The sequence below is a fragment of the Podarcis raffonei genome, chromosome 17 (assembly GCF_027172205.1).
Source record: "Podarcis raffonei isolate rPodRaf1 chromosome 17, rPodRaf1.pri, whole genome shotgun sequence".
Taxonomy (NCBI): Eukaryota; Metazoa; Chordata; class Lepidosauria; order Squamata; family Lacertidae; genus Podarcis; species Podarcis raffonei.
In genome coordinates this window covers 2,186,405-2,474,762 of record NC_070618.1, presented here as the reverse complement: position 1 = coordinate 2,474,762, position 288,358 = coordinate 2,186,405, and the positions used below count along the sequence as shown (strand labels likewise).

Below are 288,358 nucleotides of genomic sequence, written 5' to 3'. Positions count from 1 at the left end.
CTTGCTGTGCCAATGACTTTTCTGGCTTTTTCTAAGTCCATATCCTGCAAACATTTATTCTACATTGTATGAACAACCCTGATCTCCACAGCGCATGCTACTAAAATGAGGTCCTTTACTGCCTCACTGTCCTTTTCTTCTATAATGTCTCACACCCCTCTATCTCTTGAACTACTTCCCTGGAAACGCTTTGCTGGTGTGCGTAGAAGAAGCACCATCCAAAAGCTGAGAGGGTGCAGGAGGCAATGAACCAATGGGAGAACCCACCGCCTTTCACCTGGGAAAAACCAACAGGAGGGGAGCAGGGGTGTCTTAACAACTCTCAGCACCCTTAACAAATCACATCTCCCATAAATCTGTGTGCTACCCTTCTCCTTCTCAGTTCAATGGTGCTTGTACAGGAAGACTTCATGGTCCATGTTTGCCTAAGGCTTACAGCATTACCAACTCTCTAGAAGGTGGGAGGGCAAGTCAAACACTTTAGAGACGCTTAGGTGAACAGATTTGCAGCATGATAGTGTGCAGAAATGAAGATGAGTGTGATGGCTCTCTGAAGCACACTGAAATTCAGCTGTCTTTGCACCACTTCAGTTAAGATGCAGCCTGCCATCGTGTCAAGTATAGAGAGCATCAATGAAGTAACTTGACAGGCAACAGGTGTGGGGCGATAGCTTTAGCCTCTCTCCAAATACTCCCGGCAAAGACATTATTTTTTTGCTTTGCAGGGGAGGCTCACAGGCATGCTCAGATGCATAATTTCTTGATACCAACAAGGAATTTGCTGTTTGCTCTGGGTCCCCCTCTTAACAAAGTTAGGCTTGCATGTTCTCTTCCACCTGAGTTTTGTCAGAATTCTTCTAGTACTTGCAAAATCCCATGAGATTTTTTTTTTTAAAGGATTTGCAAAGAATGCTTGAGAAACCCAGATAATTTTTATTTATTTTTTGGAATATGTTTCCACTGTTGTTGGTTTTTTTGTCAGTTTGCTGCCCTGGGAAGAAGGGCAGGATATTATTATAATTATTCCTATTTAAACACTTCAAGGCCCTCTTAATATTCCTACTGCCTGAGTTAATGCGTGCTTGCTCGGAAGTGTGTTCATCTGAGCTGAAGAGAGCTTACTCTCAATTGAGGAATGAGACAGAAGCTTCCACTGTTGCCTTGCCTTTGTTTCTATATTCAGTGACCATAGAATCTACTTCGGCAAGATCAAGGAACTCTCATTCACAGATAGTATATAGCTCAAGTTCCGCACCTGGGACCTTAGCATACAACGTTTAGATGGTTTGAGTTTTAAACTATATCGCTGCACCCAGCTGAAAACATTTAGGGAATCTAAGTGCTCTTGGGAAGGCCTCCTTAAGAACAATCACATCATCCTGATAACTGAACATGTGGCGCACAGCAAATCTGCCAAAATGGAGTCCATTAACCTTTGAAAAGTACTAAGGGAATATAAAAAAGCTAAAAGCTTCATGCTGGATCTAAAATACCTTTTTCTTAAAATGAGGAAGTCAGTGTCCATTGGCTCAATCTCCTTTCCGCAGTAGCTATATGGAAAACTTAAGGCCAACCTAATGTCTCAAGTTTGGCTTTATTGTGAAATAAAATTAGGTATGTTTCTGTACTTCAGGCATAGAGATTTGGTTTCTTCTCACCTGACCTCACACATTTTTATTCAAAAGTAAGTACGTCTGCATGGGATGCAGGTGGCGCTGTGGGTTAAACCACAGAGCCTAGGACTTGCTGATCAGAAGGTCGGTGGTTCAAATCCCCGCGACAGGGTGAGCTCCCATTGCTCGGTCCCTGCTCCTGCCAACCTAGCAGTTCGAAATCACGTCAAACTGCTAGTAGATAAATAGGTACCGCTCCAGCAGGAAGGTAAACAGCGTTTCCGTGTGCTGCTCTGGTTCGCCAGAAGTGGCTTAGTCATGCTGGCCACATGACCCGGGAGCAGTACGCCGGCTCCCTCGGCCAATAAAGCGAGATGAGCGCCACAACCCCAGAGTCAGTCACGACTGGACCTAATGGTCAGGGGTCCCTTTACCTTTACCTTTACCTTTAAGTACGTCTGCACAACTCCCGTTGAAAACAGGGTCATCTTCACATCTCTAGCCTATGCTAGCGATCAATTTACCAACTGATTGTTTCCATACTAAGTTCCAGCTTGCTGTTCTTCTATGCAGCCCTCTGATCAGCCTTCCTTGTTGGGCGAGGCAACTACATTTCTAGACAGGGTTTTTTAGAGTGGTGCATAGCACTAGACAATCCCTCTGCACTCGTGGAGAGGATGTGAGGGCCAGGCCACTTTTCCTCCATGCAGAGAGCCTCTTAACATACATATTGGCCAAGCAAAGGTCAAGTTAACAACAGCAAAAAATAGTATGAACACTAGAAATTAAAACATATTTTTTAATCTTGTATCAGTGTTTCTGTTCCTCTAGGGCTATTTTCGTTCTTTGCCATCAAGCACTCAAGAAAAAGAAGGGGAAATAGCCTATGGTTGTGAGTGTAGTGAATGCTTTAAAAGAATAAAGAGAAATTTAGGATAGATTTTTTAAAGATCACTTTAAGTTATCTTTTTATTTCACCCTTTAGCAATAAGCTTCCAATGATGTCCTACTTAGCACAATATCTCCAGAATAAACAAACTCTTCCCACTACAGGCAAACAAGCAAACTTTTCCATCAGGTCCAGCAATTTTTGTTGGACTCCAACTCCCATCAGCCCCAGCAAGCATGACCAATGATGAGAAATGGTGGAAGCTGTAGTCCAGTAACATCTGTTGTGGCATAGGCTGCCCACTCCGCTTTTACGTAACCTTGATTTTCACTCTTTCACAATGGGCAATAAGACGTTTGTGAATTGTTAGCATCAAATGCACGAATGTTTGCTAAGAACAGTCTACCAGCTCCACCTGGTATGCAGGCTAAGACCCTACCTGCCTGCGGACTGTCTCGCCAGAGTGGTGCATGCTCTGGTTATCTCACGCTTGGACTACTGTAACGCGCTCTACGTGGGGCTACCTTTGAAGGTGACCCGGAAACTGCAATTAATCCAGAATGCGGCAGCTAGACTGGTGACTGGGAGTGGCCACCGGGACCACATAACACCGGTTCTGAGAGATCTGCATTGGCTCCCAGTACGTTTCCGAGCACGATTCAAAGTGTTGGTGCTGACCTTTAAAGCCCTAAACGGCCTCGGTCCTGTATACCTGAAGGAGCGTCTCCACCCCCATCGTTCAGCCCGGACACTGAGATCCAGCGCCGAGGGCCTTCTGGCGGTTCCCTCATTGCGAGAAGTGAGGCTACAGGGAACCAGACAGAGGGCCTTCTCGGTAGTGGCGCCCGCCCTGTGGAACGCCCTCCCATCAGATGTCAAAGAGATAAATAATTACCTGTCATTCAGAAGACATCTTCAGGGAAGTTTTTAATATGTAACGCTGTACTGTTTTTAACACTGATTGGGAGCCGCCCAGAGTGGCTGGGGAAACTCAGCCAGATGGGCGGGGTATAAATAATAAATTATTATTATTATTATTATAACAGCTATTTCAAATTTCAGAAGCTTGTGCTTATTTACAATAGAAAATAAGGAAAACAATATGTTTTTAGTACACCTGTGGAGTTAGTCCTCACAAATAAGCCAGGGAGATAATCATTCAAGGCTTTGTTGGCTCAATGACAAATAAAATAGATATAAAAAGAGAATTCATGGAGGCAAAGATCCAAGCTTGCAGCAAGTATTATTTGGTGAGAGATCACCAGGAGAGATTTAAAATCACAAAATATGCAGCAAAGTAAAGCATAGAAATATAGACTGTAATATCTTTAAAATATGCCTTTGTGAGTTCCAAAACTTCCCTCTTCTGCCAGCATAGAAAAAGGCCACATGTTAGGTAAGTTAAAATTGGTTTACTTACAAACTCATCAAAGGTCAGGCTCATGTGCTTCAGAACACAGACAGTAAAACTTGGCTTAGTTATTGCAGTGGTGAAAGTTTATACACTATTGGTATAGGATCTCAAGTGTGGCTTGTAAGAACCATGCAGTCTGAGCTTCAGACCACGACACACATTGAGCTTCTTAGGTAGACTGGAAGTGGAACAAACGTTTGATTACCCAGTTCCTCCCAAGGTGAGCTAAGCCTGGCAGAACAGCTTACTTTATGGTCTTAACCTTTTCATGCATTAATTAAATCTAATGACTTAAGTATGTTGGATAAATGAGACTGGCTATCCCACAAGCTGATCCTTTAATCAAATAAAAAAGGTGGTTTTTTTAAAAAAAGATAATGAACTTGCAGCTCTTTACCTGTACACCTGCACTTTTAGGATTGGATTCCAGGATGTTATTCAAAAGAACACTTTTTACATCCATGTTTATTCTGCAGATGCAAGAATGAAAAACTACGAGGCATTATGGTCAACCCGAATCTACAATCAGAATACAGGCTCATTCCCCCTGTTGACTAGCCAATCCATAATACCTACTGCGATTTCAAGAAAGTAATATAGTAACCTGTATCATTCCGGGGGAAAGGCGACCCTGCTGCCTCCTTTTATATTCTCTTGAATTATAACATTTTCTTCTTTTTTCATCTGGCTTTTCATCAGGAGACTTAAGTGTTTTTCTTTCTGTGCACACAACTGTACAGGTTTTTCATTCATTATCTACATTAGGCCCAGCAAACAGAGAGCCCATCTGCGATCCTTCCTTTCACCTCCCCTAGGAACCTCTTAGGAGAAGATTTTTCTAATTTGGAACAGATTCTCCTTCAAACGGACTCTCCTTCAATTGCTCTTACCAGCATCTTGCAACATGCTGGAACAGATGTCATCGTATACATATGCCATTTGAGAAACAAATGAGGAACCGAGCAAATACTAGCAGCACCCAAGGGTGCAACCACTAAAATTAAATGGCAGTGTGGCAGGCAGGTTGAATGATATTTTAATCAAAGGGGAAAGGAAGACATTTCCACCATGTTGTCTTGCTTTTGCCTTCTCCCCTAAATGCCTTGCCTTCCTTTTCCATTTTGTTTCTGTGGTGTATTGCTCAGTTCATTGGTAAACCTGGTACAGAATTATCCACCCCCCTCAAGCCAACCGAAGGCAGCCCCATATAAAGAAGTTTTTAAATGTTTAATGTTTTATTATGTTTTTATATATGTTGGAAGCCGCCCAGAGTGGGTGGGGTATAAATAATGAAATTATTATTATGGAATAGGAAGTTCCTATTTTCATTGGATAAATGTTGGAGGGCTCACAAAGAACATTATTCTTTACAAAATGTTCCTTGAACATAGAAAACTGGTGTGTCAGGGAGAAGAGTCATAATAGACTAAACGACTAAACAACAACAACAACAAGTAAGGTACAAAATTGTCACAGAGTAAAAGCCACTGTAAATCAAGATCAAAGACACTCAAATTCTAAACACCATTGTGTATCATATATTGCACGTCAAAAAATACTTTAACAGAATCACCTGCAGCTTTAAAACACTGTCAGTATCACCTATTAAAATAAATTGCCTTGTTGTTGTTGAGTCATTTAGTCGTGTCCGCCTCTTTGTGACCCCCTGGACCAGAGCACGCCAGGCACTCCTTCTTCCACTGCCTCCCACAGTTTGGTCAAACTCATGTTCATAGCTTCGAGAGCACTGTCCAACCATCTCATCCTCTGTCATCCCCTTCTCCTTGTTCCCTCCATCTTTCCCAGCATCAGGGTCTTTTCCAGGGAGTCTTCTCTTCTCATGAGGTGGCCAAAGTCTTGGAGCCTCAGCTTCAGGATCTGTCCTTCCAGTGAGCACTCAGGGCTGATTTCCTTCCGAATGGAGAGGTTTGATCTTCTTGCAGTCCATGGGACTCTCAAGAGTCTCCTCCAGCACCATAATTCAAAAAAAATTGCCTTATGTTGTCCATTACAGGAATCAAGTATCCAGATAGTGGTCAGCAAACATTTGATAAAAATTTGTAGAGGATAATTTTGGAGACCAGATTTATTTCAGCTCTTGGTTATCTGCAGGCCAGGATCTAATTCAAAATCTTTTTTTTCCCCTTTCCCCCTTTTTTTGGTGCAGAGGTCATTTAAATGGCAAGCGCTCTGGTGCTTTCGCCTCATTCCAAACAACGCACAACTTTCTCTTCTTTTCTAGGCAGCAATACAGTTAGGGAATTTGAAACTTAATGATCCCTACCACAGCCCCTCTCTCCTTAGAGGGGAATGTATGCTACTTGACTTGCTTCAAGATGTAGCAAGCCAGCCGTGCTGCTTTGGGGAGTCCTCCTGCTCCTTCTGCTTCCTGGGCCTATCAACATTTATCCCAAAAGTCCTGCCCTGATGCTATTTAACTGTGCTGCCCACAACAACTATGCTACATATGCCAGTGTGTGAAATCTTGGTGCACCACATCATCATCATCATCATCATCATCAAACCTTTATTGCATTAGCATACAGCCATAGCAGGATAAGACAAAAATGCTAGAGAGAAGCAACCTGACAAAACAAAATTCAAACGATATTACTGGCCTTGTGACATTTAAATTACCCTAAAACAATAATGTAAAAATTTAGTTGCCAGCGCCGGGAATCTAAAATGCAGATGTATATAAAACATATAATGGCCCCAAAATAGGCTCGGCACATTAGGTTAAAAAGGTAATACAACGAATTAAAACAGGTCCAGGTCTGGGACACACTACCCAGTCAGTGTAGCCCTAAATTTCAAAGCCTGCACTATAAAGATTGCCACCCCACGTGAAATTTGGGGATTTGCGTCCACAAGAAGGAATTTCAAACAGTCTTCCTTAGATGTGATGGTGGGCGGGATCAAGAGGAGGAGCTTAGTTCTTATTAGCTCATAAATAGGGCAGTAGAAAAAGAAGTGTATGAAGTCCTCTACTTCATTCATTGTGCATGGACATAGACGCTGAGTAATGGGGGTCTTAAAGTAAATCCCCTGCAAGAAGGCCGTGGGTATAGAATGGAAACGGGCACATAAAGGAATGAAACAGTCTCAGATTGAAACAGTAGCTTTCTGATTTAGAGGCTGTGCTGACCCCTTTGTCAGCCTCCCCTATAAAGCTATCTGAGGCCTGCTGCCGTCACCACAACTGTGGCAATGAATTCAGTAAGTTGGTTATGCATTGTATCAATAATGACTTGTCCTCCATCTGTCCTGAATGTAAAGCATCAGTTTCATTTGGTAAGTCCACATTCCAGTGCTCAGAGAGAACAAGAAAATACTTCTTTCTATCCCATGTCCAAATTAAAAATTTCTGCACTGACCCCTTCAGACTCATCAAGGCAATCCATGTTTTCCATATTGCTAAAGACACAACCCTCAGACCTGTAGGTGATTTTCTTTGTATATTTTCCCAGTGTTATTGTCTCTGCGGCTATCACAGTCTTTTATACTCTATTTAAAATGGTTCCACTAATCTTTCCTCTGCTGCATTACCTACAAGCCATAACTCAGCCAGTGATTTCCAGCTGTCCATTCACATCAGACGTGTTTTGTGCATGGCACACATCTGGAACAGGGCGTCCATGTTTTTCTTTTTAAAGAAATAATGGAGCCATGTGTTCAGCAACAAAGTTCTCCAGCATTAGATTAATGGGGATCTCTAATTAGGGTTGAATCAACTAAGTCCCTAAATTAGAAAGAAATGCTTTTGGAAAGACAGAGTCATAACCTGCAGCATTCCTCCAGAGAACTACATCTCCCATAGGCCTCTGGGCTTTTGCATCCCAGCATGCTGCTATCTGGTGTGCCAGGGTGATGTGTCCCTACATGCAACCACTGTTGTTACATCCCTACTTGAAAGGTAAATAAACAGAAAGAGGAGAGGTGTTTTGGGGTTTGATGCAAGAAGGAAGCTATTTTGCGGGACCGCAAGGGCTGGTAGGGATGGGGTGGGGTTCAAGCTTTTTGCCTGGCTCACAAATATAATATGAGATTTCCCTGATTTGTCAGGGGATCTAGGATTATCTTCAAGTGCATATGAGTTAAGTTTGAGGGAGCTCAACCATCTCTAGTCATTGGTAAACAAGGTACTAGCAGCTACATTCTTTTATATTTGATACTTCCAAATTAATAATGGGCATTCAATAGTACCCTAGACCTAGAGTGAACATGCTGGTATTACATTGTTTGCATTGATCTTCTAGACATGAATGTTCCCCATGTTCAAGCCAGCAGCAGTTTAGTTTTACTTGCTGGCAAGGAAGGCTCCCCTCAAAGAGTTGAAAAGACTTAAAGGGGGAATGTACCTATGTGGCTGCGAGCATCACTTGTGAATAATGGTCCCAGTACCACTTAATTTTGATGTTCCCTTCATTCTTTACCCTGATCCTGGATTTTCTTTAAGGAGCCTGCTGGATTTTATGTAAGGATTTTAGGGGTGATTTCAGAATCCTGCTTAGATCCATCTGTAGCAGGTACTCCTAAGGTCAAGCAACACATGTTACAGCACCATGGAAAGCTCCAAGTGAGAATCTTGCACCAACAAAGCTTGCACATGAACTGTGGCTTTTTGAGTCCCTCCATTTATCCCTCCCAAAGTCTATCTGTGCGTATGAAGAGTGTTAACCCCTGAAGTGACAACCCTCTCCACACCCACCGGCTTCACTACCTGGGAAAAAGAGGCATGGTTTTTTCATCTTTTTAAAATTTTGATTGCTTCACAGTTTTCACTAGCTTTTAATGTCTTTCTTTCTTTCTTTCTTTCTTTCTTTCCTTCCTTTCGTCCTCCCTCCCTCCCTCCTTATTTCCTTCCTTCCTTCCTTCCACTCCCCCCTTTGTGATCTGCCTTAATGACATGCAGGTCCCAGTGTATTCCTACTTCTTGAGGCTTATTCCTACATAAGCACATGTAGGATTGTAACTTCAGAATGGAAAATCAGAATATAAATATTTGGAACGAATGAATATGTCATTGAGAGGTTAATCTTCCACTTCACCTTCCCTTGTTTTGCTCTCATGACTTCACCTGCTTGGAAGTGGGACCAGTAGCCATGTAATGATCTGGTTTGTACATTCCACCATCTCATAATACGGAGAAATTCCCAGCATAATACAGAGAAATTCCCAGCATATACAAACTCCATGGACAATGTCTCATCTCTCTCGTATCCAGCTACCTATCACTGCTGGTTCTCCAGAAGATGGTCATCAGCTGTGTACATCACCAAACAGCAGGTAAGGGTTTTCTACCTAATAAACCTAGCACTTGCATAGGTCTCCCCAGTGGAAGCTAACAACGCATATCTGGCATGCAAATGGTCCCAGGTGGAAGTGAGTAATAGAGGTTATGGTGAAACTGTTGGGATACTGCCAGGGAGACAAAGGCCATCATGGCCCCACGCCGTCTCCGTTGCGATCCATCGACCTCTGGTAGCAATGCAGTATCAGTCAATTAGCAACACAAGCCTCAGAAATAGCTTGCCACATTCCAAGGCTGGTGCACGCTCTTTCAGCAGAGTTCGCACAGCGAAAGATGCACTCAGGAGAGCATTATTTACAACTTTATTCAGCGTTGGTCAGAACAAAGAGGAAACATGACTGCCTGCTTTGATGTCTCAGGCACAGACAGAAGAAACAAAAGTTATATACAAAACATAAACTTCCTGTGAACAGGAAATACGCAGGCTGTGACACAACAACCTGCTCCCTTCTTAAGGTGGAACGGAAATATCCTAACAGAAACCACTGCCTTAGACCTTTGAAACTCACCATCACCAGTGTGGGCAATGCTAGACTAGGTGGAACAACATTCTGAATCAGTTTCAAGGCAGTTTCATATGTTTGGGGGAAGTCTCCAAGATAGAGGAGGCCTTATAACCTAGTCACACACACACACACACCCCACCACAACATAGAAAAACAGTGCAGAAACTGAAGCAGGCTAAATATCTTAAACTTGTGATGGGGATGTTATGTTCAGCCAGGTTCACAATGCAGACAGGTTGTTTTACAAGCGAGCTCTCAGAGGCAAGTAGCCAGACTGAGCCACCAAGATAGCTTCCTTCATATATCTGGATACTTTTTTAAAAAAATATTTATTGAAAGACAAAAACTTGATGGTGTGTGTATTTTTGATCTTGCAATAAAGAATATTTTAAAAATAAATAAATACCCAGATGTATGAAGGAAGCTAGAAAGAGAGAGAGAGCACAGAGGGTAAAAAAAGACCTAAAGGGGGGGGAGAGATAATAATAATAATAATAATAATAATAATAATAATAATAATAATAATAATAATTTATTATTTATACCCGGCCCATCTGGTTGGGTTTCCCCAGCCACTCTGGGCGGCTTCCAACAAAACACTAAAATACAATAACCCATTAAACATTAAAAGCTTCCCTAAACAGGTCTGCCTTCAGATGTCTTCTAAAAGTTTGGTAGTTATTTTTCTCCTTGACATCTGGTGGAAGGGCGTTCCACAGGGCGGATGCCACTACCAAGAAGGCCCTCTGCCTGGTTCCCTGTAACTTGGCTTCTTGCAGCGAGGGAACCGCCAGAAGGCCCTCGGTGCTGGACCTCAGAAAATAAATAAATAACACCCATATTCAATACAAAACAAAAACCAGCTTATAAACATTAAAGGATTGTTATTGTAGTTAAGCTACCTTTAACCTGATACAATGTTTATAAAAATGAATTCCAAATATCGTTAAGTTTATCTCAGTACTTTAGCACTACTCAAACTGATTACAAGACAATACTCATTGCAAACCCTGATGTTACTAAAGGCACTCTCTGTATGTACCAAGGTGCCTCTCATCTTACTGACTGTGCTCTGCTGTCCCTTCATCTTTTGGGGAGGGGAGGCGGAAGTCGCCCAAGTCACTCCTACAATATGAGAAATTGAGGTTAAAATATTGGACAAGCTTAAAATCAGGCTGAATGGAGAGCCATGTGTGAAAGTAATATCTGAAGTCCCTTCGCACAAAATGGAGGTAGTAACCAAAAGGGAAGCGCAATGGGATTCAAAACACTCCCTGGCTAAATAGCTTTCATCAGATAATTATGAAAAACAAGCGTGGCACATGTGTGAATAGTTTTGAGGCTACCAAAAGGAAAGAGAGTGATTCCAGAAGTTATAGAATCAGCAAAAAACACACACACACACCATAGTTTAATGATGCTAAATTATGTTTTCCATGTCGTTATTGCAACTGATTGCACAATTCCTATTCCGAAAGCCTATTTACAGGGGATGAGAGCATGACCTTGACCAAAGAGAGGCGTCTCGGTGGGGTAGTTGTGGGAAGAGCAGAAAAACTCGGTTGCAGTAAATCACTGGGACCAGGTGGAAGCGCAGAAGAATCAAAGCACCCCGGGTGAGAAGGGGCGGGAGGCAAGGAGCAGAGACCTTGATCCAGCCACACTTTTTGCTGAAGAAATGATTGATTCTGATTCTGGGTGAAAGCTCAAGAATTCTTATTTGGAAATTAATTCTGCTGAAGACAGTGTGACTTGCTTTCAAAGCGTCTTACAACTTACTCCCCAACTGTTCTGTAGGGTTTTAAAGAAAGCAGAAGTCGTATCCTTCATCTGATACCTGCATACAGCAGCTGCTTACAACATTCTTATTTTGCAAAGGCAGATGTGGAACATCCTAAAGAAAAGTTCATCTTTTGCAAGTACTGCTTCTTAAAGTTGTTACGTTTGACACTTGTATTTGCTAAGACATACGTGGAACGCAAAAGGCTTTTATTTGGACATTACGTTTAAAAAAACTGATTCATTTGTACACACGTGGAATACAAAAGCTTCTATTTGGATGTAAATTGTAGCAATAAATACTTAAAATCTCTGCCTACAGACTTACATTTTGATCTGGTTTAAACAACACAGAAAACAAATACCAATTGAAAATTGCTGTAAAATGCTGAACACTCAAAAATCTTTTAAAATCATTTTTCAAAATCTCAAACCAAAACATTTATAGGGCATTACAGACGAACAATTCTTTGCTAAAGTGAAAGAAACATAGACTTCAGGTAGGGGTTGGCAGCAGGGGGGGGGGGGCAAATTATCACGGAATGGGGGGCAGGAAAGAAAGGATGATTTGGTGTTGTAATTGTTGTTCCTTTGAATTTCCCCCCATCTTTTCATCTCTGTGTGGAGGGAGTGCCACAACCTCTGCTTGGCCATTCTGCGTTGCCAACCCTTGCTGATTTCAACAGAAAAAAGAGCTGCTCTTCTCAACTGCCTCTTTGGATGTCATCTGATGTCATCTCATCCCGGTGTTCCTTGTGTTCCAGATGCAGTTCTTGAGCACTGCGATTTGATCTCGCGAGGACAGGGCTTAGGGCATAAGGCAGCCCCTTGTTCCAGGTGTGTTTTAGGGGGCGCATGAACCTGGGCGCAATTTTAAACTTTTGGAGCATGGAGGAAGGATATAGAAAAAGGTTTATGTTTGGAATAAACCAATTTACAGCAGATAATAAAAAAGAGCAGAAAACTTCTCTGCCTATTAACCCCAGGAAGCAAACATTTTATTAAACAGAATGAAACAACATAGTTGTTTGGATACAAGCAGCCTTCATCATGGGGGGCAGGAAAGAAAGGATGTATCCAGCGTAGTGGGAGGAGGGAAGGGGTTCAATGGTGGTGAGTTCTTGGTTGGTCTTCGTGGCGTTTGCCCGTTCATTTAGAAAATGTTTGAACAGGGGGGAGAGATATGGATAAAAATATAGACCAATAGGAAAGCCGGAGGCGGAGCCTACCTGTGTATAAATGGGCTTAGCCCAAGGTTTGAGTTAGTTGTTGTTGAGAGTTGTTGGTTGGTTTTAGTGGGTTGGCTGGTTGGGAAAGGCAGTTGGAGAAGCAGTTGGTAGGCAGTTGGTAATAGAGAGACAGTTAGGGCACGTGGTAGCAGGAGGGAAGGGGTTCAATGGTGGTGAGTTCTTGGTTGGTCTTCTTCTTTACTGTAGTATTTTTACTCTTTCTTCCTTGGGGAGAAATCTCTTCTTGGGTTGTGAGAGTCTTTCCCAAAATGAGGGCTCCGCTTTGCTTTTTGTCTTCTTCTCTGGCAGAGGGGCTGGTGCTTCTTTCAGAAGCTTTTCTCTTCTCTCCTTTTTCATTTCCATTTTGGCCATTTCAAAGAGGATGTCAATTCCCCCCCCCCTTCTACCTCCAATATTTGCTCCGATGTCACAATCGGCACATAGGCCCTTCTGGGTATTCTTTGTGGTCTTTGCGGTGCTTGGTCTGCCGGTGGATTTGAAGGAGGGTTGGGTTTTTCTAGATCCGCCTTGCTCCCGATTCTGCTGCCCATGACGTAAATGTTCGGCAGGTGGGGGAACCTTGTAGGAGAGATTTGGTGTTGTAATTGTTGTTCCTTTGAATTTCCCCCATGTCTTTTCATCTCTGTGGAGTGCCACAACCTCTGCTTGGCCATTCTGTGTTCAGAGCATCTTAGCTATCTTTGCTCTTTGTGTAAATATTCCACATGCATGGGAATGTGCACCCCAAATATCACACCCTTCAAGTGTCCCCATTATCCAGGGACATTCCCCGAATTGCAGAAGTCATCCCAACTTCTGTTTGATCCTGGAACGTCCCATTTACCCCCCCTCCAGCGCCATTGCCGCTGAGTTTGGGGAGGAGGATAAACTGGCGTTTGTAGCTGGTGCTGATTCTTGCAATTGTGCCATGCTATTGTGTGAGTCAGCTGACTCCCGCAAGAGTGTGGCCCTAAAACACATGTGTCCCAATTTTCATCAGGGGAATGTTGGAAGATATGCAATATGGGTGCAGTCTAGCTTATTCATCAAGTACACACTTAAATATGCCTGTTGTCTTTGTCCATGGAGTTTTCTTGGCAGGGATACTGGAGCGGCTTGCCGGTTTCTGCTCCAGGTGGATCACATTTGGTCAACTCTCCACTATGACCTGTCCATCTTGGGTGGCCCTGCACGGCATAGCTCATAGCTTCTCTGAGTTATTCAAGCCCCTTCGCCACGGCAAGGCAGTGATCCATGAAGGGCACCATAATAGCTGGACCACAAAGAAGGCTGATTGCCGAAGAATTGGTGCTTTTGAATTATGGTGCTGGAGGAGACTCTTGAGAGTCCCATGGACTGCAAGAAGATCAAACCTCTCCATTCTGAAGGAAATCAGCCCTGAGTGCTCACTGGATGGACAGATCCTGAAGCTGAGGCTCCAAGACTTTGGCTACCTCATGAGAAGAGAAGACTCCCTGGAAAAGACCCTGATGTTGGGAAAGATGGAGGGCACAAGGAGAAGGGGACGACAGAGGACGAGATGGTTGGATAGTGTTCTCGAAGCGACCAGCATGAGTTTGACCAAACTGCGGGAGGCAGTGGAAGACAGGAGTGCCTGGCGTGCTCTGGTCCATGGGGTCACGAAGAGGCGGACACGACTAAACGACTAAACAACAACACCACCACCACACAGTTAAAGGTCATGTTCCTTAACACACACACACCCATTGACTCATGCAAGATTTTCTACATGCAATCAATAGGGCCCCTACCCACCAATGGAAAGTAAATCAGGCGGCGTGTGATATAAGGAAGGTTTGGGATACTTACCGTAGGACCTGTATATCTAATGGATTTCATCTACTGCCTGGCAACAAAGATCTCTTTGGATCTCATCATGGCCTACTTGGGATTTTCCATCCAGAATAAACCAATGTCATCTTCGAATTCATGGTTTTTAAATTATATTGCAGCTATTCCGCAGCCATTTGTCTCTAACCATTGTAATCAGCAGAGCTATCCTTCATTCAATGTTTGCAGGAAAAATGATCCAGAAAATTGACATTCCTCCAGACTTCTTTGCAACTTAATAGGACTCTGATCACCCATGAAAAATAAGTCATGTTTTATTGCACTTTTCCCTAGCCTTGACCTTTACTCCTCAAGTGTATCACATGGAAAGTGAGGTGGAAGCAAATTTCAAGGACAAAAGGCAGGTAATAATATTAAATGGCCACAATGGGACCAGCCCAATGGATTAAGCAGACTGCAATTGCCCAGTGCACCTGAATGCTCATTTAGCTGTCACCTTCTCACAGACTGTGTTCTTGGTCCCTCCGCACTATATTTCATGGTCAAATTCGGGTGCTGACATGGACAATTTAGTGTCTGAGTTCTTTTTAACACAGGACATGGTGTTGTAATTACATGCTCCAGCGCAGGGTCTACATTCCAAGATAACAAACACTGTAAAAAAGGAAACTTTAATAGAGTCTAGTGCCTTTTTCCCTGGGCTTAGGAAAGTTGTAAAGGAAACTATATGTACTCTTCAGTTGTCAGGGAGGACCAATTGGAAGCATCCATCATAACCTTTTTAGATACCCTGTTCTGCTGGGGCCTGCAAGGGAAGTAGAAGTAGACTTAGGTAAGGTTATGTCAGGAAATGTCTCAGTAAGCAGGGTCACGTCAGGTAAATTCAGATTCAGGAGAGTGTAGGACGAGCCCAGCTGGTCCAACGCCCATCTAGTATGGCAGCATTTTGTAGCCATGGTGGAAACACACAAAAACCCAGAAAACATCCAAAGGGAAAAATGTTTCTCAGAGATGCTGGAAAGAATGGCAGTTTGTTACATTGCCCCAATGCATTTCAACTGAAAAGAGCCCTTTCAGGGACTTATCTCACCTGTTTATTTTCCGGCTGCTCAAAATCCATCCATTTTAAAGACTGACCAGGCTTTGCCCTTCCCCCCTCCCTCCGTGGCTAACCAGATGCCTTTTTTATTTTTTATTTCATAGATATACAAGTCATCTTGCAAAAAAACCACACACACACACACAAAAAACCCCACCGAAACACTATAGTTTTCCCAAGGTGATATCCAAAAAGTGATAATAAAAATGAATGAAAGCCCTAATCAACAAAATGAAAAACAGATAACAAGAACAAGAAGCAAAAGCAGTAAAAGGGCATTGCATTTATCCAGCAACTCAGCATAAAATTTAAACTGAGCCACAAGAGCAAGATAATAATGAGCTCTTATCCCACTTAATTAAAAGGAGTCTGAAGAAAGGCCTAGTTGAAATAGAGGATGGAGGGGGCCAAACATATATCCTGAGAGACCTAACCTTGGGACCACCACTGAAAATGTTCACTCTCTCGTGCCCACCAACCAAGCAACCACATTTCCTGGAGGGCAGTCCTGCAGACCTTGCAGAGCTGACCTTAAGTCAGTTGGGTGTAGTGGTGCCTCTTTAAGTAAGTTGGGAAATATTTTGAATTGGGACCAGAAGCAAATGAGCACACAGTGTTCCCTTTTTGCAGAATTGCAATCATGAAGTCCAAACATATGGTACCCACCAGTACAGTCGTACCTTGGTTCTCAAACGGTATCCGTTCTGGAAGCCCCTTCGACTTCCGAAAACGTTCGAAAACCAAGGCGCAGCTTCCAATTGGCTGCAGGAGCTTCCCACAGTCAATTGGAAGCCGCAGAACCTGTGTCGGACATTAGGCTTCCAAAAAACGTTTGCAAACTGGAATACTCACTTCTGGGTTTGTGGTGTTCGGGAGCCAAAACGAACGAGTACCAAGGCGTTTGACAACCAAGATACGACTATTTCTAGGTTGCTGTGTTCTGCATCAACTGAAGCTTCCAAGCCACGTTCTAAAGGTAGCCCCATGTAGAGTGCATTTCAGTAGCCCAGGCTGTATTTAATCAGGGCATGACTAATTAACGCAAGGACCTTAGTCACAACTATCATATCTTATATCACCCCAAAGGAACCAGGAGGATCCCAAACATTCAAATTTGGTATTTCAGTAGGAGTGTAATCCCATCCAGAACTGATGGAATACCTTTGACCAGAACAACTGACTTCCTCACCCACAGTACAGTGGTACCTCGCAAGACAAAATTAATTCGTTCTGCGAGTTTTTTCGTCTTGCGAATTTTTCGTCTTGCGAAGCACGGATTCCCATGGGTATTAATGGTTTTAAGAAAAAGGAAACAAACTCGCAAGACGTTTTCGTCTTGCGAAGCAAGCCCATAGGGAAATTCGTCTTGCAAAGCAACTCAAAAAATGAAAAACTCTTTCGTCTTGCGAGTTTTTCGTCTTACGAGGCATTCGTCTTGCGAGGTACCACTGTACCTCTTCTTGTCTGAATTAAATGACAGCTTGTTCATCCTCAACCACCTGCAAGTGTCTAATGGGGGGATATTTAAAAATCTGGTTTGTAAATAGTATCGGTGTGGTACTATTTTCATAATTTGTAGATATTTTAAGTGTATATTACAAAAACAGACAAAATATTCAGTAGCAGGAAGCATGGTGCGGGTGGTGGCGGTTCCCACTTGACCCCTTGACCGCTGAGTCACTACTACTTACCAGGAAGGAGAAGATGAGGCAGCAGAGAGACTGGTGTGCTGCAAATGCATTGGTGGAGCCAATCCATCTCTCCTCCCAGTACACAGCAGTGTGACTCAGCTGTTTGGAGGTGAGCAGTGTTGCCCAGTGGCGTAGCGGCAGTTGCCGGTGCCCAAGAATGAGTTTCAAAGTTTCACGGCGGAACAGTCTTAAAACTAATTACATATAACAAAACACGATGCAATACATTGCACTCAAGTCTCAGGTAACGCAGTTCATTCCTTTAAGTCCTTTAATACAGTGATCCGAGAGAGAGAGAGAGAGAGAGAGAGAGAGAGAGAGAGAGAGAATTATGCTGTAAGCTCCTTCTCCCAACACACTGAGCTGGCAATCTCTCTGCTGGCTTCCCACAACACAGAGATATTGAGCTTCTCAAGTATCTGCCCGGACGCTGAGGTCCAGCTCCGAGGGCCTTCTGGTGGTTCCTTCATTGCAAGAAGCAAAGCTACAGGGAACCAGGCAGAGGGCCGTCTCAGTAGCGGTGCCCGCCCTGTGGAACGCCCTTCCAGCAGATGTCAAAGCGATAAACAACTACCTAACATTTAGAAGACATCTGAAGGCAGCCCTGTTCAGGGAAGTTTTTAATGTGTGACATTTTAATGTATTTTTAATCTTTGTTGGAAGCTGCCCAGAGTGGCTGGGGAAACCCAGCCAGATGGGTAGGGTACAAATAATAAATTATTATTATTATTATTATTATTATTATTATTATTATTATTATCATCAACTTCCTGCTGGCAAAGGACCTGCTCATGTTTCCAGAGATGTGTCATCAGGTAGCCTTAAATGGAAAAACACCAGCCTTCTGCTTTCACCTAGAGTGGAACCTCTCACTTAATGCAAATTTCTCTACTTTGCAGATGCAAACCTTTATATAAGTTTTAACTGCAAAGTATGAAACATTACATGTTATGCACAGTAAACTTTTAACTTTAACATTCCATCCCTTCCCATCCCTGGCCTAGACTGTTATATCATTCCTCTTCTTCTATTGCAATTAACCTTCTTCTCATGGGACTGTCCATTTGCTGTCTTGTGACACACTGGACAGGCCCACAGCCCATAATAATAATAATAATAATAATAATAAAAAAATTTTATTTATACCCCGCCCTCCCCAGCCAAGACCGGGCTGAGGGCGGCTTTATTCCTTACATACCCGACAGTTTCTTCCACATTTAAGAATGGGAATTAGCATGAAGTTAGGCATGGAACTCAAGTAGGATGCTCAAAGTGTGATTACAGAAGAACCCAGATCAAAACAAAGCCACAATAATTTTTTTTAAGAATAATAATAATGTAACTTACATCACCCCAGCTCCAAACTAGGCATTGCATCTGCTGGTTTTTCCTAGCAGGATGTAGTGCGTTAATTATTGTTTATAGGCCTGCTGTAAAAATTAGTTGCCCTTGTATAACAAAAGCCCACAGCCAATATTTTATGGACAAAACCCACAAAAAAGGAGTTTGAACTGATGGCTCACAGGGCAGGAAATAACAATTAACTGGCTTCTCAAGTAAGGCTGTTTGGTTTTACACCATTGTGTGTTTTTCTAGTTCATCATGAATTGACTCATTGAGATATATTTTGTGAAAATGGCCTGAAGAACCGGGAGACGGGTCTTTAAAAAACATTGTCAGATATATCATCTCATAGGAAAGCCTCTGCAATTTATGTCACAAAACATAAAACCTGCCTCCAAGGGTTGCATTTATTATTTGTACCTCTCTCACACAGAGAGAGCGAGCCTAAGAGCACCAATCTACAGCTTTCACAGCTTGGAAAGAAAAAATATACACACCCTTGTCAGAAGACTATCTGGATAAATTAAAATTGGCACAATGCAGGGAAGTCTGGGCCAAGTACATGTTGAACAATCCAGTCTGTCCTTCCGATTATCATTGTTTGAGAGTGTTTCATTTATGTGCCTACTGTAAAGACACTAAGAGTCTGTAATTCTGGTGTTTCTTACAATTTTGTGGGTCATAAGCAAAGATGTTTAAAGTTTTCTGCATGAAAATCTGGTTTGGCTTGATTTGGTACAGCCAATTTTCGACCGACGCAGAGAATTGTTGGTTGAGACCTAGTAACAGGACAGCTGCTTCTGTCCATGCGTCCAACTGCTTCCTCCAAGAACACATAAAAGCCTCTGGACTGGCTTGTTAAGTGGATTACAGGTAGCCTGGCCTCGCTGACACTTCCAACTTGGATTACTACAAACCATTTAGGAGCAATGAAGCAAAAGACTGTTAAATTATTATTGCTAATAATTTCTGCAAGGTTTGTTTTGGTTTTTTTTTATTTTAAAAAAGTGTTATAAGAAAAAAACTGCTCCTTTTCCCTTATGGGGTATCCAAGAGCCCGTAAAGAGTCCTTAAGTGGGTTCCTACCTATCGGTAGGAGAAAATAACAGAGGCCAACCAGAGAATATTGAGAAGCAAAGCAGCTAGTAAGCCTGATCTTTATTAAACTGTTGCAACAGGGTCCTCACTCACCACACGCAGGGAGGGAGGAGAACCCAGAACAGTGGTGCATAAGCCCTTATATAGACTTTTGAAATTGCCCATCCTGTAGCTCAAGACCACCCCCCAAAACATCATACATACATCACAGAAGGAGGCGGTCTACAGCAGAAATCCTGTTTGCCAGGATACCTGATAATGGTCACTGATCGCATTACCTGGGCAGTCCGGCCATTCCTTTGTGATGGTTAATACTTTAGTTCCTGAATCCAGGTCACAGGCTCACCCTATTCATATACAAATACTCCCTTAAAACAGGATTTGCAAGCAAAAGGACAATGGGAAGGTGTCAGGGAACTGCCATCGGAACGAGAGGAGGAGGAGAGGCTCCACGACGATGCTGGAGAGGGGCCAAGTAGGGAGAGAGGCAGGTCTCCTGTTGGGGAAGAAATTCAGCGCGACACCAGGGATGGAGGGGGGCCAATGGGGGAAGCGGAGAGCAGGCTCCGAGACTCTTCACTGGACACCAGCGGAGAGAGCACAGGTCCTCCGCTACCCACGCCCACCCTGCGCAGAAGGCTTCCGCGCAGGGAGGCTAGGAGGAGACTGGGCGTCAAACAGCTTTTATGTTGGAAAAGGTTGAAGAAACGCCCACTGTCGGATTCTGCCAGCGACTGAGCAGCCACGAAGTGAGGGGCTGTCCAGCAAGGAAAGGTTTAACCAGGCCACCTAGCCAGGAGTGGCGGCAACTTACGCACGAGCAACCCCCATAACCATTACAGAAGGCTTTCCCCATTTGCCTCCCTTCCTGCAGAGGAATATTTGAGGTCACTGGGAGACTAAAAATGGCTCCAGGATTGCTCTCCTGTACTATTTCAGACATGTAGTTTATATACTTATGTATGTGTTTGCCTTGTAAATTTATGAACATTTATTTTATATTTGTGACCTTAGAATTCTTATAACAAAAGTTTGGAGTGCTTCATCATACTTATCTTATTTTCTTGTACAGTAACCTGTAAGACCAGTTTCTGATATGGAGAAACTGAGACTGAGAGATAATTATTTTACCCTAGGCCACCGACTGTGTGTGTGGCTGAGATGGGGAGATTTCAACCTGAGTTTTCCCTGGCATCCATCTATCATCTATCTATCTATCTATCCATCCCGTGGGGCCACCAGGTTCTAGTGTTTTAAATTATGTACTTATTCCTATAAAGAAGAATAAAAAACACGATAATAAATTCATAGCATCATTAATAATGTAAAAAATGACAATATGGCTGCAACTTTTTTTTTTGCAGAAGATTGGCCCTGCAGCTTTTAGGACTGCCATCCCAACACAGCAGAAAGGATTTCAAGGTGTTTTGTACCCCCATACAGTTCCCTTAACACACAGTTGTGCCCAGACTACGGGCAACATGCAGCTGTGTCAGTTGTCTACTTTGTGTGCAGCTGTATATGTGTACAACTGTGTACATTGTCATAAAGTGTGTGTTAAACCAATGGTGATCTTGCAGATGCAATCCCAAGCAAGATTTAACGCTCTAGTGGCTAAACACCTGTACATAGCTGTCAACTGTCCCTTATTTGGTGGGAAAGTCCCTTATCTCAGCACTGTGTCCCGCCGCTGTCCCTTATTGATGATTTCCCTTAAATTTCCCGGGTTTCAAAGGAAGCAGCTCCTCTCCCTCCCTCCCTGCCGGCCAGGGAGGAAGGAGGCTCCAACTGTGTTGCTTGGCTGCATTGCTCACCCAATAAGGAGTCTAAGAAGTACTGGGGGGTGGAGCTTGCATGCCTTGTGCCGATCAAATCAGCCACGTTGCCTGGGGACTCGCCTTTGCTCAGCACTTCCCAGCGGAGAGGTGACGGTGGTTTCCCTTGCTGCATCCCCTTTGCCGGGTTGCTGCGCTGTGGGAACCACTGCTTGAGGCTTCGTTTGGCTGCTGGCTGGGCTTTCTGCCTTTGACTCGGAGAGGCTCAGAAGTCAAACATACCTGTACTCGGAAAATCCCTTATTTTGGCTGCTGATCCCTTATTTTCGAGGCTGTTGGTCCCTTATTTTCAAATCTGTAAGTTGACAGCTATGCACCTGTATAAGGAAGAAAATAGATACAGGAGAACTGAGTTCAAGTTGGTGTCAGTCCAGATCTGTTTGGAAAGCTGTGCATTGAGCCCGCTTTGAGCTATGATCCATTTCTCATTTATACACCAGCATCTCTTGCATCCAGTTCTTTCCTTCCTCTGGCTCAGGGGCTCTCAAAGTGGGTGGGACACCACACTAGTGTGCCAAGAGAGGGTGGCAAGTGTTGCAGGAAGATACAAGGACAATCAAAGAAACAATTAAACATTTCAGCATAGCATAGCATAGCATAGCATAATATTATTTTTTTTACTTGCAGAATTACTGTATATATCTGAAAGAGCGTCTCCACCCCCATCGTTCTACCCGGACACTGAGGTCCAGCTCTGATGGCCTTCTGGCGGTTCCCTCATTGCGAGAAGTGAGGTTGCAGGGAACCAGGCAGAGGGCCTTCTCAGCGGTGGCACCCTCCCACCAGATGTCAAGGCAATAAAGAACTACACAACTTTTAGAAGACATCTGAAGGCAGCCCTGTATTGGGAAGTTTTTAATGTCTGGTGTTTTATTATGTTTTTATATGCATTGGAAGCTGTTCAGAGTGGCTGGGGCAACCCAGTCAGATGGGCAGGGTATAAATAATAAAAGTAGTAGTAGTAGTAGTAGTAGTAGTATTTGGATAGATATCTTTTCAAAATGAGAGAAAGAACATCAAGTGATAGGACAATCCTAGTTGCTGTATATAATTATATTTTTTGAATAATTTATTTATAATTCCATTGTTTTATTGTTTCTGGATGTCCCATTATCCTATTATAAAGTAGTTGTGTTCTATGTTATAAATTAAGCACTACTGGGAGCTGTTTCTTTTTGTTTTCCAATGTATTCCTTAGCAGTTGAAAAATTTGGTGTGGTGCCAGCAAATTTTTATTCTGACAGCGTGTCCCAGCAAACAATATTTGGGAACCGCTACTCCAGTTGATGATACTCATTTTACCTCTCTGTAAAGTGGGCACAAGGCATATCCAGTACCATACTGCCACCTGGTGGGTCATGCATAGGTTGAGAAGGATGACGTAGATAGAAAATACGGTCTGAAGGGAGAGGATTAAGCTTCGCCTCTCCCTCTGGAGCTTTTTCATTCAATTTTTCAGCCTCGTGACAGGTATTTTATTTTTAAGAATTGGGAGGTGGAGGATAAATTCAGTTTGTTTACATTTTAATGAAAAACTACCTATTTTGTCCTTTCCAAAACAGCATGTGAACCAAAACACATCTATCCTTTGAAATTGACACTTTCCTGAATTATGCAATGTAGTTTTCCACTGAAACAATATATTGGGGGGGGGATCATATTTTAAGGGGAAATGTGCAGAGAAAGCATATATTAGTGAAAATGACATGTAAAATTCTTCTAGGTGTACTCTCATTTTCCTACTCGTATTGAAATACTGCCCCTCAATGAGGCAAAACTTAGATTCACAAAATGTTTAGGGGTATGCGTATCCCTGCGTACCCCCAGAAAAAAAGCACTGCATATTTCTATCACATTTTGATCGTTCAGGCTGCACTCTTAGCTTGAGGCCTATTGCATCTCCTCTTGATTTAGAGACTGCATGGGAAGTATAAATTTTCCCTGCCCTCCAGTTTGGGGTTTGGCCCTCTTGGTGGGTGAGTTTTGCGTGACTTTTGCACCCTCTCTCTGGATTGCCTAACGCCACCTGTTTGAATTATGAACATATAGCTCTTTCTTTGTGGTTCTGACACACTTGGAGTCTGGATTGTGTTAGGTCGATCTGTGTGGGCCTGATAAAATGTTTATATACGTAACCTGATGACAGGAGACTTGTAAACATATGCAGAAGCTTGGGTCAATTATTTATTCTGAGCCCTGCCCTGTTGCTGATATGTTATATGGAATAATTTATGATTAAATGGTGCAACTTCTGTTCAGGGACAGAGCAAAATCATGATAGCTCCTGGGATACTGGGCTGTAGTGGGGGGCCTTTTCTTACCCCCCACTCTGAATACACTCTCCTGAAGAGCAAGAGAGTGTGTCAAAGAAACTAATGTGATGAAACTTGCCCTCCAGTTTATCAAAAGTTTTCATTCCTCACGAAAGAGGCTTCTGTTTTTCCGCCTCCTCCTCAAGGCAGCTTAGAATTCCTTTATATTTTTGCTGGATGCAATATTCAGCTTACCTTATTGCTGGGAGGTAACAGAGGGTGAGGGACGTGGGTGGCGCTGTGGGTTAAACCACAGAGCCTAGGACTTGCTGACCAGAAGGCTGGCAGTTCGAATCCCTGCAAGAGGGTGAGCTCCCGTTGCTCAGTCCCTGCACCTGCCAACCTAGCAGTTCGAAAGCACGTCAAAGTGCAAGTAGATAAATAGGTACCACTCCGGCAGGAAGGTAAATGGCGTTTCCGTACACTGGTTTGCCAGAAGCGGCCTAGTCATGCTGGCCACATGACCCAGAAGCTGTACGCCGGCTCCCTCAGCCAATAAAGCGAGATGAGCGCTGCAACCCCAGAGTCAGCCACGACTGGACCTAATGGTCAGCGGTCCCTTTACCTTTTAACAGAGGGTGATGTGTGCACTTTTATTTTTGATATTCATCTATCCACTATTCTGCAGTTCCCTGGCAACCTGTGTTTCCTGATCTGGAAAAGTCCCATGAGGTCTTCCACTGGTTTTTAATTAGCTGGGTTTCCCAAACTTGGGTCCTTAGCTGTATTTGGACTACGATTCCTATGATCCCTGCTAGCTATGGATGATGGGAGTTGTAGTCCAAAAACAGCTGGAGACCCAAGTTTGAAAAACACCAAATGAAAGCATGGGAAGCCAGGGAGACTACTAAGCACTTGAACTAGGTGTGCATCCTGATTTTGTTTTCAAGAGAACTTCTTCCTCTGCCTTAATCTTAAAACAAATCATTCCACAATCCAATGGACACTTCAGAAAGTGTCCATTCAGAAAGTTGCAGAGTGCAGACCACTTGAGAGGTGTCTTGTAGGATGAAATAAAGAACACTCAGGAAAACCCCTTCAAATAGAGGAGAGCCTGTGCAAAACAGGACATGTGGCCAACCCAATGTGGTGTAGTGGTTAAGAGCGGTAGTCTCGTAATCTGGGGAACCGGGTTCGCTTCCCCGCTCCTCCACCTGCGGCTGCTGGCTGACCTTGGGCTAGTCACACTTCTCTGAAGTCTCTCAGCCTCACTCACCTCACAGAGTGTTTGTTGTGGGGGAGGAAGGGAAAGGAGAATGTTAGCTGCTTTGAGACTCCTTCGGGTAGTGATAAAGCGGGATATCAAATCCAAACTCTTCTTCTTCTTCTTCTTCTTCTTCTTCTTCTTCTACTCCATTTCCAGCAACTGACCCTAGGGACCCTTGCTTAGAAAGAACACACCCTCCCAGTCTGGATTCAGATCTAGGTGTCCATAACCCTGGCCTGGTGGTGACTAGAATAAAGCATTTTGCACATGCAAGGCTTGACTTGTAGCTGGTCGTAATAAAAGTATGGTGATGTTGCTGCCGTCTGGGATTTCTCTAACAGGCCAGCACAGCTGCTTGTCTGCATCCCTCCCTCCCCAATAATGTTCCTAACTCCTGTCCCTGTGTTGTTACAGTGGTTTATAGCGTGGTTGGTGAATTATGCTCCGCAATGCAGACTGCAGAAGATCAAGCTAAATCCATGCTGGCAAACATTAAATCCCAGTTCTCTCACATCCATTCCCCACCCTCGTTTCAACACAGCAAAGCAATATTTGAGACAAGTTCAGATCCTCGCTCGGGTGAAATAGCAATTTTGAGGAAATTGAAACCATTTCAGATGAGCCAGGGGCATCCTTTGAGAACGAGGAAATGTTTTCAGCTGAGATAGCCCTTCCATCTCTCAGGACTCCCGAGTGGCAAGATCATCTCTGAATACAGTGGAACCTCGGGTTGCGAACGGGATCCATGCGGGAGGCACGTTCGCAACCGCAGTGCTGCGCCTGCACACACGCGTGATGCGATTCAGCGCTTCCTAGCATGTGCAAAGCACAATTTAGTGCTTCTGCACATGCGCAAGTGCCGAAACCCAGAAGTAACCCGTTCCAGTACATCCGAGTTCAGCGCATCCGTAACCCAAAAACGAGCAACCCGCAGCGTTCGCAACCCGAGGTATGACTGTATGTGTGAAGGGGCTGAGAGTAAATGGAAGGATAATAGCCAAAGAGGATAAAAACACTTCTTTTGTTCAGTCGAAAGGATATCTAGGCAGTGAGCTCCTGGCTCTGCCTCTCCCAGTTCTGTGCCCTCCCCAACCCCACCATGATGTTCCTTTTCTTGACGGACGCGTTTGCCGAAGGAATCCCCTCCTCTGCAACCCTCAAAAACATGCACTTCATTGTACTCCAGCTCTGTAACAGCGCCAAGTTGATTTATGAGGGGTGCATTTCTTCCAGTGATCCCTGCTGGTACCGGACTCGCTGCTTCCTTTTATGTGTCTGTGTCAGAGGGCAACTGGCAGCCAACTGTTTGGAACGGGTTTTTCAAAACACTGTTCTGAATTATTGCTGCTTTTATGGCGGCGCTCGGCTTTCCTAAAGCTGTGAAGCCCTAAGCTGTGCTTACACGGATGTAAGCTCCACTGAAAGCAAGAAGACTTATCTCCAAGTAACGCTTAAGAATTTAATTTCCCACTCAGCTACATGTGTCTGTGGAAGCCCACAAATGTCAGTGGGCTCAAGGTTCAGGAACTGACCACAGGGCCTACTTGGATGTTAAATTTTGCCTCCAGAAGGCGGTTTCCTAGGGACGCCGACCCATAAAAATGTAAAGAGGGGGATGTTTCATTTATACAATTTGTTCAAAGATTATCAATTCAGCTGGGTCTAACAAGATTCCAGGATCCACCTCGTGGGGTTGGCTTTGAACAAGTTCAAAGTGAGTGTTTCCAGCTGTTCTGCCCCACCCCCGCCTTTGGAAGACTCTGGAAGAAGTTGCAGCCTGAACTGGAGCTGCGCTGAACCATTTTGACAATTCAGGGTGGGGCGCAAAGAGATAAATTTCTTAGAAATTTCCTACAGTGGGTGGATATAGGATTGGCTTATCTTAGCCAAGACTCAGTAAGGTGATTGAAGGTTCCCTCCTTCCTTCCCTCCTTCTCCTTTTTCTTTTTTAAAAATAAAGGCCCATCAAATCCTCTTCACTCATAATACAGTGGTACCTCGGGTTACATACGCCTCAGGTTACATACGTTTCAGGTTACAGACTCCGATAAGCCAGAAATAGTACCCCGGGTTAAGAACTTTGCTTCAGGATGAGAACAGAAATTGTGCTCTGGCGGCACGGCAGCAGTGGGAGGCTCCATTAGCTAAAGTGGTGCTTCAAGTTAAGAACAGTTTCAGGTTAAGAACAGACCTCTGGAACAAATTAAGTACTTAACCTGAGGTACCACTGTACAGTCAAACCTCATTTTGTGGATGGGATCCGTTCTGGAGTGCTGCGTCTGCGCACACACACGGCGCGATTTAGCACTTCTGCACATGCGCGAGTGGTGAACCCGGAAGTAACCTATTTCAGTACTTCTGGGTTTGCCATGGACGTTTGCCGAAGCGGATGCAAGCAGAGGTGGACGCAGAACGAGGTTTTACTGTATATCCTCCAACATTTCTCCAATGAAAATACAGTCAAACCTCAGTTGTTGAACGTATTCCATTCTGGAAAACCATTCGGCTTCTGAAACGTTCGACAACCGAGACGTGGCTTCTGATTGGTTGCAAGAGATTCTTGCACTCAAGAGGAAGCCGCGTACGACATTCGGGTTCTGAAAAACGTTCGAAAACTGAAACATTTGCTGCCAGGTTTTCAGCGTTCGGTACCCGAAAAAGTTCAAAAACGGAGCCATTTGAGAACTGAGGTTTGACAGTAGAGACATTCCCTCCAACATTTCTCCAATGGAAATAGGGACATCCTATTCCATACCCTCCAACATTTCTCTGATAAAAATAGGGATGTCCTAAGGAAAAGCAGAACATTCCAGGATCAAATCAGAAACTGGAGTGGCTTCTGTAAATCCGGGACTGTCCCTGGAAAATAGGGACAATTGGAGGGAAACAACATGGGTTTCCATGCAGGTTGACATCCTTTGTTTCCCAGGGGCCAGGATGGAAGAATATAGGGCACAGGCTTTGGGGAGAGCACAGGCATATCTTAAGGGAGGGAAAGCAACATGGAGCAAACTGGGATTTTAAGTCAGTTTTTGTTTTTAGAGTTACAGAAAGGTAGCCGTGTTGGTCTGCCATAGTCAAAACAAAAAATTTTTTTTCCTTCCAGTAGCACCTTAAAGACCAACTAAGTTAGTTCTTGGTATGAGCTTTCGTGTGCATGCACACTTCTTCAGAAGGAAAAAAAATTTTTTGTTTTGTTTTTAGAGTCCAGCCTGCATTAAAGCGGAGTTGGGGTGTCTAAAGGGAGTTGTGAGGTGCCTCCACAGATGTAGTGATGAGCAAAGGGTATTATAGCAGTGAGGGGGAAGTACTTGAGTTTTGGGGAAGGCAATTCCATCCTCTATCCTGGTCACTCTGTCCACCTTTCTGTCATCCCCCCAAATCCCAAGGTGTTGCTGATAAATCCAAGTCATCCAGGAGGAAAGGGTGTGTATAATCTGGTCCAGGAAGGGAAAGCTGACCTGATGTGTGTAACAGAGATCTAGTTAGATTAAAGGGGAGGTTTTAAAAACCCAACATTTGCTTGAAGTGGTACAGGACTCTTTGTACACAGATTTCAAGCTTGGAAACACTTCAGAGAGCCAGTGTGGTGTAGTGGTTAAGAGCGGTGGACTCGTAATCTGGTGGACTGGGTTCGCTTCCCCGCTCCTCCACATGCAGCTGCTGGGTGACCTTGGGCCAGTCACACTTCTTTGAAGTCTCTCAGCCCCACTCACCCCACAGAGTGTTTGTTGTGGGGGAGGAAGAGCCGCTTTGAGACTCCTTAAAGGGAGTGAAAGGCGGGATATCAAATCCAAACTCTTCTTCTTCTTCTTCTTCATTGAATGGTCATGCGATGTCTGGTGGTCACACAATTATTCAAGGACTTGCTGGTGGACCTGGAACCTTTGCACAAAGGGCTGTGCCGAATTGACAGGGATCATTTCTCAGCTGTTCCACCCACTTCAGCATTAACCATTTTATTTCAGCTTTGTTTCAGTGACGAGGTGATTTATTAATTTTTTGATCCAAGGAAGAGAATGAACTGGACGCAATTCTGTTTTCCCCCAAGACGTCCTGTTGGGAAGTCCTTTCTGAAATTTGGGAAATTCAAAATGGTTGCTGTTATGTACGCAGGCATTGTAGGCCAATGCCAGGCTGTATGCATGCAATGGAGCTCAGGAGCTTGATCTGCATTAAAAAAAACAACGGAGAAGATTCTAAAACCCTCCAATGACATTGTTAGTAGCTGACAGGCAGCCAATCCCTGCTGAGATAGGGCCAGTGTTGTGATTCGCTAATTGCAGCATTAAGGCGACCTATCACAGGGCCGGCTTAAGGTATATATACTGACCCCTGTTTGTCATTCTTGTTCTTGATGTTCCAATAAACCCTTTTTGAGCTGAATTTCAGTCTTGGGCCATGCCTGAACCCACCTACACTTCAGGTGCCACCACTGAAAACAGCTGCCTTTTGGCCTGTCACTAGGGGCCACCATTATAATGGACAGTAGAGCAGTTGGACGTAAACAGAAAATACCACACACTTTCACAGAGCTGGTAGATCATTCCTCTGGGCACTCATTTTATTTGAGAGGTACAGTATTAAATACTCCTTCAAACATTGTAGGGGTCTTGTTAAAAATATAAAATCACAGTGTGCCATTCTCAGCAACCCTATAAACTGGAAATACAAGGGAAAACTTTTTCCACATTTTGGTTTTCTTTCTTTAGAAAAAACACACATAAAAGAGACTGGCAAGAGCCCAAGGATGCTTTATCTGAAAGCAGATGCAAAGGTTTTAAAAGCATATTCTGCTGTCTTTTTGGGGGGGATGGAGGGGAAAACCAGACGTGAACAGTGCAGTCCTGTATTTGTCTATTAAGAAGCCATCACCATTGAGTTCTTACTCTCAAGTAAACATGCTGATACCTGTAAATCAGTGAAATGCTTTGTTGAAAGTTGCGGGGAACAATTTCACAAAACTATTTCTCCTTCAAATTACTATGTCAAATCCATGGTTTTATGGTTGAAACAGTTTCTCTAACGCCCTAATAAACTGCTACATGACAGCTTTCAGGTATTTGTAGGCCCCAATCCTGCCTTCTCTTAATATTCTCTTTTCCTGGTTAACCCAACTAAGAACCTTCAACTGTTCCTCATAGGACTTGGTTTTCCTACTGCTCTCCACCATGGTTGCCCTCAGCTGAACATGGTCTTCTTAAAATGTGGCAGCCATAACTGGACATAGTGGTTTGCATTATGCCTAGGACACATTGGATCAAAACGACGGTTTTAACAGACTATTCTTGCAATCTAGCTGGTCATTTTCCTGCACAGGGCCCATGGAAATGAATGGGAACAAGAATATCATTGTTTTTCTCACCTCCAGTTTATTTCCACGGACCTTTCACAGGAAGAGCTGTGCGCTGAGTCTCCATGCCTTCCCGATTCATTTCAGCTTGGTCAATTCTTCATTGGCAAGAGAATGCCCATACAGACAAGACTTCTCTATATGTAGAAGGAACCCCTGTTGGGAATCAACTTGCCTACAACTGTAACAAAGTTAAAATAGCAAACTAAAACCTTCAGTCAGTCAGGTAGTGATTCAAGATGGTGGCATGAACGGTAGCTTTTCACATTGGCTCTGCGGTTTGTTTTTGTTTTAATTTCGTTTTAAGTTTACATTTAATTTTTTTTAATGGTTTTCCCTTCATAACTTATCTTTTGCTGACCTCAAACAGAACAAGCTACGCCTGCTGGCTCTCTGCCTTTCCTTTTGTGATTTAAAGCACTCCAAAGTCTATTTACTTAAATGGCTCTCAGCTGTGTGGGAGACCTTGCTGAAGCTATGGGCCTTTGCTGTTTGGGGTACACGGTGAATACTTCTGTTGAGTTATTCACATGCGCAAATTGTTGACCTTAGCGAGCTGTTCTCCTCGTTGCATTTTGTTGATCCTCACCGAGATTTACCAACAGAGGTTTACTAATTGAGAAAGAAGGAAAAGCCCCTCAATAATAATAATAATAAGTCAATGAGGATGATGGAGTTTATGGAGCTGGCTGATCTCACCAGGAGAACCCGCGACCAGAAAGTAGAGGAACGTCAAGAAGACTGGAAGAAATGTAAAGACTATTTCAATAAATATTGTAATATTAAAGATATGTAACCACTTGAAAGAAACAACTAGGCCTAGGATTAAACTGGAATTAAATTTATTAATAAGAAAATGTACGATAAGGAAAGTTATGTAATATGATTAGGACTGTGATATGGTCTTTTGAAACACTGATATTGGAAACTGCTACATATAATTACTAAGAAATTTGGATGGGAGAGATTCGAGGAAGTCAAATGCTATGTTTATGAAGATGGATGGTACTTAATTTTAATTAATTAAGTGATAATATGTTGTATGTATCTTTTTTCTTTTTTCTCTTTTTCTTTTATTCTTTCTTTGTTTTTATTATTGTTAATCTTTCTCTTTTTTTACTATGTTTATCTACTGAAAATAATAAATATTATTTGAAAATAATAATAATAATAATAATAATAATAATAATAAGAAGAAGAAGAAGAAGAAGAAGAAGAAGAAGAAGAAGAAGAAGAAGAAGTCATCATAAAAAAGAGACCACTGAGAATGGATGAGGTTTTGGGGTGATGAGTGATTTGAGTGAACTAATGGAAGGTTACGGACCTACCTGACCTATTACAGAGCTAACTGAAACAAAAGGACTTTGCTACTAAGGTGGAGGAGGTAGTGGAGGTAACGCTGAGTCACACATGAGTAGGCAAACTAAGGCCCGGGGGCCGGATCTGGCCCAATCGCCTTCTCAATCTGGCCCGCAGACAGTCCGGGAATCAGCATGTTTTTACATGAGCAGAATGTGTCCTTTTATTTAAAATGCATCTCTGGGTTCTTTGTGGGGCCTGCCTGGTGTTTTCACATGAGTTGAATGTAAAAACACCTCCTGCCTAGAGGAGGAAGGGGGCTGGGCTGGGCTGGCTGAGCGCCATTTTAAGCAGCCCCTCTCTGGAGCCAGCCCTTTCGTGCCTCTCATCTTCCTGCCCCCGCCACTGCCCTGGTGCTCCTGTGAGCCAGAGAGTGGAGCAGACAAGCTTCCTCTGCCTACCCACGAGAAGCAGCGGCGGCGGCGGCGGCGGTGGCAGTAGCCCCTGGGAAGGTAAGCTCAGTGGCTGGGGCTGGGCTGGGGCTGGGGCTAGGGGGTGGAGAGGAGGACTACTTCCCCCCCTCACCTCTTCTTCCAACTCCCCCCCTGTTATGTACTGAGTTGAATAGGATCCAAACTGCAGCAGTCTGATTGGTCCTAGAACAATAGGATCCAAAAGGCAGCAGTCTGATTGGTCCTAGAACAATAGGATTCAGAATGCAGCAGTCTGATTGGTCCTAGAACAATGCAGCAGTATGATTGGTTGGCAGGAACTACCCAATCATGCTCCAGATAGAAGTGAATCCACAACCTGATTGGCTTACAGTAGAATTCCGGAATTAGCCAATCATGTGCAGCCCATTGTGTAAATAATGTATATAAAGCAGATGCTTTGAGGGGACATTCATTCATTCCTCCTCACCACTATGAGCTGAATAAAGAGCATGAAATCACTTTGCGACTCTGAGTATATTTCACCCCCAATGCCCCTTCTCCAGCCCGCCACAAGGTCTGAGGGACAGTGGACCTGCCCGCGGCTAAAAAAATTTGCTGACCCCTGATCTAGATGTAACTGCAGTGCAGAGAAGATGCTTTTCCCATGTCCCAATCAACACACAATTCAAATGTTGCAGGGACACAGAAGGCAGCCTCTGTAGATGATCTTAACTAGAAACCAAGTTCTACATTCAAACAGAAAATCTGAGAGGACTTCTCATGGTTCTTCTTGTTCAGCTGGAGAGACATCTAAGGATGTACCTTCACTATTCCCTCTGGAAGCATTTTAGCATGGGGGTTAACAGCTTTCCCATGAATGGAAGACAGCTTTTGCACCTGGGAGGACATCTTTGGATCCAACCCAAAGGTTCTGGTGTAGTGGAAGACTTTGAAGTCCAGGAGGCCATGGCCACATCCCCAAAGAGAGTCAAGAATGCTGGCAGCTGTGCTGATACACACCCACCACGTAGCAGCAGTACACAGCATAACACAAAATTAATTAGAATCAGCTGGCAGTCATATAACAGTGAGCTGGCAACGGGTGGAGTAGTGGTTATTAGCATGTTGGAATTTAGCTGGGGGGAAATTCACGGCAATGATCAGCCATGCTGCACGGCTGCAATTCAATGCACAGTTACCCGAATGCCATTAAACCAAGCGCTGCCTATTTCTCACTGCGCAGGTTAAAGTTGAAAAACAAGACATTGAGCTTTAACAACATATGTGAAATGCAGACCATCTTGCAAATATGTGTTACTATTATAACTGCCAGCATGAAGTGGAAACCCCATCAAAGGAAAGAATTGAACAGTCTCTCACTACCCTATTCTCTGACTTCCTCTAAGGTAATCTGCCGCTAACTAAGGACTCTTGAAAGCCTCATTATCACCTCATGCACTTGCAGAATCCATCTATGCTCCAGCAGGCAGGGTGTGCCCGTATTTTTAGCTCTATAAGACTCACCTTTTCCCTCCTAAAAAGTAAGGGGAAATGTGTGTGCGTCTTATTGGGCGAATGCAGGCTGCGCAGCTATCCCAGAAGCCAGAACAGCAAGAGGGATTGCTGCTTTCACTGCGCAGCGATCCCTCTTGCTGTTCTGGCTTCTGAGATTCAGAATATTTTTTTATTGTTTTCCTCCTCCAAAAACTAGGTGCGTCTTGTGGTCCGGTGCGTCTTATAGAGCGAAAAATACGATATATAAAAAAACAAGTCCTGGAGTTGTCTCCTGCACCACTCTTTTGGTGGTACCTTAGGGCTGAACTGGCTTTTTGCGGTGTGAGCTTTCCTTGCAGAAATCCCCGCAACCCCATCCTGCCATTAACCTCTTAGAGGAAGCAGAGAGTGCAAGTTCCAGATCTGGTTTCCTCAAAATATCCTCAAGCAATTTTGTCCCCCACCCCATGTTTCGGTGACCCGGGCACGCAAAGGAGTCTTTCTCTTGGCCGTCATTCTTCCGCCAAGCTCTTCCCCTTCCAGCCGAACCTCCTGCCGTCTCTGCTCATTTCAAGTGACAGCCCAGCCCAGGAAAGTATTTACTCTGCGCCCTTGGTCCGCTTTGTTTCCTACCTCCTAAGTAAACCCACCAGTATTTATAGCCCTGCCTCCACACTTGTAGTATATATTAGCTTTTTATGCCTTCCCTGTCACCTGTTGAAATGAGAACTCGAAGCCTCGGCGGCCCTTCCCTTACATTGACTTAAATCACACCAGATGTGGGCCCTTACTGCAAGAGGAAGACTAATTGATTTCGCCAGCCACAGTACACCTATTGTTTTTTGACACAAATAAACACTGTGGTGTGTGGGGTTCATATACTCCCGCCCCCTTTCTTGCCACAAAAGCCAAAGGTTATTCAATTAAAGGAGTCCAGAAAGTGTGACTAATAGTCCATGGGCAGAGTGTATTTCTACTGTAAAGGAAGGGGGTGGGGTGGAAATCTCCCTACTAGAACAGTGGCCTTGGCGGGCCGCGCCATCGGTGATGGATGGCTGGTGTGTGCAAGACATTATTATTTGTTATGTGTGTGGGGGTAGATGGCAGGCGCATTGGGCAGTACACCTGCTGAGCCCCAAGAACCAAGAACAGCTGTGTGCATTGATTTAGAAGCTTGCTACTTGGGGCTGCAGGAACGAATCAAGCAACAGCTCATAAAAAAGAGGGTTTTATGATTCCCCGCCTTCTTTCTACAAACAAACGGCCACATCATATGTTTTTCTAATGCTGCCATAAGTCAAAATTAAATCCCAGCCCAAGGTGTCAGCTTGGTACCATGTCAGAATTGTAACGGCTTATTTTAAAGGTCATTATGTGTGTGCCGGTGAGAAACACTGGAGGTTGGGATGACCGGGGGTGGGGGGGCAGGTTTCGACACAAGGGTGCCATTTCATTTCACTTCAACTCAACCCGGGCACTTAGGAGCAATTAGCTTTGCTGTTTAAAAAAAATGAAATGAAATGAGAGTGTTTTAACTGGTGATTTTATGCTAATAACAACCACTAATTCAAACGGTCAAAAGAGAAAGTTGAAGCTGCAAAAGCACTGTGCGCCGTGCGCTCTGGGGCCTCCTCGTACCCCAAGGGTGCCTCATGTCAAACGCGCCACGGTGCGGTGTGCACTGTGTCATGCAACAAGTGAGGACCGAGCGTGATAAAAAGAGAACATGCGTTTCAGCTTTCACGATTGTGGTCGAGAGAGCTACCATCTCCCTTTCCTCTCCATTTATGCAGGCAAAAGCAATGCATAACCATAGCGATGGGTATCTGCCAGCGCAAAACTTGTCACTTGATTCCATTACTTAGCCTATTTGACTAGGCCTCCCGGTCAGATATCTCCTCTACCTCAGAACTGAATGCCCAGTAAAAAGAAATAGAGGATGCCCAAAGGTTCAAAGCTTTGGATATTGTTTGCCAATATCCAAAGCTGGAGGCTAATGTAGATCTTCACTCACCCTTTCTTCCCTGGTGCAGGGTGGCGCCATTTTGTGGTATGCCTCAGGTGCCAAATGTATTGGGCTGTGTGTGTGTGTGTGGAATCAGCTGGCTGGCTGGCGAAGAAGAGGGCATGGCCCTAGCAGCCCAGGAGACTCCACAATGCCCATAAGCAGTGCTTTTTCTGGGGGTGCTCAAGGAGTACCGGCACCTTTCCTCCCCCCAAAATGTTTAAAGTATGGTACTTAGTGTAGCAGGGATGCGGGTGGCGCTGTGGGTTAAACCACAGAACCTAGGACTTGCCGATCAGAAGGTCAGCGGTTCGAATCCCCGCGACGGGGTGAGCTCCCGTTGCTCGGTCCCTGCTCCTGCCAACCTAGCAGTTCAAAAGAACCTCAAAGTGCAAGATAAATAGGTACCACTCCGGTGGGAAGGTAAATGCCATTTCCATGCGCTGCTCTGGTTCGCCAGAAGCGGCTTAGTCATGCTGGCCACATGACCCGGAAGCTGTATGCCGGCTCCCTCGGCCAATAAAGCGAGATGAGCGCCACAACCCCAGAGTCGGCCACGACTGGACCTAATGGTCAGAGGTCCCTTACTTAGTGTAACAACTTCCTGGTGAGTACCTGCACATTTTTTCCTATATAAAAAAGCACTGTTCCTAACTGGCTGACAAGTGTGCAGGAGAGGCTAGCTGTAGGAGAAGATCAGGAAGAGAGAGGAAAGTGGGTAGTTCTATTGATGTGTCTCACATACTTAGGGTAAGATTGCCATACATCTGGAAGTTCCCAGACATAGGTGGTATTTGGTCCTTTTTAGCAGCGTCTGGGCGGAAATCGCTGAAATGTCCAGGAAATGTCCTGGAAAATCTAGATGTATGGCAGCCCATGTCGGAAGTGTAGATTTTGGTGAATTTTATTAAAAATAGATAGTGCTTAAAAAAGCAACAACTTTTGTGTCCGGATTCTCATTTTTTGAAATCCTCTGTTTGCTCCATTGATCTTCTTCTCTTTCTTTTGGCCCCCTCCAAAAGAAATGAACAAAAGCGTATTGGAGAACACGCACACAGACAGTCATGAGAACCATTGAGTTGTCTGGACATGTCATTTCCTGGCTCACCCTGAAAAGTGGCGTATGACCGTCCTGTAGTGTAGTTCACACTGCATACTGCTGTTTTGGCTCATTATGCTCTCTTTCATGGAGACAGACGAACAGACAGGGCTGCTGACTGCTTTTTGCCCAGAAGTGCTCTTATATTTGCTGTAGGGGAATGGCAGTAATAATATTATAAGTTTATCATTTACCGTATTTTTTGCTCTATAAGACTCACTGTTTCCCTCCTAAAAAGTAAGGGGAAATGTGTGTGCGTCTTATGGAGCAAATGCAGGCTGCGCAGCTATCCCAGAAGCCAGAACAGCAAGAGGGATTGCTGCTTTCACTGCACAGCGATCCCTCTTGCTGTTCTGGCTTCTGAGATTCAGAATATTTTTTTTCTTGTTTTCCTCCTCCAAAAACTAGGTGCGTCTTGTGGTCTGGTGCGTCTTATAGAGCGAAAAATACAGTATATGCTGCCCATCTGACATTGGGTGCTTTGGGTGGCTCCCAACAAAATACAAGGTGTGACCGGAAAGTTTGGTGAACATATAACGAACTTAAAAAAAAATTTAAATACACTTTTCCCAAAAAGCCTGAAGCTTTTCTGCTAGGAATGACGGGTAAAGAAATTAAAAAAGAAGACAAGACATTATTCCTATATGCCACAACAGCCGCAAGAATCATGTTAGCACAAAATTGGAAAACGGAGGTTATACCCAATATAAGTGATTGGCAGGTTAAAGTGATAAATTATGCCGAGCTCGCTAGAATAACAGGAAGAATAAGGGATCAAGACGAACAGAAATTTCATGATAATTGGAATAAATATTTGATGTATATTGGAATTAAATTTCAGACGACACTGGCGGGGTTGAAATAACTCTAACAGTAAGGGATTACTATGTAAAAGAGATAAAATACGTGACCATAAAATTTATCTGATACTTACCAAAGGAGTGGAGGAAAGTCCAAGGCTCGGCAGAGCCTAAGACAACAGTATATTATGATTTGTGGAGTGGATATAATATGTGCAAGTGATGTAATGGATTTTGTATATGTCTATATGTATATATGTGCAATAGTAATAAAAATTTATCGCATAAAAAAAAAAAAGTTTGGTGAACGGTCACAGAAATCGGACAGCAAAAAATATTCGAACATACAATCCGCATCGGAAACCCATGAAATGCTCACAATTGTGTACTGAGATGAAGCTGTAACTCAAAAGACAGCGTATGAGTGGTTTAGATGTTCCCGTGAAGGGCGGCAAACCATCGAAGATGACCCTCCGTCTGAAGAGCAGAACGGCGGCAAATGTCAACAGAGTTCAGGAGTTATTGATGCAGGATCGGCATTTCTCTGTCCGAATGATGGCAGAAGAATTGCAGGTTCGCATTATATCGTTACTGAGCTTACTGAGTTGTCCCACCCTCCATATTCTCCCGATCCGGCCCCACCGGATTTCTTTATTTTTCCAAAACTGAAATCTGCACTGAAAGGGCACAGATTTTCCAAGATCCCATACGTCCAAGCTGCTATGATGAGGGAACTGAAAACAGTACGAAAAGAGGACTTCTCCAGAAGTTTCCCACAGTTCTATGAACGTTGTCAATGGTGCATTTTATCAAAAGGTGCCTACTTTGAAGGCCTGTAATACAGGGGTCGGCAACCTGCGGCCTATGGGCCACAAGCGCCCCATGGGGGTCGTTTAAACGGCCCACAAGCCGCCCCCAAACTGAGCCACCCGCTTGGCGAGTCCCCACGTGCTGTGCTAAACCGGTGCAGCGCGGAGCGGGGACTCGCATCCGCAGCGCCAGAAATCGCATCTGCGCAGGTGCCGGAAATCACATCTGCGCAGACGTGATCCAGCCCTCGGAACGATCTCCATGGGAGTGAACTGGCCCAGGTGAGGTAAACCTTGCTGACCCCTGCCGTAAGGTATGTACAGTGGTACCTCGGGTTAAGTACTTAATTCGTTCCGGAGGTCCGTTTTTAACCTGAAACTGTTCTTAACCTGAAGCACCACTTTAGCTAATAGGGCCTCTTGCTGCCGCCACGCCGCCAGGGCACGATTTCTGTTCCCATCCTGAAGCAAAGTTCTTAAGCTGAAGCACTATTTCTGGGTTAGCGGAGTGTGTAACCTGAAGTGTATGTAACCTGAAGCATATGTAACCAGAGGTACCACTGTATGTTTGAATATTTCTCGCTGCCCAATTTCTGTGACCATTCAGCAAACTTTCCGGTCACACCTTGTATTAAAAACACAATAAAACATCAGCCATTAAAAACGTCCCCGAACAGAATTGCCTTCAGATGTATTCTAAAAGCTATTGATCTGTTTGACAGCTGATGGGAGGGCATTTCACAGAATGGGCACCATTACCTGTAGAGAGAGAGAGAGAACCCTTCAGGGGCAGAGTACAAAGCTTTTAAAAACACAAAGTATTTTCCCTATTTGCCCACCCCCCCAAAACTAGCCTTCCTGCTTTTTGCTACCCCCATAATTCCCTCTTCTACAAAACTGTTAAAGGTACAAGATGCCCGCTCTCCCTTTCCTCTCGGAAGTCAGGGGACAGTGGGAAATAGACATGAATAGTTAAAAACTTAAAAGGGGGGCCCAGCTTGCTGTTAAAATTATGCTAAGTGTTTGAGATGTTGAAAAACCACTGTCCGTTTGTGTGCTTCTGTAGACCTGCTCAGAAAGGAGCTAAGCTGCTTCCTTAAAAATGCTCGCTTTTGGAGAAGCTTACATGCCTGCAAATAAAAATCAGACCTGTAACCAGAAATTTTATGGTGAAGGAGCCTAAGGATACACTGGGGGGCCATTGTAAGTCAATATGAAACAGCAAAAACCTAAATATACATCTGATATGTTTAAATTCACTTTTTATTACTTTAAATTGAATTACGTTTTAAGTGCCAGGTGCCCAAGGAATCCATCTAAGCCCTAAATTCTTGAATGACCACAAAATGGTTCCATGCAAACGAGGGAGGATGCCTCAGTCCACCGATGCCCTATCTGACCAAGCTGTTTTTGCACTTTGCAAACATAAAGGGACAGCGCTAACATTCAATCCAGCTATACGCAGAAGCAGAAATATATCATTTCAGATTCCTTTTCAGCATTTGCATATGAAAAGAGCTGGGGCTTTCAGCTGAAGGAGAGCAAACACGAAGGATAACAGGGTCGGGCATGAACTTGGAACTAGAGCATATCATCCAGCTATGGCTTTTATTCAGTTGTAAAGTGCCTAAAGCTTTCTTTGGTGCCTGGGTTTGCAAGAGGCTAGCCTATGCAGTTAAAGCTATGGTTTTCCCAGTAGTGATGTATGGAAGTGAGAGCTGGACCATAAAAAAGGCTGATCGCCAAAGAGCTGATGCTTTTGAATTATGGTGCTGGAGGAGACTCTTGAGAGTCCCATGGACTGCAAGAAGATCAAACCTCTCCATTCTGAAGGAAATCAGCCCTGAGTGCTCACTGGAACAACAGATTCTAAAGCTGAGGCTCCAAGACTTTGGCCACCTCAGGAGAAGAGAAGACTCCCTGGAAAAGACCTTGATGTTGGGAAAGATGGAGGGCACAAGGAGAAGGGGACAACAGAGGACGAGATGGTTGGACAGTGTTCTCAAAGCTACCAGCATGTGGGAGGCAGTGGAAGACAGGAGTGCCTGGCGTGCTCTGATCCAGGGGGGGTCACGAAGAGTCGGACACGACTAAACGACTAAACAACAACAACAGCCTGTGGAGTTCTATGAAACCCCAAAAGAGCACAAAGGCAAGATTTGGTTCAGATCTTGATTCCGTGTTTCAGAAAGGGGGTCTTAGGTCCAAATCTGATGCATGCTTTGGAAACCAGAGGCTTCACATGTCTCCCCTCTGACTAGCATGAAGAAATGGACTTTAACTTTTTAACTTTTGCATGGAATTCACAGGCTTAGTAGCTCCTTGTAAGCCTACCAAATATCACACAAATATGCACAGAAGTTTCTGTACTGTAGGAGTGGGGATCTTACAGCCCTCCAGCTTTTTATTGGAATACAACCCCCATCATTTCTGACCATTGGATATCCTGGCTGAGGCTGATAATTTCTAAAGGGTCATGGGTCCTGACCCCTGCTTTACAGCTTCAGTGTTGGGGGATTCATTTTTTAAAGCACATACACAGGCAGATGCCTACATACAATGCTTTCTTTCTTTAAAAAAATGTTTAGGGGTACTCTCATTTTGACTCAAGAAAATCACCATTTTTAATTCAGATTGTGAAAAATAAATACAGTAAATGGACAAAAGTACAAAGATTCACAAAATGTTTAGGAGTATGTGTCCCTTCGCAGAATTGAATGAAATTTGCAGGTGTGGTTGCTCTTTTTTCATAATGATAAGTGTTGTGGGGTGTTATGCAAGGGGAGTCTTGTGTGAAAGTTTCATCCAATTTTTTAGGGCAAATGTTGTGGAGGTGCCCCTGTGTAAGCAACCTGCAAAATTTCATATGAGGGATTAGGAAACTATAATGGATGAAAAACTGAGTATTTTGTTTTGTACTCAATTAAACACCAACTATCTTCATCCTTCTGAAAATCTGTGTGATTTGGAAGTATAAAAAAGGACCCCTGTAAAAAGCTAGAGCTGTTAGTTACAAAACGACAATCCTAATAATAATAATAATAATAATAATAATAATAATAATAATAATAATAATATTTATACCCCGCCTATCTGGCTGGGTTTCCCCAGCCACTCTGGGTGGCTCCCATCATCATCATCATCATCATCATCATCATCATCATCAAATATCAAACATTAAAAATTTCCCTAAACAGGGCTGCCTTCAGATGTCATCTAAAAGTCAGATAGTTGTTTCTTTCCTTGACATCTGATGGGAGGGCGTTCCTCAGGGCAGGCGCCACCACCGAGAAGGCCCTCTGCCTGGTTCCCTGTAACTTGGCTTCTTGCAGTGAGGGAACTGCCAGAAGGCCGTCAGTGCTGGACTTCAATGTCCAGGCTGAACAATGGAGGGTGGAGATGCTCCTTCAGGTCTACTGGGCCGAGGCTGTTTAGGGCTTTAAAGGTCAGCACCAACACTTTGAATTGTGCTCGGAATGTCCATACCTGACATTTTTCATTTATGGAGACCTTGGAGAGTAAACGTAGCCATTTTTGAAAAGCGGTCTGAGGCTGCCTGATTCTGTCTGCACCCACCAAATCTCCAAGACAGACCCGAGGCATCAAGAGCTTCTTTCTTGAAGTCTTGCTTCAGCTTAAACAAAGCCTGAATCACTCTAAGGCAGCCCTCCTTTTGGATTCAGGTTTTGTATGAAGTGGATGTACATCGTTAAAATATGAGGACTGGTCTCCTTTCATTTAATCCCAGGGGCTTTGCTCAATTTCGGCAGGGTGCGTGTCAAAAGTTTCCCAACGAAACAAAAAGGTGCAGAAGTGCCAAAACAATTTTGGAAAAGGGGGGGTGTCTTTATTTTTATTTTTATTTGTTTAAAACTTTTAAAATATGTTTTAAAGCTGGCAGCATGACTGATGACTTTTGTTGGTGTTTCAGCAGCAGAGGGCTCCTAATGCACTGGTTCCACTTTGGAAGCAAAATAAAGTAAACATCTCTATTCTTGATAGAATGGTAGAAGCCTCCCACTATACACTTCAAGCATTGGCATAGTTAATCATTTGGAAAACACCTCGTAAACGGAACAGACATTCAGATCAAACAGGCATATGAAGAAGAAGAAGAAAAACCCTTGGTTGCTTTTGCTATACTGAGCCACTGCTATCAGTCAGTCACAACTTTTGAACTTTGCTTACACTCCCCCCCATCGTCTAGGCTCCTTCTTTGGCCACCACCTGGACCCCCAGATGCTTATATTTCTACCCAGGTGGCCCTGAGTAACATTTGCAATGGAATTTGCTTCATTTAGCAGCGTGGGGGCATTGGGTGGTTTTGTGATGCTGTGAACAGGACACCTCTAGCAATAGACAAATCTGCCAACCATGTCAATTCCTTATTGAATCCATTCCACGAAGCACATTAATTGAGGACGACAAGATAGATTCAGGTTCCTGGTTACAGAGCTGCTGCACCCAGAGGCACTGAACACCACCCACCCAAGATGTTCTGGCAGCGCTAGGTGCACAGATTATCACCATCCTGAAGAGTCATTTCAGAATACAAATCCCTTAACGGCCCCAATCGGCAAGATGCTTTTGCAGCTTAGCGTGGTTACAGAGCACAACTTTCTTTCTTCCTTTTTATTGCTCTTAGATGTAGAAGAGGGAAAAGCCATTACTCACTCTGCAGGATACAGCACTTAAATGCCTGGAGTTGTTGAAGGGGTCTGGTCAGCATCAGCCGATTTTTCATTTCCTTTCAATGGGGACAGTGTGGTGCTCTGGAATCCCCAGAGCCGGGCAGCATGAATGCAGGTATTGAATTTTCTGGGAAGAGACAATTAGCCCCAAACATGTGACAGAGACATGTTCTTGTTAAACTCCCATTCATTTGAAAAGGGCTTAAACAGAAGTTCATTATCTCTGCTACTTGTCCCTAGCCTTCTAGACCGGCGTAGTTGTCGGGCATAGGAAGTGCGAATGTCAAATCTTTGTCTTAGAATTGTTTGGTTATTTGCTTTCCCCTGAGATTTGTCAGTGCTCGGTGTCTGCAAACATCATTAAGCGTTCAGGTTGTCAGTTCATGCAAACTTCACCGTGTAACACAGAGAAACGCTGGCTAAGGCAGGGGTGGGGAACTTCTGGCCCACAGGTCTAATTACACCCAGCAAGAGTTCTAATTTGCCCCACGAGTCTGCTTTCCTGAAGCCATGATCACCTATCCCACCCCTGACATAATCTGTCTCTAAGCACCCAGCAGGTGACGGAGTGATCCAGTTGTGGCGATCACACAGGGTCCCCAGACGCCTGGCGGTCTATTGATCCCTGTGCCACCACTATGATCACTTCCCTGCTGCCACCAATCCGTTTCTCTCGGGTACACACGGAGTCCAGACAGTTGCTAACATTAACAAACAACCAAGTTTATTTTTATAAGCATGAAAAAGTTTAAGGTTTCAGTTAATTTTTCTTGCCAATTTCTTAATCTTAGTTTCTATACTGACCTATATGTTCCTAACAACTTCTAACTGATTATCCCAACTATCTGACTCCACCTAACAGTTCCTCTCACTCTCTCACCACACAACTTGTCCAACCCACAGACTAATCCTCCCTCTTCCTTCTCTAACTCCCAACTCTCAACTGGCTTCCAAACAACACCAACTCTAACTCTAACTCCTCCCCTTGGGTTCCCACTGGCCAATCATCTTCCCACACATTTAACCCTTTCCTTATGACCCACCTAGGAGGGCAAACGCCACACCAGTCAATGTCTGTTTCCATCTCATCATTCCATAGTGCAACTGGGGACTCAAGCAAAGTGCCCGCCATGACAGCCAAAGAATTCTCTAGAGCAGGGATGTCAAACAGGTCGATCGGGATCGACTGGTCAATCCCTGGGAGCAGGGCCAGATTTAGATGAAGAGAGATCCTTGGCTCCTCCACTTGTGAGGCCTCTCCCCATCCCCCACCCTCACAACTAGAAGGAAATGGAAGAGTGTTATGAACAAAATTGAGTGAAGCCAGGGATGATGACGGGTATTTAAAATTCTACAATTCACAATTTCTCCTCTAAAGGACATAAGATAATATTGTTAAATACCATGGTGATTTTTAAAAATGCATAAAACGAACACTGAAAAACTTTTGCAATAACTGAACTTGGTAAAGTTACAGATAGGTAGCCGTGTTGGTCTGCCATAGTCAAAACAAAAAATTTTTTCCTTCCAGTAGCACCTTAAAGACCAACTAAGTTAGTTCTTGGTATGAGCTTTCGTGTGCATGCACACTTCTTCAGATACACTGAAACAGAAGTTGCCAGATCCTTCTATATAGTGAGAAGGTGGGGAGGGGTATTACTCAGAAGGGTGGTGGGAATGGGTGATTGGCAGATAGCTGTGATGAGCCTGTTGACGACTCTTAACGACTGCAATAGGTCTTACAGGAAAAAGCAAGGGGTGAGAAGGTGAAAAATGGCTTTGTCATGTATAATGAGATAAGAATCCAATGTCTTTGTTCAGACCAGGTCTCTCCATGGTTTTAAGTTTGGTAATGAGTTGCAATTCAGCAGCTTCTCTTTCCAGTCTATTTCTGAAATATTTCTGAACTTGGTAAAGCTTTTGTGGCCTGCGCAGGCCTGGAACTAGTTCCCATGCCTTGTTCCTCTCTAAAGAATCAAGTTCAGCCTTCATGGCATTTAACCATGGCTCAGCATCCTCTGCGGTTAAACTTTGGACCCCTTCGAAGCTTGAAGGTTCCCAAACCTTCTGTGAGTTACAACAGCTGTATCTGCTTTGACTGTTTTAGCAAACTCTTTGGGTGGATTACCCTTTGTGGCTCTTTCAGATCTGCGTACTATACGCATGTCTTCCATGCTGGGCAGGCCGGGTCGTCCGCTTATATACCTGCTGGGATTGACAAGGCATCTGACCCTCACCTGAATCTCATAACTCTCCTGTAGCTGCCTCTGATTAGTTATCATTTAACTCTTGGGGGAAATAATGAGCATCACACATCATGTGTATGGAAGTTGCAGAACCAATTAACCAACTAGAAGGATTACTGTTAATAGCACCAGTTTTCCTATAACTTGATATTGCTGGATAGTTTTGATGAACTGCAAAAGCATTTTTAGTTTGCTTTCTATTGCCACCCTGGAACTTTTCTTTATTAGTGCCACTTTGTTTTGTACAATTCCTTGCAAATGAAGGAAAACAACTTTTCTGCTTGTATATGTTGATAATATAATTTTGGTTACTGAGGACAAACAAGATTGTACAAAAACAATATTAGGTGCAGGCCTGGCCAGGACATAGGCATCCTGACTGTGAAAAAGGTGACCTGTGTGCTTGCTTGATTAACAGCTGTTGGGAACTTCAAGGTCCCTGCTCTCCCTTCTTACGGTCTTTGTACTGGACCTGGAGACTCCAATAGAGAGCATTCCATGTCAAGAAGGAGGGCAAGTGGGCACTCTATCAAATGATAGGGCAGGAGTTACACAGAGCAGGGTCTTTTCACTGGTGGTGCCCATTGTATGCCTTTCTCTTCCCAGACCTGCTCTCTTTTGGCCTGTATTTTGGAGCTTTATAATTTAGGAAGACTTTGGAAGAACTGGTTGACAATTCTTATCAGTTGCTGATGTATGAGCGGATTTTATTTGCTGCTATTCTGTGCTTCTGGTGCACCAGGGTTTACACCAGCATAACAGAGTTGGCCAGGATGCCAGAAGGGATACAATTTACGAGCTTTCTCCATTATCTGCACAGTAGCGGGTGTTCAGTCAACAGTGCAAAGGCTGAGCTGAAGCGTTCCCTGCTGGTTACTTGCTTTCAGCAATAGGGGTCGCTGTTTGGTAGTACCCAATTGGTTAGCCGTCAGTTCTAAAGCTCCCAATTGGTGGCTCTTAGGTAATTCACAAAATACAGAGTCCATTCGTAAAACACAGTGTTCATTCATAAAGCAGTAACATAAATCTCCATTGCTACATATTGGGTGTATATTTCAGCAATTGAATGTACAAGTTTATGGCCATGCTGTAGTGTAGTGCTTATGCGACTGTGAATAAAAGGTGGCTGGGCTCATTGTCTCGGTTTTGTGGGGGGGGGGGAGAGGTGACAAAACTGATTTCCAATAAGTGGCCCCCTTTATTTCCATAACAAGTCTTTGAGTCTGTACTCTGAATGGTGACACCAGGGACCTCGCCCCCTCTCCCCGCCCTCCATTTCTGCATGATCGCTGGAATGTAAGACAGAGTTTTTGCTGTGAGGTAGATTGTTTCCATAGTGATATTTTGGTGAGCAACTAATCCTCTTCCCCATTTACTGTAGTGTGACAACTTTGACCTGAACCCCCCCAAAAAGGGGTAGAACACTGCCAGTCCCCCCCCCATGAGTAGATCACAGTCTCTTGGGAGTTGGACGTCCCTGCTCTAGAGCATTCAGGAACCCCTCCAGCTCCAAAAGTTTCTGGATGCAGACCATCCTAATAGGTCACCTACCCCTGAAGGAGCGAAGAACTGCCACCGCCAATCTAAACCTCACCAGGAACTGATCTATCAATGACAACTGGGTTATTTGAGCATCACTACCACTAATACAGGGACGCGGGTGGCGCTCTAGGTAAAACCTCAGTGCCTAGGGCTTGCCCATGGCATGGTCGGCGGTTCGAATCCCCGCGGCGGCATGAGCTCCCATTGTTCGGTCCCAGCTCCTGCCCACCTAGCAGTTCGAAAGCACAATTAAGTGCAAGTAGATAAATAGGTACCACTCCGGTGGGAAGGTAAACGGCGTTTCCGTGTGCTGCTCTGGTGCCGGTTCGCTGGAGCAGCTTCGTCACGCTGGCCACGAGACCCAGGAAGTGTCTGCGGACAGCGCTGGCTCCCGGCCTCTAGAGTGAGATGAGCGCACAACCCTAGAGTCGGACACGACTGGCCCGTACGGGCAGGGGTACCTTTACCTTTACCTTACCACTAATACTGGGGCACTTTCCCTAGAGGCCAGATCCAACTTACTGAGGATACTAGACATGAAATACCAAAGAAAGCCTCAATGGTATTTACTGTATTTTTTGCTCTATAAGGCTCACTTTTTCCCTCCTAAAAAGTAAGGGGAAATGTGTGTGCGTCTTATGGAGCGAATGCAGGCTGCGCAGCTATCCCAGAAGCCAGAACAGCAAGAGGGATTGCTGCTTTCACTGCGCAGCGATCCCTCTTGCTGTTCTGGCTTCTGAGATTCAGAATTATTTTTTTCCCTTGTTTTCCTCCTCCAAAAACTAGGTGCGTCTTATGGTCTGGTGCGTCTTATAGAGCGAAAAATATGGTATGTATGTGACTGCAGCAGCAAGGATTCTCTATACACAGAAATGGAAAAAGGAGAGAACACCCTCAAAGCAATAACAATTGATGAAAATCTTGGAACAGAGATGGCAAAACTGGCGGCACTGATAAGAGACACAAATTTAGAATCCTTTAAAGAAGACTGGAAACCCTTCCTAGTCTATTTTAAAAGTTATTTCCCATATGTGAAGACCACGGTGGCGTTTGAAGTGTAAGAAAATAGCAGAATATATTAAGAAACATTTTAAAGAGGATGAAATTAGATAAAACAGAACCTTAAAATGCACTTGTATGTAATTTGGGTTATAAACATCAGTGTTGGGTGAGTGGGAAGTCACCAGTTTTGTTGAATTGGAATATAACAAATGTAACAAATGTAACTTTCAATATGGAAAAAATAATAAAATATTATAATATATATAAGAATGAACAAATTAAAGGAAATCTGTTGTGATGAAATATCATGTGGAGTTTGGCCGAATTTTTTGAGAAACATGGACACTTGTATCTGTCCAAAGTGCAGGAGATGCAGAAATTTGTGTGGAGGGAAATAAGGATGTCAGCTGTGCATTTGCGTCCATGTCCAAGGGTTATTAAACCACAAAGTGCCCTGCTGGCTCTTTATGATCTACTGGAAGGGACCAATTGCATCTGGGACTTCCTAAGTGCAAAATATGACCATGTACCATCATCTCGTGCACAAACACACTGCTGTGGTGTCACATTGAGAAAGCATTATCTTTTCTATGATGGGGCACCCTATTTTCAGGCACAGAACTTAGCAGTGAAATCCAGACCATGGACAGCTCCCAGTGGGCCCTGCTGACTGGAGATCTCCTTCCTGTTACAGCTCTACAGGAGTGTTATCTCAGCAGAGAGCTGAAGTCACCTGAAGGCTGGCTTTATGTAGGCTGACAAGGAACCTCATCTGATTTTGTATCTGCTAGATTCTCAGAGGTTGAGGAGGTAAAAGTGGTGTTTGAGATACATCTTCTGAGTCTGAGGATGATGGTAAAACCTTCAGGAGAAGGCACTGAACGTTCTTCCTGAGTGTACCTCATTCTCCTTGGGTCAGGGACCATAGCAACAAAGCCTTCTGGAGGCATGCCAACTTTGGAAGGGCCATTTCATGTTTACTTGGGTATGAAATTTGCTAAGAAGTCAGGGATATAAGCATGGACATTTTTGGCTTGTTTCCTTGAATATTCTGTCCTCTTCTGTAGGACTTGACGCTTGCAAGGGAAGTGGGCATGGTCAAGTCAGGTCTCTTTTGGGCCAGCTGAGTCAGGTCACATCTCCTTAAGCAGAAGCCAGAATTATGAATTATGGATAGCTCCCAATGGGCTCAGCTGGCTGCAGCTCTCCCCTACTGCAGCTACACAGAGGGAAGTTGTCTCAGCAGAGGGCTGAAAGCCATCAAAAGTCTTATGGAGACTTATAAGGCTTCCCCTGAAGTAAAAATTAAAAAGAAAGACGGACGTTCTCTCAAAGGAGAGATGTGGAATCCCCCAAGGGTTGGTATCAGGACCTGTGCTTTTTAACTTGTTCATAAATTATCTAGATGTTATGAATGAGACAGCTCCCAGTGAAGGTTTACAGCCAACTGGAGAAAGCAGCCAGAAACAGAGAGAGTTAACTGTCATGCAGGATGAATATTGGCTAGTGCCAACTCCCCTGCCCCTTGGAATGCCAGCTGATAAGGGAATGACTGAGAGCGGGCGGGAACCCAGCCAAGCTCTCGGGAAGTTCCAACAGGCGCAAACAGAGAAGGAAGTAGTCTGTCAGAACAGGAAGAGACTGGAGCTGATCCAAAGAGTCGGCTAAGGGGAGGGCTGTTAGACAGGAAGCAAAACAAGAGGCGTTAGTTATGCAAGTTCAATACCTTCTGCAAAACCTGGAAGGGGTCTTCAGGAGGGTCATGTGAGGCTGGAGGCTGTGTTAGAGCCGTCTGGAGCTATTTGTTTTGACAATAAACCATCCTTTTTAATTAACTACGCTTACTGTGTGATCAAGCCGGGGACTGGACTCCTGACACTAGAGTTAGAGGTGAGCCAACAGACTGTGAAGAGTTTGGAACTCTCCAAACTGAGTAAATGTGCTATAAAATAGGAAATGCAGTTCAGTGTAAACAAGTGTAAAGTGATGCACATCAGGACAAAAATAATAATATTAATTTCACATATACGCTCATGGAGTCTGAACTGACAGTGATCTTGGGGTCAATGAAGGTTCAAATTCCACGCTAGGAATAATCAGGAATGGAAAATAAAATGGCTGATATCATAACGCCATTATGCAAATCTATGGTGCAACCACATTCAGAATACTAACTCATCACAGACCTATTTCCATACCTAGAAATTAATCAATCTTACACTGTGAATTGCAACCACAACTGTGATGCTTTTCTGGTCTGGAAGAAGGAGGTCAAGAATTAACATGGTGACCAGCAACCAGCACTTCACTGCCTACTCAGTTGTTGCCAAATTTCTACACATTCCCAGTACTTGGTGGGCATTTATGTTTTTATTATTACATTTCCATCCCTCCATCTTTCCTCCAAGCAGTTCAAAGTGGTGTACATTTTCTCCTACTCAATTTTATCCTCTCAACAACCCTGGCCCCAAGTCACCCAGTGAACGTCACAGCCAAGTAGGGATTTGAACCCTGTTCTCCCAGGTCCAAGTCCATAAACCACTATGCCACTCAAAACCCTATGCCACTCTTGCCTTTAAAGCTCATTGACTTGACTGACATATCATGAGATAAGCTACTGAGCCTCCTGTGTCCTTTGGACTTAAAACATTCCCCCTCTTCATGTGATTCAGTGGCTACCCAGAGAACAAAGGGTAAAGCCTGCACTGAATTGCTTGTTGTTGTTGCTGTTTAGTCATTTAGTCGTGTCCGACTCTTCGTGACCCCCTGGACCAGAGCACGCCAGGCACTCCTCTCTTCCACTGCCTCCCGCAGTTTGGTCAAACTCATGCTGGTAGCTTCAAGAACACTGTCCAGCCATCTCGTCCTCTGTCGTCCCCTTCTCCTTGTGCCCTCCATCTTTCCCAACATCAGGGTCTTTTCCAGGGAGTCTTCTCTTCTCATGAGGTGGCCAAAGTATTGGAGCCTCAGCTTCACAATCTGTCCTTCCAGTGAGCACTCAGGGCTAATTTCCTTCAGATTGGAGAGGTTTGATCTTCTTGCAGTCCATGGGACTCTCAAGAGTCTCCTCCAGCACCATAATTCAAAAGCATCAATTCTTCAGCGATCAGCCTTCTTTATGGTCCAGCTCTCACTTCCATACATCACTACTTGGAAAACCATGGCTTTAACTATACGGACCTTTGTTGGCAAGGTGATGTCTCTGTTTTTTAAGATGTTGTCTAGGTTTGTCATTGCTTTTCTCCCAAGAAGCAGGCGTCTTTTAATTTCCCGACTGCTGTCACCGTCTGCAATGATCATAGAGCCCAAGAAAGTAAAATCTCTCCCTGCCTCCATTTCTTCCCCTTCTATTTGCCAGGAGGTGATGGGCCCAGTGGCCATGATCTTCATTTTTTTGATGTTGAGCTTCAAACCATATTTTGCGCTCTCCTCTTTCACCCTCAATAAAAGGTTCTTTAATTCCTCCTCACTTTCTGCCATCAAAGTTGTGTCATCTGCATATCTGAGGTTGTTGATATTTCTTCTGGCAATCTTAATTCCAGATATCTGAATTGCTACACCCCGGCAATGGTTAATCTGTATTACCCACAACAATTTGGTCAGGGTGAATGAAATGCACCTCGAGAAACTTCCATCTGCAAAGCTGTATACAAGAGGCACGATCGCAAGAGGGTGGCCATGTCATCTAATGGGTCCCACCTGTCCTTCAGTCAGCACAAACGTTAATGACTTTTCATATTCTTTTGCTAATATCATTCACACCTCTGCACCTAATGCCAGGGCTTCTGTCACCAATTAGCTGAGATTAGGCAGGGGGAATAGCCTTGCACATACTGTACATGACAGGAGTCTATTCCTAGAGCTGTAGATCCCGTCTAAATAGAGCAATGCTGAACTCAGGATGGAAACAAAAAGCAGTTCGTGAGAGCTGGCTCCAGCATGCTCAGTAGGGGGGTAGGAATTATCTCTCTGAGGCTAAGGATATGCCGTTGTGCTGATAGTTCTAAAGAGCATGCTGACAACAGGAGACTTTCAAACCCACCCAAGCCATTTCTGCACCACGGTCCCTGCAGGCGAGCACTTCTTGTCTGTTAGTTTTTCAGTTAGATTCCTTGTCTGTGGCGTGAGCAACAATGGGAACCATATGAGAAAGAACAAGGCCCATTTGAGCAAATCACAGTCACCTGATGAGATTGGAAGGACAGTCCTTAACTCCAGCCGTGATCCCACCGGGAGGAGACTTGGCAAGAAGGAAGTGGCTGGATGGCCGGTTGCCTGTTTAGACAAGGCAAATACAAGCTAAAGCAATAGCAGTTCCAGCAGGTCAGGTGGTGTTGGGTTGGTTCCTGGTTGGCCAAGATACTACCCAGACTAAGCTGCTGATAGCAGGAGGGAAGGACTCGGGGGGGCTCCATTGCTAAGGGAATCAGGAGGTGGTCTGCAGGAAGAAAAGTGGCTGGAGGGAGGGTGGACAGCAGATATGGCTGGCTCAGAAGACAAGGAAAGGGAGACTCCCCAGATGGAGATGGTGTCTCTAACCAGCAAGTCCCATGCGTGCTAATGTGGGGAATGGGGGGAAAACAGCAGAAGGAGAAACTACTTTTATATCTCGATTGCCCAGGACTGGTTGGCTTCTCATGCCTGTATCCTTTATTACACTTACAGTGGTACCTCGGGTTAAGAACTTAATTCGTTCTGGAGATCTGTTCTTAACCTGAAACTGTTCTTAACCTGAAGCACCACTTTAGCTAATGGGGCCTCCTGCTGCCGCTGAGCCGCCACTGCACGATTTCTGTTCTTATCCTGAAGCAAAGTTCTTAACCCGAGGTAATATTTCTGGGTTAGCGGAGTTTGTAACCTAAAGCGTATGTAACCTGAGGTACCACTGTATTTATATATGCATGTGTGTATAGTGTTAGAATTCCTGCTCCATGATTGCAGTCATGGGATTGTTTTCTTTCACAAGACGATATATGTTTTGACTCCACAGAGTGGGAAGTGACGGAGACAAGATGTTTGTGTTACTGTGTTCCGTGAAGTGGGACTTTGTTCTTTCTCTTTGCTGTCTGATGCTAGAGAGAGAGGGAGCCATGTTGGAGTGCTCCATGTGTGTTTATATGTAAATAAAGTAGATTAGCCAAAATGCTGAGTTGCTGAGGTCTGTCACACAAGTTGCGCAAACTCTGCGGATCCCTAAGTGTGCCGATGTCGGTTTGGGCTGTGATGTTCGGGCTGAAGAAAGCTTATGAAGCTCCCGAACGATCGACCAGGAGGGAGAGAACATGCCAGTTGTGCTTGTGTCTCTGCCAGAGTCCTACTCGAGTGTAGGCCGAACTCCTGACATATAGATATGGCTATTTTACGCACAGTCAATACACTCTTGCCGCAGAAAACAGCTAGCACAACTATGTAGATGAATAAATGAATACCCCCCCCGAAGTTTGATTTTTAAAAAAATCCTAGCTAAAATTGCTGCAAAAAGGATCTTTTCAATCCTGGTGAAACCTTTTGGAAAACAGGTCTTCTGTATTTCAGCTCCAAATCAGTTGCCACATACTGAGCAAATCTACAGATGTATGCGTAACCTAAAGTAGGGGTGTGTGAGCTTCCCAACCCGAGCTCCTGAACAAATTAGAAATAAACTAATCTACACCAAGGACGCGGGTGGCGCTGTGGGTTAAACCGCAGAGCCTAGGGCTTGATGATCAGAAGGTCGGCGGTTTGAATCCCTGTGATGGGGTGAGCTCCTGTTGCTTGGTGCCTGCTCCTGCCAACCTAGCAGTTCGAAAGCACGTCAAAGTGCAAGTAGATAAATAGGTACCACTCCAGCGGGAAGGTAAACGGCGTTTCCATGCGCTGCTCTGGTTCGCCAGAAGCGGCTTCGTCATGCTGGCCACACGACCCAGAAGCTGTACGCCGGCTCCCTTGGCCAGTAAAGCAAGATGAGCATCACAACCCCAGAGTCGCCCACGACTGGACCTAATGGTCAGTGGTCCCTTTACCTTTTTAAGCTACACCAGGGTGTGGGGGGGGGACCTGGGGAAACGTGTCAAAGGCTCATAATGTTGTTTGGGTTAATCCAACTCCAAATCAACCTTGCCGCCCGTTTGCACATACCCATTTTCATGATGTCAGGCTCAGAGGATGAGGGTCAGGGTGAGGATGAGCTGGCTATTGAACCACCGCTGGGTTTGATACCAGGGTTGAGATGCTGTACCAGAGCTCTTAAGAGGCCAAATGATGCTACCTGACTCTCCTGCAGTTCTGGATAGAGCCTAGGGTGGCCACCTGGGTTGCTGGCAAATCTCTTGGCAAAACCACTGCCTGGATTTTAAAGTGCAAAGGGGAAAATGCATTTTAAATCTAGCTGTGCTGCTGCAAGCCAAGGGTTTTACGGATGCCTCCGCAGCAGCAGTTAGCCCAGGTTGGCTGGCTGCCATTTATGAAGGGGAAATGGAACTATGCCGCACAATTATGTTCCTTTCCCAGTTCCCCGGTTCCACTTTCAAATTAGCAACGGGCCTGGCCAGCGATCCTAGCCCAGAGGAGAGTGTGGTCATTCACCAGGGGGGAGCAAGGGTTGGTGGGGGGAGTGGTCAGGGCAGCAAAGAGACTCTCTTACCCAGGGTCCTCTCAAACCTGGCAGTGCTTGTGGCAGGGGAAAAAATTACATATACTCAAAGCCATTTAGTCTGCCAGGCTCTGTTCATGTCCCTTCATCAGCACAGCCTTGTCACCTGCATCATCTGGACTGTGGAACTCACTGCTCCATGAGACCCATCTGATTACTTATTGATATACTTCAGGCATCAACTTAAAGATGACGCCTGATGCATATTTGATAAAAATGCCTTCTGAAGTTGAATTATCTGTGGTTTAAGCTTTCGCTGATGGTTATCTGCTTTTGTTTTAATTGTTTACCTGAGTTGATGTCAGAACTGGTCTCAGAATTGGTGCTGATGGCCCCCAAGCCAGGGCTTTTGAGGAAACCTTTGCTTGCCTTGTCTGGCTTGGCTTAGGGTTTCGTGGCCACCATGACAACGATGGTGCTGTCTCAAAAATAGACTGGTTCCACTTGTGGCAGGCCACAGCTATGGTATTATGTTTTCACTGGGCAGGTAACAGGCTGTTATTAAGATTGAGGTTATGTGCACATTCTCTGTGAGGCCTGGTAGATGTGCACCATGGTTGGTTTTTATGCACATTAACCATTCAAATTATGTTATTCCTAATACAGTGGTACCTCAGGTTTCACACGCTTCAGGTTACACACTCCACTAACCCAGAAATAGTGCTTCAGGTTAAGAACTTTGCTTCAGGATGAGAACAGAAATCGTGCTCTGGTGGCGCGGCGGCAGCAGGAGGCCCCATTAGCTAAAGTGGTGCTTCAGGTTAAGAACAGTTTCAGGTTAAGAATGGACCTCTGGAATGAATTAAGTACTTAACCCGAGGTACCACTGTATACAGACCATCATTGAAGATCACTAAGGACTCAGCTATATAGCTGCAAATAAAACGTTTTAGGCACGGGTGTCAAACACAAGGCCCGCGGGCCGAATCCGGCCCGCCAGACCTCGTCATGTGGCCCATGTAGCCGCCAGCGGCCGCCAGCCTTCACCTTTTATTCTCACTTTTTTTTTTTTGACACAAGAAAGCCGCCTCTTCAGCGCATTCACGGCAGCCTACAAGCCAGAGAACGTCTGCCCTCTAGCGGCGCCGGCCATTCTACACAGGAAACCTCCACTTTACATGCATTCAGGAAACCTCCACTTGTTTTTATATTGAGCGCATGCCGTCCTGTGATGTAACAGATCCAATGGCTGCCTGAACCCTTCTCTCCTGTACTGTAAGTCCTACAGATACAACCGGCCCTTTGAGGGTGAACAAACTGCTGATGCGGCCCCCAATGAATTTGAGTTAGACACCCCTGGTTTTAGGTATGTTTTAAGTGCAATGTATGTGACACTAGATGGCGACAGTGAGCCTTATGGAAAATTCAATGTATTTTTTAAAAACGCTTTAAAAAACCCAGTTTCAGAACGGTTTTTATATGTGTGTAGATTCCACCTAGTGCTCATGTGGAAACCAACTTCCTTGCATAACAAGCTAACAAGCAAGCTGCTGCAAAGCTTGGGACCAAGTTTCATTATTGCAAAGTTCTCCAGCATTCCTAGTCAAGAGCATAAATTTGTCCTCCCAGGCTACCTGAGTTCTGCATCTTAGCCCATTTTTAACTGCTTCTTTGTGGCTCATTTTATTACGATGGACTTGTTTTGCTGTGCTACACTCATTTTTATTACATGGATTTAATTGTCCGTATTTTACTGTGAACTGCCCTGGGAGTCATTTGGCTGAAAGGCAGTATGCAAACAAACATGTAAGGTAAATATTATTGTTCTTTCTTTAACTGTTATTATTTTATTCACTTGTTTTAAAAACTTGTGATTCATCCTTTGTCCTCAAGACTCCAAGGTGGATTACAACATAGCAAACATAGAAAACAATCAACGTTGTTGTTGTTTTTTAATGTAAAATACCAGCTATACAATGAAAATGTAAGCAAGATGCCCGTTTCCTGAGACCTTGGCATCCCTCTGTATTAAAGAGACAAGCTGTCCAGAAGGTCCTGTGTGTAAACGAAAAGGTGCAGGATATAAATTGTAGTGTATAGGAGCCTAGCTACACTTTGCGCCCATCACATAAAAGGAAGCCGTATATAAAGCTGGGCTCTGCTGTTGAGAATTTTTGAAAGCTGCCCCAGAGACAGGCAGAGAAAGCTGGGAGGGATCTTGAGGACGAGAGGAGGGTGTTGCTTGTAATTACTGCCAGATCCTCTTCAATAGACCATATACAAGGTCTGCTATCTTTACACTAGGCACTACCTCTTATATTTTTGGACTGGTGTGTGTGTGTGTGTGTGTGTGTGTGATGCAGAGATCATTATTTCAGCTGGAAGTTTTTTCACCTCATTGCAGCATTACCCTTGGAACAATAATCGCCCCTGCCAATCTGACCCAGCTCCGTATATAACCGGTAACAGAATATTTGTGTGTGTGTGTGCTGTCAGCTGGTAATATTTTGCTTCTCAGTGAAGCAGGCACTGGATACCTCTCTGCGATCCAACTTGCACTTTCCCATTAAAGCCAAATTTGCCTCCATGGCAACATCTGTGTTATGCTGAGTCTAGTATCTCTCTGTGTTTTCAGAGCTAGACTCATCTATCATCGAAGACAGAAGGTTGGAACACGGTCGCTGCTGCTGTTGCTTTGGGTCCCAGCTTAAAGGGGAGGGGGGCGTTCGAAACTTGACTGAGGTCCAAAAACATCCATGAGATGTGGTTACCTTGCCCAGATGTAGCCGTTCTGCTCCTTGAACTCTGTGATTCTTGTCAGGTGGCAAGTCTCCCTGAAAGATGCCTGGAATAAATGACACCCTATAATTCCACTTCCAGCCACTGAGTGAATGGTGGATTTACCCATAATCAGGGCCAATTCAGACGTAACATTTTACTCCATGGGAGAACTTTTAAAAAATTATTCCTCTGGACGAATATAAATAGAAAACATGAGCAGGAGCCAGCAGGAATCTAATATCCTGCTCACAAATCCTTCCTGGAAAATCAATGTGGATTTTCAGTTCTGATGTAATGTTTACCCAATGCAGAACTCTAAAGGAATATTTCCAAAATCACTTCTCCTTAGGAGAAGAAAACCTGACATGAGAATCGGTTCGATCCTGTGTATTTTCTTTCAGAGGTAACATGCAATTCAGTTCAAAGGGCCTTGCAAGCATCTATATGTGCACCGCTATCTCAGCGTAGGAGTCATTCGGCTACCTGGCTTCTTCCATACCCACTCAGGGTGCAAAAGCATTTCTGTCATAACTTGAAAACGAAAATAGCCACTAGTGTAATAGAACCTGCATGCTGTTGTCAAAAACAAGCACTCGTATTGTAGCTAATGTTTGGCAGCCGGCCTCAGAGTCAAAGGCCACAAGGGGCCTCCTGCGGGGAATTCCGGGATTTGCTCTCCGAGTACATACACCATGCTGTACACAGGCTTACGATATATCATGTGTACAACCAGTCACACGCCAGGAATAACACTCTAAGCTGGACCTATGCATCAATCAACGCAGCGCACACAATAAGCACACATATATTTCCATTCTGGGACAGGGAGTGAGTGCGCTGGTGTGAATTAATAGATGAAATAAACAAACAGGTTTTTCCTCCCCTGGGAGTGCGGAATGTGAAGACCCCGAGAAACAAAGCAAAAAAACGAACAACAATGTTCATAAGTGTTCCAAGTACATGGTACATTAAAAAAATATAAAACAATGTGTTACATAAAACAAAAGGACAAAAAACCCCAACAACAACAGATAAATGTGAGGCCAGGGTGCTTTAAAAAGTCCATACTACAATAATAATAGTAACAGTAATAGTAATATGACGATGGTGATGATGTTACAATTAAATCCATAAAAAAGCTTATGCAATTACCCTTATTCTGGGGGAATACACCAAAATGGAGAAACTGTATCCATATTGTCGATTTATGATGGATAATAAGAGGCAATGTCTTCCATATGCTCTGGAACTGTAAAAAGAATGCTAAAAATCCCTGTTACTAAAAATAGTTGGCACTCATTCCTTCTTCAACATCTACATGTGATCGTTGAGATGAGGTCGTCTGGGGATTTGGAATAAGGTGCCATAAATATGCTGGTGACTCCCAGCTCCATTTCTCCATTTCATCAGTTTCAGTTGGTGCTGAACTGCACTCCTTCCTCACACCGAACTTAGTTGGGGAAGGGGGGGAGTTTTTGTGTCTGATCTGTGGGTGCCGGGTGTAGACCCCCATGCAGTGGGTGGGGTGTGGCCTGGGGAGATGACTATGATAAGCCAGACTCTGCCTCTCTTCAGTTCAGCTACTGTTATGTACTGAGAACAATAGGATCCAAAATGCAGCAGTCTGATTGGTCCTAGAACAATGCAGCAGTCTGATTGGTCCACAGCAGCCACCTAATCCAGCTCCAGGTGGAAGTGAATCCACAACCTGATTGGCCTACAGGAGAATCCCGGAATTAGCCAATCACGTGCAGCCCATTGTGTAAATAATGTATATAAAGCAGATATTGTGGGGGAACTTCCATTCCTCCTCACCGCTATGAGCTGAATAAAGAGCATGAAATCCACTCTCAACTCCGAGTATATTTCAGCTACAAAGCATTGCAGCATTTGTAAACGACCTTAATCTTTTTTGAAACCAAAAAGTGGTCTAAAAATGGTTTTAATAAATAAGCAAAATGGATTAATATAGTGTAGGCACATCCCAGCTAAAGTTAAACATTTTAAAGTTGTATTGATTTCAATGGGATGAAATTGGGCACTTCCTTTCATTGGTAAGGGAAGTTCTTCATTTTATCTTTCGTGAGGTGTGGGGAAACTTGGTTGGTCTCTAAGGTGCTACTGGACAATTTTTTATTTTAATTATAATTACTACAGCAAGCATGGGGAACGCTTGGCCCTTCAGACTCTAACTTCCAGCCAGCCACCATGGCCAATAGTCCAGGATTATGGGGACCGCAGTCCACCAACATCTAGAGGGCCACATGTCCCCCCCCCCATCCTTACCCTACAGTGAGAGAAAGAAAGACAAAATAATCTTTTTCAGATTCACTTGCCACACACCCCTTGTCACTTCAAGTTGATGAAGAACCATCGATTAGGACTTCAGTACTGGTTTCCCTCTTTTTTGTGTGTGACCCGCTCCAAATCAGCAAAATGTCACTCCAACTTTTGCATCGCATGGAAATGGTGTTAACGTTTAAGGGAGGCATTTCTACACGGTCTTTGTTGGCAAAAAAGGGAAACAGTCTTAGAGAAGTAAAGCAGAATGTGAAAAGTTAGACAGAGTGGCTAAGTTTATAGCTGAGTGCATTACAAAAATTAACCAACAAGAAGAATGGGAGAAGGAAGGAAAGCAACATACCTCCCTGAAGCTGCTAATGTTTTTTCAGTTCTAAACAGCAGCAGAAATACAAGTAAATCCGCTCAACTATAAACCAATGCAACCTCCTTGGTGTACAATTATTCTGCACATAATGGGACCGAGAGCCTTGTCCACTGCAGTTTATTTACTGCCTCCTGAACATGGGTCAGTAACAGAGCACTTTTAACATGCACCAGGCAGTCTTCCAGAATAGTGGGTTGATGAATACTCCAAACAGAACCGAGCAACACTCGGAGTCTGTACGATAATTATTATGCGGGACATCTGGAACTTGTTTAGCAGCAGAATGAGCTGATACAAAATCATGTTATGAATATTTACATACGCATAGAGGTGTTAAAATTCAGAAATGCCATATATGTGTTTAAATTTCACTTGTTGAGAACACTGCCTATAAGCTTTAGGTAAACTGTAGCTATTACTTATTGCTCTACTTACGACTATTATTATAAAATGTATACTATTTCTCAATCAGCACCTAACAATTTGCACTTCAGGAGACGTATATAATCGTAATACTATAGTGTATCGATTAAACTTAATATGCCATAATATACATTTCAGCATGATTTGGGCTGGAAAACTCAAAGAGCAATATAAGTAAACAATGAATTGCCATAGTTGACAAAACCCATCAGGTCCTACCTCCCTCATATGGGAGAAATGGTAGCTGGAACAAGGAAGTCAGTTATCAAGCACCTGCACAGATTAGCCAGCTAGGGGCTGACACCAAAGCTATGGCCATTTTTTCAGTCCTTGAGGCCTTTTGCTAAGGCTCAGATGAGCTTCCCACACAGACGCTGAGCTACACTCACAGTTGACTCTTATTGGCATTTGGCCTGCACAATTCAGTCATTATTGTTGTTGTTGTTGAGTCGTGTCCGACTCTTCGTGACCCCCTGGACCAGAGCATGCCAGGCCCTCCCGTCTTCCACTGCCTCCCGCAGTTGGGTCAAACTCATGCTGGTAGCTTCGAGAACACTGTCCAACCATCTCGTCCTCTGCCGTCCCCTTCTCCTTGTGCCCTCCATCTTTCCCAACATCAGGGTCTTTTCCAGGGAGTCTTCTCTTCTCACGAGGTGGCCAAAGTCTTGGAGCCTCAGCTTCAGGATCTGTCCTTCCAGTGAGCACTCAGGGCTGATTTCCTTAAGAATGGATTGGTTTGATCTTCTTGCAGTCCATGGGACTCTCAAGAGTCTCCTCCAGCACCATAATACAAATGCATCAATTCTTCAGCGATCAGCCTTCTTGATGGTCCAGCTCTCACATTTTACTCAAGGGCTGGGAGAACCTGTGGCCCTCAAAATCCTGTTGGACTCCAGGCCCCTGTCAGTAGAGCCAATGGCCAGGAATGGCAGGAGCTGTAGTTCAGTGGTGAATTTTTTCGTAGGGGAACAGTTAGGGCCATCACACCTCCCTAAGTCGGGCAGAAGCTTCCCAGGCTTTGGAAAGGAGGTGCCAGGGAACATTTGGGGACTAGCCTAGTCCCCCTAGGCCAGGCATAGGCAAACTCGGCCCTCCAGATGTTTTGGGACTACAATTCCCATCATCCCTGACCACTGGTCCTGTTAGCTAGGGATCATGGGAGTTGTAGTCCCAGAACATCTGGAGGGCCGAGTTTGCCTATGCCTGCCCTAGCCCACAAATGGCACACCACTGGAAGGTCCCAGGTTCTCCACACTTGTTTTATTCTCTGTCTGAGGAGACATTTAACATCAGATGGATGGGCCCTGCTAAAACCTTCCGTTGTGAAAAATATTTGTATTTCAAAGTTAATATTTTAGCCTTAGGAATGCTTGCAGGACACCCCTTATTACAATTCTCTAAGCCATAGTTCCCATGTTTCCACTCTATATACATGCTTTTCCCTCACAGAATTCTGTTCTCCAGAGGTTCGTTGGTTTCTTAAAGGAAAGTGTGCAACGAAGTCTTTACAATAACAAGTTGGTCTGCAGAGAGGAAGAAGTGAGCACGAGCAAATTATTTAAAAAAAACCCCTCCCATGTAAAGCAGAAAGTAGATATTTTGCTTCTCCCCAAACCCTGGTCCTGAGAAGGAGGCTGAAACCCTGAAACTGCAGGTCAAAACCAGATACTTTGAGAATAGAATTACTATAAATATGCTGAAAGGGTGCCTTTTTTTTAACCACTTCAACCATCTTATTTCACTGCAGGTTTTTAATGCGCTCTTTAAGTGAAATAAAAATAACTTTTCCTCAGTAAACGGTTTTATATCTCAAAGTCACCAAGGGTCCATCTCCCATGTCTCGAAGGGAGGGCAGACTGCACTCCGCCGACTTCTGAGAAAGCTTCCTCTCTTTCCCCCTCCAGTGCCCACAAATCAATCACAAACAAGAGCGGCAGTATTTCTGCAATTAAAAATACACTGGACTACACAGTCAACTTTATGAAAGGAAAGGGCAGCGTTTCTTTCTGGCACAGGGAAGGAAAGAGGAGATACGCTTGCGAAAAACACACACACACGCCTTTCCTTTTTGTTGTTGTTGAGGATCCAGAAAATGCTGGACTTTGGGCAAGCGAGAAAAACACGAGTCTCCCCACCTAGCCAGAAAATGCCCTAGCGTTAAACACCTTGTTAATTTTTTTAGCAATTAACAGCCATTTAGCACATGGAGGTGCAGTGAGTGTATTGCAGATGAAAAATAAAGAACAGCCCGGCGTTTGTTCCAACATAAAAATTCAAAGCTGTCCATTTTATTGGAAAGGCATCTGCAAAGCAGTAGAGAGGAAATTGGTATCTCATTAAAAATGGGGGAAATAGAGTGGAGAGGGGGAGCAAGAGGCAGAGAGAGGAAACTAAAAGCTCATTAAAACAACTAGGAGGCTGTCAGAATTATACCTTCCCATTAGCTGAAAACTAATGAGCTCAAGACATTTTTTCCTCCATCGAAAGCAGAGTGAAGGCAAAGCACAAGTGATGTTGTTCCCACACCAACCAGCCCCACTGAGACACTATGGGGCACCTCGTTCCCCACCCTCCAGACCTCACATCTCAATACGTAATTGGGAACACAAGGAGCAGAGAGGCTGCGGAAGAAGCCTAGTGAATAGCTCCATATCCATGGTTGTTAAGAGGTGCTGCTGCAGGCCTCCTCCCTTGGGCAGCTCCTAGCGGCTGCTGGAGAGCAAGTGAGGATGAGGAGAGGCTGCCACCACCAAGGCCCTGCTCTGCGTGATGCACCGACTCTGAGGGGCAGGCTGAGGACAGGGCTGCCTGAGCAGGAAGAAAGGGGGAGTGGAGCAGAGCGCAAGGAGTCTTGATTTTTCTTTTTAAAACAAAAACAAAAAAACTCCATGCTTTGTGCACCTGCGTTGAATATTGCCCCTTTCTTAAAAAATGTTTATTGGTATAGGGAGCCAGCGTTTGTCCACAGACAGCTTTCCGGATAATGTGGCCAGCATGACTAAGCTGCTTCTGGCGCAATGGAACACTGTGACGGAAACCAGAGCACACAGAAATGCCGTTTACCTTCCCGCCGGAGCGGTACCTATTTATCTACTTGCACTGGTGTGCTTTTGAGCTGCTAGGTTGGCAGGAGCTGGGACAGAGCAATGGGAACCCACCCCGTTGTGGGGATTCAAACCGCCGACCTTCTGATCGGCAAGTCCTAGGCTCTGTGGTTTAACCCACAACGCCACCCACATCCCATAGTGTTGCATTGTCCTGGTTACATGTTGCTAATGAGATGGTAACAGATCAAGGAATCAAGGAATAAAAAATCAAGGAATGCCTTTCCTCCCTACCAACTAGCTCCGAATTTTAGTCCCTTTATGTGTGTCTATATTTATTTATGTCTATATTGAAGTCTCCAGCGAGGCCTCAGTATCCTTCTGAAAAACTCAACATAATTGGGAATTCTTTGTCCAAGAGAGAGAGAAAAGAGGCCTCCTGGGTATTTGGGGCATACAGTGAACCTAATGTAATGCTTCTTTCCTGTATTTACCTTTTAGGAAGTGCCCCATGGAGTCCATTTTCCTCTTCTCCAGAATAAACAGAATATAGTTTGCTAGAAGGATGGCTGTGCTGTGACTCTGCTAAGTGCCTGGAGAGCCAAATTGCTGTGTGTGCTTGGCTGTCTGCAAGACCTTGTCCCAATAGGATTTTACTGTATTTCCTGTAAAAAGAAAACATCTTTTTTTAGAGACTGCCCTGTCATCTTCGTGTTATTCGGAGTATGTTCATTAAGTGACCCACTAACTATTGGTAAGAATATGCTCCTTGAACAGGGGCAGGGAGATTTCCAGTTTGCTCCATGTTTTGAAACCAAGCTACCCATTTCGCCTTCTTCAGACTCATGTGCCGATAGGAATGTAGACCTGTGGATCAAGCTTCATAACTGGCAAACCTGTCTGCGCCTGGGTTGCCTTCTTTAACCTTTTACAGCTTCATAGAGCAGCTAATAGCTCCTCCATGGCCGTATGGTAAAAACAACAACAAAAAAAACTGTTTTAAAAAGCTTCCAGGAGGATTATTGTTCCCATGTACCTATAGGAGCAGCAATTTGTTTTTCCATATAACATCCTTGTAAGGCTACCGAGCACATTGCGCAGAAGAGAAAGATGGCTGTCCCCATAAAGGTAAAGGTAAAGGGACCGCTGACCATTAGGTCCAGTCATGGCCGACTCTGGGGTTGCGGCGCTCATCTCGCTTTATTGGCCAAGGGAGCCAGCGTACAGCTTCCGGGTCCTGTGGCCAGTATGACTAAGCCGCTTCTGGCGAACCAGAGCAGCACACGGAAACGCCGTTTATCTTCCCGCTGGAGCGGTACCTATTTATCTACTTGCACTTTGATATGCTTTCAAACTGCTAGGTTGGCAGGAGCAGGGACTGAGCAATGGGATCTCACCCCGTCGCGGGGGTTCAAACCACCGACCTTCTGATCGGCAAGCCCTAGGCTCTGTGGTTTAACCCACAGTGCCACCCATGTCCCTGGCTGTCCCCATAGGGTTTCCCAAAAGATCTGCCCAGAAATGGGACGTTGCAGAACTGGTTGCAGAACACACAAAACCAACACGGGATGGGGCTAGGTTCATGCATCTATCCCTACTCTTGTGTGCTTTTGAATCTTCAGAATAAGAATGTGGATCCAGGCTATGCATAGTAGATGTACAGATTTATTTTAGAGCATGGGTAGGCAAACTAAGGCCCAGGGCCTGGATCCGGCCCAATTGCCTTCTAAATCTGGCCGCGGACGGTCCAGGAATCAGCGTGTTTTTACATGAGTAGAATGTGTGCTTTTATTTAAAATGAGTCTCTGGGTTATTTGTGGGGCATAGGAATTCATTCATTTCCCCCCAAAATATAGTCCGGCCCCCCACATCCATTAATGATGACAGACACAGGGTTTGCTGACCCCTGGTTTAGAGTCCCTTCCTTGCCTACATGCAGATAAGGGTTACTCATAAAATGTAGGAATTTTAGTTTGCCATACCCCTCATTGTCATCTCCACAGGCAGGCCAGTTCAGGAAAAGCAGTATAGGCTTTCAAATGCAAAGTGATATTTGTGGGCTTTTATTATAATGCATGAATATAGGGCATATAAAGCAAAAAAATACATAATCATAAAATGCATTTCATGTAAATACATAAAAAACAGAACAATTTTTCAACATCCCCCCCCCCGAAGTTGTTCCAATTTTAGTCTTGAGGGCTACTATATCCACAGTTTACGAGGGTAATCAAGAATAGAAGGTGGTCCAGGATACTGCCCACTTTGCAGCAATGTAAACTCTGGCCACGATTTATAAAATGGTTTCCTTAAAAGAAACACTACTTTCCGCATCATAGTTTGCAGAGTAATGTTTCTCTGAGGAGATGTAGAGTGATAATAAGGAAAAACTGGCGTGCTAAAAGGCTGGGTGTTACTATATGGGAGAAAAGACCAAAAAGAGAAAAGAAAAACCAACCACTGGGAAACTTGAAATGGGGAAATGGGGAAACCCAGACAGTATACACAGGTTGGGGGTGTTGGCAGGAATATGGACCATGCTGATACTACACTAGGAGATGAAAAGGACACCATCAGGCTGCAGAGCAGAGGCATGGCCATCCCATCTGCTTGGCTGAGATACCGGTAACTGCTCATTTTGACTCCAGAGAAAGGAATCAGGGCCACTTCATCAACTCTGATGAGAGACCAGCAGCAGTTGGTTACTCCTTTTCCAGCAGTTTCTATTTCAGCTGGTTATTATAGGAACAGTAATGCTAAGAAGCAAGACCTGAATATGTCCCCCCCCCCGTTTTTTTGAAAGCCTGAAGGCAAGGAGTATCTCGTTTTTCTTGATCTGCAAGTTGCTCTGGGAGTCTTTGGGGCTGAAAAGTGGGGGTAAACATGCTTTGTGTACAGCAAGTAATTGCGCTTTTCACACAAAGAAGGAAGTCCTTTGTGATACAGTGGTACCTCGGGTTACAGGCTCCGCAAACCTGGAAGTAGTACCTCAGGTTAAGAACTTTACTTCAGGATGAGAACAGAAATCTCACGGCGGCAGCGGGAGGCCCCATTAGCTAAAGTGGTACCTCAGGTTAAGAACAGTTTCAGGTTAAGAATGGACCTGCGGAACGAATTAAGTTCTTAACCAGAGGTACCACTGTACTTAAAAAGAGGGGAATGGAATAATGTCAATCATACATATGATTGCCTGCAAAATGAATCAATCCATTCATCTATCCTATCCTTCAAGTGCATTGTCTGGGTGGCTCACAATAAATATTATAAAACATCTGGAAATAATGACTGCTTTGACTGTATATGGTAGCGTTCAGGGAACAATTCCCAAGAAAGATAGATAGTTTGGCAGATTATTATTTTTATTTATTTTTTTAAAGAATTGAATGGAACAGAATCCTGGCCAAAGAAATGGAAAAATAAAATGGATCAAAGGCAGGTAGATTCATCTACCCATAGCCAGAATTTCAATAATCTAAAACCAATCAACATGAAGGGGAATGGTTGCTTGTAATAGGGTTCCCCCTTCTAATAACAAGATCTCTGAGCGTGACATTTGTGGAGGGCTTTATCTGATCCCAATATGCAATCCTATGGTTGTCTTCCTGCTTTAGAATTTCCCTGCTCCATACACCATACATGTCATCAGTCTGTTGACGTTCAAAAGTGTCCTATCGCGGCATTAGGTGTCTTCCGTCTGAGACTGGGAGGCGGTGCCACCCTGTGGCCTCTTTCCATTGCTGCAGGTGTTGCATTCAGGGTCAAGAAATTTATTTTCCTCAGCCAGGAATACAGGAAATCGATCAACAATCCGCATGTCTATTCAGAAGTCAATTTCCTTGAGTTGCACTTACTCCCCAATGGGAATCAGCACATATAGGATATCAATATATTTAACTCTTCCGCTTTTGCACTAAATCCATAAAAGTTCATCACCCCTGCATTGGTGGTTCTCCAAATTGTGCACCTGATCTTGTAGTTCCTTTTCTACCTGCATAATTTCCTGAATTTTACTGTCCCATTTCAAAGTCCCTATCTGTCCTCAGTTCAATCAACCTAGGTAACTTCATCTTTCAAGTCCATCAATGCAACCACACTGAGACAATCTTCTTTTAAATCACATCAATCCTCGCATTTCTCTCTCCTTTTGGTTTCCTCCGTTTGCCCTATGTCTTGTTGTCTGTTTGGGAGGTAGAAAGAGAAGCCTTAGAAGGCATGAATGAATCCTTTCGGTAATTTCTGGGCAAAGGATGACACGTTAAACAGCTCTGCTAGCAAAAATGTTTACTAAATCAAGGTATGCTGAAATGAGGGGGAAGATACCTATTGTCTATTTAGCAGATAGCCTCACATTACCAATGTTCAAGAATGCAACCAGTGTGCAATGCCTGGATATCCGCAATTATGACTTGTTGTTGTTGTTTAGTCATTTAGTCGTGTCCGACTCTTCATGACCCCCTGGACCAGAGCACGCCAGGCACTCCTGTCTTCCACTGCCTCCCGCAGTTGGGTCAAACTCATGCTGGTAGCTTTGAGAACACTGTCCAACCATCTCATCCTCTGTCGTCCCCTTCTCCTTGTGCCCTCCATCTTTCCCAACATCAGGGTCTTTTCCAGGGAGTCTTCTCTTCTCATGAGGTGGCCAAAGTATTGGAGCCTCAGCTCCATGATCTGTCCTTCCAGTGAGCACTCAGGGCTAATTTCCTTCAGAATGGAGAGGTTTGATCTTCTTGCAGTCCATGGGACTCTCAAGAGTCTCCTCTTATGACTTAGTAATTATGACTTAGTAAGCCACTTGTCCAACAGACCCCAAGGACTCAGCTACATTAGTCAAAAACGTTTTGAATGTGTTACAAACATGCAACACCAAATGGTGTTGGAGAGCAAAACAAATTTCCATGTGATTTTCCATAGTGTTCCCCCCCTTGTTATAATTATTAAATTTCTGACTTATTTATAGTGGGTTTTTCCTGTGAGAAGATCCACCCCAAGTAGGACAAGGATCCTACAGCTTAAACAGTTGTGCAGAAGAGAGGATTTTGGCAGAGGCAGCTTTTCTCACCCCATTGTGCTCTAGGGGGGTGCCCCCAGGGACTGGGGGCTCCTCCCAAGGAGGTAAAAGCCTTTTACCAAAACACTTACCCATGTGGGCAGGTATCAAGGTGCAGCATAGTCAACAAGTGAAGGTCAAGCACAGATCCATCAGTCTAAATCCAAAACAGAATTCAGAAATGAAGTCAGGTAAGAATTGATGCTTTTGAATTCTGGTGCTGGAGGAGACTCTTGAGAGTCCCATGGACTGCAAGAAGATCAAACCAATCCATTCTTAAGGAAATCAGCCCTGAGTGCTCACTGGAAAGACAGATCATGGAGCTGAGGCTCCAGTCCTTTGGCCACCTCATGAGAAGAGAAGACTCCCTGGAAAAGACCCTGATGTTGGAAAAGATGGAGGGCACAAGGAGAAGGGGATGACAGAGGACAAAATGGCTGGATAGTGTTCTCAAAGCTACCAGCATGAGTTTGACCAAACTGCGGGAGGCAGTGGAAGACAGGAGTGCCTGGCGTGCTCTGGTCCAGGGGGTCACGAAGAGTCGGACACGACTAACGACTAAACAACAACAACAGTCGAAGGCCATTGTCACAAGGGGATGGGGTAGACTCAAGAGCAAGGAACCAAACTCCAGAGAACAAGGAGCCAGAGACCTCTCTTGTTTCCAGCAACTGGAAAGCTCAAAGGGGAAACTTATGGCCTCCTAGACCAAATGCTAATCACAGCTGCTGGTAGTGAAGGGGTTCCAAGGATTGCTTATGCACAAGCAGACCCCTTACTCATTGAGCTGTGCAACAACAGGCACATGTTTTGTCTGAGGCTTTTGGTACTGGTAATTTTGAGGACTAAGGGCATGGCTTCACCTCCTCCTCTGACCGCTCCACCAGAGGGCCCCTCCAGGAGATGCTTCCAGGAGAACCTGATTGCTCCTCAGGGTTCTTGACCTGTGAACTGTCTGGTTCATTCTCCAAGGACTCTGTGTTTGGCAGTAGGGTAGCACTAAGCGGTGACAACCCTTGGAAGAAATGTCTTTCCATCCATTTCAATACATATGGTCACCTGTTGGCCTCTGTTTTCAGATGCTACCTTTTCCTTTCCAGTTGTACAAATTAGCTCCCATTTATCTCCTGTGAAAGTTTGACATACCCTCCTGCCCCCCACCCTTTCCCAGCCGCTCAGATACACTCAGTTGTATTTTTCTCTTTCCCTGACAGTAACTAGGGACAGCAGCTCAGTAATTAGGACGTGGGAACTGAGAAAACAGACTATCCCGAAAGCGTGGGGTTTGGACCCAAAAAGACCACCTCATATGAAAGTGAGTACCTGGTACATTAAACCGTGAATTACCGTATTTTTTGCACCATAACACTCACTTTTTTCCTCCTGGAAAGTAAGGGGAAATGTCTGTGCGTGTTATGGAGGGAATGCCTACGGGTGGCATGCCTACGGATTTTCCTCCTCTAAAAACTATGTGCGTGTTATGGTCGGGTGCGTGTTATAGAGCAAAAAATACGGTAGTTTCATCCACTCGAGTCAGCTAGATTCAAGACAGCTGTCTTACTCCCTCAAGTATTCCAAGGCTGGGCGGACAATTATTTTTGCAAGAGCTGAAAATGGCAAGAAGGGGAAATTATTCGGAGGCAATGCACATATTTATTTTATCCTACTATTGATCAAGGAGGTTTTACTGGGTTTGGGAATCACAAAAGTGTCCACCATAGGCAACGATGTCTCTAGCCATCATCATAGCTGTCAACGTTTCCCTTTTTTTAAGGGAAATTCCCTTATTCCGAATAGGATTCCTCGCAAGAAAAGGGAAAAGTTGACAGCTATGGCCACCATACCAATTTTAACTCAGGAGGAGAAGAGGCTCTGTTTAAAGCCAAGTCTTAATCAAAAGTAACTATATGGTTCAGGGATAACTTTGGTTCCAGTAGGGAAGGAGCCCAAGTCCATTTTTCATGCCTTTTCTGCGCGCTCATCACAGCCTTTGGTTCAGCATGATCAGGATAAGTGGACAGAAATGTAGCCAAAAAGGCAACTGGGAATGCAAAACTTCACAGAACTCCTTCAGCAGGAAATTCCAAGCTCGTATCTCATTTAAGATCATTATTACTCATTTTCATTTCTCACTGTTTTGAAAGGTGGTTCTTTTCCCTGATAATCCAGCGTGCCGGTATTACCAGCAATTCACAAGTGTGTCTAAAACCTTGACGACAGTAATTAATGTATTCTATCAGCAGTTGGGTCTCGTAGCCAGCTGTTTGTTGCAAAATCTTCCGAGCCTTACCATTGGAAAACTACTTTTACTTGTCACCCTCCCCTTTGCGCACACAAACCACTGAGCAATGCCTAGTATAACTTTCACTTAACGATTAGTGGCTTTATTCAATCCATCAACATGAGGCAGAGGTTACTTTGGTCTCTTGGGGCATCCAGCAAAATCTGATCTGATAAGACTAGCCTCTTCTGGCAGGCTGTTTGCTATCAGAAGAGAGTGACTGCAGGTGGAGAAACGAGAGGGGCAAATTAGAGGTTTTAAGGGAGGGAGGGGAAGTATTCAGCTATCCTGGATTGCAGCAAGAATGATGGTTCTGTGGCAGGCAACTGTTGTGGACGTTCCTGCAGGAACCTTTTTGTATTTCATTACAGAGCCCTAACCGTACAATTGAATAGGCATACACAAGAGCCAGCAGGTCTCAAAGAGCGTGGAGGAACTGTGAGAGAGCAATGAAAAGGACACAAATTAAATAGCACCATTCTCCAGTGAGCCTCAAGTACCCATCCTAGGAGGTCTACCTGCCTCCTTGCCTAATACAGCAGAATTTCCCATTCTAGAAGGAGGCTGCCCATTGAATTACATGCATTTTTTAAATTAGAAAATAATCTTATAAACTGCGTGTCCTTGTTTCTCAATTCGATCCTTTCACAAGGTTTTATGGCATTTTATGCACTGTGACTTGCCGTTATTTTTATTGATGATAGTTCAGTAATTCTTTATTGTAACTATTAAATGTAAACTGTTTAATGATTACTTGCTGATATTTATTTTTACTGTTTACTGTTACATTCTAATGGATTGTTGAATATGGCTTTATTTGCTATAAGTTGCTTATTTTAAAGTTATCCATTTATTGTGACTTTTTTGTATTAGATCAGATTGTTAGGTGTGTGATCTTTGCTGTCTATTTTGTTGTTTCTTCAGCTTGTAAACTGCCTTGTGCATAGTAATATAGAAAGCATACAAATTAAGCATACAAAGGTAGCATACAAATTAAACGTGAAATGAAATGAAAATGAAAGGATATTTTGGCTGATATCGATTTTTGTTTTTAACTATCTTGTATCTTCTTTCTGATATGAGCCACTCCATGAGCAGAAGAACAGGAGGAGGAGCACAACAACATCAATTATTTTGCATTAATTACTATTTTTACAAACCTGTCTCTCCCTTATCGGTCTCTACAGCCACAGCAGGCGCTGTAACTCTCCAACGGTTTGACATACTTCCATGGTCTTCTGAGACAGACAAGTACCAACATTATTTCTCAACAGAATCAACGTGGATGGTAAAAGCAGGCCCCAAAAGTAATTTTCTAGTAAGAACATGCTGTCATCAACCAACCACTAAGGTTGAGAAACCTTGAGAAACCTGGGAGGAAGCCAGAGAAGTAAAGCATATTTCTGGAAGTAAAAAAATGATGGCTGCGACCTCTGAACAGGGTGGCAAATTGAGAGAAGACCTTTCTATATATTCCTATGTCTTGAAATATTGTACCCTGGAAACATGGAGCTGACTGTGGTACAGGAGGTGACCCTGAGTAATGTCAAACATAGGATCTATCGGTACTTACCTTTTAATGTGGTGTGGTTGCTGTTTGGGGAGATTTATATATATATATATATATTGTAAGCATGCTTCTATCTACATCTAAATGCGGAAAGTCCCATATTGCAAACACACAGCATTATTGGCCTCAGCATATACATGGGCGAATTGCCAAGAAGGTCCAACACATAGACATTTGATATCAAAAGAGGAAATTTCGGGGTGGAGGGGGGAATTAACTGGATTAGTTAAAAGGAAGTTGAAGGAGGGGAGTCAAGAAACTTTGAGGTAGGTTTGAAATGACTAAAAACCACAATAATAGAAGCTGAGCAAGAATGCCTACTGCAGATTAGGAAAGGTATCAACCAGAGGCGATGAAGAAGTATTTATTTATTTGTTTATCTGCGGTTCTATACCCCGCTTTTCACTATATGTCTCCAAATGGCTTACCTTACATAAAAAAAGTACAATCAGGGCTGGATTTAGGTTTGATGAGGTCCTAAACTACTGAAGGTAATGGGGCCCTTTGTATGTCCAGCTGTCCTTTGTCAACAACAAATTGTCGCTGTTTTTTTGTGTTGAATATATGCTATATGGTAATTTATGGACCTAATAGGTATCTAAAGCCATTTGCACATAACAAATAGGAGCCTACACAACTCAAAACACTGTTGCTGTATGTAGGTTTTATTTTATTTGTTTTTTTATCTTATATTTTGGAAATGTACATCCAGTTGTTGTTTTCCTTTAACTTTTTTGGGGGCCCCCAAGAGAGCGGGGCCCTAAGCTGTAGCTTGTTTAGCTTATACGTAAATCCGGCACTGTGTACAATGTACAACATAAAAATTCCTTGGAAAATAGAAACACTGTAATACAGTACAATGGCTTCTTGAAATAAAACTATTGAAATTTAACAGGGACCTTGAATCATTGGAGAATAGAGTGGAGCCTGCTGCTAATTGGTTTGTATTTCTGAAAGAAGAGACCCCAAGTTTCTCTTTCTATCTCCACTGCAAATCTTTTGATGTTTTACCCAGGTGTTTTCAAAATGCCTTTGATATGATTACTCAGAGAGAGGGGCAGGGAGAGGGAGACTGGAAGAACAGGGGGCAATGTAAAAAAAATAAATGGTGGGCAGAGGCTGGGAATTCTTCTGGCCTTTTATTCTGGCTCCTCTTCCTGATATTTTATTTTTCCGGAATGGCCGAAATGATGAACTATTGAATAAAACCCTGCAACTTGCCCGGGTTACGGTGAATACGCATTCAAATATTTCAACCTACATGTTCCAGCAACTTCAAATTCTGTCAGACCCTGACCTGTTATCTGTCTACACAACTATATTGCAACTTCCAAATGAATGCTCTTTTGGCAAGAACAAGATTTTAGGTGTGGGTGAATAACTGCTTGTTTGTAGATGTGCTCATTTTGCAGAAGAGGATAATTCTAAAGGAGAAATCAAAAGTGCAAGACAGGCATTTGTGTATAAATGGAGGTAAAGGTTGGTGTAAGAAGAGTATAGAGTTTATAAATAAGACTTGTTGCAAACTGCCATTTGAAGTTGCAGCGGAGGTGAATAATATAAGCTGTCCATTGTGTTGTGTGGGACTGTGACATTTTGGAAGAACAAACCACTGATTAACATTTGACAGCATGGCCACAGATTTAATTCTAGAGAAACAGCTGCAAAGGAAATAACCCTCCTGATTTTAAACCTCTCTCTGCTGTTTCTCCATTTCTGTTTCTGATACTGGTATTATTGAAGGCTGAAAATACCCACACTGCATTCAGTTTGCAAACATCGCAAGGAAATTAGACGGCTTCGGAATGATCCGAAACCCCCAGCATTAGGAAGACAAGTACTGGCCACCTGATTTATCACTCCCTTCAGATGTCTCTTGCCTGCACAACTTAAGCATGTATGGAGTGGCACTTGGGGAAGGAGAAGAAACTGATACCTCGCGGAGGCCTGTGTGCGCTCACTGAGAGAATCCTCAGATGCTTCGCTAATTAATTCATTTCGCCCTCAATTAAGTTGCTGCGTGTCCCTGCTTTCGGTTGGCCTGTAATTAGATCTCCACGATGCACCTCAGAAGTGTGAGGGACATGTCAAAGCAAGAGCAGATGATCCTCACTCAGAGCTAAACTTGTCACCCTCTGCTAGGTGGTGGCCTGAATGCTGGAGAGCGTTTACCACAGTTAAGCTGTCATGACCTGTGCCGCTCTATATTGGGCGCTGGGCAGGGTAATAAATCAAATGACACGGCTATTTGGAACAGAAAAGCTATTTCCAGATGGCATTGGTGGTTTAAAAGTAGCCTCCTTCTTCAGATATCCAAACTGGTAAAATGATGCCTCAAGTAAACTGAGGTGGAGACAGTTTTAGTAAGACTTACAGCACCAGGCAGATTTTCTGTTCATAGTGAGAATAGCAGAAGAATCACAGAGCTGGAGGTGGAAAACACACACAGGAGATGGATACTGAAGACCCTAAGACGGTCACTAGTGAAATTCAACTGTGAGTTTACAGTAGGGTGATTTTAGCAAAAGGCCAGCAATTATGCTGTGTTGCTCCAGTTTGCAGAGGTTTAGGCACACAAACTCATAAGCTGTCTTTTTCTGGAGCTACGTGAAATATTTTCCACTTTTGATTATTGCATAGTAATTTTAAGTTTTCATGGAGTAACTCCCCCCTCCCCCGAAGAACACTTTTAATTGTATGAATAAAAATTTGTTTTGATCCGGGTTGGCATCATTGCTTTCCCAGACTTGGGCAGCTTCTCTTCCCTGACTACTGCTTTTCCTTCCTTCCCGAATTAGTCGCATGGGATCATGCACACAGCGGCCAGGGATGAGGCAGAGAACTTGATGACAACATAGCACGATGTAGCCATTCAGATTTGCAATGTGATGAAGTCACTGAGGGGGAATAAGAGCAAACAGAATGCCCTTCACCCACAATGCCCCAAGCAGAAGAGGATTTGTGTGACATTGTGGAAAACATTGATTGAAAGCTGCTCAAAGGTAAAGGGACCCCTGACCATTAGGTCTAGTTGCAGACGACTCTGGGGTTGCGGCGCTCATCTCGCTTTTTTGGCCAAGGGAGCCGGCGTACAGCTTCCGGGTCATGTGGCCAGCATGACTAAGCCGCTTCTGGCGAACCAGAGCAGCGCACGGAAACACCGTTTACCTTCCAGCTGGAGCGGTACCTATTGATCTGCTTGCACTTTGATGTGCTTCGAACTGCTAGGTTGGCAGGAGCTGGGACCAAGTAACAGGAGCTCACCCCGTCGCGGGGATTCGAACTGCTGACCTTCTGATTGGCAAGCCCAAGAGGCTCAGTGGTTTAGACCACAGCGCCACCCGCGTCCCTAAGGCCACACAAGGTTTCCTGAAAAAGAGGGTCCCTGTTTCAGCTCATCCTAAAATATTCTGTTTGACCAATGGTTTGACTTCACCCCCAAAGTTACATTTCTCCATTGTCTCCCAAGACAGACCCCAACAAAACAGCTGTCAGCTTCTGGTGAATTATGCAGCGATGACTACAATTTTTGCAAGAGAGAGGAATGAAGAGGTAGTGTCGCCAGTCAGAGTCACGGTTTCTGTGTTGGAGTCTCATTGTACTGATAATGGCTAAAACGGGATGTGTGATCACTCAAGCAAGCTTCCATCCATACCATGCAAATACAATCATATTTATGGCTAAGCATCAGGTAACATCCCACCATAAAGCAAAATATAAAATGTGATCAGTTATTACGGCATCAATATCCAGACCAAAGGTGGAAAGAACACTGCTATTAAACCATCCCATTCGAACAGGAGAAATATTTGCTGAGCATCACCGCTGAAGGCTGCTGCACCACTCAGCTTCAGCCTCAGTCTAGGAAATAGCAAAAAAGGTAAAGGACCCCTGACAGTTAAGTCCAGTCGCAGACGACTCTGGCGTTGTGGCGGTCAACTTGCTTTACAAGCCGAGGGAGCCGGCGTCTGTCCACAGACAGTTTTTCCAGGTCATGTGGCCAGGATGACTAAGCCGCTTCTGGCGCAACGGAGCACCAAAACCAGAGCAGCGCACGTGAATGCCGTTTACCTTCCCGCCAGAGTGGTACCTATTTATCTACTTGCACTTTTGGTGTGCTTTTGAACTGCTAGGTTGGCAGGAGCAGGGACTGAGAAACGGGAGCTCACCCCGTCGCAGGGATTCAAACCGCCAACCTTCTGATCGGCAAGCCCAAGAGGCTCAGTGGTTTAGACCACAGCGCCACCCACAGAGTACCTTTATTTAAAAAGCACAGGCCCTGTATTTGACAGCTTTTAAATCAGTTTAATAGAACTGCTGCGCTAGGCAAGATATTGTGGCACTGGAAGGGAACGTCTGATGCCAAATGTTGAGTGAGGTAAGGTATGTGAGACCAGAGTGAGACGCAGTTTACTTGCTCACAACCTTTTATAGCCATCTGAAGCTCATATGACATCCTGAGGTGATAATCAAGGCTCAGTTTCATTGGAAAGCAGAAGTGGAAAGGCCAGGATAGAAGCAGGATTTCAGGCTGACACCATAAAGGTGATTCTTGTGAATATCTTGGGTGAATCTGTGTTTCTCGTAGGCAGTTTCAAACTACCTGGTACTTAACCATAAATGCATCCATGCTAGACATGTAGAATAGCCCCAGAATATCATTTCAGAAAAGAACTGTACTTATGGATTTAATGCAATGCAACAAACACATAACTTGGATAAATATAATTTAAAATTTGTGTACTTGCTTTGTCTCCACAATTAATTAGAATGCCATGCTTTGGAAATTTAATTATGGTTAATTAATCAAATTATTGTGGGGGGATTTGAATGGGTAGGACAAATTTTAATTGGTAGGGCTCAGAGTTAGGGGGATGCTAGCCTACTTTTTGAGACTATTTTGGTTCTATCAGGGAAGGAAAAAATAAAATATTATTCTTTTCTGTTTATCTCAATGTGGCATCTATACTGAGATAGTAGTAGGCAAATATATTTAACTTTATTTAGTGAATTGTTTAATGGTTAAAGGGCAGATAATATATTAACAAAAATTGTTTGGTGATTATGATACATCCCTACATTCTCTTGTAGTTGAATAGCGTCCCCTAGAGCACTGGAGACTTCTCACCCTTGCAGTGAGTCCTGAATAGTAAATCTGAACAGAATCCTGAATAGCGAATTCTGAAGCAGTGATTTTTTTCTGTATACCCCCAGTTAATCCTTTTTTAATATTTACACAGCCTAACTGGTGAAAACTGGTGAGCTTTGTTGTAATACAAGTTGAGAGTCATTAGATGGTGGTTGAGCTAACCAATTTTCTCACTGGCCACAGAGACCACAAACCTATCAGAATTGGAGCAGATTTCATAACTGGGTCAAGACAACAATCCATCTCCAATAAAAGGACAGCTTTAAGAAAGGTTTCACTCTCATTCCTGGTCTCCTTGGAAACCTCTATATCAAGGGCCCAAATATCCTCTCCTCAAAACCTATTTTCTGCAAGGAACTCTGTGCATATTCTGAAACCCAAACTTTTTCTCCAGCAGGTAATGTGTAAATAGCTAAGTTAGACTGATCTTTTGAATTAAAATAAATCTGTGTGATTGTTACCTTCTCTTTTTTTCTTCCATTACCCCATCTAGAATGCTGTGAGCAGGGCATGCATTTTAAAATACAGTAAAAACACAAAATTATGTTATACATCAGACAACTTGATAAAATAATTATTATTATTTATGTAAATATCTAATTAGGGACGCAGGTGGCGCTGTGGGTTAAACCACAAAGCCTATGACTTGCTGATCAGAAGGTCGGCGGTTCGAATCCCCATGACGGGGTGAGCTCTCATTGCTCGGTCCCTGCTCCTGCCAACCTAGCTGTTCAAAAGCACGTCAAAAGTGCAAGTAGATAAATAGGTACCACTCTGGCGGGAAGGTAAACGGCGTTTCCGTGCACTGCTCTTGTTTGCAAGAAGCGGCTTAGTCATGCTGGCCACATGACCCGGAAGCTGTACGCCGGCTCCCTCGGCCAATACCAGGTGACCAGGTGGATCTGGAGCCTTGAAAATTGACACTACCGTGAATTTGTTAATCTTTAAGGTGCTGCAAAATGTGTTGTTGTTTCTCTGATGCATGTGGAGAACAGTAGGTGAGTAATGTCTAGCTCAAGTTAACTTCAATAACTGTATAATCAGCCATCGTAGGGCTAAACCTTCAGGGGGCATCATCGTAAGGTGCCTCACATTCCAGTTAAACAGAAAGAAGACATGGGATCTGGTGTTGCTCGTTTTCTCAAGAAGCACTCAACTGATCAGTCAATGCTTTCATTTGGGTTTCTTAGACGTTCAGAACAGAATTTCATATTTCCCGCTAGTTGGAGGGCTTGTCCCATCCTGAAGCTAGTGCGGTGGTTTTCAACCAGTGTGCTGTGGCACCCTGGAGTGCCTTGAATGATGCCCAGGGGTGCCGTGGGCAACACTGGCCTCTGTCCCGCTTTCCTTCCCTCCCTCCTCTGATGTTCTCTCACGTCTCTGCCTCCCGAAGGCTTGCACAGCTGTTTGTTGCAGCAACCCTGCCTTCAAGCTCCGCAAGCGAATGGGACCTCTGGGGCTGGTCAGGGGGTGCTGGATTGCCAGGAGCTGAGGTAGCCTTGGAGTAAGCAAGCAAGCGGGCGAGGGAGCCCCAGCCAGCCAGTCCGCCAGCCCTTGCTGTTGGGAACAGACAGACAAGTCCCAGGCCCTGTGGGGCAGTGTGAGGAGGCACCTCTCTTTGGGGCAGAGGGGGCAGCTCACAGACCAGGGACGGCAGCAGTAGCTGCCCAGAGGACTCCCAAGGAGAGGGGAGAGGAGGCTGAGGGAACACCTGTTTGAAAAAGGGTGAGAGGCTGCCAGCTCTGCAGGCAAGGCGTGACATAACTGGGCGCCTGAGCCCCACAGGGGTGCCACAGAAAGAATGTAGTTGGCCAAGGGAACCATGGACTCAAAAAGGCTGAAAAGCTCTGAGCTAGTGGATTGCCATCAGAGTTTTATATCCCTCCAGTAGGCATTGCATTGTTTCTCTGTAGCCCTTAAGCTGCTTCTTGCCACGGCAGCCACTTCTCTGCTGGATCTTTAAGGTCCCTTAGTAAGTGTTTCAGCTCTTGCAACACATTCATGCAGGGGAAAGGCTTCTGCTGCTGCTCTCCGCTTTGAGTTGTGCATATGCGCACCCCAATTATAGCCTCTGAAGCTGGCTAAGTATAGCACTGCCCCTCTCACTGTTAATGTAAGTAATGGCAGAGCTAGCAGGAAATTCTCTTTTGGAAAAATGAGATAGAAGTAGTACACATTTTTATAGCTAAAGAAAGTCTGACATTTAGGAGCTTATCTCATTTGGACTTTCTGAAACAATATACTAACTGAAACTTAACTTAACTTTGAAACTTACACTTATCCGAATTTTGTGATGCAGTTATTCAGTCAAACAATATATGCAAAAATGCATGTACTAGGATAAGGTGTGTGTATAAATGCATATATTAGCAAAAATAACTTTTAAAAATGCATTATATTAGGGGGAATTAGTCTGGGAAAATGTGTATATTAAGGAAATTTGCATATAAAAATATGCATAGTGATGTGGAAATGTAGAGAACCAAACTTAAGATTGGACCAATGGGAAACTTAGAGAAACAAAAATTGACATATTCACTCATTCCTACTGGCATATCAGTATTGGGCTTTGGAACGGGGTTGACAACTTTTCTTTAAAGGAGAAGTTCTCCATCTCCTGGGGGTGGAGGCAAATCAGAAGTGTAGGGGGAAAGGAATATCTCTTAAACTGGAGGTTACATTGCCTGAGAATCAGAAGGATATGGGGTGTTATTTAAAGAATTATATTTTTAAAAATTGCATGGACAGAAGGAACAAATCTGTAGAGTAGAAACTATGTGGAGAAAAGAATGTGAATATTAACGATCTATGCATCTCTTTATTTGATACATGATAAGTCACTCTGGAGGTATCTGCTATTTTGCAAACTGAAAAGGCCATCATCTGCTTCATGGACAAATAAAACATTTGGCAATGTAATCAGCTAGCTAAAGAAGAGTTAACTCCCAGCCTAGTCCCACATAGCTTGCTGTACAGCTGGTGAAACAGATCTGTCAACACAACTATTACTGCCAGCCCAAGATCAGTGCAATGCCCTTGACCCTGAAGGTCAATTGGGAGACATTGGCTGTTCCATCCTGTCAACTTGTTTTGCAAGGGAGGAAAGAAAATGCACAAAATTAGAGCTTAGATTATCTGATAAGGGAAAACCAACCAGAGAGCTCTAGAAATCCGGCAGCGGAAAGGGTAGAGTGGGAATGCACAGGTGCAGCAGCACAGAGCAGGTAGTGAATAAAGACGTGCCTATATTTCATAACAATGCAAGCTTCATTTTGGCATTCTCTGTACGTTTGATTGTTTTTAAATGGGAAAGGCCGCAAAAGATCTTAGGACAGTAAAGATGGCCAGGGGTTGTTCAATTTGATGTACATTTTGATGTTTTACTTATTTTTTATCTTAAAAAAGCAGAGACATCACCTTGCGAAAAAAGGTCCATATAGTTCAAGCTATGGTTTTCCCAGTAGTGATGTATGGAAGTGAGAGCTGGACCATAAAGAAGGCTGATCGCCAAAGAATTGATGCTTTAGAATTCTGGTGCTGGAGGAGACTCTTGAGAGTCCCATGGACCGCAAGAAGATCAAACCTCTCCATTCTTAAGGGAACCAGCCCTGAGTGCTCACTGAAAGGACAGATCCTGAAGCTGAGGCTCCAAGACTTTGGCCACCTCATGAGAAGAGAAGACTCCCTGGAAAAGACCCTGATGTTGGGAAAGATGGAGGGCACAAGGAGAAGGGGACGACAGAGGACGAGATGGTTGGACAGTGTTCTCAAAGCTACCAGCATGAGGGAGGAAGTGGAAGACAGGAGGGCCTGGCGTGCTCTGGTCCATGGAGTCACGAAGAGTCGGACACAACTAAACGACTAAACAACAAGAAGCTCCATATCGCCTTCTTGGCTAAGCAACAACTTATTTTTTATGAGTATCTTTGTTACGTTTGTAATTATGTGATTTTTTTAAAAAAATACTAATTTCAACCTATTTGCTAATATATTTACAAAAAGTTTATAATCATTGTTCAACAAGGATATAGGTTGATAATTTTTAAGCTGCTCAGGGTATATAATCAAAGTTATATAAGCATTCTTCCAAGAGTCTGGCAGCTCACCTGTATTTAAAGTCATATTCATAATGTCCTTCAATGGTTGTATTAGGTAATCTTGCAACTTCTTGTAATATATTGCTGAAAGTCCATCAGGTCTGGGTGCTTTCAAAAGTTTTACTTGTGAGATTGCTTGCTGTAATTCCATCACTGTCACTGGTGCGTTCAAAATGGCCATTTTATCTTTTGGCATTTTAGATATTCCACTATTCTCTAGATATTTTTTCCTTTCATCTAAATTGCCCTGTTTAGCGCGATATAATTCTGTGATTTTTTAAAAAATATGCCATATGCCACGCGTGGCTTTACCTCTGAAAAGGTGACATAAAAGTAAAATGATTGATTATAATAATAATAATAATACCCTAATAATAATAATAATAACCCTTCCAACAAAGATGAAAAATACACTAAAATGTCACATATTAAAAACTTCCCTGAACAGGGCTGCCTTCAGATGTCTTCTGAATGTCAGGTAGATGTTTATCGCTTTGACATCTGATGGGAGGGCGTTCCACAGGGCGGGCGCCACTACCGAAAAGGCCCTCTGCCTGGTTCCCTGTAACTTGGCCTCTCACAGTGAGGGAACCGCCAGAAGGCCCTCGGCACTGGACCTCGGTGTCCGGGCAGAACGATGGGGGAGGAGACGCTCCTTCAGATATATTGGACCGAGGCCGTTTAGGGCTTTAAAGGTCAGCACTAACACTTTGAATTGTGCTCGGAAACGTACTGGGAGCCAATGTAGGTCTTTCAAGACCAGTGTTATATGGTCTCGGCGGCCGCCCCCAGTCACCAGTCTAGCTGCCGCGTTCTAGATTAGTTGTAGTTTCCAGGTTACCTTCAAAGGTAGCCCCACGTAGAGTGCATTGCAGTAGTCCAAGTGGGAGATAACCAGAGCATGCACCACTCTGGCGAGACAGTCCGCAGGCAGATAGGGTCTCAGCCTACGTACCAGATGGAGCTGGTAAACAGTTGCCCTGGACACAGATTTGACCTGTGCCTCCATGGACAGCTGTGAGTCCAAAATGACTCCCAGGCTGCGCACCTGGTCCTTCAGGGGCACAGTTACCCCATTCAGGACCAGGGAATCCTCCACACCTGCCCGCCTCCTGTCCCCCCAGAACAGTACTTCTGTCTTGTCAGGATTCAACCTCAATCTGTTAGCCGCCATCCATCCTCCAACCGCCTCCAGACACTCACACAGGACCTTCACCGCCTTCACTGGTTCTGATTTAAAAAAATCAGAAGATTGATTGAAGAAACAATGACCAAGACCTTCCATAAAGCTTTGTGCTGTGCTCCTCTGCCTTTTGATTTATTTTATTACATTTCTATCCTACCTTATTCCAAGAAGCTCAAGGCAGACTACGTAGCACTTCCCCAACCCTACTTTCCTCACCACAGTGCCTGGTGTGGTGGCTTGTGGCCTCACCTGTTCCGCAGGTTGCTCACCTAAGTTGTAGATACACAACGCTGAAAACAACGACCACGAATGCTTAAGATTCCCCATGATGGAAAAACAGATTTCTGCCTTTGAATTGAACAACTTTATTGGTTTAGAATGCCATAACTCATGTAACGTAACCACCCTGGTCTGCAAAAAGCTTTTTCCCTGTTCAGGTGTTCACACACAATTAGAATAGCATGAATGGGAGAGTGAAGGCAAACTCATGGACTCTTCTGTTGTGTTCCCACTGCTTGTTCCATTTTGGAGGGATAAATCGTGCAGCAGGGAGCCTTCTCTACTCATGTGAGTTTCTGGTGCAATTTGGAACACTGATCTCTGATATCAACCTCTGATATGGACAACCTCTCTCCTAATTCTGTCCCGAATTTAGAGCTAGCGTTACTTATGACAGATTGCTGAAATTCATGCAGATGTGAATTGGAGGAGGCAACTGAACCAACTCACTTTAGAAACATTTATAAGGAAACCCTCAGTCAATGCAGAGAGTTATAATGAACCTCTGTCTGCAGTGACTCTTTGATCTGCTCCTTGTGCCCCAGCTGTGATCTTGCGAGGCAAAAGTGTTTGGCCTGCGGTAAGGCTCCAGCTGGGGACAGATGATAGTTTTTAAGAGAGCTGAAGGGCAAGTGATAAAAATTTGAATTTCCAATTGTTCCATAGGCATTCCCTCTGTCCCACTATAATCTCTGACCAAGCAGGTTTCTGAAACTTTACAAATCTTCTGATTTTCCCAATGCTCATGTCATTCCTATCTACCAGTACCATGCTGTTGTTGTTGTTGTTGTTGTTTAGTCGTTTAGTCGTGTCTGCCTCTTCGTGACCCCCTGGACCAGAGCACGCCAGGCCCTCCTGTCTTCCACTGCCTCCCGCAGTTTGGTCAAACTCATGCTGGTCCCTTCCAGAACACTGTCCAACCATCTCCTCCTCTGTCGTCCCCTTCTCCTTGCGCCCTCCATCTTTCCCAGCATCAGGGTCTTTTCCAGGGAGTCTTCTCTTCTCATGAGGTGGCCAAAGTCTTGGAGCCTCAGCTTCAGGATCTGTCCTTCCAGTGAGCACTCAGGACTGATTTCCTTAAGAATGGATACGTTAGATCGTCTTGCAGTCCATGGGACTCTCAAGAGTCTCCTCCAGCACCAAAATTCAAAAGCATCAATTCTTCGGTGATCAGCCTTCTTTATGGTCCAGCTCTCACTTCCGTACATCACGACGGGGAAAACCAGAGCTTTAACTATACAGACCTTTGTTGGCAAGGTGATGTCTCTACTTTTTAAGATCACATGTACCATGTGATACCATGCTACTGAAATCTTATTGTTTCCCAGGACCTTTGCTGAGTCAATGGTCTGGCAAACGGCTATTTTTCTAGAATAAAAAGGTGCCGGAGCTCACCGTGAACTTGTTCTCTTAGAATGGCAATGGCGCCCGCCTGAGAGGTGCCAGAACTGAGCTCCAGCTGAAAAAAAATCCCGTATACAACCTGCACCTAGATGGAGGGATTGCAGAGTAGTTCCATCCTACGAGGGACTGGTTTCCCCCTTAAGGGCAGCAGAAACCCAACTTCTGTGTCTCTTAGTTCCAGCCTGTCACCCCCAGCTCACATGGAGGTCTGCCCCTCCTTCTGCTTCTTGCTCCTAACTGACTCCTAGACCTCCCCACAGCCTGTGTCGGCCTTTGTCTCTGCCCACTGCCACCCAGCAAAGAAAGGGCCCCATGCGCCTCTGATGGTTTCCTTGCTGGGCAATTACTGGCCTTTGTCCCCACTAATGGCCTATCAAGTTAGCTCTGCCGAGCTAGTGTGGTTCATTAGTATAACTATTGTGCTGGTCTGTGGGCTAACCGAGAAGCGAGGTCCGAGTCCAGTCCAAGGTCGAAGGTGCAGTATGGAGGCAGACCGTAAAAGTTGAAGCAGGGTCCAAGGCAGGGAGTGGGGTGAGGTCAGGAACTCTGGAAGAAGAGCAGGACAGGGTACAGGCAGGAACAGGCTACTAACAACGTTGCTCCCGCAACCTGGGACTGGGGCTGGCCGGCTTTTATCTGCCCCGAGGCATAGGGCGGCCCCGATCCTCAGGTGACTCGCTTCTCCTGGCCTGGAGGCGAGCACTCCTCCTGCAGGAACTTAGTTCCCTCCGCCTCTCTGCCCTGAGCCTCTGCAGCTCAGGAGAGGCTGGAGGGTTACTGGACCCAGAGGCAACCTTCCCATCCCCTGACAGGGCTGGGAGAGGAGCACCTGCAGGCAATGGGTCCTCCATCACCTCAGGAGCCAGAGCAGACTCAGCTGATGCCTGCACCTGAGGATCCAGCACAGGTGAGGACCCTTCAGGCTCATGCCCCAGCCCCGGCTCAGCTGGTTCTGGAGGCGGGGACTCCTGTGCAGGCTGGGATTCCTCAGGCCATCACAACTATGTACAGTCTTTTAATTTCGTGGCTGCTGTCCCAAAACAGCTGGAGGGCCGAGTTTGGGGGTGCCTGTTTTAGAGAGAGAGATAGCCAGGAGAGCTACATTATTGTTATGTACTGAGTTGAAAAGGATCCAAAAGGCAGCAGTCTGATTGGTCCTAGAACAATAGGATTCAGAATAAAGCAGTCTGATTGGTCCTGGAACAATAGGATCCAAAATGCAGCAGTCTGATTGGTCCTGGAACAATAGGATCCAAAAGGCAGCAGTCTGATTGGTCCTAGAACAATAGGATCCAAAATGCAGCAGTCTGATTGGTCCTAGAACAATAGGATTCAGAATACAGCAGTCTGATTGGTCCCAGAACAATGCAGCAGTATGATTGGTCCGCAGGAGCCACCCAATCCAGCTCCAGGTGGAAGTGAATCCGCAACCTGATCGGCCCACGGGAGAATCCCGGAATTAGCCAATCACGTGCTGCCCATTGTGTAAATAATGTACGGTATAGAAAGCAGATATTTGGGGGGAACTTTCATTCCTCACTACTATGAGCTGAATAAAGGGCATGAAATCCACTCTCGACTCCGAGTATATTTCAATCATCTTGTGAAGAACAATGGAGCCTGAGAACCAGTGTTGCTGAAAGGCTCCCTTGAACAATCACAGCCACACAGCAGGCAGGCAGGAAGTGGCAGCCTCTTGACTTTCCAATGAAAGAGCAGCTAGCTTAGCACTCGCAGCAGCTGGCAAGCTTCAAGGCAATCCTGAACACCCCCCATCTTCAGATTTCCATGCATAATCCACAAGGTTCACCAGCTTTGCTTCCCATTCCCTGTTTTCATGCTGAAAACTCTAACCTTGCACCGTGACCTACTTTTCACTCCCTCTCTCTGTCTTCCGCACGCACACACATGCACCTCTCCCCCCTATCAGGTTCCATTTTAGGAATTCGGGACATGCGAACTTCATAGTGCAAATGGGCAAGTCGCTCTCTGTCTCGGGAAATCCCGCACCAGAGCAGGGATGATATTTTTGAATTGTGTTTATTTGTTGGCACCCTGGTGTGAAAGTGCTTCCCATCAACTGCATATTAATCTTGTCAGTCGTTTGTGGATGTTTCCCTCTCTCTCTTCCCTGGTTAATTTATGGCTTTTGTTTCTTTTCACTTTCATCCGTTGCGATCTCCCTTTGTGATTGGAGGGAGGGAAGGCGGGAGGCCAGGAAAATAAAACCTTCTGCTGTCTTAAAAAGATTGCTTGGAAATGTGAATACAAAACCTGTACTGTCCAGGTCCTTCGGAAACAAGGTAAATAAATAAATAATAATAATAATAATAATAATAATAATAATAATAATAATAATAATAATAATTATTTATACCCAGCCCATCTGGCTGGGCTTCCCCAGCCACTCTGGGCGGCTTCCAACAAAATATTAAAATACTGTAATACATCAAACATTAAAAGCTTCCCTAAACAGGGCTGCCTTCAGATCTTCTAAAAGTCTGGTAGTTGTTGTTCTCTTTGACATCTGGTGAGAGGGCGTTCCACAGGGAGGGCGCCACTACCAAAAAGACCCTCTGCCTGGTTCCCTGTAACTTGGCTTCTCGCAGTGAGGGACCCACCAGAAGGCCCTCAGCGCTGGACCTCAGTGTCCAGGTAGAACGATGGGGGTGGAGACGCTCCTTCAGATATACTGGACTGAGGCCATTTAGGGCTTTAAAGGTCAGCACCAAGACTTTGAATTGTGCTCGGAAACGTACTGGGAGCCAATGCAGATCTCTCAGAACCAGCGTTATGTGGTCCTAGCGGCCGCTATCAGTCACCAGTCTGGCTGCCGCATTCTGGATTAGTTGTAGTTTCCAGATGACCTTCATATGGTGTAGTTGTGCAAAGGTCCCCAGCCTATTTGTGGACAGAGAAATTGGGGGGTCCCTTCACCAAACACCTCCAAGAGGAGAAGAAATTATGCATTCAATTATTGGGGGTGTTTCAACACAATGCCTGCATCTCTGCCTGGTTCCCTGTAACCTCACTTCTCGTAGTAAGGGAACTGCCAGAAGGCCCTTGGAGCTGGACCTCAGTGTCCGGGCAGAACGATGGAGGTGGAGACGCTCCTTCAGGTATACAGGACCGAGGCCATTTAGGGCTTTAAAGGTCAGCACCAACACTTTGAATTATGCTTGGAAATGTACTGGAAGCCAATGTAGATCTTTCAGGACTGGTGTTATAAGCTCTCGGCGGCCACTCCCAGTCACCAGTCTAGCACATCACTTGACATCCCTGCTCACTAAATATGAAAAGCATCATGTTCACCATTTTCTCATGAATAAACTTCATCCAAGGAAGAGTTCTGCATAGCTGCCTATTCATATAGCTTCTGAAGGACTACATTTATTTTATTTCATAAAATTCATACAACATTGGGTTGTATTTTTTAAAAACCCTCAAAGTTTTCAAGAGAATAAAACAATGAAATATCAGCAGAAACAACTCTTTAACCTTCAAAAGCAAAAAATCAGCAACAAACGAAAAACCGATTAAAGCATACTTCAACATTCCACATGCAAGCAATGAAAGGAAGCCTGGTTGTGGTTCATCTATGTATAAAATGAATGAAATGCAAGCATTTAAAGAAATGTGCCGAGTGTTTTATATCAAGGTAGTCATTTTGATACAGTGCATGTGGGAGCCATTTGGTTGAAAGGTAGCTGTGAGCATCTAATTATGTTCAGTACAGTAACATAATGCTAATTTTTCCTTATTTCTAAATTACGAGCCACTTAAATTATCTCTTTCTGCATTAATTGGGTTTCTGGCCAACCATCATTCTATTGACAAAAAGATATCCATTTCCTACCCCATTCAGCTCATAAATTATCATTGTGCAATTTACAAGCAATGTGTCTCCGTCAGAGATTTGCCTGGGATGTGGCTTCACACATTGCCTTATATGCCTATTAATCAATTATCTCCAATTCTAGTTTTCTTTCAAGAGGACCCGAAAGTGTAAAATCAGGGAGATAATTATGGTCAAGTCTGTAGGGAATATTGCAAGGGGAACGAGGCTATTATCAACAAATCAGGTTTTAAGTACAGAGCTGTTGAACGAGGAGTGTTTTCAATTAATTTCTAATTAAATAAGGGAAGTAATTTAGCAAACCTTGAGAGATCTTCCCACACAACGTTTATCTCATCAGTCTCAGACAGGCATTCCTCCAGAGCACGATCATTGTTTAGATCTTAGGCATGTTATGTGATCTGAAATAGAGGAGTAATTTAATAAAACATCAATATTTTCCTTTTATTAGCCCATAGTGTCACAGTGAACGAAGAAAACTCTCTCGCTTCCCATAGGAGTTAGTCGGCTCCTATTCCTCTGCCTCATTGTCAAGACCAGGGAAAATGTCTGTGCCAAACAGCCTGGGGCTTCTTAGACAGAGTGGGGGAAATGGCCTATACAGTGATACCTCGGGTTAAGAACTTAATTTGTTCTGGAAGTCTGTTCTTAACCTGAAACTGTTCTTAACCTGAAGCACCACTTTAGCTAATGGGGCCTCCCACTGCTGCTGCTGCTGTGCCGCCACCACACGATTTCTGTTCTCATCCTGAAGCAAAGTTCTTAACCCGAGGTACTATTTCTGGGTTAGTGGAGTCTGTAACCTGAAGCATCTGTAACCTGAAGCATCTGTAACCCGAGTTACACTGTATATATTTAAAAGCACTACTGACTGTCAAAAATGCACACTTGAAGATGGACAGGAAAGACTGTGAGCTATGAACGTATATCTACACTGTGTAGATATGTGTGTGTATCCAGCCTAATTAAAGCGGGTTACATACGCTTCAGGTTACAGACTCCGCTAACCCAGAAATAGTGCTTCAGGTTAAGAGCTTATTTCAGGATAAGAACAGAAATCGTGCTCCGGTGGTGCGGCAGCAGCAGGAGGCCCCATTAGCTAAAGTGGTGCTTCAGGTTAAGAACAATTTCGGGTTAAAAACAGACCTCCAGAACGAATTAAGTGCTTAACCCGAGGTACCACTGTACTTGGGTGAGGGTGCTGCCTTCCAGAGATTCATAGCTGTCAACGTTTCCCTTTTATTAAGGGAAATTCCCTTATACCGAATAGGATTCCTCGCAAGAAAAGGGAAAAGTTGACAGCTATGCAGAGATTGGATTGCCAGATCTTGATTTGACCTGAACTTCCTTCTCAGTGTCTTCAGTGGAAAGAGTGAAATCTCAAGGTGAGAGGCCAGAAACCAGAGGACAAGGTCTTCTTCACAGGGCCCACCCCATTTTCTATTTCTTTCTGAAGTTTAAACCCTTCCCATTTGTGGAGGAGAGTCTCTGCTTAAGTTGGGTTCTGTAGGCCTAGCAATAACTCAGCTTTGTTGGTTGATGGCACAGGTAGTTTCACCCTGGCAAATGGTCCCCAGTAGAAGTGCAGCCAGTTGAGGAGCCGCCCCTGTGGCTCTGACACAATAGCCATGCGGTGATGCCTCCTTTGCTCCTGAATCCACCTACTTCCAACAGCTAAATAAAAATGTCTGAAAGCGATAGTGTATTGATGTCTCTTATTTTAATCATTTTATTGATTTTCCAATAAAAACAGCCAATCAACATGTCCACATCCTAATCCACTTAAAAACAAAAAACTAAAATAAAAAAAGACCAAATTGTAATTATTATTTTTTCCAGGCTCCCCATAGTCTGGACCTCTGAAGCATATCTCCAAATCTTCAGTCCTGCCTCCTCTCATTGTTTTCATATTTTCCACATCCCGATCTTAATGCTTTAAAGTTCTCCGTCCGTGGCTCTGCGATTCTCAGTCATGTCAAAAATCATATATCTTTTCATCCGTTGAATACAGCTTTATTTGTGTGTGTGTGTGTGTGTGTGTGTGTATTCAACTGATACTTTTGAATTCTGGTGCTGGAGGAGACTCTTGAGAGTCCCATGGACTGCAAGAAGATCAAACCTATCCATTCTTAAGGAAATCAGCCCTGAGTGCTCACTGGAAGGACAGGTCCTGATGCTGAGGCTCCAATACTTTGGCCACCTCGTGAGAAGAGAAGACTCCCTGGAAAAGACCCTGATGTTGGGAAAGATGGAGGGCACAAGGAGAAGGGGACGACAGAGGACGAGATGGTGGGACAGTGTTCTTGAAGCTACTAGCATGAGTTTTACCAAACTGTGGGAGGCAGTGGAAGACAGGAGTGCCTGGCGTGCTCTGGTCCAGGGGGTCCTGAAGAGTCAGACATGACTAAATGACTAAACAACATATTTTCAACTGCCTATTTGCCAGTGCAGCCTTCCCTGACTCCACTCCAATCCAGGCTGTTGTCCAAGTCTCGATAGTGTATTGATGTCTTAATGTGATTGTTTAGAAAACTGGAATCTTGAAGTGAGTGATAAGGGTTAAAGATTTGGAGTACAATAGTACCTCAGGTTAAGTACTTAATTCGTTCCGGAGGTCCTTTCTTAACCTGAAACTGTTCTTAACCTGAAGCACCGCTTTAGCTAATGGGGCCTACTGCTGCCGCCGCACCGCTGGAACCCGATTTCTGTTCTTATCCTGAAGCAAGGTTCTTAACCTGAAGCACTATTTCTGGGTTAGCGGAGTGTGTAACCTGAAGCATATGTAACCTGAAGCGTATGTAACCCGAGGTACCACTGTAGCTTAAAACTGGACAGGTGACAGGAACTGGACTACCTGGTTGTCAGCCTTTATATTTACCTTTAAGTCATCCTATAAGTCTGCCCTGGGTTTGGGGGTCGCCACCCTTGTTAAATTCTTAAGTATCACCCATATATCTTTTGTGGGTTTTGCAGGATCAGAGTGGCTCTGCTACACTCATGGAATCATAGAGTTGGAAGGGATCCTGAGGATCATTTAATCCAATCGATTGCAGTGCAGGACTATTCAGCTGTCCCTAACAGGGATCGAACCTGCAACCTTGGCATTATCAGCATCATGGTGCAGCCAACTGAGCTATCAGACATTTCATATCCAGGTTGCAATTGGTGATTCCCTGTGCTGGAGTATGGGAGCATTGGGGGCTCTGGCTACAGCGCATGATAAAAGAGCAGAAGGTGCCTGTCATCTTGACTTCAGTTCAGTTCATAGAAGGTTAAGGAGATGTTGAGGAGCACAGAAACTGCAAAGAAGTCAATGCAACATAAGGGTTAACAACAAGAGAGTAAAATAGTGACTTTAAGCTATTTAAAATTTTCTTTTCAGAAAGGCAGCTGAATTAAGTTTAGGGTATATGTGGTGGAACAGCTCATCAAAAAATCTGGGGTGGTTTGTCCAAATATGAATGTCCTAAAGCAACAGATGGGAATTGAGTGTCTGTTTATGCAACGAGGAGTTTCCTAAGATTTTTTTGTTATAATTACTGATAATGCCAATGAAGGCAGCTTTATAACCAGGGGCCCAGAAATGTGAAACTTGATCATCAGAGATTTGCAGCAAAAATGGAAGATTGATAGGTGACATCAAACAGCTGACAAGGAACCAAGGGCAGCCAGATGGACAACAGCTGCTCAGAGCTTCAGAGCTTCAGAGAGAGAGAGAGAGAGAGAGAGAGAGAGAGAGAGAGAGAGAGGCAACTGTCTGCAAGAGAAATTGCGGGAGGAGTAACATAGAAGAGATGCAGCCATTTTAACAGTTTTGTTTTCCTCTCTTCCTCCAGAAGATATTGCATATAGGAATGTTCCTTGTTATTTGCAGCGAGAAATTTGATTCTGTTTCCATTAAGACATAACCTCCCTAATTTGCCTTTCCCCAAACAATACAAGAACTGAAACACAGCCATCCTTCAAAAATTCACAATTTCCCAGCCAATGAATGTGTACAAACATGAGTATGCTATGGTAAAGTGTGCATGAAAATGAATATCCTAGTGAATAATGTGTGTATTAGGCAAAACTGCTTTGCAAAAATGTGTAAGTTGGACACAATTGCATTCAAGTGTGTATATTAGCAGAAATTCTATTTAAACGCTGATTAATTTTCACGAGGACTTTTTATAATTAAAATTTTTTTCACACTAGTGTGGAAATATGGAGAACTGAATTTAAGATTTGGGGGGAAAGATAACTTGAGGGAAACTGAAATTGACAGATTCTTCCATCCCTATTCAGGATTTGTGACTGCATTTACTAGCAGTTTGCAGGTAAACCACTGGTGTCAACTATCGTCGGGTTCAAACTGGAGGGATTGTCAACAAGGTGAATAATGTATGTCTGCTCTACAAATGTGTTTTGTACAAATGGATCTTGACATAGCTGTCAACTTACAGATTTGAAAATAAGGGACCAGCAGCCTCAAAAATAAGGGATCAGCAGCCAAAATAAGGGATCAACAATTACTTTGATAAAATACATATTTTGTTGCATGCAAATGGCTTTAGATACCTATTAGGTCCATAAATTACCATATAGCATATATTCAAAACAAAAAAACAGCAACAATTTGTTGTTGACAAAGGAGAGCTGGACATAGAAAGGGCCCCATTACCTTTAGTAGCTTATTTAAGGGTCATCATCAATAAGGGACAGCAGCGGGACATGGCGCTGGGATAAGGGACAGTCCTGCCAAACAAGGGACGCTTGACAGCTATGGATCTTGACAAGGAGAAGCAAGAAATACCAAAGTGGTCGCCCACAAATGTGTGACAGTTCTCTTCTTACTTCAGTCTTCATCAAGCACATCCAACCCCAAGCCTTAGGGGTGAGGGAAGAATTCAGTGGGCTCAGCTTCTGAAGTGAACTCATCTGATCTTCAACAACCAGAACAATATGTGGATCAGAATCTGCAGACCTGCTAGATTCCATGCTGAGATGGTCTGAGGTTGCTTCTCTTTTCTCTTCACAGATAGTGCCAGCTGTCTGGAATAGCTATCCCCCCTCCCACCACGATGTCCCTTTACTCCTGGGCTGGAGTGGGGAGAACTGTGGCTGCGACTACGGGCAAAAGAGTCTCCAGGTGGCTGATATCTGGGATGCTATTCCCCCAGGTGCCTTTAGGTACCAGGCAAAAACGTTTCTCTTCAACCAGGCCTTCGGCTGATTATCATCCTATATAACCTTTTAAATGTGTTTGTGAGAGGAGGTTTATTGATTTGTGATCTGTTTTGTTGTTGTTTTTATTATGTATTTTGTGTTTTTATCTTGTATTTTTATGTTGTGACCAGCCCTGAGATCTGTGGATGATGGGCAATATGCTAAATGAATGAATAAATGAATGAATCCAGTTTTATTATAATACTACTAGAAAATCAAAACAACATACTAATTTAGAGTGTTTTTAAAATAAATAAATAAATAAATAAATAAATAAATAAATAAATAAATAAGGATCTTCAGCTTTTTATGTGTTCGTTTCAACTGTATTACCCAACAGCTCAGCTTAGCTGAAAACATGTTGTGGTGTGATCATTAATAGCCCTTCCACTTTCATCACGCTGTTTATCCTTCTCCTCCACCACTGAGCTTTTGGCACCGCAGACTAAGTCCTCCTTCTCAAATGACAATTAGAAACACTAGCAATGCCAGGCCATCTGCCTTGTCCCCTTCTTTCTGATTCATAGTCATAAACAATTCACAGGCAGGTGTTCTTCCTGTATCAGCTCCCCACTATGTGAGGAATTCCTGCTCTAACTGGGTTGCCTAGTTATGGAAACAGCTCTCAGATGGGGTCCATGCTAGCAAGCTAAGAAAATATAACAGGTTTTGGGCATCTGAAGGAACTATAAAAAATAGTTCTCAGGAAATGTAGGGCTTTTATTGTTGAAATCTGGAATTTGATAGTTCAACCTCCCACCATCTCCTTAAGCAATCATGTGCCACCTTCTCCAATGCACAGAAGTTCAAGAGTGCTGCCAGGAACCCCGGGACAGCTGCAGCACTTCACATTTAAATGTTTTTAGCATGCTTGAATGTGGCCCGAGTAAGGATAGAGGTGGAGCACAATGGCAAATCTCTATTCTGTCTGCTCAAGATAGCCAGCTGTTATTGCGTGTCCTCATCCAAATGTGTCAATTATTACACGTGTGCAGGGGGAAACTACATTTGAAGTTTTGGCTGAGAGTCGCAGTGTGCCACTGCTCAGATTATACATACAAGGAAATCCATACCCTCCAACATTTCTCTGATGAAAATAGGGATGTCTCCTTCCTTAATAATAATTTTATTATTTATACCCTGCCCATCTGACTGGGTTGCCCCAGCCATGCTGTGTGGCTTCCAGCATATATAAAAACATAATAAAATATTTTAAAACTTCCCTATACAGGATTGCATTCAGATATTTTCTAAAGATTGCAGTTACTTATCTCCTTGACATCTAAATGTTTGCAGTTTTAGTTTTGGCCAAACAAGCACAAGCCTAGACACACTTTGAAGTAAGCCCCACTGAGCTCACTTACTTATGAGTAGACAGGCACAGCCGTGTTCTCCAAGAGTCATCAAAGTTTAGAATTTAATAGCATGTATTTTCATAGACCCCTTCATGGATCACTGCCTTGCCGTGGCGAAGGGGCTTGAATAACTCAGAGAAGCTATGAACTATGCTGTATAGTTAAAGCTATGGTTTTCCCAGTAGTGATGTATGGAAGTGAGAGCTGGACCATAAAGAAGGCTGATCGCCGAAGAATTGATGCTTTTGAATTCTGGTGCTGGAGGAGACTCTTGAGAGTCCCATGGACTGCAAGAAGATCAAACCTCTCCATTCTGAAGGAAATCAGCCCTGAATACTCACTGGAAGGACAGATCCTGAAGCTGAGGCTCCAAGACTTTGGCCTCCTCATGAGAAGAGAAGACTCCCTGGAAAAGACCCTGATGTTGGGAAAGATGGAGGGCACAAGGAGAAGGGGACGACGGAGGACGAGATGGTTGGATAGTGTTCTCGAAGCTACCAGCATGAGTTTGACCAAACTGCGGGAGGCAGGGGAAGACAGGAGGGCCTGGGGTGCTCTGGTCCAGGGGGTCACGAAGAGGCGGACACGACTAAACGACTAAACAACAAACACATTTTCATAGACTCATAGAATTGTAGAGACTCATAGAGTTGGGAGGGGCCTTGAGGGTCCAATCCCCTGCAACACAGAAATATGCAGCTGTCCCATACAGGAATCAAACCTCTAACCTCAGCAGTTATCAGCACCACACTCTAACCAACTGAGCTCCCCATAGCACTGACCCAAAGGGCTCAGGCATGCTAAAGTCTTCCCAAGGACTGGGATGTAACCTTTAAATCAAACAGAAAAACATAACCAGTTCACAGACAATAGATACAGTATTACGTTAAACTTAAAGCTAGCAAGCTTTTCCCGCCATTATAAAAAACTTGGGATTATGTATTTATTTTAACAAAACTAACAGGATAGAAAAAAGGCTTTCCTGGGGCTCCAGAATCACGTGCATGAAAGCAACTCCCAAGCAGAGGCTTGCAGCACACTCTTCTGGTGCGTCATCTCTAGCATCACTGCCTAGCTTTTAAGTAAAAGGAAATAAGCCTTGCTGCTGCTGAAATTGCCATCTTAACATGAAACAAATCCGGTTAACGTGGGGAAAGCTGCTTACAAAGAACAGGGTTCAAATGGAGGTCTGCATCAGCTATGGGATTTAGAAAACGCCGAAATTCCACAAGTTATCAAAATGCAATTTCCAAATGTAGCTTGCTCAGTTTTAGCCTGCTTTTAAAGCAGAGGTTTGCTTGGCTGAAAGGAAGACTGGTTCAAAAGCTGATATTTGTTTACTGAGTGCTGCTATTGCATGGCAGCTGCCAGAAACTTGCTGACTGTTCTCACATGTCAGCTATCAAATATTGCCAATTGCTACTACACATCATCTGTCAAAAGCAGTCAAATGCAGATTGCTCCTGGGTGTCGTATGGCAAACACTGTCAAATAACAACTGTCAATTAATGTCAAATCAAATATTCTTAGTTGTGCCTTGACATTAAATTTCATAGAGAGTGTAAACCTCTTTTGAGTAATATGCATACATACATAAAATATGCAGCTCAAATATAATTCCCTGGCAGCTATTGATAACACTTATTAAATAGACACTGAATCATAATATATACTGATAAGAAGGAATGGGGGTGTTCAGTGTCTTGGGACATCAGTGTAGACACTAAATCTGTAAGCCTATTTCAAAAAGTTAAAAATGACATGCGCAATCCTATGTTCCAGAGATGCTGGCTGAGTAGACTTAAGATTGGATAGAATCCCAGTACACTGATGTATTTCAGGATATACCTTCACTCAAAGTCCGTTGATTTCAGTGGCTGGCTCTACTCTGAATATGCCTTAATTGGATATCACCAATTATCAATAAAATGTAATTTTGAACATCTACTTCACAAAAACCAGCATACAAATAAAAAATAGCCTAGCATATGTTACATACAAAAACCAGGCCACACAACATCATTTCTGTAGCTCAGTTTACGGTTAGCCACTAGAGACCATGACATGAAAGTTTATATTCAAGGCCTGTATAAATGTACTGAGGGAGGGGCCTTCCTGATCTCATGTAAGATTGAATTCCATAACTGTGGGGCCACTGACAAGAAGGCCCTGCTCTACGTGCCAGCCAACCTAACTGTTGCTGTAAAGCCTTCAGAGCAGATCTTAAGGTACAGGCCAGTTGATACAGGTGCAGGCAGCTCTTTAGGTAGTCTGGTGCCAACCTGCTCAAGACTTTAAAGGACATCACCTGGGGCCTGGGGATAGCAATTATATTGCTAGAGCAATATAGGTGCTATATGCGTCAGTTGCCCAAATCCAACCAGTAGCCAAGTGGCTGTATTTCGTAGCAATTGAAATTTCCCAACCATCTTTTAAGTCTACTACCTTTTCTGGTCAAATTTTGTGCTGCTTTTTGTGCTGCAAATCCTGCTTTTTTAAAGGACTGGTTCATCCAACTATTTAGGTGACCTTCCCTTCTTCCTTTCCCTTCTTCCTTTCTTTTTGTCTTTCTTTTTGCACACAATTTATCTCTCCTCCCCATTTGTACTAGACTAAAAGCGTTTGGTTGCTACTAGCTCAGGCACTTGAATGAACAGGGAAGGGCAGTATCCTCCCAGCCGAAATTTTGGACTGAATCAATAATTCAGCAAAGAGCAACATTTCAAGGCTTGCTTGAAATTTAAATAAAGATTCCTGGCTCTGAGCAGCCAGATGGGTATAATAGAGTTAGGGGTAGAGGTGGGGAAAGCATGTGTTTTGGGATATTTTCACAGAATGTTAAATCACACAAAATATTTCACTTGTCTCCAGTGTAAGATCACAACATGACTCCCCTGTAATGAATTCTTTATCTTGGCAGCTCTCCTGCTCTCTCCCAAGCAGCAATCCTCTCTCTTCTTTCTTCTCCGTGTGGGAACATATGGTAATATTTGGAATGTGATTTCGGCCAGAGAGTGAGCCTAGCTTGCCCACACCTGTGCAGACCTCCAAGTCACTGCACAGTATGCGTCCAGGCTGAGGTCATGCTCCAACACTATTGTGCGAGTTCAGTTTGCTCACTCTTCTTCCAAGATATGCCAAGAGCCCCAGAATACTGGTTTCACATAAATCCCATTTGGATTTGTAATTTGTTAGATACATTATAAGGCAAATCCTCCCAGCAGCCTTCTGTGTAAAACTGCAGCTTTCAAATTCAGACCTAACCAACCCGCTATTGATTTTGGACTAGTGTCTTGGAGAAACACTTCAAGCATAACCCCCAAAAAAGAAAGGAAAAACCAACGATGGTAGACTTTGGTCCATAATATAGAAGGAAAGCTTTCTATTTCTTTCTACTTCCTTTTATTTCTGGTCTGTTAATGAAAGTACTACGCTGAGGTCAAGCTAAAGTTCCCTGTACGTTGAACTAGTGCGAAGTATATAGGCTGAACTTGATGGAGTGGTGACAGTCACATCTATTTAATCAAGTTTCTGCTCTGTTCATGTATAAAAGGGATTGGGGTGTGTGTGTAACATATTCACCTTTGCTCTCCATGGCTAGCCAGCATTTTTTCCCCAGCCTGTGTCCAATACAAACCAGGCTGGGCAGGTGTGTGTATGTCTAAGTGATTGACTATGGGGTAAAACAAGGTGGAAGAGTTCAGCTCCTTCACCCAAGTGTCCCTTCTTGATATAAAAAACAACCACCCCCACCACATTCTACACGAATGGGGCAGACAGATAATTTAACATTGCAGTGTCTAAACCTGCAGATAAAAAGGTAAAGGTACCCCTGCCCGTACGGGCCAGTCTTGACAGACTCTGGGGTTGTGCGCCCATCTCACTCAAGAGGCCCGGGGCCAGCGCTGTCCGGAGACACTTCCGGGTCACGTGGCCAGCGTGACATCGCTGCTCTGGCGAGCCAGAGCCGCACACGGAAACGCCGTTTACCTTCCCTATTTATCTACTTGCACCCGGGGGTGCTTTCGAACTGCTAGGTTGGTGGACGTGGGTGGCGCTGTGGGTAAAAGCCTCAGCGCCTAGGGCTTGCCGATCGAAAGGTCGGCGGTTCGAATCCCCGCGGCGGGGTGCGCTCCCGTCGTTCGGTCCCAGCGCCTGCCAAACCTGCAGATAGCATATAATTATAATGATGATTAAGAACAACATTAAATACCTGGGTTGTGCAAGGAGTCACATACGTCTCCAGAGCCTAATCTGTAAAATACTGAAGAAGCTATGAAACTTTGCTCTCCACAGGCTATGGAAAATTGATATAAATTTTACAGCTTGCTATCTGATAAAAGAAAATTTAATGAAGATGTTGTACCATTGGTATCTTACCCCAGTAAAATTAGCAAAGATTTATAAAAAATACTCAAATCTCTGTTGGAAATGTTAATCAGAGGTAGGAAGGATGTATCATACGTGGTGGGGGTGCAAGGTGGTTAAGCAGTTTTGGATAGTGGTACATGAAGAGCTTAAAAATATATTTAAGAGTTCAATCTCCAAAAAGCCGGAAGCATATTTGCTGGGCTTAATATCCAGTCACATCCATAAGGACAAAAGAAATGTATTCCTATATGCAACGGCAGCGGCCAGATTACTAGTGGCAAAAAATTGGAAAACAGAAAAAATACCAGAACTATCAGAATGGAGAGCTAAATTTTGTGAATTTGCTGAGATGGCAAAATTAACGGCAACAATTAGAGGCTGTTCTAATCAAAAAATTTACCAAGAGTGGGAGTGTGTAAAGGAGTATATGGAAAGAACTGGGATTGGAGCTCAAATTTAATATGCAATAGCTAAAGTGCGCAAGAATACAAGATGATATCATAGTATATACGAAACAATAAATACAACTTTAATTAACACAACAAGAAACAATATTATGTAGAGAAGATCGCATGTGGGTGAAGGGAAGCAATGGGTCGGGGGGAGGGAGGCATAGGGCAATACTTGGAAAATTGTTAAGGATACATAGGTGATTTAAGAGGCTAAGAATAAGGAGTTAAAAGAAGAAGACTAAGATTAAAGAATAGAAAAACAAGGGAATTTGGGAAGAATTTGGTACAAATGAAAATATATGAGTCATGTTTTTGCTTGTATTCTGGTTTATTTTGGATGTCAAGTCTTCTGTTGAAAGGACTGTACATACATAAATAAAATAAAATAAAATACCCTAAAGAAACTTTGCTCTACACTGGTGGGAAAGGTGAGAGGACCCTTGAAATGCTGGGCGTCTAGTGAGAAGCCTCTGATCTTGCACTTATTAGCCTGCAGACTGTAGAGATTGCACCTTTGGTACAAACTACAGATGAAGAACCTTTTAATGAGGGTGAAAGAGGAGAGCGCAAAATATGGTTTGAAGCTCAACATCAAAAAAACGAAGATCATGGCCACTGGGCCCATCACCTCCTGGCAAATAGAAGGGGGAGAAATGGAGGGAGTGAGAGATTTTACTTTCTTGGGCTCCATGATCACTGCAGATGGTGACAGCAGTCACAAGACGCCTGCTTCCTGGGAGAAAAGCAGTGACAAACCTAGACAGCATCTTAAAAAGCAGAGACATCACCTTCCAACAAAGGTCCGTATAGTTAAAGCTATGGTTTTCCCAGTAGTGATGTATGGAAGTGAGAGCTGGACCATCAAGAAGGCTGATCGCCGAAGAATGGATGCTTTTGAATTCTGGTGCTGGAGGAGACTCTTGAGAGTCCCATGGACTGCAAGAAGATCAAACCTCTCCATTCTGAAGGAAATCAGCCCTGAGTGCTCACTGGAAGGACAGATCCTGAAGCTGAGGCTCCAAGACTTTGGCCACCTCATGAGAAGAGAAGACTCCCTGGAGAAGACCCTGATGTTGGGAAAGATGGAGGGCGCAAGGAGAAGGGGACAACAGAGGATGAGATGGGTGGACAGTGTTCTTGAAGCTACAAACATGAGTCTGACCAAACTGGGAGAGGCAGTGGAAGACAGGAGGGCCTGGCATGCTCTGATCCAGGGGGTCACGAAGAGTCGGACACGACTAAACGACTAAACAACAACAACAACAACAGGTGAAGGACAAAGACCAAGTACATCTTTGCCATTCTCCTCAGAGTTGGACACGGAGTGGATGTGCTATGCTTTCAAATAATATTACATATTGTAATGTCAGATTATGTGATTTATATACATTTCCCCTTTTGAGGCTGCCTTTAATATGCCTGCCAAACCTTCGAAGTGCCTTATGATACACTTTCCCCCTCTATATTTTTTCAATATCATCTCTTGAGTTGTCTCAGTGTAATAGGATCATGTGTTAAGCTTAGTGGTACATTTTAAGTGCAGGAGTTCAATGTGACAGCCCCAAAGCCATGTCCCTAAGGGGAGTCCATAGCCATGCCCAAGAAGAGCACAAAAATGCAGGCAGAGAAAAATAACTACCAAACTTTTAGAAGACATCTAAAGGCAGCCCTATTTAAGCCCTATTTGTTTTAATGTTTAATAGGTTATTGTATTTTAGTGTTTTGTTGGAAGGTGCCCAGAGTTGCTGGGGAAACCCAGCCAGATGGGCAGGGTATAAATAAATTTATTATTATTATTATTATTATTATTATTATTATTATTATTATTATTATTATATTATTATTATTATTATTATTATTATTATTATTATTATTATTATTATTACACAGAGAGAGTTGCAATACATAGTGTAATACAAATTTTTGAAGAATCAGCATGATTGCAGTCCTAGGCACTGTTAACACTGTGAAGACACACACAAACACTGAAGTGCAACATGTTGGCAGGTATTTTTTTTTTTTATTTAGTAAAAGCGCACGCCGCCCTTGAGACCACAGCACGAAAGCACAAGGTGCGTTTTTTTCCAAGGCAGGTTTCCCAATATCCAAATGTGAGCAAAAGGTTATGCCCATTTCAAAGAAAAACTGCGAGCGCGGGAGAGGTAGGAAAAAGGATGCTGAGAAACACGGATTTTCGTGCTGAACAGCCAGTGGCGCCAAATAAATACGTGGATAAATAAAAACAGGGGCCGTAAATTAACGCCTATTGGATTAATAATTATGTTTTGGAGCTTTTTTTGCCACCCACCCTCGTAACTCCCACCCACCCCGAAGGGCGGGCCTCGCCCGCAGGCCAGGCGGCGCTGGGGTTGCCCTGGCGACGGCGGCGGCTCTTTGGGCGCATGCGCGAAGGGCCGGCCCTGTTCTGGTTGCCAAGGCGACCGCTCGGACTCTTCCTCGCGTCCCTGCGGGGAAACTGGCCATGGCGCCCAAGCGGCCCAAGAGCGGCAGCGCGGCCTCGGCGCCAACCGGGACCGGCTCCAAGAACTGGGAGGCTGGGCTGGTGTCTGCCCGGTTAGAGGAGGTGCGTTGGGGGGTGGGGTGGGGGCGGGGAGACACACGTGTACACGCACACACACATTCATGTGTACACGCATATATGTAAACACAAACGTATATACACACGTGTACACACACATATATGCACATACACACAAAGGTACACACGGGTACACAGATGAGGTGCGTTGGTTGGGGTGTGGCGGGGCGGGGAGACACACGTGTTCACACACATATATATGTGCACACACACATGTATACATAAACATATATACACACATATACGTGTACACACACATATATGCACACATACACAAACGTACACACAGATACACACACATATGTACACAAACACAAACATATACACACATATGTGTACACACACATACACATATTTGCACACACATATAGTGCTTTTTTTCTTTAAAAATTGTTTAGGAGTACTCTCATTTTGACTCAAGAAAACCACCGTTTTATAGTTCAAATTGGGGAAAATAAATAACATTAAATGGACAAAAGTACAAAGATTCACAAAATGCTTAGGGGTAGGCGTACCCCTGCGTCCCCCCCAGAAAAAAGCATTGCATATATACACATACACACACCTGTACACACATAGACATATATGTGCACACACACACACACACACATACACACACAAAAAACATATATGCACACATATATACACAGATACACACACATGTACACAAATATATATGTACACACATACACACACATGCACAAGCTTCACTTGAGCTCACCTGTGCTAGAGATCCTAGTTTTGCTTCAGAGTCTCCCTCTTTGTTTAGTGCGTTTTACACTGAAGGAAGGGCATATGATGTGTTGTAGCCCAGGTGAGCCCTACGCTTATCCTTGGTGGAATTCAGAGTGGAATTTAGCACATTTAGATCCCTCATTTTCTCCAAGGAGCTCAAGGTGGTGTACAAAGAAAGGATCGTTTCATTTATGTTATTATTTGCATTTATATTTTGCCTTCCCTCCTCCCCCAGGTGGCCTACATGGTTCTCTTGCTTCCTAATTCCACCTGCACAGCAACCCTGTGAGGTGTAGGTTAGTCTGAGAGGCCTTGACTGACCCCAAGGTTGCCCAGCTTCATGGCCAAGTGGAGATTCAAATCTGGGTCTCCCAGGTCCCAGTCCAACACACGAACCACTATACCACACTGGCTGCTTAGCCCTTGAAGTTTCTTTGATCCTTGGACAGGTGTCAATACTCAGCCTTGAGCAAGGAGCTAATGCATCATTTTGGTCTGAGACTAACAAGAGCACACCAAACATTTAAAGCACATCACTTCACCCAAATAACCCTGGGAATTGTATTTTCCCTTACAGAGCTACAATTCTCAGCACCCTTAGCAAACTATAGTTCCCTGGATTCTTCATTTGGCGGGGGTGGGTTCATGTATTTTAAATACACTGCATAAAAAAATGAGCCGTGAGATCCTCAGATCAGATTTTGTTTCAGCCACAAATTCATGAGCAGCCTGGTCCTTTGTGGCAATAGGCATTTCTAAGCCCAGCTGCAAACAGTAGACTTTTGTTGTTGTTTAGTTGTGTCCGCCTCTTCGTGACCCCCTGGACCAGAGCACGCCAGGCACTCCTGTCTTCCACTGCCTCCCCCAGTTTGGTCAAGTTAGTAGCTTTGAGAACACTGTCCAACCATCTCGTCCTCTGTTGTCCCCTTCTCCTTGGGCCCTCCATCTTTCCCAACATCAGGGTCTTTTCCAGGGAGTCTTCTCTTCTCATGAGGTGGCCAAAGTCTTGGAGCCTCAGCTTCAGGATCTGTCCTTCCAGTGAGCACTCAGGGCTGATTTCCTTCAGAATGGATAGGTTTGATCTTCTTGCAGTCCATGGGACTCTCCAGAGTCTCCTCTAGCACCATAATTCAAAAGCATCAATTCTTCGGCGATCAGCCTTCTTTATGGTCCAGCTCCCACTTCCATATATCACTACTGGGAAAACCAGAGCTTAGATGAGCCTAATGCTTTAAAGTGACTAGTCAGCATAGTTAAGCAAGTCACTAGTTTCACAGCTTTACTGCCCTTCTTAGGGTTATCTACAGTGCCTGATAGTTTCACATCCAACGAAAATTAATGGGACATAATTCAGTTGCATTGATATTGCATTGATTTCTGCTGAATTGCTTTATTGTGCTTTTATTTTTTATATCATATATATATATAAATGAAAAATCCTAAATAAAATAAATGCCACGTTCTGCTCTTCCCTCAAGCCCCTGTAAATCCAGATGACACCTGTGCAGCTAATTTGAAGGAGATGCTGACAGAGGCTGATGTAGTGATACAGTATCAGCCATTGCTCAGTCAATTTCTTATTAAAAGGATCATTAGTATCTTAGCCCTGAAGACAGTTCAGTAATTTGTGTGGGGTGTGGCAGAGTTGCTGAAGGTCACATTTGGAGCCCCAAATGCTGCTGGACTTTATTATTGACAACTGTGAAATGTACGATGGCTTGATACATTATTGATACATTATTATTAAGGTCATGGTCCATTAATTTCATAATGGTGCTGCCAACCTTTCAAGCAGCCCTTTAATAAGCAAGACTAATAAAGTGTATTTATTGGTTAACACTGGAGATGTGTATTAATTGAAAGAAAGGCCATTTACAGATAGCAACACAAGGGCAGTCCTGATTACTTTCCACACTGTCAAGCGTTTGTCTTATATCACTGAAGCCCTCTTTTTGATTCGGAAATCTAGCCTAATAGCTTTAGATTTGAATTTTACTGTGGCTGGTTTCAGTATTTTGGGTGGACCTCAAAAATAGGAGTTAAAGAATTAGGTGTATTTGAAGTGCAGACAAAGGATAGTAAGAATTGGCAAATGTGACAGCTCTCTTTGGAAACCATTAGCATTTAACAGCTTGCCATATATATCCTGATGGAAAATACAAGGTCATATTTGAGCAATCATTTTAAAAGCGTAGTTTGTCATTGCCTTTGTAGATATTAATATAAAATTCCATTTGTTCTGAAGTGTGTTTTGATCTGCCATACATTTCTAAGTGTGTAAGACATTATTAATTTGAAACTTTGCTTCATATTATTTTCACAACCAATGCAAGTATGTATGTCTAAATCATACAGATAATGGTCACTGAATTTTGCTAGCGTCAAATACATTGAGAAAATTATTCTGCAGTATAATATTGCCATCTGGTGGTAAGAGAGTAGTTGTCTATACTTCTTGAATGTAAAAATGGTTTGTTTGTTTGGGATAGGAAAATTGGATTCCCAGTATCGCAATGGTTGTTGGGGAACAAACCGAGGATGAACTTCACACGAAGGCCCTGTCTCTTGCTGTGCAGGTGCCAATGCGGAGGCTCTTTAGCATGGTGACTTGGGAAGGAACATTAGCACAGGTATTTGGTATTTATAATGGTGAGAGGTGGGGTGTGGATGCTGGGGTTAAAACTGAAACGAGAATGCATCTCTACCTATGACCAATAGTGATGTAAAATAATGCTCACCCCATTGCCATGGGATGGAAATGTGCTTCCTGGTCTCCTGGGATATGATTCTCAGAATAAGCTGGAGGAGAAGGACGTGGGCATTGACAGGGAGGCAGAATGTAAAGACTAGATGTAGCTGGATTGAGAGGAATCACCCTGGGGCTCATTTGCATCCCTTGAAACTGGATTGGAGGAAGGAAATTGAAAGCTGTTTTACCCCCTTTGCTTTGTCAGATATCTGAGTGGGGATCTTGGAGCAAGAAACCTGTACTCTCTGTTGAGTCTTGACACTATACCTTACAAGAGCTTTATTAGCAGTAGTTTAAGACTTTGGTCAGGATAGTTTTAAATGTCTAACATGCAGCATGTTTATAAGCCATGTAGAGTTCAATATACTTACTTTCCTTAGAGTTCACTACATGTACTCTCCTTAGAAGATTAGGCTAGGGATATAAGGAGTAGCAAAACCAGTTCTGTTTGCACAAAGGATCATTGGGCATGCACATGATGAGCCATTTTTGAGTTTCAAAATCAGGTGATATGGCATAGGAGCTTGCTAGTCAGAATAAAAAAAAGGTAAATTTTATCTTTCCCCAAGTCTTCAGACTCAGCTAAAGCAGTCTACATTAAGCAACACATCTTACTCTGAGGATGTCTGAGTATTATAAACCTAAACCTAAAGGTAAAGGACCCCTGACAGTTAAGTCCAGTCGTGAACGACTCTGGGGTTGCGGCGTTCATCTTGCTTTACTGGCCGAGGGAGCTGATGTTTGTCCGCAGACAGTTTTTCCAGGTCATGTAGCCAGCATGACTAAGCCGCTTCTGGAGAAACCAGAGCAGCGCACAGAAATGCCGTTTACCTTCCCACCGGAGAGGTACCTATTTATCTTCTTGCACTTTGATGTGCTTTTGAACTGCTAGGTTGGCAGGAGCTGGGACCGAGCAACGGGAGCTCACCCCGTCGCAGGGATTTGAATTGCCGACCTTCCGATCGGCAAACCCAGAGGCTCAGTGGTTTAGACCACAGCGCCACCCGTGTCCCTATTACATACCTAGGGGAGCATAAAATAAATTCAGAAAATTAATTCTCTTGTCTTTGTTCATTACATTATATATGTTTTACAGATCATGGGAAGTGGAGAAGTAAGCAAACCAAAGGGAAAAGAAAAAGAAAAGGAAAAGGAAAAGGAAAAAGAAAAAGAACCGCCTCTGTATACTGAGGTGAGTGAAAGCATTTTTAATTACCATTGCTTGGATTACTTTTCTAGCTCTTGACTCTTTGGAAGAGAGTGCTTTCATGGCTGGGGCTGTTTGCTTTGCAGCTGGTACTGAAGAAAACCTTGAAAAAAAATTTTTATGAGACGCTAGATGTAGAATAGTGTACACTATAGCATTTCTAGTCAGCATACTAAGGGCAAGCAATGATGTGTCAGGATGTTATATGGTGAGCAGCTAAGTGCTACTTCGTAGGTCATTTCACACGTCTGCACTTATTTTGGAGTCCAAAACAAGACAGACAGCTTCAAGGCACACAACGCACAACTGGACTTGTATAGGTTTGGACAAGTCATCATACCAAACCATGGTTTGCAAGATTTGAGCTTCCAGGGCATAAACAAATAATTGTTTAGAATTTGTGGAACATTTTTTTCTTTCTGTTTGTTTGGAACTCCTCTAGGTGCTGTAGACTGTAGAAGGCCACCAGGTCTCAGTCACATGAGCAAGGTTGGCATGCTTTTCCTGGATCCCATTAACCAACTTGGTGTTCCTTCAAAGCATCTTCAGGTTTAAGACTACAGACAAGCCACTAGTATTATTAAGACCTGGTGCTCCTTCCCTACACTGCTATAGCATTCCCTGCCCGTGGTGGTATCTGCATCTCCTTCCTGCATCATTGGCCCTCTGGTCCTAGTGCAGGCTAATCCAGCATTGTCCTAAGAATAATAAACAGTGTTAAGGTAAAGGTAAAGGTACCCCTGCCCGTACGGGCCAGTCTTGACAGACTCTGGGGTTGTGTGCCCATCTCACTCAAGAGGCCGAGGGCCAGCGCTGTCCGGAGACACTTCCGGGTCACGTGGCCAGCATGACAAAGCTGCATCTGGTGAGCCAGCACCAGCGCAGCACACGGAAACGCCGTTTACCTTCCCGCCAGTAAGCGGTCCCTATTTATCTACTTGCACCTGGGGGTGCTTTCGAACTGCTAGGGACGCGGGTGGCGCTGTGGGTAAAAGCCTCAGCGCCTAGGGCTTGCCGATCGAAAGGTCGGCGGTTCGAATCCCCGCTGCGGGGTGCGCTCCCGTTGCTCGGTCCCAGCGCCTGCCAACCTAGCAGTTCGAAAGCACCCCCAGGTGCAAGTAGATAAATAAACAGTGTTACTTTTTAATAATAAAAATAAATGTAGTTAACGGGAACCACACTCGCACCCAGCCCTCCAGAAGTCAATTAGAGTGGATATAAATATGTTAGCAGTTGTGCTCATGTTTCAGTTAACCATGGAAAGATCCACCTGTAATTATCACTTTAATTACACTCTCCATGCTCAGGAGAGTGAGACTTGGCTCTTTCCCCTTGCTTTCTTACACTCAAAGTAATGCCCACCAAAGGGATGATGCCCTTTGGTGAAAACTTGCTGCATTTAGGATATCATTTAGAAGGTTTCCAACTTTGCTGACTTGTTTAAGTCCTCTGAAACTATTAATCCTTTACACAGTTCCAGTGCAGCCTGCAATTGATGGTACAAAGCTAAAGTGACTCTCCCTCATTCACCATATGAACCCTAGCAGCTGTAGGCTAGGAACTACATAGCATCTTTCTCTGCCCTTGCATTTGTCGAGAGTGAAGCCCTTTGACTGCACTCTCAACATGAAGCCTGCCAGCTTCAGACAACATATCGACATGCAGCAAGAACAGTCGTCCATATCTGTGAAAGCAAAATCGACACCATATGCAGTTGAGTGCAATTTCTCCGGAGGTGTGAGGGTATGAGAGGATGTCAGAACTGTGGAGTAACACCTCGTTCATTCAAAAGCTATAAATAGATCCAGTATGCTTAAAAAGAAAATTAGAGAAATGTTTTATATAAAGTCTTCCTTAGAAACACTTTCAACCTTGGAAGAACGTTTTAAGAGTCACTATCATGCAACACCTCTCTCTTCTAAAAACTATTGATGCATCTTTGTGTCATGTTGTTGTTTTTAAGTGGATATGTGAATGTAAGGAAAAGATCCCAGATGTTAGTAAGTTATATGAAATTTGGTGGAAACAAGCTGTAAAAAACATAGTCATAAAACAGCTTGTCAATGCCACACATCTGGACAACGTAGCCGTATGTTCTTACTGCTGTCATCACCCAAAGAAAATTCAATAACCTTATTCCACCCCAATTAGGCTACACACCAGCAGAATCAGTATGAACAAGAAAGGGGGAAATTGTACCCGGGTGGAAACTCTAGTACCCAAAAGTATTTCTGAAACTGCCATTGGTTAGTTTCCATTTGTGTTTGCAGGTACAAATAATAGCAAGGTTCCCATTGTTGGTTTACTGTCTGAACAAATTGTACTTAAAAACAGCTATGTGATAGCAGTGCCATATCATACCTGAAATCTGAACCTGAAGGTATGGTGGAATCTATGAACACCGCTTGAATGCCAAACCAATAGTGCTTGTTCTACTGGAATGGGACTGCATCATGGGCATATTGTTGTCCCATGTCCTAAGCATCTGTGTTTCCATGACACCCACATCCATGGTGTAATTTCGCACCAGGTCAAATATGGCAGGCTCACACTTCTGTTTGCTACACTCACCAAAATTTGCCAACACAGAATCATGTCCTATTTTGCCCAGGTTGCTATTGGTGAATTACAGCCTTTCCAGAGGGGTTGGAACAGGCTCTATAGCTGATTTTCCTTACCTTTTAAGACAGGCCAGACTTGCAAACCAGACTGGTACATCCCTATTCCTTATTCCCTATCTTCAACCAGTATGCTTATGTCTCCTGTTGCAGGACACCACATATATTGAATTTAATACTGAAGCAGTAATCATTCGTTTTCTCTTTGCAGGTGTTAGAGGTGGCAAAAATCATTCTCAATAATGGAGAAGCACTTCCCGTAACTCTGATTGGAAAGTTAATTAAATATCAGATGCTCTGCATTAAACAGAAGGACCTGCAGAGAAGGGCTGCTGAAAAGAAGGTATTTTAGGATCACCTGGGAGTAAGTCCTATTGAATTGAATGGACTTCGTAGCTGAAACATAACAAATTGTACTTTTAGTCAAATGTGAAACAAAATACCACTTGAATCATAAACTAGTTGTTGAAATAGTAATCTGTATTATTTTTTGTTGCATTCAGAGATGGGTTATATTTTTCTAACTTTGCTTATCTGTGGTATTCGTTAGTTGTTGTTGTTGTTTAGTCGTTTAGTTGTGTCCGCCTCTTCGTGACCCCCTGGACCAGAGCACGCCAGGCACCTCTGTCCTCCACTACCTCCCGCAGTTTGGTCAGACTCATGCTGGTAACCTCATGCTGTTATGGGATTAAAATTGGCCACAAATTTATTAAAGATTCAGATGTAGGGAGGCCTTGGCTTAGGCCATGGGTAGGCAAACTAAGGCCCGGGGGCCAGATCCAGCCCAATCACCTTCTCAATCCGGCCCGCAGACAGTCTGGGAATCAGCGTGTTTTTACATGAGTAGAATGTGTTCTTTTATTTAAAATGCATCTTTGGGTTATTTGTGGGGCCTGCCTGGTGTTTTCACATGAGTTGAATGTGTGCTTTTATTTAAAATTCATCTCTGGGTTATTTGTGGGGCATTAGAATTCGTTCTTTCCCCCCAAAAAAATATAGACTGGCCCCCCACAAGGTCTCAGGGACAGTGGACTGGCCCCCTGCTGAAAAAGTTTGCTGACCCCTGGCTTAAGCATTGGGCATTTATCTCTTCCAGTCCCCAGCCAGGGATCTGGGGAACAACCCCTTTAACAGGGAAATCTGGGATCGCCGCTGCGGGGGGGGGATGGGTTACCGCTTCATGCCCCCCCCCCAATTTAGGGAAGATAGAATAAAGGATTCCACCCAAGGCCTGAAACCACCAAGGACTCCCAGGTAAGTTCTACCCTCTATTGTGGGCAGGTCGGTCCGACCCTACCTGGCCAACTTTCCTGGCAACTCCCCCCCCCCCCGCCAGGATTGGTTAACTGCCTGAGGTTAGGCTGGAACCTCCAGGTATCCAGCGTGGGAGGGCGCAAAGCCAGGTTGTATTTTAGGGAGCTGCGTAGGATCAGGGGGAGGGCTGCACAATACCATGCAAAAAATGCCCCCCATTTGATGTGGGGAGCTGAGTGCTCTTGAGTGTTTTAAAGGCTAAAACAAGGGGCAAATATCAGCAAAGCTCAGCGTTTCAGGAGGAGCCATAGTTCAGGGGTAGAACAGATGCTTTTATACCCTGGGTTCAGCCCCCAACTTTTCTGGTTGTAGAGTTTAGAAAGATCTTTGAGAATGGAAGAGCAGCTTCCAGCCTGGGTTGGCAGTTGTGGGCTGGATGGACCGATGGGCTGATTTGAGCAATGTAATAACATTGTTATCTTATAACTATTTGCCTCTTCCAGTGCCAGAGTGCCTGCCTTCCCTGATTAGATATAAGCCATAAAATGGAAGCAGAGATACTTCCCTTGAGGAAGGGCAGAATAAAAATGTAACCACTCTGACTAGTAGCAAACTTGAGTGGTTGGGTGACTATTCGTTTGGAAGCATGCAGAAATTGTTGGTTAAAATGGGGGGAGGGGAGGGTATTTTAAATCATCTGAGAAGAATCTGAGTTGTCAGGGTGTGTGGAATGTCAAAGTATTCGTTGAGGGGTGAGAAGGAAACTAAAATGTGCATAGGGGAAAGAAGGAAGTTGCCTGCTTGGGCTCCAGCAGGTTATAGCGAGTATCCTGGAGGACATTAGGGTTGAGGGAGAAGTGTGTTGTGCAGTAAACAAACTCTCCTCCCTGCACCATGCAGGAATGCTTCAGCAGGAAGGAGCAATGGGGTGGAAAGGGACTCATTTTTCCTTTTCAGAACACATACTAGATTTGGTGCCAGCTGCCTCAGACAGGAGTACAAATGATTGTATTATGCCAACGTAATATTCCCCCCTGTTGTTTTTCATAAGATGTGCATGTAGTTTATCTAATTTGGTAGACAACCGAGGACAAGGACAAGGAGAAAGACGAAAAGGGGAAAGGGAAAGGGAAAGGCGGCAAAAAGGAGAAACCTCCCAGTGCCAAAGGGAAAGGGAAGAAAAAGGGACCTGAGTCACCGAGTGCGTCAGCAGCTACCATTAAGAAAGACACCAAACTTAAACGGCGTGGAGAAGAAGATGATCTTGACAAATACATTGGTGTGTAAAATACAAATATGCTTCATGTCAAAGGAACTATAGATTCAGGACACTAAGAGGAAGCTGTGGCTAATCCTGGCATTCTGAGGAGCTCAAGCATACGAGACATGGTATTAGAATGTAATAAATTAAATTACAGGAAGATAGTAAACATAGAATATATGAAGACAGTAAATGACGATTAAGCAAATCCTTTTGATCTTTGCTTTTAGATTTCACATATTTTTAGAAATATGTCCTGCTAGTTTCAAGAGGAACTTAGCATTCAGCAAAGCATGTTTAGGCTCATAGGTTGCAAAATTTGCCTGTAAATACTAGAGAAGGTCTTTCATGTCTCTTTGTGACTGCCTTGTGCACACAGGCAAAGGGGAGAGCCTTCTATCCAGAAGCATTTCAGGTGCTGAATAAACAGGCATAGGGAAGAACAGGGTTTTCCTTGGATAATTGGTTTTTTTAAAAAAAATATTTATTACTTTTAAAGATTACAGAAAAGGAAAAGAAAAGAAAAAAAGACAAGAGAGAAAAAACAAAAAAAGAAAAGAAACAATACAATACAATATATAAACAATACAAAACACAACCTAAACACATTAAACTAATCACATTAAACTAAACTAAACTAAACCCTAACCCACCCTAACCCTAAACAAAACAAAAACCATTTAAAAACATGCATCACACCTTTTCCATACTCTATCTTTCATTCCCTTGTTTCCTTGACTTCCTCTCGCCTCCCTTTTTGTATTCCACTTCTATTAATTGTTTCAGCAAATCCTTTCCATCTTTCTCTATTTTCTATCATATTATAAATATCTTAACATATTTTTTAACCTTATTTTTCATTAAAACTAAAATACTTATATATGCTTAACTCCTTATAACATTTCTGCTAAGACCATAAAATTTATTTCCACCATTTTTCTATCACTCATTAATTTTACAGTATTTCTATATATAAACTTTAAATTCTCCAATCTTCTTCCACCATCTCCTCTCCCTGGTTTCGGATTCTGCCAGTCCTTTCCGTCAATTCCATATAGTCCATCAACCTGGAGATCTTATGTCCGAGGCTCTTAACTCTTTTCCAGGTCCCTTCTGCAGGTCTTCTTCATATTCTTTAATGCCAAAGAGCAGATCTCAGGAAGACTCCAACCTAACAATGCTTTTCTTCCTTCTGGACAGGTCAGCCAAATTTCCATATTTGAAGCTAAGGTCTATAAGGTGTTTCACGACATGTTTCAAAATTCCTCCAAATCCAAAGGCCCCCAGAACTCCAATCTCCTCCAGACCCAAGTCCATGTCCCAAAAATCAGTTAATCCCTGCACAGAGGGATCTTTCCAACTTTCCTTCTTCCGTCCAAGCCGGGATCCAATCCTCAAAATCTGGCTTTTTCTAGATTCAATCATAGAAGGCCTCAATTTGTAATCCTCAATTTGCTTCTGTAAGACTGAGGATCCCGCTTGTATTACTTTAGGCTCAACAACCACAGCTTTCTCTTTCTCCTCCACAATTTGTCCTGCCAAAGTAGATTCTTGTACCAAGTCCTGAATTATTTCTGTATTGGTGCTCACTTTTTGTCTCCAATTAGTCACTTTTTGTTCCAAGTTGTCAATTTTAAAAGACATGTCATCCGTCTTCTTATGAAGCTGTTCCAGCAAATAACTTATCTTACATAATACCATCACAATGGCTTCTCTTGTCAACATTTTAAATGGTCCAAGGTCAATCTCTGGTTCTCACAATTTCTTATCTTACAGCAGGCGATTCCCCAGTTACACTCCTGTAACAGTTTCAACGGCTCCCTCTAGAGGGAAACAGTCTCCACTTGTATCAATCCTTTCAAACACAACTCAAGCCATAAATTTTCAGTTACTTTTCCTCCTTTTTAAACGCAGAAGAGGACAATGCAAACAGTATCTTTCTCTTATTTAACTAGCTGTCAAAAATGTTCTGTTCGCAGTCAATGAACTCTCCCAAAACTTCACTCTTTCTGGCAGCCCTTTTCCAGGTTCAGAGCAGTGGTAATTTGATTTTTCACTTTCTCCTGCAGGCTCGCTAAGTCCAAAATTTTCCCCCTCTTCTCCTGCTTCCAAGGGGTTTTTTGTAGTTTTAACCGATGGAAATTTAATCCTTTGCCAAAAGCTTTCAAAGACTTTAGCTTATAACGTCTTTGCTTCAATCTATTTACAAAGGAGGAAGGCGGACTTCCTGTTTAAGACCTTCCCCGTTTCGGTGCCAAATTAAGGTATTTAGAGATCCAATTTTCCGTTCTACTCACGGGTAGTTGTTTAAAATCCAATTGTCCACAGGAAAAAGTCAGCACTCTCCGGCAACAGCAATGCGGCTTCACTCCGTGAAAGAAGCAGTCAATTCGAAGCACCGCACCACTCACCCCACATCGCTCTGGATCCCCAAAACAGGGTTTCCCCGCGAGTAGGGGAGGCGCAGAAGGTGCCAGCCAAATCCCAAGTTCACAAGCTTCTCCCGCTTGTGATTTCAGAGGGTCTCCGCCTTCGCCGTGGCGGTCAGACCCTGCTTTCCACGGAGCAAGTTTCTCCCGATCGGAGGAGCTCCGCCATTGCCGGAGGCGCCAACCCGGAAGTCCCCTTTCCTTGGATAATTGTTCCCATTTCCTGCTCCCATGAAAGGAGATGGGATGCTCCCCCACCCCCATGTTGCCTTCCATTGCTTGCTCAGTGAATCTCAATATGGTATAACCCTTTTAATGTCACCTGTCAGTTATAGCTTTGGCAATGCTTGCTGGGGAACACCTCAGAAATAAAAGAAGGGATGCCTATACTGCCTCTTTCATCCATTCCATGGCAGCACAGTCCAGCATTGGCAGGAAAAAAATTCCTTGGAAATGCCTTTCTGAAGACAACATAGGGAATGATACTACTTGGGCAGGACATACATTTATCAACTCTCTCCAAACACTAAGTGTTAGTTAAATAAGGTAAAGGTAAAGGGACCCCTGACCATTAGGTCCAGTCGTGGGCGACTCTGGGGTTGCGGCGCTCATCTTGCTTTACTGGCCGAGGGAGCCGGTGTACAGCTTCCGGGTCATGTGGCCAGCATGACTAAGCCGCTTCTGGTGAACCAGAGCAGCGCATGGAAACGCCATTTACGTTCCCGCCGGAGCGGTACCAATTTATCTACTTGCACTTTGCCGTGCTTTTGAACTGCTAGGTTGGCAGGAGCTGGGACCGAGCAACCGGAGCTCACCCTGTCACGGGGATTTGAACCGCCAACCTTCTGATCGGCAAGTTCTAGGCTCTGTGGTTTAACCCACAGCGCCACCCGCGACCCTTGTTAGTTAAATAGTTGCACACTAATAACCCTTTTTTTCAAAAGGGTTTCTCCCTGCCTCCCTGCCCCCTCCTGAGTTACACCCATTCTCCTTATAAATTGCATATGCTACAATCCGAACTGTAAGTCTTCAAAGGCTACATGCATTTGAAAAGCAGGATTTGTAATAGATATATTTATGGAAAATAACTTGTATGCAAGCCATGTACCATATATATATAAACTGCCAATTTGGATGCTTTCTCAGTATTATGCTTTAATAAAACCAATGAGCTTTGTATGATGTTTTGAACAGATGATGAACCAGATGACGGTGCTCAGTATTATTTCATAATTAGTGGTTTTCCCTACCCTCAACTTCTGCCTGTGCTATCCGATCTTGGGATCAATGTTGCAAGCGTCATTAAGATTTCTTCTGACAATTATGAGCCACTTCAGACCCACCTGGAAGGAGTTGCTCTGCAGGAAGAACCATTTCTTGAAGCAGAAGGTGAGCAATTGTATGTTATATGAAACTGAAGATCCACCATTCTTATTCTTGTTTTAGATGGGCAATTTTGTTGTAGCATACTTTGAGCACTTTAATTAGCTGTTAGGAAAAAAACCCCAAAACCCAAGATATACTATTGATATTTCAATAGACTTTAAAATCTGTATCTTATTCCTCAGCTAAGTCCATTTCTGGAGAAATCAGAAGAGTAATAAGTAATGGTGATCATGGCACAGGGCACAGTCCTTGCAGAAAACACTAGGGAGTCAAATTGATCCTTCTTCCTCCCACCCCAAACTCACTTATAGTTAGCAAGTGCATACTAGCATAATAATAATAATAATAATAATAATAATAATAATAATAATAATAATAATTTTGTGTACCCTGCTCTTTCGGCTGGGTTGCCCCCGCCATTCTGAGAAGTTTCCAACAAATATACAAAGACACAATAGAACATCACACATTAAAAACTTTCTGATACAGGGCTGCCTTCAGATGTCCATGGAAGTTTGTGTAGTTATTTATCTCTTTGACATCTTATGGGAGGGTGTTCCACAGGGCTTGCGCCACTACCGAGAAGGCCCTCTGCCGGGTTTCCCGTAACCCTTTAGACCCTTGGAAGCCATCAGAGTCCCAAGCTAGTGCACCCCAGCCCAGCATTGAAGGGAGAGAGTGGGGGGAAGTAGACAACCAACTCATCCATGTGCCCCCTGATGAAATGAATTGCTTTTCCTCTTTGCCACTTAAATGCTTAAAAAGATCTTAATGGAAACATACAAACAGCCGCTCTTGTGCTTTATGTTAATTAAGGTTTATTTGTTGCATTGTTATAATGCAATAATTAAAAAACACTTTGTGCCAAGTCACTACCATACTGTGGGATCCCCTGGGCCACAGTAGTTGTTTTAACATCAGTAGTGATGGTTGAGTCTTCCTGCTTAATAGCTCCATGGAGCCAACAAAAAAGAGGCCTCTATTCTAGGCTGGTGCTTTGGGCCAGGGTCTCCTAAGGTGCAGCAAAAGCTGCAACTAGGTGAGAGACTGGTGGAAGGAAAGAAAGGCAATGGGAGTATTGTAAAGTCAAGCAGCAGGAAGTTGGATCCAAGGTTTGGCTTCTTGGATCATGGTCTCCATTTCCTTGAGGAAGGACTTATGGTAAGAGATGGCTTGCACCTCACAGCAGTTGGCAAGAGTATGTTTGCTAAGAGTCTTGTGAACCTGCCCAGGAAAGCTTTCAACTAAATCCTGTGCGGGAGGGAGACAATATTGCAGATGATAGGAATACCTAGTACTGGGAATAATAGCTTCATTTAAGGAAACAGCTGGAGGGAATGATTTGTGGTTTGAGTTTCTATACTAAAGCCCAGGGTATAGGAAACAAGCAAGATGAATTTGAGCTCTTAATATGAAACTCATGACAGGAATGTAGAAATTGAGGAGTATATCCTATTCAAAAGAATAGATTAAACAGGAAAGGAGGAAGAAGTACATTACATTAGGGAAAATTGCTTTACAAAACGTGTACATTAGTGTCACAGAACGAGCTGGCCATTTCCAACAGTTCCAAGTTGAAGTTAACTCCTTATTAGCAAAAACACGATCTTCACAGACCTGACTGGGTGTCAGGCCTAATGAGCACAGCAGCTTAATCCCTGTAAGTCTTACTCCATGAAATCAGTTGCCAAGACTAAAACTCCCTTCCTCCCCACAACTGTCTAGGTCTCCTCCTCTCCAGGGTTCCACCCCTCAGCAATCGGAGACTGTGCCTGTCTTTGCTTCTCCTGTTTCATGCCTCTTCTGTTTCTGGGAGTTGGGGAGAAGGGAGCTTGTCACAGCAGGAGGGGGAGAGACCCATGACACTTCACCAGCCTAATTCTTCTCTGCTTCTTTACCTCCTTCCTCCCACTTGCCTGTTTCAGCTTCTTCCTCTGCCTCTGGACTTGTCTTTGCCACAGACTCCCAGCTCACTAAGCCCTGTTACTTCTTCAGCTTTCAACACCTCCTCTTCCTCATCTCCCTCTGACCACTCATTGTTGTCCCACCACCGCTCCCTGGGCTCTGAGCCTTTCCCCCTTTGGGTTCCCCATCTGGTTCCTCCTGCCATTCCCCTGCTTCCAAGCAGTCCATCACAATTAGGAGAAATTCTCACTAAAATGCTGATCAGTTTACAAAAAAAGGTGTCATGGAAAGGTAGAGAACTGAACTTGGAAATATGACAAAACTGAAAGAAACCAAAGTTGACAGATTCATCCATTCCTGTGTATCATGTTATCTGACCAAAGCTTAGATTATTAAATAGGCTTTGCAAAAGAGTGAGCTGACCGTGGCTTAATCCGTTTTGCCCAAAGTATGTTTAAGATTTTCTATGGGCATACTTGCCTGCTAAAATAATTCCATGCTCATGCAACCCTAGTTGTCGAAGCTGAAAAGAAGAAGAAGCAGAAAGCTGCCAAGGACCTGAAAACCTTCTGGAAATATTTGGAACCAATTCTGAATAGTGGGAAACCAGGATCAAATCTTTTTCAGATAGCTCGACTCCATCACCTAGTCCATGAGTCTTCCTTTCCTGCTGACTGGAGTAACACTGAGATGCTGGTTAGTAGCAGTGCTATTTTTCTAGAAATATGGTACCAGAACTCGCCCTCATTTTCTTAGAATGGCAGTGGTGCCCACCTTAGAGGTGCCAGAACTGAGTTCCTATGAGTTTGCCCTGAACTAAAGGCCCTGGCTAGTCGTATTGGGTTATATTTGATGTAGCACTAAGGTTAACATTCCATTAGTGCATGGATTTCTCCTTGCACCATTGATCATTTCCCCGCTCTCCTTGCCCATGCACCCCCTAAATAGGATCTAGGGCCTTCCCCAACACTTTGGATCAGATTTGGGGGTGGTACGGGCCATATGGGAGGAATTCTCTTGTGACCGTTGTCTTTTACAAGAAGCATTTGTGTTGGGTAAGTGGGCAATAGTGCATGGTGTGACATTTGTTTCTCATTCTGGAGTGGGAATAGCTGTTAATCTGAGCCCTGAGGTTTAGCATAGTCCCTCACCAAGGTATTGTTATAGATCAATAGACCCTTAAGGTTCAGTTTGAGGCTTTCTAGAGCAGAGATGGGGAACCTCCAGCCCATGGCGAATCTTGGCCTTCGAGGGAGCCCATGAAGCCATTTTCCCCAAACTGTGCCCACCCACACACCCATCAACTGATATATCTGGTGCTGTCAGCTGATTGGCGGGAGGACAGGGTTTAATGCATCATTCATTGGTTCAAGCAGCCCAGCACTTGTGCTGGAGTCTCTGAAAAGCAAAGGTTCAATCAAGAGCTGTTTGAAAGGGAGAGTGTTCCTCTGTTTAAAATCTGAGCGGGTGGCAACGAGTAGAAAGACGTCCGCATTGTACAGATTCCTTTCGCTAATCCTTCAGCCCTGCTTCCTGCTCAGATGTTTAAAGGCTCCTGTCTCCTCCTACCCATCCTGAGCAGGCAGCAGAGGGTGGGGAAGAGGAGAAAGAAGCTCACTCATTCAGTTGCTTAAAGGGCTTTACAAGTCTTCCCACCCTCCACTTATAAGCCTCCAAGATGGAATGTTTAAAGAAGAAGAAGAAGAAGAAGAAGAAGAAGAAGAAGAAGAAGAAGAGTAGTAGTTTGGATTTGATACCCCGCCTTTCACTCCCCTTCAGGAGTCTCAAAGCGGCTCACATTCTCCTTTCCCTTCCTCCCCCACAACAAACACTCTGTGAGGGGAGTGAGGCTGAGAGACTTCAGAGAAGTGTGACTGGCCCAAGGTCACCCAGCAGCTGCATGTGGAGGAGCGGAGACGCGAACCCGGTTCACCAGATTACAAGACTACCGCTCTTAACCACTACACCACGCTGGCTCTCCGGGGAAGCATGGCGAGATTTTGCGAGATTTGCAAAACTATAACAAGGGATTTTGATAGATAGTTGGGACAACCTACCTGTCAGTTTGTATGGTGTCATCATGACAGGTGGGTGACTACATCCACTTGTCAAATTTGGCCCGTCTGTGGCACTTGACATCAAAATGGCTTCCCATACCTGTCCTAGGGACTAGTGTAGTAATCAAAATACAGTAGGAGGGGAGATAGAAATTTGGCTAAACTTTGTTTATTTGTGATGGTTTATATCCCCTTGGGTGATGCAGCATTGTAACTGGAGATGTGTCCAGTTAGGTGGCAGTTGGTTGACTAAGAGAAATAGTTTTTCTGAGCTCTGCTACTCCTGGCTTGCATTCCAATCTCCAATGTGCCTTGTCAACCGTCAGTGCAGTTAGGTATGCCATGTGGTTGGTTAATTCCAACATATTCCTTAGGGGTGTGAGATTGCATCACAGGGAAGTAACTGCCACATTGTTCATCTCTGATCATTGGGCATGGTTAAGGAGAAGCTTCATTTGCAAAACAATATGTCTTGTATACCAAATTCTCCTAAATGGATGATGGAAAGAAAAAGCATTTACGTGCTGGTGAGTGGAAGAACAAATAGGAACTCTCCCATAATGGAAATCTGGGCTTTTTTTGAGGCAGGATAATATTAATATTAAAATGCATTCAAACTGAATCATGCTTGTTGTGTTGTTCAATATCATGTATAATTCATTGCTTAGAAGTTGGCTGAGTTCCCATGTGTTCTGCATGTTATAAAGTCAGTCTTTATATTTCCTCCTTTTCTTTTGTGTAGCTTGAATTTGGAACGGAGCTCTTTGAAGTTGTGGCATGTTTGATGTATGACTGCCTGGACTGGAAAAGACAGCATCAGCACTACTTGAAATCCACCAAATTTATTAATGTCCCCGTAGTAGAAAAGAAGAGCAAGGCTGAGGTCAGAGACCACGTCCATGCTTGGTAGCAGATATATTTCCATGTAAAATTGTGCATAGGAGTACATTTCTGCATAAATATGCATCATCTAGTAGATAGTTCGGTGTCAGTAGTGTGGTCCAGAGCAAAAATGGTTGGGTGGAATAGTCTTGGGAAAGCCATTACTTCTCAGGTCACTGGGGAATTTTATGATCCTGCTGCTACTTTGGGGCACTTATATAATAATAATAATTTTTATAGTAATTTTTATTTATACCCCGCCCTCCCCAGCCAAGGCCAGGCTCAGGGCGGCTAACAAGCAATAAGAAAAACAAGTTGAAGGAATACAACTTAAAAACAAGATTAAAATACAACATTAAAATATTGAAACATTAAAATGCAGCCTCATCACAGGTGAAGAAAGGAAAAAGAAAGAGGGGGAGGGAATCAAATTGGCTCCAAGCCAAAGGCCAGGCAGAACAACTCTGTCTTACAGGCCCTGCGGAAAGAAATCAGATCCTGCAGGGCCCTGGATCTGATATCAGATCCAAGCACAAGTAAAGAAGAAGAAAACACCCCAAATGGCAAAGAAGGGAGGAGTACACAAAGTACATGAATACCAGTTGCTAGGAATCACAAGTGGGGAGAGTTGCATTCTGGTGCTGCTTTTGAGCTTTGCACAGGCATCTGGTTGGCCACTGTGAGAACAGGACGTTGGACAAGATGGGCCATTGGCCTCTTCTAGCAGGTTCTTACGTTCTTACTTCCAGCCACACAGCCAGGATCCATAGGAGCCCTGCCAGTTGTGGGGTGGCGTACCAAAATGTATCAGTGAAGACATTACAGAAGGAGCCCATTTGGTCTGAGCTAGGGGGAGATTCCCCTATAACAACTCTCAGCTCCACGTACAATCTAACCTCCTCCAAACACAATAATGCCACAGCAGCCTGCTGCATTTGCTACTGTAGGGCAAATCCTGCTCCACAGGGATATGAATCCCCATTTTTTACTCACCCACCCCATACCTGTACACGCAGACTCATGTATCTACTGTGCATGTAAGCACTTTTTGACTTCAAAACACAGAAGAAGTGAGAAGAGGCATGACACCCTCTCCCACCCAAGGACTCACTGGAACAAGGGTTCAAGACACATGGGTGAAAGGAGCCCTTTGTCGGGCATGGATAAGGAGGGACCGGAATAGACAATACAGGAAGCCATAGCCATTTGTCATAGGAGCAACCTACATTGATGACATTGCACAGGCTTAGGAAGCAGGAGGCTGCAGCCCAGCAATATTTCATTGCATTTCGACGTTGTGAACCTCCCAAAGATCGGGTGAGAAAGTGGACTTTTTTTGGGGGGGCGGGTATTTTATAGTAATGTATGACATAGTCTGAGGACGTAGAAAATAACCCTTCTTTTTACAGTTTAAATACCAAGTCTACTACAACAGGCTCTCCATAGGACGTTGACTACCCATAAAGTTTAGCCGGTTGAAAAAGCAAAAGCCAGACCAGAACTGGCTACCCGTCCCTTTCGCAAAAGCATAATTAAATATACTGGTTATGATCTACAAATCCCTATGTGACGGTGTTTTTCACCCATACAAATCTGCCTGGATTTTAAGATCTGTAGATGTCCATCTTTCTGTCTGAAAGTACATTTGGTGAGGACTCAAGAGAGGGCTTTCTTGGCTGCTGTCAGATGCTGGAATTCCTTGCCAAGGGCATGCCAGCTAGTCCCATTTCAGATGGCCTCATGTCGGCCGGCAAATACATTTTAATTTTGACAGGCCTTTTGGCCTATAGGTTGCCTTGTAAATGGTTAAACTGGTTGTGTGAATTGTATCAGAAAGGAGGGGGTTCATCTAAGTCATGGAAAGGACAGCCTAAATTCTATATTAATTCAGAAATTCCCCTCCAGGTGATCCCAAGATTCCTCCAGCACTCTATGTGACTCAAACCTGCAGTAGTTCTTGCATCACATTATTCACAAAGAGTGTCCAGCAGCAAAATTGACAGCCTGTTTAAGTACTTCATTCAAGTACTGCAATAAATTGGGTTGAAGATTTGAATATAAGACGGCTGCATTGTCATAAATGTTTTTGTTTCACAAGGTACCACCCGCTGCTCCACCTACACCTTCAAAGAGAAAGCAGGCAGCGGAAGAGCCTGCTGCACCAGTTTTAACAACAGGTATGTGTGAAGTGTCTTCAAGTTATTCCTAAACTTTGTCATTGAAAAGAGCAATTCCTTTTCAACATGCTGGAGAAATAGGGCAAAATATCTGTAAACCTTCTGCAGATAGCAGTGGGGTGATGAGTTTTGTGATGTGATGAGTTTTGATTCAAGCTGCCATCCAGAACCTGAAAATTCCAACTTCTGTGATGAGATGCCTTCTGAAGCAATTCCTAACCATTTTCACTGCATCAAGGCATACTGAATGTCAAAAACTTGCTGTTTATTTCAGGGTAGATTTTATATTCTCAAATATGGAGGATCAGCCATTGTTTATCCCTTCTTCCCATCAACTACAGGTCCATTTCTTATACCCATCTTGCACCTAACCTCCTGAATCTTCCTCCTCCCGTACATTGCAACTACCTTTTGCCTTCCCCATCAATTCTGAAGCTACCACTCCTTCCCTTTTTCGCAACTCCTCCTTGCACATAGACTCCCATTTAACTGGTTAGATCTCCCTATCCAATGCAATTACTAACCTCCCTTTTCACCTCCCCATTTCTAAAGCCACCACTATTTTCCAACCCCATTTGCACCTCCCCTTTTCGCCTTCACCCCCCTTTTTCAAACCACCTCCCTTCCAAGTTTCCCCATGCACATGGAACATCCACATGGTGATTTTCGTTGCCCCCTTCTCATCTCTGCTCTCCAACCCCAAGCAGTCTCCTCCTTCCTCACCCGCATATGTGCTGTTCCTGATGCCATAAGCAGTTATGCCAATCTCTGCAATAGCTTGGGGGGAAATTCTGAATTTTCCTCCTGCTGAAGCAATGGACTCTGGAGCTGCTAGCCTCCTCTGGGGACTTTTCCAGGCCACAGCCACCGTCAGGAAATGGTGAGGATGTGGCAGCAACTACTAGGGATGAAGCAACACTGTCACTGATGCTTCCTCCTTCCACAGCCCAGGAGGCCCATGCCCAAATACAAGAGTTTGAGGTGTTCTGGTAGGCTGAGAAAACCCAAGCCCAGCAGGTGTTGGGAAACTGTGTACGTGCAGCTACTCACACAGAGTCAGTTAAGGTTTGGCAGACAGCCAGAAGGCAATCTGAAGGAGTAAGTCTGCCTGGTGATAACAGAGACATGGAAACCGCTCCCTGATTGGTCAAGCTCTCTCAAGGGAATGATAATTAATGGCCCACTAACGGGAATGTGTTAGTTCAGTGTTCAGAGGTTCAGAGTTCTGTGTCAGTGTAGGAGTTGTCAGTCGTATCAGAGAGAGCTAGCTAAAGATCCGTGTTCTGTTCCTGTAAATAGTCCACTGTATATAATAAACACCTAACTACAAGTTCCTGGTTTCCTGCTTCGTCTATCCTGTCTGCAGCCAAGTTGCCAATTGCTTCTGTGGATTTTGCATTTACTCTGCTAGGTCTGGCTAAGATCCTGCAACTGAAACACCAGATAGGTTTTACCAATAGCAGGCCCATCTTTGAGCAGAGATGAGGAAGGAGGGTCATTGGGGTCAAACTAGGCCAGGGACTTGCCTGCATACTGCTCAGAGCTGGGTCTGCTGGTCTCAAGCTTCTTTGGTTCTCGGGAAAACCCCACACTAGATTGTCAATACACTGTAGTTCATATGACACTTTTCAATGCTAGCACCATCTCTTGGTGACCACACAAATTTCAGTGTGGTGACAGACCGGTACAAATATTATATACGAAGAAAGGACAACATTGTTTTTTGATTACAGATGTAGACATGAGGTATTATAATGACCTCCTGAACCCAGTCCCTGATGAGATTGTTTCTGTTGCCTTGATACTGGATTGCATGTTGCAACAGGTAAGCACAGTCTTCAGTATATTCAAGAATAGTTGTCATTTTTTAAAAAAGGTTTTGTGTGCAGCTAAAAGTCCTTCAAACAGTATCCATGGGAAAGTGACCTTATGGGGAGAGAACTACTTTACTAGTTAGCGGGACTGGATCTTTCTCAATTATAACCATCCCAGTTCTCAGTGAACAGTTTTCATAGTTGTTGAAGACTTATGAAGGCAGCCCTGTTTAGGGAAGCTTTTAATGTTTGAAGTTTTATTCTGTTTTTAATGTTCTGTTGAAAGCCACCCAGAGTGACTGAGGAAACCCAGCCAGATGGGTGGGGTAGAAATAATAAATTATTGTTATTGTTGTTATTATTATTATTTATAGTGACTCCATCCTAGGCTGGGTGGGTCCCAGTATTCCTTGTTCCTGATAATGGACAGATTTGGGATTCTGCTGGGATTCTGACTTTCCTGATGCTCATACTATCCATGACAGCCATGGAGTTATCCTATTTATGTTTTCTTTTGCTAGGTTGTTGCATCAGAACAGAATCTTACACCACCAAGCTTGGTGGTTCCAGCGCCTCGTGAAGATGGGCTGGATCATACCATTGCAAGTCACATGGTTTCGATCCTGCCTTCTCTTGCCCTTCCTGAGAGTGAGAAAAAGGTTTGTATTGCCAAGTATTACTATTTTGTTGTTTAAAAATATAGATATTTTAAATTTGTGTTTTTACTTTTATTAACAGAATCTTTACAACTCCTTTTATCCTGAAAATAAAGAAAAGACCACGGATCAGAAATGGCCTCTTATACTGAACTACCATGATACCCTGTCTCAGAGATTGTACTTCCTAAAGGTAGAATGTGGTGCAGTTTAGTCTTTCTTTTCTTCCCTTTCCTTTCCTTTCCTTTCCTTCCTTTCTTTCATCAGTAGCATTAAATGCGTAAATAATGACACTTTGAACAATGAGGGGGAAATAGCAAGTAGGAACATTTTCCTATAAATTTGCTAGGACCCAAAGGACTTCAGAGGCTGGAACTAACTTCACACTCATTGAATAATAATAATAATAATAATAATAACAATAATAAATCATTATTTTAGGTAAAAAAGGTAAAGGACCCCTGGACGGTTAAGTCCAGTCAAAGGCAACTATAGGGTTGCGGCATTCATCTCACTTCAGGGTGAGGGAGCTGACGTTTGTCCACAGACAGTTTTCCGGGCCATATGGCCAGCATGACTATACCGCTTCTGGCACAATGGAACACCGTGACAGAAACCAGAGCTCACGGAATGCCATTTACCTTCCCTGCACAGCAGTACCTATTTATCTGTTTGCACTGGCATGCTTTGGAACTGCTAGGTTGGCAGGAGCTGGGCCAGAGCAACAGGAGCTCATGTGCGGATTTGAACCGCTGACCTTCCAATTGCCAAACCGAAGAGGCTCAGTGGTTTAGACCACAGTGCCACCAATAATATATTTATACCCTGCCCATCTGACTGGGTTACCCCAGCCACTCTGCGTGGCTTCCAATAAATTAAAACACAGTAGGACATCAAATATTAAAAACTTCCCTATACAGGGCTGTCTTCAGGTTTCTTCTAAAAGTCAGGTAGTTTATTTCCTTGACATCTGATGGGAGGCTGTTTCACAGGGCGGGTGCAACTACTGAGAACACCCTTTGATTGGTTTCCTGTAATTTCACTTATCATAGTGAGGGAACTGCCAGAAAGCCCTTAGAGTTGGATCTCAGTATCCAAGCTGAACGATGGGGGTGGAGAAATCCACAATAATTTAACTTTAATAGTGAAATGAATTATATGATCTGGTTACACACTCTCCCACTCCCAATATAGTGCCAAACCTTGGTAACATCAAACTGACTACCAAACGGTGTGACATTTTAGATTACTGATTTGGTATTAATATATTTCTTTATTTGGTGTAAATACCTTTTGTTCCTTATTTTTGCATGGCAGTGACCAAGGTTACTGCTTCTACGATCTACCCCCCTGTACTGGGCAAAATTTGCCCAGTTCACTTCACCCAATAGAAGAACATATCACTTTGCATCAAGTGAAAGATGAAGAGGAGATTAACAAAGAATGAAGTGGCTACATCAGGAAATAATGGACATATGTTTGCAACAGGAGCGGGAAACCTAATTTTTTAAGGAAATTGGATCAAATTTAAATAATTTGGGCTGATTTGTATTAATTTAGAAAACCTGTGTGTGTATGTGTGTGTGTGTGTGTGTGTGTGTGATATACTATATATATATGTGTGTGAGAACATATTGCTTTAAAGAAAATAGTTTTTGCTGGTTACAGAGCTTGCTATTCACTAAGATCTGACATTCAATAAAATTTCATTCTGCTCCTAAAACCTTTTTTTTTTTTTTTACAATAAAATCTTATTTAAAAGTGGTTAACAAAAGATAAAACCACAAAATCAGGGAGAAATTATTATTACTACTACTACTACTACTACTACTACAGTGGTACCTTGGTTCCTGAACGTAATCCATTCTGGGAGTCCATTCGATTCCCAAAATCATTCAAAAACCAAGGCGCGGCTTCGATTGGCTGCAGGAGCTTTGGACATTCAGCTTCCAAAAAATATTTGCAAACCTAAACAATTACTTCTGGGTTTGCAGCATTTGGGAGCCAAAACGTATGAGTACCAAGGCATTCGAGAACTAAGGTACGACTGTATTATTAAGATTTAAAACATATGTTTAAAAATACTCAAACATTGAATCCCCATTAGCGTTGTCTAAAAAAGGCTGTTTTTCACATGTGCCAAAAAGAATACAGCGAAGGTGCCTGCTTGATATCTATAGGCAGGGAGTTTTAAAGCGTATGTGCTGCCACAATATTGCATGCAGAGAAGTGACAGCAAGCATATATGGGATTGCATTATGGGTGTAAACTACGGCATACTTGTGTCTCTCTCCAAAATTTCTAAGTGCCAGTTTTCAGTTAAATTTTCAAGTTCAGGAATATTTTTCTGTAGGATATATAGGGCATTAACATCGGTTAATATTTGTTGGTTTCTTTTTCCGCTTCAGATGCAGGGTGGTTTAGACCCAGCCAAGGTTGAAGATGAAATGATGTGCAAACTGCCCTTGATGGATCTTCTTAAATTCCCTCTTCCGCCACCTGGAACCAATACCAGGCGCCTTGCCAGAATCCATGAGCTCATGCACTATTGCACTAGTGGTAACATGCTTCCTTTACTGTAAACAGTTTCCCCCAAAAAAGGTTGTTATAAGATATTTTTATAGGACCAGGTAAAGGTTTGAGTCCCTTCACACCTTGTTTAATGTATTATAGGCCTCCCTTGGCCTAAAGAGGCTGGTACAAGTGTGAACTGTAAATGGTAATAAGAGAGGTTTCCTGATAAATAGGGTACAATTGTCTTTAATTCTGCTCCGGTTGCCAGGCACTAAGGGACTGTGCTTCACCTGTTGCAGTGCAAGTCATTGCTCGTCTTGTTCCTGAATCCTTTCCCCAATTCATAAGTCTGGGCTGTAAGCCGTACATTGTATTTTAAAAAATAGGTAGTATAGTACAGTACTGAGGCGTTCACAAAGTAAAGAAAGGATTGAACTCTGATTAATAAGAATACACACAGAGGCTTGAACCAGCAAGACTCTGAGAAGGGTGCGTATAATAATTTCTCTCTCTCTCTCTCTCTCTCTACCCCTCGGCCCAGGTCGTTTTATTCACAAAAGAACTTTTTGCAGAGTGTTTGTAAGAACCAATCAGATTTCTTCTGAGCAGTTCAACAAACCCCACGTGGGGGAAAGTTAAACTACCAAAATTAATTAAGCACACATATTTCTGGGGTAAACAAAGAACAGAACTACAAAGGAGTACATTTGGCAACCCCTGAGGTGATAAACAAACAATATACATGATAAGAAGGATGGCCAGGAGGACAGCGATCATTATCATCTTCATGTGAGATCTGTTTCCTGGCCCTAAGATTAACATCCTAGGATTAACATATCAGAAAAGCTACATCAAAGAAACTTGCCCACTATCTCTATGGCTCAGGATGCATGCCTGGCAAAGCAACTGGGCTGTGAACATGACTTGTCAAGCAAGAGAAAAGGACAGTAGAGAAAATGGCCAGAGATGCAGAAGGTTGTGGGTCAGAAATTATTGCCAATGTATCAAACCCAGTCAACACAATGCATTCATCGTGGACACAATGGCTTGATGCATATTTTATAATTCCTCATAGTAATCCCACCTGACCCCACACTCTGGATATTTGCACTCCTACACAGTACAAGCGACTCCCCACTTATGCAGGGGTTACGTTCCAGTGCCCCACGTGCATAAGTGGAAATCACATAAGTGGGGAGCACCCAAACACCCTTTAAATGCCCGCTCTGCCACTCTCTCTGCAACCCAGATCAAAAATACTGTACTAAAAAAGATCCACAACTGGACTTGAAGCTCTGGGGCTGCCTGGACAACGTGTGGAAAAGTGGCTGCAGCTGTAGAGCTGGGCGATATTGCGATTGTCTGAAACTGGTATGGCCTTCAAACAGTGATACCAGTTTCAGACTTTTTGAGCTGGCAGTACATTGCGGCTCCCCAGCCGCTGCCGGCACCTCATTCCCGCCTGCCAGCCTGAGCTGTGCTGGCGGCAGCCAGGAAGCCACGATGTATCGCCAGTTCAAATTGCCTTGATCAGCTGAGAGGTGAGCAGGAGTGATAGGGTTGGGCAATTCCAGACATCGTGATATATCAGTACATCACGATATTCAATTGCTGATCTATCACAATGTTGAAAACCAGGTATCGCCCAGCTCTATGCTGCTGCTGTGCTACCCCACGTGTCAGGTATTAGGCAGGGAGGCTGAGCAGCCTAAACAAAGCCCTGCTGCACCTCCAGTCCCTTCCCTGCCCTTACTGAAGTCCTCTTTGAGCTCCGGGATGGGTCTCCTCACGAGCCACAAGGACTCTCCAGCTGTCAGGCTTTGGGGGACCGGATCCTTCCCCGGATCCTTATTTACTACTGGTGGCAGTAAATAAGCAGATCAAACAAAAGGAGCATTCTTACCAATTAGTTTCTTTAATAATCACAGCGAGAGAGAAAGGAATGCATATCTCTCTAGAAATGGCGTTGCTCCCAGTTCAGGTTCACCCCCTCCATCCCCATTAATCTATGCCACTCCTACATCTGGTAATCGGAGGTTGTTGCCGCTACACTTTCTGTTCTAGCACTCTCAAAGCCCATCTAGTCTTAGGCGAAGAGGGGTTAGGGATTCTTTGCAAGGACACTGTCTCTGCCTGGCATTTCCTCTTCTAGCTGTTCCTCACCCAGTATTTCCCAGCTTTCCCCCTCTGGGCTGTGCCCCTCTGCAAACCACTGTTCTAAATCAATACTGGGAAGGTTCAGAAAGGAGGGGGGGCTCCCACAATTCCTCCTCAATCCAGCCCCTGACACCAGCTCTCTCCCTCCATTTCCTGGTATGAATTAAATTACTATTTCCTGGCACTGCACATATACATGGATGCGCAAGTGGGAGGGATCCCTGTATATCAATGAAAAGTGACCAGTGCCTGTAGGAAAAATATCTCATCATGGATCACACTTTGCTGACATCGCTGAGTTTACTTTCTGTGCCTTGATCTTCCTACAGAACACATGAACTGGGCTGAAATAGAGCGAGCTTTTAAAGTGTTTACATTTGAAAGTCTGAGGCTGACAAAGGTAGATGACTCTGGACAGCTAGAAGGCTGTGGCAGAATGCTTGGTTGTGGTGGTGAGATTTCTTACATCCCATGGGATAATCCTGCTGAGTTTGCCAGACAACTGAGACAAGAATTGATGGACTTAAAAATATCACAGGAATTGTATCTGAACAAATCAGGTACGGAGGTTATCATAAATTTTTTTATTTATTTAATGAAATTTATATATCACTTGATTGTTTAAAAAAAGCACACCTCAAAGCTGTTTATGAAAGATAAAACAGTAAAACCAAGAAAAATTCACAACCATGTATTAAAACGGTGCGTGTTATTGCTAGACCTCTTACTGAAAGATGTATATACATTTGCTGCTGAAACAAAGGGCAGTAAAGGCACAAGTTCAAAAAGGGATTTTAGAGAATGGTTTGTAAGTCATCTTGGCCAAGAGATACATTTTCCAGCATGGCCATTGTTTGCCTTGGTCCACACCCACACCCAATGCAAAATTGCTGAAGCCCCTGTTCTCAGACTTCTGCTCTGCAATGGTGACGTGTGGCATCTCCGAGGTGGCTCTGCATACACATTTTGCACAGAGAAAGTGGTTCTTTTGAAAAACCTAAAAGAAGAGCTAGAGACAGGAGAAAGCCAAGTGTTGTTAGTCAAAGGATGAAAGAGATGGAAGTATCCCAGCTAGGCAGGGATGATGAGGGCTAAGAGGCAGAGGAGGAAGAGGATTTAAAGGCAAGGCAGTTTGAATAAGGAAGAAAAAGTTTGACTGCTAGGGCCTGATCTATATTTGCCACAGAGTAGGATGGGAGAATGCTGAGGTCATAAAACAGTATACAGTGGTACCTTGGGTTACATACACTTCAGGTTACATACGCTTCAGGTTACAGACTCTGCTAACCCAGAAATAGTACCTCGGGTTAAGAACTTTGCTTCAGGATGAGAACAGAAATCGTGCTCCGGCGGCGCGGCAGCAGCGGGAGGCCCCATTAGCTAAAGTGGTGCTTCAGGTTAAGAACAGACTTCCGGAACGAATTAAGTACTTAACCCGAGGTACCACTGTACAGTACTAAAGAATGCAGGTATGCCACTTAAGAACGCACAGAGAGAAAACACCATGGTGCACCTCTACTAGTGAAACCAGAAGCCTTCACCTGCCCCACCTGCAATGAAACATGTCTCTCCCACATTGGTCTCTATAGGCACAGCAGGCACCGTAACTCTCCAGTGGTTTGACTTTACTCCCAAAGGTGTACTCCTCCATTGTCTCCCAAAATAGACAGATGCCAACAACAGCTGTTAAAGGAATTTATACTGAGCTTGTTAATGTTGTATATGTTTGGAGAGGGCTACAATCCTAAACACAACTACTGAGGAATAAGCACTGTTGAAGATTATTCCAAGTAAACATACCTAGGGAATTGTGCTGATGCTGTCAGAAACCCAAGTCTTATAGTACTGTATAGGTCACAGTATTCTCTTTTGATCTTACCATTTTTAGTCTATTTACGATATTACTTCAGAGCCGAAAAGATTCAAAGTTATTCGACATGCCTTCATTCTCCTTCACAGTGAAGTCATGGTCCATATTTAACATTTTCCAGAGGTCAGTCCCTCTCCACAGTCCACTTGCCCTCAGGCCATGCTGCAGATGAGCAACCGCACTATTCACAGACCACGTGACACTGCCAGAGTCCACAGGAGGCCAGTCTGCTTTTCCCACATTGTTTCTGTGCTGCCACATTGAATGTTGAAACTTAAACTGGAGATTAGGGAACTCCCATTCTGACTCCGGAATTTCTCTGATTTGCACCTCCTGTCCATAGGGCTTTTCACAGACAGTGATTTTCGTAGTCGACAATTTTTCTCTTTTTCATTTGACAACGGTATTAAGAGACCATCAGGACTTTACAATTCAGGTATGCTTTATTTGGAAAGAGCCTCTTTCCCTTTCCCTCTGTCTTCACTTTGGTGTTAAACAAAGCACTTGTTTTTCTCATTGGTGATCAGTCTGCCAAAATACACCCATATTAGCAAACTATCTACAAAGAATACCAACAGCTAAGCAAAGCTTATCCCTGAAAGTCAGTTAGGTTCCTTAAAGAATCACAAGGCAATCCAGCGGGCTGGCAGTGTTGGGAAACGGCCCCCTTGGGAAAGGCTGACTCCTCTTCCCAGGCACTGGGGCCTGTTGCCAGTGATGTGCCCCTGGCTGGTCTTCGGTCAGTCCAGGAAGATCTGAAATAAGCGACACCTCCCTCTTGACAGATGCACACTCCCTTCCCCCTTGCATGTCAGTAGGAGAAAGGAAACAGTCTGGAAGTAGTCTGACTCATTCTACTTTATTCCCAGACTGTACACTGTACAAAACACGTCTGCTCTCTCAGAAACCTCCGTACAACTCACTGACTCCCCCTTTACAGCAACAACAGGAAGGTCTCAAGTTACACTGAGAACACAACCCTGAGAAGAGCGTTGAACATCCTGTCTCACACTCAGAAACATCAGATGAATCACATGATGTAAACAATGAGCTGCTAGTTTGCAGCTGCTGAGCACTCATATCCCAACAGGCAGAACCAGCAGCTAGTTTATGCTAGACTATTGCATAGTCAGGCTCCTGTGCACTCCCATCAGTAGAGTGTAGCTGCCAGTCCACAAACTTAGCTATGCAAAAAAGCTGCAGTAAGAATGCAAGCCGTGTAGTGCAGCAGAGCTCATAAACAGGTGGTCCCGGCTCCAGTCTTCCTACCGGAAAAAGCTAGGTGCAATCCTTGCACACAGCACAGCTTAGGTGTCAGAGCTAAACAGGGGGAGCGCTACATGAGCTGTGGCATCACACAGGCGCAGCCAATCACATTGGCCAGAGGTGCACCCTCGCTTCTCATCCGTTGTTAAAGAGTATGTGTGCATGTGAAACACAAAGACACAAAGATTGTCCATTTCAGATTAAGGAGAAAAAGAATTAAGGCTACAATTCTATATACTGGGAGTAAAGTCCATTGATTTCTTTTGACTGGGATTGCACCATAAAGAAGCACATCCTTGCTCCTGGTTCATGCACTTGCTGACCCAAGGATTTTCATAGAAAATCCTTGTAATAAACAGACATTATTATTAAGAGAGAGGAATGTTGTGAGAAAGAGGCAAGCCGGTGCTCTGAAATACGTGGAGACAGTTTATCAGGGTAGAGCAGGGCGGAGATTGTGCCACCAGCATTTAAGTAACAGGAACAGCCAAACAACCAGATGAAAAGATAAAATATGTCTGTGGGTGTGTTATTCTTTGCGTCTCTTATCCATCCATCCATCCATCCATCCATCTATTTAGCTTTATTTTTCAGATCAAGTTGCTGAATGTAAGAGTGATCTCAGTGCTTCTCTTGAAAATAAGGTAAGAAATACTGTGGTTGAAATGTGCTTTACAGTATGATATGGAAGTGGAGTCTGTACATGTGAATTATGGTAGCTGAGAATTTTCGGTGTGTTTTTAACTTCAAATGTATATATAATAGATGGATGCTCTTTGGTGATTCAAAACCTTTCCTCTTAAAGATTATATCTACGCTAATAAAAGTAGAATAGGATCTTCTAATGCCACGTTGTTGTACTCTAAAATCATAACCAGTTAAAAATTCTTACCCATTATCATTCTGTGTTGCCTGTGATTCTGTCTCTTTTCAGTATGGGCAGTTCTCTAGACTTAAAGGTAAAGGTAAAGGACCCCTGACCCCTTAACTAAGTCCAGTCGCGAACAACTCTGGGGTTGCGGTCAGCTAGTATTTGTTGAAGCTGTTTGCATTGCTTTATATAATTTGAAAGTTCAGTATTGCTCTTGAAGAAGAAACCTGTGTTTCATAATAGACTGAGCTGTAATAAATCCTATTAGTAGGCATTTTGGGGAACTAATTAATTCTGTTAGTTCTTTCTGGTCTCACTTCTAGGTGTCCGTCCCCCGTCCCTCCTACTTTTTTACTTCTGTATTGATTTTTTTATTGAAAGGAGAGGCAGGTGACACATTCCATTCCAGCTTCCATTCTTAGTGGCAGCTTTATCTGAAAAGATCCATGCCAAACTTACTCGGATAGATTATTTGAGAGTGAATCTATGTGATAGTTTGTGTCGGGATGGGTGTTAATACTTATCTGGAAGTATCTGTCCAAGTCTTCCCATTTACCAAATTAAAAATTAGTTTTGTGACTCCCAAGCAAAAAAAAAAAAAAAAGGTTAGAATCTTAGAGTTGGAAAGGAGCCCTGAGGATTATCTAGTACAACTCCTAGCAATGCAGGAATCTCAAGTGGATCATGAATGACAGGTCGCCATCCAACCACTGCTTAAACCCCTGCTCTGTGGCCTTCGTTATATGTGATTGTTTTATACCTCTTGGTGTTTCTTCAGATACATTCAAATACAGATACAGATACAGAATTAGTTGCCATACAGGAGACCCAGCAGCGGTGTTTGAAAGACTGGAGTTTTGCAGAACATTTTCAACCACACCTTCTCTTCCAGGTATTTTTAGTTGCTTTTTCTTCATTATGTAGAGGGGGGAACAGAAAAGGATATCGAGCATTTCATTTCTATACTATATTCTATATTCTATATTCATTTCTAAAGCTGATGAGTGATGTTTCTTAAGCATTTGCATTTAGCAACCCTTTTAAATCTTAATTGCACGCCTGTCACCAAAGCTGGGTAAATTGTCTTTGTATTCTGTTTTATCTTGGATATCATCATAGGTATCACTTGTTGGGAAGAGTAGAGGTGTCATTTACTGTACCCACCTGTTAGAGGGGGATTTTTCACTGGTGGCAGATGACAGAGACTGTGACACCATGGGACCGGTGTAAAACCAAACCAAATAAAGACTTTATTTCAAAACAACAAACAGCAAAGCTTGTGGGTGTTTTTCTGCAGGCAGAGTTCAAACTGCAGCTTTTCTCCTTTGTAGCCGTGGCCAGCTGCACCCAATCAGCCCAGAGCTTACAGAAACTTTTCTTAAAGGTACAAACATGTTTCTGTGCAGAATGATTCTTTCCCAACACCACCTTTACTTCTATGAGTGTCCTTTCCCTTGATACAAAAAATAGGTCACACAGGACTTAGTAAAAGAGATGTTCCTTCTCTTATTTACATATGTAAAACTTGCTGGGCACCTTTTTATGGGCAGAGGGGGAGTTACTCTTCCATCATAGCTCTTCTGAAATAAAATATATTTGCGTACACATGATACAATCAACCTGTCACAGAGCCTGTATATTAACTAAGATAGAGCTGGTGTCATCAGCGTGTTAATGACACTGGACCCTAAATCTCCTAATGCCGGCTTCAATGCCTTTATAGAGATATTAAACAACATTGGAAATAAGAATAGTGCCCTGTGGCACAACTGCTAGTGGGTAGACATGTAATCTTCCAATAGTATTTTCTGAACTGAACCCTGTAGGTAGGAATGGAACCTTCAGGTTGCCCTGGGCAGGATAAAACAACTAACAAATTCAATAAACGAAATCAATAATAGCCACAGCAACACCTTCCCACCAAGCCATGGAAACCGTGCAGGAGGATAAACTACTCAATGGTATTGAAAACTGCCACAAGCAAAAAGATTACACTTTCCCTGTCCCTCTCCTGATGGTGGTCACCATCTGGGCAATCAATGTCTAGTATTAGTTACAAAAAACATTACGTTAAATATGCTATAAATATGTTTTTTATGTTAAAACTGTTCCCCCCAAATGCCCCTTTCCCCATTGTCAGTCACTTACAAAAGTTGAGTTATGCTTTCCTTTCGTTCTCAGGTTCTTCAAAATGCAATCCAACATTACAAATGCATTGATTCCTATTACCACACTCAAGATAACTCCTTGCTGATAGTCCTTCATAATCCGATGAACCAACGTTGCCAGTTTGAAGAGTCCTGGAATGTTGCGTTGCATTCTGACGTTGGATTCAGGTGAGGGGTTCTTCAGGCAACGCCTCCAAATATCCCAGAAGCCATAGGTATGGAATACAGCATGAAAAGGAGATCATAGAATCATAGAGTTGGAAGAGACCACAAGGGCCATCGAGTCCAACCCCCTGCCAAGCAGGAAACACCATCAGAGCACTCCTGACATATGGTTGTCAAGCCTCTGCTTAAAGACCTCCAAAGAAGGAGACTCCTGGTGATCATGAATCACCAATGATGGTGATTCATGATGAGAATGGCAAGTGCAAGCAAGTGTAAACAGGTGCACATCGCTGCAAAAAACCCACCCCAAACACTTCATTTTGAATATATGGAATAGGTGGTGAGGGACCTGGAATGAAACATAGTTTGATGAATATGTTGACCCAGTGGGTGGCAGCTGTGAAAAAGGCAAATTCCACATTAAGGAACATAGGGAAAGCGATTGAAAATAAAGTTGCCAATGCCATAAAGCCATTATATGGCGTGACTACTCTTGGATCACAGTATTGTTCTGCTTAAAAGGTAAAGGGACCCCTGACCATTAGGTCCAGTCATGGCCGACTCTGGGGTTGTGGCGCTCATCTCGCTTTATTGGCCGAGGGAGCCAGCGTACAGCTTCCTGGTCATGTGGCCAGCATGACTAAGCCACTTCTGGTGAACCAGAGCAGTGCACAGAAACACTGTTTACCTTCTCGCCGGAGCGGTACCTATTTATCTACTTGCACTTTGACGTGCTTTCGAACTGCTAGGTTGGCAGGAGCAGGGACTGAGCAACGGGAGCTCACTCCGTCATGGGGATTCGAACCGCCGACCTTCTGATCAGCAAGTCCTAGGCTCTGTGGTTTAACCCACAGTGCCACCTGCGTCCCTGCACCTCAGAAAGGGATATTGCAGAGTTGGAAAACATTCAGTATGGGGCAACACAAATGATCAAGGAACAGATGCAACCCCCTGATGTGGAAAGGTTGCAGCATTTGGGGCTTTGTGCTCTTAAGAGTGAGAATTAATGTCCTTAACCGAAAGCAGTGGTGGACAAGTGAGGAAGGAAGAGGATAGCTCAGTCTGCCCTGTGCAGATGCATGGCTGACCAGCTGCCATTGCCTATGCTAGCATCTCATGTTTACATACAGCATACATCTAGCTAGTAAGCAGTTGCACACTTGCACAGTGCTGATTGAAACTGCAAAAAGTCAAGCATGCAAGTTCCCTTTCTGTCACCCCATAGCAGCCAGCAGTTTCCAGAGGTGAACCATTTCGTCAGCTGCTGTGCAGATCCGATTTGCTTTTGTTTGTTTTTTTAATAATCCAGAGAGTTAATAATGCAGAAATATTTTTAAACATAAAATGCAATGTAAACTATTTAAGGGTTTTAATTCTTTCATATGAGAAGGCAAAGATTCTTGATCACTGTGTTTTCTTATCGATAATAGTAGAAATTCTTTTCCCCAGGAATTATCTGGAATTGGTGGCTGCTTCCATAGATGAATGGATAGTAAGAGAAGAAGTAAAATATCAGGAAGAAAAAATGGCAAAAGAACTAGAAGCTCTTAGGTTAGCTAAAGAGTTAGCAGAAAAAGCACCTGTCGAAGTCAAGTCCCCACCTACTGGCAAAAAGGGTGCTGCGCAGAAGAAGTCCAAAAGTAAGTTTACTACATATGCCTACTCAGAGGTAAGTTCAGTGGGCCAGGTAAGCATGTGTAACAAGACTGCAGTCTTAGCCATGTTCTTATTCAGAAAACAACTTGCAATCTCTAGGCATGAATGGAAGCATGCAGCAAATTATATAAGCCAGCTCCATTTACCTGTGTTAGGGAATTGCCCACCCAAAGGCCTTGTTTTGGGTGCCATAGAAGGCTTTGTTCAAGCCTACCTGCAGCAAGGGAGGATCATTTTCAAAAGGGCCACAGCTGGGGGGACGGGAAAGGATAACCCTTCTTGCTGCAATTAGGCTTTGAAATAAACCTTTGTTTGCTTGCAATAGAAGGGTTTTCTCCAAGCCTAATTGTTTGGACACAGTGGTTGACTTGGATATTGTAGCTCGTGGGGGAGGGTTAACCATTCCATCTCTCCAAGAAACTCACCCATCCCCTCCAAATTAGTTTCCAAAATGACTAAAGTCCTTTTTTCAAACCTCATAGCTAGTGAGATTGGAGTATGAGAGAGGGGTTGCTGTGTGATTTGTGAGCGTGTAGTTGCAGTATGCGGTGTATGGTGATATGAAGTGTCTTTTGCCCATAGTATGTGACCGATACGTTTCTTGCTGTTATTTCTGCATCTTGGGGGTCTCCCTTTATTGACTCCTACCAGGACTTGCACACCAGCTCATTATTAAGAAGGAAGACATTTTTCTTTTACAGCTCAAGGAAATTTGGCCCGTGATCTCCATGCTTTAATGTAGCTTACAAATAAATGTTGCCAAGTTAAAATTGATGTGCCTTTAAATGATTTTTTTTCAGAGTATAAGGGAGCATATGAGATGATGGAAAGAGATAGAGTAATAGCCAGATTGCTTGTGCCAAATATGGGAATTTGAGCTCTACTTTTTAAGCTTTGGTGTTGCATTCGTTCTATCGCTCTTTTAACAAATCTTTCTTGGTAGCTGGTGGTTGCTGTTGCAACATACATTTGAAGATGCTTTATCTTTATCTCAATTCTCAAAGCTCCTACCAAAAGTAAAGTCGACGTTTCTCCAGAACCTGCAGTTGAGAAAGAAAAAAACATTTTTGTCAGAGATGACTCTCTCAAGGTAACAATAAAAAAGAAAAAGGAAAAGCCTAATCCAAAAATAATTTCATTTGTTCCAAGTGTTTTTATACACCTAAGGGTGTTTTGTTTTTGTTCCTGTTTTTATTATGCATGTTGTGTTTTTATCTTGTATATTTTTGCTGTGAACCGCCCTGAGATCTTCGGATGAAGGGCGGTATACAAATTAAATAAATTCTTAAATAAATAAAACATACTTAGGGCAACAACAGAAGCTGCAGAGTGATAATAGTAATTGTCAGAGCTTTTTATTTATTTATTATTTATTATTTATTTTTATTTTATTTTTGTATAAGCTGTACACCCTCACTTTCAGTTTGTATTGAAAAGTTTTGGAAACAGATAATTAAAGGGCTTTAAATAATATATTTAAATCACTTAAAATAGTGAAATTTTTAAAAAGGAGGGAAGGAGGGTTAAACTAAAAGTAATCCAATAGTGACTCAAAAAGGTTGAAATGAAAAGTTTTCCATGCGCTGCAAAGTGAAGACCATCATGTTAATTTAGGTCCTGAAGTCTTAATTGTTTGGACAGGCTTGGAAGGAAGAGCAGGAGCGGCTGTTAGAGGAAGAGCGGTTGAAAGAATTAAAAAAAGCCGAGAAGAAGGAGAAACCTGGCAAGAAGAAAGGCCAGAGCAAAGAGCAAGCAGCCTCTGATGAAGGAAAGGCATCCAAAAAGAAAACGAACAAAGAAAAAAAATCACCGTCCAGATCACCAGAGTCGGCTAAATCACCAGACACTGAAGATCAGGCAAAGCTGGCCGGGCAAACTAAACAAATTACCCCTCCTCAGCTACCTGTGAAAGAATATGAGGTGTGTAACTCCTATTAGGAAGATACTGCCTTTTTTTCATAGGGTGCCTATATATCTTGTCTCTCCATGGCAGCCTATCAAAAACTGCTTCTTTTTTTAAGTGTGCAAATACAGTCATACCTCGGGTTCAAGTAGCTTTGGGTTAAATCTTTTCAGGTTCAGTCCTGCGGCAACCCAGAAGTAATGGAATGGGTTACTTCTGGGTTTCGCAGCTTGCGCATGCGCAGATGCTCAAAATGACGTCACGCGCATGGGTATAAGCGGCGAATCGCGACTTGCGCACACGCAGACACAGGTTGCGTTCTGCTCAGGATGCGAACAGGGCTCCGGAACGGATCCTGTTCACATCCAGAGGTACCACTGTATATGAAATCTCTTAATAAACCCCACAAGGTGTTTTTTTTAAATATAAAAATATGGCCATATGCAAGAGTCAACAAATACCACTGTATGGAAGTTCTCTGGTTATGTGTTGCTACAGAGGAAGGGAGGACCTTGTTGTTCTGCACGACTTTTTCTTAGAGGGAGCCATATAGATTATAGCTATATAAAGGGCAGAATTCACACACTTCCTGGGTTTTCAAAATATTTATATTTTATTGAAATAAATTCGATTATAAAGATATAAATTGATACAGGAAAAAACCACACACTTCATGAGTCACAAAAGAGCGGTGGAGTCGTCTTGCTGATAGAGTATTCCAGTTTTCCTTGGCTGAAAACTTCTGTCTAATTATACCTTTTCCTGCAACTGTTCTGTCCTAGTTTCTTGGATACAATATGGCTGAGAATCCCATTCAGGTTGCAGGGACTACCCGATATCTGTTCCCTACTGATGGAGGACAAATCCAGGCAGAAAGGATAACGTTTGAAAAAGGTGATTCTTTTGCACTTGGCATTTCTATGGGTTTCTAAACATGCATTTAGAATCAGTATTGATAGATGTTTCACTGTTGAAGTAATAATAGTGTAGCGTTGTGGTTAACAGACTAAGCTATGAATCAGGAGTTCCTGATTTGAACTTTGCCTCTGCCAAGAATTCACTGAGTAGCCATTGGTGAGCCATCTTCCCATAGCCACCACCCAGTGGCGGAGCAAGCTGGTCAGGCACCTGGGGCGGCGCATGTGCCCAGCGCCCAGGGGTGGGGCCAGCCGCCTGCAGAGCGGGGCCAGCTGGGGCAGGATGCTCCACAGGGCCTCTGAGGAGTCTGTCTGCCTTCTCCCACTCAGTTGCCCTGTAGCTGAGGGCGAGGCGGTGGGCAGACTGTTTGGGGCAGTGCGGAGCCTGTGGGCGCCCAAGCCACCGCGTCACTCCCAGGAGAGACGTATGTCTCCCCCACCCAATTTCTTTTTATTCATTTTATAACACAAATAAAAAACACAAACAGAAAAGACAAACAATACAAACAAATTCTTGTCACATCCTTCTTTTCCTAAACATTGTTAAGTGGGCTTCCCCAAGTCCCACCTATCTGATTTTCATTTTACTTCATCTTTAGCAGTTTACATATATCATAATTTCTAACCATCTCCCCCCCCCCACACACTTACCTTAACCATAAAAAACTTCACATATTATCACTTATAAAATACACTATCTTCTACTTCCAACACTATCGCCTGTATCCACTTCCAAAGCTATTCTAAGATTTAAATATTAACATGTTTTTTCAAATATTCCTTAAACTTCTTCCAATCTTCTTCCACCGTCCCTTCTCTCTGGTCTCGGAGTCTCCCAGTCAGTTCTGCAAGTTCCATATAGTCCATCATCTTCGATACAGTGGTGCCCCGCAAGACGAACGCCTCGCAAGACGGAAAACCCGCTAGACGAAAGGGTTTTCCATTTTGGAGGCGCTTCGCAAAATGAATTTCCCTATGGGCTTCCTTCGCAAGACGAAAGCCCATAGGGAAATCTCCGGGATAGCGGGGAAGCGCAGCGCGTCTTCCCCACTGTCCTCGGACCTCCTCCGAAGGCTGGCGGTGGGGCGGAGAGACCTCCTCCCGCCGCCAGCCTTCGGAAGGCTGCTCCGAAGGCTGGCGGTGGGGCGGAGAGACCTCCTCCCGCCGCCAGCCTTTGGAAGGCTGCTCCGAAGGCTGGCGGTGGGGCGGAGAGACCTCCTCCCGCCGCCAGCCTTTGGAAGGCTGCTCCGAATGCTGGCGGCGGGAGGAGGTCTCTCCGCCCCACCGGCAGCCTTTGGAAGGCTGCTCCGAAGGCTGGCGGTGGGGCGGAGAGACCTCCTCCCGCTGCCAGGCTTCGGAAGGCTCCTCCGAAGGCTGGCGGTGGGGCGGAGAGACCTCCTCCCGCCGCCAGGCTTCGGAAGGCTCCTCCGAAGGCTGGCGGTGGGGCGGAGAGACCTTCTCCCCGCGCCAGCCTTCGGATGGCTGTCCTGAAGACTTGCGGTGAGAGGAGGGTTTTCCTTCCCACCGCCAACATTCAGAATGCTGTTCTGAATGTTGGCGGTGGGGAGGAAAAACCCTCCTCCCACCGCAAGCCCCGGGAACAGAGGAGAAGCGCTGCGCGCCTTCCCCTCTGTTCCCGTACCTGTCCTGAAGGCTTGCGGTGGGGAGAAAAGCCCTTCTCCGCACCGCCAGCCTGGCAAGCGGTCTCCATAGGAACGCATTAATTGATTTTCAATGCATTCCTATGGGAAACCGTGCTTCGCAAGACAAAAAGCTCACAAGAAGAAAAAACTTGCGAAACGAATTAATTTCGTCTTGCGAGGCACCACTGTAGTTGGTAAATCTTGTTTCTTCCAATTCTTTGCTAGCAATATTCTCGCAGCTGTTGTGGCATAGGAGAGACGTATGTCTTGGGCTCACTTGGGCGCCCAGCATTTTATCACCCCCCTCAGTGGTGACACCCGGGGCGGCCTGCCCCCACCGCACCCCCTTCCTTCGCCCCTGCCACCCCTACCACCCCAGCATTTGTTAGAGTGTTAGAGATGGGAGACCAGGGTTCAAATCTCATTCAGCCATGCAACTCACTGGGTGAGCGCCAGCCAGCTGCTGTCTCCTAGTCTAACTTTACCTTACAGGGTTGCTGTGAGGATAACATGGGGAGAAGGAAAACAATGTATGCCTCCTGGACCTTGTTGGAAGAAAGGAGGAACATAAACACAATAATACTGTGGTAATAAAACTTAGAGGATAATGTATGAGATATGCTTTGGCATTCACTGATAATGAGGAGCACCATATTCTAAAATAAAACTCTGGACTAAGTTGATTAGAATCCTGGTTCTAAGGATAGATTTCTATGCCTCAAGGAAAACATTTGATTGAAAGTTATGTTTTAAATGCTGCTTACATTTTACTTTTGTAAAATTGGAGAATGAATATTTTGCAGTCACATTTTAACATTTTAAATGTAATTAGAGAAGTTAATGTGGAAACAGCTCTGTCTAACCTTGGGAACCAGTGCAAACCAGTTCAGCAAATACTCTAGCATGTTTTATTTAATTTTGGCCTTATTCATTCTCTGGTACCAGAAACGCAAGTCTTCGGTGACCATTTTAATTCTGTTTATTGTTTTTCTTTCCTTTTCTCCTAGGGGCAACTTTGGTCAAAGTGAAGGTAATAAAGGACAACCACTGTTTCTTCATTCATATCGTAGACCCCCAGAAATGTGAACAAGAGAAAGAAACTAATGAAGAAAGAGGTGACTCCCCAGGTGAACAAGAACCAGAGCCAGGTCAGTGTGTTAGCATCAGTTCTATATAAATAAAATGATGTGAAAAGTTTGATGAGTGTTATATCACTGAAGTTTCCCTAGAAAATTAGAAAGACCAAAGCTCTAAGAATAACCAATGTTTGCTTCTCCCAGGGAGTTGGCCAAGGATTAATGTGACCGTAGAGTCAAAAAGAGAGAAAGCAACTCATTTTAATATTAAAAACTGGTGTTGTCTTCTTTCACTTCTTCTTTAGACAAACCATTGACTCAATTGAAAGCTGTGAGCAAGTTTGGATCATTTTCTGCCACCTTAGAAAATGAAATCCATCTCTCCTTTAGCTGCTATGGAGCATCAGGAAAAGCAGAAGGTAAAACAAGCAAAATGAAGAAAATTATCAAATCGTTTTCTAAGATCTTTGTCATATCTGTTTAATTCTCGTGCTGCTGCCCTCTGGACCTCTTATGGAAGAGGCACACAAAGAAGGGCCTCAGCTGTTGATCACAGGGTCTGGGTCAGTTCTTATGGGGAGCGGTGGTCCTTGAGGTATTTAAGGCTTTATGGGTCAAAACCTTGTGTCTCTGGCACTTTGGACCTCGCCAGAATTGAGTCCTCAGCTGTGGCCTGTCTTAGAGCTTGGCCCAAGGCCTAACAAATAAACTCAGATTTCAACCAGTGACGCAGAACAAGAGCGCATCATCTCCATGTGGCCTTAGATACCCAGTTGTATTTCAACTTTTTTCTTTTGTCTGTAAACAAACTGTAATGGTTCTAGGGGTTGCTCGTGCGTAAATTGGCGCCACACCTGGCTGGGTTACCTTGGTGAACTCTTTCTGTCCGGACAGCCACTCACCCGTGGCTGTCTCAATCACTGGCAGAATCCGTCAGTGGGCGTTTCTTGAACTTCTTCCAGCAAAGAAGCTCTTTGACGCCTAGTCGCTGCCTACTCTCCCTGCGCGGAAGCCTTCTGCGCAGGGAGGGTGTGGGCAGCAGAGGACCCGTGCTCTCCCCGCTGGTCTCCGGCGAGGAGTCATGGAGCCACCTCGCCGATTCCCCCATCTGTCCCCCTTCTCCACTGATGCTACCCTGATTTCCTTCCCCAGAAGATGGGCTGCTTCTCTCCCTCCCGGGACGCTCTCCGGAATCCCTCTGGAGCCCTCCCTCTCCCTCTGCTCCGGTGGCAGTTCCCTGACACAAACATTTTGAAAAATAATATTTTCCCCAAGTTTGCCTAAATACACAAGAAATTTACATGTGATATTCTTCTATTTCATAGAAACCATTTTGTTCCCCTGCAGAAGAAAGTGATCCCAATTTAGCGGCCATTTTGACTATCCCTTCCGTAAATGTGCCCACTTCCGCTTTGGTCACCTCGCCTGTTTCTACTCCTGCTACTACAACTACAACTACAGGAAAGACTAAGCCTTCTAAAGAAAAATCAGGCAAAAACTTACCATCTGCCAAAATGAGCTCCCGTCTCACAGTGACTGGCTCTCCAGATGACTCCTCAAAGCAAGATGAGAAAAAGGTGTTGCTATATTTCCTACTAAGTATGGTTCCTGAGCCCTGAGGGAATGTATATCATTGCCCTAGTACACTGAGAGGTAAAGACCCCCTGGATGGTTAAGTCCATTCAAAGGCGATTATGGGGTTGTGGCGCTTATCTCGTTTTCAGGCCGAGGGAGCTGGTGTTTGTCCACAGACAGCTTTCCGGGTCATGTGGCCAGCATGACTAAACCGCTACTGGCACACGGAGGATGCGGGTGGTGCTGTGGTGTAAACCACTGAGCCTCTTGGGCTTGCCGTTTGGAAGATTGGCGGTTCAAATCCCCACAACAGAGTGAGTTCCCGTTGCTCTGTCCCAGCTCCTGCCAGCCTAGCGGTTTGAAAGCATGCCAGTGCAAATAGATAAATAGGTACTATTGTAGCAGGAAGGTAAATGGTGTTTCTGTGCGCTCTGGTTTCCATCACGGTGTCCCGTTGCGCCAGAAGTGGTTTAGTCATGCTGGCCACATGACCCAGAAAACTGTCTGTGGACAAGCACTGGCTCCCTTGGCCTGAAAGCGAGTTGAGTTAACCATCCAGGGGTCCTTTACCTTTTAAAAATAGTTTTAGAAATGCTATTTTCTGTGTCTCTTTCGTTCTCTAGGTAGATGTAGACGAATTGATCCAAACGCCACCTATTCCAGATATCCGTGTTTTCAATAGTTTGAATGTGTCCTGTCCCAATGGATTGGTACTAACCTTTCTTGGCCAAAAATTCACAGGTTAGTGCTGATCATTGTTACGTGAGCACAACATGCTTTTGCAAAAGTATTCATTTTGAAGGCATTCTGAGGGTGGAGGTGGGGGTAGAAGCAGATGTGGTAACAATAATGACATGAAGTTGGTGGGACTGCTGAATGGTATGACATATAGGTCTGAAGGGAGAGCTCTGTTTTCAGCCTGAACAATCTTTTAGGGCTGTGTGCCAATGGTGGGTGGGGCCAGGGGGAAGTGGGTGGAGCAATGGGTGTGACCCTTACCTTCGTACGATAGGTAGGAATGGAAAGATCTGTCAAGTTTTGTTCCCCCAGTTTCTCATTTCCCCATTTTTAAATTAAATTATCCACATTTTGTAGCCATTGGCAGGTTGTTGTTTTTAATCCATCACCGTTTTAGTGCAAAATTCTCCTAATAAACACTTTTTAAATGCAGTTTTGACTAACGTACTGATACTTTTAGTGCCAAAATAAATATGACTGCAGCAGTTGTGTGTATTTAAACACAAAATGCCCTGATCATGTAGACAGAGGTGACAAGTGCCTGATTTTTGAGAGAGGTGCGTAGATAAGGAGTGCAGAACTCTCTTCCACCAGTGAGTAGCCTTCTTATGGCTGGGCTTGGGAGGATGTGATCTGCAACTACAGGGAGGGTTTTTGCACTGTCCATTTTTGCTATTAATCTTAGATTCCCCTCACTTTTCTACATGGTTTTTGTGGTTCCATGTTTAAATAAGTAGAACTTCTGTCATCCATATAGAATGGCTCTCAACATAAATTGGGCGTAACATCTGGACAGTATCTATCTTGAAGTCATTCATTTACCACCCTGATATTTTGGCATCTATTAGTTAGCTCCATAGTTTGCAGTTGCTAATAATTATTACCTGCTAAGGGGCATCATGTTTTGGTCTGTGAAAGGTGAAGAAATGGGAAACAAGGCCAAGAGTGAAGATGAAGGAAGCAAAGTAGACGAAGCAGCTAAATTGGACGAGGGCAACACGGATGAAATGAAGACACCGGAAGCCAAAGAAGAGCAAGTGAAGGCCCATGAAACCATAGCAAGCAAGACCAAAGGAAATGAAGAGAAGGCCGATGAAGTCAAGCCCCTTGATGAATCTGTGGCAGATGATGCCTTAAAGGATGAGGCCAACGAAGGCAAGGCTGAGGCTGAAACAGAGGAGGACCCTGCGAACAAAGCCAGGGAATCTATTTTTGAGATATTTACTAGGCAGAGTTATCCCCAAAGGGTGAAGCATTCACAGCTGCAAAAAGCAGTGAAGAACCCAATAGATCAGGAAGTGTCTAGAGTTACTACGAGACAAGGAACTGTCATAAAGTACATGTTGGATGGATCCACTCAGGTATGCTAACAAAATTCATTGGCATTGACTAAGATTCAGTTTTATTATTTATTTCCTGAAGTGATGGTTACCGCAGCACAAAATCCCCCTTCTTCATTTCCCATTGGCTGTACATATTTCAATTCCTGCTTAGACTTTTATTTAACTATAACATATTCCCAAAATGCCAAGTAGAGTTACTCTTCACTTTGTCAGCCCACAAAAAGCATTAGTTATGAATCAGTATTCCACAAATACAACTTATACCTCTTGCAGTTTTACGTGCCCAAAAGTCTGGCTGGTGATGGTAAATAAGAAATCCTCTTCAGCGGCAGCATTCTGAGTTCTTTCTCTCTTTGCTCATGTGGGTACAAGTGAGTCAGGGCGCTTAGCAAATGTTCCTAGCCTTTAGGTCATTTCTTAATTCAAAATATAGCCCCTGTTAAGAATTACTTTCAGCCAGGGGTCTGTTTCTATTGTATTTCTCTATATCAGTGTTTCCCCACCCCCAAAAAAATCTTCCTGAGCTAGTTCCTCATTTATGCCACCCATATTTGAGCATTTTAGGCTGTAATCCTATTACCTGTGAGTAAGTCCCATTGGGGATGCGGGGGGCACTGTGGGTTAAACCACAGAACCTAGGACTTGCCGATCAGAAGGTTGGCGGTTCGAATCCCCACAACAGAGTGAGCTCCTGTTGCTCGGTCCCAGCTCCTGCCAACCTAACAGTTTGAAAGCACATCAAAGTACAAGTAGATAAATAGGTATCGCTCAGGTGGAAAGGTAAACGGCGTTTCCATGCGCTGCTCTGGTTCGCCAGAAGTGGCTTAGTCATGCTGGCCACATGACCCGGAAGCTGTACGCCGGCTCCCTTGGCCAGTAAAGCGAGATGAGCAGCGCAACCCCAGAGTCGGTCACTACTGGACCTAACGGGCAGGGGTCCTTTAAGTCCCATTGAGTTCATTGAGGCTTACTTCGGATTGCCCCGATAATTCTATTTGCTGAGTGTAAATGTCATTGACTCGTTTTTTTCTAGATACTGTTTGCTGATGGCACAGTGATCAGAAGCCCTGATTCTGGTCCTGTTTTACCACCTCCACCTCCTGCAAGTACACCACATACAGAGGCCACCCCTCCTCCCGATACAAGCACCAAGAAATCTAGTAGGTGGTCAGGGGGCTGAGTAATCTGAAACTTTTATTGTCTGGTTCATGTTTTATGTTCCCACATACTTTACCATTTGGTCTGATATCAAGATGGCAATCACAATTCAAAATGGTATAAATCTCGCCCTTCTTTCTTTAGCATGACTATGAGACAAATGTTGCACTCACTCTGTAGGCCTTTAGGTAAATAGAGACTCTTTGCTCTCTAAGAGTGTGTGTGTGAATGAATTAATTGCTGCTCACATTTATCCAAGGACATTCATATATCATGAGTGTAAAGTATAGCTCTATATTCTCAGTTTTACTTTTCTGTGCGATAAAGCACTCTTTCATTTAGGTATTGGGTATAAGGAGTGGTAAATGAAAGTATAAACATGCATCCAAAACCAGGAAGATCAAGTATTCTTTAAAATATTGGATTAAATTTTTAATTTATTTAAAAGACCATTGTAAACAGTTAAAATCACTGGCAGGGATGTAATGACATTTGTCATGTGGAATTAACTATGGTAACTATGGACATAAAACAGATGGACAATGGTAAAAGAGGCAGTAAATTTAATCTTAAATATGGAACCCATGATTTGGGGGAAGAAGGTCTGAAGGTTCAAAAGAACCTTTTATTTTGATGTTTGAAATGGTTAAAGTTAAAATATATAAAATTGTGAAAAACCAATAAAAAATGAAAGTATCAACATGCGTTTAGACAATGCATGTTTTTTCTTCTAAGGAAACTATTTCTGTTCCTCTTAGGAGGGTGGTTTGGATTTTAATGTAGAGTGGGCATTTATTTAATCTAGACATACACTTGTAACAACAGATCATATTGAAAGGCACAGGCTGAGCTTTAATCTTTCGCAAGTGGAAGGACAGGGAAGGCCCATGCCTTAAGACCCCTTGCAAGCCTATCTCTTGTCAGTAGGGTCTCTTGAAACCTCAAGTTAAAAATGTTGAGTCAGCAGCTGACTGAGAAAGATCGCCATGAGCATGTTCCTTAGGAGCATTCATCTCTCTGTTCTTGGGACTAGCTGTGGTATAGATAAGACCAGTTCTGTCCTCAGACAAGGTCAGCCCAAGAGCAGCAAGGAAGAAATAATAATAATAATAATCTTTATTGCGGTCCAACGACCCATAAAATGGATTCAGAATAAAATACAGATTCGTACAGACAACCCCCCAGGGAAGGAAGACTGAAGCGTTATTTGATTCTGATATTTGATTCGTATAACTACTGAAAGAAACTTTGCCACGGCCACTGTGATATTATTGTTCTTGCTGTCTAGAAGATATTTGGTACAGTAGGCTTCAGATTAACCCGGCCAATTTGCCAATAGTGGTTTAATCAATAGTTCCCTATCTTGATCATATTGTCCACAATGCAATAAAATATGCCTCGTACCTTCGACATCCTGAGAGCGTGCACGCATCCTGTTTTGATAAGGGATGCCTCTCAGTCTGCCATCCAGCACTTGGATGGGAATACATTTAATCTGGCTTCAGTGAAAAGACGCCGGTATGTTGGTACAGACAAATGTCTAAGCTATGCAGGTGTCTGAAAATCGAACCCATAGTGAATCCCTACTTCTAATGGGAAGAAATAAGTCTTCCAAACTTCAGGGTTTCTGCCTGTCATTCTGTGTAGGATTTTTTTCCATCGGGAGAAATAAATTTTGACCCCACAGAAGATTGTGGTGGTGGCAGCAGCGATGATGATGTCAGGCCTGGTCGTTGTCCTCTTCAGATCGCCACACAAATGCTTCTTGTTCTTTTATAAAACTTTTTATTGCGTATTAACAAAACCTTCTTATAAACGGTTCTTAAATATTATCCCTCAGAGTCACTTCTTTCAGATACCTTCTGAGCTCTGCTTCTCCGTGACCAGCCACCCTCAAAATGGTGAAGGCGCCCTTCCCTTCGCTTTCCCGTTCTTTTTTCTAACCTCCTGGCTAGAGCTGGCTTGTATCTCCCCTCCTCCGAATCTGAGCTAGAACTGAACCCTTGCCTTTCCTGGGAACAGCCGGTCCCTCCCTGTTGTTCCGCTTGCTCCGTTCTATTAGATTCACTGCTCTCCTTCCCCACTTGGGGAATGCTTTCTCCCTCTGATAAACTGAAAACTTCTAACTCTTCCCTGACATCACCCCCTCCCCTAAGCCCCCCTTCCTCCTTCTCGCTCTCCTCTGTTTCTGAAGGACCGAACCCTATGAACTCCTCTTCCTCGCTATCTGTCTCTTCAAAAATTTCTTGAAGATGCCAGTTATGGGGTTTTGGCTTGTGGGGATATTTTCTATGAAATTCTCTCTGCAATTCTGGAACATTAATTTTTTCTGCTGGTTCCCATGAGTTCTCAGACTCATCTAACCTTTTCCATGCAACCAAATACTGTAATTTCCTCCTACTTATTCTCGAGTCTAATATCTCTTCCACTTTGGTCTCCTCTTCCCCCATCATGGTGGGAAAAGGAGGTGGTTCCCTTGAACTTTGATACTTATGCGCTGGTACAAACACTGACAATAAAGATCTATGAAATACAGGGTGTATTCTCATATTTTCAGGCAAATGAAGCTTGAAAGCGACTGGGTTAATTTGAGCCTTTACTTGGAAAGGTCCCAATCTCCTTGGTTCTAGCTTTTTACACCTCCCTCGTATTGGTAGTCCCTTGCTAGACAGCCATACCCAGCTCTCTACTTGGATTTCTTCCCCAACTCACCGGTGCCTGTCTGCAGCTCTCTTGTAAGCCTCTTTAGCTTCTTCCAAATCCTCCTTCAGTATCTCATGAATGCACCTCAACTCCTCTATCATTTGTTCTGCTGCTGGTACTGCTAACTGCTCCTCTTGACCTGGGAATGCCCTTGGGTGCAAGCCATAGTTTGCCACAAATGGGGCTCTGCCCATAGACACATGCATTGCATTATTATACGCAAACTCTGCTAGACTCAATTTCTCTAACCACTCGCTCTGCTGATAACCAGCATAACACCTCAGATATTGTTGTAGTGTTGCATTCGTTCTTTCAGCTTCCCCATTGGTTTGCGGGTGTCTCGCCGACGTGAGGCTTAGCTCCACATCTAGTAACTGCATTAACCTCCTCCAAAATTGTGATGTAAATTGGGTCCCTCTATCTGAAATGATTTGTGATGGCATACCATGCAACCTAAAAATATTATCTAAAAACATCTTTGCAGTTGCCTGCGCGGTCGGAATTTTGGCACATGGTATGAAATGTGCCATCTTGGTTAGCATGCCAACCACCACAAAGATCACTGTTTGCCTATGCGATGACGGTAGATCCGTTATAAAATCCATAGACACCACATCCCAAGGCCTTCCCGGTGTGGGCATAGGTTGCAACAACCCTGCAGGAGCTGCTCTGAGTGCCTTGGCTCGTTGACATACTTCACAACCTCTTACATATTGCGTTACCTCCTCCCTCAACTTTGGCCACCAGAACTGCCGTGTGATCTGATACAGGGTCTTTTCTCTACCAAAATGTCCTGCAGTCGGGTTATCATGATGTTGCCTCAACACTTTACCTCTTAGTTCACCTGCAGGTACATACAGCACCCCTCTCCTGTACAACAATCCACCTTTTTCCTTGAAACCTTCCTTTTCCCCTCTACCTTTTCTCAGTTCCTCCATTTTCTTTTGTGCAAACTCATCTGTTACTGTCAATCGCTGGAATTCCCTGCCGTCCACTACTACGGCTGCACCCCCCCACTGATCCGATCTCAGCATTTCTTGCAACTTGGGAGGTGCTTCCCCTTCCATATACTCAGGTTTGCGCGATAGCGCGTCTGCACGAACATTTTGATGCCCAGGTATGTACTCAATCCTAAAATTAAACCCAGCAAAAAACTCCGCCCACCTAATTTGCCTTTGGTTTAGCTGTCTAGCAGTTCTCCAATACTCTAAATTCTTATGATCTGTTTGTACCACCACCTGATGTGACGCCCCTTCCAAAAAATGTCTCCACACTTTAAAGGCAGCATGCACAGCTAAAAGTTCCTTATCAAATATAGTGTAGTTTTGTTCTGATTGATTTAATTTTCTAGAGTAGAATGCACAGGGTCTCCAGTCCCCTCCCTTGTCCTGTTGTAGCAGAATGGCCCCAATAGCCCTATCAGAGGCGTCAGTTTCTACCTTTATACGTTTACTGGGATCTAAGTGCATAAGATATTTTTCTGAAGCAAACACCACCTTTAATTTATCAAAGGCCTTCTGTGCTTCCTCAGACCATCTGAATGGCCCCTTGCCACTTAGACAATCAGTCAGTGGCGTTGTGATTTTGGAGTAATTACCTATGAATTTACGATAGAAATTAGCAAATCCTAAAAATCTCTGTAGATCTTTCTTAGTTTTAGGTGCCTCCCATTCCACCACTGCCTGAACTTTACTGGGGTCCATGTGCACCCCTTTGTGGGAAATGCAATATCCCAGGAACTCCACCTTTTGTGTGTGGAACTTACACTTTTCTAACTTCACATATAACCTGTTGGTCCTCAATCTCTCTAACACCTGCGTGACATGTTTTACGTGTCCCTCCATACTTTCACTATATATTAAGAGGTCATCTAAATAGGAGACACAGAACTGATCCAGTATACCTGCCAAGACGTGATTGATGAAGGTTTGAAATACCCCTGAGCCATTTTGCAAGCCAAAGGGCATTACCAAGAATTCAAATGCACCATACTTAGTACAAAAACTGGTTTTCCACTCATCCCCTTCCCTGACCCTTATCAGATTATATGCTCCTCGTAGATCAAGCTTGGTAAAGACTTTGGCTGACCTTACTCTCTCTAAGAGGTCATCTATACGTGGCAGTGGGCACACGCGAGGCTTCATTTGGCTGTTAAGGATTCTGAAGTCACATACTAATCTCGGTGCCCCTTCCTTCCCTTTCTTTTTGACAAAAAAGACAGGAGCACCCCCCGAGGCTGTGGACTCTCTAATAAAACCTCTCTGCAAATTCTTTTGCAGGAACTCCCTCAATGCTGCAGATTCTACTTCCGACATGGCATATATCTTGCTTGGTGGCAACTGTGCCCCAGGGACTAGATCTATCTTGCAATCATAGGGCCTATGTGGTGGAAGTTTATCCGCTTCTTTTTCACAAAAAACATCCCGATAAGCAATATATTGTGATGGAATCTCACTTTCATTCCCCATCAACTTCCCTTCCACCTCTGTTCCCATTACTTCCACCAAGATTTTTCCCTTTTGCCCCAAACAATGTGTCATACAATAGATCGAACCAAAAACCAAAGACCTTTGATGCCAGGCAATCACCGGATTATGACGATTGAGCCAACTCATGCCCAGCACCATCGGGTGCCCAGCTAGTTTGGTCACATGAAATGCCCTGGTCTCTGAGTGATGACTCATATCCATTCTCATTGGTGGAGTCTCGTAAGTCACTTCTCCTGACAGTAGCGGTCTGCCATCGATTGTTTTCACTCGCAGTGGGAAATTCAAAGGTAACAAAGCGATTTTGTGTTCCTGTACCAATTTCTGGTCTATGAAATCTGCTGACGCTCCTGAGTCTAACAGCGCCTCTACCTGGACCCTGTGTCCATTGGGTAGTTGTAGTTGCACCTTCACCGTTAGTCCTGGAATAGGTGGTTCCGCATGAGAGCTTTTTATTGCTCCTCCACCCGGCTGCAAGCTCCCATTTCCAGCCGGGGACCTTCGTTTCCCTGATTCAGTTCCTTCAGGCAATTGTCTTCTCCCATGTCTGCTCCAGATAGAGACAATCCTTTACGATTGCAACATTGTCGTGCTAGATGCCCTGGTTTTCCACAGACAAAGCAACGCCTCGTGTCTCTTCCTCTCCCTGCATTTCCTCTTACCATGGAAGAGGTAGTAACTGGGAGGGGTCTGGCTGCTCCTAATTCCATGGGCTCTGGCCGCTCTCGTCCTGGCACGTTGCCCGCTCTGCTTTCTGTACTTTCGATAATATTGTTTTTCCGCCACTGTGATCGCCATTGTTCCTTCTTTTCACTAGCCCTGCGTTCCACGCGTAGGCTCAATTGCAGGCACGTTCGGACCAGAGTCCAAGGAACTAGGTTCTGGCATTTGGGCCAATTGGTCTAAAATCTCATTGTTCAGTCCTTCCCTAAAAAGGGCTGCAACTGTTGGGGAATTCAGATCCCATTTTAATTTCTGCACCAGCAAACTAAAGTTGGACCAATAAACTCCCACAGTGTCTTTTCCTTGTCTCATTCTCAACAGCTGCCTAGCTGTGGTTATTTCATGCGCGGGGTCTAAGAAAATCGTGTCTAGATACTGCAGAAATTAAAATGGGAAATTAAAACTCTTCCCTGACAGATGATGATATAGTGCTGTTAGTGTATTTAAGTGATCCTAATTTTTCTTCTTCTTCTCTAGGAAAAGGTACCAAGGGTGCTCCGGCACTAAAAGTTGAAGCAGCTGAAGTCGCTGCTCAGGATCACCTATTGGATATGGAACAATCCCCAGATGCCCTGGCAGGCACCTGGATAACCACTACCCCATTAGGCATTCAAATAGGCACCAAGGGCTCAGAGAGGCTGGACCTGAAGCCACTGCTAGCCTACCAGGCCACCGACCCAGTTACTGGAACGGTAATACTGTGTTTGTAATCTCCCATGGCATTCTTATACCTCCAAGTGGCACATTGATCACATGCTACTTTTGTTTCTCTATAGTTCTTTCATAGTAAAGCATGCAAAAATACTACGTTCTTTTAATAAAAGGGTGTGAGGAGCAAGCATGCACCTCCAAAATATGTAATGCAGTCATACCTCGGAAGTCGAACGGAATCCATTCCTGAAGTCTGTTCGTCTTCCAAAACGTTTGGAAACCAAAGCGTGGTTTCTGCCTGGCTGCAGGAAGTTCCTGCAGCCAGTTGGAAGTCCCGTCGGACGTTCGGCTTCCAAAAATAGTTTGCAAAGCAGAACACTCACTTCCGCATTTGTGGCGTTCGGGAGCCAAAACGTTCTAGAACTAAGCTGTTTGAAAACCAAGGTAAGACTGTAAAATGTTCTGATTTCATGTTCAGGATCAATCCACCGATAAAACTCCATCAGTATTCTTCTATTGGTGTGTATAGGGTTTAGGGGAAGAGTAGTACCTCTGGTGGGAGACCTGTTGCATTCTTTCTTGGGTAGTTTGTCCTCCTTTGGTCCCCACTCTGCACTCAGCTCTCACCTGTGGCTCCTAGAAGCTGTCAGCATGTGATAGCGGCCACACCCTGGAAATGACTTTGACTGGCCTGCTAAACCTGGCAAGGGAGCCAGTGGGTCCCAAACCATCGGTGACTTAAGAACTTCCCCTGTATGCGAAGACAGGCTCTTGCAGATTGAGCAGATGAGACTAATAGTGGCTCCAATGGTCAAGGGGGAAGTTTCTGCACCTGCTGCAGAGGGAAGTGAGGGACAGATGGGGCTCGTCAACCTGGGAAGGTAGCACACCTAGGAGAAGGAAAACTCTGATTCTAAACCTCTGCTGCCTTGCAAGATATCTTCAGGAGGAGGGGAGGCTAAGGAGGAAACCAGGGGTCAGCAAACTTTTTCAGCAGGGGGCCAGTCCACTGTCCCTCAGACCTTGTGGGGGGCCGGACTATATTTGGGGGGCGGGGCGGTGAATGAACGAATTCCTATGCCCCACAAATAACCCATAGATGCATTTTAAATAAAAGCACACATTCTTGTAAAAACATGCTGATTCCCGGACCGTCCGCGGGCCAGATTTAGAAAGTGATTGGGCCGGATCCGGCCCCCGGACCTTAGTTTGCCTACCCATGGAGTAAACCCAGCCCAATCGCCTTCTAAATCCAGCCTGCAGAATGTACGGGAATCAGCGTGTTTTTACATGAGTAGAATGTGCCCTTTTATTTAAAATGCTTCTCTGGGTTATTTGTGGGACATAGGAATTCGTTCATTTCCCCCCCCCAAAAAAAAATAGTCTGGCCCCCTGCTGAAAAACTTTGCTGACCCCTGGAGTAAACCCTATACATATCCAGATTGGAGACCCTATTATGGTTGGATGGCGCCTGATATGCCTCCTTCTGGCAATTCCTGCAACCAAGCTAGAGCCAAACGTATTGCTCTGGACCACATCTGTGAGGCCAAGAGGGGGTCCTTATTGCCTGGGCAGACCAGGACCTCCATGCACCCTGGCCAGGCTTGTGCCCCAGGGAGGGCACTTCAGTGCTGCTGGTGTAGAATTTGACTTCACCCCAGTGGCATCCTCAATTGCCTCTTGGGAAAGATGGATGCCAACAACAAATCTTCTATTTCTCCAGGTAATGACCATAAGGGAAGATATGGTTGTTGTGGTGGAGAAAAGCGATGGTTCCAGAATAGTAGATCACGCTGATGGCACCAGAATAACCACTTTCTTCCAAGAGTGTGTTGAAATGGTTGAGTCCGCTGACAGTGAAGAAACAGGTATGAGTATGATTCTCGTATAGCCCTTTTTCATTGCAAAAAAACAGAGGTGGGACCGTTTAAATTCCTGTGTTTTCAGTTGGCTTTAACATATTACAGTACGTTATCATTTCCACAAGGAGAAATTCATTTACATCAATTGTAAAAGCTATTTTGAATAATTACATTCAGCTGATTTTAGTTATTCACCTTCTGAATCCTGGTGATGGACCAGAGACAAGAAAGGTGTCCTATGTTTTTGTTCTCAAAGATTAAACAGATTGAGAGTTGCAGTATAGCTGCTGATGGTGGCGGCTGTCCTCAATCTGCTTACTTGTGACAGTTATTGTGATGATCAGAGAACAAAGTTATATTTGCCACAAGCAGAATCTTCCATCTTACCTAGGGAAGCCTGAAGAACCTCATCCTTGATATAGCAAGATGGAGGCGTTTAGATGATTTCTTACCAACATACAGACCTTTTTGCACCAAGAATGGTGGTTAAATAAGCAGTTGCTCTCAGTCAGGTGTTGCTGATTGCTGGTAATGCATCAGATAATACTTTTGAATCTTGAACAGAATTTAATTTATTCTTTCATCCTGCTCAATGCATTGAATTCCGGTATCTCTTAAAGTAGGGAGAGATTCATCATACAATGAGCTACATCCAAAATCCTGAAAGGTGCCAACATATCAGGGCAGAATGAGCAGAACGAGATGGTTGAAACAGCTACTGCTGTATATAGAAACCAAATTTATTGAAGTGTATTTGTCAGAAAGTATTCAACTGGCTGAAAGTGTTATAAATCTGAGCTTCAAGGATACGATGGCAAGTTTAATAGTAAATGACAAGAGTATTGAAGCCATCCTTGTGAGAATAACATTGTTCTGCCACTCATCTTAGGCTTTGTCACAGTTCACAGTATAAATGCTCTTCTGAAGTTGGTTGATCTGGTTTCATTCCTAGACACCGAGCCCCAAACCATCACAAGGAAAGTAAAATGCATGCGTGTAGAAAATCCAGACTTTGCAACGATCATAACAAATTGTGAGGACAGTACGTGTTGTGCCATCTTTGCTGATGGAACTTCGATTATATCAAAGCCTGAAGGAACATACCAAGTGAGTCTACAATTAAAAATGTATCCTATTATTATTATTATTATTTATTTTTATTAAATTTCTACATCACCACTTACCTGCTGCCTTGTGGAACTTCAGGAGAGGAAAGGGCTAAGGTGTAAACCCTACACAAATAGGGAGTGGCATCCCTAAGGCGGTTGGATGCTGCCTTGTGCGCCTCTTCCTGGCAACTCTTGCAGCCGACCCTTTCTCCTTTTTGATCGACCGGTGATTCTGGATCACAACTAGGCTTGTCTTCAGAATCCCTTGATGCTCTGGCTCTCATTCTGAAAAGATACCTATCCATATTCTGCGAATAAAAATTATTTTTATACTATACTGTACTATACTATACTGAAATGTTTCAGTGTTTGTCCTTGAATCTTCATGCCGCACTTGCCACCCTCTCTTGCCACACCATTGTGGCACACCCTTTGAGAATCACCGGTCTAACTCCTTGAGTTACAATGTCCATTTTGTGCCCCATTATTTCCCATGCCCCAGATTTCCAGTTATGCTAAGTTTTATATGAAATTGATGAATGCGAGTATTCTAAAACAGCTCTATTATTAGAACACACATTTGTGAACTGTTATTCCCGAGAGTGAAAATGTTAACAAATGGCAAGCAGGAAGAGGTACATGAAAAGCTGTTGTTGTTGTTTAGTCATCTTAGTTGTGTTTGACTCTCCATGACCCCATGAACCAGAGCATGCCTTAGAAACTCCCACTTTCTTCTCAAAGCTTCTCCTTTTTTATGTCCATGGAGTTTTCTTGGCAAAATACTGGAGTGGATTGCCAGTTCCTTCTCCAACATGAAAAGTAGTTAAGCATAAAGGGATGGACTGCAATCCATTTTCAAACTAATTCATCCTGCATTTCCATGGCACTTACATTGATCAGTAAATTTATGGGTGGCTGAATCTCCTCCTTTATTATCGTGGTAGATACTGCCCATGAACAAAGGCTGCCTCTTCATCGATGAAAACTGTTGTGCAGTTTACTCTCCAGAGGCATTTGAAAAAAGTGGAAGTGATCTTGTATCCAATTTTGAGGATCAGCAGGCAGGGAAATACGTTATGAAACACAACTCCAGTATTGCCTGTGAGGTGACAGACCAGGCAGGAAACATTTTTAAGGTAAAATACTACAGTTTGTTCTGCAGTTCATTGTGTGGATTTGTTTTACAAGGTTTGCTTTTAAATTGGGTTGTAATTATTTAAAATATATATAGTCAATCATTCGGCTTTTAATTTATTAAGATAAATTTAAAGAGCCTTCAGCTAGTGTTCTTCCAGCTCCTCTTCTGACATGACTCTGAGAAGTTGAACATTGGAAGCACTTGCTTCTCTTTTCAACTAACTTTGCACTTTGCACTTTGTTCAAAGCCAGAAATACTGGTCAGTGTCAACTATGGTTTATGTTTGTGTGTTTGTTTTTAAACCAATCTGCTTTACTGGCATTTTAAAAAGTGCATTGTACACATGGATCAGAACACAACACAGTTAACGAAACATAGTTGGAGATACTTTAGGATAAAACCGTCCAAGCATCATGAGGTACAAAGATGGCTCTTAGGACCTACGGTGATGTCATTTTATGGCGTCACTCAAAAATCTTGCCACATTCTCCATAACGTCATTACTACAATTGTTGAGCAGCTGGCATGAACAGATTCCCTCTGTTAAAGAAGAAACGGGTGATAGCCAGAGGTAGAGTATCCTCTCCGTTAAGTGCAAGCTTACAATGGTATTTCCAGGAAGTGTTATTTTGGAAGTGAACACCTAGTTCAGGGGCCAGCAAACTTTTTCAGCAGGGGGCCAGTCCACTGTCCCTCAGACCTTGTGGGGGGCTGGACTATATTTTTTGCAGGGGATGAACGAATTCCTGTGCCCCACAAATAACTCAGAGATGCATTTTAAATAAAAGCACACATTCTACTCATGTAAAAACACCAGGCAGGCCCCACAAATAGCCCAGAGATGCAGTTTAAATAAAAGGACACATTCTACTCATGTAAAAACATGCTGATTCCCGGACCATCCTCAAGCCGGATTGAGAAGGCGATTGGGCAGATCCGGCCCCCGGGCCTTAGTTTGCCTACCCATGACCTAGGTATTTAAAGTTTTTAACCTGTTCCAACGGGTTTCCACTGACCTCCCACCTATGAGGCTTCCAAGATCTTGAGGAAACAAGCGCTTTAGATTTTGCGACCTGTGGTTTATGTATTTATGTATTTCTTCTAGATATGTGGGATTATATGCACGAGTAAAGAGAATATTTTTTTTATTTCTTACATTTTTGTTCCTTCTATCTCTTTGTTCTAGGAAAGCATTTGTGATAATCTTCCCCCACCTTTCCCAATGTTATCCTCACAATAATTCCTATTATGCTGCTAGTGACTAGTCTTAGGTTTACACAGGGGGCTTCGTGGTTGAACTGAGATTTGATGCCTTCATCTCTGTTGTCAAAAGCCAGCGTTGGCCATAACACTGACTTGGCCTATGGCAAGGAGCCACAGTGAAGTGGTTATGTGAGAAGGGTGGCATTAGAACAAGAGGGGAGTCCTCGTGGGGAGATGCTTGAATCATGTTGGTTTTGGTGCCACATGTAATGGAACACGCAACTCCAGGAACAGGCTCATCAGGAAGAAGTGTGTAGACATTTGGGAAAGGGACATTTGGGGAAGGAGAAGGTCTCCTGGGAATGCACCGCGAGGCCAGCTCTGCTCCCTCTCTGTTTGCATTTTATACCTCTTTTTTAGGGCTCCTGTATAAGCCATGCCAGTGGCGCTGTGGGTTAAACCACAGAGCCTAGGGCTTGCCGATCAGAAGGTCGGCGGTTCGAATCCCCATGATGGGATGAGCTCCTGTTGCTCGGTCCCAGCTCCTGCCCACCTAGCAGTTCAAAAGCACGTCAAAGTGCAAGTAGATAAATAGGTACTGCTCCAGCGGGAAAGTAAACGGCGTTTCCGTGCGCTGCTCTGGTTCGCCAGAAGCGGCTTAGTCATGCTGGCCACATGACCCGGAAGCTGTACGCCAGCTCCCTCGGCCAGTAAAGCGAGATGAGCACCACAACCCCAGAGTCAGCCACAACTGGACCTAATGGTCAGGGGTCCCTTTACCTTTTAATAAGCCAGATTATCTGGTGAAAGCGAGAGAAAGATGAGAATGATATCACTGCTTCAAATGAAGCAATTAGAGGCTTTAAAACAGAGTTGAGCAAAATGTTCATGAAAACATATGTTCAGCAGATGTCCCCCGCCTGCCTTTCTTTCTTTCTTGAAGACCATCCCAAAATATCACCCAAGGGGTGATGGGGGGGGCCTTAAAGCATTACGGAAGTGTTTGAAAAATGCCGTCATTGTCCTTCAACTTAGTCTTCTTTTCGTTAAATGATCCCATCCCTTTAAATTTAAATGGATGATTGTAACAGGTGAGGCTTCCAAGGAAGAGACGAGACTTGAATACAATGGAATAGGTAGTTCCTCCCTACAGATTCAGGTGGAAATATCCGCTGTATACATAATGCCAAAGATGTGAGTGCCCAGAACTATAGTTACAGCCAAGTGACTTTGCTTTTTATTGCAGGTCATGGCTGATGGCAGCACCTCTGAATTCATTGCTAATATTGATGCTGATGGAAAGGAATCAGAGATCACAGAAATTAAATTGCCAATCGTATATGGGGAACATGCACCCAGGTAGGAAATCAATAAATGTTGCCCATTATGTCGTTTATAGGGCCAGCTGCCATATTTTAACCAGTGCTTTTTTCTTTCTTTTTTTTGGTCTTTTGGATAAATGGCCTATTTACACATATATGCAACCCGAGCCAACGATTTTAACTATTGCTTGAAGTTTCCTTGGTCCTCTTTTATTTCTCACCACATTTGTTGTGCCATATCTGCCCCTCCTTCGTTGTTCTACATTGCGATGATGCAAGGTTTTTTAAAAGCAATGCATATGAAGTGACTGAGTCAATTTTGCATGGAGGGAAATTTATAGTAGCCCAGTTTGGACTTTTCATTCATTCTTCTGCTGTTCTGGTTTTGTTTGTTATATACTTTGCTTGAACTTGAACTGACCAGATGTGTGGGGTTGATGATTTAGATTCTTCATTGTGTATGCTGATGGCTCAGGGACTGAACTCCTCCGTACCAGGGATGCAGAGGCGTACCTGACCGATGCATATGGTGATCCAGTTACAGCAGTTATACAAGAGCCAATACAAGAATGCCCAGGTAGGAGCACAATCCTCCATTCAGATCAGACTTGTTTTGATGACGACGACGATGATGATAAATTTAATATTTATACCCTGCCTATCTGGCTGGGTTTCCCCAGCCACTCTGGGCAGTTCCCAACTGAATATTAAAAACATGATAAAACATCAAACATAAAAAGCTTCCCTTAACAGGATTGCTTTCAGATGTCTTCTAAAAGCCCAGATAGTTGTTTATTTCCTTGACATCTGATGACATCCACAGGGTGGGCGCCACTACCGAGAAGTCCCTCAACCTGGTTCCCTGTAACCTCACTTTTCACTAAGTACCTCCCATGTGACCAGTGTTAGCCAACCACATGAAAACTACTGGAGAACTCTCTAAAATTCAGTTACCAACCAATCAAATTTAACCACATAGTAACACACGCAAGCATTTACAATTTCAGTGAATTAAATTACTACTATACATAACAATTTCCCCGCGATCAGTTGGCTTTTTGGAGGGGGGGCACATCCTACCACACAATTTCATAAATTCAAAGAACAACATTCTGTTTCTGGGAAAGTCTACTTTCCCCAGGTGTATCATCTATTTGCTATTGTGAATGTGGCAAAGCAAAACTCTTCATCACAGCCGTTTCTTGCTATCTGGCGGGTTTTTTGTCTAGACTTACATCATTGTTATAATAATAATTTTATGATTTATACCCAGCCGATCTGGCTGGGTTTCCCCAGCTACTCTGGACAGCTTACAAATATCTAAAAACAAAATAAAATGACTACCTACCTGAATCTTTTCAGAGATAGAATGACTAGTGATTTTCTCTGGGTTTTCTATTTGTCTTTCAAACCAGGAATCCTAAGTATTACCGTACTTCGCCCTTTGAGTGAAGCGTCTCGATGGGTGATGAAGAGAGATTCATCCACTATCATCCCTTATAATCTCCAGTCAAGGGCCTGGGAAGATTTCCCTCCAGTTGAGGTATGCAGCGTTCAGAATTGCTTCCTTCAGTACTTGATTGTGATATGACAGCACTGATCTGGCAGGCCAATTTTTAAAAAAATGTTCATCTAAAGAATTCACAATGATTTATTGAGGGCAGGAGTGCCTGGACTGGGTCCACGTACAGTGGTACCTCGGGTTACAAACACTTCGGGTTACAGACTCCGCTAACCCAGAAGTAGTACCTCGGGTTAAGAACTTTATCTCAGGATGAGAAAAGAAATCGCATGGTGGAAGACCTTGTTCAGGCTCTGTGTCGCAGAACTTTTTTAAAAAAATGTGCAACTTGACATAAAACATTCCAGGAGGAAATTAGCCATTCCAAATTCAGGTTAGTTACATTTAGCTACTGAAGAGATAGGTAGCATATTACCAAAATAGTGCAATGCTTTGTTGTGTTGATAAAGAACATAGAAGCTTAGATAGTTAAAGTGGTACCTTGGGTTACATACACTTCAGGTTACAGACTCCGCTAACCCAGAAATAGTACCTCGGGTTAAGAACTTTGCTTCAGGATGAGAACGGAAATCGTGCTCCAGCGGTGTGGCAGCAGCAGGAGGCCCCATTAGCTAAAGTGGTGCTTCAGATTAAGAACAGTTTCAGGTTAAGAACATACTTCCAGAACGAATTAAGTTCGTAACCAGAGGTACCACTGTACTGTTTCTCCTCCTGTCATTGATGCAGCTGTCTGTCTGGCTAGACACAAAAGTCTATGCAAAAGTATCCGCTTCTACCAGCCAAGCAAATGACTAGGAGAGTGTGCTGGCGATGTCACTGTAACAGCTTTCCTCAGATTTCCAGCTGCTGTATGCTGTCCCTTATAATTTTGGCCTTTTAGTAGAGTTTTTGGACTTTGCTTCATTAAGGTAATTTCCCCAGCAATCCTTTGGGACGTGGGGAGAGAAGAAAAGAGATGTAGATTAATTAAAACGTTTGTGACCCAGAAAACATCCTCATTTTAGTATGTCGATTTAGGCATGTAAAAATCAGCTCCTGCTACATCTCTGAAGGATCTTCTGGGGGAAATCAGAATCTATTTCTAACTTCACTTTTAAGAACCTTCATAATGTTTCATCACGCTGCCTATAAAATCATTGACTTATTTAATGGGCTCATTATTTTATTACTTTGTTTATTTATTAAATTTCTATACTGACCATCAGTGCCAGATTTACGTATAAGCTAAACAAGCTATAGCTTAGGGCCTCACTCTCTTGGCGGCCCCCCAAAAAATTTAAAGGAAAAGAAACCTGGATGTACATTTCCAAAATATAAGATAAAAAAAATAAAAATAAAACCTACATATAGCAACAGTGTTTTATGTTGTGTAGGCTCCTATGATGTAAGTCATGCTAGCCTGCTCCCTAAAATATCACTGGTTTGCTCATTTCTATATATAGGGTGCTTACATTCTGCATGTGCAAATGGCTTTAGATACCTATTAGGTGCCTAAATTACCATATAGCATATAAGGACAGCTGGACATATAAAGGGCCTTATTACCTTCAGTTGCTTAGGACCTCATCAAACCTAAATCCAGCCCTGCTGACTATCATCTAAGGATCACAGGGCAGTTTACAATATAAAAACACAAACATGCATAACATGGTAACAGTAGATGGTTGAATTAACCAATGGGCTGAGGAGAGAGGAATGTTTTTGTCTGGTTCCTAAAGATATGTATCAAAGGTGCCTCCCTGGGGAGAGCATTTTCCAAATGGGGAACCACCACAGAAAAGGCCTGTTCTCGTGTTGCCATCCTCCAGACTCCTTGCGGGAGGCCTCAGTTGATGACCACAGAATCTGGGCTGCTTCATATGAGGAGAGGCATATGATTATAAATAGCAACATAATCCAAGGTTCAAAAGCAATAATCATTCAGGCTTTTATGTTTACTACCCTAATACATAGTTCGTATGATGATGATGCTAAATTAATGAAGAAGAAAAATAATTTATACCCCACCCATGTGGCTGGGTTTCCCCAGCCACTCTGGGCAGCTCCCAACAGAATATTAAACAGAATATCTGATGGGAGGGCATTCCACAGGTTGGGCGCCACTAACAAGAAGGCCCTCTGCCTGGTTCCCTGTAACTTGGCTTCTCGCAGTGAGGGAACTGCCAGAAGGCCCTCGGTGCTGGACCTCAGTGTCCGGGCAGAACGATGGGGGTGGAGATGCTCCTTTGGGTATACTGGGCCGAGGCCGTTTAGGGCTTTCAAGGTCAGCACCAACACTTTGAATTGTGCTCGGAAACATACTGGGAGCCAATGTAGATCTTTCAGGACAGGTGTTATATGATAGCAAGCTTTCTGATGCAACTGGCTGAAAGCAGATTTTCTGATAGGTTGATCCAGAAGATATTGCATAGAAGAAAGTCCCACTAAAATGCGTAACAAGTAAAATCCCGATTTTCTCTTTGTCGTTTGGATTCAGAGAAAGACTCCAGGCCCTCCGTTTGGAATGAATGCTTGGAAAGGCCTGTGCATAGAATTCAAGCAGTTAGCAGGTTCTCCTGCACCGATACAGAAATGTCCAAATGTTCTCCAAATCCGCCGGTTGATCCAGTATTCGCCAGTCACTGATGAGCTCAGGCAGAAATTGCAGCTTTCTGTGAAGGTAAGGCAAACCCTGTGGAAGATCTAATGAAGCAAACCCGCAGCTGATCTTTTAAGCTTTCAGTAGTACATCTAAAAAAACCTGAATGCTCAGAGAAGCTTGAATTAAAGGACTCACCCTTCCTTCTTTAAATGATGTCCAAGAAATTCCCAGAAGTTCTACTTAATGGGTTAGAACCAATGAGCAAGTCAATATCAGAAGGCAAATCAGGAATCAGAATTAAAGAACAAGTCAGGAGTCAGGACTGAAAATCCAGGCAGGATCAGATGGCAAACCAGGGGGCAGGCTTGATGAATGATCCAGAAGAAAAGAAAAGAACTAAGACTACAGTACTGCACCAGAGCTCAGGAAGACCTTGTTTAATCAAGGCTCATATGGAAAAGGAAGAAGAAGAAGAAGAAGAAGAAGAAGAAGAAGAAGAAGAGGAGGAGGAGTTTGGATTTGATGCCCCGCCTTTCACTCCCCTTCAGGAGTCTCAAAGCGGCTAACAATCTCCTTTCCCTTCCTCCCCCACAACAAACACTCTGTGAGGTGAGTGGGGCTGAGAGACTTCAAAGAAGTGTGACTGGCCCAAGGTCACCCAGCAGCTGCATGTGGAGGAGCGGAGACGCGAACCCGGTTCCCCAGATTACGTGACTACCGCTCTTAACCACTACACCACACTGGCTCCTTTATGTTCCTTTCCCCCAATGATCCAGTGGTCACTCTGAGTAGGCAATCAGAATTTTGCTTTTCCTTCTATTTTCCTTCATGAAATGTTTGGTGTATCAAATAAACACCAAAGGCTCAACACTGAGAAGGCTGTCACTTTCAGTTCGTTGGTTCAGCACACAGGTCAGCCATATATAGAAGCACATGTGAAACTGGTCATTTCACACCTTCCAAGGATCAAAGTGTGGAAGAACTTCCTGGCGTATGGGCCAGTGTGAAGATTCAGCCATTTAAATATGTCACTAGTGTTACAAGTTGTGATGATGATGATGATGAGGAGGAGGAGGAGGATGATGACTGTAATAGACTAATAAATATGTGGGTGGGAATGTGATTCTTTTTGTCCACCCTCACCCCCATTTTGCCCATCTTTTTGTCCATTTTGCTTTTCCTTCTATTTTCCTTCATGAAATGTTTGGTGTATGAAACAAACACCAATATATTTCATCATAATGTACTGCAGTTTGAAGGCTCATCTGGCCCAGTACAAAGTTATCATATTGCAAGCTGCCTTATATTACCAGGCTAGAGCAGTTGCCCATCTAGACCAGTTCTCTTTGAGCTGATTCTCAGTGGCTCTTGTGGGTCTTTTCAATCACTTGCTGCCATCAGGTTGCTGATCTAACGAGTTATGCTGGGGACTGAACCTGGAACCTTCTGCAGGTTTACCACTGAACCTGCCACAATCTCTTACGAAAGGAGAGAAGCATTTTGATATACGTAGGGAGCTCCGCAGTCAGATAGCTTTGAACCAGTCCCAGAAGCATTTTAGTCACATCAAATGTGCTTTGTCACTTTAAATTTATTTCAGATTTTTGAAGTTTCTTGTGTGCCGGGCAACACCAAACTGAAAAGAATCATACTCAAATGACTTTGTGTGAACGGATTGTTATGTGTGTTCCATACCAGTAACTGTCTCAGAACAGCTTTGAACAGAAATAGTGTGGAGTATGCAGGCAGCAGAAGCACCTCATTCTGTTTATCTGTATCTCTATAACTTACAAAATAGATTTTTTTCTGTCTCCCTCCCCTGGGGGATGCAAAATCTTTCCATATCAATGTAGAAGGAGCACACACATTTCCTGTGAAATTTTATTTCAGACAATATAGAAGTGTGAAGGAACTGGAAATTAAAGGTGCCCTGTTCTCTCAAAACACCGCCACACTTGAAGCGACTCTCAAAACCCACCATTTGGCTCACGTAGGTCTGATTTCTACACACACACAATAATGATTGTAATTTGACAAAAGTTTTAAAATGCACACACAGAACCAACTGTTAGTTTTCACTTTCACCACAGCTTACTCTAATGAACATTTTTTATAGAAAGTTTATTTTTCCTGTTTCTTCTCCACTGCCCTGGTTTTAAGGAGTACATTGAAAAAATCATGAAGGAAGAAGAAGAAATGGAAGAGATGTCTATTAAAGATCCACGAATGGAAGAAGAGAAGGAAAATGCTGCTGACCTTCTCAAGCTAGTTATGGTAAGGATTGCATCTTTCATTGTTCCCTTAAATTCCGGTTCCCTTAAACTCCCTTTATAAGGGAGAGTGACACTGCCTTCATTACAACAGTGGCTCCGTTCTGCATTTCCCCAAACCTTGGGGTCTGTTTTCTCCTTCCCTTACATTCTCCTGTTTCTTCCCCTTTGTAGTGACCCATTGTTAACCATTACCGGTACTTCTGAACCAGAAAATTCTGGGTTTGCACTTCCTTCACTTCATTGTCTCGTAACAGGAACATTTTCTCTGCCCAGTTCCACTCTGTTCACAGCTGCAGCTGGAATCAGAAACGTAAATGGAACTTCTTTGAACTCTTTTCTTTCATAGCAAGGCACAGAAATAAAATACAGAAACAGAAGAGTGGGTGTTGAGTAAATGGCGGAGTGGTCAAAATGAGATTCTGTTCCTGACAGCCATTGCAAGTAACAGGTGACACTATCTAAGTGTGCCTTAGCAAAAGCAGCTTTTGATTCCCTGCTCCCTCACCAGGAAATGGCTCCAAAGTAGGAGGTGATGCTTGCCGAACTCAAGGCATAAATTCATGGTAACATCTGATTGCTGGTTGGAGAAATAAAAAATTAAAAAGCATGGTTAAAGAGCAGAGGAACTGAAGAAAAGAGCTGTAAAAACTAAGCTGCAAAGGTGCATGGCTGTTTCTTTGTGGGGATGGAATGGAAGAGTAGGTGTTTGATGACAGGTGCCAGAGATTGCTTTCCATGCCCTCACTCTTGCAGCCGACAAAAGGAAAGGGAACTGAAGATGATGGGAAACATTAACAGCAGTTGGGCACTGCAAAGGCATCCGTACTTTTCGGTGTATAACACGAGATTGTTTTATTAGAAAATAATGTAAAAAAAGGGACGCGGGTGGCACTGTGGGTTAAACCACAGAGCCTAGGACTTGCCAATCAGAAGGTTGGCGGTTTGAATCCCTGCGATGGGCTGAGCTTCCGTTGCTCGGTCCCTGCTCCTGCCAACCTAGCAGTTCAAAAGCACGTCAAAGTGCAAGTAGATAAATAGGTACCACTCCGGTGGGAAGGTAAACGGCGCTTCCGTGCGCTGCTCTGGTTCGCCAGAAGCGGCTTAGTCATGCTGGCCACATGACCCAGAAGCTATACGCCGGCTCCCTCGGCCAAGAAAGCAAGATGAGTGCTGCAACCTGAGTTGGTCACGACTGGACCTAATGGTCAGGGGTCCCTTTACCTTTAATGTAAAAAAAGTGGGGTTGTCTTATACATGGGCAGTTAATAGGTGGGGCAGGGGAGCGGTTGCTGCCACGAGCAGGAGATTGTTATCTGCAGAAGGGCAATCGATTTGTGGCTGAAGCAAGGGCTGCTGCCGATTGGCTGCTGTTGCAGCTGTTGTGCTGGCGAATGGCGGTGAGCGGGCAGACAATTGGTGGCTTTGTTGACGTGCGTGATTGCCATCGTTGGTCTGGCGGGTGAGGGTTTTTTTAGCTCAACAACTCTGGAACCCCCCCCCATTTTCTTAAATTTGAATCCCCCAAAATAAGGGGCGTGTAATACACAGGGGTGTGTTATACACGGGAAAATGCGGTAACTGTTGTAGAGAGACAGCTAAGGAACAGAAGTGGACAGGGTAGAAGGAGGGCAGAGTATGATGCAAACATCTTTTCTGCATCACCAGCAGCTGGGCTAAATGTCTCTATTAGATCCAGCTGGCTTGGTGCCACTGTCATTCAAATTCTACACAATATTGATCCAGAGCAGATTACAATGTCTGGTTAGCAGAGTGACAGCATAAGCGTTGCAGGATTCCCCAAAAATAGACCAGAGGCAATTGTATTTCATCCAGCAGAGCTTTACTGCTACTGAAGGCAGATGAGCATTATGCTCACACATCCAGTACATTCAGGATTGGCACAGTCTATAAGAAATCCAGTTGCAGCAGACTTAATTTAAACTTACAATAACTTGTAATAAGCCTAAACCTTGCTTGCAAGCAAGAAAAAAGTAAAAAGGACAGAAGCCATAATTATATGAATCCATATAATGGGTCTGTGTGCTGTTTAATTTTTAGACTGCAGAAGAGCAATGTGCTGCAGTGGAAATCTTCCTCATATTTCTATCCTGGTCTCTCAAAATAATCATCTTCTTCCAGACACACATATTGACAGCAGGAATGGCACACACCACTGTATCGCCAATGCCTTTGGTGGCTTTAAGCCCCATAATAGCTGTTTGTTAAATATTTGGTGTGGCTGAAATGCCCTGGAAAATTTAGAACTACACGACTCAAGCAATGTTTTTTCATTGCAGTCTTTCCCTAACCTTGAAGAACCTTCAGAAGATCTAGGCAGCAGAGGTAAGAGTGAGAAAACGTGCTTTGCTCTTTTAAAATCACTAGTGAGTCTTGTGTGCAATATTTCTCTGCATCTGCCAGAAATATTCTGTGTTAGCTTTTTATTTTTATAATTACATTTTGGGACAAGTAGGGAAATCCTGTTGCTGGTGCTTAAGTAATATCTGTTAAAGAACCGCTGGGGAGGAGAATTGCCAGTGATAATGGTTGGTGGATGTGAAGCTTCTCTTCCACCAACCCTTTCCTCCCTCCTTCTTATAGACCATGCGTGGAGAGGTGCCACCATTTTAAAGGTCTCTCATTTATAATTCTCATTAAAAAGTGGTTCTGCAGCTCACAATCAGAAAAATAAGTTCTCGTGCCACAAAGCTCTTTGGTGTTCTTGCTGCAAAAGATTAATAGTTACCCCTCTGGAAATTTCTTAACTTTGAAAACGAAAACACAGGGGAAGTAATTAATTCGCAGATATCTATTGACGGCTGAAATATGCATGTACGTAAATTGTGCTCTATGATATACATAAAAATGCATATATAGTATATTTCTGCATTGGTGGATAATGAAGCAGAAGAAAGACCTGTATAAAATCAGGTGATAGCAGCAGAACAGAAGACCAAAAAAATGTGAATGTCAGAACAGATTGAGACATGTTGGTACATCGCTTTCTCTTGTGGCTTTACAGCTCATATTGCTGAAATATATGAGCAGGCAGTGGCTTCACACTCACACCATCCATCAAGGGAGTCGCTTGCAAAGAAAACAGAAGAATATTGGCAGAGGTTCCGGTAAGAGTTCAGCATAATAAGATGTTGTCATAAATGCACAGCCATGACTTATTCATTACCTGTAAGGTGTGTGTTGTTGTAATTAGCCTGATCTGGACCGCTAGACAATTATGCTGACATACCGTATTTTTCGCCCTATAGGACGCACTTTTCCCCCTCCAAAAATGAAGGGGAAATGTGTGTGCGTCCTATGGGGCGAATGCAGGCTTTCGCTGAAGCCCGGAGAGCGAGAGGGGTCGGTGCGCACCGACCCCTCTCGCTCTCCAGGCTTCGCAGACCTCTCTGCAATCAGGACCGCTCCCGCTGCTTGTGGAGAGTTGCCTGCACGCCAAAGCCTGCGCGCGCTGAGATCAGCGCGTCCAGGCTTCGCGGACCTCTCCGCAAGCAGCGGGAGCCAGTGCTGGGCTCCCACGGCTTGCAGAGAGCTGCCTGTTTGGGGGCTGGGGTCGGGGGAAGCTCGGGCCTCCCCCGCCCCAGCCCCGCGCCTGGGGGAAAAATTTTTTCCCCCTTTATTTCCCCCCCAAAAAACTAGGTGCGCCTTATGGGACGGTGCGTCCTATAGGGCGAAAAATACGGTAGCTTGTCGCAGATTCCGTCGTCTTCTCTAGCTAGGCCCTAAATCACAAGCTCTGATGATGTGTGTTTTACGTTCAAGTAAAAAAGTGCTCCTGAGGCTATTGGGAGTGAATTATTTACTCACAGGCATTATTACAAGCCAGTTGCCAGTTGCAGGAATCTTTACAAGTGAAGGTAAAGTTGTCAAAAGATTTCATATATTGTATTAGTTCTTTGCATAAGATGTCAGTGTCATATTTCAAAAATAATATTTGGTCAACTTCTTCATTTCTTCTCATACAGCCAGGAAGAGGCACAGGATGTATCTTTCTGGCAGGTCAAGCTTGCGCAGACCAGGTAACAGTGCTGCTAGTTTAAGGGTAGGATTCAGAAGTTCCGAAGTGGAAGCTGGGGTGGGGTGCAGGGGGAGAAAGAATGGGGTTGCCTTGCGGGAAAGGGCTAAGGAATAAACCCTACATAAATCTGACAAGTCCCTAAGGTGGTTGGATGGAACCTTGTATGCCTCCTTCCAGCAACTCCTGCAGCCACGCTGGTCCCAAATGTACCGTATTGACCTGAATATAAGCCACACTCCCCCCCCCCATTCTGACCATGAAAAGTTAAAGTGTGGCTTATATTCATGACCTTACGGTATGCAGCCAGGAGCGGGGGGGTGGGGGGGACAGCACCGGGAGCGTAGTTTTCCCCCAAGGAAGGAAGGAAGAAAGCGAGGAAGGGGAAAGGCCGCTGGCATGCAGCCAGGAGCAGCAAGCAAGGGAGTGGCTAACATTCAGGCATTTTTTCTTTTCCCTCCTTCTATTTTAAAGCTGCGTCTTATATTCAGGTGCAGCTTATATTTGGGCCAATATGGTATTGCTCTGTTTTCCTTTGAACCACATGCGTGAGGCCAAGAGTGGGGTCTTCTTGTCTGGGCAGCCCAGGATCTCCAGACACACTGCCCAGGCTTGCACCCCGGGGAGGTCACTTTGGTGCTGCTAATGCAGCCGTTTGACTTCACCCTGGAGGTGTACTCCATTTTCTCTCGACAAAGAAAGAAAGGAGGGGTGGTTTTTCTCCTGTCCTGGTGGGGCAAATTTGTCCAGTTTTTCACTTTTTAACATTCTATACTTAACTATGGGCAATCCATAATTCCTGGTTATAAAACAGAGTAAAATCATGATAGTGTTGTGGATTTCTTCTTTTTCTTCCAATTAGGCAGGAAATTGAGGATGGAAAGGAATGTCTTATGAAGATAAGGAACAAAGTCATCCCCCCCTATTTCAGTTCAGAATTTGGCATGGAATTTCTGAAAAAGGTAATTGGGATGTGAAAGTTTAGCAGAGTTGGGCTAATACAAACACCTCATTTACACTGTGCTGGGCTACTGACAACCTGCTCCTAATAATTTTGCCCTTCTCACTGCTCAGACTTACAGAATTGTGTGTACGGCACTGGTGGACATAAATTTGTTACTCGTATTTTGACTGTTTTTGTTAGAAAGTTAATTTCCTCCTCTGTTTTTTCTTTAAAGCTTCCTGATGTTGAAAGTCTTTCGAAAAAGCTCCCTCCATTCTCAAAGAAAGGAAAGAAGGGACCAGTGCTGGATACAATTACAGAATCGGGTGAAACCAATCTAGGTAACGCTGCAACACTAAATGACCCTCTCTTGAATTTGTGAGTGCTGGGTCCCCATTTGCCCTTACATCCTCCATAGCTGGACATGGTGGCAGTGTCTGCAAGTTGCACAGCATTTTCTCATGCTCCTTGTGTGCTGGTATAGAGCACAACAGGGCACATACCGTATTTTTCCCTCCATAAGGCACACCTAGTTTTTAGAGGGGGAAATCAAGAAAAAAAATCTTCTGCCTGTGTGCTTCTCCCAGAGCTTCTGGGGCTGCTAGGAGAAGCCCATCCCGCTCGCTGTCTTGGCTTCCTCTATAGCCACGCACAACCTCTCCAGCCAGGAGAGGCTGCGTGCGGCTATGACAATACCCCCACCTCCCGCAAAAGCCCACAGGAGCGGCGCACCCTTTAAGGAGCGTGCGGCTCCTGCGGGCTTTTCTACGAGGAGGGAGAAGGGACTGACTGGCCGTGTCAGTCCCTTCTCCCTCCTGGGGAAAAGCCTGCAAGAGCCACGTGGAGCTTGTGTGTGGCTCTTGGGGGCTTTTCCTGCCTCCCCCCCCCCCCCGCATTCGCTCCCTAAGATGCACACACATTTCCCCTTACTTTTTAGGAGGGAAAAGTGCGTCTTACGGAGCGAAAAATACGGTAAGTAGCATCACATAAAGAGGCCAGTTCCTTCCCCCACCCGCCCCCTCCAGGACAGCTTCACACATTTGGCCTGGATAGCTCAGATGGTTGGAGCGTGGTACTGATAACACCAAGGCTGCAGGTTCGATTCCCATATGGGGCAGCTTCACATTCTTGCATTGCTGCATATTCCTGCATTGCAGGCGGTTGTACTAGATCAGAGTTTTCCAACGCGTGTGCCGTAACACGTTAGTGTGTCGGCTGCAGTATGTAGGTGTGTCATGCGAACGTTCTAAGGGATTAGTTTAACCTCTGATTTGCTAGTAAAATTGAATTACAGTCGTATCTTGGATCCCAAACGCTCTGGAACTCAGACTTTTTGGCTCCCAAACACCTCAACCCCCCCCCCCCGGGGGGGGCGGATTGCCCTAAGTTTGTAGTATTGTTAGTTTGTCAATGTAACTATTAGGTTGTCAATGTCGCTATTATATTTCTCTAGGAATGCTGGAGCTGTCAGACAGAAGCAAGACTTCGGGTGTTACGCTCACTAATTCATCAGGTTATTCTGTAATCTGTGCTGAAGTTTACCCAGAGTTCTCCACAACAGGTAAAGTATTTCAGCAGGTCACTTGGAAAAGGAAGTCATAAATTAGACGTGGCAACAAATAAAAGTTTTGTCAGCAGTTGAGAACTAGCAGGCTTGCATGCTGGCACAGTCATAGATGAGCAGGCCTTTGTGATATTTGACTACCCCTAGGGAGGAACCAAAGGGACGCGGGTGGCGCTGTGGGTTTTGAACCTAGCAGTTCAAAAGCACATCAAAGTGCAAGTAGATAAATAGGTACCGCTCTGGCGGGAAGGTAAACGGCGTTTCCGTGCGCTGCTCTGGTTCGCCAGAAGCGGCTTAGTCATGCTGGTCACATGACCCAGAAGCTGTCCGCCGGCTCCCTCAGCCAGTAAAGCGAGATGAGCGCCGCAACCCCAGAGTCGGCCACGACTGGACCTAATGGTCAGGGGTCCCTTTACCTTAGGGAGGAGCCAAAGTTGAAAACTAGAGACAGCACTTAGTGCTAGTTTCCTTTGGATGGTAAAGCACTGCAGACTTGACGTGCCTTCATAATATGTACTCAATTTACTAATAGAAACATATCTCATTATTTACTTAATTTATTTCTAACTTACTCTTCCCAAAGGAACCCAGGGCTGTCAAACAAACAAACATTTAAAACAATCATCTCACAGTTAATTTCAAGGGTGCCAAGAATATTGCATTTGAGCTATGAAATACCTGGTTGAGCAGGAACATCTTTAAATTCCTCCAGAATGTTAATTATGAGGGAGGGAGACACGCCTCACATAATCATAATTATAATCATAATTTTATTATTTGTACTCTGCCCCTCAAACATTAAAACCTTCCCTATTCAGGGCTGCCTACATTCAGGGAGGGCATTCCATACAGAGGGAACTGCTACCAAGAATCTGTCTCTGAAACTTTTCTGAGACCCTCTGAAGTGTTCTATATTTCTGAGATTAAAAACAGCACAAATTTCTGAAACTAGGCCTTGAAGCACAAAAGTGTGTACAACACTTCACAGGGTGATAGATGCCCAATTTTGGTACCTACAGTTAGTTTACCTTTTACAAATATAACCTTTAAGTCTAAACGTATTGTTGTTTGCCCACAGTCCTTAAATTGCAAAAGCTTGTTGGTATCATAGAATGGATAGTTCAGAAAAAGTATCAAAAGAGAAACTTGAAGAAGCCGATTTGTGGAGTCAATGTTTACAGGCTAGCAGCGTTGCTCTTAAGAAAGGACATAACTGCGGCATAGGATTGCACTGGAAGAGAGCTATAAAAATGCCAAGTATTCTTACTAGTAGCATGTTGTTTCAAGGATATTTCTTCCAAAATAAAAAAAACAGTCATGCCTTCTGCAATTAGGACTGCTACTACTTTTGGATCAAGGGTTTTCTTTCTATGTTTTATTGATTTGCTTAGGGGTTTTTTTTAAAAAAAATGTATTCCAGTTTCAGGAAAAAATAGAACATTCCTGAATTTTCAAAGCACATTTCATCTTTGAAAGATGATGGGATGAAAAAGAATATGAGAAAAATGTAGGGAAGTGAGACAACCTTAAGTAGCTAATAATAAGGTGGGGGTGAAACTTAAGTTACTCTGAGCTAAAACAAATAAAAAGAGCCGCAAGCAGCCCAAGATAGCTAATCCACTTTTAACGTCCAGGTAAATATTACAGCAAGCAGATCAGCATGCTTAAACCTATGTCTGTTCCAATCACATGGAAAAGAGATGGAAGTTTGGTTTAAGGAGTGTAGGGATGGCGGGATGATACACTGTCGCTCCCATCCACATCTTACCTTCCCTGAGTTTATCCCCTTAGAGTCTTAGACACTTTGTCCTTAGGTACCAAAAGTAAGACTGGCTTGCAGAAATGTAAGCAGTTGCTGCACAAGAGCAACAGGCTCCCCTAATCCACGTTTCCCCTTTTGTTCTACAAATTTGGCCCCATGTACCTATCCTTTTAAGGGACGTGGGTGGCGCTGTGGGTTAAGCCACAGAGCCTAGGACTTGCCGATCAGAAGGTTGGCGGTTCGAATCCCCACGATGGGGTGAGCTCCCATTGCTCGGCCCCTGCTCCTGCCAACCTAGCAGTTCGACAGCACATCAAAAGTGCAAGTAGATAAATAGGTACCGCTCTGGCGGGAAGGTAAACGGCGTTTCCGTGCGCTGCTCTGGTTCGCCAGAAGCAGTTTAGTCATGCTGGCCACATGACCCGGAAGCTGTAAGGAGAATGGGTGTAACTCAGGAGGGGGCAGGGAGGCAGGGAGAAACCCTTTTGAAAAAAAGGGTTATTAGTGTGCAACTATTTAACTAACAAGGGTCGCGGGTGGCGCTGTGGGTTAAACCACAGAGCCTAGAACTTGCCGATCAGAAGGTTGGCGGTTCAAATCCCCGTGACAGGGTGAGCTCCGGTTGCTCGGTCCCAGCTCCTGCCAACCTAGCAGTTCAAAAGCACGGCAAAGTGCAAGTAGATAAATTGGTACCGCTCCGGCGGGAACGTAAATGGCGTTTCCATGCGCTGCTCTGGTTCACCAGAAGCGGCTTAGTCATGCTGGCCACATGACCCGGAAGCTGTACACCGGCTCCCTTGGCCAATAAAGCGAGATGAGCGCCGCAACTCCAGAGTCAGCCACGACTGGACCTAATGGTCAGGGGTCCCTTTACCTTTTACCTATCCTTTCCTTTGTTTGTGATTGTGTCTTTTTTTATTCATGGTCAGGCCACACCTTGGTTTAAACAAATGGGTCTGCTGATACAGTGGTGCCCCGCAAGACGAACACCTCGCAAGACGGAAAACCCACTAGACGAAAGGGTTTTCTGTTTTGGAGGCGCTTCGCAAAACGAATTTCCCTATGGGGTTGCTTCGCAAGACGAAAAAATCTTGCGTCCCCCCGCGGGGTTTTTTCGCTTTTTTCGCCCTTTTCCTAAGCCGCTAAGCCGCTTATCAGCTGTTCCGCTGATAAGCCGCTTGACAGCTGTAGCGCTAATCCGTTAAGCTGTCAATGGGCTTGCTTTGCAAGACGAAAAAACCGCTAGACGAAGAGAATCGCGGAACGGATTCTTTTCGTCTAGCGAGGCACCACTGTATACCACATCTAGTTTGGCCCCGAAATAAACCACGTCAGATAGGGGACACCTCCCAGAAAGGCTTGTTGGGATTTGAGCAGGTGTTTGGATGCATGCCGCGCATGCATTTCAGAAAAGAAAAACGTTTAGCTCTCAATTAATTGCGCAAGAACTGTAGACCTGGACTCGTGCAAAGTCTGCTGTCAGCCTTGGAACTCTCTTCATTTTCAACAGAAATGGCTGAGAGTAGATTGGAAATTGTCTTTGAGCCAAAACTCCAGTCTCTTCTGGTGGATGCAGCAGGATCCCCAAGGAAAGAGAAGGTGAAATTGCCTGTGTCCATACAGAGAGACAAGACACACTCTGTACCCAGGCGAAAGGTAAGAAAGTTGATCTTCCACTGTTCCACCATTTCTACCCTTACCATGAATACAAATGGTAGAAGTATAACTTCTTTCTTAAAACACTTTTTTTCTTAAGATGCACCATCTGCTATTATACTGATGTAATAGTGCTTAGAAACCTGCACAATCCATTTAATCTAAGGCAACGGTGGGACAAAATGAAAGTGGCTCTATTGCGCTACATTTAGCATCTTAAAAAATGATGGTTTGCCTCCAGCCTTGCGTTGGCCATCAAGAAATACCAGAGCCAATCAGAAGCAGAGGGAGGCCGGACAGTTCAATGGCAGCTCAAGCGTTTTGATCTCTGCTATCTCTGTCTCCGTGAGATGCGGGTGGCGCTGTGGGTAAATCCTCAGCGCCTAGGGCTTGCCGATTGTTATGTACTGAGTTGAATAGGATCCAAACTGCAGCAGTCTGATTGGTCCTAGAACAATAGGATCCAAAAGGCAGCAGTCTGATTGGTCTTAGAACAATAGGATTCAGAATGCAGCAGTCTGATTGGTCCTAGAACAATGCAGCAGTATGATTGGTTGGCAGGAACCACCCAATCATGCTCCAGATAGAAGTGAATCCACAACCTGATTGGCTTACAGTAGAATTCCGGAATTAGCCAATCATGTGCAGCCCATTGTGTAAATAATGTATATAAAGCAGATACTTTGAGGGGACATTCATTCATTCCTCCTCACCACTATGAGCTGAATAAAGAGCATGAAATCACTTTGCAACTCTGAGTATATTTCACCGATCGTATGGTCGGCAGTTCGAATCCCCACGGTGGGGTGAGCTCCCGTCTTCAGTCCCAGCTCCTGCCCACCTAGCAGTTTGAAAGCACCCTTAAGTGCAAGTAGATAAATAGATACCGCTTTATAGCGGGAAGGTAAACGGCGTTTCCGTGTGCTGCGCTGGTGCTGGCTCGCCAGAGCAGCTTCGTCACGCTGGCCACGTGACCCGGAAGTGCCTCCGGACAGCGCTGGCCCCCGGCCTCTAGAGTGAGATGAGCGCGCAACCCTAGAGTCGGACACGACTGGCCCCTACGGGCAGGGGTACCTTTACCTTTTTATCTCTATCTCCAATTAAAAGAACTTGGGTAGTTGGGTTGGGAAAGACTTCTCTCTGCAAGAGATGTCGGAAAGCTATTGACAACTCTAGGCTGGAAGGATAATTGCCTGGCTCAGTATAAGGTGCATCCTGTCTTCATAGATGGTCACTCTGTGTGAGTGGTTGATGGGAATTTGTTGTAGCCTCTAGGTCCCCACTCACCGCAAAACTGAAGAGCTGATTTTGCACGAGTTTCCCCGTGCTGAAGTCAATACGATTGGACTTTTTCCTTTGCATCTGTATGTGATGACGAATCAGCCTTATGAACGGTTCCGTGCATTTCCACATGGCAGGCCATCAGCTCTAGGTCAGCCACTGTACATCTGCTTAAACATTCAACTTGCGTTATTTCTACCCATCAGAAACTGCCATATTGCTTGGAATATAATGTTAGGGACTAGGGCTGGCCCCAGGGGAGGCTGGCAGCAGAGCTGATGGGAGCAGAGCTGGCCTTGGCTCTGTTCCATGGGTGAAGGCCACCATATTTCTTGCAAACCTCCTAGAGGGCTTAGTACAGTTGAGCAGTTTACACGTTTTGTTGACTAAATAAATACTGGGTTCTCCAAGAGGCAATACGCAACATCAGGCATCATATATTGGGAAAATCCAAGATGGTGGCCATTGCCCAGAGACCCAAACCAATTGCCAGCATAGCTTCTATAATCAGTTCTGCTGCCCACCACCACTGGTTAATATCTCACCCTATTCTTTCCACAGAAGTAATTAACTTGCAGGAGCAAAGCATCTGTGCCCTGTGGAGATTCTGGGGAGGTAACAGTGCTAGGCAGGGGCCCAGGTAGGCACTGGGCAGAGTACCACTGGCAGCGCTGTCAGGTGCCCATCAGTGTCTGACGCTGGTTGTGTTAGGCATCTGAGTTAGGGGTTCTGGGCACAGAGCTCCAGTCTACTGCGAAGCGTACGAGTTCACTGCTGCGAATGGAGGATTGCTTGATAATGGGTCGTTTTTCTCATGCCACTTTGCCTTCAAATTAGGAGTATGTTTGGCCTCCCTAATCCGTGCTTCTCATTCCTGCAGGGTGAAGATCCCGTTTCTGGCAAAGTTCACACATGCTCTGCTACAGCAGCTTCGCAGCAAATGTCAGGCTTTCTTCTCATCCCACCTAAGGTGTCATTTGGGGTTCTCAAGGAGGGCTGCACTTACAAAACCATAGTAGTCCTGAAGAACATCGGGATGAATTTCTGCAGGTTGGCGTATTTATTTATTTGAAGCACCATATTTGTTTCCTTGTTTGGCAAGACTGCCACAAAACGATAAAGGGGTGCAGAGAAATCTTGGCAATCATGAAAAAAGCAAAAGATTCTACGTTTCTGCTATTTTCTTACTTCCTGATCCTGTCAGTCCCAACCAGCTAGCTATCTCACTTTGTTTCTTGGCAGGTTTCGGGTGAAACAACCACCACCCCGTACTGGATTGCGAGTGTGCTACACCCCAGGGCCTGTAAGTTAGGGGGTGTTTGGCTTGATTGTCGTGTTTTTTCCATGTCCTGGGGTCCTCAATGTTTCAAGAAGTTGCTTAGGAGGGAGGAGTTTCCAATATTGCAGTGGCAGCAGCTTTCTGAAAAAGGCATTCAAAGCTGTGAAACACTACCTGAATCTCAGTTTCAGCTCTCCTAATCCTGACAAATCTCAATTTATCACGAGGCAGGCACACATGGTCATCCCCCAAAATGCATTCTCCAGTTGCTTTTCCCTCCTTGCCTAGGAAGAGGAGCTCTTTCAGCTCTCTTGCTTAAGATTTTTCTGAACACCTGCCTGCTTTTACTTCCCCGCTCTTCTAAATCTGCAGCTCTTTATTTTCCTTCTCTGTTAAAAAGAAAAAGGGAATTTTATTTTCTGATGCTTCGCCACCACCACCCACCCCAGCGACAATGAAAAAAAAGGCCGCTAAGCCAAAAGACATTCCAATTGTCTGATCTAAGGACAGTTCTCAGAATAATTTATCCAAAGGGGCTTCCGGTATGATACTGCCCATTCTTCTACAGCAAACAGTGTAGAGCACACATCCTTCTTTTTTTTTGAAAAGGTGCGTTTGAATTCTCTGCACACAGCTTGTTGCTCAGTAAGGCTGGTAAAGAGGATTCTGTTGGCGATGTAACATTCATGCATCTTGCTATGAGACGGCACCATCTTGAACGTTGTAGGCGAGGTTCTCCCATTCCTCATCCATTGTCCCCCTGGTCCTTGTTCACTTTTTGGTAAAACAAACAGCCCTCAATGTGAGTCCAACTAATCTGGGGTACTTTCAGCTTCATCCTTTTTTTTTTTTTTTTTACTGTTAGTTTCTGGTGTCCTCCTGCATGATGTGAGAAAAACCATTCATGAGGAGGTTCAGCGTTGCTCAATTTTAATGATCTTTTTTTCTAGGTAGCTTCTGGGTTGCAAACAGAGCTGGAAGTCGATATTTATGCTATGGCTATTGGAGTAGAAGGCAGTGAGGGAGCAGGTGAAGTTTCCCATCGGATCGAAATTTACACAGAAACGGAAACTCTCTTCCTACCTGTGGAAGCAAATATCCTTTATCGCTTTTCTGTGCAGGACAAACTGGTGGCCTTTACTGCACAGACGGCCACAGAACTGCCCCCCCCCCAAAAAAAACCGCACCCACACACTTGGAGCAAGTTACTTTATTTTGAAGACTTTGGAGTCCCTTAAAATACTTTTGGAGAGGGGTGTTTATTGTTGACATCTGTCTCTCTCGGGAGACAATGGGAAGTGTGTGCCTTTGGGGGTAAACTCCAACCCTTGGAGATGTTTACGCAACCCAAGTTGTTTCAAAATGTTGTTTTAATGTTTGGGAAGAGAAATTATATAAAGCTAAATGTTTAGAGCTTTTAACAGGGCCATCCTGTGGTCCCACTGCCCTTTCAGCCAGAAATGTTCTCCTTATCATTGGCTGGGCGTAGTTGGAATCCTATATGCTCTGAACAGCAGCTTTGAAAAAAACAGTATCAACTTAAGCTTAAATAACTCCAGGGAAGGAGAGTCTACCACCACTAGGGACAGTCTGTCCAACTGTCAAATGGCTTTTGATCTTCTTAGGGTTCTTCTGATGTTGTAAAGACGCTCTTTGTAAGGTTCTCCTGGAAATGACTCACAGTGATTTACAAACACAATAGAAAAGAAGAAAACCAATGACAGGAACAGCAGAAATCTCCACCCTTCCAACTCCCTCCCATTAGTTCTGGTCCTGCCTTCTGGAACAAGAGAGAACACATCTGCTCCATCTTCTGTGTGGCAGCCTTTCAGATATTTGAAGGTCACTGTCATATGCTTGCTTAGTAAACTCCTAGATACCAATGAGGAATAGGGCGGCACCTCTGCCCCTTCCACCATTTGTAGGAACTTGGGAAGCTGCTGATCATTGAAGCTGGTAAGAGTTTGGAGAGAACCCAACTTCATATCCCAGATGTGAGCTAAACTCTACTTAAATAACATCAGCTCTTGTCTCCTGAATCACCCTGCTCCCATAGGTTCATTAACTATGAACCCTGAAATTTGGAATCGCCTTTAAAGCTTTGACAAAGTTTTGCAACGAATGTATCAATTACTCAGCTTGGAGGAAGCTGCAAAACTATGGCACAAGTTTGCAGGGGATCCCAAATTTGGGGGTTCATGGTTAATGAAGCTTGCTCCCATCTCTGTTCTTTACTAGTTTCACAATGCTTTTTTTTGTCACCAGAAGTGGAATGCCAGCTGGAACCTAATGGCCAAAGCAGTCCTCTGCCGGTTAGAAGAGATGCTCTTTATATAGATTAACAGAGCACACACAAGTGCTTCACAAAGCAACATCCATCCTTAACATGCCTTTCACCAGTCTTAACAAGCAACATCTATGACAGCAGACCCCCCAACTATCCTCAAGGGGGGAAGGCTTCTACCACTCAGCTGGTTTCAGAAAGTCCAACCTCTCATTTTAGAGTTATACTACCCCACAAGCTACCTGGTTAACGTAAGTAATTTAACTGCATTTAAGTGCGGAAACTCCGTTTGAACAGTATGTACTTTCTGATAACTGGTTCCTACTACACTGTGCAGACCTCAATGCATCTTCCAAAATAGAAGATCCTGAAATGTATAACTCACTGGCTTCCTTGCCAATTGTATGGAGGCCACCGGCATTGGTGTCATAGTCCAAAATAGTTTCATAGCATTGCCTACCTCACCATTAAGACAACAGGTCAAGGATTACTGGTATAGCAATAATTTGAGAGATTGGAGTAGGAGAGGACCGGAACGGCTTTAGCTGAGGTTGCATCCACTCTGGAAACAAGTGGAAGATAAATCTATTACCCCTTTTCTCCCTGCCAGGGCTCCTACACTGAACCCTTGTGGTTGAGGAGGAACTGCTGTCGACACTTCTTGCTGCATTTGACTCCTGAAGCAGATTTTGCTGGTCTGCTATGGATCAATTGCAGCGTCCCCCTCTAAATTAGGGGTGAGCAACCATTTTGTTCCCAAGCAACAGTGGATGAGTGCTCAGGGGCCATATGCCAGTGACCTGCGCATATGCACACAGGGCTTTCAAAGCAGGGAGAGAATAATAATAATAATAATTTTTTATTTATACCCCGTCCATCTGGCTGGGTTTCCCCAGCCACTCTGGGTGGCTTCCAACAAAATATTAAAATACAGTAGTCCAAACATTAAAAGCTTCCCTAAACAGGGCTGCCTTCAGATGTCTTCTGGTAGTAGTTGTTCTCTTTGACATCTGGTGGGAGGGCATGCCACAGGGCGGGTGCCACTACCGAGAAGGCCCTCTGCCTGGTTCCCTGTAACTTGGCTTCTCGCAGGGAGGGAACTGCCAGAAGGCCCTTGGCGCTGGACCTCACCTACTGCAGCATGATTTATGGGGGGAGGCCCACACCATGGCTCTCCCGGAGTGCCTTTGCTCCCTGTCACATCCACACTTCCCTCTGCCTGCCAGTTGCTTGGTAGGCTGGGAGAGATGCAGTTTACATTCAGAGAGGGATGGCTCTGTCTCAGCATGCTGCCCTAAAGCTTTTTGGCAAGCTGAGAGAAATGTGATTTGTTTCTGAAGTGGGGAGGGGAGCACTAGGTAAAATTCAGCAAGGGGATGAATTCAGTGGCAGGAGGGTGACTTGGCCACATGGAGGTTATCCACAAGTGCTCTTAAGATTAGTGAAATAAGCACAAAAAGGCAGTTTTTGAAATTTTCAGTTTTCTTGGTTTCAGACTCGTTTCTCAGTGGGCGAATTTTCTCCTTAGTGATCAAACTGTCACATTACCCTGCGCTGGAATGTCAATGCTGCAACAAGAACTGCAACGAAGTTTTTAACACAGCCCGGCTATCTTTTAACTTCACATTGTTGCTGTTTTTCAAAACAGACCATGGCAGGCTTGGAATGGTGATTATAACATCACGACAGCCCTACAATGGTAAAATTATCTAGCAGCAATATCATCTTGATGTTTTTGAAGTATAAAAATTTCCCATCGATACTTATTAATATATATTTAGGCATCAACATTTAACAATAAAGTTTAGTTCCTCGTCATTGTGGTTCTCTGATTTGGACTTTGACAATATTTTATTTAACAGTGGAACTGGGAAATGAGCTTTCCACTCCATTTGTGCTACCACCAAGCAGTTTTACTGGAGAGAAATACCTATCCAGTCAGACTATTTACCAGATTCAGTTTCTGTTTTAAGACATGAAGCAATAGGATGGAGCAATTAAGAACCAAATGCTCCATGAAGGGAATCCCTGCCCATTCTTTTCCAGTAGGAAGAGGACTTTTCACTCTCAGGTTGACATTAGTGGGGTATACTGAGCGATGTCTCATTAATGCTTTTGTGGCTGATGGGGTACATGTATCTGTTAACTAAAGGTAGAAGACTTAAATGTAACTTGCAGTACAATCCTATATATCTACTTTGAAGTAAACCATCTTGAGTTCATTGGGGTTATCTATGAAATTCTATAAAAACTCCCATGTAAGTGTGTGCCTCCTTATTTAACCTCTGGTGGTGGTTTTTGAGTGCCCTAGCTTGGATAAAGAAATTGGCATGCAAAAGGAATTATCCTGCATTTCAAGTTTGTAGAAATGAGCTTCAAGCTTCTAAATTCTGCCATTCATCTCAGACTCACACACCATGCATGAATAACCTTCACCATCACAATCTAATGGACACTCAGAAAACCCCCTTGATATGCAACACAAGCCCCCATCCCCAGAAAGCTGTTTCACAGGCTGGCAACTCCTGAACTAAACCAAAGTGAGCCAAATGTGAGTAGTGGATAAGTTTGCTTCTGTGAACAAATTAATACAAACCTCTGCAGTTTATCCAAGAGCAGACAATGCAAAATGTCTTGAACACCTGAGACACACTGATATAAAGGGAGGGATATTACTTATTTGCCTTCGACCTTTCAGTCCTGTAGCCAATTTGGTTTAAGGCTAACACAATAATTTAGCTACTGGTTTGCATTTGAAATGTGGCTGTATTGGAGCATCTAAACAAGGTCTAAGCATCCCCTCTCAGAAAATGCATCACCACATTGCTTGATGGATACATTCAGTGAATAAGTACATGCACCATTTGAGAGCTTTTTAAACTTCTGTAACTCTTCAGTGAACTTTAGTTCAAAGGAAACAAGCTTAACCCAACAGATACAATGTATCAAAACATTTTCTCCTGTTTAAATGGCTTGAGAAACAACTATGAAGCTTAAATTACAAAGGAAGACGGTAGAATGAAAAGAAGTTTTAATTCTAGGGATTAGCTAAACAAGTACATTTTGGGAAAGGCTTCACTCAACACATCTGCACCAAATTTTGACGGTGGTGGTGGAGGAGGAATGCTGTTGAAAACTGGCAAAAATACTGGTCCATTTGAGTGAGGGCAGGGAGTACTGTCCTTATGATTTAGCCTTGGTGACGACTCATTCCGAAATCCAATTGGCTGTGTGATGTGAGGTCACTACGCTGATGGGCAGGAAGAGCAGTCTGTTTAAAAGGTGCCAAGGCCAAAGATCAGCGAAAGCAGCAGCTGCAACCACTGGTGAAATATAAGCTGGTGGGGGGGGGCAGTGTTTTGATCCTTCTCTGACCCCTCCCTTTTGATTTGTGAGTGACAATCTGACGCAGCTCGGGTTAGGCTTCCACAGAACCTCACACCCCTCTGTGCTGGAGACAACAAATCCGCATTCTCCTGGAGCAACAAATCCAAAATGCCCCAATTAGACCATTGCAAGAATCATCTTCTGTTTCTTCTTTCTCTTCCTTTTTTTCTCCTCAAATCGGTCAGTAGCATCAGCAAAAAAAGTCACTTCATCCTTGGCTTCTATTTCTTTCTTTAGGAACTGCAGGCCGGCCATATTAAATCCCAGCACATCCTATAGACAGAACATAAGTAGACCTACGTTAGAAGCAGGGAGAGGGCAGACGTGGAATGCTTTTGCCATCGCTTGCTAACTTCAGCGGTTCTTTCCCTACTGTTCTAATACCAAACTATGTCAGAGACAGCAGGCAGGATTCAGCTAATGAACCCTGTCAGCTGAAGTCCCTGCAAGGACTTCCATTTGTGTGATGAGGCTTCCCCTCTCCTCCTCCCCCCACAAAATTGGCTCGGGGGAAAAAGTGCATGGAAGGAGAGGGGGTCATTCTGTCTGGGAAGTCGAAAATCTTGCTCTGATAGAACCATCAGCATAGCACAGTGTTCATTTCCTCAGTAATCTTCACAACTACCCAATATATTCCAACTTTATCCTCCTTTAACTGCAGGTGGGCCCCTAAATCTGGAAAAAGTAATAGGCTAGCAAGGCTGAAGTGGGATTTCCCAGCTCACATGCTTAACCCTGCTTTGTTACATATGGGCAAAGAGATGCACATGTTACTGTCACAACGCAGATACCGTATTTTTCACACTATAGGATGCACCGGACCATGAGACGCACCTTGTTTTAGAGGGGGAGAACAAGAAAAAAAAAATTCTCCCCCTCTGCCCAGCGCCCCTTCAGCGAAGCAGCAGGAGAAACGGAGCCCCTTCCATTTCTCCTCCTGCTTGGCTGAAGGGGCGCTGCACAGCTCTCCCTCTCTGCTGAAGCCAGGAGAGTCTTGCTCTCCTGGAACCTGAAGCCTGCAGTGCATAGCGGGAACTTGCGCTGCTCTCCAAAGGCTTCAGGCGGCTATCTCTGAAGCCTGGAGAGCAAGAGGGATCAGTGTGCACCGACCCCTCTCACTCTCCAGGCTTCAGTGAAAGCAATGCGACGCCTCCGGAGCGCGGAGGGAACACTCCCTCTGCGCTTTGGAGGCTTCGCGTTGGTATCGCTGAAGCCAAGGAGCCTGCATTCGCTCCATAGGACGCACACACATTTCCCCTTAATTTTTGGAGGGGGGAAAGTACGTCCTATAGAGCGAAAAATACAGTACTCCTGAAACAGCCTTCACAACCAGTGCTTGCTAAAATTATTCATCCCAATCACATTGATAGTTTTTCTGTATTCCTGGCAGAGGGAAAGGTGTGGATTGCGATGGAAACCCAGTCTACAGCAGATACTTTCAATCAGGGTGGTCCTCACAACCACAATCGCAAGCCTCCCTGCTTCTCTCCATCTGAGCGAACCATGGAAGCAGTAGTTGTGCTAATGGTGTCCTGGGGAAATTCCTTGCAAACGTTCCAGCCAAGGCAAAGACCGCTTGCCAGGGAGGCCTTTTGCAGCAATGTCCCCAACACAACCATATGCTCCGACCCCATGATTAAGCTCATCACATTGCTAGCATAGCTGAACAGACCCAAGAAACTAAATAGGAAAATGATACAAGATTAATCTGTAATGATGCAATTATTATTATAATAATAAATATAAATCTCAAATACTAAGATTCATAATTAGAGGTTTATGGCACTGTATGTGCGATAACCAGAACTTACTTGCTGTCCCACGCCATTACTGACACCGGAAGAGGGATCAAGAGGCAGTGCGGCTTGGGCAAAGCAGATGGGCATCCAAAATTTGCACCCTTTACATACACTACCCATAGATTGTGTAAATTTCCCATAGGTGCACTTACTTACCCTCACTTGGCTGACTTTAGAGATGGTGGTTTTCTTCAGGTCCTCCATCACTTTAACAAGAAGTTGATTGGTTGTGATCCGTCCAAAGTGTATCCTAGGGATGGAGTGGGGAGGGAACCCAAAATTCACTGTCAGACTGCCAAGTTTTGGTTTCCAGACTAATCTACAGTGGTACCTCGGGTTAAGTACTTAATTCGTTCCAGAGGTCCGTTCTAAACCTGAAACTGTTCTTAACCTGAAGCACCACTTTAGCTAATGGGGCCTCCTGCTGCCGCCACGCTGCCGGAGCACGATTTCTGTTCTCATCTTGAAGCAAAGTTCTTAACCTGAAGCACTATTTCTGGGTTAGCGGAGTCTGTAACCTGAAGCATCTGTAACCTGAAGCGTCTGTAACCCGAGGTACCACTGTATGAGATCTACTCTTTTCTGGCCTCCTGGTTGATTAAGAGGTGCCCAGAGTGTCAGTGAGATGTTTCACACTCTTACAAAGGATCGACAAGATGACACCCTTCAATCTGAAGTGTTTCACATTGGTAAAGTAAAACAGAAAGTGGAGGGCAGTCCCTTTTCTATTGAATTGTCATGTTAATTAGGGGTGGTTTCATTGCTGCAGTGTTGGATCTCATTGTATTTGGTCATGGTAAAAAAACAGATCCCCCAAAGAGAAGAGATTAGGAGAAGCAACAAGGAGAGCACTGAGAGAAATAGGGTGGGGGGAGAAGCGAACAGACTCCCGCCCTCCCCAACAGGAGAGGAGGAAGCAAAGCAAGAACATACAACCAGAAAGGAAAAGGGGCTGAAACAATCACAGAGCCCCCCAGAGAGAAAGAACACACACTCTTTCCGTTTCTTTTTGGTCAGACCACTCTCCCCCCTCCTCTTTTCTCTCTCACTCTGCTTTCTACCTCGCCGCCAGGCTCAACCTACAAAACTAGACATCTGAAAGAGGAAGTGGGAGTGAGCAACATGTCTTCCATTTCCTTTCTCAACTCTGCAGTCTTCCAGGCAGAATTTGCTCCCTTCGCACTTCCAAAGAGAGGAGAAACTCCTGCAAAGTAGGCAGGAGAGGAGTGCAGAGGCTTCTTAGGGGTGCCAGGAGAGCTATTAACAGATGCTGTTGCACTCAGAGGCACCATGTTGTAGACGCCAGGTTAGATGATTAAGTGACATATCTGATGGAGAAATACAGAGCTTATGAAAGAGCCTTTAAGCTTTCTGGGCATTCTCCTAAGGCTATCACGATGCCTCAATTTGCAGGGGAGGAGGAAGAAAACGGAGAGGTAGCAGAGCAATTCACACTGAAGTCTGGTTTTGCCAAGACCAGACCTAAACGGAGACTATGATGTCTTCTCCCTATACAAGGGCTGAAACAGAATTAAGGAATGTGCTGCTGTTTGGCAACTCAGTTTACTGTCCAGCTGGAAATTACTATTTGAAATAAGCGATAGAGAAAGCCTCTTAAAAGACAACTCTCTCTGAGGGATTGAAGAGGCAATGGTTTGTCAACACTTGCCTATTAATGAAGTTAATGTCACTGGAAGCACTGAGAAAGCCTGTGCTTTAAGAGTAAAAGGAAGTCTCTATGGTACCATAGAGCTCATTCACCTTTTGGTCAGAACCATTCAAGGTGCAGGGCTAGACATGACCAGCTTCAAAGCCAGGAAGCTTCCCTGCACTCTTTTCAGCCGTGGGGTTTACCTGAGGAGGAACAGGAGAGCTCGGCATAGCAGTTCTACCTCTGAACCCAACTGGAGGTGTTGATTGAAGAGCTCAAGGAGGTCGGGCACATACGAAAAGGGCAGCACCAGCAGAGACTCTTCCAATTCACTGTGACGAAGAGAGGAGAGTAAGGCATCCTCCCACCCCAGGCGTCAAGTAGGGCTGGGCAATTTCAGGTTTCAGCATTTCAATGTATCGCCAGCTAAACATCGCAATACAATGATCCATCACGATGTTGAAAAGGAAGGAGCATTGGCCCAGGCCCTGCAAGGCACTCGGGTGAAACTGCCACCACTCCCACCGCCACCAGCACCCAGCACAAGGAGGAAGGAGACAGTCCGCCTCCTCAACCAGAGCAGGAAGGTAAGGTGTCGGCTGGCCAGCAAGCCCCACCTGCAATATACCTCTGGGTCAAAACACTATGGCAGTCTGACCCTCAAACTGATCCTGGATGAAGAAGAGAAGAGTTTGGACTTGATATCCCGCCTTTCACTCCCTTTAAGGAGTCTCAAAGTGGCTAACAATCTCCTTTTCCCTTCCTCCCCCACAACAAACACTCTGTGAGGTGAGTGGGGCTGAGAGACTTCAGAGAAGTGTGACTGGCCCAAGGTCACCCAGCAGCTGCATGTGGAGGAGCGGGGACGCGAACCCGGTTCACCAGATTACGAGTCCACCGCTCTTAACAACTACACCACACTGGCTCTCACACTGGATGATGTATCAATACATCGCCCAGGCCTAGCATCAAGCTATAATAGCAAGCCCTTATCAGTGGGGTGCCTCTAACACAGGGGGACCCAACTTTTCATACCAAGTGAGCCACAAGAGTACTTGACACTCAACCCATGGGCTGCACACTGCCATGCAGTGTCCTAGAGTCCTCCCACCTCCTTCCCAAAGCTGGGAAAGTGCCAACTAGGCTTTGGGAAGGAGTTGGGAGAACTTTAGGGTGCTGCCAGAGCCCTCATGCCTCCTTCTCAAAGTCCAGCACCTCACTTGCCTGGCTTTAGGGAGGTAGTGTGAGGGTTGGGGGGTTGTCAAATGTTTTCGAGGACTGCCCAAAATAAGGACTTGAGGGAGCTCTTGAACCATACGTTGGACCACCCTTCTCTAGCACAAAGGTGGCAGAGCAACAGCTTCCACCAAAGCAAAGCAAGGCTTTTTCAACAGTCGCTTGGCACTGTTACTGCCTGCTTTCCCAGGAAGGAACTTCATGTGACCGATCAGCAAAGCAGGGATCATCTGGATGGAATGAGGCTTAAATGTCAACTCTTGCAATTTCTAGCCATAGCTCTGCCAGGACACAAGCTTCCCGCCATTCCATAACAAGACTTGCTGCAGAAAGTTTGCTAACCGTTTTGCAAAGAAGTTGTAAGCAATGTTAAATACGCTCACAAGTGCCAACCTCACAGTGCCTGTTTCCCAGTGGGAAAGGACCATAGCTCAGTGGTAGATCCTTTGCTTTGCACACAGGTTCAGATCCTGGCAACTCTATGATTCCTGCCTGGATCCTGAAGAACTGCTGTTGCCAGTCAGGGCAGCCAGTACTGAGCTAAGTGAGTCAATGGTTGGACTAAGTGCTAGGCAGTTTCCTATGTTCCTAAAGCCTGCACATATGCCTGCCATCTCCAGTCAAAAGCACTCTGGTGGCAGAGTACTGGCTTTGGTCCTCACTACCATGCACTATCGGAGGGACACGGGTGGCGCTGTGGGTTAAACCACAGAGCCTAGGACTTGCCGATCAGAAGGTCAGTGGTTCGAATCCCCATGACGGGGTGAGCTCCCGTTGCTTGGTCCCTGCTCCTGCCAACCTAGCAGTTCGAAAGCACCTCAAAGTGCAAGTAGATAAATAGGTACCGCTCCAGCGGGAAGGTAAACGGTGTTTCCGTGCGCTGCTCTGGTTTGCCAGAAGCGGCTTAGTCATGCTGGCCACATGACCCGGAAGCTGTATGCCGGTTCCCTGGGCCAGTAAAGCGAGATGAGCGCTACAACCCCAGAGTCGGTCACGACTGGACCTAACGGTCAGGGGTCCCTTTATCTTTACCTTACCATGCACTATGAGCACTAAAGAACTTACGACCCCAATAGTCAAGGACTCTGTGTACTGTACATCTCCAGCACCTGCAGATCTTATATTCCAGATTCAATTACTCAGATTCAAATGCCTTCTCACAGCAAGCTGTGTCAACACATAAAATCATAGAACCGTAAAGCTGGAAGAACCTTGAGGGTCATCTGGTCCAACTCCCTACAATGCAGGAATCTCAACTAGATCATACATGACAGGTGGTCATCCAACCTCTGCTTAAAAACCTCCCAGGAAATAACTACTTTCATGTTTCATGAATGTGCATACATCCTATGCCCAGAGGACACACAACTTTGGTGTAACCATCTTATTCCAACCTCAGCTCCTCCTTCAGTCAAACCTATGAGCCCATTCACAATACTTTGAAGCAGCTTCCAGGTACTCACCTTGACTTGACCTTCTTGAGGACATCTAGTACGTAAGCAGAAGGCTGCAAGAAAAGGGCAAGAGTGGATTTCATTGCTAGCTGAAATTTCGTATGGAAAAATCTGTATCTCGCAACAATTTCTCTGGCTCTGTAAAGAACTCCCACCCCACATCCCACTCAGAGTGTTGAAAGGTTTGGCCTGCAAACCAATCTCAATGTCTGTTTCTTAAGACAATTATTTTTTATCGAAACAGTCAGCACCAGAATAATAGACTAAGTCAAACTAATCAAAACACACATACCCCAACCCATGACAACTCCCCACCTCCCCTCCATAGCACTGCACACCATCTGGAACACAAGAATGCCAGGAAAAGGCAGCTTAACATTCCACATGTCTCAAAATTCCAGAAAGCAGCCCCACACTTCACTTACCGAAATATTGCCATATGCCTGGAGAATAGGGTTTACTGGAAGAGGAACCTGCAGAAAGAAAGCAGGTTGCAAGTCAGGCACACGTATCTCTGCAGAAAAGTTTAAGTAATACTGTTATATTTATTTTATTGAAATGCGGGGGTTTTGCTATGTTATTACGTTTGCCCTTGTTTTGCTTTGTTATTATGAAATTGGTACTATGTTATTGTTTTGCTATGTTATTATAAAGCTCCTTTTGTAGTGTTTGTTTAAAAAGTATTTTTGTTTCCTTTGTTGTAAGCCACTTTGAGCATTTTAATTTATTTTTTGGTGGAAAAGCAGCATACATATAAAATGAATAAATGAATAAATAAATTGCACATCACACATCGTGAGATCACCAAACAACTGTGCTACCCTTTTTGATCTCCTTCCCTTTGATATTTTTTTAAAGTGTTCTGAGAAAGAAATTGGCATCACACTGTGCTGAACAGAACACAGACCACAACCCCTTCCTACCTCTTTTCCTGCCGCTCTACAGATCACTTTATGCTGCTCCAGCTTGGCTGTCTCTTCTCTGTACAGCTCAATGGCTTCCATGATCCGTTCAGCCTACAAACACAAAAATGGCACATTAGCAGCGCAACAAAATGAAGGTGCTGTGATAATGCGGAGTAGAAAGTTGAACATCCATTTGATTATGCACAAGATCAAACACATTTTCACCTGGTGAGACAGCTGAGGCCCTGCCTGTGCACTGTCTCGCCAGAGTGGTACATACTCTGGTTATCTCCCGCTTGAACTACTGCAATGCACTCACCTTTGAAGGTGACTCAGAAACTACAGCTAATCCAGAATGCAGCTGCCAGATAGTTGAGTGGGAGCAGCCGCTGGGACCATGTAGCACCGTGTAGCACCGGCCATAACATTGGTTCCCAGTATGTTTCCGAGCACAATTCAAAGTGTTGGTGCTGACCTTAAAGCCCTAAATAGCTGCATACATGAAGGAGCATCTCCACCCCCATCGTTCAGCCCAGACACTGTGAGATCCCACTCCAAGGGTCTTCTGGCAGTTCCCTCACTGCAACAAGTGGCAGTTACAAGGAACCAGGCAGAAAGCCTTCTTGTTAGTAGTCCCCGTCCTATGGAATGCCCTCCCACCAGATGTCAAGGAAATCAACTCTTTGACTTTTAGAAGACATCTGAAGGCAGCCCTGTATAGTGAAACTTTTAATGTTTGATATTTTATTGTGTTTTTAATATTTGGGAGCGGCTCAGAATAGCTGGGGCAACCCAGCCAGATGGGCGATATATAAATAATGAAATTCTTCTTCTTTTGAAGAAGGGGGGTGGCAGACTGCTGCAACCTCCCCTGTGCCCACTCCACCTCTCATGGCTTTAAGTGCCATTGAAACAAGAGGACATGCAAAATGCAGCTGAGAAAGTGCTGCCTTTTCTCCCACAATTGTAGAACTGCTAGAAAAATAAGTGTGGTGATCATCAAGAGGAGTTCTGCAGAGGTCAGCAACACATCTCTGTCACAGAAGACATGACTTGCATGTTATGGGCAATTTCCATCTCTCACTGAAGAGGTCGCTGAAGGCTAATTCAGTTTAAAAGCTGTGATTCCTTAAGAGACACTCCCAAGCACTAACATGTAACCAGAGCTTTAAACAGAACACTCCAAGCTAGAGAGTCAGAAAGTCATCTTTTTTCCCTAATGAGTGCCCCGCATTAAGGAACCTGGAGGGTCAAACTTACCGCCTTGACAGTTTCAATGGTCTTCTTTCCTGCTAACCCAGCCTCTCCCTGAGTCTCCCCAGGAACCTGAAAAGAAACAAAAAAAATGGTGTCACAGCCTCTGTAACATCATGATGGTCAAAGCAGTTTTGGCTCCAGTTTGCCTCAGAACTGTTGCATAGGTCTGTGTTTGAATTTGAATGGTAACAGAACAGGAATGGTTAACCTGTCTCAGTTTTCAGTGCAAAGCCAAGCTGGTGCAAAACACATTGCTCTGCTTTCCTTTGGACCACATCAGTGAGGTCGAGAGGGGTGGTCTTGATATCTGGGCAGCCCAGGACCTCCATACCCACTATCCAGGCTTGTGCCCCAGGGAGGGCACCTCAGTGCTGCTAATGCAGCAAAAGCAACATGGGAGGCCGCATTTACAAGTTACTGGTTGTAGCAACCACAGCAGATGCTGTGATTCTTCAGTGGTTTGACTCCCCCCCTCCCCAAAGTGTCCCTCAAGACAGACAGATGCCAACAACAACACAGTGCCAATATGTCTCCCTGTTTCATTAGCAGGGAAGAAATTATGAACCAAGTGACACAAGGCATATAAAACAGCAACAGGTCTGCTGTGGTAAAATTATGAGCTGCTGTTGCTTCCAGACTGAAGTGGGTGCTGAGGGCTACTGCTGAGGGTTACCACTAAGGGAAATTCTCTCATTTTATTTTACAAGATTTGTATACTGCTTAGTTGACAAAGAAGGGACGCGGGTGGCACTGTGGGTTAAACCACAGAGCCTAGGACTTGCCAATCAGAAGGTTGGCGGTTCGAATCCCCACGATGGGGTGAGCTCCCGTTGCTCGGTCCCTGCTCCTGCCCACCTAGCAGTTCGAAAGCACGTCAAAGTGCAAGTAGATAAATAGGTACCACTCTGGCGGGAAGGTAAACGGCATTTCCGTGCGCTGCTCTGGTTCGCCAGAAGTGGCTTCGTCATGCTGGCCACATGACCCGGAAGCTGTACGCCGGCTCCCTCGGCCAGTAAAGTGAGATGAGCGCCGCAACCCCAGAGTCGGCCATGACTGGACCTAATGGTCAGGGGTCCCTTTACCTTTATCTACCTAGTTGACAAAGACCACCTAAGCAGTTTACATTTTGCTCTTTGGTTTATGTTATTCCACTACAGAAACACCAGAATGTTGTTGCAGTGAAGCATAGCTGACCCTGTCTGGGCAATGCTGAATTCTGTTAAATGCAGTTTCATTTCCTTGCATATTTCATTAACTGAACTGTTGGATTAACAACTAATATCTATTTAATTTGTTTAGAAATGTTAAGATCTCACTTAGAATCAAATACAGGGTTTTAGTTAACTATTATTCAGAGTAGACCCACTGAAGTTTTTGGACCTGAGTAAAAGTTAGTTGAATACACTCCTCAGAAAATCTTCAAGCAGTTAGCTTTCCAGCATACCTGCTTCTTGGGATCTGAAATAATCATGGTATTGTTTCCAGTGGGAAACTGCTCCCCTGCCTCACTCAAGGAGGAGGACAGCAACATGACATGGTCCAGAAAAGGGTGTGCAGAAAGCTTGTTTTTCCCCTCCCCTGGGACTGCAAAGCTAGGGGAGGCACATTCTGGCCTCTACCATCTAGTACAGGCCACTGGAAGGCTGAACTACCTGCCTCCCTGGAAAAACATCAACTTGGTCCCATCCATCATTCAATGAAGAAGCAGCTACTCCAATGCTTGCGTTTCTTCTGAATTACAATTGTGAGCCTGCAAGCAAGGGCTGTCTAATATGTGTGCAGTGATGCTCAGAACATTTCTGGCGCTTTGTAAGTGGTAAGCCAAAATGCAGATGATGGTTTTCTGGAAAGCAGATTAAGTGAAAATTCTGGCACAAACTAGAACTGAATGTTATTTTAATTACCAGAGCAAGTGCTCAATCTAATCGGTAACCCAAAACATGCATTTGAAATGTCACGCACAAACACAGTCAAGAAATGTGAGCTGACGTATTTTACATCCCCCAATGCACTGAAATGTGTGCTTTCCATTGTAGCTGGAGAATCGCATCTTGAGACTCCCAGGAAACTCCACTGCTTGACTTGGGAGCAAGAACATTGGAATGTGCAAACATGTATTACTTACCACGGGCTGGTCCTCCTTTGCTACACTGTCTTCATACTCCATTTCTCTTTGCTGCAGAGGAAAATAATTCGGTTTGTCAGCATTAGCAAGCACTAAAACACAACTGCTTCAAATTCAGAATACCTGAAGCAGCACATTTTCCAGTACATATCTCCTTCCCATGGTCCTTTTACATCAAAAGTAACTTTAAAAAAAACAACCTTGGAAAGAATGCCACAAAATATGGACACACAAATTTATTTAGTTATTTTTAAAAGGAAAAGATGCACAAGAACTGGAATCTGGATCCCTTTTAAGATTAAGAGTGGATACCAAAGGTATCCTCTTACACAGGATGACATTTCTTACCATCTCTCTCTCCTCCTCCAGAACAATGGGCTCCCTTGTCCTTTCCCAGAGACGCAATGATTTGTCATGAGAAGAGGAGACGAGAAAGTCTCCGTTGGGGCTGAGTGCCAAACACCACACTTCCTGGTGATGCCCCTACAAATCAGATGTGCAGATAGTGAGGAGCGAAAGGGGAGAGACCATTCTGCACGATGTCTAGCAATCAACAGAAGCGATCACTGCTTCCAGATTGGCAAATACACACATCTCCTATTTTACCTCCAGGGTTTGGATATGCTCAAACTTATCAGCATCCCACTGCTTAATCTTGCGATCCTTCCCTGCTGTAAAGAAGAGGTGGGACTTGGGTACAAACTGAAGAAACATCACACTAAAGAGAACAAGAGAAAGATATGGAGTATCAGATCACTACCATTTCCAACACAACATTCATAGCAACATTTCTACATTTCTCAGAGGTTATTTAGAAAGGGAAAAGATACATGCAGCTATGACGTCAGTTGCCACTTCCTTCCATTCTCCTGTCCTTAGTCCTTCCCTCTGGAGTCTGTGGCTTCCATTCCAGAAGCCCAGGCGCTTTTAAAAGAAACACTAGCAGCCATGAAACAGCACTCAAGGAGAGCCAAGAAGCATCTTCTGCTGTCATCAGAAGCCCCATCAGCATGACTGATGCAGCATTATGTTGCATTCAACTTAAAATGATAGGAGCACCAGGGATTTCTCCAGTGAGGTCCAAAGGTGATATTAAATGTTGGTCATCCTGAGAGTAGACGCACTGAAATCAGTCGTTCTATTCCAAGCATGACTTAACTAGCCATCACCAGCATTTTCCTTGAACTGTTTTCATGGGTTTTGTGAACAGAAAGGGCTAGCAACTTATGTGATGTCTTGAAGGGAAGCAAAAGCTCCGGGCTAAAACACTGCGGCTTCTCTTTCCTACAAAAACTCAGATCCCAAAGCACAGACACAAGCAGTGAATGCCTGCCCTGCACCCCTGGTCCCTTAAGTACCACAAGTGCAAATCCACAATAAGAAAATGAAGTGATGGATATGAGGCAGGAGTTGACACAAATATGCAAACCAGGCAGATACATTTGGGGCTGTGACCTTTACACATCTTCCGGTCCCGAGATCGTGGGGTGGTACAAAGTTATTTTGGCACCTGTTTCCACCGCGTCATTTTCCCCTTGCACAGTGTATGATGGAGACAAAAGGTCTCAGAGACAAAGGTTACAGACAGGATACAGCAGACTACAAAGACCGCAAAGGGTTAGACAGAGGGTAAGATGTACAGATAGCTGTGGCTTTGTCTGTGAGGGGGGGTGCCCCGCCCCCCCAAGGTCACACGGTGCAGGCAGACTGTGGTGCCTGCGGGTGGGGAGTGTGCTCCCTCCGGACCCCACTCTCCACTCTGCAATCATCCCTACAAGAAAACGCACACCGTACAACATGATCAACTCACAGAAACATGTTTAATATTCCTAACCTGGGAGACCGATGAATGGTGACAGAACTGTGCAGCTGAGGCCCTGTGACCTGCCCTTCCACTGAGGTGTTTGATCCCAAAGTTAAGGGGATGGAAAGAAGCATTCTGCAGGCTCCAGACTAGAAGATTCAGCAAGGCCAACTTAACCGGCATTCTAGCCTAGAGCTTGCAGAATGCAGCCCCGTATGTTGGACTCCACAGAGGCTATGACAATTGTGAACTTAAGCACCAGAGAAACCTAGTTTTGGGGGTGGGGAGAAATGCTACATCAGGGGCATCTAAGTTCGCTTTGATATCTGCCCACCTGTCATCGTGGGCAAAGAGAGACTTGTGGCAATCTCCAAAGTCCAAGCCCCAGATCTTCACGTTCCTGTCAGCAGAGCCAGTTGCAATTAAAGCCCCATCCTATAACAAAAAAAATGAAAGAAAAGGGAACTCAGTTGTGGATGTGAGAGCATGATTATCCCCCGGCTTCCATCTAGCATCCTGTCAAGTAACACACACTTTTTTGGATCAGAACAAGATCTTGTGTTATGCTTCAAGGAAAGTGAAGCAAATTAATTTCTTAGCTCTCATCATCAAGCAGCCAACTCTAGGTGTCTTATTTCAGTGCACCTAATATGGGTATCCCTACCAGCAGTTCGAAAGCACGTCAAAGTGCAAGTAGATAAATAGGTACCGCTCCGGTGGGATGGTAAATGGCGTTTCCGTGCGCTGCTCTGGTTCACCAGAAGCGGCTTAGTCATGCTGGCCACATGACCCGGAAGCTGTATGCCGACTCCCTCAGCCAGTAAAGCGAGGTGAGCACCACAACCCCAGAGTCGGTCACGACTGGACCTAATGGTCAGGGGTCCCTTTACCTTTACCAGCAGGTAGGCAAGCAGCACTCAGGCTCCAAGAAGCTCTGTGTTACTCTCTGATTTTCATTACACCAGCTATTTATGCCTCGTGGAATGTTCCAATATACAGTGAAAGCACTTCGTTATTTCAATCAGTGCACATAACTTTCAAAAGTTAAAAGAACGACAATCTCATGTTGCTGCACACTGCCAGAGAAGATGAATCAGCCTCTCCCCATTACTCAACTTTCTCACTGAAAACAGAATTTGAGAACTACAGTTACATTGCCCAGATTCTACATGTCTACACACCAAAGTAGGTATGGACACAGTTTTGGGCTGCCTTCAAGCTAACCATTGGGGGAGCAAGAGCTCCTCAACAGAACGAGGCTACAACTTCTTGCCTTCATTCAACTCATGCCTTTCTATAGTCTGTATTGAATTATGAGACTAGCATGAAACAGCACAGAGAAGATTTACAACTGGGGGGGGGGGGGAAATGTGCATTTGTCATGGAGAAGAAGTGCAATATGCAGGTCCATCACTGAACAATGCCAAAATCTCCAACAAATGGCATACTCACATAGGAGATATCCATGCACAGCACAGGCAACTTGTGTCCATAGAGAGACAAAAAGAACTGGAAAGCAAGAAGACGACATGTATATTAGCTAGTTACAGGTTTCTTTATTTAATGGCATAAATTTTATATACGCCACTTGATTGTAAACAACAAACAAACATTTCAAAGCAATGTATGAAAAGTGTGCAGAAATGTGGAAGAACCTTGCCCTTTCCACCATCCTCTCACAACCAAAAGCTGAAAGCTTTGTTCATCTATCCCAGTATTTTCTGCTTTTGAGTGGCAGCTTGCCAAAGTCTCAATGTTGATCACATCACATCCATTTAAATGAAGCTGGTAGCATTAGACTATGGGGCCTTGTACATTCAAAGCATACATTCTACTACTTTGGACCCTCCTCTTTATTACAGACTCACATGGGGAGTTCTGCATCCCAATTTGCAGAATACTGAAGAATAATGAACTTGCCAAGATCTCTCTGTGAAAACATGTAAGATGAGGGAACCAAAAGGCCATCACAGCAAGCGGCAACTGCTTCCCAGAGTATTGGACCTAAATTTCCAAAGATAGTGCTGCTTACCTTGAGAGTATCAGTGTAGAATATTTTCACAGTGCAGTCCAGTAAGGCTACAGCCAAAAGCTTTTGGTTGGGGCTGTACCGTACACAAAGAACATCTTCATCCAGTTGCAAGATGCGTGTCTGCTTCACAGAAAGCCTAGGAGCGTAGAAGCAGAAAACTGATGGAACTGGTATTGCACAGCAAATTCAGAAAGCTTTGTTAGATGTGCATTGCAAGTTCTTAGGCAAGGAGACCCCAAACCTCGGTGTTCAGTGCCCATTCAGAGGTTTGCCATACACCCACCCTTTTCCCCACATTCTCCCAGGGAGGAGAAACTTATGGTGGGAAGCAGATGTCAGCAGATGGGAAGACAACGTCGTGCTGTATTTTTGAGGGAACTGTACACTCCCAAGAGAGTGAGGACAAAATGTGGAGTTCAGATGTGCTTTGCTTCCTGAAAAAACACCCTCACCTCTTTTGGACACTGTCCTTATCCTTCACCAGTTCAAACTCCCAGAACTTGACACATTTATCCGCACCTCCTGTAACAAAGCCACGCTGATGGGGAAAGAAAAATTCAGATTTATTTCATCAAATGTGTGGATCACTTCCCACTACAAAAAGTATCAAAGTGATTTACAATGAAAATAAAAACTATAAAAATACAAAAGCATATTAAAAACATAATCACAATACACGATAGCACTAATTGTTGAGATCTTTTGATAAATGGTGGTATATAAATATAATAAATAATAATAATAATAATAATAATAATAATAATAATAATAATAATAATAGACAATAATGAGCATCCTTAAATGTGGTACCACTAAAATAATTCATATGAATTATTATTATTTAAATTTATTGGTCACTTTTTTACCATGGTAACTTAAAGTGAAAGAAACACATACATTAAAGCTGGCATAAAAGCAAAATGAAGAAAATTCTAAAAGACAATCCTGTTTTTAAAAGGATTAAAACATAGCCCACCCACTCAAGACCACAGATAATTAAGAGTCAAAGTCCTGGCAGAAAAGAAATGTTTCTGCCTGGCACCAAGAGCTATGTATTGATGATGCCAGGCAAGCCTCCCTGAGGAGATCAATCCACAAGCAGGGAGCGACCACTGAAAATGTCAATTATTTTGTTGCTACCCTCTGGACCACCTAAGCAGGGGGCAAATGCAGAAGGGCCTCAGATGACAATCACACGGTCTGAGTCTCTTCATATGGTGAGAAATTAGAAAGTGTGCTTTCATTACCTGGTCTGAAGAAGGACATATGGACCACAAACCCCCATCATGAGCATCAATGGTCTCCAATAAAATCCCGGAAGCCAGATCAAATAGCTGCAGCTTCCCTGTCTAAAGCAATAATAAAGCCAGATCATTATTTACAGAGATGATTCCAAATTCTACAGAAGGTAACTCATTGTAGCCTCCAAGTGTGAGAAAGAAGGAAAGTGGGATGGTCAGGCAGATTCAATTGCATCTGCCTAGAACAGCATCCCATTTTGAGCAATGACCCAACAACAGTTTAACAGCTTAATTTGCAATCCTATAAAGTAGATGGGCATTCTTATCCCATAATGCAGATTTGGGGTTGAAGGGGGCTGAGGCTGAGAAAGAAAGGTGTGCCTAATGAGTTTACGGTTGAGGCAAGATTCAAACGAGGCACTTGCTGATTTGTAACTCTCTCTTAGCAACAACGATTTTCACTGCTATTGATTTTTCAATAATTACACCCAAGGGAGATGCCAGTGAAGAAATAGAGACATTACACCATTACAAACTAAGGCACAGGAGCCAGAGCCGGCCCAATCGCCTTCTAAATCCGGCCCACAGACGGTTCGGGAATCAGCGTGTTTTTACATGAGTAGAATGTGTCCTTTTATTAAAAATGCATCTCTGGGTTATTTGTGGGGCCTGCCTGGTGTTTTTACATGAGTAGAATGTGTTCTTTTATTTAAAATGCATCTCTGGGTTATTTGTGGGGCATAGGAATTTGTTCATTTCTTTTTTCAAAATATAGTCCGGACCCCCCACAAGGTCTGAGGGACAGTGGACCAGCCCCCTGCTGAAAAAGTTTGCTGACCCCTGCATTACACTCTGGCCAAAATGAAAGAGAGTTCCTTATCAAGTCCCAGGTGCAGGAGAGAGGCAGTAATATCAGGGAAATCTCTTGGGTTTCATTTTTCACTCACAGCTATGCTCTTAGCACACTCATATGGTTAAAGGTATAGATGAAGAATTCAAAACTCATTAAAGTCAAAGACAACCAGGAGCAGTTTAGCACATCCACAGTCTGACTCATGAGTAGGCATGGTAATATAAATTCTTCCTTATAACTCTGCAGTTTTCTTCCAAGTCACCTGAAGTATAACTCCATGTTTGAAAAATAGGGTGTTATAATGGCTACGGTCAAAGTTGGCCATGTAAGAGAAAACATTCCTAGCCACAGGCCTTCAAACAAATCCATAAATTTCATCACCTGAGCCTATTTTCTCCCATGTCTTCAGAGTAATTTGGAAAACACATAGAAGTATACTTCCCTACTGCTCCGAGGCTTATCTAGCCAAAGCAATATACTGAAAATCAGGTATTAGGTGCACAATAAGGATTTTTCTCTCAGATTGTATACCTAGGACAAACACTAAATTGCATCTCCCTTTAGGACTCCATTTGTTGAGGAGCTATTCCTCCAGGAATAACATTCCACATGGTTCTAAGTTAGACATACTGAACTTCCTCTAAAAATGATACTTGAAACATGCGGGGGATTGTTCAGGTTCAGAAGGCACAGAAATTTACCTTGGTTCCTATAATGACCTGCCGATCTCCGGGAATGAAGAGTGAACAAAGCGCATATTCACACGCCATGGTCCGGATACATTGTAAGGTAGACCTGGGATTAGAAATGGCACATGAAAGATACACATAGAGAGAAGGAAGAATCAGGGGAAGACTCAGTAAAATCGGGAACACATGACATTCCTGACATACGTGTGAACGAATGGGTGATGTTGCGGGGGGGAAGGGAGATACTATGAATGAATGGGTGGTGTGGGTGAGAGAGAATGAATGGAAAAGGAATGCCGAGAGCAGAACCGAATATCCAGGCCCCCATCACTTTCCTTCAAGGGAATGTGGTCCTCAGTTTCAAAAAAGCTTAACCACAAGGAAGCCTTGTGCCAAATTAGTTTAGTGACTGGCACAACCCCAAGTTTTTAGCTTCATCTATGGCTACAAGAAGATACCAAAAGATCAATGGCAAAAAAGAAAGGCTTCTTCCTAAACTCAATGTGTAACCATCTGAATATACAGTATATCTAAAGTTAAGATGTTTAATGCTTCCTGTGAACATTTTACTGCAACTAGTTTTTCCTCCAATGGTCAGAGACATTTCATACCTGTTCCAAATCTTAACTGATTCAGCAGCAGCAGAGAGAATGGCAATGTTGTCCGAGCTAAATGCCAGGGTTCTGACATCACTGCGGTGACCACCAATAGTTATTTTGGACACTTGTAGAACTTGGGGTATCTGCGCTCTTGGGTTCAGGCTGTAAGATTCGATTATGTTGTTCTGGAGCATTACAGTGGCTTTCAGCTCCCCTTTTGGGCTGAGTATCAAGTCAAAAGACCTGTTTAATAAAATAATCAACATTGTTAGAAAACATCAAGTAGCAGATAAAAGAGTTGAGGGGGCTAAGCACAATGGTATAGCTATAAAAACACAAGCTCAGAACGTCCCTTTCTCTTGTAGTTCTGGTCAAGTGGCACCCCTGCCTCTCATCAATTACCTTTTCTTGGCCCCCATCCCTTCTACACTGTGCAAATTCCTTGTTTGGAACCCTCCACTGCCAGGTCTGTCCCAGCCCATTTTCCACATGTGCAACCTGACAAGGTGCACAACTCTCCTCATCCAGCTCTATCACTCTCAGCGGCCAAAATTCTCTTATTTGTTTAAATAGCTCCTCCACCCTTTGTGCCTTACTACCTTGAATTCTCCCAGACATTTTATTGACTATATGGAGATGGCAGAAATGACCGGCAGAATCCGAGACCTGGGAGAAGAGTTGATGGAAGAGGATTGGAAAAAGTTCAAGGATTATCTACAGAAATATTGTAAAATGTTTGAATGTTAAAATGATGTGGGATGTAAAAGTAACATGGCATTTGGGATATGGTTAAAAGAGGTATGAAAAAAGAATTTTAAAAAAGAGAAGGGGGGTATGACTAGAATAATATTATGTCAAAGTATATAGGGTGGAGTAAAGGACCAAGATAAGGGAAATCAGAGACATAATAAGTGGGAATATATAATTATAAACGAGGTTTGAAAGAGGGTTAGAATTTGCTGAATTTGACGGAATAAAGAGGAATACAAAAAAGGGAGATGTGAGGAGGTCAGGAAAAGAGGGATATAGAACCTTGAAACTTAAAAGTGGATTCTTTTTCTTTTTCTTTTCTTTATTAAGTGTGAATTTTCTGTTTTTGTTTTGATATATGTGTTTGTTTGATTTTTATGTTTTGTAAAATTCCAATAAACATTTATTTTTTAAAAAAAAGAATTCTCCCAGACATTTGCACCATGCCACCTATTTCCCAAACCATCAAAATCTACACCAGAATAAACACACAAGCTTAAAAAAAAGCTCACTTACATGTAACTATACTTGCTCACATTTATCCTTCATAACCCTTGGCTTCTCTAAGCTCTCTCCTTTCCCTCTCTTGTCTCTTTTACTGTTAATTGCTCTGGGATTTGTGTGGTGGGGATTTCAACCCTTGTCTCCCAGGTCATAGTTCAACACTCTAACCATGACGCCACACTAGCTCTCTTTAAGAGCATCAAAATTATGAGCAACACCCTTAATGCCTTGAACTCACTTGATTTTAGAAGAAGCTTTGATGTTAGTGAGACGCTGAATCTTGTCTTGTAGGCTGCACTCCACAATGATATCACATTCTTCCTCCTCCACACCTGACCTCTTCCTAGGAAAAACCAGAAAAATGAGACAAATGTTAAACTCAACCTCAGCTCGAGTCAGAAAATAAGAGCAAAAATGCACATAAACAGGATAATGTCATGCTAGTGACAACTGGCAGCTCTTGAGCCAAACTCAGCCTCTAGGGGTGTCAACTAACTCCAAAGTGCCTCTTCCCTTTGTTCTCCTGAAACTGCTTAGGTGGAATTTACTTGCTCTTCTCAATCTCTCCCACTATCCAATATATTTCAGCAAATTGGAGACTTGCCACCTCTGCCAAATCCTGTACTACTAAACAGTTATCTGCTTTGTTTTGCGCTGCGCTAAGAGGGCAGAAGAGAGCTGCATTGCTGAGATTTCCCATGAAATCCCCAAAGCTCCATCTCAAGGTGGCTAAGTAGATTAAAGGTCTTGTAACAGAGCTGGGCCAGGCAGAGTATTATGCAGCTGTGTTGCACCATCAAAACTGACAAGGCCTTCCACACACAAGTCTTAAGGGGAAGGATTAAAGAATGCATTTTAAAAGGCAGTAGATTAGAACTTTATTTTACCAAGCCTCTCAGCAACATGTAAAATAAATAAACTGTAAGTTTGTATGTTATACACACTATTATTCTAATTGCAAGTGTTGGATATACTCATCACAGATTATGAACCTACATTCAAAACCCTTTGCATAGGATAGGATACTTCAATCCTGACATGAATCAAGCTCTTTATAGGTTCTCAGCATAGAAAAATAAAATGTATTGGCAATATGCATTTACTTGGCTTTTTTCCTTGCTTTCTTCATCTTCCTCTCAATTTTCTTGCGAACCTCTTGTTCGCTAAGGACATAAAACACTTCCAGGACAGAGTCCGTTCCCTTGGAAAATGATAAAAAAGTCAGTTGCAGGGGTCTCTGAACCAGAAATATCTATAGAAAAGTGCTCAAAGAAAGGTAGGAACACCCACCCCCCGTTAGTTCCAAAAGCTAGTAACATACATGGCAAGCGAGAATCCGCCCTGTGCGGTCGGTAGCAAGATTAACAACTCGGTCCCTTCCTTCCCGCATGACAGAACCAGCTTTCACGCATCTCAGGATGTGCTAAAAACAAACAAAAAGAATTGAAAACAACCATAGTGCATTTTTTTCAAAAAAAATACGTCACCAAAAGCGTACATCAAAAGAGAATAGTAATTCAGGACAGTATTGCAAATAATTGGTACTAATACACCATAAATGGCTTCTTTCAAGAGGACTCCTAAAAGCACTGATGGTCTGGAAGTCAAACATTCTTCCAGATACATAAGAGTATCAAGAGATGTTCAACCTAGCTCTGCAAGCCAAGTACACCATAAGAATGGATTCCCAGACTCTCCTTCCACAGTATAGTTTGCTTGCCTCCAACTACAGCAAAAGCAACCAAGGGTAGCGGCCAGTTACAGAGCAGATATCTCAGAATTGTGGGTCCAGGAACAGTCAAGGCTCTTTAAAGCAGATCGGCTTCAGCACTGAATCTAAGGATGCACAGAACGACTTTTTAATGCAAAGAGGAACCAACATTCTGACACAGATCCTGCATCAACTTGCCAATGCATTAAAGGAAAGCATTTCTATGGAACAAAGATTACTGCTAAAAAAGGGGGGGGGAGCAAGTGGTCTTGTTTGGGGAAGAGCAGGAAAGAGGAGACGGAACACCCTCACCCACATTGTAAGAAATCCTTAGGGCACCAAATGAATACGGTTTGAATCCAACCTGACTGTCCATCACAATTGTGTATTCTCCCCTTCAGAGTTTTTAGTTTTCTTTTATATGGACCCATGTGCACAAATAACACAGAAAACGTACCCAGTGATAAGTAAGAGCACATTCACCCTTTGTATGCATTTCAGATGGGGACGTTTTAACAGATTTTAAATATGTTGAAGAAGACTCATGAATGTTGTATCCCTAAGATCACAAGCAGAAAACTACCTCATCCTCCGTCTCATCCTGGTCTTCTGTCCTATCCTCTTCAGAAGATCCTCTAGTGTGGTCTGCAAGCCCTTTGCTTCTCTTGTACTCTGGCTCACTTGGGTCTGGTTCCTGTTTGTGGTGCCAAAATTAGTAAAATACATTTAGAATAATGACAGGGCCTCATTCTCTAACTTCCATTTTCCCTCTTCCAAGCCAATTCTTCATTCCCTTAACATTTTAACAGGTGCAGAATGGAAGAAATGCTCACACTTGAAAGCCAAAGGATAGCCAAGTGCTTGACAACTGAGTTAGTGAAACAACTAAAACTGAGCATTGGGGCAATTAGGCATAAAGCATGCTGAACAGACACTGACTTCCAACAGTGCTGTGCCCACTGAAAACAGAAAGCAAGTCACTGTTATTATTTAACTTCTCAGAGATTCACCGTTTGGCCAGCCAGTGCAATCCAATAGCCAGCTTCATACTGCATGCGGCCTAATCCAGTGAAGCAACAGGAAGGAAATTGGAGGAACCATGTGGTGGCCGAGTAATCTCTGAGGCACCTCCAATTGCTCCCATATTGTAACAGGGAGTGTAGGAGGAACTAGAGATGACTGCTTCACAACCCAAGTGATCCCTTCAATTATAGTTACAGATTCCATATATAATTCCTGCAGCTTTGCATCTACAAAGCTTTATTTATTGTCCAAATAAAGGCAAGAAAGTGACTTTTTCCTCAAAAGGCCACTGCTAGAACTTCCTAGGCCACTTTTAATACAAGACAGGCAGCAGTATATTCAAAGGACTAATGTCACAAGGCACAGGAAAATTATTATTATTATTTGTTTACATTTACATCCCACACTTCTGCAAAGTGTTCATGGAGGCAACCAGAGAAATGGAATACAAATATTTTTTTTTTTATTAAATATTTATTGGTATTTTATAACAATCAAAAAAAAAAACCAGAAAAATAAACAAAATAAAAACCACACAAAAATACATAAAATTCAAAACTTAACAGAAAAAAAGAAAAAAAAAACACATAAAGTTTCAAATACTTATTTTCCTTAACCTTATTTCTCAGACCTCCTCACACCTCCCCTTCTTGTATTCCAATTTAAATTGTCAATTCAGCAAGTCCTTAACTTATTTCTTCACCTTAGCTTAAACATTTGTTCTAACATGCTATTATTTTACTTTACTTCTTTTTTCCATTTCCTCAATTTATTTTTAACAGCCTTATTTTCAATTAATTTAAAAAAAAACAAAACCAATTTTGCCTTATCAAAATTACACATCAATACTTATACCTCATTAATTATTCTTAAACCTTTTTCCTAAAGTCGACCAAAATTTCCCTTCCACGATTTACCCAATTTCCATAGAAATGGAATACAAATAAAGGAATAGTATAAATTCCATAAAACCAAGCAGATACAAATGTTATGATGCAAGTGTTATGCTCTTACCTCCTGGAAATAGCTGATGTCCCAGGCCCGCAATTCGCTGTCAGCAGAACCGGTGATAAGCAGCTTTTCGTCAGAAACTATAGCTAATCCCCACACCTAAATGAGAACATGCCAAAGGGCTTCATTATCTTTAATTAGGACCAGCCCCCTCATTAACAGCAATAAATAAGCAATTCAAAACCAATTTGGATTCCTTGTATTCGTAGGATAAATATGTAACTAGAGCTACTAAATGAAAACGGGCCACTTTTTGAGAAGTAGAAAAGGGGTCCTGTAACATGTTGCTCTGGAACTGCCCCTTCTTATAGAATTCAACCATCCCAGAAAATCTTCTGGACCCCAAAAGGGAAGGAATGTTTTGTAGATGGTGAACCCCCCAGCACCATGCCTTTCCTGGTCCCTACATAATGGGGTTTGTGCCTGGCCTCCAGTGCTGCACCTTCTTTCTGATCAGGGTTGAAGGTGCAGCACTGGAGGCCACTAAATGTCTCCTTCCTCCTTGCTGCTGGCAATGACTAACCCCCCCCCCCCCCGTATTAGCTGCTTATTCTGCAGTGTGTATGTATGTGGAAAGAACCACTATGGGCTTTTAGATGACAGAAACAGCACAGCAATGAAGCTGCACAATGCCCTTATGCCTTGGAGTAGACAGGAGCTAACTGGGTGAGGACTCCTTCCACTTTGGCAGTCAGGGGGTGTCTATGGAAGCAAAATTTGAATTGGCCCTTTCTACTGGAGAAAGGGGAAGACAGCCACACAAGAGATACTGTCCCCTTGCTAAAGGAGAACAGATTAATTAGTACCGCTTTACCTAAGGGATACTAAATGAAAATATCCTACAGCACACACCATCACAGGTAGAAGCCAAAAGTTCTGTGCAAGACAAACACCTGTAAAATTGGTTGGAACATTTATTTATTTATTGAATATACCCGGAGGTCTAAGGCGGCTCACAGAACAAAACCACAAAACAACAAAATACATAATCAAAATAAAAACAACAACCCAGTAACACTCCCTTCCAACATCCTACTACACACTTTCTGGTTCACTAACTATTGCAACAGCATGCTTTCCTTTATGTCAGAGAAACAAAATGAAACATTTGCACAACAAAGTTTGTAGACCGGACAACTAGGATGCATCTTGTCAAACTGCACATTTTAAATGAAACCGGGGGGGGGGGGAGGAAAGAACTGTGTGCATCCTGAGATTGCCATACTTGCCTTTTTATTTATCATTGAATTTATCACACATACAATAAATGCAATACTTCCCCTTAAAGATGAATTAACAATAGAAGCAAATTATGAACTACAAGGGGAGCCAGTTTATCGAGATAGGTAAATTCAATTCAGGGGTGGTATTCTTCCTACTGACAGTGTATCAAAAAGACATATGATGCATCTCTCAGATGAATTAAGGACATGCTCATAAGCACACATTTAGCTGGGAATAAATTCCGCAGTTACTTGGAAAGTAAGTTCAATAAGGCTAGCTTCTGAATTAAACAAGCTTAACTAGACTTCTTGTTTTCTAAGCTGTCTATGATCAAACACACAACTTCTTAGCCTACCTTGCCTAAAAACCAAAGCTAGAGAAATAGGGAAACAACAACAGCCATGACTTTTTCTGCATAATCTTGTTATATGAACTTCTGCGTCCTATTTACCTCAGTACGGTGCCCAACCAGTGTTTTGAAGCAGTGTTGTGTATCCAGGTCCCACCATTTCACCAGGGTGTCTTTTCCACTGTCAAAAAAAAAAGATAGACAATGAATGGCAACAGTTTCACCCTGCTTAGACTCTTGGGTTAATATTAAGCACTCTGGGTCAAGCATCTCTGTTCTGTTGTGGCTAGCATATGTATACAGAGTATCAGTCACAGTGTGTGAACTGAGAGGTGAGCATAAACATACATTACAAAGTGGAAAAACTAGAAAACAGCTTAACGTTGATGAAGCACACGATTCCTTCCTTGGAGGTTTTAAAGCAGAAGTTGGACGGCCATCTGTCATAGATGCTTTAATTGAGACTCCTGCATTCCAGGGGGTTGGACTAGATGACCCTAGAATTCTATGATTCCCATCTGAGACACAACCCCTCTTAACTATCCCTTCAGAACATATTTTAGCAGGTTTGCCTGATGTATTCTTAACTGAGCGCCTTTACCTGGAAACCAGGATATTCTTCTCCTTCAAAAGGACCACCTGTGTAACGGCATCTTTGTGGCCCTTCAGCCGGTACAAACCACTCTCATTGATCACATCCCAAATGATGACATCTGTGTCCTAGAAGGAGAAGGAAACTGAGAATGAACATATGCTACTGCCTTAGCCATGCTCACTATAAACCAAATTGAGCAAGGGATTCAAGGTATCAAAAACAAGCAAATACCAACCTACAATTAACCTCACTGTATTACCTCACCCTTGTCCTCGCATTTTAAAACACAAAAGTATTAACAGGCTAGATACTTGATGTTTTTATGGCCTTCTTTCTTCATTGTATCACCTTTACATGGCCCTCAAAGCAATTTAAAATGAAACAGAAATTATCAATTATGACAATGATGTTCTGAAGCTTCAGGGATGTTATGTTCAACCAACACACCAGACCTCATCCACTACATGCCACATACCGTATTTTTCGGCCCATAGGGTGCACCGGCTCATAGGGCGCACCTAGTTTTTTTGGGGGGAAATAAAGAAAAAAAATTATTTTCCCCCCAGGCGCGGGGCTGGGGAAGCCCGAGCTTCCCCCGACCCCAGAACAAGCAGCTCTCCGCAAACCGTAGGAGAGCTGCGCGACTTCGCGCAGCCCTCCCACGGCTTGCAGAGAGCTGCGTGAAGCCCGAAGCCTGGGGGGGCGCTGAGCTCAGCGCCCCCCCAGGCTTCGGGGTGCAGGCAGCTCTCCACAAGCCGTAGGAGAGCTGCGCGAAGCCTCTCGCTCTCCAGGCTTCAGCGAAAGCCTGCATTTGCCCCATAGGACGCACACACATTTCCCCTTCATTTTTGGAGGGGAAAAAGTACGTCCTATAGGGCGAAAAATACGGTACCTGAATTTGAACCACATTATCAACAAACAGTTGACATACTTTAGTTACATCTATTACCCACCAGTTATCCAAAGAATTTCTAACCTTTGATCCTGAAGCCAGTCTTCCTCCCAGCTCATCATACCTCAGGGCAGTAACGGCAGCCTTATGACCATTGAAAGTAACATTTCCTTCACCACTTAGGAGACTGAATACATGGATTGATCCATCCTCATATCCAACAGCCAAGTGAAGACCATCTGGGGATGGGCAAAGAGCAGTAACCTCATGCTTTTGGCCCTGGAGGATGAGAACCTGCAAGGTGAAATACAAGAGACCATTGTCATATGGTGTGACACAGCCACGCTCACCTAGAAAAGGCTGGAAGAGTACATCTTTTAATTAAATATATGCTGCAAGCCTTAGGACTCATAACACAGATTTGTTAACTACTGTTAACCATCATACACTCAGAGCAATTTAAAGTGCAGGGGTTCCCCCAAGTCTGCTGGTACCTTATTAAAAATTGATGTTGCTGCTATTTTGACTATATACTCCACGCTAAGAGGAATACATTCTGTATTAACAAATAAATAAAGGGCAGAACTGCTAGCAAGAAAGAGATTACCACTGAAAGTGCTCTAAGAGGCACTACTATAATGTCAACTCTTACGCTTAATTCAAGTATTTCTCTGCAATATGGATAAGCAGAGTTCTATCCAGTGTAGGGAATGGCAATAGAAAAATGCCAAAAGGGAATACAGGGCCATCAGCGGACACCATCACAACTCTGTGACCACAGCAAACAAAAATACAATATTATACATGAAATGCAAGAAACATGACATCTTGGACTCCTGCACATCCTTCTCAAATGCTAAGAAAGTTGCTCACCTTCTCTCCTTTCCGAGTATCCCAGATGAAAACATGTTCACAGGCTGGCACTGCTACATAACGACCTTTTTCGCCCCGCAGTGTCACATAGACAACATTCCCTTTTTGGCTGGCAACCACTCCAAAAAGGGCAGCGCCTGTGTAACGTAGATATTGCTTGGTAAGCCCCATGGAGAGATTCGCAGGTCTTTGCAGAATCCAGTCTGGACAAGAAGGGGAGGAGGCAAATGTTAATTCTGAAGCAGAAATGCAGAAAATAAGTATTGGCTCTTAGGCAATGGCTGTTTTCCTTCCATCTCTTAAGAATTAGCATAGAAACATTCCATTCCATTGTATTTACAGCCTTTCCCGCTATTTTTAAAGGATGACTTGGACGTATGCTTTTAGCACTGCCTTTAGGATACATCTGTGCAGATGTTATCTACACATACAGTTCAGGTCCATTGGAACTAAACAATTTCATTTTCCCAGGACATTGCCAAAGAATAGCTCGGTTGGTACAGCATGAGACTCTTAATCTCAGGGTCATGAGTCTGAGCCCTACGTTGGGTAAAAGATACCTGCATAGCTGGGGGTTGGACTAGATGAACCTCGGAGTCCCTCCCAACTCTACAATTCTAATCAGGCAGGTAAACGATGTAAATTAGCAACACCTTACTCAAAGTATGTGACCTGGAGAGCCAGTAGCCCTGCCCACATGCTACTTGCATGCAGGGAACATTTGTACTGATGGTGGAGCTGGGCCACACTTTCAGCCCCATCCTCGCTGTCAGGTCTTCTTCCTGCAGCATCCAGATTCAGTGTGGCTGTCCGCAGACGTATTCCAATGCACGGACCCCAATTCAGGTACAGGGCTCTACTGCCAATTGTTTGTTGTTGTTATTTAGTCGTTTAATCGTGTCTGACTCTTCGTGACCCCCTGGACCAGAGCACGCCAGGCACTCCTGTCTTCCACTGCCTCTCGCAGTTTGGTCAAACTCATGCTGGTAGCTTCGAGAACACTGTCCCACCATCTCGTCCTCCGTCATCCCCTTCTCCTTGTGCCCTCCATCTTTCCCAACATCAGGGTCTTTTCCAGGGAGTCTTCTCTTCTCATGAGGTGGCCAAAGTCTTGGCGCCTCAGCTTCAGGATCTGTCCTTCCAGTGAGCACTCAGGGCTGATTTCCTTCAGAATGGAGAGGTTGGATCTTCTTGCAGTCCATGGGACTCTCCAGAGTCTCCTCCAGCACCATAATTCAAAAGCATCAATTCTTCGGCGATCAGCCATCTTGATGGTCCAGCTCTCACTTCCATACATCACTACTGGGAAAACCATGGCTTTAACTATACGAACCTTTGTTGGCAAGGTGATGCCTCTGCTTTTTACGGATTCCCTACACTTGAGGAGGTACTCATGAGTTGGAATTTCTCAGCAAACACGCAAAGAGGAGAGGGTAACAACTGAAGCCGCCCGTGCTCTGCCGCCCACACGGATATGCCCTCTACGCGGGAAACGAGAGCAACGCACTCTGCACTGGGTCAGAGACACTCTCTTTCTTCCCTTCCTTGGGGAGCTCTGACCCAACAGCCCTAACCGCTTCCCCGCCCGCTGGCTGGACCCACCGTCAGCTGCGGCTTTATTTTCCTCCGGCTTCTGCGCAGCACGTGCTCCTCATCGCGGGGCTCAAAGTTCCGGGAGCGACCGACCATCTGAGGGAACCGGAAGGGGAGGGGCGAAGCGTCACCGGAAAAGGAAGCCGCTCAAAACTGCGACGAGATAAGAAGACTTTTAAAAAAAGTGTAGAGACACCCTGACGTCGTTGCCTGCGTGGGCAGCTTCCGGGTTCAAAACAGGAGCCGTGTTTTCTCCCAAGTCAATCAATAAATCAATTTTTTTTGGGGGGGGGCGGCTTCCAGCTGCTTTCCAGATGTCTCCTAGCAGTCTGCTGTGTGCAACTGGATCTGGGCTGCCCTGCAAGGCTGTTGTGGGGGCCAACTATGTGCTGTACGAGGGCTTGGGGGGGGGCACAAATTATGCAAGTCCGAGAGGAGCCCTGTGGTGCGGGGGGGAGAATTCAGGACGAGTAATAATAATAATAATAATAATAATAATAATAATAATAATAATAATAATAATTTATTTATTTCTACCCCGCCCTCCCCAGCCAAGCCCGGGCTGAGGGCGGCGAACAAGCAATAATAAAAACAATAATAAAGTCCTCCTTGAAGAAGCACGAAAGTCAAACTCAGACGCCGCCCCCATTTTGAATTCGGAACCGACGCTGAATATTGACCACTCCGTCTTCGCTTCAGGTTTCTAGCTTGAAAAGAAAACGTCCCGGGGCTTCTTTCCCCCACGCTGGGCAGAGAGAGAGAGAGAGAGAGACAGGCCCGCATTTGCAGGGGGTCGGACTAGATAAATATATAAAATATATTATAAAAATATATTAAAGGATGTCCCATAGAGGAGGGAGAAAGGTTGTTTTTTGCTGCTCCAGAGAAGCGGACACGGAGCAATGGATCCAAACTACAAGAAAGAAGATTCCACCTAAACATTAGGAAGAACTTCCTGACAGTAAGAGCTGTTCGACAGTGGAATTTGCTGCCAAGGAGTGTGGTGGAGTCTCCTTCTTTGGAGGTCTTTAAGCAGAGGCTTGACAACCATATGTCAGGAGTGCTCTGATGGTGTTTCCTGCTTGGCAGGGGGTTGGACTCGATGGCCCTTGTGGTCTCTTCTAACTCTATGATTCTAGATGACCTCGGGGTGGACCCTTCGGTCCAGCGCCGCCGGTCGCCTCAGCCTGGTTTGTTCCTGCGCCTTGCAACCTCCCTCCCTCCTCCCTCCCAAGGCAAAGAGCGGCTAGGTGGCGCTTGGGCAGGATCGGGGCGTTCACCGGAAGGAGGAGGCGGAGGCTTTTGTTTCGTTCGGGGCTGCGCTGGTCTCCCCGTCGCGCGAGGCGGAGGAAGGAGGGCTCCGAGCGGCGCCGGGCCTGGACGGGCGGCGGAAGCAGCAGCGACCGTGAGTGTCCCCCTTCTTCCCTCAGGCAGGCAGGCAGGCCGCGCCGCCGCGCGCCGCGTCCCTCCCCTCCCCCCCCCCCCCAAGAGCTCCTCTTCTTCTCCCCTCAGTTACCTCAGGAACCCACCGAGGGGTCTTCCGTTCTCAATGACCTGTTTCCCCGACCTCCTCATACCTCCCCTTCTTGTAGTCCAATTCAAATTATTTGTTCAGCAAATCCTTATCTCAAAGCATCACAGCTTATAAAAACACCTTATTTTCTATCCAACATCTTAGGTTATAATAACCTTAAATTTTTACTTATAAAAAATCATCTTTTCATATTCCTTTCTACCATTACAGCTAGAAACCACTCAATTTCAATCCAGCATCATTCAACATTCCTTAATTTTACAATATTTCTGTAAATAGTCCTTAAATTTCTTCCAGTCTTCTTCCGCCGACTCTTCTCCCTGGTCACGGATTCTGCCAGTCATTTCTGCCAATTCCATGTAGTCCATCACCTTCATCTGCCATTCTTCCTGGGTGGGTAAATCTTGCATCTTCCAATACTTTGCAATGAGTATTCTTGCTGCTGTTGTAGCATACATAAAGAAAGTTCTGTCCTTCTTTGGCACCACTTGGTCAGCCATGCCCAAGAGAAAGGCCTCTGGCTTCTTCAGGAAGGTATATTTAAATACCTTTTTCAATTCGTTATAGATCATTTCCCAGAAAGCCTTAATTCTTGGGCACGTCCACCAAAGGTGAAAGAATGTAGCTTCATTTTCCTTACATTTCCAACATTTATTATCGGGCAAATGGTAAATTTTTGCAAGCTTGATTGGGGTCATGTACCACCTGTATATCATTTTCATAATATTTTCTCTAAAGGCATTACATGCCGTAAATTTCATCCCGGTGGTCCACAACTGCTCCCAGTCAGCGAACATAATATTGTGTCCAACGTCTTGTGCCCACTTAATCATTACAGATTTAACCGTCTCATCCTGCGTATTCCATTTCAGCAGCAAGTTATACATTTTTGACAAAATCTTAGTTTTGGGTTCTAACAGTTCTGTTTCCAATTTAGATTTTTCCACCTGGAAGCCAACTTTCTTATCCAAATTGTAACCACCAAGGGGTCTTCCGGGCCCGCCTGGCGCCGCTTTCATTATCATCCTCGGCCACCATCGTTGTTATTTATTACATTTGCATACCGCCCTTTGCATACCGCGGGTTTCAGGGCGGTTCATAAACAGGGCACAACATAAACAGAGAAAGTTATTATTATTATTACAGTGGTACCTCGGGTTACATACGCTTCAGGTTACAGACTCCGCTAACCCAGAAACAGTGCTTCAGATTAAGAACTTTGCTTCAGGATGAGAACAGAAATTGTGCTCTGGCGGCGCGGCAGCAGCAGGAGACCCATTAGCTAAAGTGGTGCTTCAGGTTAAGAACAGTTTCAGGTTAAGAACAGACCTCCGGAACAAATTAAGTACGTAACCAGAGGTACCACTGTATGTGAATCCAGGAGAGGGTTAACTTAAATTTCTAAATAAACGGCCTCGGTCCAGTACAGTGGTACATCGGGTTACATACGCTTCAGGTTACAGACTCCGCTAACCCAGAAATAGTACCTCGGGTTAAGAACTTTGCTTCAGGATGAGAACAGAAATCGTGCAGCGGTGGCGCAGTGGCAGCGGGAGGCCCCATTAGCCAAAGTGGTGCTTCAGGTTAAGAACAGTTTCAGGTTAAGAACGGACCTCCAAAACGAATTAAGTACTTAACCTGAGGTACCACTGTATTATTATTTATTATTTTATTTTGGTGTTGTGAACTGCCCTGAGATCGACAGATGAAGGGCAACAATTCAGGGCTTTCCTCAGATTTTCAGCTGCTGTATGCTGTCCCTTATATAATTTTGGCCTTTTAGTAGAGTTTTTGGACTTTGCTTCATTAAGGTAATTTCCCCAGCAATCCTTTGGGATGTGGGGAGAGAAGAAAAGAGATGTAGATTAATTAAAACGTTTGTGACTCGGAAAACATCCTCATTTTAATATGTCAATTTAGGCATGTAAAAATCAGCTCCTGCTACATCTCTGAAGGATCATCTGGGGGAAATCAGAATCTATTTCTAACTTCACTTTTAAGAACCTTCATAATGTTTCATCACACTGCCTATAAAATCATTGACTTATTTAATGGGCTCATTATTTTATTACTTTGTTTATTTATTAAATTTCTATACTGACCATCAGTGCCGGATTTACATATAAGCTAAACAAGCTATAGCTTAGGGCCTCACTCTCTTGGCGGCCCCCCCTAAAATTTAAGGGGAAAAAAACTGGATGTGCATTTCCAAAATATAAGATAAAAACCTACATACAGCAACAGTGTTTTGTGTTGTGTAGGCTCCTATGATGTAAGTACTGGGCCCCACCTGCTACCCTTCTCCCTAAAATATCACTGGTTTGCTCATTTCTATATCAATTACTTGGATAAAATACATATTTTGTCATGTGCAAATGGCTTTAGATACCTATTAGGTCCACAAATTACCATATAGCATACATTCAACACAAAAAACTGACAATTTGTTGTTGACAAAGGACAGCTGGTCATATAAAAGGCCCCATTACCTTCAGTAGCTTAGGGTCTCATCAAACCTATATCCAACCCTGATGATGATGATTTATTGAATTAATATACCGCCCTATACCCGGAGGTTTCAGGGCGGTTCACAGAAAAGATCAACATAAAAACCACAATATATATAATCAAAATAAAAACAGCAACCCAGTAACACTCCCCCCCAGTGTGTTTCGTTTATTAAATTTGTATAATGTACTGTCCTTCATTGTAGGTCTCAGGGTGATTCACAACAACAACAACAACAACATAACATGATCATCATCATTATTATTATTATCATTATTTCATTTATTCGCCACTCATCTGACTGGGTTTCCCCAGCCGCTCTGGGTGGCTTACAGCGTATCTAAAAGCATACTAAAACATCAAATATTTAAAGTTTTGTTGCTGTGAGCCATGGGCGTAGGCAGAATTTATTTGGGGGGGGGCAGGATTTATGTTGGGGCAGAACTGAGTTATCTGCAACGCAATTGGTCAGTTATGTATTTTTATTTGTTTACTTGATTTGGAGGGGGCAGCTATGCCCGTGTTGTGGGCCACCCTGAGATCTACAGATAAAGGGCAGTGGGCAGGTTTAATAAGCAAACAAACAAAGTGTGTTTCATTTATTTATTAAATTTATTAAAGATCTTGGGGTGGCCAGTCCACAGCATTAAATACATAAAATAGACAGAGTACGTAATGAGAACAGGAACAAACCAAACCAATAACCACTTACTTCCTCACTTGCCCGTCTTTTCATTCCTCAGGAAGGAAGGGAAACTTCTCAAGTGTAAGCAACATGCTGGGTCTCTTATTTCTGCCAGTTTTGGGGATAACTTCTAGTTCTTCTTTATCAGATTTGTATACAGCCCCTCACCTGAAGATCTCAGGGCTGGTTCGCAGTGTAAAAATACAAATGGAAACACATGATATATAATGAAAACAAGGACAAAAACAAAAGACATTTTTTATCCTCATACATAGCCATGGAGAGAACCTAAGGGGGAAGAAAAAGTGCTATCCTTGTTCTGAATGAGTATTATTATTATTATTATTATTTAAGCCTTGTTTATGTCCCAGCTCTGTGTGGCCTTATTATTGTCCTCCTGCATTTCATGGCCCTGTTGGCGTCACTACTTGCAGTCTCTCTTTGATAAAAGATAAATAATCAAGCATTGCAACATCCTTGCAACATATATAGATGTAAATCTACACAAAGAATACTAGCTATTCATATTAGGGGAAAACTAGGACAGAAACCATTTCTCTGACATGTAAGTGCACATAAAACAAATCATATAAAGGAGCATTCTATCATGCAGGTTCTTGCCTGCAATCTGAAGTGGCAAACCTGCTTCTGGACTACATTTTCTGCTACTTTGAGAGCAACACCTAAATGGCTTCTTGGAGACTAGTCTAGGAGTAAATAGTATTCCTGAAATGGAATCATTTGGGAGGAAAACTGCGCATCCCTGAATGAGCGTTTCTCTAAGGAAGTGCCCTTCGGGTTCTTAACAATTTTATTATGAAGGAATCTTTTGTCAAAACACACACACATCTGTTTTTTTCAAGCTCACACAGCACAATGATTTACTGATGTGCTTTTTCACAGGAACTTTCATCTCCGTTTTTAACAAAGAGCCTAAGTGTCTGATTGTGGTGTGTCCAGAATACCAGCAGGACTCCAGTAGGAGTGTGGAGTGCTTATGAAGTAAACTGAACCGATTGCCGATCCCTTCCATGGATCCTTTGGGGGCTCCTTCCAATTTTGTGGATATTGATGGTTTGCAAGGCTGGACTGATCTTTATGTGGCAGATCAGTTGAACTCTTCAGTTCCAGTAGAAAAGACTCAAGTTGATGCTTGCTCCCCCTTCCCATATAGGAAAGACATCAGTGAAAAAATAATATTATGGTAAGCTTGCACATCATGATTTTGAAATAATTGCATTTGTTAACATAAAATTCTTAGGCATTATGTGATTCATTGATTTTTTGGTTTAAACTTTGGCTGATATTCACGGGGGGTTTTAATAAAATCAAATCCTGAGCACTGACTTTTGTAGAACACTGATTAGATTTGCTTTAACAGGTAAGAAGTTAAGCATATTCATTTCATTTAGTAAATGAATGTTTCTGTATCACCCTTCTAATACTCATGTACCTATTTACAAGAATTTAAAATCCGACTACAGTACAATTATTTAAAATTGTTATAATAATAAAAATATATTAAATGCGCAACAAATAAAATAGCACAACATTAAAAGTTCTTTTAAAAGCAACAGCAGTAGTGATGATGGGTAAAAATGACTTTAGGCAAAAAACTATTATCCATATGCCATAATCCTAAAATCTATGTCCAAGGTGCTGTTGAGATGTCTGACAGCTAAATCTATCTGGTTAGCAGGCATAAGAGAGAGGACTTTTCTGCAGTGGCCCCCTAGCTTTTCAAATACAACCCAAAAGTTAAGCAGGCGCTGCCTCTGTTATATTTTAAATGTGCTTTGAAGAGAGAGATTTTTATAATGGCCTTAGGAGTTTAAAGTGTGGTAACAAATACTGGGGCCAATTATCCATTGCTGGTTGTAGTCAGTATTTATTGTTTATAATGGGACTTTTCCCTTTTTCATTTGATGTATTTTCTTCATTGTGCACCCTTTGTGAGATTTTTGTCCTAAAGACCATATAGAAGTTTAAAAAAATAAATGGATAAACCTGCCAGAATAAAAATGTACAGTATTTACAAGCTGGTTAAAAATGACCAGAGAAGAAGTCATCTGCACTGGAGATGACAATATTGGTGCAGCCCCTGAAAAAGGCTGTATCTCTTGTAGCCATGAACTTTGCCTTGTCATATGTGGGATGCAGAGAAAGGCACCACCTTTTGATTATAGGGAGCGGGATGAATGGTATAGGAGGAGGCAGCCCCAGGTCTAAGTCATTTAGGGCTTTAAAGGTCATCACCAGTACTTTGAATTGTGCCCAGAAGCAGATTGTCAGTCAGTGGCGATATTGCAAGATAGGTGTAACATGATCCCATAGACATGCGCCTGTTAACATCCTTGCTGCTGCATTCTGAACCAAGTGTAGCAAAAACCTCTTCTTAAAAATACTCAGTTATGAAGTCACGTGGATATCACTTGCATATAAATTTCTGCTGTTCTATAGATGTATAATGCCCTGAATCTTCTTAACTGTATAGTCTGTACTAATAATGAGCATAAAGCAGAGGTAGAGGAACCTATGGCCCTCCAGATGTTTTAGGACTACAGTTCCTTCATTCCTGACAACACTCACCATGCTTGCTAGGCCTGATAGGAGTTTCTGCCCTACAACATCTGGAAGGCTACAGATTCCCCATCCCTGGTGTAGAGTTGGTATTAAGCCTTTGAACTCCATGAGCAAGATAATATGTGTTCAAATAACTCTTCTGCAATTTCCCTTTGTACTGTGACATAACTCTTAACTTGTAAGCACAGTGCAACCTCGGTTTTTGAACATCTCAGAAAACGAACAATTGAGAAGCCGAACGTCGAAAACCCAGAAGTAATTGGCTTCCGAGGCGCATTTATCCATTTTTCAATGGATTCTGCCGACCGCCCATTGATCCCTGGTTTTTGAACGTTTTGAAAGTCGAACGCTCTTCCAGAATGGATTATATTCAAAAACCGAGGTTCCACTGTATTGAAAATGAGGTTATGTCTTTCCATTGTATTCAATTCCTGAAAAGTGATACATTGACACACTGTGCACTCCATGACTAACATGAGCACTCAGACACCCAGAGATGTAAATATAAATTCTTCTATTACTGCCTTCTTAATACATATCAGGAGAAAGCTGATGGGAAAAACTTAATGAAGTATATTCTCTTTTATAACCATGCAACAATAATCATGTAACAGCTCTGAGAAGCTTCCTGTGTGTGTGTGTGTGTGTTGTGCTTCTATTTTCTTCCGTGCCGCCTGCTGAATGGTGGTGATTTTTCCTCAGGAGGGGGGATGTAGCACTGCTGAACTGCACAGCCATAGTGAACACCAGCAATGAGTCTCTCACGGACAAGAACCCAGTTTCTGAAAGTATCTGCACGCATGCGGGACCTGACCTGAGGGCTGAGCTACAGAAGCTCAAAGGTAAGTATAGTAAAGTTAATCCAATTGACTTCAAAACGTTCAGCTTGAACCAAAACGGGGACTGCACTTTGGTTTTAAAAGTTCATTTCACAGTAAAAAAAAATCCATGAGCAAACTATGCTGTAAAGTTAAAACGTGTCTGTCATAATGATCATGCTACATATACGTAAGACAAAGAGTAAACAAACATTTGGCATATTTTAAAATTAATTTTTCATATATTTATCTTATATAGTAACAATTCAGTTTATCAGCTACAAAGGTGATAAAAAGTAACAATGCGATAAAATTAGAAGCTGATAAACATAACACTACAAAGTAACCAAGAGTACAAGCAATTCAAAACGTTGCGCAGTCGTATGCTGTACCAGGAATCAGCCCATAACCCCTATAGTGACGGACCCGTTTATTCCAGCTGACCAAAAAGGTATCTTGTCTCTAACTTTGTTCTTTAAATCTGATATATTAAGTTAATTTTGTCACTGATGCATATTTGCTTACTTCATTATACCGGTCTTTGATGGATGGAGCTGTCTTTGCTGTGTATAAAATTATTCCAACTGTCAACAAATATGAAATGAATTCTGAGCCCTCTTACTGAGCTTTCTAATTAATTGAATAAAAACACAATTGGGTGTAATGGAAGCAAATATTTGGAGGGATGATTTTTTGAACAGAGAATTTGGTCACTGATAAATGTTTCAGGTTACAAAAAATACATATCTGAGGAAGAATTAAACTTGCAGCCCAATTCTGTACCAAGAGTTTACATATAGAAAACCACAACATGAGTAAATTATAAATAAACTACATCAACGACTGTTCATTGTGTGTACTACTGTACCATTTTACAGGGCTAACCAAACTCTTCCCCTACAACAATATCTGATTTAGAGAATAGCTTCTGAATTCAAAGTATGTCTCTCTCCTCCTCCCTCTTTCCCCACCCCCTCTTCAAATTACAAATTGCACAGCTGAACTTCCTCATAAAATAAGCAAGGTAATAAATTTCTTTAAAATGACCATTAGCGATACAAGAATGAATAGGTGATGATATAAATAAATCATGACAAACATTCACGGCAGATCTTTATAAAATATTGCAACACTTGTTGTGATTTACCAGAATAGGTCAGCCTCAGACCATTGCTTATAAAGTTGGTCTGTCAGATTTGGACAAAACTAAGTTGCAGGTAGTTAAAAATAAAAATGGAAGCTAAAGCTTCCAGATTCCTCTTCCTCCTCCCCCTCTACCTGCACCTGTGTAGGGTTGTGTGAACCCAAGGCTCGCACCGACTTGTTCTCTTAATAAACCATGGCTTATCTCTATGTCTAACTGAGACTTCTCTGTACCCAGCTACACAGCTGTGCATGCTGCTTTTTTCTCTTACCTAGGTTTGGCAGGAAGCATGGATATAATATGGGGAGCTGTTGTGTGTTCCCAAATCCATCCATAAAAGAGGATCTCTGTGCTAAGCCTAAAATCCTTATATATCAGTTGCTTCAATATTACTTAGCTCATCCGGCTTTGTTTTGTTTTCCTATAGGCTGCCGGACAGGAGAAGCAAAGCTGACAAAAGGATTTAATCTAGCTGCCCGTTTCATCATTCACACTGTGGGTCCCAAATACAAAAGTCGATACCGGACAGCAGCAGAAAGCTCCCTGTACAGCTGCTATCGCAACATTCTGCAACTTGCAAAGTAAGCATGTGTCTGCTTGTGACAGGCAAGTACCTTGTGAAACACACATACACAAACACATACACAAACACAACAACAGTGCATGTAAAATTTTGGAATGTGTAACTAGTGTAAAGGTATCTGAAGAAATGTGCATGGACACGAAAGCTCATACCAGTAACAAACTTAGTTGGTCTCTAAGGTGCTACTGGAAGGAATTTTTTTATTTTGTTTCGACTATGGCAGACTAACACAGCTACCTACCTATATCTAGTGTAAAGAAATAAGTTTTTGAAACTTACCGTATCTATCATACCTTAACATCTTGGATAGCTTGTGAAAGTATACATGTCAACATCTAATCCCCTGGCTCTCTTCATCCAAACATATATTTTCCACGTGCTTTAGATTCTTCCGTTCCCCACGTTCCAATATTAGTTGCTTAGTAATGAGGGTAGATGATGAGAAGCACTACATGCCCTTCCAAGGAACAGAATGCATTGGAAAGCCTGATTTTATGTTTTTATATGGGTTTGAAGCCACCCAGAGTGGCTGGAGCAACCCAGCCAGATGGGCAGGTTATAAATAATAAAAGTATCATTATTATTGTTGTTGTTGTTGTTGTTGTTGCTATTGCTATTATTACAAAAGCACTTGTTAAGTATAAATTCTTCTTTGGCGATCACTCGTAGCCGAGTAAGATTGTCTTCCATGGACAGGTTTATAGCAGTGAGTCTACGCTACTGTGGAGATCAATTCTGGATCCACTCGTCCTTCCACAGTGGGACATAGGTTTCCGGGCGGGAGTTGATCACAGTGAGGGTGCCTTCCGAGCATGCCTTCCTCTTAAGCACACTTCTCCCTTTCATCCTGAATTCGAGCATCTTCAAAGCCCATGACACCTTTGGTAAAGGCTGTTCTCCAACTAGAGCGCTCGCAGGCCAGTGTTTCCCAGTTGTTGGTGTTTATAATAATAATAATAATTTATTATTTGTACCCCGCCCATCTGGCTGGGTTTCCCCAGCCACTCTGGGCGGCTTCCATAAAAACCAAAAATACAGTAAAATATCACACATTAAAAACTTCCCTGAACGGGGCTGTCTTAAGATGTCTTCTGAATGTCAGGTAGTTGTTTATCGCTTTGACATCTGATGGGAGGGCGTTCCACAGGGCAGGCGCCACTACCGAGAAGGCCCTCTACCTGGTTCCCTGTAGCTTTGCTTCTCACAATGAGGGAACCGCCAGAAGGCCCTCGGTGCTGGACCTCAGCGTCTGGGCAGAATGATGGGGGTGGAGACGCTCCTTCAGGTATACTGGGCCGAGGCCGTTTAGGGCTTTAAAGGTCAACACAAGCACTTTGAATTGTGCTCGGAAACGTACTGGGAGCCAATGTAGGTCTTTCAAGACCGGTGTTATGTGGTCTCGGCGGCCGCCCCCAGTCACCAGTCTAGCTGCCGCATTCTGGATTAGTTGTAGTTTCCGAGTCACCTTCAAAGGTAGCCCCACGTAGAGCGCATTGCAGTAGTCCAAGCGGAAGATAACTAGAGCATGCACTACTCTGGCGAGACAGACTACTTTTTTTTTTAGATTTGCCTTAAGAGAGTCTTTAAACCTCTTTTGCTGACCACCAGCATTACGCTTTCCATTTTTGAGTTCGGAATAGAGTAGTTGCTTTGGAAGACGTTACTCAGGCATCCACACAACATGACCAGTCCGACAAAGTTGATGTTGAAGAATCATCGCTTCGACACTAGTGATCTTTGCTTCTTCCAGTACACTGACATTAGTTTGCCTGTCTTGCCAAGTGAAGTGTGAAATTTTTCAGACACCGTTGATGGAATCTTTTGAGGAGTTGGAGATGGTGTTTATAAGTGGTCTGTAAATAAATAACATAATAAATTGCAACTGAGGATCAGTTCAGAGAATGACTATTAGATTAAGGATGCAAACTGACATCATTTACTAAAAAATTCTACTGTTTCCTTTTCACCCTCCTTTCCATTGCTAAGCTGCTTAACACATCTCCTATCTGATATAACCCCAGACATGTTTTGCAGACTTCTACGGTGTCTTCATGTGGATTTTATGTTTGTGAAGTGGGATAGTGGTGAATGGTGGCAGCTCTGTGTGGTTTTTTGTCGTGCCCAATGTCTGAAAATTTGTTTAAGATCACAAGCACTGTGTTTCTTGTCCTGTGTGGTGTAGTGGTTAAGAGCAGTAGTCTCGTAATCTGGGGAACCGGGTTCGCATCTCCGCTCCTCCACATGCAGCTACTGGGTGACCTTGGGCCAGTCACACTGCGTTGAAGTCTCTCAGCCCCACTCACCTCATAGAGTGTTTGTTGTGGGGGAGGAAGGGAAAGGAGAATGTTAGCCGCTTTGAGACTCCTGAAGGGGAGAGAAAGGCGGGATATCAAATCCAACTCTTCTTCTTCTGTGCAGACTATTGGTTTGTTAGGTGTCTCACATCTAAAACTATGGGTTTGTGTGCAAAATTGCATGTTGGGAGGTATGGGACCTTCAACGTTACAGCCTCCTCAGTTGTAAACCTAGGCAAGCTCTAGGGCTACATCATCTTTGTCTAAACTGTTTATGCTCTTTGAAGCAGTAAAATGTGATCCAATCTTCACATCTTTTGGCATAGTTTACACTAGCTCCTCCTTGTGATCTGAAAACCATGTCTTAAGAAGTAACCAGCAAACATAAAACATCCAATCATACAGAAAACACTTAAGCCTCCTTTGTCAAGAGTTGTTATAACAGCTATTAGTAGCAGTGGGGGTTTCGTGAAAATTTCAATAGAATCTCTTCCCACTCTTAAAAGCTTTTGGAGAGCAAAATCTATCCACAGTATGAAGCAAAAGTATAAACATCCATAATCATGTTAGTCATGGGCACCTGTTATGAATTAAGCCATCTCTGTGAATCCTTTTTACTATTTGATTCCAAATTTGGTGTTGCTCCGGTAATTTTAATGACCACTGTTGGACCACTACAACAAATGCAGCCTATTCATACAGAATAAGCTGACATGATCCTCCTATGACAACAGTTGCATTGATTTGTTTGTGATGCTTACGCTTTTCATTATCCTTCTGGCTGCAGGGAGCAAGCGATGTCCTCAGTTGGATTCTGTGTGATAAACACGGTGAAACGAGGTTACCCGTTAGTGGATGCTACCCACATAGCACTGCGTAAGTAGCCTTGAAAGTAGCCTTTGCTGGATATACAACTTTGCTGGATTGTATATCCAGCCTTTGCTGGATATACAACTTCATCTACATGCATTGTGCTTTGCTAAGAACAACAGAGCAGGATTTGTGATTATTTTGGTTATATATATTTAGGCTTAGTTACAGTTGAATATTGGGACTAGAGGGTTGTGGCAAAGGGTTCATAGGAAAATACATGTTAATCTAAGCCACCTTAGGTCTTCAGTGTTGCAAAGCTTTCACTTAAGTCAGGGGTCAGCAGTCTTTTTCAGCAGGGGGCCAGTCCACTGTCCCTCAGACCTTGTGGGGGACCGGACTATATTTTTTTGGGGGGGATGAATGAATTCCTATGCCCAACAAATAACCCAGAGATGCATTTTAAATAAAAGCACACATTCTACTCATGTAAAAACACGCTGATTCCCGGACCGTCCATGGGCCAGATTTAGAAGGCGATTTGGCCAGATATAGCCCCCTGGCCTTAGTTTGCCTACCCATGACTTAAGTTGTCATAATGTAGAAACTATAAGAATATGCAAGTTAAAATTTGAGGAACTAGTAAAACAGTGAGGCAGGTGACTTCCCCTTTTGGTTGCTAGAAATGCAGTGCCTTTATTTGCAGTTGGCGGCACAGCTGCCTTGATGTGGTGATACGTTGAAGGTTGAGAAAGATGGTAATGTGTGGTTGAACTCCCTACATCCCAATTCAAAATGTAATTACTGAAGTGGGGACTATATTGCAAAATTCTGACTGCAAAGGCCCTCTCCAATCCCCTGCTCCACTTCCCTTAGACTAAGTTGCAACCGGCTGTCCTTACACTGAAAAGTGCAACTGGCTTTTCTGTTAGAGAAAACAATTTTAATGTTTTACAACAGCCCTTGTGGTGAAGTAAAATGAAGGAGTTGTAAAGGACTTTCACGCAAGTTGCACTAAGGGCTGTAGGTACTTATTTTCCTATGTACATCATTCGTCTGGGAAAGGCATTAATTGAGACTGAGAAAACGAAATCCCAAACCCAAAGCAATTATTGTCAGGAAACCCAAACACCACCACAGTACATGTGGTCAACAAGGATGTGCAAAATAACTAATTAAATTAAATTAGATCAATTAATAACATTAAATAATGGCATAGAAAAGGGTAGTCCTATAGTTTCCATCAACATGGGTGTCTGTTTCTTCTCGTTTTGCTGACTCTGTGTGTTGATTTCTCCCTCTTCCTCCCCACCCCCAATTGCAGGAACCGTCCGACGATTTTTAGAGGTTCACGGGGAAACTCTTGAAAAAGTGGTGTTTGCAGTGTCTGAACTTGAAGAGGTTTGTAAAGTACTCTGTTTATGTCTGTAGGCATTGCTTTGCTGCTGAGCTAACCCAGTCCCAAAACCCTCGTGCCTTGATCTCTATTTACTGCTCTCCACTCCAATGATTCGATTAACTTCTCGTCCAAAAATACACAATAATCTTGGTTTCAATACCTTCTTATTCCTTCAGACAAATATACTCCCAAGTTGCAATTTTACAGTTCTTCTAAATAGCCTTCAGCTCATCTGTGCAATTTACGTGTGCAAAGTACTAATCTTGAAAGTTACCCTGTGTGGCTGCCAGGACCCATTTCCTCCCCCAAGGCCACTTTTCCGAATTGCAGCATGAAGTTTGGGGCAATCCCATACTCACTGCCACAGCTCTAGTGCTGGAGCTGGACAGGAGAGCTGGGGTTTTGATTTGGCTCTGCACTTAAAGGCACATTCCCAGTACTCCAAAAGGGTGGAACCAAGCCAAGAAACTCAAGCACCCCTCTCCAGCTCAGAGGTGGAGATGGCAGTGGGAGCTTCCTTTGATTCTGTGCTTGTGAGGTGCTCTATGCTCCTTGGAAGCAGAGAGACAAACCTTGGCTCTGCACTTCAGCTTGAAGCTAGAAAGCGAAGTGGGAGGTTTATGGTACACCTGTGCTTCCAAAGCACTTTGGGGAAGGGTTAAGGGCTGAAGCTGATCCCTTCTTAGCACTTCCAAAGCATAGCACAGCTGTTCGTAGCAGGGTGAAGCTTACTTTGCTTGCCACAGCAAGTATTCTGTTGCACTCTGGAAGCAGAATTCTGGCACCTGCCCTGCACAAAATGTTGCTGCATAAGAAAAGGATGGAAGGCTTGTAGGGATCCATCTGTTGGACTCTACTGCACATCAAATCCACAGGTTTCCTATCGCTAGCATTAGGGCATAAGGATAGGATGGAGATAAGCGAATACAGTCGTACCTTGGTTCTCGAACGGAATCCATTCCGGAAGTCCGTTTGACTTCCAAAAACATTCGAAAACCAAAGCGTGGCTTCCGATTGGCTGCAGGAACTTCCTGCAGTCAATCAGAAGCAGCGTTGGACATTCAGATTCCAAAAAATATTCACAAACCGGAACACTCACTTCCGGGTTTGCGGCGTTCAGGAGCCAAAACAGATGAGTACCAGGACGTTCGACGACCAAGGTATGACTCTAGATTCATTGTATCAAACTTGCATTAAAACTTATTCTCTGCATCCTAACCTTTTGGCACGTGTCAGAAGTTGAAAGAAAAATGATGGGGGCTGCTAAATGCATTGCAACTTTGTTTCAGCTATGGGAGAAGTATAGATCTTGACTAACCGGTCATTTTGGTGCTATCATGATTCACCACGCAAAAGAATACCTGGGGGCATTTAATGGTCTTTGTGACCTGTTCTCAACCTGCCTTGAAAACTGGAGATCTAAAACTTTCCCTTTTTCCCCAGGATACTTATCAGAAGTTGCTGCCTCTATATTTCCCAAGGTCTCTAGAAGAGGAGAAAAAGTCCTTGCCTTTCCTTCCTGTTGATATTGGCAATGCTGAAGGGGAGCCAGTCGTGCCAGAGCGTCAGATCAGAATTAGTGAAAAGCCAGGTGTTTCTGAGGGTGAGTTTGCAGATTGTGTCCAGAGAGTCTTCTGCAGAGTTAGGATAAACATCATCTACAGAGCTAATGTAGTTATCCTCAAGGCATTGGGAGAGATAGGTATTCAAACTATAACTGCTTTTCCACTCTGTCTCGCCAGAGTGGTGCATGCTCTGGTTATCTCCCGCTTGGACTACTGCAATGCACTCTACTAATCCAGAATGCGGCAGCTAGACTGGTGACTGGGGGCGGCCGCCGAGACCATATAACACCGGTCTTGAAAGACCTACATTGGCTCCCAGTACGTTTCCGGGCACAATTCAAAGTGTTGGTGCTGACCTTTAAAGCCCTAAACGGCCTCGGTCCAGTATACCTGAAGGAGCGTCTCCACCCCCATCATTCTGCCCGGACGCTGAGGTCCAGCGCCGAGGGCCTTCTGGCGGTTCCCTCATTGCGAGAAGCGAAGCTACAGGGAACCAGGCAGAGGGCCTTCTCGGTAGTGGCGCCTGCCCTGTGGAACGCCCTCCCACCAGATGTCAAAGCGATAAACAACTACCTGACATTCAGAAGACATCTTAAGGCAGCCCTGTTCAGGGAAGTTTTTAACGTGTGATATTATACTGTATTTTTGGTTTCTATGGAAGCCGCCCAGAGTGGCTGGGGAGGCCCAGCCAGATGGGTGGGGTATAAATAATAAATTATTATTATTATTATTATTATTATTATTATTATTATTATTACTGATATAAGATAGGATTAGCTCCTGCCCTTTGGCTCTGTTTCGGCTTCTCATGCCTGGGAGCAAATCTTCTGTGACTCTGGATCTGTGTAAGTGTATAGCACACTTAAAGCTTTCAGGTCTTCCGTGGAGGGGAAACCCCTGGAAATACAGTATTTGATTATTTCCCCATAAAAGCAGACCCAGTCATTCCTCGTCAGAGGAAGGCATTTCATGATAAGTGACTCTTTCCCTCAGTGTTCAGAGGCACAACTTGGCCTGAATTTCCTCTCCTGACTGCTGTGGGCAGAGTCCTCATCCAGTTTTCCTCTCCTGTTTGCCAAGAGAGCTGGATTTTTGGTGGGAGACTGGAGCTTTAGATGCAGGGCTTGACTGACCTCCTGTTGATCTGTATCTCTTCTCCGCCATCAAGATCCATATACCTGACACCAGTCAGTTACCACTGAAGAGGAGGAAGAGGGCAGTCTCAGAACATACATCATTTGTTGTTCTTATACATCACCTTAGGCATGCACACAAACGCATATCAAGTACAAAACAATAATGAAACAACTAAAAATGGTTAAAAACAACACAAAACCAGAAGGTGGATTTTAAAAAGCAATGTGAAATAGACATCCATGGCAGAGATCTATTTATCCAGCTTGGAAACCTTGTGAGTAAAAACCAGCACAAACCTGTGTGTGAAAGGCTATCCATGAAGTCTTAGAAGAGCAGTCTTGCTTCTTCCATGACAGTAGCTTCATCAGATTTCCATGACTGGAAATTCCATTATACCATTATTAAGTCTGGTCCAGGTGCAGTTGGTGGCTCATCAACCTCCTGGCAGAAGTTATTTATATCCATCCCAATCTGGCTTTGGAGCAGAAACTGCCCTGATTGCTTTGGTAGATGATCAGAGAATTGACCATCTCTGGGTTAGGAGCACATTGTCATGATGGTTCCAGTCCTATCCAAATTTCAGGGTTCAGAAGGGCGTGCTGGGCTGCCTCCAGCTTCCATCTTCCCTATGCTTTCTTAATATATACATGCAAGTTCTGTAATTAAGGCTTGGCTAAGACTTCACAGAATGCCTCCTATCTTCAAGAAAGTGCATTCACATATTCAGTGTTCTGTTTTGGCTCTGAATAATTACGCCTAGCTGACATACTTGATGCTTGCCATATGGTGAACTCTGAGTGCCACACTTCATCCACTCTGCTTGCTTTGCAGAAAGAGATAGTGATGAACTCATAATGCAGTGCAATATAATCTCTCTCTATCTCCTGTCCATAAGTCTCATTGTTTTCCTGGACTGGACTTGTATTGTGGCTCTACTTTGGACAGATACTTCATTGTTCTTGCACATCCTTTGCAGATAATTCTGATGAGGAAGGCCTGGAAGCAGACTTTTCATTTATTGGTTCCCATGCTTTTGCCCGCATGGAGGGAGATGTTGATAAACAGAGGCGTCTTATCCTTCAAGGGCAGCTCTCAGAGGCAGCACTACAAAAGCAGCATCAGAGAAAGTAAGAAGTTATTGCAGATGACTATTCCTATTGTGATTCATTGTGTTTTGAACTTCAGTGCTATATTCCTGGGAGCTGCTACACTATTCATGGTGTATTTTAGCAGATTTAGAAACATGGGGAACACGTCCTCTTGTGCTGGGGGCTTTAGACATAGCTTCTGTGCTATTTAATGGAAGGATGGCAGCTCAGCTGCTTATTTTTGTTTAATTATTTCCAACTTAATCCCACACTGCTCCATTTGCGTTTTCCTTTTGGATTATGACATCGTATAACATCATGTGAGAAGTATGACAGGTCTGTTTGCTGTATTTGTCTAATAATATGTCTCTGGAGGTGGTCTTTGATTGCTAAACATGACAACCAGATCAGTCCAAGTTCTGAAACCTTATGTGGCTGCCTTCCAGTTACAATCGCTGGCTTTGTCGAGCAAGAGCAGAAGACCTGTCTGATATTGCGTCCCTTAAAGCTTTATACCAAACTGGTGAGTTCAAGGTCACAAATTCTAATTTCCCCTTAACTCTTCCTTGTTGAATATATTGCAGTGAAGATATACTGTGATAAAAGGAAGTCTCCATGTCTTAATGCTACACTGTACAGGAGAATCCAGCCTTTGAAAATTATTTTTAATTTTGTACACATAAATAAATTGACTTAGTCAAAGATTGGCAAAAGTAATGCAAGATTGTCATAAGTTGTTCAGTAGAGGATGGTCATAGACCTGAAAAGGGCTTAAAACAAGGAGCATGACCTTTACAGTCCCAGGCAACTGTGGGCCTTGAAACAGTGCCCTATGAAGTGAAAGTGAAAGTATTGCTCCCTCATTGCTAAAACCATGTGTTTATGAACTACCAGATTTTAGGCTGAGCTTTATTTCTGCTCACAGAAGTGGGGGGCTTTAAAATTAACCTTTAAAAGTTTCTGATGTTCATTCTATTTGTAGGTGTTGATAACTGTGGTCGTACAGTAATGGCAGTGGTTGGAAGGAATATTCCTGTAACTCTAATAGACATGGAGAAGGTGAGATCCTAACAAACATAAAAATTATTGGCGATTAAATAGTAAATTTCTCTTTGGATACAGGTTTATTTATTCTTTTGTACATTTATATCCTGCTCTTCACCCCTAAGAGGATTTCCAGAGCACATGACAATTCATTTCAATTCAAAACACATCAACATATCCGATAAGGCCAGGCTAACAACATCTCCAGCTGTGTACCTGTTCTTTAACTGGGAGTACATTTCCACCAGCATTTCCATTACTTCACCTAAGTTAGGTGGGAAAGGGTAATAGAACTGGCTGTCATTAGTATATTGACAGATTTTTTTGCAGACATAAACAGGCATATACAAAACATTTCTCCACAGGTAGTGACCAGCCAGTAGATTTCATGGGTAAGGCCTGCGTTATACGTAGGGCTGCCTCTGAAGACGGTTCGGAAACTTCAGCTGGTGAGAATTGAGCAGCCAGGTTGCTCACTGGAGCAAGACGGTTTGAGCATATTACACCAATCCTGGTCCGACTTCACTGCCTACCAGTTAGTTTCTGGACCCAACTCAAAGTGCTGGTTTTGACCTATAAAGCCTTAAACAGCTCACAACCACAATCCCTCAAGGACCGCCTCTTTCCATATGAACCTACCGGGACCCTGAGATCATCTTCTGAGGCCCTTCTTCATTTGCCTCCTCCTCAAGAGGTCTGGAGGGTGGCAACATGAGAACAGGCCTTCTCTGCAGTGGCTCCCCTTCTGTGGAATGCTCTCCCCTGGGAAATTTGCCTGGCACCTTCGTTATACATCTTTAGGTGCCAGGCAAAACGTTCCATTTTTAACCAGATCTTTGGTTGACCTGATCAACATCCTATACCCTTTTAAAATGTAGCTCTTTTGGGGGGAGGGGGGTTATTGGGTTAATATTTTTATTTTTATTTTGTATATTTTGATCTTTCTGAGACCTCCAGGTATAGGGCAGTATATAAATTCAATAAATAAATAAGGGGGAATTGGAGCTTCTGGTTCAAGCCTACCACTTTGTTCATGATAACTCAGGATTTGTGAGCTCACCACTTGTTTTTGGGTGAGAAAGGAATGGCATCTTTTGTTGGAGAAGAATTTATGGTGAAGCATTCACTTTTTTCTTTCTTGAGAGAATCTGTTCTCATATGTAAGTGCTGCATATTCAAAAAGTTTGAAAGAACTTTTTCCTCAAACCCCCTAAAGGTTGCTCTGCTTTTAGCCCTATTACTCATGCAAGGATGGATGCTGCAGTCCTCTGCTGAAATCTGACGTTTGTGACTTTTCTCTTTCTCCAGGCGCTCTTGTACTTCATTCATGTAATGGACCACATTGTAATGAAGGAATATGTCATTGTGTATTTCCACACGCTCACTAATATCTACAATCACCTAGATTCCGATTTCCTAAAAAAACTCTCTGACATTGTCGATGCCAAGTAAGTATAACTCGGCTTGCCCCGAAGCCTTTCTCCTTACTTCCCTTTTGGATCAAAAAGCATCACAAAGAAACTATTTTAAAAGGGAGTGGGCATGGAGACACAGTGTGTTCAATGAGTCGGGAGGCTTCGTTTCAGAATATGCCCAGTCACTCGTGTGACACAGCACCTTTGGGCTGCTAGAATAAGCTTCCTTGGCTTTATGAAAAAAGCAAATCAGCTGTCATGAGACTACTCATTGTCTCTGTAGAGCTTCCCCACAGAAACAATTCAAGTCAGTGCTGCACATACATTAATAAGTTGCGGCTTGAAACAAGTGCCCTTTTTTACATGGAGCAGCTTGCTAAGAACTTGTTTGATTTCTGCAAATGTTCATTTAAAACTTGAGACGTTTACTGCTCTTGTTGTTAACCTAGGTACAAAAAAAATCTGAAGGCCCTGTACTTTGTCCATCCAACGTTTCGCTCAAAGGTGAAGTATGCTCTACTCAATGGGGAAATTGTACGTTTTGGCTTGTAGTGAATGTGTGGGATCCCAAAATATGGGGCATAATCGGTTTGTACAATGGTTTGTACAAATCCTTTGCATGCTTCTTCTATAACATGAGCTGACTAATTACATCGCAAGATAGGAAATCAGGACCACTGTCATTTGGATTGGTTAGTTCTTTCAAGCTTTTCATCCAAGCCATTTAGATACCCACCCTTAGGGTGAAGAGTGAGTAATTACTACTACTAACAACAACAGCAACAACAATAATAAATGTTGTCTTAGAGAATGCTATATTAACATTGCTAAACTAGCAATCTGAATTGTGCATGCACTTTTACCTTTGTCTGCTGAAATGGTGAAGGAATTGCTAGATTGTGACTCTGGGCAGTTATTGACAGTTTTTCTGGTAACATTTATTTCCCATTCTTGTCTATTAGGTTTCAACATGGTTTTTCACAACCTTTACGGTCTCGGGACTAAAGGACAAAATCCACCACGTGGAGAGCCTCCAACAGTTGTTCGCAGCCATTCCCCCCGAACAAATTGACTTTCCCCCATTTGTTCTTGAATATGATACTAGGGTAGGTGGCTTCAGGCACTACTGAGTGTTTGCTTCTGTTTCTAGTCTGTATGGAAGCAGCTGCATACAGCAAACCAGGGGGTGGGGGGAGCTTTCCTTCTGCCTGATTTAAAAGAAATCTGAGGAGATTGCTTTGGAAACGAGAAAAAGCTTGGAAACTGACTGAATCTGTGAAAGGCTTGAAGCATTTTCTCTAACGGAAAGAGCCTTAGCCACATTACCTTGGTAAAACTGAAGTGAATATTGGTTTAGGTGGTGTGCAGTTCTGAGAAGCCCACAGGCAGCAGCTAGTATATGGAACAAAGAGGAATGCTTATCATGAAATGTTTGACATATGTGGTACTTAAATGATCTTGAGTTAAGTCCTCACTTTCAAAAGATTGTTGAAGAGAGCATGATCTGCAGTACACTGGGGGCTGGGGGAAGAAAAGCACCCAGTAGCCATGAAGCAGCTTATCTGTTATAAGGCGCATGTCCTCTAAAAGCCTAGCTTCTGGTTTGTGCAATAGACTCCTTAAAGTTGTACGCCAAGAGAAAATCTTCCCCCACTCTTTAACTTATTCCATCTCCTAGTTCTTTCCTCCCAAGTTTGCCTAAACTAAGTTTGTGGGCTTCCTTATTCACAATCTCGTGATTTTTTGCAAGTCTACCATAAAGTTTGTGTGGGAAAGGTTTATAAGCCAGCCCCCAGCAGATTACACTGTATTGTATGGTAAGTCAATTCTCATGTTACTTTTTTCAATGTTTAGATTACTACCTTTGTTACAAACATGAGAATGACTGGATGAGAATACAAAAAAAATACATTTTTTTAAAAAATGTCCAGTAGCACCTTAGAGACCAACTAAGTTTTGTTCTGTGTATAAGCTTTCGTGTGCATGCACACTTCTTCAGATGCACTGAAACAGAAATCACCAGACCCTTCTATATAGTGGGAGGGTGGGGTGGGTTTTTTCTCAGAAGGGTGGTGGTGGGACCGGTCTGATTCGACTCCCAGAACAATTCGAAAACCAAGGCACGGCGTAGGATGTTCGGCTTCCAAAAAACGTTCACAAACCGGAACACTCCCAGGTTTGCGGCGCTCGGGAGCGAAAACATCCAAGTACCAAGGCGTTCAACAGCCAAGGTACGACTATAAATCCACTCTTTCAAAAGGTTCCCCTCCTTGTGTGAGTTAGTGAAGTTTTTGCGGGGGGTTAAAGATCCTTGAGAGAAACATTTGCGATGGTGGCTACCTTCAGAGTCAGAGTGGTGGCCCTGCACATGGCTGACATGTCCACTTCCACAGATTCCCTTAGAGAAAATGTTCCTTGAAAGGAAGGGAAGATTGCCCAACTTTGGGACAGATTTTTAATGGGATGAGGAGAAACACTTCATTCAGCGAGATTTAGAAAGATTTGATTTGCGTTTTACATGTGTATTCACTGTGCCCTTTCATCTCTGTCTCTCGCTCTCTCTTTGTAGGAAAATGGATCGTATTATTCCTATCCGTCTTCTCCAGACCTCTGACTCTGCAGCTCTGCCCTTTCTGGTTTCCCAACCTCCTGAGATGCCGCTTGCCATACATGCTGAGCGGACGCAGCCTATTCAGAGAGATCAGAGAGAGGAGTTTCCTCCCACCTCTGCTATTTTTTTACAATGGTATTTGCAAGGACACGTGCAATCTAAACTCTCGTTGCAATGTGCTGTGTATTTAAGCATCAGTCCAGTGGAAAAGTTGATTTATGAACATGAGCATAGATCTCCCCCCCCTCTTCATTTCAAGGGTTTCTCTCCCACCCCCAATGAATGCCATTTTCCCAAAAGATCTCTGAACCGTGTTTGAATCTGATCTCTGCCAAGTTCTCAGCAGTTCCTTCAGTTATGTGTGTTAGAGTGGCTTGGAGGAAAAGATACAGTGTTCTAAGGTCTTCTCGCTTTGAGTCCACCTTCAGTGGTGACACAGTTACAGAATTCCCTGTAGAAATTTCTGCAAGGCCCTGTTTCAAGCCCTACAGCTATTACAAAGTTAAGCATCATAAATGCTACTTAGCTAGGAGCCTGACGGTCTTGTCTCTCTTTTCGGGCTGATGTGAAATGTAAGGATGCTGCTGCTTTTCCACGAAATAATAAACCCGAAGGACATATCAGCAGTGTCTCCTGTAGTTCATGCTACTTGTACACTTGCATTTGAAAGAACAAGATGTGTGAACCCTGATTATCACCTGGACTACATAATCTCCATTATGATGCAGATTTTTAATCATTAGAAGTAAACCAATGCAACTTTTATTTTGAAAATAAATTATTTGGTAGTGGCCTTGTAGAATTGAATCTATAACTTCTCTTGCAGAACGTTACAGCTTTCATAGTTGCTTTATCTGCCTTCTTACATTTTTGAAGTGTTGCATCCAACGATTCTCTAAATACTTAACCTCAGAGGAAGTTTTAGATGAGACACTGGCTGAAAAAGGCGGGAGGATTAAGAAAATATTCACACATGAGAAAGCAAGTGAAGTTTGTAGAATGGAGAGAGGTGAAATGGCCCTGGTTGAATTTCACATTTCTATAATATAATCAGCCACATTCCTTGCCTTGCTACTATTTTCTGCTCTGTTCTTTCCTATTTGAGAATAATTGCGCCATATGAGAAGATGTGCACCAGATAAAACTGTAGTAGCTTACTTTGGTTTAGATACAAGGTACACAGCATGGGTATGTTAATGGATACATGCCTACATGACCCATTAAACTGGTAAGCAAATGCAGCTGATTCTCATTTAAAAACAAACCTCTAAGAGGTTCTGAGAATACGTCTCTGCAGTTTCAAGATTCAGATTCGCTGAAAAACTAGTAAAAGCAGCGGGCAGATTCTGAAGGAAACTATCTAGAAAGGTAGAACTGAAATTAATTTTTTGCAATGTGGATGGAGACCGAGTCAGAGACAAACCACAACACTTCAGTATCTGAAGCAGGAAATTCAAAGGATGTCACTATCCTGACTTAAAAAAAAAAAGAAGAAGTGGGGGCAGAGGAGACTCAAAGTGACTTTACAAAATGAAATTTCAATACATAGAATACCTAGTTTTGGGGGGGGAAATAAAGGGGGGAAAATTTCTCCCCAGGCGCGGGGCTGGGGCGGGGGAAGCCTGAGCTTCCCCAGCCCCCAGAACAGGCTGCTATCCGCAAGCCTTGGGAGCCCAGCGGGGAGTCACACCGGTCTCCCCAGGTTTGCGGATATCTGCCCAAAGCCTGGGGCGCGCTACTCACCGCGCCCTGGGCTTCGGGATACAGTTAGTTCTCTAGAAGCCTTGGACTTCGCCTTGGACTTGGGTCACCGACCCCTCTCGCTCTCCGGGCTTCAGCGAAAGCCTGCATTCGCCCCATAGGACGCACACACATTTCCCCTTCATTTTTGGAGGGGGAAAAGTGCGTCCTATAGGGCGAAAAAGACGGTATTTCTTAAACACTGAAGGTGATTCAAACATAAGATAACTTTTCTCCTTTCCCTGCACTGCCCTCAATACTTGAAAGCATGGAGACTAAACCCTTATTATGGAAAGAAGTACAGCACAGCAAGGGCTTACCACAAGAAATGCCCCTGAGGGGTGAAACTTCTTCACCTGGCCCGAAAGATTATGTTGATGCCAAGGGAGCCTTCCTGGTCCACCGCTGCAAAGGCACCCTCTTGTCACATTCATCCCGACTGCTGCAAAGCACGGCACTAAATTAAAACCTTTTCAAATAAGCAGAGTGAGAGAACATAGTCACAGCTTGCGTCCAATTAAATATACAAGGTAATTGTGTGGAATGTGAGGTGGTATTTCTGTATGACAACTGAGCATTCTAATTAAATGAGCATGTTCCCTTTTAATGAAAAAAAGGGGATTCCGCTTCATCAGAAATTGTTGCAGACGGCTGAATAGTTTGCATTTTGTGACGTACGGGTATCACTGAGACTTCAGGAGTCAGAAAAGGGTTGTGCACAGGACACAGTGGGCTTGGAGAACATCCCACCATCAAACACATAGCAGAGGTTAAATACATGAGTTCATGCCGCATTGACAGAATTAATTTTATCCTGTTTATGGGGTCCCCCCCCCCAGTTTTATATTTACAGATCATATTTTCATCCTAAAGGTAAAGGTTGTGCGCCCATCTCACTCTATAGGCCGGGGGCCAGCGCTGTCCGCAGACACTTCCAGGTCACGTGGCCAGCATGACAAGCTGCATCTGGCGAGCCAGCGCAGCACACGGAACGCCGTTTACCTTCCCGCTAGTAAGCGGTCCCTATTTATCTACTTGCACCCAGGGGTGCTTTCGAACTGCTAGGTTGGCAGGCGCTGGGACCGAGCAACGGGAGCGCATCCCGCCGCGGGGATTCGAACTGCCGACCTTTCGATCGGCAAGTCCTAGGCGCTGAGGCTTTAACCCACAGCGCCACCCGCGTCCCATTTTCATCCTTATACAACATAAAAAAGAATTTCCTCCTGTTTTGATGTTTTATAGTGTATGTTGCTGTTTTTAATGTACTTGCTTGTGAGCCACCCTGGATAAATGGTGGTATCAAAAAGTGGCTTCATTTGTGAAATACAGTAATATAAAAAAAGATTGTTTAGGAGATTTGTAGTCTCCATCCTAATATGGCAAGGGTTGTAGCCTGCACCAAGACAGAGAGTGTTGCTAAGAGAGAGAGTCCTGTGTGGTCCTCACAGCTGCCACCAAGTGGAAATCTGTTTTTCCTAGCTGTCTCTTCTAAGCAGTCCTCTGTATAGAACCATAGAATTGTAGAGTTGGAAGGGACCCCAAGGGTCATATAGTCCAACCCACTGCGATGCAGGAATGTCAACATGCTGCCCCGATTTGAAATCATACTGGACCCTGCTTAGCTTTGCAAACATGCTAGCAGTTTTATTGGTGCACCACTAGGAGCGGTTGTGACCTTTTGGGGTTTTGTGGACCCATTTTCAATCCAGATGCAATTGTGGGCATCACACAAGCACTGTAATAACAGAATACTACTTATAAGACTAATTTCAGCAGGAGGGAGGGACTCTGGGCACCAGGATCTGTAACAGTGTCTGTGAATAAATTAACTGTGCTAGTTAACACTTTGCAACTTAGTTCCAAGTAAGTGTTTGTAGGATTACCAGTACTTCCTCACCCGTTCAATTCCCTGCACTGAGTAGTGTACTAAGGCAGCTAAATCTGAGGTGGCAAATTTATATTTTCTTCAGGTTCTGGTAACTAAGAACTAGGTTTCAGTTTCCCAGGCTGACCTTTTCAACCTCCCGGCTTCTAAACAGGAAGCAGTCATTTTATAACCAAGATGAAAAAAATGCAAAGTGGCTGAATAGTTTCGTTCCTTAATGCTTAATGTGGAATACAGTGGTACTTCGGGTTAAGTACTTAATTCGTTGTGGAGGTCTGTTCTTAACCTGAAACTGTTCTTAACCTGAGGTACCACTTTAGCTAATGGGGCCTCCCGCTGCCGCCGCGCCACCAGAGCATGATTTCTGTTCTCGTCCTGAAGCAAAGTTCTTAAACCGAGGTACTATTTCTGGGTTAGCAGAGTCTGTAACCTGAAGCATCTGTAACCTGAGGTACCACTGTACCGTAGCTAGTACTGTACTCTCAAAATCTACTACAGTTGGAGTATTTCTCTTAAGTAGAGATGGTGGCGATTTTTGCAATAATTGAGCTTGCACTCAAACTGAGTCCTCTTTGCTCGCTTGCAGACGGTCATTTGTGAGCCAGTCAGGTTTCATGTAAGTGTTAGCTATATTTATCGGTGCAAATTTCTTTAATTGTAAAATAATAATAATCAAACCAGGTCATTATGACTGCACAACTCATTTCAATGTCAGACCTGGTGTAATACTGAAATGTGTGTTCTCCTGAATTATGTGTAACTGAGGTGAGGACAATAGCCATTAACATTCCTTGTTGCTTTTCTAATCCTGTTTCCTACCATGATGCGGGGAAGGTGGTTAGTAAAGCTGAACTTTGTAGCTCAGGGCTGTTGTTTTTTTGTAAAAGCCATAAACACAGAAATACATGGACACACGGTTTGCCATGCAGTAGAAGATGTCATTGCCACATCCATGCCACTTCTTTTGCTAACAGCTGATAATAAAAACAATACAATCTATATACATTACCAGGCTAACCAGAAATCCATTCCTAACCATGCCTAAAGGTAAAGGGACCCCTGACCGTTAGGTCCAGTCACGGACGACTCCGGGGTTGCAGCGCTCATCTCACTTTACTGGCCAAGGGAGCCGGCGTACAGCTCTTTTATTTATTTATTTATTTTATTTATCTACTTGCACTTTGACGTGCTTTCGAACTGCTAGGTGGGCAGGAGCAGGGACCGAACAACAGGAGCTCACCCCGTCGCGGGGATTCAAACCACCAACCTTCTGATCGGCAAGCCCTAGGCTCTGGTTTAGACCACAGCTACTCAGCAATAAATCCAATTTAAATCGAAAGCACATCAAACTGCAAGTAGATAAATAGGTAAAGCTCTGGCGGGAAGGTAAACAGCGTTTCTGTGCGCTGCTCTGGTTCGCCAGAAGCGGCTTAGTCCTGCTGGCTACAGGACCCGGAAGCTGTCTGTGGACAAACGTCGGCTCCCTCGGCCAGTAAAGTGAGATGAGCACCGCAACCCCAGAGTTGTCTGCAACTGGACTTCATGGTTAGGGGTCCATTTACCTTTACCAGATAAATTGGGTTAAGATTCCATCCATACTCCTGAAGATGTTTTACACCCAAAGCCTGAATGAGTATAGCCGCAAGGCAAAGGAGGTTTAGCATCAGAGTTTACTTTCTCCTAGATGAGCTACCTTCCCAGGTTGACAAGCCCCATCTGCCCCTCACTTCCCTCTACAGCATGTCCAGAAATTGCCTTCTTGACCATTGAACCCACTATTGGTTTCATCCTCTCAATCTGCCAGTCTTCACATGCAGAAGCATGCTGTTGCTTTTGTGGCTAGGACCACAGGGTTGCTCTCTGCAAATCTGCTTCATATGGCTACAGAAAAGACTGTCCTTCAGAAAACCACTTCACTGTCAGAATTCAAAGTAAGCGTCCACATTTCCCTCCTTAAACGAATCTGCCTCTCTGCTTCATGGCTCCAGGGTTTCTAACTAAAAGCACTTCATGTCAGCATCGCTGTACCAGTAAATCCTTATTCTGTTCTCATGGGGGTAACACGATAGCAAAGGATAAGAAACGACATAGGGTGCCGTTCTATAGATCATGCTTCAATGCAAAACTTATGAGTCAACGTTTCCAACAGAACTAAACAAAGAAATGCCTTTCGGTTTTCTGAGTTCTTCTCCCAGCTTACTTTCTGGTTTCCACAGTGACGAGGATGTCCAGGAAATGTTTGTCAGAACAATCTCCAGGAAGAGTTAAGATCAGCCAGCAGGGAAGTTTTATTGTTCCATAGCCTGCTGCAAACAAGTGACAGAGACTTGTCCATATTTGCTTGGTTCATATAAGGGAAAAGAAAAAGAAAAAAACCACCAACCCTCTCCTCTGCTGTACAACATTAAAAAGTGTCTGGCTGTACCTGATGATAGACAGCTGAATACGGTGGGTTAGTTTTCCCAAGAGAGTAGCTGGCCACTTTTGTTGATACAGGCAACCCTCATTTTGAATGGGGGTTACGTTCCAGACCCCCGTGAGCATCAGTGAGGACTGCATAAATTGTTCCTCCCACCTGTGTTCTGCCCCACCCCTATTCCGCCCTTTTAATGACATTTTAGGGACCAATTTGTGGGACCAATTTCAGTGGTCTGCCCCCGTCCCTTAAAGGATCCAAATGGCTTCCAGAGAGTGGTAGGGGATGTCTTATCCCATGCTGATGGCCTCTCAGCTGATTTCCTGGAGGTATACTTGTAGGATTTGCTGTCAGCTGCCAAACTGACTTGCCATCCAATTTAGGTCCTTGTGCACCTTAATGCTATGGTTTTCCCAGTAGTGATGTATGGAAGTGAGAGCTGGACCATAAAGAAGGCTGATCGCTGAAGAATTGATGCTTTTGAATTATGGTGCTGGAGGAGACTCTTGAGAGTCCCCTGGACTGCAAGAAGATCAAACCTATCCATTCTGAAGGAAATCAGCCCCGAGTGCTCACTGGAAGGACAGATCCTGAAGCTGAGGCTCCAAGACTTTGGCCACCTCATGAGAAGAGAAGACTCCCTGGAAAAGACCCTGATGTTGGGAAAGATGGAGGGCACAAGGAGAAGGGGACGACAGAGGACGAGATGGTGGGACAGTGTTCTCGAAGCTACCAACATAAGTTTGACCAAACTGCAGGAGGCAGTGGAAGACAGGAGGGCCTGGCGTGCTCTGGTCCAGGGGGTCACGAAGAGGCGGACACGACTAAATGGCGAAACAACAACAACAGCAGCACCTTAATGCCAGGAGGGGCTGCATTTGCTCTTCTGCTTCAGGCAGCAAAATGCCTGGGTCCAGCCAGGGGCCCTCTTCTTAGGTGAAGGGCATCTTCTCTAAGCCCCCATAACTCCCTCCTTCAAAACCCTTGAGAAGGATTTCTAGGTGTCAGGAGGCAATTCCTAACCATTAGCTCTCATCCTAGGCTTTTAGCATAATCGGGAGCTGTGACTTGAAGAAGTGTTATGCTCATTCTGAAAAAGGAAACACTGCTTCATTTTACATCAGTTTTTCTCCATTGGAAGGACATCTGGGGAAAAGGGGTTTCTTCCCCCAGGTTTTCTGGTCCACCCCCCTGGCCTGGGCCTTTTTGTCTGAAATTGCTAAGCAGCAACAGTTAACAAACCCGGACGTCAGACTAAGCAAGCACATGAGTCCATTATGGTTAGAGGAATTACATTTCAATTGCAGCAATTGTTTCTAAGTTTGCACCTATACACATACGTTACCATATGCAAACTGGTGTTATCTATTCAGTTATGCATAACTGACATTTAGAGAAAATCTCTCTGAGCTGCCTATCTAGGTGCAGAGACGTTTACTTTGAATTTTACACACCATGATGGAGTGGACAAGCTTCATCTACATGTTCTGCAGCCTCTGTTTTTATTCAGGGCAATAAAACATACACACTTTCCAATATATGTTTTCGGAAAACACACATGACAAGCCAGAAGTAAAACTACTTCTGTACCAGTTTGAATTCAGAACTACATTTGTTCCTAACGTCCTAAATACTAATGTAATTATATTCAGGGTGTGCAAGGCTGAAACCAACAGGTGTTTGAAACCAGAATGAGGGGGGAGGGGTGTTTGCTTCTGAGCCTTTCAGAACAAACTGTTCTGAAAGCTGTAAGGTTATTCTTGCCTCAGCTATCAAACAGAAACATGGACAACCTACCAAAAAATAATAATGCAACAACCTAATCTTACCAAAATCTAGTTATCAGTGGACCTGAGAATCCCTATGTGGGCTATACCATTTAAAATACAGGTTGGAGATTGTCCAGCACTGCCAAGAACACAATTGCCCAGCAGACACAACATCCCTTCCCCATACAAAACTGGATTTCAGAGAGAGTGGTTCTAGCCTAGTTGTCATCCTAGTTTTCTAGCAGCAAGGAGATTTGGGGGGTGGTTTTTTTTTGGTATGGAGAAACATTGTATGTGGGGAAGAAATAAGATCCCCATCATACTGAGAACTAAGACCAAAGTACTGTTTTTTACAATCAGAAAATGTGATGTTTCTCTTGAAGGGAAAATTAACACAAATCACACAGAAGTCAGATATTCCTGCGTTATAATCTATAATACATATTTGGGTTTGCCTACACTGGATACAAGAGTTGTATCCTTACTGAATACACAGCTGCACTACTGGCTCCCACTGAGTGTATCCTTTGATTTGCAGTCCATTTGGGCTGCCAGATTTTATGCATAGGTACAGCATATAGATTTGTGTAGGGTTTACTCCTTAGCTTTTTCTTCTCCCAAATATATCCCACAAGGCAGTGGAGGTTTAGGATCAGAGCTTTCCTTCTGGGCTACCTTCCCCGGTTGATGAGCCCCATCTGCACCTCACTTCCACCATGTGCAAAAACTGACTTCTTGACCATTGGTTCCACTCTTGGTCACGTCTGTCCCATCCACCAGAGCCTGTCTTCGCATGCAGGGGAGGTCCCTAACCCACTGAGGGTTTGAGACCCATAAGCTACCCTCACCTGGTTTAGCCAGCCAGTCAAACCTGTTTCCTGGGCGTGGTCCCTGAGGAATGCTAACAGCTTCAAGAAGCCACAGGTGAGAGTTGAGTGCAGGATGGGGACCAAAGGTGGACAACCAAGCCCAGAAGGAGCATGATGTGTCCCTCACCAGAGGTACTACCCCACCAGCACCACATACACCCCAGGGTGTGATATGAATACAATAAATGAAGTAAATGAATAATGAATTAGCAGGGACCAATATTAACTTAGGGCACTATTGATTGTTTTTATTCAGGCTCCTCTGGAATTAATGTCTCTTAGGCCTGGATGGGAGAGACAGTTTTTTGTGAAATCTAGGGCACTGTGGACACCTTGCCAACAAAGGTCCGTATAGTTAAAGCTCTGGTTTTCCCAGTAGTGATGTATGGAAGTGAGAGCTGGACCATAAAGAAGGCTGATTGCCGAAGAATTGATGCTTTTGAATTATGGTACTGGAGGAGACTCTTGAGAGTCCCATGGACTGCAAGAAGATCAAACCTATCCATTCTTAAAGAAATCAGCCCTGAGTGCTCACTGGAAGGACAGATCCTGAAGCTGAGGCTCCAATACTTTGGCCACCTCATGAGAAGAGAAGACTCCCTGGAAAAGACCCTGATGCTGGGAAAGATGGAGGGCACAAGGAGAAGGGGACGACAGAGGACGAGATGGTGGGACAGTGTTCTCGAAGCTACCAGCATGAGTTTGATCAAACTGCGGGAGGGAGTGGAAGACAGGAGTGCCTGGCGTGTTATGGTCCAGGGGGTCACGAAGAGTCGGACACGACTAAATGACTAAACAACAACAACAGGGCACTGTGGTGGTCGTGTTAGTATCATCTTAATCAGGGCTGGATTTAGGTTTGATGAGGCCTAAGCTACTGAAGGTAATGGGGCCCTTTCTATGTCCAGCTGTCCTTTGTCAACAACAAATTGTCGCTGTTTTTTGTGTTGAATATATGCTATATGGCAATTTATGGACCTCATAGGTATCTAAAGCCATTTGCACACGTTGCTATGCAACCAGTCCATGCAGAATGCAGGCACCCTATATATAGAAAGGAGCAAACTGGTGATATTTTAGGGAGCAGGCTAGCAGGTGGGGCCCATTACTTACATCATACAAGCCTACACAACACAAAACACTGTTGCTATATGCAGGATTTATTTTATTTGTTTATTATCTTATATTTTGGAAATGTACATCCAGGGTTTTATTTCCTTTAATTTTATTGGGGGGCCCCAAGAGAGTCTGACCAAACTGTGGGAGGCAGTGGAAGACAGGAGTGCCTGGCGTGCTCTGGTCCATGGAGTCACGAAGAGTCGGACACGACTAAACGACTCAACAACAACAACAAGAGAGATAGTGGGGCCCTAAGCTACAGCTTGTTTAGCTTATACGTAAATCTGGCACTGATCTTAAAGCTTGTGCTAGGACCAGACAGGAAGCAGCTTGTGCAATCTCCACCTAATGCTACCTGTGTAAGGAGTTAACAGCCTAGCTGGTAGAAAAAAATTCACTACCCTTGAGAAGTCAATAGGCAAGCTGGTTCCACATCTTTATCCAACCTAAGATACTAAAGAACTAAAAGGATATTAAACAGTTGGCATTTGAACTGGACAAGGGGTGCTGGGGGGAATTATAAATTAAACTGCCATTGGAAAACCCCTTAATGGGCGGTGGGGGGAGGAAGAACAACAACAGTCATGTTTAAGTTGACAGACTTTATTTTTCACCTTAAGGAAACCAAAATAAGATACGCATCGGTAGCGCTCCAAAAAGCTGCTCATCTGGCAATTGACATTAGGTTTACAATTTAAAGAAATCCATATTTACCAGACGTGCGTGGAAAAGGTTTCTTCCAGTGTAAAGAAATGCTATTCTTAAGATTATAGTCCATTTCAACTTTGAGTTCAGCGCTGGGGCGCGGGGGGGGGGGAATCTAAATTTTGCCTTGTTGCTGTAGCCCCACTTAATATGATCCTCCTTTCTCTTTCTCTTCCTCCCCCTCCCCCAAGACACAGTCATGTGAAAGGAAGGAATCCTGCAGTTTGTAGTCTTTACATCAAGAGTAAGTATGTGCCTTACTCTACAGGCAGATCAATGTATAGGCAGAAGAGCACAGTCAAGAAACATTCAGGCAGTCTGAAATTACTCAGCAAAAAATGTGTAGAATGGCCCAAAGCAATTGAAATTGACAAGTCCTTGGCACTCAAATCACAAGCCCTATACTTCCCCGCTTATCCGTTTTGTTCAACTGCTACTTCACTCAAGGTGCTGCTGCTGCTTTCGAACAGCCGGCGACATCTGCATTGCTACAGATAGTGTTTATCTCTGTGTTGCAGAAGTAGCAGCACTAGGAGTAAGAAAACCCTCTGCCCTCTTGTTTTGAACAGTTAAATGAGAAGGGGGCCAAGTACTATTCCTCATTAACTCAATGCCATCCAAACACAGTGTGTTTCCCAGGTAAGTATTTCCATCACGATCCCACGCTTAACCTTAGCTTAGTTTCCTTTTGGGGAAAATGTACAGAGAGCTCGCCCATTAAGTAGGTGGCCGGCCTTTCGACTATAGGAACACTGTGGACAGACGAAGAGGTTGTTGTTGTTTTTCTTTCACTGCCTTTCGAATTTGATAGACAAATTTCAAGACTTCTGCTGGGACCCACTATTTGCATTCCCCATACCTGTGACAGTTCATCAGAAAATGGATTCCTTTAACTGGAGTGCAAATTAACATTGCCAACCATAATACTTATCTTTTGCACTACCAATGTGAAGGCCAGGGTTGGGGGGAGGGACATGTGTTCCCCCAATTTTTCCATTTTTTTCTGGGTCTATACCATGTTCCCTTTTAACAGGACTTCTTTGCAGGATCCTTTCTTAAAGGCAGGCTCTTTAAACACCACATGTGAGAACGCACCCAATTATATACTTTGAGGCTTGCGGGGGGGGGGGCACACAACTGACCTTTGGCCAAAAATATCAATTTTAAATAAATGATTCTTTTAAAAATAATAATTAATGAACCCATTTTTCAAGGGGAATCCCCCTGAAACAAGAAAATCCATGTTATAGAAACCCTCTTCCAGCCCAGGCCATCCGCAAGCTTGGAACAATTATTTCAAGTGAGGTTTTTTACCAATTTGTCTTCAACAATACTGCTGTACTCTAGAAATCCCTAACTATGCACACTTACAAGCCAATGATACAGTACATAAACATAACAAAGTAAAGCCATCCCAGTTTCCTACTGATCAGACTTGTGACATCAGAGACTTAGGAACATCCTGAAGTTTCAGCTGAACTCTGGGGGCTGGAGCATTCCACATTTCCCTGGCAGGTCAGTCCAAACACCAGTGGAAAATAATATATTAAACTTAAGTTTCATAATTACCATATATTTTCTAGTACTTTGCTTTTTTAAAAAAAAAAAAAAGCTTGACTTGGGTTTTTAGAATTTCTGCATCATGTAATTTAGGACAGCCTTAATTTCTTTAAACTAAAAGGGACAGTTTTGGCAGACGTCATTATCCTCTCCAAACTGAAATTCATTATTTAGTCCTGCTACAGCAGCAATGAGTCAACTGCTAATTTAAGACTTTCTGAAGGAAAAGAAAATGGCTTCAGTCCTGCATACAGTTCAGAAGCTGCTTCAGTCCTATTGACTTTGACCAGCCTAGTGACATACAGGACTGTAGCTATGATCTTCCATAGTCATATCAGCCTAATCCTCATTATTTGCAAAGATAACTTGATTCAAACTTCAGAAGACAACATGGCATGGAAGCAACTGAGCAGTTACTAATACTCTGGCTTTGTCCCAACAGCATCTTTCTATCTTCAGTTTTAAGAAGTTTTGGGGAAGAGCATTAGGACAGTTCCCCCAGTGAGAGGAGAGGAGAGGAAACTAGGAAAGATGAAGCCCACTCTATGGGTTCACCAAGGCTATTTAAGGAATGAGGAAAGAGAACCAGGAGCCGTTCAACTGGTGTGAGACCTAGTTGGTGAGGGGGGCTTTGAAAAATAGGAAGCTCGAAATCAGTTACAAGGCAGCCAGGTGGAATGAGACTGGCCATATGTATCTGCAACGTAGTAGCTGCTGAAGTTTGCATCACTGGTATATGGAGCTGGCTGGTAATAGCAGGTGACATTGGTGGCATTTGGGATGAGGTTTTGCTCTACCAGCACTCTGAGCGCCAGAAGGGAGATGAGGTTCAGTATCTGCCTTCGCTCATGTCCCATGAGGCACACCGTACTCTCGTTGACTACTTCGCGCAAGGTCATTAGGTAGTCATATTTGCTTCTGTCCTCTTCGGCAAAGTGGTTCAGGAGGTATGTCTCCAACTTGCGTTTCTGCTCTAGAATGTCTGGAAAGTCTATGAAGAACCTAGAACACATGTAACGCTCCAGGGTTTTTATCTCCTCTTTGTCCATGGGCTTGAAGTCCCTCACAAGCAAATTGCTGTACTTCAAGAGACCTCCTCCTCGGATCTCCTCAGGGTTCTTGGTGGCTATCAGCCTGTTCTTCAGGTGGTCCAAGGCTGCCTCAAAGTCACCATACATGCTTTCTCCAATCACAGTTGGGTGGAAATGCTCACACATTGGGTTCTCTGAGCAATCATAGAAGAAGAGCAGAGAGTCTAGTATTATCTGAAAAGAGTCCACGCTAAATTCAAACTGCCGCCTTATACGATCCACAAACTTGAGCTCTACATTCCTGCCATGCTTGTTGAAGAGAGAGATTAAACTCCATCGGTCAATATCGGTGCACACTTTCACCAGCTTCTCAATATAGGCTTCCTTAAGGGTCATGGGGCTAATTTTTACGGTGTTGACACCTTCAGGCAAGAATTTTAAGAGGGACTGCAAAACCACATCTCTGACCAACTGGAACTCGGTCTCACTTGGGAGACATACTTGAAAGATAAGGTCTAGATCCTTACAACCTAGTCCATTGTCTTTGACCAAGACATGACCTGCCACGGAACCATTCAGACGGACATCGTGCACCTTAATGTTTGCTTCACTTAGCCTGCGGCGAACAGTTTGGACAATATCCTTCAGAGTTATTTTCAAAGTCGGAAAGTTGCCTCTTCCGTGAATTGGCACCACCTCGGACAGGACCTCATGAAGACGACTGACCTGATCCCAGCTGAGCACACTGCGGGACAAGGAATCAGCATTTGGTCTGTTGTCTGCCATTGTAGATTGATCCTTTAAGTAACTAAAAAAAAGGAAAGGGGGGAAAAGGAAGAGAACATGTTAATCAGACCATCCAGTTACACCAACAGGGTACAGCAAATATGAGAGACTGCAGATGGTTTGGGAAGCCCTTCATGGAAAGAGCTAGGAGCCTGGCAACTTATTCTGTGCACCACCAGACTTGCTGTGGTTCACAGGTTCAGTCCTAGTCGCCCAGGTTGGCTCCATTAATACCAATGGAAGGATGGACTGTGTTGACCTTCCTTTGAAGTCAGTTTATCTGCAGTATATTCTAAGCTTTTATATTTTATCTTCCAAGCTTTCTAAATGTTCAAAGCAGCAAATGAAAGTACTGCTCATTTGTTGTGAGGAATACAAACACCTTCCCTTAATATACTCTGAATATAGAATAGGGTTGTACCTTAGATTTATGGTCTCATTACCTTTTCTGTCTATCCCCCCCCCCCCGCAATTATCCCACACCACCACCACCACCCCTCCCTCCCTCACCACACAAATACCTATATTCCGGGTTTAGTTACTATGGCTGAGTTCTTTGGAGTTTGAGCATTCTCTACCACACAACTACTGCACAAGGGCAGTTTCTAGAGAGTCCCAGTCAATGATCCAGAGCTCATTAATTTACTAAGATGCAGAATTTCACATACCACAACATCTTAACAGGAAGAATACCTGATGACACAGAACCTCTCCTCTTTTCTCCCACACCCTATTTTATTATAATTTCTTCCATGTCCAACTACAGTATGGTGGTGTTGTTGTTTTGCTCCAAATGTTGCTTTTAAAACCTTTGAAATATTTTAAAGAGGGAAACTGGTGTTGGGTGGGTGCCCCATTAAGCTCTCCAAAGGACCTGTTACTTGGAAAAAATATATTTTAGTATCCTTGTTGCCAGTCAGACGATTAGGCTTTAGCTTGGGCACTGACTGAGGACAAAATCAATATACATGCTAAACCCTTTCCCCCTTCATAGGTGCAGGCACATGGATTGCCATTTTACATGCTACTGCTAGTTTGAACCAACCAATCCAGCATGTCATAGAGACGAGGCTTCACCAATGTGTACTGTAATGGCAATGCCAGAGAGGTATGTTCAGGCAGTGATCCTTTGCGCAAGGTTAGAAGTACTTAGAAGCACAAGGAAATACAGATTTTCCAATACTTGGCAGCTGAACACAGGGGAGGTAGAACAACTGTAACACCCAACTTTGGCTTGCAAGTCTTATTTAAAGGTAAAGGGATCCCTGACCATTAGGTCCAGTCGTGGCTGACTCTGGGGTTGTGGCGCTCATCTTGCTTTACTGGCCGAGGGAGCAGGCATACAGCTTCCAGGTCATGTGGCCAGCAGGACTAAGCCGCTTCTGGCGAACCAGAGCAGCGCACGGAAACGCCGTTTACCTTCCCGCTGGAGTGGTACCTATTTATCTACTTGCACCTTTTGGCGTGCTTTCAAACTGCTAGGTTGGCAGGAGCAGGGACCGAGCAACGGGAGCTCACCCCGTTGTGGGGATTCGAACCGCCAACCTTCTGATTGGCAAGTCCTAGGTTCTGTGGTTTAACCCACATGGCTAATTGAGGCAGGGGGAAATAAGAGCAAGGAAGAAACCCTAATGTCTATATGGGTGCTAGGTACACAAATGGGATGCCTTTCCCTGCCTCTTAACCACTCCCAGTCACACCTAGGAATGGCAACAGTTCTCTATATAGCCAGACCCTCAAAAGAGGGCTGGTTAGCGGCCGAAGCAAAAGGCTAGCAAGACCCAGGAACAAGATGCAGGGGAAACAGGAGGCAGCCTTCTTAGGAACAAAAGGGGGAAAACCAAGAGCCTTACGGCCCTGAGATATCAACATATTAGTGTGCAAGCTTTGCCCACTCCGTCATAATTTCTGTTCACAACCAGGCAAGTTTCAGAACTCTTTTCAGGGCATTTTCGAAATTAGAAAAACGAACAGGAACGGAGTGGCAGGTGCTTCCTTAACTGCCATGGTAAAACAAAACAAAAAACCCCCACACCTACAAGCTTTCTATCACATGTGGCCTGTGCCCCAGTGGGAAAAGGAATCAAAGCTGGGAGGGGCACCCAGAGTCATCTAGTCCACCCCCACATGCAGGAATTTTAACAGGCTGGCCCTCATCCAATTTGAAACCATACCAGACCCAGCTTAGTTTTGAATGTGTGCTAACAGTTTTATTGCATTAGTTTAGTTACATATTTCAACCAGACCTGGTGATAGGGCACCCAACAACAACATTGAAACTTTTTCTGGTGTTTTCAAGGCAGTTTTGCAATTTCTTTGTAATTAAGTTTGTATCTCCAGCAACATTTGGAGCGCCCCAGGTTCCCCACTCTGATCTAAAGACAAGTACCCATCATGAACTTTTCTTGGTCTCTTCTCCACACCCCTTTTCTATTTAACTGGGTGTGAAGAAAAGATATATGCAAGGAGGCTGGGAAACACAAGAACTTGCTTAAGGTTTTAAGCTGACCTTAAAACACTGTCACTACTGGAGCTTCCTCCCCCTTAAAAAACAGGAAAAAAAACTCCTAACATTATTGCGTGCGTTTACTCAGAAGCATGCCACAGCAATTTCGGTGGCCCTTACTCCCAAGTAGATTGCATTTAGGAAAACAAGCCGCATCTTGAAGAATGTGTGTCACAGCAGAGCAAGGCGTTGGAATAAGAACAGACCGCATACGAGTGCAGGGACGGTCGTGCGGATGGGAAGACCCGCAATTTCCCGTGCTTCCTCTATTAAAAACTCCATGCAAGCAGGAAAGCCGAGCGAACCAGACAGCAAAAACCCACGCAACCCCTTCTTTCCCTGATGCGCTAGCTTTCTGTTTGCAGGGAGCGCGAATTAACAGGGCGCAGCAGCTGGGGCTGGGGGCGGCTGGTACCCAGAAGTACCGCTCGCGTCCCTTCAGCCATCCAAGTTTCCTGCCATTTACTTGGCATATAGAGGCTCAAAGGGGGGGGGGTCGCACCCCCCCAAAAGAAACACACCCTCTGTTCCCTATGCCAAATGGGCAAAGCTCGGCGTTCAAGCTCGTAGGGGGAGCTTTCCTCCGGAGAAGGAGAAGAAGGAGAAGGCGAAAGCGCAGCCTCCCTTCGCCTCCGCGCTCCACTCACCAAAGCGCCGCAGGCTCCTCTCCAAAACGCGCAGCAACAGCAGCGGCGGCCAGAATTTTCTTGCGGGGGGCGCCCTGCGTGTCTAGCTTTATAGAGACCCGCCTTCCATCCGGACCCCGCCCCGCCAGCCGGAGGCGAAGGGAGAAGCTCCCTCCCCGGGTTCCTCCAGCCCAGATCAATTGACTGGGCGTTACTCTTTCGCTCCGCTGCCAAGCTGGTTTGAAGCCGGAGTAGAGGCTGAGTGAGATCGGAGTAAGCCAAAGCCACCTGCAGGTGTAGTTGGGTGGGTTTGTGTTTGTGTTTGTTTTAAAGGAAGGCACGCCTCTGAAATGCAGTTCTTTACAAAAGCATCCCCATAAGCACTCCAGTGGCCTGAGGTCTTCCCAGCATCCACGCTTTCCCCCAGGTAAAGGATGAGACTGCTTCTATTTCCTGGAGTCTAAGCAGTCATCGGGTTGCCAAACATCGGTGGCTGCCTTTGGGATGGGTCGAGGGGAGTGCACGCTGCAGGAATTTTTGATAATTCATGATTCTGTAAATAAATAAATACTTTTCAGCTCCAATTTGAGGCTGCCCTGCAGCCAGTCATCCTATGAAATTAACCAGCATCACTTCGTATGACTTAAGACTTACTCAGACACCAGATGGTTTTACTTGTACAGGATACTAAGTGCTTTATTAAAGCCGGGAAAAACTCGCAGCTTCTATTTTTAAAGGCATCAATGGCTGATAACGAGAAATGGAGCGGAGGTTTCTGGTCTCACGCTCGTGAACATAACTTGTGATTGGTGGTGAATGCACATTAATTGCAAGAGGAGGGGAAGAATTAAAGCATGTTAAAATGTGTGTTACTTCAATTGGGAAGCCTATCACTCTTCCACGTTTTACAGCTTTTCCGCTGCTGCAAAATGCTAGACTCTAGAGCAAAAAAAACCAAACAAACCAAAATTCTTTGCCAAACTTACTTGAAAGACGAAAGAAAGAAATACTCCGAGCACGTGCAGTTTAGCATTTTAAACTCACTTAAGCCACAACACATTACAGGTATAAAATGGAGCATGCTTCTGCTACCCTGATGCTAAACACATTTTCATGGGATGAGCACAATTCTGTAGGAAAAGATATGTATTTAAAATAAAATAAAAGTTCGTTTTTTTAAGCTGGAAATGCTGGCAGGTTCAAAGGTGGTGTTATGTAGCACTGAATTGCTTTGATGTATGTATGAATGAATGACAGTCTGTACATACCCATATTAAAAAGGAGTTCTTTATTTCAAACATGCCAATAAACAAGGTGGTGAGCTTATACAGAAACAGCAGAAATTCAAACAACGAGTGGTTTTGTCATTAATATTTTTATTTGTTGAAACTGGACAATAACCATAACAAAAGAGTGAAAGAATTAAAATGCAAGTCCTTTAAAATTGTTGCTTCAGTTCCTATGTATAGATTGCTTCGCAGTGAAGAAAACAGATAACACCTAAATAAGCAGCAAAGGGGCAAAATTAATCGCTGTTCCTTAACCTGATTTCCAGGTACTCAGCTGTCAAGTTATGTCCTTTTTGCAATTTGGGGAAATGATGAGAGATTTAACATTCTTGACTTCAAGAATGTCAGCTATACATGTGGCCAAATAAAACAATGTGATACTTGAGTTTCGGTGTGATAAGAAATCAAGAACATCTCTTTAAATGTATTTATAGTCCAATCCTATACATGTATGCTTACTCATAAAGGTAAAGGTAAAGGGACCCCTGGCCATTAGGTCCAGTCGTGGCCGACTCTGGGGTTGCGGCGTTCATCTCACTTTATTGGCCGAGGGAGCCGGCGTACAGCTTCTGGGTCATGTGGCCAGCATGACTAAGCCACTTCTGGTGAACCAGAGCAGCGCACGGAAACGCCATTTACCTTCCCGCAGGAGCGGTACCTATTTATCTACTTGCACTTTGACATGCTTTCGAACTGCTAGGTTGGCAGGAGCTGGGACCGAGCGACGGGAGCTCACCCCGTCATGGGGATTTGAACTGCCGACCTTCTGATTGGCAAGTCCTAGGCTCTGTGGTTTAACCCACAGCACCACCCGTGTCCCATGCTTACTCATAAGAAAGAGCTATTGCGCTCAAAGGGGCTTAGGTTTGCAACCCTAAGTCTCCACAGGACCTACAGGAGTGCAAGCCTTTACATATCTTCACAGATGTAAGCCCCACACCTTTCCTTGGTACTTACTCCTAGGTAAATGATATATACAGGCTTGCAGTCTTACTCCCTAGAAAGTGTTTTTGGGTTGCGGCATAAAGGAAAGAAGACTCTCCACTTTGCAAATGCTCCCCAGCCCATTAGGAAGAAAAGGAGCGTGGGGGATCTCAACTTCTATAACTAACACACATACAGAAGCAAAGAAAGCTAATGTTGGTCCTAAAACATTGCCTTATAAGTTCTGACTTTAAATTCTCTCCTCTCTTCCCTAGTGATAGCCAGAATCCCCCAACCCTCTTGCGCTTTCTTCCATAGTAGCTCACTCTCCTCTCCTTCCTTCCCAGCTTAACAGGCAGCAAAGGAAGCATCCAGTTTATTTGTTTCTTTATAACTATAGTTTGCAGTTGCTGGCATCCATCTTCCTTGAGAGGCAATGGAAGAGTGCGCCATGGCAGGGTGGGTAAAGTCAAACCACTGGAGAGTCACAGCACCTGCTGTGGCTGTAGATGAGAGAGACATGTTTCATTGCAGGTGAGGCAGATGAAGGCAGCCAGTTTCGCTGATATAGATGCGATTCTTTTTTTTCCTGCACTCCTCCCAGCGGTCATTTCTAGCGGGTTTAAAGTAAGAGTGTAATTTTATTGTCTCATCTTCATTTTGTAAACCACTTTGAGGGGTTTTGTTTTTAAACAATCAAGCGTGGTATAAAGCTCATGAAATAAGTGAATGAATGAATAAATGAATGAATAAATGCATAAATAAATAAATAAATAAATAAATAAATAAAGTGTTAGTTTTAAAGGTACCATGAGACTTGTCTCTACAAACCCATTGCTACCACTGTGCAATTCAGCCTAACCTACCTCACAGGGTTGTTGTGCAGATTAAATGAGGAGGGGGAAACTATGTGCACTACCTTAAGTTCCTTGGAGAGAAAAAAAGGTGGGATAGAAATGCAAATATTAATAACCATAATCAGATTTATTTTTTATATAAAAAAAATGCTTCCAGGAATTCTGGGGAAATAAAGAGGGCAGTTGGCTGGGCTGCTGCATTGGTTTGTGGCTAACTTCATAACAAAATTGGTGGAGGAGGAAGGATGTGACTGTGATCCTCTGATGCTGTATCAGGCTAGATGCCCCATCACCTGTTCCAAGGTTGTTGTATGGGGGCCCATGGGCTGTGAGAGCCATTGTTCTAACTACAAAAGAAACAATTGCCTGGCAACAGCTTGTCATAAACTTCTAGAGGACAGCTGCCACCTGAACCCTCTTGTTCTACAGGTAATAGAAGAGTCCTACAGGTGGCAGATGATCCTTTAAATTTTGAAGGATACTGCTTCCTCGCAGCTTAAAGGACATGGGGCGGGGCAGGGACAGGACCTGACACCCAAAGCAAGCATCCTTAGGCACATGTTAAAGGTAAAGGTAAAGGGACCCCTGACCATTAGGTCCAGTCGTGGCCGACTCTGGGGTTGCGACGCTCATCTCTCTTTATTGGCCGAGGGAGCCGGCGTACAGCTTCCGGGTCATGTGGCCAGCATGACTAAGCCGCTTCTGGCGAACCAGAGCAGTGCACAGAAATGCCGTTTACCTTCCCGTCGGAGTGGTACCTATTTATCTACTTGCACTTTGATGTGCTTTCGAACTGCTAGGTGGGCAGGAGCAGGGACTGAGCAACGGGAGCTCACCCCGTCCTGGGGATTCAAACTGCCAACATTCTGATCGGCAAGTCCTAGGCTCTGTGGTTTAACCCACAGCGCCACCCGTGTCCCTTTGGAAATGGTGTAAAAAAAAAGTGGGAAGGGATTAGCTAAACTAGCCCCACAAGCACTACAGTGGGGAGGAGGGTGAGTAGAATTTAGACCAAGAAGTGCTGATCTCTGAGTTATCGACAAGTGTTTCCAAACCTAATTTCTTTTAACAATAGCATCAAGAAAGCGCTTATCTTCCCCTTTTCTAAATCAGGCTATTGGAACAAAGGATGTGGTTTAGGATTGGATTTTTGTATGGAAGGACTGTGAGCTTGTCTGCTGCTGACGACAAACTCCTGGCCCAAACATATGCCCACTGGCATCCTGTTCTTTAATTCAATGCCCACCCCTATTCTGGCACTTACCAGCTTACCTCCTTTGCTATGTTAGCCATCTAACCCAATGAAGTGTTACGGAATATTCAAAAGCTTGCATGTTGTTTTATGATATTTTTGTTTGTCTGATAAGTACAGTGGTACCTCGGGTTAAGAACTTAATTCGTTTTGGAGGTCCGTTCTTAACCTGAAACTGTTCTTAACCTGAGGTACCTCTTTAGCTAATGGGGCCTCCCGCTGCCGCCGCACGATTTCTGTTCTCATCCTGAAGCAAAGTTCTTAACTTGAGGTACTATTTCTGGGTTAGCGGAGTATGTAACCTGAAGCATCTGTAACCTGAAGCATCTGTAACCTGAGGTACCACTGTATATCACCATAATATGGATTTTGGATTCTTTTTCTGATTTACAGGATCCCCCCCCCCCAATTTGCTACATCGTTCTAAGGATGAATTATAAAAGACGACTTCCACGATTTATTTGATTCTTAGATTATAAATTTTTTCGCATGAAACAGAAAATGTAAAATAAACAGGATTCATTTATTTTATTGGAGTATGTTTTCCCAAACCGCAACTATATCTGCATGCAGCCAAGGGCAGGACAAAGCAGTACAAATGTAAATTCTGTTACAGAAATGATAGCGGTGGGAGAGTGTGGATGAAACCGAGAAAGAGCTAGTTTATTTGGGGAAGGGTTGAGAGCAAACTCAGTAAACCAGGCTGCTGTTTACGGATGCAGGTGTTGAATAAAACGAAAAGGGAGATCAGAGAAAGAAAGAAATACAAAGTAACCCAAAAGCTTTTGGTCTGGAGAAGGAACACTGCTTTTGAACATAAGACCATGTTGCAATGGTGGAACCACATGCTGCAGCCACCTATATATCACTGGAGGCAAAAGATCCAAGTCTGCATGTTCTGTGATACTCTATTTAGGGGATCATGTTTGGTTCACACACAGTGGGCACCAGGCTAAGAGGGTGCTGCAACAATAACAAACAAGGTGGAAGGTGAGAGGTGGGGAGGTGCTGAATTTTGGCATCGCACAGAGCGTCGCTTCAATTTTAAAGTCAAAAAGTCCGCCACTGAGATCAGGAAGGTGTTTTGATGCCCACCAGTTTAGCAACAGCAACAACAGAATGACCTTTCCTACCTGAACAAGGCTGCTGAAATGTACAGTAGAAGGTTAATCAGGGGTGGACTTTTTTTGTGAAAGGACAAGCTCTCTGCATGATTTCAGATCTTCAGTCTTCCTGATCGGTTGGCATCTTTCCTGAATCAAATGGCAAAATAGTTCTTAGCCACCAGGGAAACATCTTTAGGAAGAGAATTACCTTTTTTTTTGTAAAGAGAAAGGGATATAGTTCTTGCCAGAAGACTCGCCTCGTTCTTTTTTTAAAACAAAAATTGATTTTTATTAAATTTTCCATTTTAACAATCCAATCAAATCACATTAAATATTCCAAATTATACATATACATATCAAATAGTCCAAATATTCTGCCAAATTATAAATTTTTTAATGGGACGTTCGGAGGGTTCTGATCATCTCATATCTCTACTGCTTTTCATAGTCATTTCCAATGGTTCCTCTAATTCTTCCAGTTGTTCACCTTCCTTCTTTCATGGCCTCTGAGTTGTTCCCACAAGCGAGTTGAAACAAGCGATGATGTGTTTCTGTGTGGATTTTACGCCTCGTTCTTTTTTTAGGGCAGTTTCGAACCACTCAGGGAATGGAACAAAACACTAACTTTGAGAATCTGGAAATAATTGTAAGGACCTCAGGCAAACCCAGCTGCAAAGTGAATACGGACTTGTCTGAGATTCTTTGTAAATGTTCAGGAAGCAAAAGTATGTTTTGGAGATGTCTGGGGGGTGGTGGTGGTTATTTAGCAAGGAAATTGGGTTCCAAAAGTGGCCACAGAAGGAGATCTAAAGGAAACCCTGCTATTGGTGGGATAGGGAGTGAGAGAGGAGGCAGATCGTCAGGGTTTTTTAAAGGGCTGGTCATGGAAGGCATAGCCAAGAAGAAAAAGCCTATTCCCATTTATAAGGCAAGATGTGCCCTGGAAGACCATGAGCATCTCATGAAGCAATGGATGAAGGGACATGACACCCCCCACCTCACCCAACAAGACCTTTCAACAGACCATGATGATTAGATCAACTCCTCCATCTATCCCTTGAATGAAGTCTGTTCTGGCAGTGATGGGGTTGGTGGTGAGACCATTTTCTGTCCCACTGGTGCTCTCTAGAATGGAAGGGACAATGGCCAGACTGCTCATAACTCCTAGACTGTCAGAAAGAGACCTGGGTAGTGCCAGATTTAGGGCAGTATGGGTGGTTCCCCAGCACAGGGCACTGAGTCGAGGGGGTGCAAAACTGAGAAAGTCCATGATTGAGAAGATCCATTTGGGGGTGCCAAATTTTGGGCTTGCTCATACTACCAAAGTTGGCCAAAGTCCACCCCTGTCCTAGGGTTCGGAGGACAAACTGTAAGGCTTCAAAATGCAATAGTCCAATGTATCTTTGATCCATTTGAGGAATTCAGGGATTATTGTTTCCCCTTCAAAGATAGGAGGAGGATGCTGGTCACCTCACGGTGGCTTTCTACAGCATCCTCCACCTTTTGAGGCCAGTGGGCACATCTAGAATTTTGAGAGAGTTCTGTGGGCTCCAGTATTCCTGGTTTATATCATAGAAATGCCTGAAGAACTTTGTTAATAGAGATGGTACCTTTCCTTTCTTTTTTGAGAAATTGTTCCACTTATTTATACAAAAAGCAACAATCAACAGTCAACAAGCTTACTACCTGAATCCCGAGCAGAAGCACAAAGTGTCCATTAAATTACCCTAAATCAAACATTTTAGTCCTTTCTTTCAGTTTTTAAACAAAGATTTCATTCCACAAGTTGCGATGAGCCACTGGACACCTGTAACCATGTTCTATCAATATTGCATATGCAAGAAAGCTATGCCAAATTGATTGAAAAGTAGCGGTTTCATTGTCTCTTCGACTCTCTTGGACAGGGGCTGTCAATTTGTCCATTAGTTTTAAGCCCTAAAGTTGTAAGATCCAGATCTCAAACAGGTCTACGTTTAGCGTCTTCCAATACCTTGCAATGGTAAGCTTTGCTGCAGTCGTCAGGTGAGTAATGAGATCCTTGTGGGAAAGTTGTTGGACAGTTTCTGAATGGTATGATAGGAGTGTTATTTAGGATCCAAAGGGGTATCTTGTTTTGTGATAAGGGCTGCTTCATGAAAAACGTTTTTTCCCCAAACACAAAGACTTTGGGGCATTGCAACCACATGTGAATAAACGAACCACACATAGCTGATACGTTTTTAGTCATTTTAGTCTTAGAAAAGGGTATATATACAATTGGTGCATGATTTTGAGTGTGTTTTCCTGGATTCTTACGGAGACAGATTTGAAGGGTCCTTTAGCCATATTCTGCTTCATAAAGTATAATCTAATGGCTCACCCAGATCTTATCGCTATTGTGCTTTTAAAGTTGTGAGAGGTGACAGCATTTGAGAGTTCAGTGTTCCATAAATTTGGGAAACAAGACCTTTACCTAGTGACTTATAAATGAGCACAATCTTTTCAAAGGAGTCAATTTATGTTATAATGCCCATGTTTGGACTCTTTGTTGACTTAGAAAATGCCGGACCTGGTATATTGCAAACCAATTACAGTGGTACCTCGGTTTTTGAACGTCTCCGTTGACGAACATTTCGGTTTTCGAACGCTGTAAAACCAGAAGTAAATGCTTCGGTTTTCAAACTCACCTCGGAAGTCGAACATGCCACATGGCTTCTGTATTGAGTTTTCCATAGTGAGGCTTCCGTACTGAGTTTTCGGTTTTCGAACGTTTCGGAACTTGAATGGTCTTCCAGAACAGATTACGTTTGAAGACTGAGGTACCACTGTACTTGATACTGCAGTTAATTTTAACTCAGGTTCTGTAAGACATTGTTGATCTGTATAAAAATATTTAGCCAGAAAATCCCCACTCCGTCCCATTATCCAAATATTTTAATTCTATCTTCATTATTATGGGGAGTTATGGGGTGTTAGGGCAGACCCTCCAAATGTCCCTATCTTCCAGGGACACCCCTGATTTAGAGAAGCCGTCCCGGTTTCTGATTTGATCCCAGAATGCCCCGCTTTTCTTAGGAAATCCCTAAGGAACATCATTGGATAAATGTTGTAGGGTATGGAGTTATCCAACCCGTAAGCTGTCTGAAGGCAATCCTGTATAGGGAAGGTTTTTTTTAAACATTTTACTGTGTTTTTATATATGTTGGAAGCTGCCCAGAGTGACTGGGGCAACCCAGTAAGATGTGTGGGGTATAAATAGTGAAATTATCATTATGGAATGGGACGAAGCTATTTTTATTGGAGAAATGTTGGAGGGTATGTTTGGGGAGGGATAGTACCTCTTGTGAGGGACATGTCGTGCTTCTTCTGGGGTAATCTGTCCACCTTTGGTCCTGACCCCGCACTCAGATCTCACTCGACTGTGGCTCATAGAAACTACAGTGGTACCTCGGGTTAAGAACTTAATTTGTTCTGGAGGTCCGTTCTTAACCTGAAACTGTTCTTAACCTGAAGCACCACTTTAGCTAATGGGGCCTCCCGGTGCCACCGCATGATTTCTGTTCTCATCCTGAAGCAATGTTCTTAACCTGAGGTACTATTTCTGGGTTAGAGGAGTCTGTAACCTAAAGTGTATGTAACCTGAAGCGTCTGTACCCGAGGTACCACTGTATTGGCATGTGACAGTAGCCACACCCTGGGAATGGCTTCAAGTAGCTGGCTAAACCATGTAATGATAGCCAATGGATCTCAAACCCTCAGTGACTTAGGGATTTCCCCTGAATGGGAAGACAGACTCTGGCGGATTGAGCAGATGAGACCAAGAGTGGGTCCAATTGTCAGAAAATGCTGAGAACTACCCAACTCTGGAGTCTCTAAGAAGTGAGCGGCAGATCGGGCTCATGAACCTGGGAAGGTAGCCCATCTAGGAGAAGGAAAACTCTGATGGTAAACCCCCACTGCCTTGTGGGGTAACTTCAGGAGAAGAAAGGTCTAAGGAGTAAACCTGTTATGTACTGAGTTGAATAGGATCCAAATGCAGCAGTCTGATTGGTCCTAAAACAATAGGATTCAGAATGCAGCAATCTGATTGGTCCTAGAAAAATGCAGCAGTATGATTGGTCTGCAGGAGCCACCCAATCCAGCTCCAGGTGGAAGTGAATCCGCAACCTGATTGGCCTACAGGAGAGTCCAGGAATTAGCCAATCATGTGCGGCCCATTGTGTAAATAATGTATATAAAGCAGATATTTTGGGGGAACTTTCATTCCTCACTACAATGAGCTGAATAAAGAGCATGAAATCCATACTCGACTCCGAGTATATTTCAAAACCCTACACAAATCCAGAGTGGAGTCCCTAAGATGGTTGGATGGCGCCTTGTACACCTCTTTCCAGCAACTCCTGCATCCAAGCTGGTGCCAAACTTATTGCTCTGCTTTCAGCAAGGGGTCTGGGCAGCCCAGGACCTCCAGACACACTGCCCAGGCTTGCACCCCAGGGAGGTCACTTTGGTGTTGCTATGCAGCGGCTTGACTTCACCCCCCGAAGCACACTCCATTGACTCTCAAGACAGATGCCAACAATATTTGTTAGAAAATGATCAGTGATAAATGAATAACATCATAGGCAAGATCAGAGGGGGCAATTTTGAAAGCCACTCTTTCCAGACCCTGTGGTTAGAATAAAGTACAGTGGACGCTCGGGTTGCGAACGTGATCCGTGCGGGAGGCACGTTCACAACCCGCAGTGTTCGCAACCTGCAGGGCTATTTCTGCGCACGCACGGGTTGTGATTCAGCGCTTTGGTGCTTCTACGCATGCGCAAAGCACAATTTAGCGTTTCTGCACATGCGTGAGCGCCGAAACCCAGATGTAACCAGTTCTGGTACTTCTGGGTTCAGTGCGGTGCGCAACCCGAAAACATGCAACCTGAAGCGTCTGTAACCCAAGGTATGACTGCAAAGGATTAAGTAAATCATCTAAGAACAATTTAGTTTATGAGAAATATCTTTAGTTGCCAGGGAAAAAGGCTCCTCTTCAGCTAGGCCTTGGGCTGATTAACACCCTGTATCCTTTTAAATGTGTTTGTGGGAAGGAGGGGAGTTATTGTTACTGAATAAATGCTGTTGCTGCTATTTTTGTTGTTGTTGTTTAGTCGTGTCTGCCTCTTCGTGACCCCATGGACCAGAGCACGCCAGGCCCTCCTGTCTTCCACTGCCTCCTGCAGTTTGGTCAAACTCATGCTGATAGCCTCAACAACACTGTCCCACCATCTCGTCCTCTGCTGTCCCCTTCTCCTTGGGCCCTCCATCTTTCCCAACATCAGGGTCTTTTCCAGGGAGTCTTCTCTTCTCCTGAGGTGGCCAAAGTCTTGGAGCCTCAGCTTCAGGATCTGTCCTTCTAGTGAGCACTCAGGGCTGATTTCCTTCAGAATGGAGAGGTTGGATCTTCTTGCAGTCCATGGGACTCTCAAGAGTCTCCTCCAGCGCCATAATTCAAAACCATCAATTCTTCGGCGATCAGCCTTCTTGATGGTCCAGCTCTCACTTCCATACATCACTACTGGGAAAACCATGGCTTTAACTATACGGACCTTTTAGAACAATTTAGTTTATGAGAAATATCTTTAGTTGCCAGGTAAAAATGCTCCTCTTCAGTTAGGCCTTGGGCTGATTAACACTCTTTATCCTTTTAAATGTGTTTGTTTTGTTTTGACTCTTCTTTTTATTATGTATTTTGTGTTTTTATTTTGCACTTTTATGTCCAGAGATCTTCGAGTGAAGGGTGTGGTATACAGATTTACTGAATAAATGCTGTTGCTGCTATTTATTTATTAAATCTGTGTGCATAATAATACAATCGAGCTCTGCAGTTTTACCTTAAAACTATGGAAGGGTATTTTTTTTTTTTTGAGTTTAAAACAGAAGAAAAGGGCGGGAATGAAACGGAACCCGCAAGCGCTACTTCCTTTCAGATCTATGTTCTATTCCACACAGCCACAAAATGGCGGAGGCGCGCGTGTCTACCATTTCGTGAGTTTAGGGTTGCTGGAGACCGGGCGCCTCATTGGCTGGGAAGGCGCGGGAAGGCGGGGCCGCGGTAGTTCCGGCTGAGGCGGCGCGGCCTGGTCATGGTGCCGGTGCTCCCCGGCCTGTATCTGGGCGGCGCGGGCGGCGGCCTCCCGGATGGCGCGGCGCCGGCCTGGGCGCTGCTGGTGGTGGACTCGGAGCCGCCCGAGGCCGGGGCGGTGTCGGGGGCGGAGGCGGTGCTGCACGTGCCCGCACTGGACCAGCCGCAGGCAGACCTCCTCAGCCACCTCGACGCATGCGCGGACTTCCTCGGCCGCGCGCGGGAAAGGGGGGCGCGCGCCCTGGTCAGGTGGTGAGGGGCGGCAATAAGCATTTGATATTATTATTATTATTATTAGAGCGCTGCACACGGGCAGGGGAACAATAAGAATTTATTATTATTATTATTATTATTATTATTATTATTATTATCATTATCATTATCAGAGCGCTGCACACGGGCAGGGGAAGAATAAGAATTTATTATTATTATTATTATTATTATTATTATTATTATCATTATCATTATCAGAGCGCTGCACACGGGCAGGGGAACAATAAGAATTTATTATTATTATTATTATTATCATTATCATTATCAGAGCGCTGCACACGGGCAGGGGAACAATAAGAATTGCTATTATTGTTATTATTATTAGAACATTGCAGACTAGCAGGAGAACAACAACAATTATTATTATTTTCATTTATTAGAGCGCTGCAGACTTATTATTATTATTAGAGCGCTGTAGACGGGCTGGGGAACAAGCAGAATTATTATTATTATTAGAGCGCTGTAGACCGACAGGGGAACAATAAGAATTTATTATTATTATTAGAGCGCTGTAGACGGGCTGGGGAACAAGCAGAATTATTATTATTATTATCAGAGTGCTGCAGACCGACAGGGGAACAATAAGAATTGTTATTGTTGTTGCTGTTATTATAATTATTAGAGCGCAGACTGGCAGGAGAACAACAACAACAACTATTATTATTATTATTATTATTATTATTAAGAGTGCTGCAGACTGGCAGTGGAACAGTAAGAATTATTATTGTTGTTGTTGCTGCTATTATTATAATTATTAGAGCACTGCAGACTAGCAGGAGAACAACAACAACAACAACAACTATTATTATTAGAGCACCGCAAACTTGCAGTGGAACTACAACAATAATAATAATCATTATTATTATTATTACAGCATTGCAGACTGGCAGTGGAACAATAAGAATTATTGTTGTTATTATTATTAGAGTGCTGCAGACTGGCAGTGGAACGATGATAATAATAATTCCATTTATTTATTTCAAACAGCATATAATAATTAATATATAAGAAAATGATATAGCAATTATTATAACAAGCAGCGCTAGGGCCCGGTTTCTGCTCCTAATTGTGTGTGTGTGTGTAAACCCAGAGACATTTTTGACATTGTTCTGCCACATTTTGTTGTGAAAGGCAACTGCCCATCTTTCCTGTTCAGCCAAGAAATACTTTTTACTTCTTCTCTCCCTGATGCTGAGAAATGCTTTTTACTTTTTCTGTGTCTCACATTCCAACTGAAAAAAATACATAAAAATTATGTGGCCATCCTCACTTGACATCAAGGGCGCTGCCACACAAACAGGTTGGATATTGGCCAGATATATATACATATCAATATATCAATATATATCAATATATATATATATATATATATATATATATATATATCTCATGGCGGTAATGACAACTGTCCAACAGATATTGAGAGAAATCAAGGGGTGCTTTTTTATTTTTTATTTTTAGCACAGCCCGCGATCGGATACCTCCATGTCCAGCCAGAAGCCAAAGTACCGGAAAAGACGGGGTTTCTCTGGCCTTTTTTCTAACTCGGGTCTTATTACGTGTGACCTAGACATGCTGGTGCTCAAAACACAGATAACATTGAATCTTCAGTTTCTTCTGTCTCTCAGGGCATTAAAAAGAAAAAAACACACCACCTCCAGGAGAATCCGGAAATCGCCTATACAGGCAATGAGACGCGACTGCAATGTGCTTTCTCTTTTCTCTCTTTCTCCCCCCGCAAATCCTTCCCTAGCATTAACTTTTGGCTGAACTTTCACTGTCTAATTTACCTTGTGCCCCGATGTGCTCCCAAATCTCACCGTGTCCAACTCTTAGCCAGCACAGAAGGCAGAGCAGTCAAATAAATTTTTGTTGCTTCGTTGATTACCTGTGTATACAATTGGCTTTCTGTGTTCTTTTTGATGAAGCTTGCAAAAGCCACAGCAGGCTCCATCTGGGACAGTCGATTTGCTCTTCTGTGTGAGAGATGCAGGATGCCCGTTTGAAGATGGCCACTGCCACCTGCCATTTTTGTCTGTTCTTGTACACTTCTTTTTTAAAAAGTGGCACCCTGCTTTTGATCAATCTAGCCAACAATCAACAAAACATCATAGGCCTACCCTAAGATGTAGAATGTGTTCCCCACTTTCTCCATCAAGTCCGTCTGTCCTTTCTTTCTTTCTTTCTTTCTTTCTTTCTTTCATTCTTTCTGGTTTTGTGTACGGATTATACCGGATGCTGGTGACAAATGACAGGAGATGGCCACTGTTAGAAATGTTTGGCTGTATGGGTGTTGGAGCAGGACCCTTATGTTCTTTCTTTTGTGTAGGAAGTACGGGGGGGGGGGGGGAATCATGGTTCCTCGGTTCAGTATACCTGAAGGAGCGTCTCCACCCCCATCGTTCTGCCCGGACACTGAGGTCCAGCGCCGAGGGCCTTCTGGCGGTTCCCTCACTGCGAGAAGCCAAATTACAGGGAACCAGGCAGAGGGCCTTCTCGGTAGTGGCACCCGCCCTGTGGAACGCCCTCCCACCAGATGTCAAAGAGAAAAACAACTACCAGACTTTTAGAAGTCATCTGAAGGCAGCCCTGTTTAGGGAAGCTTTTAATGTTTGATGCATTACTGTATTTTAATATTTTGTTGGAAGCTGCCCAGAGTGGCTGGGGAAGCCCAACCAGATAGGTGGGGTATAAAACAACAACAACAACAACAACAACAACAACAACAATAATAATAATATTGTTCATATAGAATTTCAACCACACTCTTGTTCTCTTGTTAGGAGAGGAGCAGGATAATTTTCAGGGAGGTCGTGTCTTTCAGGTGGGTGGGGTGGCAGCAGGTAATGAGGGATATTGTGAAACTAGAGTACAAAATACATTGTGTATCAAAGTACACAAAGAGCACCTGGGGAAGGCTTGAGCCTCTGACTCCTGAGTATAGTATTTCTAAGGGAAAAGCTGTTGATACACAAGTATATCTTCCAAAGTTGTCATGAGAAATGTGTGGGCAGTGCTCTATTCCCTGAGTACAAGTGAATTGTAAGAAAGATGTTCTCTAGGGGGAAATGCAGTTTGAAGGGAATGAAGGATCTGGTTATTTTTTTTTGGGGGGGGGGTTCCAATTTTTGTTGTGTGTGACCATATTTGATTGGGTGCTTCCTTGTTTTGTTTTGTTTTCAGTCAAGCTGGAGTCAGCCGGAGTGTTGCTGTTGTGACTGCCTATTTAATGAAAGCCAATAAACTCCCTTTTGAAGAGGCCTATGCCTTTGTCCAGGCCATCAAACCAGATGCCAAGTGCGTTTTTATTTGATAAAATTTGTTTTCCTTCCTTGTGAAGATTGGAATGTAATCAGAAGGCTTCCCCCCCCCCCCTTGTTCCAGAATGAATGAAGGCTTCGAGTGGCAACTGAAACTCTATGAAAAAATGGGCTGTGAAGTCGATGTGACCAGTACTATTTACAAACAGTATCGTTTGCAAAAGGTTACAGAGAAATATCCTGGTAAGGAAATAGAAGTGCTTTTCTAATCTCTTAAGATTGGGCTAAAAATGGCTACATACAAATTCCACTACTGTATTCACATTGGAACTGAACTTGCGTTATTGAACTCGAATTGCCCCCCCCCCCATGTTCTTCCACCTGGAATGGGTAATAACAAGACTTTGTTATAAATAGCACTCTTTTTCACACATGAGTTGTATTCTAGATAGACTAGGAAGCTTGAATTCTTAAAGCATGGATACGTGTTACTGACTGCTGTTGGAAATCGCCCCCACCCCTGGCTATGAGCCTTGGTACATTGAATACTTAGAATCATAGAATCATAGAGTTGGAAGAGACCACAAGGGCCATCGAGTCCAACCCCCTGCCAAGCAGGAAACACCATCAGAGCACTCCTGACATATGGTTGTCAAGCCTCTGCTTAAAGACCTCCAAAGAAGGAGACTCCACCACACTCCTTGGCAGCAAATTCCACTGTCGAACAGCTCTTACTGTCAGGAAGTTCTTCCTAATGTTTAGGTGGAATCTTCTTTCTTGTAGTTTGGATCCATTGCTCCGTGTCCGCTTCTCTGGAGCAGCAGAAAACAACCTTTCTCCCTCCTCTATGTGACATCCTTTTATATATTTGAACATGGCTATCATATCACCCCTTAACCTCCTCTTATCCAGGCTAAACATGCCCAGCTCCCTTAGCCGTTCCTCATAAGGCATCGTTTCCAGGCCTTTGACCATTTTGGTTGCCCTCCTCTGGACACATTCCAGTTTGTCAGTGTCCTTCTTGAACTGTGGTGCCCAGAACTGGACACAGTACTCCAGGTGAGGTCTGACCAGAGCAGAATACAGTGGCACTATTACTTCTCTTGATCTAGATGCTATACTCCTATTGATGCAGCCCAGAATTGCATTGGCTTTTTTAGCTGCCGCGTCACACTGTTGGCTCATGTCTAGTTTGTGGTCAAGCAAGACTCCTAGATCCTTTTCACATGTACTGCTCTCAAGCCAGGTGTCACCCATCTTGTATTTGTGCCTCTCATTTTTTTTGCCCAAGTGCAATACTTTACATTTCTCCCTGTAAAAATTCATCTTGTTTGTTTTGGCCCAGTTCTCTAATCTGTCAAGGTCGTTTTGAAGTGTGATCCTGTCCTCTGGGGTGTTAGCCACCCCTCCCAGTTTGGTGTCATCTGCAAATTTGATCAGGATGCCCTTGAGTCCATCATCCAAGTCGTTGATAAAGATGTTGAATAAGACCGGGCCCAAGACAGAACCCTGTGGCACCCCACTAGTCACTCTTCTCCAGTCTCCACTCTTACTTCTCCACTCTTACTTGCCATGTAAGACCAGCTCCACCTCTTATTTTCCCTGCTCATTTCCCAACCTCTAGTCAAAATTCGCTTCTGAGAAGAATTAAACGAAGACAAACAGCACAGTGAGAAAGTCAGACAGCAACTCCCTCGTTGTATGTGTAGCTTTCCATATTTCTTTAGCTTTTTCTACCCGCTGGTGTTGAATTCTTCAGAATCTTCAGCGGCTGGAGCTGCTGCTTGACAGGGGAGTCTAATTTGGAGCCCACATTCCCAGTGAAGGGGAAATAATTCCCACAGTTCAGCTTTCTGTCCCATGGATGCAGGAGTCCACAATCTTAAGTTTGAGTTTGGTAGCTGGGAATTCTTTCTAGTAGCCAGTGGGAATATATTTAAAGTACAGTGGTACCTCGGGTTACATACGCTTCAGGTTACAGACGACTCCGCTAACCCAGAAATAGTACCTCGGGTTAAGGACTTTGCTTCAGGATGAGAACGGAAATTGGGCGGCGGCGGCACAGCGGCAGCAGGAGGCCCCATTAGCTAAAGTGATGTTTTAATAGTTTCAGGTTAAGAACGGACCTCTGGAACGAATTAAGTACTTAACCCGAGGTACCACTGCATCCCTGAACACATGCAGAGTGTTTTTCTCTTTCCACAAATGAGTGCAATCTGTCCTCCAAATAAAATTGCTGTGCTGTCCCTGCATGTCTCTAAATTAAACACTTCCTTCACCTCTATAGTACAGCATATACTTAACTAAGGAACACAGACACCCCCTTCCCAAAGTCAAATCTAGGTATTTCAACATTCCCATTCAGCATCATCATATTCTGGGCTCTTCATTCCCCCAGTTGGTTCTGAGGAAGTTGGTGCAACAAATCTTTTTCCCCTTGTCTGATGTGGGACATGGGGTGAGAGAGGCCAGCTAGACCTGCACTCAGCTGCAAAAGGCAGTTGTTGAGAGGAGCCCAGGGGTTTGATATCTTCTTCTGAGGAAACGTGCAGAAGCAGGATCTGCCAGTAGGTAGGCTGCAAAAAGCCTCCAACCTTGCTATACTATGAATAATCGAGCACACCTAAACTTGATCTCATTTGTGCAAGAGCAGAAATCAGTTTTCAGCAATCTTTCCTCCAGGAGAATCCACTCCTGGTTTTCTTTTGGCACGTGCCAGCTTCCTTTCTCTGCAACAGCCCTGTTTTGGCTCCTCTCCCCAACCTTTCTATTACTCAGTCATTTAGAAATTAGGTAAAGTGAATGGAGTTTTTGTAAAAACGTTCTAATTTCAGACTTTACTGATTACTAGTCTGTCTTAAGGTGTTTGTGTGTAAAGGTCTTAAGCTTTAGTGTGACAGTTTTGGGCTACAGTCTCATGTATTCCTTCTCCCTTTTCAAGGCAAGTTGTACAAATGCCTCCTTTTCAGTTTTTTATTTTGTAATCAGACCTTGTGTGTGTACCAAATCTCAACAGTCTAAATTATGCGGAAGCACATTCACATTTTTATGTTCCTATGAATGAGGCCGATATGTGTAATTCTTTCTTTTCTTTTCTTTTCACATTATCAAGCTGCATAAGGGAACAGTTGAGGCAAGTCTCAATGGCATCCTTGGTTTAGAATTTTGTTATCGTTTTCAGGTTGGACTAAATCAAATATGAAGACCCAAAGAATGGGCTTTGCTTGCATTAAGAATAATAAAGTCGCTGCTGCTTCTGCTGCTGCTGCTTCTGCTGCTGCTGCTGCTGCTGCTGCTGCTGCTGCTGCTGCTTCTTCTTCTTCTTCTTCTTCTTCTTCTTCTTCTTCTTCTTCTTCTTCTTCTTCTTCTTCTTTTCTCTCTCTCTCTCTCTCTCTCTCTCTCTCTGTCTTTCTCTCTCTCTGTGTGTGAAGGAATCTTTCTTGGTCTCCTATCTTGCTGTCAGGACGGTGCTTTGTGCTGCAAAAGAACTTAGGCACATGCACAGAGTGTTTGTGAAGCATTTTTCACAATGTAAAGGCTAAAGATCAAGCAGTCCATGTTATGTAAGACATAAAGCTGGTTGGAATTGCAGAAATATGGATCCTCCACTTTCTAGTGCCTCTGCTCAGTGAAGAAAGTGAGGATCCTGTAAGCATATTTTATAAAACACAGTGTTTCAACTGGAATAGTATAATCTGTTAAAACCAATGAAAAGTCAAAAGTCGTGAGCTAGCTTTCGAGTTTCACAAAACCCTCCCTCAAGCTGGATGCTAACAAGGCTGATAACATCAAACAAAGTTAAAGGTTTGTGTGAGGGCGAACACTGTTGCAGGTAGGAAGCTGGGGGGAAGCCCCATTTGCAAGATGTGACAGTCTTCAGATGGCGCTTCCGGAAGCTCTTCACAAATTTACCTGGATATTTGCTAATAAAAAGATTGCAACATTTCCCCTTCTGCTTAGCAGAGGCTTGTGAGCTGTAATTAATAATAATATTTATTAGCTATTTATATTGTATAATGTATAAATATGACACTTTACAAGGAGGTATCTGCCCCAAGTGGCTTACTTACAGCCTAGGAATATATTACTATGTGCTCAGTCTTTTTTTCATCATTAGCATGCCTCTTGGCTCTTGGTGCTTCACATGAGTGGCAGTACAAAGCATGGGGCTTTCTCAGGCACAGAAAAAGAGGCACATGGTGGCATGAACCACCAACCCTCCCTAATTGCATTTAGACATGTTCTCATTACCAGGAGCAACAAAGACGTAGCCGCAAATGTTTTGCTTTGTATCTGATTCCTTTTTGCGCACGGCCAGCATAAGTACACACCTCAGTTTGGTCTTTCCAACAAGCATTTCTTAAAGTTAGGATCTGCCACCCCAGTTTTGTACATGGACTTAGACACTCATGCTCAAGGTTAATCTGAGCTTAGGCTCCCTCTTCTGTTTTCCACATGGAACTCAGCTTTGCCTGTAAGTCAGGCACGGCCAAACTTGGGCCTCCAGCTGTTTTGGGACTACAATTCCCATCATCCCTGACCACTGGTCCTGTTGGCTAGGGATGGTGGGAGTTGTAGTCCCAAAACAGCTGGAGGACCAAGTTTGGCCATTCCTGCTGTAAGTCATCTCATTACTGCTCCATGGCAAGAAACTTAAAAGTATCCTTTGTTGTTGTTGTTTAGTCATTTAGTTGTGTCCGACTCTTTGTGACCCCATGGACCAGAGCACGCCAGGCACTCCTGTCTTCCACTGCCTCCCCCAGTTGGGTCAAACTCATGCTGGTAGCTTCGAGAGCACTATCCAACCATCTTGTCCTCTGTTGTCCCCTTCTCCTTGTGCCCTCCATCTTTCCCAACATCAGGGTCTTTACCAGGGAGTCTTCTCTTCTCATGAGGTGGCCAAAGTCTTGGAGCCTCAGCTTCAGGATCTGTCCTTCCAGTGAGCACTAAGGGCTGATTTCCTTCAGAATGGAGAGGTTTGATCTTCTTGCAGTCCATGGGACTCTCAAGAGTCTCCTCCAGCACCATAATTCAAAAGCATCAATTCTTCGGCGATCAGCCTTCTTCATGGTCCAGCTTTCACTTCCATACATCACTACTGGGAAAACCATAGCTTTTACTATACGGACCTTTGTTGGCAAGGTGATGTCTCTACTTTTTAAGATGCTGTCTAGGTTTGTCATTGCTTTTCTCCCAAGAGGCAGGCGTCTTTTAATTTAATATCCTACTGTCAATCAAAAGCGATGCTACCTTTTGTTACGGGAAAGCTCTTCCTCTTTCAGCCAGATTTGCAACCTTGCTGTCTTTCCTTTTAGGTATCCCCTCCTCCCAAGGAGCAGAAACCTTTAAATTCTTCCCCCAAAGGATGGAATTGTTCACCCAGTCCATTTGCTCAGTCTCTGTGGGTTCCTCCAGGATGGATTGTTCTTGCCCTAGCTAGTAGTTCCCCCATTCCTGTCTCCTCTGCTTGACTCCTTTCTTTTTGTCTGTCTGTGTTCGTTATTTTTCTCAGATCTAGTCAGGAAGTTAAAGGGAGCACACAGGCTTATGCTCCCCATTTAAGGCACACTTTCTGCTTTTCCCCATTTTGGGAAGGGGGTTCAAGGAAAACCTAGGTTGCTTGCTTGGGTATTGCACCATGTGGGTCTTGGAGGATCTTTGGAATCCTTGCCTGCATTGCAGCCTTTTCCCCTGGTTGTCCCCAGATAAAAAGTGGTATCCTGTTATCTGAGAGTCAGGTTGCCTGACCACCCAAAAATTTGTACTTGGCCGCTCCAAAAACCCCAGACTCTTGAATAACACTGAATCTTGGGATATTCACTCTTCCTTTGGAACAGGTAATTGGCACTTCAGCTGTTGCATTTCTCTCTTCCACTTCCGTTTTCCTGATCTTGCTCTTCTTTCTACCCTCGGGTGGCCCATTCACATTTCAAGCTTTCATTTCCCCCCCTCCTAGGCCTCCATTGCAGCCTGCAAGATCCCTAGTGCCCCTTCTCTTCTCCTAAAATGCAATAGTAATACTTTCCGCTTTCATCACTCTCCATAGAAACCAGTGTGTTCAGATGTAATGTGTGATCAGGGACACATGTAGGCAGCAGAGGAAAAGGATGGAAACTGAGGTGCAGTAATAGGGGGAAGAACATGCAACACCTGCAACATGTGCTTTTGGGCCCAGGTGGTTGTGCCAAAGTTTTCACAGAAAATGTGGCTTTTTAGGGTGGATTTGAAAAAAGCAAGAGAGTGGGAGTATCACAGGCATTTTGAGAGACAGCTCTAGGTCAGGCATAGGCAAACTCAGCCCTCCAGATGTTTTGGCACTACAACTCCCATCATCCCTAGCTAACAGGACCAGTGATCAGGGATAATGGGAGTTGTAGTCCCAAAACATCTGGAGGGCTGAGTTTGCCTATGCCTGCTCTAGGCATTGGGCAGCTATGGAGAAGGAGTGATCCAAAGGAGCAGAAGACTTGGCAGATGAAGGTGATGGACTACATGGAACTGGCGGAGATGACTGGCAGAATCCGAGACCAGGGAGAAGAGTCGGTGGAAGAAGATTGGAAGAAATTTAAAGCTTATTTACAGAAACATTGTAAAATTAAGGAATGTTAGAAGGATGTTGGAATGAAGTTACGTGGTTTTTAGCAGAAATGTTACAAAAGATTAAGAAAAAATAGATGGTTAATTGGTGAGAATGTAGAGTTACATTATATTAAGATAAATTATTAGGATAAAAATAAAGAGGGAAAGGATTTGCTGAATTAGCTAAATGAACTAGAATACAAAAAAGGGAGGTGTGAGGAGGTCAAGGAAACAAGCAAATGAAAGATAAGTTATGGAAGGATTGATTGGGGTTTTTTTGTCTTAATTGTTTTTATTTTTCTGTGTTTTTGCACCTTTTCTCCTTTTTTTTCAATTTTGTAATCTTCCAAAACCTTAATAAATATCATATAAAAAACAACAACAAAGGAGCAGAAGACTTGCCCCCCCAGCTCCTTTGGGAGGAAGGGAGGGATATGGATTCAATAAACAAACTAAAACGAGACCTTTGGGCGACTGGCGGTGAAGTGAACAAGTAGTCATGGGTTTGAACGTGTCTGGATAGAAGAATGGAGATGTAAGGGGCAAGGCTATTGATGGTTTTGAAGGCAGGGATGCAGGATCCAGGTGTGGATAGGATGCGGGTGTAGGACTTTCTTAGATTACTGCCAGAGAGAGACAGAACTACATAAGTGCTGGCTTTTATAGTTTCAAAAAGAGTGATGGTTGCTGCTTTCCCCCCTAGTATGCTGTGGGGCAAACAGATCATTTGCACCAAGCACTAACTTAATTCATTTGCAAAGAGCTTCCTGGATAATCTACTTAAGATACATAAGTTCTTAACCCGAGGTACCACTGTATTGCAAATAGGCTTCCACGATGCCCTTTATCATCAGCCTATTTCTCCTAACCCTTTTGTTTAACGTCCAGCCTGCTCAAGAGTTCCATGAAATGCAAAAGTTAGCGTACTGCTTTGGGACTTTGACGTGAATATAATAAAGGTATCATGGCACCTTGAACTTCTTGAAGGAAAAGTGGGCTATAAATGAATTACCATATTTTTTGCTCTATAAGACTCACTTTTTCCCTCCTAAAAAGTAAGGGGAAATGTGTGTGCGTCTTATGGAGCGAATGCAGGCTGCGCAGCTATCACAGAAGCCAGAATAGCAAGAGGGATTGCTGCTTTCACTACGCAGCGATCCCTCTTGCTGTTCTGGCTTCTGAGATTCAGAATATTTTCCCCTTGTTTTCCTCCTGCAAAAACTAGGTGCGTCTTGTGGTCTGGTGCGTCTTATAGAGCGAAAAAGACGGTAAATAAGTGAAGCAGGTACTGCTGCTTTTGTTTTTAAAAAAATTTAATGGATCAACATAGCTGATAGCATGTTTATGTGAAATTGGTTTTTGCAATGATCTCGTAAAGTGAGAATAAATGCACATCTGAGTATAGGCTTTTTTAATGAAGGAAGGAGTCCTCTGTAGGCCACACAGAGGTTACAACCACAATAGTTCCTTTATGGTATTTATTGGGACAAAAGCTTTCTTTTTTAAAAAGCAGATTTTATTGTAAAGTCCCCTGAACATTTTGCTTCAGGATAATATATAAATGCAGTAAACCAATACAAGCGTTTAATGTTTAATGATGACTGTCTGCAAGTTTATAAATGCACCGTTGCTTCTTCTTTTCAGAGCTACGAAATCTGCCGCGAGATGTCTTTGCAGTTGATCCAAACACTGTACAGCAAACTCCAAACACTGAGGTTCTGTACAGGTGTAGAAAGTGCAGGTATGGGGCTCCACAAATATATTTATTAGATTTATATCCTGCTCTGTCCTGTGACTTACAGCAGTTATCTTCAAATAGTAACACTTCTGTCCCCATGGATCTGGTCTGGGGAGCCGAAAAGGTGTCCCGTCTTGATTTACTTGGTTCACACAAATAAATGTAGTATTTGTGCTGGCTAATAAACATTGTGATGCAAGGGTCCTCGCCAAGGCTGTGTTTTGGCAAGCTTTTAGTAAAACCATATTTCTGTGGAAGTTTTGAGTAATTTATTGTGTGGGAAAATATATCTCTTCTGACTTGTAGGGCACCTTATTCTGATAGGTAAAACTGACCATGTTCTTGCAAATTGCACAAGATGTGGTAAACTTGTTTTTGTGAGTGGATGTCAAATTGAAGAAGATGGGAAGGTGATTTACTATTCTGCTGTACCAAAAAAATGGGTGCAGATAAAAAAGTAGAATCAGGCAGAAAGTTCCCCACCTAATCATCTCTGCAATAAGCTAGGTTTCTGTGCATTGTGGGTTCTGCTCCCCCTATGAGGAAAGCATCCATCATTCACTTTCTACGTGCAGTTTGAAGTGACACTGTCCCAATACAGATTTACCCCTTTGTCTGCTTTTATGACAACTGGCTCAGTGTCCCAGATATACAGCAGCGAATACATTATATATAAATAATACTTGAAAAATGTAGATGTTGGTCAGAATGTGTAAGGAAAGGGAAAGATGCCCAGGGCTAAGGCTCTGTAGCAGAGCGAGAAAACAATCTGGTTTTAATTAACCCTCGTGGGCAATATATAATATAAAGTAGAAGGAAACAGTGCTATAAACGTTTTGGAACTTAATGTGGCAGCAGAGCGAGCTTTCTGAAGGAGCCATGGTGATTTGGTGTCTCATTAGACTGCACAGCCATGAGATCTTGCTGGAGGTGAGAGTGGAAGTGTCAACTGAGATAACCTGCAGCTCTTAGCAGCTCATGTCCTTTGGCAGTGCTCCCTGGTTACTGCTGAGAGGCAGTGGCATGCCTGCCAATTGCTTGATTTGGGGAGAACTCTGCAGATGGAGAGACCCAATCCTTCCTTTCGCCCCTTGAAGCAGCCCTTGTTACCTGCAGGCAAACTGATAGCAGCTACATGAGAATTGGGTGTTGGATGCGTATTACTTAAGTGACCCATTGAACAAAGATCTGGAGCCGATCTGAACGCATGTGATTGCACATGCCAACTTTAGTGTTCTTTGTGTCTGACCCGATTACAAGTTTGCTTGCTGGCTGACTAAGATGTCATCTTGGCTTATTGTCCTGATCCCCTGGCCTACCTGGCAGTAAGTCAGTGTGCCAAGTCCAAGTTCAAAATCCAAGGGTCAATCAGCACAAGCCACACCCAGAGTCAGAAATCCAAAGTCCAAAGGTCAGGAAAGGAGGTTCAGGGTCAATCCAAGTAGCCAAGCCTGAAGTTCTGCAGTTAGAATACAGTCCAGCATCAAACCCAAAGTGCAGTCCTGTGGAGGTCCAAGAGCACCCAAGCCAAGGTCCCTCAACATGGGCAATTCAACAGACACAGCACCTCAGCTTTGCTGCCCTGTTATACTATACCTGCTGATTGCAGCATCTGGGCTTGATGAGTCATGTGACCCTCACCTGCTCCCAGCCTACTCCAGCACATTTCCTCCCAGAACTAGCGAGCCCCTCCTAGCCAGCTAGGGAGCTGGGCTGTGGGCCCTTGCCTGCCTTAGCCTTCTGGAGCACCCTGCCTGCTGCTTCCTACAGACCTCAGAGCCTGCCGTCTACATGGAGACAGGGGCCCTCTGGCTCTGGTGATGGGTCCTATTGCTCTGGTTCCTGTTCACTGACCCCCATCCCCTCCTCTGCCCCCCTGTGAGTACTTCCTACACCAACATCTCATTCCGCACCCCCAGCTTGCCCTGGTGTCTCCCAAGTCCTGGCCACACCTTTCACTGGAATCCTCTTTCTCCTCCCTATAGTCCTGATAATTCAGAGAACCTATTGGGACTAGCATGGCAACATCCTCACACCTGTATAGGCGACGACTATTTCAGGTGTATCCAATTGACGTGTGATCGCTGATGTGCAGGTCCCTTTGGATCTGGAAGAAGGCAGAGCAGGGCAGGGTGCTCAGCCGATGTGTGTAGAGGCCGGGAATGGAACCCCTGCGCAAAATGGTTGCTGCCTGAATATGTAATAGGGTTGTGGTATAGGATGTGGTTGCCTTCTGGTGTTGCTGTGCAAAGTGTGCATTCGTTTAAAAATGCAAGAAAAATGAAGATCCAATTCTAAACGATTGTTGTGGGCCTACCCAGTAGTCTTGGCCAGAAATGACCGCCTGGGTTAATTTATTGCAGGTTGCTTGCAAATGCCTTATCCTTTGACCATATTGGAGATAGATGGGAACTCCAAGTAGGCTTCAGCAGTCAGATCAGGAGAGCTGCCTATGTAACCAAAATAACATCTTTAGAAGAATGGAAGAAGGATTTCATCCTAAATTAATGCATGGATTAAAGAACTTATGAAAGTGGCAATATAAAAACCTGTTAACGTGCGAAAGAGTGTGTTTGCTTTATGATTAGGAACTCCCACAATGAATTTTTCTGTTGACTCCATACTATTTACTCACAGTTTCTTCCTCATATCTTATTGATGTGAAAGATAGTTTAGATACAGTATATTGTTGCTTTTGATTATATGTTTCTTTCATTTCATATGCTTTAATGAACAAAGATGACATTGCTTTCAGATACCTTTCCAAGTCATTCTGTTACCTTTGTTTCTGGACGACAGGCGCCTGCTCTTTCGAAGTTCAAGCATTTTGTCTCATGATGAAGGCAAGGGACCTGCCGCTTTTGCTCATAAGAGGCTTTCAAGACCTGCCGCTTTTCACCGTGATGACCAGTCTAGGTGTACTTCTTACTTCATTGAGCCTGTGCAGTGGATGGAACCTGCACTCTTAGGAGTGATGGATGGACAGGTGAGGGGAAACACCTGAATCTTTGGAAATCTTCAGCTAGTTAGCTAAGAAAACGGCAGCAAAGCAAGCAGTGAGCTGAAGGGGAACCTGAGCAAATACAGTGGAACCTTGGTTGTCGAACATTTCAGGAGCTGAACAACCCGGAAGTGAATGCTTCCATTTTCGAACACGCCACAGAAGTTGAAGGGCTTCTGAGGCGCATTTCTCTATTTTCTCAATGGATTTTGCCGACCAGCAATTGCGCCTCAGTTGTCAAACATTTTGGAAGTCGAACGGTCTTCCGGGACGGATTACATTTGACAACCACGGTTCCACTGTATTGAAAAGTGCAATGGAGCTGAGAAAATGATGGGCTTGGGGGGGTATTTTATAGGACCCATGGATACTTGTCTGCATGTGTGAGTGTGCATTGTTTGCAATAATAATAATAATAATAATAATAATAATAATAATAATAATAATAATATATTTGTACCCTGCCCATCTGGCTGGGTTTCCCCAGCCACTCTGGGCGGCTTCCACAAAGACCAAAAATACACTAAGATGTCACACATTAAAAACTTCCCTGAACAGGGCTGCCTTAAGATGTCTTCTGAATGTCAGGTAGTTGTTTATCTATTTGACATCTGATGGGAGGCCGTTCCACAGGGTGGGCGCCACTACCGAGAAGGCCCTCTGCCTGGTTCCCTGTAGCTTTGCTTCTTGCAATGAGGGAACTGCCAGAAGGCCCTCGGCGCTGGACCTCAGCGTCAGGACAGAACGATGGGGGTGGAGATGCTCCTTCAGGTATACTGGACCGAGGCCGTTTAGGGCTTTAAAGGTCAACACCAACACTTTGAATTGTGCTCGGAAACATACTGGGAGTCAATGTAGGTCTTTCAAGACTGGTGTTATGTGGTCTCAGCGGCTGCCCCCAGTCACCAGTCTAGCTGCCGCATTCTGGATTAGTTGTAGTTTCTGGGTCACCTTCAAAGGTAGCCCCACATAGAGCGCATTGCAGTAGTCCAAGCGGGAGATAACTAGAGCATGCACCACTCTGGCGGGACAGTCCGCGGGTAGGCCTGCGTACCAGGTGGAGCAGAGAGAGTTTGGGTAACAGAACTTCAGATGCTGAGTAATGCTGAGTAATGTGGCCAGAGGAGGCCAGATTTTATGTTGATTTGAACGAACCAGTCAAATCTTTAGAAGTTGGAGATCCATAGTGATAGTTAGTTTTGAAGTTTATCTTTTCCTGTACTCAGCGATGAGATGAAGCATTAAGCGACTTGTTTGTCTTGTTCTCTTGCAGCTTCTGTGCCCAAAATGTACATCGAAGCTGGGCTCCTTCCATTGGCAAGGTGAGCAATGTTCGTGCGGCCATTGGGTGACCCCTGCCTTCCAAATTCACAAGAGTCGTGTGGATGAAGTAAAAGGACCGCTGCCCATTGGTACTGTAAAAAGGTGAACTTGGTTTGTACTTCCGCAGTCCAGTCAGTGGCCTCGTTCCTGTATAAAGGATTGTGTTACCTATAGGTTTACAGCGAGTGATACGTACGACAGAACCAGTTGAACTTGAGTGTTTCCAGGAAAGCCATTTTGTACTGGAATACCTAGACTTCATGTGTCATTTAAAAAAAGGAAAAAAAGAAAGAGGGAGCAGGCCCTAGGGGTAAGCCAGCGCTGGGGGCAAGATTAGGACTGTGGCATGTGGTAATGAGGGCATTAACCATTCTCTCTGCATCACGGTTCTGATGAAAATCTCACCTCCCTACTCTTCCTGTATGCTATGGTCCTGGCTTTTATCAGCCTCCCCCGTCCCCATGCCTACAGCTTCTTCAAAACGAAACCAAGATGTGTGCAGTGCAATTTGTTGCTTGTCCCTAGCTTCTTCACTTGTTTTGTCAAGAAATTTTCCAAAATGAGGGTTCTCATAAACAAACCCGCTTGGTTTTAGCATCCAAAAGACTATTAAGGAAAAGTAATTAGGGAGACACTGCAGCTGTTAGATTGTTATAAAATAGCGTTCTGAAATTTGATAGTTTTGGTGCAAAATATGATTGGATGTTTGGGAATACAGAACAGGAAGAGGAGAACTCATGATGATGCAGAAGTGCCAGCCACTGGATGCCTGATGTCTAATTATCACTTTCAACTGGATTGTAACTTGGAAAAGGACTATCAGAAAAATCGCTTCGCAAGTGTCTCTGGTGACTGTTGATTTATCAGCAATAAGTTATATGCTACAATTTCCTACATCATGAGGGTTTCTAGCAATCTGTTGTGAAATGGATCCAAATTACAGGTAGCCAGCATTTGCTGAATCACTTGACTGACAAAAATTAGTATTGGTTTCTAGGTCATTTACTGAAAGGGTTTATAATCTTTTCCCAACGAGGTGTTACGTGCTGTATGCAAATTGCATTTCGAAATTAAAAAAATTACTGAAAACTTGGTGTGTGAGTTAATGGTAGGGGAGGGGAATTGGTAGGCTTTTACATTACAGAGATGCTCAGTTGTCGAAGATAATTAAGAAAACAGCACTGTCTGCAGATCTAAAGCAAGATGACATATACTAAATATGCTTTTGAAGTATATTTTCAATATCAGGGAGTTTTAAAGGGCTGGGCTGCTCACATCAACTGATAGGGGACTTGCAACTTGCACATCTTAGTAGTACAAGTATTTGTTGATGTCTAAATATATGCACATTGCCTACTTTATGTATGTTTCATCCTTTTCCATGGGACATGGTATTGCTTAATTCCCCTTGAGCAAGTTTCAGGTTAATACACTTACAAGGTTCCAAACATATCTCCATGTTTCCTTATTTTGCATATTCTGTTTTTTTAAAAAGCAAAAGCTGAGATTTTAAAACAAAAGCTGAGATTCTTGTGAAATAGATTTTAGAATGAAATGTGACACAAATTAGGCCAAGGCATTGGACCGCCATAAAATTGGAAGGGTTGGTAAAACTCTGGGGTTGAAGAAGTTAACGCTGACACATAAGTGTGTGTGTGGGGGGGGGAATAATTTAGTGGATGGGTATGGGGTTTTTTTTTAGTGTATGGAGGGGGGCAAGAAGATGTTTAGTGAGGCAGATACTAGTTCAGGTTAAAAGAGGCAAATTCATACGATTATAGCAGGTCTTTCTTGACTCAGAAATGTACAGTATTTGGGTTAATACAGAACACTTCAGCAACCTAGAAATGTGTGTGTAGAGTCTGACCTTTGTTTTGCAGTTCCACAGTTAAACCCATTGAGGCTTTTTTCCTGGATAAAATGGGGGCCCCTTCCTCCATCATGAGAAGAGTTGTGTGTAGAATTCTGAAGCTGATGATAAGGGATTAAGATCAGGTGTGAATATAATTGGATTAATTAAGACTTTGGAAGCAGGAAGAAATAAAAACTTTGCACCCTGAAACCCAGCACATGGGAAGTCACACAAAATGTACAGTTGGCTTTATAATTTATATATATTTGAATATGAATTGTAATTTGACACTGAAAAAATGTGGCTGTTACTGGATTTTAGTAATTGAAAATTAATAAAAATTATTTACAAAAAAAGAATAAAGAAGAGTTGCATGTAACATGAAAGCCCGTTTACAAATTAAGAAACAGAAAAGGAAACATCGAGGTTCGACCTGCGTTGCCATAGTAGAGCTTTACAAAATGCTGAAACACACCACATCCTGGTATAAGAAGCTGTGCCGTCAAAACCAAACTCTGCTACAATCGGTTTTTGCTTTCACTGTTCTTGAGAAGTACACTGAAGGAAAAGTTCAGGCCCCATGGCTTTCGCTGTGGTTACGACACACCTGTGTTGCTCAGGAGAGCTAAAAGGCTTCCAGCTCTTGAACTTTGACCACGGCTATGAAATGACAATAGCCTCTTGGGCTTGCAGGGGATTTTTCAAGGTCCTGTTCCCCATGCGTGTCCTCTTGCACAGTGATGTGTATAATAGTGCAAGAATAAATCCACGGTTTGCGCCGGTGGAGTTTCTGACTGCTATATTGTTCAGACAACGCACAAAGAACTAGAATTTCTTACATTGTTAGAGTAGCGATAAATTGCTGGTCCAATAAAACATTCACTGATTAGTAATCAAATAACATTCAGTATTCACAATAAAGTGCCCTGTAATTGTGCTAAACATCTGGAAATTCTTTTATTCTCCCACCAGGAAATTACTGTGTCCTATATAAATACACATTTTATTGCATTTGCTGTATGTTTTCTTGACGTAAGTTTGCTGGCTCATTCTTGAGAGATGCTTCTTCATTTATGCTGCTCAACTATCCCAAACCAGTGCATGTCCTACATTGCCGATTGCAGCTCTGGGCTCCTTTGGGAGAAAGGATGGGATATAAGTTTAATTAATAATACTGTTTATTCAGAAGTAAAGTCTCACCAGGTTCAGTGGGATTTACTCCAAGTAATCATGTTTCTTGAGAGATTTTTGCAAACCAGCTCGCTTCAAGATTTCTCGACTGCAGCTTTTTCAAGGTTTTGTTTAATTTGTTTTTACGAGTTGATGGAAACAACTGTTTAAAAGCATGTTGGCTTAAATGAAGTCAAATAATAATAGAAAGCTGAATCAGTTGTCAGCAACGATTACCTTACGTTTCAAATGCTAATTTATTGTTTTGAGCTGTGTTGAAATGGATCTATGCCTTGTTGAATAGAAAGTGACATCTAGAGGTGGTTCGTATTACTGCACTTTTTGGTTGGGTTGATAATGGTTCTTAGTAAACGCTACTGTTTACTTTCGTCAAATAGAGCTTTACAAAACATAGCTGCCTATTATGTTCACTTTGTGGTTTTCCCACCCATTCATTATAAATTACTGGACAAATTTCTTAACCTAGGATGATTAATTTATGGTCAGTAGAATATCCAGGCTGAATCAGAAAAGTATAGCTCTTTAGCCTGCAATTACAATCCTTTGTTGTTTCCTCTCTTTTTTTGAAAATGCAGGAAATGTTGCTGCCAACCATGTTGTCCTTCTGTGTTTTCCCCATTCTTTTCCCTGTTCTATGTTGAAAGTTCATTTGTTGCAATTTACTCGCTAAAAACAAATAGGGCTGCAGTGGAATGCATGGAGGCTTTTCTCACGCAAGTGTTGTTCTGCCTTCTGCACATTGACACCTGTATGACGTTTCCAGAGGTTAAACCTGGCACCATGCCTGTACACTTATTCCTTCATGCAACTTTCCTGCTGCTGGAGCATGCATGCCGCTGCTGTGCTATGACCCACAATAACTGTTTTGAAAAACTGAAAAATTGCTTTAGACAGTAAAAGACAAAAACAGTGGGTCTTTTATTAAAAGAATAGTAATTGTGCCTACAAAGGTCCGTATAGTTCAAGCTATGGTTTTCCCAGTAGTGATGTATGGAAGTGAGAGCTGGACCACAAAGAAGGCTGATTGCCGAAGAATTGGTGCTTTTGAATTATGGTGCTGGAGGAGACTCTTGAGAGTCCCATGGACTGCAAGAAGAACAAACCTCTCCATTCTGAAGGAAATCAGCCCTGAGTGCTCACTGGAAGGACAGATCCTGAAGCTGAGGCTACAATACTTTGGCCACCTCATGAGAAGAGAAGACTCCCTGGGAAAGACCCTGATGTTGGGAAAGATGGAGGGCACAAGGAGAAGGGGACGACAGAGGACGAGATGGTTGGACAGTGTTATCGAAGCTACAAACATGAGTCTGACCAAACTGCGGGAGGCAGTGGAAGACAGAAGTGCCTGGTGTGCTCTGGTCCAGGGGGTCACGAAGAGTCGGACACGACTAAACAACAACAACCACTTCTATCTCTCCACCCCCATAGTTCTACCCGGACACTGAGGTCCAGTGCCGAGGGTCTTCTGGCGGTTCCCTCACTGCAAGAAGCCAAGTTACAGGAAACCAGGCAGAGGGCCTTCTCGGTGGTGGCTCCCGCCCTGTGGAACGCCCTCCCATCAGATGTCAAAGAGAAAAACAACTACCAGACTTTTAGAAGACATCTGAAGACAGCCCTGTTTAGGGAAGCTTTTAATGTTTAATAGACTATTGTATTTTAATATTCTGTTGAAAGCCACCCAGAGTGGCTGGGGAATAAATAAATAAATAATAAATAAATTTATTATTATTATTATTATTATTATTATTATTATTATTATTATTATTCCCTTGCCCCCCTCCTATGTGGGAATGTTGAGGGTGGCAGGAGAGGATATATTGTTTATTAATATCTTTCCTAACATGTGCTAGCAAGTTTCTTCACTTAGCAGAGTGCATTCCCCTTCTGACGCAGCAGAAAACAAGTTGCTGACTCACATGAGCCTTTTACTATCATACAATACTATCATACACAATAATTCATTACAGAATTAGAAATAAGAGTTTATGAGTAGAGACAAGTTCATGTTAGTCCATAGTCAGATTTGATGTGAAGGTCTTAGTTTAATGGTCTTAGTTTCAATCATTGAGCAGAAGTCAGTTATGGATCAGAAATCAGGACAGGGCCCTGTTTCGATGTATTCACCTTCATCAGCTGGAAGTATCAAATATTACATGAAAATACATTTACATTCTAAATTATAATAGATTATCACGTCGAATCTGATTATGGACTAACATGAACTTGTCTGTAACGAATTATTGTGTTATACATATCTTTATGAGTTAGAGTTTGTAATCTCTATTTGAGTTTGTAATCCGGGTCAGAATACATACTTTTGAGTGGATCCGTTTTTGATAAAATTGATTATTTATTTGTGAGTAGGGACTACTCCCACTATTGAAACTCACATTGGCCTGAATTTTTGGTGTGCTTTTTTCTTGGTATATATATATATGTACTGATTAGAATGGATCAGCTGTCATGGAGTGATGGTTGGATGATGATGAGTGATCAGAAGGAGAAGACTTGGGAAGAGGAAGTGTCAGAAGCTGAAGAGGTAACAGGACTTAGTGAGCAGGAAGAGTCTGTGGCTTAGAGAAGTCCAAAATCAGAGGCAGAAGCAGAGGTGGGGACAAGAGGCAGAGATGAGTCTGGCTGGGGAAGACGTACGAGTGTCTGCCCCGCCTGCTGCGACAAGCTCCACTCCTCTGGTCTCCCAGGCCCAGAAAAGCATGTATGAAGAGGGAGGAGCAGAGATAGGTGGGTTAGCGGAGGCTCAGGTTGCTTGGGAAGAATCCAGAGGAGAACGAGATGATTAGGCAGCTGTGGGAATGCAGGGATCTTCAGCCTCCACAATTTCCCCATAGGGGCAAGACCTAGGGGCAAGGGATGTAATAGTGCCACTGTATTCTGCTCTGGTCAGACCTCACCTGGAGTACTGTGTCCAGTTCTGGGCACCACAGTTCAAGAAGGACACTGACAAACTGGAACGTGTCCAGAGGAGGGCAACCAAAATGGTCAAAGGCCTGGAAACGATGCCTTATGAGGAACGGCTA

At 43.8% G+C, this 288,358-nt stretch overlaps 5 protein-coding genes across 9 annotated transcripts; 3 read left to right on the top strand and 2 right to left on the bottom strand.

Annotated features, from left to right (window-relative positions):
* Positions 1-102,091: 102,091 nt before the first annotated feature.
* Positions 102,092-184,600, top strand: SPAG17 (sperm associated antigen 17). 3 transcript variants are annotated; one of them, XM_053372029.1, is made up of 49 exons: positions 102,092-102,242; positions 105,482-105,622; positions 106,838-106,933; positions 109,778-109,909; positions 111,901-112,099; positions 115,705-115,899; positions 118,316-118,497; positions 120,601-120,741; positions 122,839-122,917; positions 124,651-124,742; positions 125,253-125,390; positions 125,470-125,580; positions 127,796-127,946; positions 130,388-130,618; positions 132,272-132,364; positions 133,789-133,838; positions 134,844-134,957; positions 136,247-136,401; positions 137,848-138,038; positions 139,059-139,144; positions 139,696-139,974; positions 140,740-140,851; positions 143,525-143,665; positions 143,899-144,012; positions 144,941-145,170; positions 145,792-145,909; positions 146,825-147,267; positions 148,283-148,409; positions 154,797-155,011; positions 156,694-156,838; positions 157,785-157,939; positions 158,886-159,077; positions 161,529-161,641; positions 162,051-162,181; positions 163,020-163,147; positions 165,603-165,785; positions 167,868-167,981; positions 170,278-170,323; positions 171,003-171,105; positions 171,964-172,017; positions 172,876-172,975; positions 173,192-173,297; positions 174,410-174,517; positions 177,793-177,938; positions 180,100-180,269; positions 180,462-180,522; positions 181,449-181,593; positions 182,896-183,033; positions 184,311-184,600. In XM_053372029.1, exons 1-48 carry the CDS (start codon positions 102,141-102,143, stop codon positions 183,030-183,032), a joined length of 6,795 nt encoding a protein of 2,264 aa, XP_053228004.1. In that variant the 5' UTR covers positions 102,092-102,140; the 3' UTR covers position 183,033; positions 184,311-184,600. The 3 variants fall into 3 exon arrangements, with proteins under 3 accessions (XP_053228004.1, XP_053228003.1, XP_053228005.1); XM_053372028.1 differs by having other exon boundaries at positions 184,278-184,600; XM_053372030.1 differs by lacking the exon at positions 132,272-132,364 and having other exon boundaries at positions 184,278-184,600.
* On the bottom strand, positions 180,802-214,566 carry WDR3 (WD repeat domain 3). Of its 2 annotated transcripts, none has more exons than XM_053372032.1 (27): positions 214,349-214,566; positions 212,747-212,949; positions 211,958-212,167; positions 210,988-211,106; positions 210,489-210,567; positions 208,817-208,912; positions 207,363-207,473; positions 206,390-206,491; positions 206,172-206,269; positions 205,307-205,411; positions 203,827-204,057; positions 203,228-203,321; positions 201,680-201,781; positions 200,885-200,970; positions 200,433-200,568; positions 199,853-199,909; positions 198,735-198,835; positions 197,203-197,314; positions 196,945-197,079; positions 196,597-196,647; positions 194,475-194,540; positions 193,233-193,325; positions 192,735-192,782; positions 192,319-192,362; positions 189,823-189,951; positions 188,125-188,218; positions 180,802-180,887 (listed from the first exon to the last, which is right to left on the bottom strand). In XM_053372032.1, exons 2-27 carry the CDS (start codon positions 212,915-212,917, stop codon positions 180,843-180,845), a joined length of 2,715 nt encoding a protein of 904 aa, XP_053228007.1. In that variant the 5' UTR covers positions 212,918-212,949; positions 214,349-214,566; the 3' UTR covers positions 180,802-180,842. The 2 variants fall into 2 exon arrangements, with proteins under 2 accessions (XP_053228007.1, XP_053228006.1); XM_053372031.1 differs by lacking the exon at positions 180,802-180,887 and adding an exon at positions 185,797-186,442 and having other exon boundaries at positions 214,349-214,565.
* A 1,102-nt stretch (positions 214,567-215,668) lies between these two features.
* On the top strand, positions 215,669-238,180 carry GDAP2 (ganglioside induced differentiation associated protein 2). Its single transcript, XM_053370803.1, has 14 exons — positions 215,669-215,750; positions 219,970-220,270; positions 222,352-222,491; positions 224,039-224,192; positions 227,276-227,364; positions 228,623-228,699; positions 230,141-230,300; positions 232,376-232,526; positions 232,934-233,010; positions 233,470-233,546; positions 234,840-234,979; positions 235,396-235,450; positions 235,909-236,052; positions 237,516-238,180. The coding sequence occupies exons 2-14, from the start codon at positions 220,098-220,100 to the stop codon at positions 237,558-237,560; spliced, it is 1,482 nt and encodes a 493-aa protein (XP_053226778.1). The 5' UTR covers positions 215,669-215,750; positions 219,970-220,097; the 3' UTR covers positions 237,561-238,180.
* An 11,480-nt stretch (positions 238,181-249,660) lies between these two features.
* Positions 249,661-254,762, bottom strand: TENT5C (terminal nucleotidyltransferase 5C). The gene is made up of 2 exons (XM_053371272.1): positions 254,591-254,762; positions 249,661-251,459 (listed from the first exon to the last, which is right to left on the bottom strand). Exon 2 carries the CDS (start codon positions 251,435-251,437, stop codon positions 250,274-250,276), a length of 1,164 nt encoding a protein of 387 aa, XP_053227247.1. The 5' UTR covers positions 251,438-251,459; positions 254,591-254,762; the 3' UTR covers positions 249,661-250,273.
* Positions 254,763-266,089: 11,327 nt separating this feature from the next.
* DUSP12 (dual specificity phosphatase 12) lies at positions 266,090-282,833 on the top strand. Of its 2 annotated transcripts, none has more exons than XM_053370770.1 (6): positions 266,090-266,352; positions 269,560-269,673; positions 269,761-269,879; positions 277,860-277,956; positions 280,753-280,939; positions 282,228-282,833. In XM_053370770.1, the coding sequence occupies exons 1-6, from the start codon at positions 266,105-266,107 to the stop codon at positions 282,381-282,383; spliced, it is 921 nt and encodes a 306-aa protein (XP_053226745.1). In that variant the 5' UTR covers positions 266,090-266,104; the 3' UTR covers positions 282,384-282,833. The 2 variants fall into 2 exon arrangements, with proteins under 2 accessions (XP_053226745.1, XP_053226743.1); XM_053370768.1 differs by having other exon boundaries at positions 266,090-266,355.
* Positions 282,834-288,358: the final 5,525 nt, after the last annotated feature.

Bases quoted from the DNA above. Each gene is read 5' to 3' on its own strand.
- SPAG17 (XM_053372029.1), top strand. From the start codon at position 102,141: ATGGCGCCCAAGCGGCCCAAGAGCGGCAGCGCGGCCTCGGCGCCAACC. The intron at 102,243-105,481 runs GTGCGTTGGGGG...TGTTTGGGATAG, and splicing joins TGTCTGCCCGGTTAGAGGAG to GAAAATTGGATTCCCAGTAT. The intron at 177,939-180,099 runs GTAAGAAAGTTG...TCATTCCTGCAG, and splicing joins ACTCTGTACCCAGGCGAAAG to GGTGAAGATCCCGTTTCTGG.
- WDR3 (XM_053372031.1), bottom strand. From the start codon at position 212,917: ATGGGGCTTACCAAGCAATATCTACGTTACACAGGCGCTGCCCTTTTT. The intron at 204,058-205,306 runs GTGAGTTCAAGG...TTTATTAAACAG, and splicing joins AAAGCTTCTTCTAAAATCAA to GTCTTTTGACTTGATACTCA. The intron at 188,219-189,822 runs GTAAACCCCACG...CTCCATCCCTAG, and splicing joins GCTCTCCTGTTCCTCCTCAG to GATACACTTTGGACGGATCA.
- GDAP2 (XM_053370803.1), top strand. From the start codon at position 220,098: ATGGATCCTTTGGGGGCTCCTTCCAATTTTGTGGATATTGATGGTTTG. The intron at 220,271-222,351 runs GTAAGCTTGCAC...ATTTTTCCTCAG, and splicing joins AGTGAAAAAATAATATTATG to GAGGGGGGATGTAGCACTGC. The intron at 233,547-234,839 runs GTGAGATCCTAA...CTCTTTCTCCAG, and splicing joins CTCTAATAGACATGGAGAAG to GCGCTCTTGTACTTCATTCA.
- TENT5C (XM_053371272.1), bottom strand. From the start codon at position 251,437: ATGGCAGACAACAGACCAAATGCTGATTCCTTGTCCCGCAGTGTGCTC.
- DUSP12 (XM_053370768.1), top strand. From the start codon at position 266,105: ATGGTGCCGGTGCTCCCCGGCCTGTATCTGGGCGGCGCGGGCGGCGGC. The intron at 266,356-269,559 runs GTGAGGGGCGGC...TTTTGTTTTCAG, and splicing joins GCGCGCGCCCTGGTCAGGTG to TCAAGCTGGAGTCAGCCGGA. The intron at 277,957-280,752 runs GTATGGGGCTCC...TCTGGACGACAG, and splicing joins TACAGGTGTAGAAAGTGCAG to GCGCCTGCTCTTTCGAAGTT.